Source organism: Aquila chrysaetos, chromosome 7 (genome assembly GCF_900496995.4).
Source record: "Aquila chrysaetos chrysaetos chromosome 7, bAquChr1.4, whole genome shotgun sequence".
Taxonomy (NCBI): domain Eukaryota; kingdom Metazoa; phylum Chordata; class Aves; order Accipitriformes; family Accipitridae; genus Aquila; species Aquila chrysaetos.
Window position 1 is genome coordinate 10,191,150 of NC_044010.1, and position 243,793 is coordinate 10,434,942.

At 40.2% G+C, this 243,793-nt stretch overlaps 1 protein-coding gene and 1 long non-coding RNA gene across 3 annotated transcripts; one reads left to right on the forward strand and one right to left on the reverse strand.

Moving 5' to 3' along the window:
- Positions 1–115,524: 115,524 nt before the first annotated feature.
- ALCAM (activated leukocyte cell adhesion molecule) lies at positions 115,525–239,764 on the forward strand. Of its 2 annotated transcripts, XM_030020054.2 has the most exons (17): positions 115,525–115,975; positions 203,322–203,422; positions 206,220–206,439; positions 210,550–210,614; positions 211,036–211,123; positions 211,977–212,159; positions 216,651–216,778; positions 218,538–218,667; positions 224,406–224,518; positions 225,418–225,553; positions 225,629–225,762; positions 227,232–227,364; positions 228,101–228,139; positions 228,416–228,533; positions 230,468–230,524; positions 235,561–235,675; positions 237,470–239,764. In XM_030020054.2, exons 1-16 carry the CDS (start codon positions 115,867–115,869, stop codon positions 235,646–235,648), a joined length of 1,842 nt encoding a protein of 613 aa, XP_029875914.1. In that variant the 5' UTR covers positions 115,525–115,866; the 3' UTR covers positions 235,649–235,675; positions 237,470–239,764. The 2 variants fall into 2 exon arrangements, with proteins under 2 accessions (XP_029875914.1, XP_029875915.1); XM_030020055.2 differs by lacking the exon at positions 230,468–230,524 and having other exon boundaries at positions 115,527–115,975.
- LOC121233438 lies at positions 225,770–228,500 on the reverse strand. The gene is made up of 3 exons (XR_005932852.1): positions 228,389–228,500; positions 226,290–226,374; positions 225,770–226,000 (listed from the first exon to the last, which is right to left on the reverse strand). It is a non-coding gene; the product is annotated as an uncharacterized LOC121233438 (long non-coding RNA).
- Positions 239,765–243,793: the final 4,029 nt, after the last annotated feature.

Consider the following 243,793-nt stretch of genomic DNA (forward strand, 5'->3'; position numbering starts at 1 on the left):
AAATCCAAGATTACACAAAGTAATTGAATCAGATTGATCCAATAACATTTGCCTTGCTTCTGTTTTCCAGCAAAAGAAGGTATGCCTTTCCAGAAAAAGAAGTGAATCATTCCTTCAGTCATACAGGTGTAAAGTTTTCAAGAACTGGGCAAAGAACGGTAAGATTAGTGAGTAGGACCAGCCTTTGCCAGGTCACAGTGCCTATGCAAGAGAAATGCTCAGGGAGCTCAGAATATGCCGTCATTTCAAATCCCACTGAATCACTATGATGACAAGATGGAGCATTTCCTCACTGAAATGCTCTGTTTATTCCCCTCCTCACCCTTTGGTCCTCTATCAGTACTGGTAATCCCCTCCATCAGTATATTTCCCTTGGACTCCCTTTTATCCCAAGGCTGGACCTGTTCTTCCAGCACAGACTTCAACTCTCAGAGACTATAAGATTCAGCATCTTAGACCTTTCTAGGTGTAGATAGGTGACAACTGACTACCCTTTCCAGTCCTGAGGAAACCAGATGTCTTCTACAAGCAATGATGCCCAAATGAAAGGTTTCAAGGTTTCAAAGTTTATTGGGTTGGTTTCTTAAAACATCTGCAGGCTCCTGGTGTCCTGCAGAGCATCAGTAGCTCCCTCCCAGGGCTCTGCACTGGTGAAATGGGCTACGTCCACACTTCCCAGGGCTGCAGGGATGTGAAGGCATGCCCAAGACATACTACTTCCTATTCAGGTTTCCCTAGAAAACCCATGTGCCTTTTCAGCAGACAGCGTTTGCCCTCTGAGGAACAGTGTCAGGGTGCCCCAGATATCTGATGTCCATCCTGTGGCACTGCAGCAAGGGCAAGTGAGGCAGGTGGAGGTGCTTGGTCATGCACAAGCACACAGCCCGGCCACATGGCTAGCAAGTACACTGACCGAGCTTTGAGTTTACTCAAAGATGTTCTGCCTCAGGAGTGTGCCAGCAGGAAGGAGTGTGAGGAGATGGTAGATTTGGCCTGAAAAGGGGCTTTTGTGAAGCCACGAAGAAGCGGTGAGTCTCATCATTGTAGGTCCAGCAAGGACATCTTTATTCCTGAAGTGCTGCAAAAAGGGAATGGCAACAGGGGTGTATTTGGTTGTGACTACCCCAATTTGTCCATATCCCTAGCGCATCCACTTCCAGAAGAATTAATTTAGTCTTTTTCCCTCCTATTGATGTAGCTTTTCCCATAGTTGTTATGGCTGCCACAGTTTATCATCTCGTTCTTCACCCCTCCATCTACCAAGTACCAGAGATGGTGATGTATCCACTCACGACATCTATCTCAGTCCCTCTCTTCGGCAGTGACACCTATTTTACCTCCTCCCTTCAGCAGCAGTAATACCTCCCTGGACTAATACCTCCCATCAGCCTTCTTCCATGCCTGCCATGTGAAATAGAAGATAAAAAAAAAATAGAGGAAAGAAGGGGAAAAAATTTCACAACAGAGAGAGGAAAAGGCCTCAGGGATGAGTTGGAAATTGCTTGGATTGAACTGGAAGGAAGAGACAGGAAAGGCAGCAGGGACAGCGAAAGGACAAAATAGCATCAGGTTATCAAGTGAAGTTGCACCAGGGAGAGTGGAACCTTTTTCAGCACCAGATACAAGAAGGGGCTTTGCAGCTGTCTTGCAAAGAAACAACAGCAGTAATGAGAAATCAGAGGTCGTGTGATTTGGCTAGAGAGTGTCACGTATGTCCAGACAAAATAATCAGAAATGTTCAGATAAATCAGTCCTAACATCTTCACCTTTCTGCAGCGTTATATACAGATGAAACTTGCAGACCTTTACACATTTTTGCAAAGAAACCAGTGCAATGCCATGGTTTGAGCTATGCATTGAAGAACATTGATTTGAATGTTCGAGAGCTCTTACTCCTCTCACTATTTGGAGAAGAGTGTTTTAAAATCAGTCTGAAAACTATATGTAAACTATGTTTTTGATGATTAAAGCATTAATGGGACTAGATACCATAAGTTCAATACAACAGGATTTCTGTGTTCCTCTAACCTTTTTTATCTAGTACAACAAAGAAAGAAAAACAGATAATGAAGAGTGGTTTTGTTTGGAAAGCATGCAAGGGAGGTTGCCAAAACTGTAAGTCCAAGTCATGTAACTAGTATTTAGGAGCTATGATAATGAGATGGAGAACTGCAAAATAATGCATACCATATATAGATGTCTTACAACACCTTGTCAGGTATAAATCCTACATCACATATAAAGAAGCTGTGATACAGAGCTTACATGATTTTCTGAGGGAATTTTTGTCAGACACAGATTTTCCTGCGTTCTATTCTATTGCTTTGACCACTAGACTATGCTAAGTTAAAGATGGTCATAGTCTACTGAGATCTAACTGGGCTTTATCAATCTTTTTTTATTATTATTATTTTAAATAAATAAATGGAGTGTGTTAGTGATATGTTAATGCAATTGTTGCCCGGGGCAGCTAGAACTGGAGCTGGAATCAAGAGAGACTTTCAGAGTAAAGATAGAGGTGAAATGAAAATGAAAAAGATTAAAACCAAAAGCCTTAGATAATCATATGGTTTTTAAAATATCAGGAGAGCTGGGGAGAAGGGGGAATATTCTAATAGCTTGTCTCTAGCATGTGATAAAAACATTTAGGGCATTCACCAGATAGGGGAGTTAGGAAAAGTCTGCGGGTGGCTGCAAAGATGACCCCCCAAGGTTCCTTTTGATTACAAGCTAGAGGTAAGTAGGAGGAGGAGTGTATTACACTCTGAGATTAGCATCTTGCTTGGAGTGGCTGAAGAGTTTTCAGCCACTCTAGAGAGGTGAAATAGCCTGTGCTTATGGTTCAGATGGATAATACGGGCAAGCAGAAATAGCAGCTCACAGTGGATGAAAGCAATGATCCCCTTGCCCCACTCCCCGTGTCCTTGGAGGGCCGTACTCCCCTAACCCTGCGTGGTTTTGTGGGATTAGGCTTTTGGTGGTTCAGCTGCCTGTGCCAGCGAGCTACAGTCAGGCAAGGATGGCCAGTGGAGATGGGAAAATGTGGAACTGCTCTTTTTAACCACAAGTAGGGACCTCTACTCTTAGCCTTACAGTCACCCTCTCAGCTGTTGGAAAACTGTTAGCTTCTTTCAGACTTGTTTTATCCACCCTGGTCATACGAAGCGTATCTAGTGGCTTCAGCACCAACTGCTAGATTATTGCCCTTAGCTTGACCCTGTAAGGGTGAGCCAGATGCACTGGACTGGACTTGCAAATGCATCTTGGGGTGTCACAGTAAGTAAGGTCCCTGTTTACCCATCAGGATCTGGGCTTTTTCTCTTCATTTTTAGAACTTGGGAACATAACTGAGCTGTAAAGGTTTAAGTTGGGGCTGACAGTCCTGAGAAGGAAATGCAAATATAAGGAACAAACAGGCAGAATCTTGTTTAAACAAAGTGCCTGCACCATGCATTCTCCCTCATGTGCTAATTTTAGGGAGGAGAAGTATGAAATCCTATGGTCTTGCATCTGTAATAATAGGAATGAGATATAACGTCTTCGACATACCCATCTTTCTTTGCCAGTGTTTGGCATCAGTTTAGATTTGTCCAGGGTTGATTAAAAGCAGCAAGTTGTCTAATCATCTGTGTGACACTCAGTCTTCAAGGCAATTCACTACTAAGGCTACATTTGAAGATACCTTTATTAATTTTCAACAGAACCCTGTGCTGAGAAGATGGCAGAAGTGTAAGTTTGGCAAAAAAAGCTAGAAGAGAGTAAAGCACTTCCCACAACTTGATAACATTGTTTTAAAAGTAATCTTGGGTGTTTTCTCAATATATAGATTCCAGGGACTTTTTAAAATTAGTGTCTCTGAAACAATGAAAATCAGTATTATATGAATGATGGTACTCCCTTATTAGCTAATTATTGTTCCTATAATTAACTGAGAGCAACTAATCACACTGATACATCTTTTGAATAATTGACTGATTGAGGTAATGACTAGCTTTCAAACGTATTTGTCACTAATTTGTAACTCACATAGGTGAAAATATGCAATAAAGTCGATGGCTGCTTGGAATCTGAAGTAAGAGAACAATCCTCTATTCATGTCCATGTCACACTGCTGTGACGAAGCAGTTTTTTAAGTGCTCCTTAGGGGAGTTTGCACATTTGCTATTTTGTCATTAGTATACTTAACTCTCTTCCCCCAGAGGAATAGTTCTAATCTCCACCTGTAATTTTAGCACTCGAGATGTAGTTTTTTGTCCCCTCACATCTAGGTTGAGGCCACTGAATGTTTTACCAAAAACAAAACAGATGATATCTCCAACATTTTGATTGTTGTTGGCCTAGCATGGATATGTTCGGGCTATTACATCTCGTGGATGAAAGAAAATTCGCCTCTTCAAATCATGCAGCATAGAGCTTCTCCTATGGGTCTGTATAATGACAGACAAGGGCCAAACACTGCCTAGTGGAGAAAAGATGTTGTCACAGATTTCAGATTTGGATTTGCAACCACAAAGTTAGAGGCTACTCTTCTCTGGGGACAGGGAAAGGAAAAAGTGGGATGAATATGGGGTTATTGCTAGTCTAGACAGAAAAGCAAGCATTAACCAGGAATAACTTAAGAGGTGGTTTCCTCATTTTGGTATGTCACTCCAAAGGCGAACCCAAATTCACAACAGAAACACCACTTGTAGAGATGTCTTTCAAAGCTGGATGAAGAAGAAAGGCAAAGCAGTTAGATCTGAGATCCAGCTAACTCTCACCACTATGCTGACTTGAATGGCAACCTCGTCAGTAATACTAGCAATGAAGACTTGGCCTTGAAACAATTTCCATATGTGCACAGAGTGCTCTGATTGGGGACTGCAGATACACAACTTGGCCAGACGTCAGGCTTGACTGTGTTTTTGTTGCTTTCCCCCTTGCCTTTCTGCAGCCGCCAGGATGGTTCCTGTGCATAGCCTCAGGGTCGCCCTCAGCACCGTAACACTGCAGGGCTGCAGACCCAGATGCTCCTGATGATGATGAAGGCAAAAGCCAATAGCCCAAAGGCTGACGCATAGCCCTGACCACCACCGGCTGGTGGGTCCTGCAGGCTGGAAACAGACACCTTTAACTACTCAGTTCCCCAGACAGGACATTTTCAACCCGTATCTGGTCTAGACTTCGTGTGCTATTTCCCATTCCTCATAGCAAGTGCAGTTTAGCCCTTACCACTCTTCTGCATTTTGCCTGCCTTTGTGACACTGGAATAGTGCAACCTCTTCAAGCCTCCAGTTTGAGCAGCCCTACCGGCTGTCAAATCAGTTTTCAAAATATAAGATCCAATTTATAAGGATCAGAGAAAAATAATAAAAAACCCCATCTGTCTAACCAGGCACCAATCACTCTGTTAACTGAGCACCTCACAAATAAAGTGTGTCATACAGAACATTTGTTGCCATTTATCTCAGGGATGTTGTTTGCATATCGGTCTTTATCCTCAGATTTGGCAAAATACCTAAAGGCATTTAAGGCACAGAGAACAAGGTGAGCAGTAACTGCAATTATTCAGACCTCATGACACTTTCCGCAACTGTCAAATAACAAAGTTAACTAATGAGATAGTCCATACCTGTAAAAGGATTCATAAAGAAAAAGGACTCTTGTCTTCTCTTCCTACACTAATCTTTCAGTTAATTGCTGAAAGGCTCCAGCTGACCATCACAGCATGTCAATTCTGTGCATGTAAGTGTACTTAAAGCGAAAAACCCCAACCTGCCATTAAGAAAATATATAAGCTTGCAAGAGAGGTTAAGCATGTGCCTGTCTGTCTAACCCACCACAGTAGGATTCAAGAACACCAGACCACGAACACACATCCTTAGTCCTGTTACAACCCTGCATCCACAGGAGCCTACCTCCACTTTTTCCTCCATACCTCTACCTTGAAAATGAAGATAACTGCACTTGTTTTACTCACTTGGACATTGTGAAGATTTTCCAAAAACCACTTTCAGAAACTTGACAGAAGACATTAATTGATCAGAAGCATTTTTTTTTTAGATAACAGGACAATAATGATGCAAAAGCAGTAGGTGGCAGAAAATGTTTCAAGTTTGGATTAAAACTACGTAGGATGTAGGTGACTAGGATGAACCCTGCTGCAGGAGGTGTTGCAGAAATATTTCCACTTCCAGGGAACAAGCTGTACTAGTGCAGAAAATTTCATTCCTTACTCAAACACTGACCCTTTTTTGTCTCTCTCTGACTAAGTTGCACCCCAAGGGGCCAGAAGTCTAAGTGTTTTTTCAAGCAATTATACATAATTACATAGTGACGCAAAGTGCCATAGAATGAATGAGAGAAGACATTTGCAAATAAGTGCTTTTATAATCCTTGTCATGGCATATATGGAACATTTTATCCACACTCAATCATCATATTTCCTAAATTTACATTATAGATCATAGTCGTATTATAGGCAATATAATCTATTGAAGTATGCATTAATTGGCTTGGCTTTACTTCTAAACAGAGGTCATATAGTTAATTATTAAGCAGCCGAAGGAGTCAGAGAAGTCCTTTCTTATCATGTTCTGCTCCATAATCTTCATAGTGCAATATCTTCCAGGGCAGGTGCAAGGACTAGTCTTAAAGGAAATACATAGGCATATCATTATTATCCAAAAGTTACCATCTCAGTAGCTCTTGCAGCTGTGAGCCAAAGAAGTCTACATTAAACAAGGCCTGAATCTGCACAGAGTCTGAAGCTGTCCCATCTATTCAAATAGGGCAAGCTTCTGTGATACTGATGTACTTTATACAGCAACACTGTTGAGCTCTGCAAAGCAAGGACAAAGGATTAGAAGTATCATCATGCAAAGGAGCTAGATTACTTATCCTGTAGGCTTGTCTACTCACCAAAGTAGGAAGAATAAGAAAGATTAATTTATATAGCCTGACCTACCTCACATTAGCTGCACAGCTGCATTTTTCTATTTGTGGTAAATGCAAGGTAATCTTTCCCTGCTTATAAATTTATAAATTCACACTCCATCATAACTGATGGTGTCTTGTTTGTAACGATTCCTCAAATGCCTGTTCCTTAGAGGAATCCTCTCACCTTACATGGTAAACTGCCAGGGGCTGTGACTCTTTCTGGGAATTCTTCTATATCCCAAAGACATGCACATTTCAATACTTGAGAAAAAACCACCTCACTACAGGCAGAAAATTTATGTTTTGTTCAGCAAATAAAAGAAACAAAAAAGCACAAATCAACAACTGATTCACAATTTATGACTTGTTAAGCATTTTGCTTCATAACCACAATCTGTTTACATAAATTGCTTTAGTGTAAAAGTCAGAAAGCTAATTGCTCAGTTGCAGGAACCTTAGATAAAAGCTTGTTCAGTAACTATAATTCACTACAGCCCACCAGAAGTCTGGAAGTAAATAACTTTACACCAAAGTAATTCTACTGTCCTCTGATGATTCGCAAGTAACAGAAGGGTTTTGAATGAAAAGAAGACGAGATTGTGTTACGAGAGGGTATGTTACTGATTGTAATTTATTCCAATCAAAGCTCCCAGGCAGAGTTGTTTCTGTGTTCTTTCACATCTCTGAGTGTCCTTTTCAAGAACATCCTAAAGCTTGGGTCAAGGTTTTCAAAAAACAGTGCCTGTGCTGATCTGCTCCCCAGCCATATTCAGCAGTGATATACCTTAAATGCCACAGCGGTACTTCTAACAGTGTACGTTTTTCTATATTCACTTGGAGTCCAGGAGCCTTTAAGATAACGTCCAGAAGTGATTACATCATGTCCTTCCTTATGCTTCCCATAAACTGAAATGTCATCTCTATAAACTTCCACTCACTCCCCTGGGGCCCTCTGGGCAGCATCTCGCTCACTTCCCTTCAGACCAAGGGTCTGCAGAAGCACTAACTCCCCGACGGCCCTTCGCACCCCGTCAGCTGCTGTCGCCAAGCTGGACAAGGACATTGGGGAAGCTCTGCCTGCACCCCATGAGGGCTATGTTGACACATTAGGTAGCATGGAGATAGAGCCCGAGCCCAAGCAAGCAGTCTCGACACCCGGCTTCCTTCTCCCCCTGTTGCATGGTTAGGCACCTTTTTCTTCTCTGCCCAAGAACAGCCTTTTGTGGGGACCTGTGGGATTGCTGACTGCACAGGGTGGGTTTCTGGCTTCCACAGAAGCCCCCCGTGAAGCACACGCTTCTCACAAAGCCAAGGCCCAGGGGCTTCCCTGTGCACTTGCAAGAGCTGCTGGAGGAGCCTTGGATTACCAGGGTACAAAGACGTCGCTCATATCCTCTTTGCCTTTGTAGCATGTATGGGCTTTGAATGGACCTAGACAACTGACGTGACACCTTGAGCTGGTGCGCTTGTGCCCCTTTACAAATCCCCGTCACCTCTGCCCTGGCTTCAATGTGAAATGCAACAACTGTATTGCAGACCTTAAAAATAACAGTCGAGGCTTGTTCATGAATGCCTGTTGTGGACATTGAACTCAGAAAATAGGTAACTCACTTGTATTTGCCCTTTCTCCCTGTTTCCTTTACTTTGACAGACACATTCCCAATATCCTATTATCTTGCATGTTCATACTACAGTAAGTAGGCATAACTGATTTACCTTTTCTGTAGCATTCATTGCTTTCTGTACTTCCATCCTGCCCCTTCTTACCCATCTTTTCTTCTGAAGTGAACAAAGGATGTTGTTAGAAAAAGGAGAACAAGATTACCACTGAAAACTACTGTGAATCTTTCTTCCCTTCACTGCACAGCCTCTGCCTAAAACCTTTCCTCAGCTCTCTATCTCCCATTTAAAGAAACAGCAGCTTCCTAACCAGGGCTTTTTCCTTTTTCTTCCCCAGCATGGGCTCTATCAGAGCATAGAGTCAGATGACTTTCCAGCACCTTCATCTTCACAGGGACATCCCACTGCAGCCCTGTCCCTGGTAACAACCTTGGGCCAAGTGGAGCAACAGGCAGGACAGCAAAGTTGTACCAGATAATTATTCACTAAACGCTTTTATCTTTTTAGTGCACTTTAGGAGCCGAAAATCAGAAAAAATGTCTGTACCAAGTCATCAGCAAGGTCTGCCAAACCATGAGCATGTCCTACCCAAAATCATAAACTGGCTGTGAGGCCACAGCTTTAGGAAGCCACATGTCAGTGAGGGACTCTCACTATGTACATGATGTTTCCTTCTTGTTATAAAAAGAGATATTTTTCTTTGACTTCTCTAAAAATGCAAAATTACCAAGAAAGAAGAAAAGAAGGTTAAGAGATAGAGAGGGTTATAATCACAGAATTAGTACCAGCACAGAAGTCTCCAAGAGCAACTGCACTTAGGAAAAAATTACTCAGTAAACATACAAATCTCTGCTAACCCAAGAATATGATTCATTAGGTACCAACTGACTGTCAATGACTCCTGTTTGTTTGTTCTCAATTTTTATTTATTTCTTCTAACTCAGATAAATAAATCTTGTTTCGACCCTAATGTGTGACTCACTGTTCTGTAAAAAAAGCAGGTTAGTAGCAGCAGTTGGCTCAGCTGGGAAGTATCAGGCGCCTCTCTCTATCTCTCACCTCTTTTGTAGCAATAACTACTTGGTGTGGTGATGATAAGAGAAGCATTATTCAAGAGTTCAAATGCTCCCAGTGAAACTAAAAATTAGTGTTGAGAACAGCCCCAAATTGAAGAGCGGATGTCAAAAAGTCTCCCTCAAACTGTACGAAGGGGTAGGAAGGAAGCAGAGGAAATGAGAGATAGGAGGATGACCTGCTTTTTCTGTGCTTTTTCACTGAATGATTCCAATAAACCTAAAGCTGTCTTTTTTCAATAGTAAATAGAAAGTTACTTCAACGAAGCCCATCCCCTACAGCCACAGCATTCATTCCCTTAAAAAAAAAAAAGTTACCTCTTCCTTTGCCAGTCTATAAAGGTGAAGGAAATTAAAGTTACAGGGATTAAGGCTGCTGTGCCATCTATGCATTCATTCACCTCCTGATTGAACTTCAGTCGTGCTGCAGGGCATGGTTTAGCATGAAATTGGGAGCCAGGCTGAGAAGGGGGAAAAGTGGTTTCCCAGCTGTCACATCCCAATTTCTCAGGACGATGACTCAGGCTTGCCGATTCCTAGGTCAGGATTAAGGTGAAATGACAGCAGGGATCCTTTAACTCACAAACTCAACATTTATTTGCTCACCACAAAAATTGGCATGAAATTATGTCAGTAAACTGTGTAACGTGCTAACCCTACATCACCAAACATATACTACAGGCCTTGCTTATTTGGGAATCAGTTCAGGGAAGACAATAAGGAGAGATCCCTCCTGCTGGGTCAGGAGGTTCAGAGCAGACCCCCTTGCTTTCTAGACTCCTTCTCAGAGAGGAGCCCGGGGCGGCTGGATCTGCTCCTAGTCCCAGACTTGGTCAGCAGGTTATGTCTAAAGGGATGAGGTGTAAGGATTATGGAAAAACAAAGAGAGAGAGAGAGAGAGAGAGAGAAAAAAGAGAAAGATGTCACCAGCTCTAGGTCCAGTGTTGGTTCAGTCAACTGAAGAGTCCAATCCCAGTAGATCCACACACCTGGGGCTTGTTTGTGTTCTTTTATCATCGTGGCCCCTCCTTTGGGTGGGCCCTCCATCTCATTAGGCTAATTAGGTGTCATGAGCTGTTTGGGAGCCTTTGGGAAATGGGTCTGTTGGCTTGGGGGTCATTTGGGGAGTAACTTCCCCTTCCGCTTCCCGTTCCCCGCAGAGGCGATCTTTGGCCGTGCAAGGTGAGCAGCCCCGCTCAGCACACCAGAGCCAGGAGCTGCGCACCCTCCGGCCCGGGCTCCCCCTCCTGCTGCCGCTGCCCTGTGCTGATGGGCGGCTTTTCACCCGGGGTTCCTGGCTCTGCAGGGTTCCTTGTTAGGCAGAGCTCGCCCTTACACAGAACTTGCCCCACCACGATGTTTGAGACATTAACTCTTTCAGTCTCTCACACCAGCTTATTACCTGTGGGCAGCACAGGGCTAGAAAGGGTACCAGCACTGCTCATGGTGACCAGAGATGAAAATGTTAAAACCTGAGGCTGTTGGGGAAGATTGGATTGCCCACAACTTGATTGCTTTGGTCCTTTGCTGAGCAGCTGAGGTTTAGTAGCCCCATCTAGATGCCAACAATCTCATCGGACTCACATGCATGTATACTTTGAGAGCGTTGCACCTCATTTGCTCATGCAAAGAATTTTTAATGTTAAGGGTGTTTCCTGCTAGAAAGGGGATGCAGAGAGGGTGTACAGGTTCCTGCCACTACGATAGGATTTCAGCTTTCCAGCACTGACACTGGTTCTGCAGAGACCTCCACTCTGGAAGTGAGGTATTGCCTAACATGAATTTCAGTGTTGGCCTCAACAAGCATGCAACTAAGGAAATAATATTTATATCACTGCATCTAGTGAAGGATGTAAGGCCTTCCAGGGTTTAAAATTGACTTAGTTAATGATGCAAATCTGTCTACGCATGTGTATTCCTTTTCTCAGGTCAGATGTGGCTTCCCTCAGCTTAGTTCAAACCACTCCTTCATGTGTGCGTGTGCGTATGTATATGTATAGGTAACTGAAGTAAATTGCTCTCATACAGAAATAATATGTCCTCTGCCCTCACAGAAGCTGAAAACTATTCTATTAGTTGAAAAAAAATGAACAACAAATTGAGAGGGTTAAACTTTACACATACACAGTGTTTTTGTATTTTGAAACCTTGAAACTACATCTTCATTGGTAATGCACTTTGAAATTTCTGAAATCCATTTATAGATGGAAAAGCTCTTCAGGACTTTTCTTATTTTCCTGTGATCCACAGTATTGCACACAAAAAGAGGATATGCAGAAATTTGAGTGAAAAGGGGGAGACGCTTCAGGCTGTGCACTCAAGAGAACCACAGTTGACGCTGATATAGATTTGTCATTCTTTTCTGGCAGTTCATTTCCTACTTGCTGTATCTTCATCATGGGAAGGTAACATGCAGAAGCATTTCTAGAATGATTTGGAGATCATGAACTGTTTTAAGGCTCTTCTGCACACCAGGCCATACCTGCATTGCTTACGGCTTTGTGAGACTGCAGCTATTTAAGTAGAAGTATTCATTGTTCATCTTTTGTTGTTGTTGTTGGTTAGTTGTTTTCTTTATTTTGGGGAAATATAATTACTCTTTATCTGAGAATGAAGTTAGGGGAAAACACAACATTTTCCCTTTTTTCCCTTTCTTTTTTTTGGCTCTTTCTCCCAACCTCGCTTCGAAAAGCACCAGCATCCTCATATTTCAAAGAAACTGTGGGCCTCATGTCAGGAATGTACCTTTTCCTCTCCCCATGAATAAAACTCCCAAATTTCACCTTATTGTAGTCCATTGGAAGAGAAGAAGGGAATCTCTCAGTTCACACGTGCAGGGAAAATTTAGGTAAATGCCCAGGTTTCAGCACTTTGTTTCTCAGATGTCCGCCCCGCTGCACATGAGCCAGCCCAGGACTGAGGACGGTTTCTTGCAATTAAATTTCTGAGAAAGCAGTGTAGTTCAAATGTCAAAAAGACCACAGCCAAATCTTAGGTGAGTTGTTGTTTGGGAAAAACATGCTTGTAAAACAGAGTAGAGATGAAACTGCAGGACCAGAGGATAATTCAGTCGGAAAGAGACCTAGGGAGTTCCCCAGTCCAATCTCCTGCTGAAAGGAGGGTCAGTCAAGAAGTCAGACCAGGCTTATTGGGGCTTTATCCAGTTAACCTCCTTGAAAACCTCCAAGGATGGAGCCTGCTCAGCCTCTCTCAGCAACCAGTTCCACAACCTGACTGTTCTCACTGGGAAAGAGTTTTTCCTTATATTCAGGCTGATCTCTGTCTGCTTTCACTAAATCACCTGCTCCGTTCAGCAACGTTCCCACATTTTTCTTGTTCAGCCTTTTACTGCTAACGTAGCACAGAAGCTCCTCTTTTTTTCCTTGACATCTCTCACAAGTATCAACTCCAGCTGAGCTTTGGCTTTCCTAACACCTTGCCTACCTGCCCAGGCAAAGTTTCTAAATCCCTCCTTTGAACCCTTTCCTGCTGCCCACCCTCTGCATATTGCCTTTTTGCATTGCCCACACATCTCATGGCCCTGCCTGACCCTGGTTCCCCTCACCGGGCACGAGAGGAGGAGTCAGGGCAGCGGTCAGAGATGGAAGAGGGGGTCAGGGAGAAGGAATGGATCGGGCAAGAAGTCAGAAACAGCAAAAAGCAGACTTTCTCAACGCAGAAAGTAATTCTGCATGTTTTATTTTCTGGGTATCTGATTTCATACCCTAGGGCCTGATTTGCTGAAATGCTGAGTATTGCAGCTGCAACTGAGTTCAATAGGACCTGAACTCTGCTTTAAACAGATAAAGCTGAGCACACTGGAAAAATCTGGCCGTAGGTGCCTCAGACTGGAAAACCAAAATTTTGTCTGTGAATCTGTAAAATAGGGCTAATAATATCCCTTATCCTCACAAGGGTCTTGTATAAATAAATGCATTCATTGCGAAGTGCTCAGATACCACAGGGATGAGCTCAATAGAAAAGCCCAGGAGGCAACTGAAAATTCTGTCTTTAGAGACGGATTTGAATAGTGTGCAGTAAATAAGGCTTGGGGCCTCTCATCTTATAATAAGGAGTAAACGAGACTGAATAACTGCTGATTAAGTGAGCAGCATCCGTCCTGCGTGATGAATGCGTATGGTCCTTTGGAAAAAATCTATATGTGACTGTGTCATTAACAACTATGTCATAACACATAGACACAATGGAGGGGACAGATTTATCTCCTACATGATTTTAATTCTGACATTTCCGGGTATTTGGTAAAGTGACTCTGCAATCATAAAATTGTTCTTTTAACATCATTTCTGCACACACTTGTATGTATGTTTATTTAAAAACATGTGGTTTAATACAGCTCCAAAACAGGTCTATTTTTGGTGTACAGTCTTATTCCCATAATGTTGATAAAGCAAGAAATACTGTCACAGTTTACATTTTCTATTTGTTGTACTAGTTCCTCCTGGTGCACATGAATCCTTCTAGCCTTATCAGTAACTGGGAATTAATTTCTTGTATGGTTTTGTAGTTCCCGTATTTAATCCATTGCATCAATAATTGTATTACAAATGTATGTGTTAAATGTGTATCTAGCATAAAGCAGGCAATCCCATTAGTTAAGGAAGCTGTATTTATGTCTCCATACACAGAAAAATCCTTGATGATGTGTTTGTCATAAACACTTGTAATGAGAAAGGAAAATTGGGTTGTGGGTTGCTAGAAGGAGTTTAAATAAAATGTTTTGTTGCTATAGAAAATTTCAAAAAATAAGATGCTTTCTAAAGCAAGGTGCAGCACTGCTCTCAGGAAGTAATTTTTTTTTTTTTTTTTTTTTGTTTAAGCCAAAAGAATTTATTTATTCTTTTTAATTCCATTCTAGTTTGGTCAGGCAGCTGCATTCAAAATGTGTCCTACCAGAGAAATAGAGGAATTTGTGGGTTGCTTGCAGACTGGCTAGGCTTAATATTAGCTTTTGTTCAAAATGTCACTGTACAATCCTCATACAACTTCCTTCTGTAAAAGGCAAGCCACTGCTGGGGATTTACCCATCGGTTCTTGAGCCAGCTTCTCTAAGCATGTTAGCCAGTTTTCAGCAAGACTTTTTTTCCTCTTCCTACTCATAGCTGCCAAAATTAAGCCTTGCTTGCTTTGTCTACAACTTAGAAACAAGGCAAATGGACTGCCAAAACAGCAGGAGACCATACTGCTGTACCTGAGAGCTAGGCATCAGGGTCCACCAAAACCCTTCCAGAAAGAATGCAAAAACCCCAGGCCAACCCTTGGTGTCTGCTGCCGCATGTTAATTACAACATCACTGAAGCAAACAGGTTTCTACAAGGGAAAGGAAAAGCATGTTTACATGAAGGTAAAATGTCTCAAGATACAAATAAGTGTCACCTACAAGAAGGGCTTTAAAGTTCATATCCGGTCACGTCTAGCATGAAGAAGAGCAGATGGTATGTCAGCACCAGAAACAGCATCAATATTTTGGGATTAACCTGGCTTTTCTGTAGCCAACAAAGTGCAGGGATTATCAGCTTTCAAGATTTTGTTTTCCTCCCTGTGCTTTAATGTCACACAATTTCACGGCAGCTAAATATGACAGCCGATGCTGCTGTCCCTCCTTCAGATTTCATACTGGAATGTTATTGGAAAATTCAAGAAAGAGCTGAAGATGGCTTAAACTTTCAACACCACCCTTGTCACCAGACCAAGAACTTGTGCAGGCACAAGGGGGAAAGAAACATTACAATTATGGGGGAACAAGTACACAAATATTTTGAGGTCCTGTAACTTTTGTTCCTTGGGAGGCTTTAAGGATCTTGCCACACATTTACTGTCAGATTAAAATCCTCCTGCTAAAGTGATCCCTACTCCCTTGTTGTCCACTCTATCATCTCCTGAAAGCTGCTGCCCCTGTAGCTGAGGTGGCCGGGTGGCTTTAGAGTCACCTCTTGACCACCACATTTTGCAGGATGGTATGTTGCCATGAATCAAAACGGATTAAGATTTACTTTAACAAGCCCGGCTGTTAACTGCATGGGTTTAGGAGAGGCCCCACAGTCCATACGGCGGGGGCAGAAGTCTCCCAGAAAGAGACAAGGCGGAAGCTAGAGATTAAAATTGCTTTGCCTGTCACAGTTCAATCTGCTGCTGAATGTACGTCAAAGCCTTCAGTGGAATATGATGAAAACATAAAAAAAAGATGAGGAACTTACCTAGAATAATAAGATTCATGCGGTAACTCAAGACTCACATAACCTAACCTACAAGATCCTATCCCTCCCAAGAATTATGTCACTTTTCCCCATGACATGGATCACATAAGAAATCATTGCTTTTGTGAACAGGGAAATGTCATTTAAATCTAAGCATTTAGCCTGTTGAGGGGAGCTTCCTAGGGACTGGTTGAAGTTAAAAGGAGGAGAAAAGGGTTGAATGATTGTGTTTCATTAAAACTACACATAATCTTGGATAGTCTAAATATTAATTTCCAGTTTAAAAAATAAAAATAAACCAACAAACAAAACAGAAAAGAAGGAAGTGAACCAACCCCAGATAACATCTTCCTTACTCCCTCCCTCGTCTGGATCAATGTGCAGAAAAGAGGGAGAAATGTTTAAGCTAATAGGAGACAATTATAGCAGTCAAGCTTTCTTACACCCACCTTTCATTCCTTCCCTAAAGTGTGTTTGCCACCCAGACAATAGCAGGCAAGATATGCCATCCATTGTTTCGGTAATGATACAGGTGGGTGGAACAGGGCTGCTCGCATGATCCCATGACAGAGAAAAATTCCCTGTCGCTACAGTGTGCTTGAAACGCTGCGTCTGACAACCCTGTCTCGTCCCATCCCTCCCTGCGTCAGCCTCTCCCTCTCGGTGCTTGGTAGCCACCAAGCTGCTTGGTGTCCCCTGCCAGGCTCCCAGCTGGCGGCAAGGGGGGTCTCTGCGCTCCCCGATGGATGTGGCCCTCCCAGCCTGGCAGCATTGCAGTCTGGACAGAGGAAAAGGGGTCGCTTTGCAGCTTCTGGATGCGTTCCGAATGCCAAACCTTCCCCCCGCCGCCCGGCCCAAACTGCTCTCTTCCGTGCTGGTCTGAAGCTTTCAGGCGTCTGAGACCGTCCTCTTCCAAACATACCCCAGAGGTGTGAAAAAGCTTTAAACTCTGCAGTCCTTTGCATGATCAGGGGTGCCCCGAGCTCAGCTGAACGAGACGGGGGAGAATCTCCCAACTGGAGCCTGCGCACGCTCCAAATACCACATAGAGTTTGCTTTAATTTACCGTCCTTACTGATGCACCAATGCAATGATTGAGCCCTGACAACCCTTTTGCTAGCCATATCCCACTGCCTGGGCTGCAGCAAGGAGAACCTTTTTGAGCTGCGAGGACAGCTTTGGAGGTCTGGGGACCCCCAATATACAGCCAGATCCTGCGGCGTGAGGGTACCCAGCCATTTGGGGACGGTTTGTGTTGATCAAGCTGCGCTGTCCCTGTGAGCAGCCCACCTCCCAGCGCCGGGCAGGAACAGTCCTGCAGGGCTTAGCAGAGACTGTTGAGATATATGCCATGGGAAACCTGTTTGTGTTGTAAGGAAAGGCAGTAAATAGAATTAGAACCAGTAAATAATAATAATAATAATAATTCCATTATCAGTAGAATAATGAGTAGATGGTTTCAGCTTTGTTTTCTCAAGCTGTATATTCTCCCTCTCCATGAACTACGGGCAATGGAAAGTAAATGGTGACTACTAGATAGCGATTTTTTAAAAATACTAATACATATACTTTAGAGTAGTCTAAGTACTTCAATTGACATCTTATTCTAAAAATCAGCACCCTTCTTTCCTTGCGTTGTAGGGGATCTGAACAAGCAGTCTTCCTGACAGATATATTAATCCTAAAATAAGGAACATGTAGAGCCATAGCATTACATAGGGTTATTGGAATGGAAAATGGCACTTACTTCTAGAAAATACATAGCTTTGTTGTTGCTGGTCTGTAATAGAAAACTGCATCTGGAACCCCTATTGTTGTGGCAAATTCTAAAAGGAAGCTTTATTTCTTCAGTAATGAGAGGCAAAGCCGTGTAGCTTTCAAGCTGCTGCAAATTTTCTGTGCCCTGTGCAGAGGCTGCTTTTAGAAGGCACTTCACCTATACCAAATGCTGCCACAGGGCAAGAGCATAATGGAAATTTCAAGTCCTCCGCCCCTTGCAGGACCTTTCTGACTGCCCAGCACAGGGTTCAGTAAGCAAAGATACAAGCCAATAACAAAAGAGAAAATGCTTTTATTTATTTTCCCCTGATCTCTAGGGTTTCGGTGACACTCAGAACATACTTCCCAAATGAATAATTTAAGTCTTTATGGCTCATTCAATTTCAGTTTACACACTGCATTTTATCCAGCTCAGGCTATGTCGGTATAATGCAAGAGATAGCCATTCAAGATACTGAGTTACTATTCTCCATATATGTAACATTGGCCAGTATTCAAGCCGGGAGACATAACAGAGGCTTTTGTGTAGATATTTTTGGCTGATATTGGGAACTGCTACGATAAAGAGGGATGGAAGCCATCTGCAGAAAACACACACACACATATACACAAAAGCAGTTTTACTGGTCAAGGAATCCAGGATCAATGCACCACTTGAGCTCTGGATATTATCAGAGCTATGCAGGAGGCAGAATTTCTGTCTCAGAGATGGCCCAGGATTTTGAATCTTTCCATATTAGACCAGAACAGAATGTTCATTTTCAGAACTTGCCCTACAAATGTTTTTAATTAAAATGTTACTATTTTGACATTTGTCGTTTATAATTTTTCATTTAAAAACAAAATTTGCAGTGAAAGCCACTCCAAAATGGAGCCAAGGGGTTCCAGTCTGCTCAGCTTCAGTCTTTTCAAAACACTGCGTTACAGAAAGTGAGGAGGTCGCTTCATTACTTTCCATTTTGTTCAAAATGAAATATCATTATAATCAATATTTCCTGCAAAATGTCCCAGTTACAACAAGCTGATACTATCTAACACAAAGCTGCTTCCACCAAACATTTTTGACCATATCTACTAAGAAGTACTTATCTACACAGGGAGAGTTCAGACACCTGATATCCCTTCTGTGCAATCATTCTTGCTTCTGCCTCCCTCAGACTCATTTCTTATTAAAGCCACAAGTCGAAGCAAACTAGAAAAGCTATAGGGGAGGGGAAGAAGACCTAGCCAGAGAAGCAAGAGCTGATAAAATAGAAGGAAATGCCTTATTTAGGGGCACCACCAAAGCTAGCAAGCACTCCCTTGCATGCATATTCCCCATTCTCAAAGGGCTGGGGTAGCAAGTGATGGCTTCCATGGGAGGGATAAGCAGAGCGGAGCTGAGCTGAGCTGAGTTTGTCGTCTCACTCATGCAGGCTGTGTTCAGGGGCTCTGGAGCCAGTCTGACTGAGCCCTGAACTTGGTTCAAATGAAATATTTATAGGAGAGCCAAGAGGATCATCTCTGCACCAGGCACAGACTCCAGCATTTTGCTCATCCCTGCCCTCGCTGTGTGCTGCCAGAAGTGGAAGCAGAGGCACTGTGCTGATAAGACATCCCGCAGGACACGTCCAGCCAGGCTCCCCAAGACATGGCAGGGAGACCCTTCCCTGGCGAGAGGCATCAGCTCAGCTTTCGGTGTAACAAGGGCTCAGCTCCTCCACAATAATTCTGCGTGGGACCAGTCCCTGCTTCTCTCTGCCCAGCGTCACCAGCAGCGATGCGGAAAGGGTCAGGTGTCTAGAAGGTGCTGCTTAAAATTCATTAAGATGCAGGCTCAAGTCCTCACAAGAAGCAGGGGAAAATTAGGCACTACCAAGTGCGCTACAAAAAAGGCAACACGCTGAAGTGGTCAGCCTACGTATTTAGAAGTGAAAAATTACTATAGGCAAAAAGAGTAAAATATTAACTTTAGAAACAATGATAAACAGAATTATTTATGTCGTAGTAAAGCAAAAGACTTAGACCACACACTCCAGGAGGATTTTAAGCACAGCTTTCCTCCTGCTACTGTGTCCCCTGGACGCTTGACTTCAATCCCTCTTTCCTGCCCCAGTCGTCACCCCTGGCCAGGCTGCCCTGAGGCACTGGGAGCTCCGGGGCTGCAGGATGAAGCCCAGCAGTCCTTTTCCTGCCCGTGGTGCAAGCTCTGCCCGGCCTCTCTGCCCAGCCAGGCACGCCTGGATGGAGGCTTAAGGCAGTGAGTTTGTGGCTGCTTCCATGCTTCTTCCTTCTTTCCCTTTTCCCCTCCACTCTTTTGCTCCCCCTGCACGAGGACTACATAGGTGACACCAGTGTGGTTCCTATATGCAGTAACAGGTATTTTTACATCAGCTGCAGTGAGGTGGGTGACGACTCAGTGATGCCTCTTGCTGCACCAGTGCTTCTGTCTACAGTGGTGTGGCAGTGACAGCTTGATTCAGACGCTTATAGCATCATTACTGTTTATGTATTGCACCTCTATGAGCTCGTTCTGCTCTGTAGTGGTCTTCGAGAAATTCGGGGCAGACTTACAATTTTTCCAGCTGAAGATACCAGAGTCAAGGTTCCAGCTTTGGCGTCACACTGCACAAGGGCAGTCTGACCTTAACTCCCAATTCATGCCACAAGGATCTCAACCTTTCAAGGTACGACCTGTCCAGTGTTTATTCAGGACATGTTTAGTGCTTCTTGGTAGGACAAGAAGAGGAAGGTTTCAGCATAATGGAGAATCTAGTGCAATATTGTATTTGGCTTTGCTTTTAAGTGGAATATTTCTGCTTCCTTTTAAAACAAAACATGAAGACTGTGTCCTCCCTGTCTGAGGTTTGGTTTGCAGTGTTTCAGCACAGACTGGGACTTGTATGGGGTATTATTAATACAAGTTATTAATAGGAGTTAATAATGGAAGCACAGACACTTTAGGGAATGAGATCATTACAATTAAGTATAAGAGGAGCCTACACAAGAAAATGAAACCTTACATTGCTTAAACAGCTTTAATAATAACCAGTGGGTTTCCACTCATTAAAATTTCTTTAAGTAGCTGTGTCAGAGAGATGGTCAAAGAAAATGTATTCAGAGGTAAACTGAAGAATAAAACAGGGCAATGAATGGAGAATGAGATCACACTTCTTTCTAAATATGCAAATAGATAAACATCAGAACAATAGATTTTCTTCTCTTCTGTTCACAAAGGTGCAGTTTGCTTATCTGAGATCATTGTGAGGCTGGTAAGAACACAAGGCTTAATACAAAATCTCCCAGAGGCAGACAAACAGTGTGGCCAGGCTGGCTTTATTGTAGTAGAACTCTTTATATATATATACATATACACACACACATATATGTGTACGTGTGTATGTAAAAACAACCGTACTTATTTTTCCCTTTACCTACTGTTCCCTTTATACAGAAATATAATTACATAGTTAGAAGACTGGAAACAGGAAAATAGTTATTCCTTTAACATAATGGGATGTACACACAGCCACATAAGGATGTTGTCTGTGTGACATGCATAGCTACCTTTACAGACCTTCACAGTCTTCAAGTAGCTTTCATGTGTCATCTTACCTGTGGTGATGATAAGCAAATCCGTATTTCTTTGCAAATGCAACAGTACCTGGTACAGTCAGTAGCTAAACCCTAAACAGAAAGAGCCTCCATCTGCTACAGGTTTTAACACACTCATTTTCCGCCCCCTCCCTCACCAGTCCCATACAGAACAAGTCTACTAGTAGAGAAAGAATTTATATCCTTCCAAACATGCCGACCATCTACTGTGGTTTGACAAGGAGGCCTGAAACTGTATTTCTGCAGGCGAGCTTTGATGGAAGATTGTGTTCCCAGGCTTTTCTTTTGGTTGATAATGCTTCAAAACCTGAACTGTGAGCTGGCTGGTGGAGGTCTCCCTTTCGTTTCCATCTGCTCTCCAACCCCACAGTCCTTTTCCTTTATTCAGAAGACATCACTCCTTGCAAGCTTTGTCCACAGCTCACTGCAGTCCAGGAGCTCCTTCCTCTTGGTTTGGGGGGGCATAGCTTAGGTGTTGAGCCTGTATGGAAGAAAACTCCAGCAGCATCTCATAAAAAACAACATGTGAGGGTTGCTGGCAGTGACAGAAGGTCTTATAGCCGAGATCTTCCCATGGGAGATCCTGCGTGACCCTGCCAAGTGAGCAGAACTTTCTGCCCTGAGTGAAGACCATGGATTTGGCATAAGCTCAACACTTCTCACAACTGAAGCCTAAGGTGCCTCATTTTTGTTAAAACCTGATGGAAGATGGGTGCCCAGTTTCTTGGATGCCTTCAAAATTCAAGTCTTGGCTGTTTCTTCCCATCATACTTTCAGAGGCAGAGTGCCCAGGCAGAAGCAGGGCCTGCTCTGCATGACATGTGCTTCGGGTTAACGTCATTTCACTGCCTCTGAGGGTGAGGGGAAAACGCACACTGGAAATGGCCAGGCCACTCACACATCCTCTCTTATTTACGGCTAGTTACAGCTTCTCCCCCATGTGTAATCACCTACAGGACCCATGCAGTGAAGACAAGGTGACGTGCTTTGCTATGAGCTGGACAAAGTTTCCAGCACCCATTTGGTGCTGAGGTCTGGACTACCACATCTCCACTGCTGTTTGCTCCTGTGCTAGCTAGACTGACGTTTGTCAAGTGCACATGCCCATTCTGGGGTCATCCCTTCACTCACAACATGTAAAATTCACACAGTTACAATCCCAAGGTTACCATTTGGTTTAATGAGATGGGGCAAATGGTCCCTACATTATACCCCTTCCATGCAAAGTTTACTTTAGAAATTTTTCATGGTGCATATCAAATTCATTCAGAGCCTGCAAAAGCATAACATAAAACCATACAGCAAGCCTGTGGTTGCCTTTTAAAACTATGCTCAAATCCATGCTGCCGTCCAGATGCTGAAGGCAGGACTATTATCCACCTTTCTGCCTCCCTCATTACATTAGCTTCCCTAACAAGAACAGGGAATTGGAGGAAGTTACAATACAAAACAGCATGTTAAGCTTTTCAAAACAGTAAAAAATAAGTTATCAGGGCTTTCAGATTTTCATTATATTTTACCACCATTTACTAAACCTGTTTCTGAGACTTGTATTTCATAATCCAATTTCTTTAATGAAGAGTTCAAACCCACAGATTGTGCTAGTGTCAGGGACTGGAATGGGAACTGATGACTCTGTGTCTGTCTGACAAAAGCTAATTCATAGGAGTCATCTGTGTGAAAAATAAACTGCAACAGTATTCATAAAACATATTGTCCATGAACAAACTCATGGCAAATGTAGCCTGAATAAGTGTTCACCACCATGGTTTCCTTAGAAAGATATGTCATTCCTTGAGAGGGGCGCATGGTAAGTGGTGCTGAGAGCTGCAGAGCAAATGCACAGTGACTGGGTGCCAACAGTTCTACCAAAAAATTCCCCGGATAGATGAGAAGTTGTCATCCAGAAACCTGCAGTCAGTACAGATAAAAAGACTGTTTTAACAAGGGAATCAGTGTCAGTAGAAAACAATGATAAAAAATGAGCATAGATATAAATATAAACATGTAAAATTTGTATTACATCATTCTGTGTTACTGGAGCAATGACATACATAGTCACAGGGGGGGAAAAAGAGCCAGAAAGACCAAGAGGGGAGAACTGTGTTCAACTTTAAAACATCGGTAGTGAAAAAGAGGCATAAAAACCTGAGCCTGAAGGGACCTACATAAATGAGTGTCTCTGGTATTTCATCCATATGCTTTTTTTTTCTTTTTCTGTAGATATCTCTATCCTTTGCACTAATTAAAAACTTCGTTTACATGTACTTTGTCTCCCTCTTTCTCTTTGCTATTTCACTCTGTTCTGTTCTTTTTTTCCTCTGTCATCTTTTATCTTTCCAGATACCTTCTTAATTAATTTTTTTTAAGGTCATTTTTTTCTATCCAGTGCAGAAGTGGTTGCCCTTTGTTCTTCTTCTTTCTTGTCCTATCTTGCCATTTTCCTTTCTTTCTTCCTTGTGTTTTTCAGCACTTTTTCTCCCTCCTTTTATAGAGCTCTTTTCTTGCTTTCATGCTTCGCATTTTGTGGTGCTCTGTGCTCGCTCCCTCTCTGCCCCACTCCATCTTCTCTCTTACCCTATCTCCTCTATCACCAAAATTCTCACATAATCCCTTTCCATAGCCACAAAAAAAGCTGATTCCAGCCTCTCATCAGACACACTCTCCTCTCTTGGCAGCCTTTTCTTCTCTAAACCTCTCCTAGGAGCATTACTGCCTTGTCCCAGAATCTGTTCACAATTGCAGACTCCCTTTCCACCGAATTTATTCATGCATGTACATGACCCGTACATACTCAGACTCGTATCCTTTTCCCCTCTGTCTACAAATAGAAACAGGGATGAACTACCCTGTCCTCTGCTATTGCAATTCCAGACCCAGGTTAGATGCTCAGAATTGGAGATTTCTATTCTGACCATCTGAGACTGCTGCCTGGGCTACATGCTCCAGATCTGTTAGCCAAGACATGAGGCACACGGGCCTCTGTGTCCTGCTCCTGCCCGGAGATACATACTGAACAGATGCTACAGGAACATGCAGATAGACAGGTCTTACCTATGTTGCTATGTATATGAGCCTTACCATCGAAGTCCTCATAATCTTGGATGAGTATTTCTCGACCCAACAACTCCACAAAATAGGGACATCAGAATTGGGAAAGTCATGAGAAGACTAAACAGTCTGGGCCATGCCAAGAGCCTATAAGAGAGCCAGGAACTCAGCTTATCTCTGCTGCTTTGTCCGGCTCTCCTTCCTCAGCCTCCCGTCCTCGGCCACGCAAATCTTCTCCAGCTCTCTCCATGCAGTTCTGATCTTTGGACACATACAGGCACTCTCTTGTTTTTCTCAGGAAGACATGTAGCTCTACACTCCTCAAACACATATAGATTTCTTTGCTCATTCCTATACACTCCTCTCTTCCCTAAACTCTTCCCTACCTCTTGTCCTTTTCTGTATTCATGTTCCTCCATATTTTTGAGTGCCTTCCCAAACTCACTCCCAATTTCTGGAATGCTTTTCTCAATTCCAGCTTTCTTATGCTACTGCTAGCATCCAGTAACAGCTCAGTCTAGTAAAAGGAGCTCAGCGCTGGGTCAAAAAGAAAAGCATAGCTTTTCCTGGCCCTGCGAGCATTGGGACCTCAGCAAAGCTGGACAGCTTGCTGGCAACAGCCACAAGCAATAAGGAAAGGTGACCCAAGCTGGATTCAAAGGAAGAAGTGGGATAAGCTCCTGAATGATTTTTTTCCTGCTGACTTGGGTAGACCTGAAAGCAGCAGTATCACCAGGTTCGGGAAAAACACTAGGAAGATAGGAGCATTGCTATGTCAATATTAGTAAATGCTCCACGGGCAGGGACCATGTGCTGAGGTCAGGTCAGCACTCCCTGGCATCAGCACACTTTCAGAGGCACCTGTATACATGTTCTTTTAGCGTGGCTTTCTAGGCCATTTAAATATGCATTCATATGTAGCATAACACAATGTAGTCTGTTTTCAGCCAGCCGTTTTTTAATCCAGAAGCAGCCTCTTCAATAGTCAGTGTGAAATATTTTTGCGCCTTTTCATGACACACCTCTACTCATTCACTTTACCCAGATATTGGCATGTGCTCGGGAGCTGAAAATGAATACCAAAGAACTGGAAATCCAAGGGAGTGATTAAGAAAATCTATGACAGTTTCTAACATACCCTTATTACCTCTGTAATGAATTTTGATTGATTTGATGCAAGCAGGTCATTATGAGTGTTTTTAAATCAATTTACAGCTCAGAAATACTCGTGGGGTTGGCACGATGACAGAGCATCGGAGAGCCACGTGAGGCAGCACTGCCTGGCAGCACCCCGTGGTCATGCTGTGGTCTCACACAGGACGTACTCAGCGGGTGGTGGTTGTTCCCCGTCAGCTGGCTGCAGAAACAGTTACACACAATCAGAAAGACCTGTGTCTATTTTAAATGGGAAACTAATCCTATTCCCACTTTTGTAATGCTGCTAGTTTCAAGCTTCAGGTAGATGTTCAGATAGTGCAGGCGTTTTAACCGGCTAGATAATATGAACATTTATTTTCCTTGCTGCTTTTCTCCCCTTGGTGCTTTGATCCGTAGAGGACTAGTTTGTTCCATTTCAAGTACCAGCAGCTAAGTGATAATCATTGTTTCTGGCTAATAAAGACCACAGTCTACCGACTGACTTAGCATGTTGTTTCACTTGTCTCTCTAGAGGTCTATCTCTCTCTTTGTTATCTTTTTTTCCTTTTTCAGTGAAATGCTTGCTTAATTCATGGGCACAAGGTTAATTCCAGCTGCTCACTTCCTCTATAGAAATCTTCTTCATCTGCAGCAATAGATCTGGAAAGATGAGGGGAAGCAAAAAGAGAGCCCTGATGCAGTACATAAATCAGGACATTAGCAAACCAGCCAGGGTTTGTTTGTTCTTTCTCATTAGCATTCTTTCCCCACTAGTTCAATAGTGAATTTTAGCTGACTGTTCCTTTTGAGATGAGGCCCCCAAAGCCTTCTCTCCTGCCAGTGTCACATTCCTTTCCTAGCTTTTTTACCTCTACTTATCTAAGCTGCTTTTAAAATGTTTTTGAAGGGATCAGCAACCCCTGAAGTCAGACCTCTCACACACACTGTCTTCATGTTCATTCACACCTAAAATTCATCCTTAAGGAGAAGAAGAAATATTTGTTAGCTCAGGAAAAACATATATATGTACGAAAGCAGTCTAAGTGCTGACCACAGGGGAATTGAAAGTTTGGAGGCATGCTGCTGCCTACACTAAAGCTAACCCATACTTTCCTTGTTTCTGTTTTCTTTTTCCACTTATGATTATTATTTGTTATTATTCTCTATTTACACTGTGACAGCATCTAAAACCCAAATCAGAATAGGGGCAACTGCTGTGAAAGACCCTAGCAGTCAAAAATCTAGAGCTACTAGAAAATATCCTGAGGGAATACGCAGATCCCTTAAGCTTGACAGGTTCTGAAGAAGAGCTTTGATTTTGGAAAAAAAAAAATCATTTTTTGGCACAATAAAAGTAGAGGGCTTCAGCTTTTCCAGAAATAAATGTTTTGATGCTTGGTTTCAAAATAAATTTGTATTTCAAAATATATTACATATTACTATACGTTATAAAAGTGTAACACAAGATAAAATAAAAAGGTCCAAATGCCTGCAGAGTGCTTCAGTTTTAGCAAAAAGAACAGTGCCATGCTTAACTTAGCATTAAATTTTGTGCAAGTGCCCCTTTTCATTGAGGATTTTGAATTTTCAGCATTTTGCTGCAGTTTGGAATAGAATTATAAAAATTCAGGCTTTTGGATGTAGGGATGTAAAGTTTCTATGTTTTAGGAAGTGGAAGATACTTTGTGTTCTTGAGTGACATTTACGGATCAGGAAAAGAATACTGCAGAGTTATAAAGGAGCCAGTTACGAACTGACTGATGTGCTATCTTGTGTCATGTTTGCTGAATTAATATTTTACTCCGATGCATATGTTTGATTTGAAGAGTTCCCTGCTCTGGAGATTTCATAATTACTCAGATATAAAGACCCAGATTGAAAAAAATGACATTTCTAAGGTTCAGTCACATTCAGCCAAAGCTTGTCACCAGCCACAGGGAACACAGCCTCTAGGAAAGATCCCATTATTCAATGGACAAGGACGGCAACTCACAATTATTATAATTCCTTTCAATGTTTTAATTTCCATGCTGTGTTTCACTGACATTGAGAGTAACAGTCACGACAAACCAAACCTAAGCAACAGCTCCTTGCCGTTGCTCCCTAATAAAAGGAAATGTATCACTCTCTATTGCTTTGACCTTTTGCAATGAGATGTAATGAAGTGACATAAAGAGAAGGGGATGTGCAGCTACCGAGTTTACACTTGAAAGACTTTATCGCAACGCTCAATTGACATCTGAAACTTCCTTCTAAACAACATGTTTGCTGAGGTCAATGAAGGATGTTCTCTTGACTTCAGTAGGTTCTGGTGAGCCTCTTCAAAATTATTGCACTGGCTACCTGAGTACCCGCTGTAGCTAATGCTGAATAAATACAGAAAATGGATGAATGCAATAGCTATGTGAAAAAAAGAGTGTGACACCTGCAAAGAGTTTGAAATAAAAAAGACAGAAGGTTAAAAAAAAAGGCAAAAACCAGAGACCAAGCCTTTGATGTGTATTTTCTTAAATAAAGATTCCTGTTTAATCCTACAAAATACTATTGTATTTTAGCTGAATTAAACAAGCAATGAGATCAAAATACTTGTTAATCCTGTATTGTTCATTTTCTCTACTGTTAACACCACCCGGAGTCTAGGTCTATTTAACAGCAGACGGAATTATTGATTGGTTCTGCTTTCCATTTAAGAATAACAAAACCACCCATTTGGAGTTCGTTAGCAAAATATCCAACTATTAATGAGTGTATAGAAGGCAAGAAAAAGGAGAGGAAGTGAAAAACTAGTCTAGACATCTTAGAAATAAAGACACTTCCCTGCCTTTAAACAGCTTTTGGCAATAACACTTGGTGGATAACTCTTCTAGCTGCTTGTTCTTGCCATTTTGATGACAATTTGTAGTGAATCAACAAGTTAAAAAATAAAAGTTTTCACTTAACAAAATGTTTCATTTTACCCAAACCAGGATTTTGAAATTCCAATCTAAGAACTTCATAAAAGATTGTTATTCCTTCTATGTAAACCAGAAAAACATTTCTAAATGAAAACTTAATTGAAATTAACATTTTCTAAATTTTAAAAAATGAAAAAAATATTTCCAAGGATTCTTGATGTCATAAAATGAGCTTCCCCCACTACAGAAAAAAAAGGATGGAAAAAATTGCATACCTCAGCAGAACAGTCAAGTCAGCTTGAGTCAGCTATCAACTCAAAAACAGAGGATGGGCTTTTTGACTGCTTCCCTTGAACTAAAAGGCATGGTACTGATGGATGTCATCTCTGTCTCCATATGCATACATGCAGCACGTATGTAGAGGTCATCCCTAATTACCTTCTAGGCTGGACTTCCAGTGGGATAGAATCATAGAATTCTATACAAGGGATACAAGGGAGAAAGCTGCCTTTGACTTCATTATTCATGGCCCCATTATCTGTTAATTTCCTGTAGAAAGATTCAGGTGCTATTAGTAGAGATTACTGCTACCCTTCTCTCTTTACCATTGAAGTGCCTGGAGTGGTCAGATAACTAGAGGAGTGCTGGGGAAAGAAGTGCTAAAAATGATCAAGTATGAAAGTGCATCAATATGAATAAGTCCTTACAGAAATGTCTTTAAAATTACACAGAAATCCTACAGGATCAGAGGACTTCTACACACTAAATGAGGATTCATACAGAGAGGTCTAAGCTTTTTTTAAAAGATACATAGTCCATTCTCTTGCGAACCAGCTGTATAAAGGTGTGGACACTTCAGTTTTGGGATAAACAACACTGCAGTTAGGGGACCCTGGCGGTGCTCAGGCCCTCTAACGACCTGCCCCACAGCGATGGTTTCTAAGACAGGGGAGCTGCATAACCTTCTGAACCTCACTGTCTCGCTACACGGAATACAGAGAGAACCTACATGTTCCAAATGACCAAAGGTGGCTGGGATGAATCTGGAGTTCCAGGTCATTACTTCCATGGACGAATGCAAATAAACCAAGGTCATTATCATAATCTAATTAATTCCATAAGATTATCCTAAAAGAATTTAAGACAAGGCAGAATAACAGAAAAATGGTACATAGGTGCTCATTTATATAACCTTCCCTATTTCCCTCCTTTGGGGGGGACGTACAGCTGAATACCTGTACAGATGTGTCTACTGTGCACTTAATATTCAAATAATAGGAGATTATCTATAGTGGCTAATATGGCTGTAAAAAATATGTAACTTGGTACCATATAAAAGCATTTTTCACCTGGATTGTTTCTGAGCCTCAGCAATTGTTAATAGGTTCCAGGAAGAGTTTAAAAATATCTCCGAGTTGTATATATAGTGTTTTAATAGGTTTTCAAACAATATGAATAGATGGTAATTTTAAAATAGTTCCTCTGCTCTGCTGTGGCTTGGGAAGGCTGTAGGAGAGAACTGTCGGATAAAAGATGGGCTTCCACTCTGGGAAAACTTGAAATAAAAAGGCGGGAAACAATATGTATAGAAACAGCAGATTATTTGCCAACGCTTTGTGGTTTTTCCCTACTGAGGCTGCAGTTTTTAGAAAGAAATGAGATTATTTTCCCAGCTTATGCTTGGAGTGGATTCCTCACCGAAGTCACACTCCAGGGCTTACAATCACAGAGACTAATAATGCAGGATGGATGCCATGAGCCAAATCTCTCTTCCTGCAGGAAAAAACCTTGGGAGATAGAGAAGAAGTAAAATAACAAATGGAAGATGAAGGAAAGGACTGGGAAGAATAAATGGTCAAGGGATAATTTCTTCTAACAATGCAGAAGCTGCCACAGCCTTCACAATGCCGCATACAGGCAAACAAAGCTTCTTGGGACAAAAGTGTCTGTTTTCTTCCAAAACCTTCAGTGGAAGGCAGTGTGCATTTGTGCACACTTGAGGCTGTTCCATAGGCTCCTACCAGCACCACTAGAACAATATTGAGGATTTCTCTTGGAGGGATAGACTTATTTAAAGCTTTCTACGTCTACCTCATCAAAAACTTCTACTGTGGATCATTTCATGTGCACCATGCATAAAATAATAATCCCCCTTCTTCCATTATGTCCTTGGAAAAGGTAGCCCTGACCTCTCCCATTTTTCCCTGCATGCCAGGTCAAAATTACAGAAAATTCAGATCTCCAGTGTCCTTTTTTCCCAGCTTGGAAGACACCTCTCCCTCGCAGATGTCCTGCTCACCATTCCTCACCAGCCAGAACTGAGCTGCAGCTTTCTGGTGGCTACGGCACATATTTCAAATCGGTGGAGGGTGCTTAGGAAAGACAGTTTTCAATCTGGGGAAAAGCAGACGTGGTGAAAGCTGAGGTGTTTGTCTGGCCTGGCCCAGGAGTTTATGCAGAACCCATGGATTAGATCAGGCACTGGAGGTGGGGAGGGTGTTTAGACCCAGACACAAGACTGCTCCTTCTGGAAAAAAGTAGCGTGTTTAGCTTAGATGAAGACCACTTTCCCTTTTCTAGAATTGTCTTTCTTTTTCATTTTTCTTTCCTCATTTCCCATGTGCTGCTGGTAGCTGAACTCCCTTAAGCCTTTTGGAGATGGATAGCTTCTCACCTCAGCCACTCACCGCCTCAGGAAATTTTGCTCAGGGAAGTGCCTCAGCTGGCCTCAGAGTAAGCTGAACCAACATCAGATATATAAGCTTCACTGCGTCTTTCCTAGGGGTTGCCTTTGGAGGCTGGTAGGTTGGGAGAAAAAAATTAAAATGAAACATTTAATATTGTCTAAAAAGTCACTCTATCGTTGTTTCTACCTTAGTGCTTTATTAAGGGAAGGCTGCTCCTGTCCATCAGGAGCAACAAGCAGTGCACCACTTAGACACTAATGCTCAGAAATCTCAGGGAAGTGGATAACAATAGAGGGAGAAAATGCCAAGTGAAAGTGGTCAATTCATAACACTGGCTTTCAACATTAGTTGGTTTAATTAATTGAATGTTCAATCACCCAAACACTTTGCCTTTCGTTGTAATGTAAACCAAATAATAGGTGGAAAGGAAAAAAATGTCCAGCTACGGCTAGGAAGCAAACAGAGAAGAAAAATACCTTTCGGGATAGGAGGTAGAAAAAAATTAGACATTTATTAAGGAAATATTTCCCCAGGTAACATTCAATTTCACATATGATTATTCACAGAAGACATAGGGTGGCAGTTCGAATGTACACATTGTTTTTCATCTCTGGTTTAGATAAACAGTGCACTGTCATTAAACCATAATGGACTCTATCTGAGAGCTGTCTCTACGTTAAATACTAGACAATTTCTCTATTTGTCTGCCCCAGTGTTAAGAGGAGATTGTTGACTTTGAACCTTAATGAGGCATTCCTTTTTAGCATTTTAAAATAACATCCTCTTTATTATTTTTTCTTAGTATTTAAGCAGGTTGAATAATTTAACGAAGAGAATAATCCTCTAATTTCATTTTAATGAGGGTTTTGTAAAGTCAAGCCCTGCAGAGGTTTCAAAACTGTGTCATTAAATACCTAGACATTAAAACCAGGGCATGGGCAGTAAATACAGCAATGATGTGGCTGCCAAGGCACTTCACTTTTGGTTAACTAAATCACGGAGAAGTCACAAAAAGAGCTTTAGCGAAACATGATTCCAAAGTCAATGGGACCTATGTAAGATTAGGCCTAAAGAGTGAAACTACACCGATCCTAAAGCATGCCTGCCAAAACCAAGAGGAGATTCAGCACTCGCTACGTGACACCTGGATGGAAGTGTTGAGTCCCAGGGCATGAGTCCCAGAAGCCAGCATGAGTCTGTTCAATGAGAACAGACTGAGGCTTCTGGTGCTGGTACAAACTGTGTTTAACCATACACATAGTAGTAACCATGTGAATTGAGGTCAGTAGACTCCAACTTTACGTTAACGTTAAGCACACACCAAAATGCTGTACTGAATGGGTACTTCTAAGCTCACATTCTGTCAGCTAATAAAATAACCAAATATACTGTGAATTTGGGGCCTGGTCATACATAACTTTCCTAAGCATGACCCAAACCAAAACATCCCCAAAGCCAACCCACCCCCCCCAACCTACTTTCCCAGACGGTATAATGACATGCATTCCAGCATAGTTCTGCAAATCTGTTATGCAAGAACCGTGTTCCCAAAAACAGCCTCTGGCTATAGCGGTGCTGAAAATATGTTGTTGTCTTTTTTATCAACAAAAACAAGGGAAAAAACCCCTTATTTGTAAAAATAAATGTCCAGGTTTTCATTTATACAGGAATGACTTTGTTGTGTGGTATGCCCTTCAATAAAATTATAGCTTAGGTCCACGAATGTGTGCATGTTTTGAGGTCTTATATTCAGTCTTATCCTTTCTTCATTTTAAAGGTATTCAATATCGTTAACAACCAGGAATGTAAATTACACACATACATACTCATGTACATTGCCTACCTAATTTTACAACTCCTATTAAATGCTTTAATTACACACAATGTGTTATAAATAATAAGCCAGAAATGCATCTAAATATTTTTTACAGCAACACCAGAAGCTATGAAACTCCTTCGAATATGAAAGGTCCTCACTGAAAAATAGCTTTCAAAATTTACAAATGAAAAGTCTTTGAGAATTCAGACCCTTAGGTGGGATTGTATTTTTTTTCCAACTTTTAATCCACTTTATACTACATTAACAGAATTTTAAAAGGCCTGTGTTTTAAGGCCCTTGCTGTTATGCTAGTGTGCTCACATATTAAAAACTACAGTAGAAAGCCATTTCTTTTACCTAATTATGAAGAGAATGAAATTATTATACTTCCTCATAATAACTCAGCACTTCCCCAAACACACATGTTTTCATTATTTGATTGTACATTACTTATTTCTATCCCTTTGACCTTATTTCTTATAAATATGTTCTAAACTTCTTCAAGAGTATGGAAAGAATATTTAATACAAAGCAAAGTAATTATAGTCTGAAGGTTCTGAAATATAACCAAAGTGTGTCCCTGGGGCTATTTCCTGATAATTAGGTATGACATAAATAATCATGATTAATTATGTTTCTGGATAGTCATCTGCCTCCAATGAAATATTGTTATCCCTGATAATGCTTAACATAAAAAAACCCCCACAACTAAGTGTGTTTAAACAGAATATTTTCTTAAACCTCATGTGCAACTCAGCCATACAGGCTATAAATGGCTTTGATGTTGCTCTGATATCTTGTGCCACTGGAATACAAATTCATCATTTCTGAGAGCATTAAATAATATTGCCTGGCAACAAATCAAAATCCAGGAGATCACAATTACAGCAAATAATTTTATTTGATGAGTTTTTGTTAAATTGGTTTTGAACATGATCTTGAGTTTTCTTTTGTCCAGTTCATTAAAGATGTGATAAATTGTTTACCTATTTATTACATCCCTCTGATTACAGATGTGCCAAGAAGCAGTACAGGCAGGTATGGGATCAGAGCTTGGACAAATGAAGATGATTTTAAAGAAACCTTTGTTGATTCTTTTTTACGATGATTTTGCGAGTACCTGAACTTCTGTGTGAACTGAACTTCTGTTCTTTGAAAGAATGCCAAGGCCTTTCCTGTTTATGTCCAGCACCTTCATGTAGTATTATTAATACACCAAGAGTGCCTCGAGGCTCTTCTTAACCTGTACAAGACAGTGCCCTGCCAAAGGAGTATGGAAATAAAAACGAAAAGTGAAGAGCCCAATTAGCAGCACTTTGCACATGAAAAACCAAGGCGCCGGGGGTGCCTCGGAGCTTGACCTTCAGGACCGCACTTCCAGGTGAGTACCGACCCTACCGAGAGCAGCTTGGCCGGACTCGAGCGTGCCTAGCAGCACACCTGGGCTGACCCCTGGCAGAGCACCAGCGAAGCCAGCCCACACGAGCCCACTCACAGGCATCCCCGGCTGGCCTTGGAATGGGAGCGCGGTCAGGAGGCACACCGTGCCACGCTGCTCGGGGCAGATCCAGAGACCCCTCCTTCGGAGAAGAGTGGCCCCCGCTGAAAAGATGAGGAGTGCGTTTGCTGGGCAGAGGCGGTCACCGGCTGAGCTGGGCTTACCCTGGGTTCTCCAGGTGTGTTGTGCTCACAGAAACACGGGTAGACCTCAACAAAGCCAGAAACTGAAGCAAGTGTCAATTCTAGATGTTGTTGGCCCGTCCTTCTTTCCTTCTTCGTGTCGGCTGGTCTAGCCACGACTAGGTTACTGCCCTCTTTGGCAGGGACAGTGGGTGCAGAGTCACCTTCAAGCTGTAAGCAGCTCACTCGGGATGAGCAAACGCGAAGATGACTGCTAATGCAGCAGGGTGATCCCTGGAGATCCGCGGCTTCAGCGGGCCTGCCGCTGGATGCACGGATCCCTAAAGTTAACACAGAGGAGGTGGGGGAGAAATGAGGAGGGCTCAGGTTTAAAGCAGCAGTCCTCACAAGCCACAAGGTGGAAGCAGAAAAGCCAGAGGGGTCGGCAGCTGTCAAGATGAGAAGCAAAATGACTAAACAGGATGCTCAGGTGCAAAAAACCAGCAGGAAAGGAGAGGGCATATTCTTAAAATACGGCCGTGGACCTAAAGAGGGGAGACAAGGACTAAAAGTAAGTAAAATAATAAAAAGCTAATAAAAAACCCACCTGCCAAGAGTGTCAATAAAATGACAGGAGCAAAGGCAAAGGACTTTTTCTTGGCAGCAAGAAGCACAGATGGTCAAATATAAAAAACATGAGCCTGTATGGGTTTTTCATCTGTGTTACATTTCCCGTAAATGAGTGCACAGGAAGAATGTGTACCTGGATTATGTTAAGTGTGAGCAAACTATGGATTTGTATTCATGAATATTCTCACCATAAAGCCATGTTAAAGATTTTTAAATCCTGTTCAGTTAGCTCTGATAGAAGCATCATAGAGTAGCAATGTATTTGGTGAGGTGGATTCATGCGAGGTGGGAATGGAAGTATGAAGAATTCTGAAGAGATTGATTTTAAACATACTTGCGGTTGCCACATCTTTGTGTCAGGAGTTGGGTAAAATAATACCTAAGCTAAGTTTGAAGCAAATCACAGAATTAGAAGGCATTACCAGTCACTCTGTCATTTTGCTAGAAGGCATTCCTCTATTTAACATACAAATTTGTACTATTGTCACTGACGTAATCCCTGCTTGTGCAAATATTCAATGAATATGTTACGAAGTTTCTGCTAACATTCAGTTGCCAAGCTGCAGCTGAACTCTGTCCACATTCTCAGTGACTGAGAGCACACTGTTCTTAATGCTGTTTGAAAAATAATTTACATGGCAGATACAACCAAGCCGTATAATTGTACCTGACTTTTGCAACTGTGCTTTAAAGCCTAGTCACATCATTCGAAGAAGCATCTTTCAAGGAGACAATATTCTGAGGATAATGAAATCCCAGCAGAATAAAAACTGGGGAAGGTACCATCTCTGCAATCTCTAAAAGTGAGGAAGAATAGGGAAGTCTCTGCTGTCTTTGGGAAGTGCAGAAGGGAGCAAACCCTAGCCCTTGGGTCAGCTGCTGAGCCTAGACTTGTATCCTTACCAACTCTTTAGAAGCAGCCTGGCCAAAAGCCCATTGTGTATCTTTATACTGATGCTCAGGCAAACTATCTCCTTGGTCTTGCTCAAGAGGAATGAGCTGTTTTGAGGCTGGGAAGACAACCAGGGGAACCACAGCTCAGGACTGAAGCATGGAGTGAATCAAAGTGACACTGCAAATACACAAATACGAACCCAAACCAAGTAAAAAAAGAAAGTATCAAAACCTGTCTCCATTCCAGCCTTGATGGGGATGGGGTCATTAGAAGTAAGTTATATGCTTTTTTCAACCATGGGCCATATTCAGCCCTACAGTATGTTTAAGCATTGTACATTAATTTAAAAAAAAAGTTGTGCAAGTGCACCTATGATCTGGAGTTGTCCCTTGAAGGCAGCCAGAGCTCTCTTTTCAGTGCAGAAGTTTCCTTGATGTTTTTTTCCTTTGTTGCGGCTCTGTTCTAGTTGGCTTGGTCAGCATGTACTTGCTTCCTTCTTTGTCATGTTGTTCTGTAATGAACTCCTATTTCAGCATGGGGCCGCTTCTCATTCTGCCTTATAACACAGGCATGTGGTAATTGGCTCCAGGAAGGAGCCAAAACATATGTTTCCTTATGGCACTAATTAATTAGTCATATGCACACTCAATACTTAATTGCTATTGTACACCCTGGCCTGTGTGACTTCTGTGAAAATATCTGACTTTACACCTATCTCAATTAGAAACACATGCAAAAGTGAAAAGTGCCTGTAGTTTCTACAAGCGAGAGAAGCAAAATTTCACTAGTCACACCATTAATTCCTAGCACATCACTTACTTTTTAAAAAAAAATCCTCTGTACTTTGCTCAATACATCTTCTAATGTAACCAAGCCTGGAAGCGTAAAGCATCTGCGCTCTACTTAAAACTGCTGATACAACAAAGAAAAACCTCTTCCTCAGGACTACTGCTCCTCTCCTGTAGCATAACAAGTGCTAGTCAACCACAAGTGCTCCTCAGAATGGCTACTTTTAGTGCTTCTTACCAATAACAGGCAGAGGTTTTGCCCATTAAGGGTTTTATTTTCCATCTTACAATAGTGACGACCATTTGGAGTTTTGCCCATACCTCTCTGTGCTGAATTTTTAGGTATTTATAACATTTCTATGGTACTTACTGCCATATTACTAAAGCCCCTCACACTCATTAATCTGCCGTATAAATTGTTCCTTTGTTCATTTCTTAGATGACTTAGATCAAGACCACAGCCTCTTAAGCAGATCTAACAGGAAAAAAGAAATTGAGAGTAAATTAGATATTCTTATTTTCTCATTACTTTTCCACTTTAAGTGTTCCTGAAATAGCCAGAATGATTAAAACAAACAAACAAACAAACAAACAAACAAAAAAGCCACAGGGCTAAATTTTACCCTTAAAAATGTATGGGTGACTGTGAATTTGGACCTACTGGAGAGAGTCCAGCGAAGATGAAGATGATTAAGAGACTGGAGCATCTCTCCTATGAGGAAAGGCTGAGAGAGCTGGGACTGCTCAGCCCAGAGAAGACTCGGAGGCACCTCATCAATATGTACAAATACCTGAACGGAGGATGTAAAGAGGACAGAGCCAGGCTCCTTTCAGTGATGCCCAGTGACAAGACCAGAGGCAATGGGCACAAACGAAACCACAGGAGGTTCCCTCTAAACATCAGGAAACACATTTTTCCTGTGAGGTTGACCGAGCACTGGCACAGGTTGCCCAGAGAGGTTGTGGAGTCTCCTTCCTTGGAAGGGAGACATGGTCCTGGGCAGCCAGCTGCAGGTGGTCCTGCCTGAGCAGGGGGGTTGGACAAGATGACCTCCAGAGGTCCCTTCCAACCTCAACCATTCTGTGATTTTGTGAACTCCATAGGACCCAGGTCTGAATATGGCTCCAAAGACAGAATGCAGATCATTTTATTTTAAAACCAGGGTAAAATATTGCATGTCATTCATGTTACTGTGCAGGCTTATTCTGAGAAGTGCACAGTTAAAGATAATTGTTACAGCAAAGTTCTAAGAGTTTGTAAGTTATTCAGTGTACTAACTTTACTAATAAACTAGTATTAAACCAAAACTTTGAGATGCACTGGATTTGTGAATGGGAGCCTGGATAAATGGGCAGAATAACTGATGAACTCAAAGTAACTAATGCATTCAAAATATACCCACATGTAGGGATCTGATACACAAGCAGGATGGTTTACCAGGGAAGAGTTGTGGTGCTTGCCATCCTCAGCTGTCCATGTTCTCTGGGAGGTCCCAGTCCTCCACGGCCACACAAACCTCAGCTCATGAAGCAGTTGCTGGGTGACTTCAGCCTCTAAGCCAGCACAGTAAACAGGCTCCCACTTCTCTTAATATATCAGGGTGTTATATCTATAACTCAGAAACTGGTTATAGATCACTGGTAGGTGAGCAAATGAATGCCCTTGTATTGAGGGAAGAATGGCCAGCTGAAGTGAAAACTTTCTCATACCAACAACACTAACCTATGCCTGCGAACCTACAGAAGACTGAATCGTTTACAAGCAAAAGAGTACGTACAGAGTAGCATGAAATGTTTGCAGCAAAACCTGATATCTCAGAAACAGTATTGCCCAATTCAGGGTTTATAAACTTGCATCTAAATTCCAGTTTGTTCAGAATTTGCTACAACACACAAATAGGTAGTGAATGTGGATCAAAGTCAGATTTTACACTATTCCATACCATTGCACCACTGCACAACATGAAAATTGTCAGTTCCCAGTGTTTTCTCAGCCTCAAATTGCAAGCGTAACTCAACGCCCGACTAGCTTGAGCCAGACCTAATTCCTGACTATCTCCTATCTTGTCATTTACACCTGTGCAATGAGAGGAGCAAATGGAACACTGAAGGGTGCTATTTTTCTCCCACTCCTTACAGAGATGTAAATGAGTTCAACAAAGTGAAAGGCAGTGAAGACAGTGGTGCAAACTCAGGGAAAATGAGTCAGGAATATAAACCCCACTATTCCTGCAGAAGGAAAATCATCAAAGAGAAGCAAATCAATAGGCAAGTGTACAGAAATGGTAGTGGGAAAAGAAGGGAAAGAGGAGGACTGCAGTTTGAAAACAACCATAGCAAAAGTTCCTTATGAGTCAGAGCACCAAACGAAGACCACCAACCAGTGAGTGGAACAACCCACTCTCTCACTGACAACACACATCACAGCTGTAGCTGCTGGGGTACAACATCTGAAATGAATGTAGCCCATAGTATTTTCCATAGAAAGTTGATTGCAACATTTCTGCTGCTTAGGAAAAAGAAATTGGAAACATATTTCGCAAAAGACCATTGAGAGTGTTAATGTCTAAACAGGATACATCCCAGAGAAATATGTGTAGGAAACCTGAATATCTAAAGTGATGGGAGAGAGAGACTTACTGATAACCTTAAGCGATACTGACTTCATAGAAAAATCTTTCATCATCGCATTGGCCACTCTGCCCCTTTATTGAGCCAAGTAGTAAAATCAAAGTTAAATTTTAGAAGGTGATGTGTCCTAAGAAAGTGAGCTGACGAGAATTATAAAGGCTCTGGTTTCACTAGACTGAAAAACTGCACTGTCTGGAATTTCATTTTACATCTCTGGCACCAGTGGCCCAATGCATGAGATAATCACGTTGGTGACTGATGCAAGTCTGGCAACGTCAGTGGTGGTATGTCAGTTTACATCATATCGTACAGTATGAGGATTTGAACTGGCACAGAATTTTTTTTTTTAAGTTAATTATAGATCAAGTTTGAAGACCCCTCTGTGCATGCTTTTGTTTTGATTTTTCAGCAGATCTTGAAGTCAATGCATCTACAGTGCCTGAGTAGCTGGGCCTCTGTGTACACTTTTATTGTTCTTATATTGAATGAACCATAATAAGGACACTGGGAGAGATCTGTTATTACACAAAGGAGAAATTCAGTAGCTAGTTTCAGCTGAAATGGGGGTAACTTCCTATGTATCTTGGAAAACCTCCCTCCCAAAACCCCAGACTACTCCCATGTGCCCACTAATTTCTGTGGAATAGTCAGTTCTCATACTTCTTTCTGAACTCAACCACTTAGCTTATTGCAGATTTGGGGCTTAAACACCATCCACACTGCAAGACAACAGCAGAACTCCTATTGGCTTCAAAGAGGGCAAAATCTCATTAATGAGAAATGCACTGGTCTTAACTCGTTTGAAAGAACTTGCTTCACGTCAATGACTCAGTAGGACTATGCCTAGGGTCTGACTCTCCCGGGGGCACAGTCTACGCAGACTGCTCTCAGAGGATGCCAGAAAAGTGAAATGCCCTCTGGGGGACCACCACCATCCTCCAAATCTAGGAGTGTTGCTAAATTAGCATGTCCTCAAAGTGCTTGTATTGGGACACTTTCCAAGGGTCTAAGGATCTGCTCAGCTTGTGAATGTCTCCTTGAGATGCTCATTATCCCAATGCAAAATAATCATGTCTTGAGGGCATTTCAGCACTAACATGAACATTAAAAACACACACATTCACAGAGCAAAAGATTATAGCTACTTGTGACTTAAAACTATGATGACTCAGTGCAGAATGAAAAGAGCCAGTCGCTTTCCTGAGTCCATTTGCCTTGAAAGATAATTAAGAGTCCTCAGAAGAGTTAATACATAAGGAGGAACTCAGTACGAGTTTAGGGTTAGGAAGATATAAGCCTGTCTTACGCCCTTGCTGCATTTCCTTACTCAGGTATCCATATCAGCACCTAAGTGCTTGGAGGCTACAGGTGATGGATGCTCAATACAGGATTCCTTACTCTGCTGTGGAAGAGATCACAAAGGCCAAAATGTGCTCTCTTTTACACTTATAAGTCACTTCACAGAAATTTAGTTCCAAATACTGTGAGGGTAACGGAGGACCAGAAAAAAAATGCCTGAAGTCCTGGTTTGGGCATTTTGCAATATTTACTGTTTTAGTTCCTCAAACTTTCCAGTTTCATTAAAATAATACAACACTGCCTGCTGTTCAGGCAGAACTCTCTCTATATCTGTCTCTATTGTTCCCCTGTTGAATCAGTCCACAATAATTATGTGCAGAAATGCAAAGTAAAATTACTGTCGCAAAGGTGCAAATTCAGCCCAGAATGAAAAGGGGCATCAATTTCAAAGTCTATAACTATGTACGCTTCAATATCAAATGCTCAACAGGAGGCCAAGAACTTCAATATTTATTGAGCACATTATGCTTTCTCATTACATAAATACAATCCTGTGCTACAATACAAACATATTGTTTTTACAAAAGACTTCAGATGATAGTATTTGAAATGTTGCATTAACATTCAGTTTAGCTTTAGTAGCCAGAACAAATGTATTAACTCACGAACCCTGAGGTCACAAGTTCTCCTAGAAAACACTTAATTTACTATAGCTGTATATATGTAATATTTGTAACAAAAATTAAAATATTCTAATATTGACATTTCAAGAATGGATAAATCGGCAAAATAAATGTTCCCAGATGATCTGCTAACCTCTGCTGATTGTGCCAATTACCCTTTGCAGAAGTAATTAAAATAATTTGCAACAATGAAGAATGAATATGAAATTCATCTCCATTGCATGGTCATTGATCAGTGGAAAAGTAGTTGCACTTGAAAAGGATATTCTGAACATGGCAAAAATGATAATTTTCATCATATGGAGCAATTTAGCTTTTCTGGTATGTTAAATTGATCAATTAATGTTACATTTAGCATTTTTACACTTGCCTAGACTTGACAAGGAATTTATCGTAAGCTGACACATCATTTGCTTTTGGCAGATGTTGATTGCTCTCATCATTATTTTAAAACAGAAAAAAAATTATAACTGCAAGAAACAAAAAAGAAGATTACATCATTTTCAGTCCAAATCAAAATATATTCTTGATTAGCTTTATGACACTGTTGGCTGTTTTTTCTCGTATATTGTTTACATTATTTACTCAGAAAGTTTTGTTGCTGTTGTGGCAACTTTCTGGAGGTAAAAAACGTAACAGATGAAATATTTTCCTGTATGCTTCTGACTAAAGGATGCAATGTTTTAATGTACATTTCCCTGACTCCCTGAACATCTGATGGCAAATACTAATAAAACATTCACACTGATTATAGTAAGTCAGGCCACTATAGTCATAGTGCCAAGTTATACCGACTCAGTAAAGAATTTCACTGAAAACTGTGGGGATTTGTCATATCACTGTGGGCAGACAAATTTCAGTCTCCCCATGAATGGGCAGAGGAGCCAAGATATGAGCCAGCTCTGAATTAGAAGCCATTTAATTAAAGTTAGCATGGTGCTGAACCCAAATTAGCAAGGTTTACCAAGAGGCAGCATATATTAACTTGAGCTCAGCATGGTGATAGGGCTATGTGCTTCCAGGCAAGTTTGCATAGACAATAATCTCCTAAGGCACAATGCCTTCTGGAGGACCCAGCTGGCCAAAGAACAGGCAAGGCTGAAGGAGTTAAAAGGAAGGTTCTACTATCTCCTTCCTTATGTATCACTCTTATGCAAAAAACAGAAGAGGGAAATACAGCCCACTGATTACATACAGTATTTAGTATTTCATCCCTGCTATATTTATAAACATGATTTTAATTTTATTGGACAATCTATGCAAATGGAGATAAAAGGAGCGGCAGACTCAACAACTTTCTTGTCCAGCCCAGTCTTTACTGGGGTTACTGGCAATCCTCCTAACGGACTGAATTCACTGACCATCGGGATCTATATCCAGTTGTTACAGAAAGCAAGCAATCTCATGCGAGAATATCTTTACACTCAAAACCTCCACTATGTTATGGCTCCAGGTACCAGCTCTTCTAAGTTCCTACATTCCAAGCAGAGGAAAGGAAATGAGTTATCGGAAATTGAAGAAAACATCCTGTCCTGTCCCAGATGAAGTATGCAAAAACTGTGGTCTTACACTGCTTTGATATGCAGGTCTGGGTATTGCCATTAAAATATCACGTATGGCTGAAATACTTAGCATGTAGGCAATCCTAATTATCTGTTAAGTGCTGTGTAAACATCAGAAACAGCCATGATATTCCCTATTTACAAAGCAGTAAATCAAGGCCACAAAAGGTTATTGCCACTCTCATACAGCAAGGAACTATCTAGCTTTTAATTGCTCTTCTTGATCATTCTCTTTTTGGTTTATTTCTTTTCATCTACTTTATAACTTGGTTAGGGAAGAACTATATCTAGATGCCATCTCTAAAGTCCTTTAAATTTCATTCAAATCAGCAATCTAAATGTGAAACGTGAGCCAAAATTTATAATTGGTGTTTTTCTAAGGGTCCAAACTGTTTCTCGAATCTAGGTATCTTCAAAGACTGGGACCTCTCTAGCTGGATACACATTTTTTGGTATACTATAGATTCTCTTTGTGATGAAATGGAAGACAATATGAAAATACAATCTGAATGGGAAGATAAGCCCAGAGAAGAGAATGGTGTATGTAAAAGGGTTCATTTACAACTTCTACTATGGACGAAGATGAAGTAGTCCAATAAAAATATTTTTATTTGGAACCATTTGTAGTTGAGCTTTTTTTTTTTTAAATGAAAATCAAAATTATTCTCAGAAAGTTTATGTTAAAAAAAAATCAAAACCCTAAACTTTCTCTAAAAATTCCTCTAAAAATTTTTGTACTATGACCTCTTACTATGTATAAAGCTGCGTACATATAGAAGTCTCCCATAGTACCAGAAAGGAATTGATCAGTAGTCCCAGTAAATGTTTTTCATAAATCACTTTTATTAAAAAAAGAATAAAAGGTTCAAAATAAAACTCATGCAAATGCTACTATACCTGTAAACAATGAAGGGAAAGTTTGATAATTCAGGGTTTGAAATACCATATGCAAGTTACATTTGCACAGAGGATGGACTAGCTTAGGGAGTGGAGTTCCACATCCTGCAGCACGGAAGTCAGTAAGAAGGCTTTCACTGACTTCAGACCACGTAAGATTAAACTCCTGGAGGAGGGAGTGGAGAAATGTCTATTTTTAAAATACTGCAACTTCTAGGCATACAGATAAAGCTGCACATGGATGCATTATTTGAAGTAATGCATGATCAGCCAGTTAAAGACTGTAAAATACATAGACTGCAGTTATGATTACAAGATGTACCTCAGCTTCTGAAATGTTTAACTTCTGAGTGAATAATAGTGAAGCCATAATGTTGTATAACATATGGTTCTGTATTTAATGTTATATTAAAGAATGTGTGCGTGCATAAATTGTATATATAGGGAGCATATATAGATGGATACCTACCTATATATATGGACACACACACATAAAAATTTATATGCAACACAGTCACGCACAGTAATAAAAAGAATAGGTCAGGCTAGAAAAGTACTTCCAAAGCATTTAGCAGGAATGAGTATTTTATCTTCAAGTTTGCCGAAGTATTATGTCATTCAAATTTCTAAAGTGAAATGGAAAATACGCATGAGACTTGGAACTTTAAAAATAAACTTCCCCACAGAGAATTTCACCTGTGGAATCAAATGCTTGCTATTTGAATTTCCAAAGCAAAAAAAAAAAAAAAAGCAAGGGTTGCACACAGAATTAGTTGCGTCAAAGGAGACTTAAAGGTTTTCATAACAATGACACAGAGGATGCAATTTTCCTGTCGCAAAGACAACAGAAAGGCATTAAATTAGCAGGAAATTCAAAATAGCAGCTTCTTAGAAATGTAGAGTACAACTGAGTATCCAAGACTACGATACATTGGGACTTCTACCTGAGGAAGGTCAAGTCTTCAAAGTTAACTCAGGTTGTGTGAGGAGATGTGAATTCCACTGAATTCCACCATTCAGTATTGCAAACGTTATTTTGTTCTCAGGACCAGTGATGCACATAAAAAAAAAAGGTTGCTAATTATCAGTAGTAATAATTATACATTTAACAAGTTACCATCATACTTCAAAAAGTTCACACTAATGCGTGGATAATTATTGGCCTAATTAAGTATCCGATATTGCATCTACACACAAAAATGAAACATTAGTTAAGAGTGTGACAGCATTTTTTATGTTAGATAAAAGGAAGAGGTAATTTGGATAACTAATGCCCAGACTGAATTTATTGCACACAGCTCACAAAAAGCAGGTAATTTCTGTTCTTCAAAACATTTTAGGAGCATATTTTCCCCCACCCCTCTCTCTTTTTAGTGTAGTTCTTAGCTGCACATCTTTTTTTTTTTTTTCCCCCCCAGAGGTGAAATCAAAGAATAAGCATCAAGAACTCCAGAAACCTGAGAAGTTTGGGTTTGGGTTTTTTTGGGGGGGTGGGAGGGGTCTTGTACAATCCCCCTACACTGAGAATCCATCAGCTTTTGCATGTTAGAGCACAGGGTGCCTTGTGGTGTTTCAAGCTGTAGGAGCTGATGAAATCATACAGTAAACAAGAACGTCTCGCAGACACAGAGATACGCGATTGTAAACAAGGTTTTCATCAGATTGTTGCTTCTGTATTAATTTTCCTCCTACCATTGCACAAGGCATGTAAAGCCAGGTTCTGTGATAACAGTCATTTATCCACATTGTCATTTGGGCCTCAGCAGTGAAAGAGGGTAAATTGCAGGAAGGAAGACAAAGCCTCCCTACTATCCTGCAAATGCCATGATTTCAGAGTTTTCCATTTTTATTAGCATCTGAAAGAACTTCCTGGGCCAAGATTACTACATTTGATCAAACACAGCACTAAGTCACCTTTGCTTGAACGTCCCCCTATTACTGGCCAATAACAGAAAATTATACAAGCTTAAGGAACGGCCTATTTCTATGACATTTTCCCAACTGAGCTTTCTCCTTTTGCTCCCCACTCACGACAGAGTTCCCTCCACACTAGACAAGCTGCATAGTCAGTTCTCCCATAGAGTCATGGAGCCTATGGAAAATATACAGTCCCTTTTGCTGTAGCTTTTCAGGAATGCCTAAAGCTTTAGGAGAACTTACTTGAACAGAAATGCAAAATAGTATATGAACCCGCCAAACCCTAGCCAGGCTGCATAGCTTTCTTCCAGTCTGTGCATCTCATATCTGTCTCTCTCTGTGTGCAAGACCTTGAGAGAAACATCAGGATTCGCAACATTCCAGCGTGAAACTACTTTAAATGTACCACTGCTGTTTAACTCCTTGTACTCTGGTCCAAAAAACATAGTCTATACCATTGCCCTGCATCCGTCAATCTCCTGTTGTTCCCCCCCTACTCAGCAACAAGGCTTCAGTATTCAAATGTTTGTTTTAAAGCCTCTTTGAAAAGCAGACTGGAAGCTTTATAATGTTTTCATCTTAGATTTTGCAGGACCAATACTGAGACCACATGTAGCCTCAGGTACATTTATTTTACAAATCCCTAAATACACACTCCTCTCATACCCTGGGACCAGTGTCTAGTAGGAAGCTTTTCTCACCTGTTTCTAAAATGAAAGGGCATTGGAAAGACTGAGAGCCGTACTCTTCCTTTCACTCATGGCAACTCTGTCGTGTGCCAGATAACTGAAATAACATCCTTAACAGCTGAAATTGAATCTTTCCATACTTCTATATACATATTCTATCAATAAAAAAGTAGAAATTTTAAACTATCATGCTCTTCCTACAGCCTCCTTCCATCTCCTGATTATTCAGTACCCTTCATGGGCCCCAAGGATGCTCTTGAAATTGCTCCCTTAACACCGCATGCAGAGCTTATTGGTGGCAGCAGTTAGGGGTGCCTGGAGACAGTCTCCGGGAATGCAGAGAACCTGGAGACAAACAAGACTTTCTATACTATAGGACCAAGAAAGGGGGGGAAATGACAGATACTTCTTCTGGAATGTACTTAAAAAACTTTTTTCCAATCCCTGTGCAAAATCTAAGGTTATGTAGGGCTGAGACTGCATCCCCTGTATTTCTTTCACCTGACCACTGCCCCACCCGTGGTAGGGGTACATTAGAGCACTGTGGAATGAACAAATGAATGACCCCATTTTAGCAAATGCTCTAAATAAGGGTCCGATACACCTCCTCAGGTATCAGTGGGCTTTGCATCAGCCCATATTCGCTTCATGCTGATCAGTTTGGATGCACCTTTTCTCCTCACTTCAGTACAACTTGACCACAGCTTTCAAGCTGAGCATAAGCTTAAATGCTTTGCATAGGGACAGGCTTCATTAAATACACAGTTTAAGCACGGATTCTTAAATGCTTTTCAGAATTATGGAATAAGCAACGCTGGAGGCATGTTACCCAACCCACTATGTTTTCTTGTGCCAACATTTTTATCATGTATTCCTCTGCATTTTGAACACATCATGTCATGTTTCCATATGTTTAAGCTGGGCTAGGGATAACGATGGAAACATAGGCTAATTGCTATTACACTTTTTATGGCATTCAAAATATAATAACAGAATACACTGCTTTTTCAAGTAAAAGCTTCAGATGGGTATGCCACAAATTATACATCTGTAGAAGCCACTCCTAGTTAAGGAACTTTTCATGAGTCTTTCAAAGTTAAAGAGATTACTAGAAGAAATATCCTCTCTGAATTGCAGAATGAGTCAGCAATACCTACAGGTTTTTTTGGGACTGGGCTTTACAGAGGTTGCTTTTGCTTAAGCCATTAGCAACTATTAAATTAATGCTCTTCATTTCACATTGTATACAGCTGATAGAAAATGTGGGGAAAAGGCAGTCTTCAAGGCAGTCTTCAAGGCATTAACCCCTTCACGCCTCAGGGTGTTTTTTATGCTTGAAAGGAATTTGATGATTTCAGCTTTCTTCTCCTTCTTAACTTTGCCTCCATTAGGACTGCTTGCATGAATAAGGGGTTGCAGAAACTGGCCCTTATATTGTAATGTAATCACCGATTGATTCAGCTCTGCAATCAGCCACTCATCTGTGATGATCATTTCAGGGTCCTGCCAAGAGTTTCTGGAAGGCTCTGTGCTAGCTCTTTACTGATCACACAAACAACTAAAAAAGTTCCTTATATATTACTTTGCACTAATTCATGTATCTTGTTCTGAGGGGAGGGAGAAAGAATCATAAGGAATCATAAAGAACACTGCTTCTGAACATTAATAAAATACCGATGCATACCATCCCCAACAAAAACTGAAAAAGTGAGATTTAAAGAAGGGAAATGGTCTGTGGTTTGGAATGTATATTTGGAGAGAAAAGGGATATCCAAAGATCAGCATCTCTGAGAACAGCCCATTTACCAATGTCTAAACAGCTAATAACTGAATGTAAAAGTGTCTACTCAATCTAATAAAAATGTACTATTATATTATTTACTACAGCATAAACTTTAAAACATTAACATGAAGAAGGTAAACAGAAAACTGAATATTTACTGTGTCAAAGACTAACCTTACTTTCCAAAGTTTGAGTCAAATATTGCTATTAATAATACTGACAAGAATATTTCCCCTGGCGTGAGCGAAATTACTCTGAGTTAGAGCATACAGAAGCACTGAATTTGGCTCTTTGTCTCTTGCTCTGTGATATCCATCTCCACTGACTCCCTCATACTTTGGACACCTGGAAAGAGCCATGGACTCTGGTATTAGCTAATGGCTAGGACTCTCAGTTCTGTGTATGGGGTGCCACAAAATCTTATTTCTGGTATACCCACCCCGCTGGAAGTGCCACTGCTATTTTCTTGTTCAATGGCTTGCATCTGGTACTTTCAGCAAATGTTGCCCTCACTCTCTATACCCTAAAATGATAAATACATCACCTGGAGGCTGTATCCACCATTTCTTGCCTAACGCTTCTCTCTTAAAAGGTGACACAACACTTCAGAATTGGGAAATAAACATCCCACAAGGAATTCTGAAGAGGGAAGGACAGTGCAAGTGCAACCATGCAGTGAACTAATCTTTAACCACAAAATGCCAATGTCTTCTTAAAATACAGATCAACCTACAACGCGGCACTAGCTAAACAACTAAATATAAACCACACAAAGCCACCAGTGGTAGAAACTCCTTGCATCTGCTCAATCATTAATAGTTTTTCTCCAAACTGGAGTAGTTTTCCATGGTGCTAATAAGAACCCTTGCTAGCACGCTTTCCAGACGCTTGCAATCTAGCATCAGTGGAAGTGGCAAAGGCTGCATCCACACTGCTAAAAGTACCCACCTCAGACAGTAGCCCATGGATCCCTGGCCAAGTAATGCAGACTGGCCCATGTCCGCTCTGCAGGTGGCTTTCATCTCTAGAGCAGGCTGACAGCACGCATGCTTCAGAGCACTCAGCCTGGAAGTGTTCGGAAAGAGAATGTCAACTACAGCAACTTTGTCTAGGTCTCAAATGCAGGACAGGTGTACTGTGAGCGCACCTTGCACTCCTCATTCTTTGTTCTTCACACGAGAGGATCCTTTGCAGGATGCACCGGTTCTCCCCCAGCTCAGATATCCAGATGTTTTTGCCCTGGAAGGTAGAATGTGGTTGAGGGGTGGTGCAGCCCCAAGCGTTGTCCTGCAGTCCGTTCCCTGTGCAGTCAGGGTACACCACCCCAGAACTCCTCCACAGGCAAGGCAGTGTGGCTGCAACACTGGTAACTGATTTTCCCATGCCAACATCCACGGTCTGGGCACTTTTGCACCTGAGACTTCTCTTTCCTTGGCTATAGGAAGTAATAAATCCTATTTATGATTTTCTGGCTATCTTAGGAGCAATTTTGGGGGCAAAGAATCTAGACTGGGATTCATCCTGGAAGTCCAGAAATTTCCTGCATGACAGGTTGGGTTTTCCATGCCCAGAAAAAGCCACAAAAATCCTTCAGAAAACTTTTATAATTGCATTCACTCCTTATGCAGCTTACTACACCAGCTGGAAGCTGAATTTCATACCAGTGGTCAGCAGTGTACCTCCTGAAGTGAGAAGATCTGTTTTACAGCCACGGGCACAATATGACCTATAATTATTAAAATCCAGAAGAGGATTCAACTCCCTTTTGTAAGCAGTATCACTGACTATTCATGTGAATTACTGCTTCTCAGTAAGGGAAGTAAAACACTTACAATCCCTTTTCACATCCAAAGCAAATAGCAAGCTCTCATATCCAACAAAAGTTCCAACCATATTTTCATAATTCAACCTGGTTTTCCTCAAAATGGGGAATATCAGTAATTCTCAAACTCTGGAAAGCTTTTCAAATTAACCCATTTTATTGCTGTAAGGCCAGACTTCGAAAATCTAAGTTGCATTTTACTGCCCAAGTATTTCCACTGATCCTATGGGACTGCTCTCAGCATATGTTGTCATTTGGTGTGAGTAAATCAATATCCAGTTGGCCATAAATTGTAGTAATAGATCAGATTTTACAGTGATAGTTCAGAGGTGAACTGCATAGGGAAGTTCATCCAGTTTTGAAACGTGAAGCAAGATATAAAGGTACTAAAATCTAAAGCTCCCTCTCATTACCTTAAAAAAAGGTCTGAAATTTGGAAAACTTTCAATAATTTCTCATTATTTCTGTAGATTACTCATAATTGGATCCAAGAATAAAGAGGAAAAAAATCAAGCCAGTACTTAACTTGAAGTATGAACTACACATTGTTCTCCTGTAAGTACTCAACAGATCTCTTCTTGTTAAAATTATGGCAAACTGGAACAGTAGTTCCCTTCTGAATCAACATTCATTTCTCTCCCCTTCCCTTCTGAAGACTGTTACATTTTGAAGTCACAAATGATTATTTATTTAGTCCCCTATAAAATGCATGCATGGTCCCAAAAGCCAGAATATAACACTCTGCAGTACTCACAAATGCAGTACTCATTATTACAAATTATTAGGTCACTTAATCTTCTTTGCCAGTTCCTTCTTTAAAAAAAAAAATATTCACAGTCCCCCAATACAAGCCTAAAATACAAAACAATAAAAATAACAGTAATAATAATGATATGTTTGCTTGGTCTTTTATGGCACAGAAAACAAATGCCTGCTGACTTGTATTGCAGGGATATACACATTGCAAGTTGATATATAGCTGAGTCAGTCAGTCCCTTACCCTGAGGATGCTCAGTCTGGGTAGAAAATGTTCACTTGGTTTTTAGGATCTGGAAACAACTACAGCAATCAGAAGATGAAGCCATGTTGTTCCTGCTTTGAGTTCTTCCCTTTAAGATGAAATAAAAGTCTCTCAGACCTTTGACTCAGAAGGCCTTTACACCGAGAGCGGAATCATTTGGCTGGACTTCTTTCCTTTGTGCAACCAGCATGCATTGCCTGGAACAGTGAAACAGTGCAGCACCAGCCTCCAGGCTGATGCCAAATCCCACTTGGGATGCTCACCTTGCCCTGGCTTTGTAGCATGCTTTATCCTGTTTCTCAAACCCAGCTTCTGCTCCAAAGAGCTATTCATTCACCCGACCTTTCTCATTAGTCCTTTCTTGTGTACCAAGGACTGTTTTCCTTCCATTACAGTCAATGAGAGTAAGCATCTGATTACAAAGGGAATTTCCAAGCAAGAAAAGACAAAAGCAAAGGCATGCTCTGCATTCTCAATCACTCAAATCACGATAGAAGTAAGACAATAAAATATAAATTCTTCTCATTCTCCTGGAGATTACGATCAGAGGTGATGTAAAAAGAATATGGGCTGTATGCATCCTCAGAAATCCTTACAATGGTGATTAAATCAAATTAATCTCCTAAGACCTCCTGGGATGAAATCACTTCATTTACTTAGGCTACCAGTCAACTGGAGCTGAATCAGGTGAGCTCCGAAGACTTCATATTTCAGCTCTGTACACTGACGGAAAGTAAGAGATTCTTGGTAGGTGTAGACAGTATACTCCAACCCTTTTCCTCAATTTGGACATCTGAGAATTCCTTGCATACAGGGAAAGACTGTTCAAATTAAAAAGAAAGTTTGCATCTTCACATGTCAAGAAACTCTACTGCAACTGGTGTGGTGATGTTGGAACCTAACTCACTTAAAACCCAATTGATTCTTGGGTTGGGTATCTCTAGGAAAAAAAAAGAGATGGAAATAGCAAACTGGGCCTTCCTTCACTTGTAAAAAGTCTGTGGGGTCCTGGGGTTTTGTGAGTGTTAACATCAAGCATAAGAGTTAGTTATGATTTATTTTGGTTGTAGCAACAAGAGTACACCCATACACAACAGCCATGGGCAGCAGTAATAATTACTTTTTTGTATTAGTGTATTTATTCATTACCACACCTGAGGGAGTCAAAGTCAAAACCAATGTGTAATATGGCAACACAAACCTACAGGTTTTTACATTATGGGAAATGCAGGCAGTGTCTCCAAGTCTTTGGACTTAAATTCTGGGAGAAGACCCTTCTGGGAGCAACAGTGACATTTGTGGCATCTTCTAAAAATATTCTTAGAAAGGGCCTCTAATTAGTCACCTGCTCTCTCTTTATTTTACTGTGAAATGGAGTAAACTTCAGGTTTTCAGCATAATGTATTTTCTGTCAACGACTGTGCTGCAGAATCACGTATGAAAAATAGGTAAATCAATTTTGGAAGCCAGAAACTGAAATGTTGGATCAGTCTAATCAAACCAGAAGAAGGTAGGTGGCTTGATCTTCAGGAAGCAGTTGTGATATAGCCTCTCCTTTTACCTTCTTTGTCAGGCAAAGGCAAAACCAGCTTGTTAAATAGGCTGAAATTCCTAAACCGTTCTTTCACTCCCACTCTTCCAGTACCTGTTAGTGCATCAAACAATTATGCAGAGACTCTAACACAGGCTATGTAACATATGTTGGGAATATACACTAAAAGAATCTTATTAGCTGGCTCTATTAGCTGAAATGAGCAGGAGCAAAATAGTTAGTAAGCTGAATTTTAGGTGTGGGGCATTACACATCCCACAGAGATGAACAGAGAAAATTCACACCTCTTAAATGCTGTCGGAGTGTAGGCTGGGGAGAATAATACAGCACTGGGTTACACAAAGATCAGGTACTGTGCAACAAGGGAAGGTGGAAACTTAAGCAAAACCACAAAAGCTTAATTTCTGAAGCTAAATTTTGCAACAGGGTCAGATTCCCATGTCACTGGATAGCTGAAGGATCCCAGGAGACAGCCAGCCACGCACAGAGCAGTACATTGCAGGTCTTCGCAAACTTCCCACAGAAATCTGCACTAAATAGGGAGACTTTGGCCCTTGCACAGCTCTTCATTTCTTGCACCTGTTCCTCATTTCCAGAAACAAGTAGTAACTGTTACGAAGGACCAACCACAGAGATGGTGTCCCTCCTTGTCCCATTTGCCATCTAAGTCACACTGAAATCCACAGATGCCACAGGTTCCTCTCTGGATTTAAATACAATGGGAAGAAAGAATTAAAAGCAGAGCCAGGGAAGCTCTAGAGTCAGACTTTCCTGAAAAGAGTATGAGAGCTGGAAATGAAGTCTTGAGAACTGCAAGATTTCAAGACCAGACTTTTTGGTTCTTGTGTTCAGATTGGGAAACGGAGGCGAGCCACACAGCAGAACGCATTGGGCTGACAGTCCTAGAGGCAAAGCTCGACACAGGGAGGAGAAGTTCTTTGCAGAGTTCAGCCTGTACCTACTGCTTATCTAGCCAGTAAGGGGAAAAATCAAGTGCTACTCCTCACACATGGCCATCGCTTTCCCCATGAGTAAGCAAAAGGAAGGAATTTGGCAACCTGGGCAGGACTGCCACCCCTGCCAAACCTACTGAACCGCAAAACAACTTTCCCCAGGGATTCTCAGGTATTTTAAAATCGTCTAAACTGAATTGACAAGACCAGCTGCACCATTCAGAACTGCAAAAAGCTTTACAGTGTCTAGCCATCCACCAGCATCTCAGACATGGGTTTTTCAGAAATGAATTTGAGTTGGATGAGAGGGAATTTGAGAATGCATGGATTTTTCCTGCCTGGGAAATCTAAAACTTAATTAGACAATAACCTACCTTATTCCTTCCTTATTGTTGAAGGAAAACAAGATGGAGGGGGTCCATATTCCCTCTTGCAAAAAAAAATGTACTGATAGGTCTGCAGACACAAGACAAGCATGGATACTTTTTTTTTTTGTTACAGCAGAAAGTCCCTGCATACTCGTTAGGTCCTTCATGAAAGGGCTTGAACTAAAATCTACTTGACAAACATATACTCAGCGGTGTTCTCAGGGGTTTGTCAAATCTTCATTAGCAGCTCAACCATTTTTAATACCAACTTTGGGGACAGGTGAGGAGGGAGGGAATCTCTTGCCAGCAGTTACTGTTGACAAAGGATTTTTTTTTTTTTTTTTTTTTTTTTTTTTTTTTTCGGTGTGGTACCAGCTTAACATGGACCAAAGTGTATGTGAAGCAGTTAGGAAGAAATGAAACCTCTCCATACAGACACCTGTACTTGCGACTTAGAAAAATATCAGTCTTGACCCACTAGTATCTATGGACAAGTACAACGTGGCATCTACTAGTGTCAGGTTCTTGATCTAACAACTCAAGTGGAGAAAAAAACAGAACTTTTTTTTCTTTTCTTGGGCACAAAAGTGAATGAGTTGTGGTCTTATGTAATTCTGGTTATACAGAATAGAGATATTTTATTCCTATCCTATTTATCGGACCAGATCCTCCTCCCTAGTACACTTTACACTCGATAGGAGATTTTCTGACTGTATAAAGCCAGCATTGATGACTTGATACTGTGTGTTCCTGAATTCTCTTCCCCCTTCCCAAGGTACAGGGAGAGCTCTGACAGCCTGGGACAACCAGGGATCCACCTGGGATCCAGTCATCACTGTCCTAAATAAAGCAGCCCAGGGATTAGACAGATTTGTTCCAGGAGCCAAAATAAAGAAGGAATAGAAAGGTGACAGAAATTCACTCTTGTCCACAGAACAAAAAGGGTAGGCATATTCTTCACAAACACATGAAGAGGGAAATGCATATGGCATATATGCACTTTAGACTGCAAAGTCTATTGACACTTTTGTCATGTCTATGGAAGACTTTGATGTATCTTAATGGAGAGGGTGACTACACAAACATAGCAAGGGCAATTTTGCCCTGGAGTAGTTTTTACACAGCTCAGAGGAGCACCACGCAAAGGATACAGAGCCAAGGGTGACCTAGCTAACTCCAGAACCAAAATACTCACAACCACCAAGGGCATGAGTCTCAGCTAATAAACTCTTTTGAGTGGTTCAGCTTGTTTTCTCATGCACAGTGCAATATCTTGCTTTTGGAAGCAAAGTTATTGTACCGTCATCTGATTCTTTGCCAACCCTTACCAGAAGGACCAGCTTCACTGATACTCTCGCCTACAGGCACGATTTTGCTCTTTCACTTCTTTAAAATGAAGGTATTGTTTGAAGGAACGGAGCTTAATTCATTTGTGTAAAAACAGTACTAGGTCAGAATCTGGTATCTATTCTTCAGAAATAACCAGAATTTCTCTTTCTCTGCAGAGAGAGGTAAACACTTGATTTTCCTTAGCTGATAATTCCAATTAAAAATGTCTACAATTCACATCAGATTAATTAAGTTTTATGTGAAAGTACATCTATTTTACTTATTAATGTATTTAGTTTGCACAACTCCAGTTATAAATATTGATCTGTTTGGATCATTAACTGCAGTGCAGTTTTAAAAATAGAATGATTAAATTCAATAAAACCTAAATTTAAGAATAGCAATTTTAGGCTTTTAATACAGCAACCATCAGCTTAGTGCAAGCCAGCTGGATTGCAGAAGAAACAGCAAGCTATGAGGCTGTTTACCACAGCAGCTTCTGAAATAGAGATTACAAGTGTATCATTCAGCTGTTAATAAGAATCATGGTTTCTTCTGCTAGTTTACTAGTGGCAAATTGGCTTAAAAGAGTCACCTTAAATGGATACTGTAGGGTAGCCTGTGCTAAATGTGTTTATTGGTTAAATGAGAGCATTAACCTTAGCAGTAATATGAGTTCTCACCCACGTACAAAGTCACCGGTGTGAATGGCACTTGGAGTTACAACTCGGTGTTACAACTCGGAGACCTCTGCATTCTGTATCATCTGAGACTTCCAGGCACTGCACTCTGGCCACGGTCAACCAAACCCTTAAAGATCACAAGGGCACTGAAAGGTTAATGACTCTCCATGTGTCATTAGCTTGCAAAGAAGGTAGGAAACTCAGGTGGTAAGGGAAGCACGCACAACGAAAAGGGGAAGGAATAAATAAATTCCACTTTCCTAGTGAAAAATAAATCCATCTGTGCACATTGAGGAGCATTGCGGCAGAGGAAAAGGCCTTGGAGTACTACCCTAGACTGGACGGAGTAAGGTGTGCTCCCCGAGGCAGGCAGCTGGCAGCCTCTTCCACCCAAAAAGTGGCAGCTTAAGGAGTCCTGTGCCTCCTTCCACCTTCCAGCCTCCCTTGTGCAGGTACATGCAGTGCATGGTCTGGAAGACATGACCTGGCACACAGCAAATTAGGTGCCCGTTGAAAACAGAAATTTAAAGCAGTCTAAAGGAAGCCATCATATCAAGATCTGGACGAATTAATATTTGTCTTGAGTTGACCAAAATTTACTGACATTGACTATAATGTCTGGAAAGGAGATATGCAGTTGGATGTTTCACACATTATTCTCCTTCCTCTCCTTGCCAACTGAATTTCCCACCTATTTTGCGGATGTACTAGTGATACAGTATAATTTACATTTTCATTCCCTCTGTTCTCCTTAAGGCTTTGGTTAATCATGATCAGAGTGCAGTGCCCACAAGATCTAGATGACACAGAATGCAGCATGATAGCAGACTTAGGGGTGAAACCAAGAAGGAAACAGAAGTTTGTCCAAGCTCTGTCTGCAGCCGAACTGGTATTGATGCTAATGGTTGGCAAAGAAGACTCAAGGAGAGTTTGTTTATGATTTGTAGGGTGGATGGCTCAGAACAGTACGAGAAGTGAGCACCTTCCAGCTCACATGCGACCCTGAGTCAAGAAATAAGGTAGGACTGAAAGCAACCTGCACTGGCTTTACCGTGTCTGGTAGATAATGGGTGCTGGGTACCACCCTCCAGGTTATGACTCCCACATCAGATTGGTGCCAAATCTGCTTCTGAAAGAGCTGAACACTCCTTTTTACTCAGGCTGGAATGAGAAAAGCCAGACCAGATCTTGTTTGGTCTAGAATTCAGCAGAGAGCAAGTGGAGGCTCACGTAGTTTCCTACTTGCTGAGCTACTGTCCTCTTAAAACAATCCAGTGTGAATAAATGTTATTTAAATCTATAGTGGGCATTCACAGACAAAATTGTTTTAAAATTTTTTACATGTGGTGGCTCACCGTGTCAAGACAGAACACAGCATTCATTTTAAAAAACAAGCAGGTTTTCTTAAAATAATCAAACATTCAATAAAAGAGGTTTATTGTTGCCTTCTTTATTTGTTGGGATGGGGGATGGATTTTTTTAATCTTTCTCTTGCAAGCTCAGCAGTGTTGAATAACCATGTGAAGGATACGGGAATTTGCTTTACTAACTGTAGTAATAATTTGAATTGTCTTTGAATTTATTTTAATCTTGATTTAAATGTGTACTGCAGTGTATTCATCTCTGTACTTCTTGAATTGCCCAGGTGCATAAGAAAATATACTCCAGAATATGCTTAATAAAGAACATAATGGCTTTGAGGGATTTTTAAAAGCAAAGAGACATTATAACCTTCTTTCACTGTAGTAGTTGCATACTTCAAATGTAGACAATGTTTGCTTTACAATTATTAATTATTATGGCTGCCAGATACAATTAAAGAACAGCTTGTGCTCTTCCTATGGCTTCCTTCAAGCATTCACCACATAACATGTTATTGAAACAGCTAAATTAAGAAATACTAATGGCTAGCACTTGTATGATCTTTACTCCCCAAACCCCTACAATAGTTTGCAAAAGAGGGGCATTATTGACCTATATTGTTGTAAGGAGGAGAAACGAAGGACAGAGACGTTCAGGAAAAAGCGTTCACCCATTTGAGGTTGTTCTACACGTAGGCTTTGTATATGGAGAGTACAAGCCTTTTCAAAGGCTTTTCACAGCACAGTGAAAGGACTTTCAAAAAGCTTTCAACAAGCTTCCTCTCAAAAGGCTTTTAATAAACATATTCAAAAGCGTCCCAGAAAAAGGAGGGAAGAGTGAGAGGACAAATTTTTTAATGTTAAATTATTCCAAAGGGTGGAAGTGAAAGGATGCTGTAAAGATATACAGAAAGATGGCACAACAGTGGAGGATAAACTGAAAGCTGAAATGCAGTGTTGGTAAATATGCAGTGGTGCACCTAGGAGACACAACTTAACTTGATGTGTGCAAGGACGGGCTCTGAACTAGCTGCTGCACCTCTGGAATGAGAACTCCCAGGTACAGCAGCTGGTTCCGTGAAAACATCAGTTGGCCCAAGAAAAACAACTGGGATGGTAGGAATTATCAGGAAGGAAACAGAACCAGGCTGAAAATGTATTTATGCCTTTATATAAACCCATGGTGTGCCCATAGCTGAACACTGCCTGCAGTTCTGGATTTCTGGTCGGAAAGGCTGTACTAGCATGAAAAAACATACCGATAAAAGTATCACACAGTAAAGAACAGTGTCCAAACTAGAAACAACTAGATTAAGACTCTTTTGCAGAGAAAAGAGACAACCAAGGGTAAATGTGACACAAATGAATAGAAACATCAATAACATCGAGAAGATCATTAGGAAATTATTGCTTTGATTTTCCACAGTGCAAGAAGTAGAGGCAACAAATGAAATTATCAGGTGACAGGCTGAAAACAAAAAAAAGAAGGCATTTTTTCAAGCAGCACAGTTAAACTGGGAAATTCCATGCCCAAGGATATTCTAAATACTGTAAATTCTTACCAGTTCAAAAATCAACAGGGCCAATTCATGGAAGCAAGTCCACCAAGGCTGTTAAACCTAGAAATAACATTTATAACCAAGGAATTTGCTAAACTGTGGATTGCTGGAAGCTGGGAGAATATGCCAGGGAAGCACCACTGTATGCTTGCCCTGTTATTACATCTTCCCTAGATATTCAGTACTTGACTACTGTCAAAAACTGCATATAGGCTAGATGCATTTTGCCATCCCTCAAGAAATGCCTCAGAGGTCTGAAGACGGCCTCTACAAATAAAAGTATTTGTGCTGATGTAGGTACTTGTGTTGTTTATTGTGGTCAGTGGACTTGCCCAAAGAAACCCAATGGATCCCTGACAGAGTTTGATGCCACAGACAATGCCCTCATCTATGAATGATTTCATCTTGGATGGAAGGAAGAAATCTCGGTCATGTTGAAATCAGCAGGAATTTTGGCACCATCTGCAATGGAAGCAGGATCTCACCTTGTGCTACCTGACTCCCAAGGCTCAAGTACTCCCTCACACATCAGGGTTCCTCCTGGTGACTGCTTGAATATTCAGCATGAAATGATACAGAGATTTCCAAAGCACAGAGGTTTGTAAGCATGCTCTTCAACACAATGATGGAGGAAGAGTTTAAGAACTACAGGACTTCATACTAAAACAGCATACAAAAATGTACTAGCACAGCCACTGTGGAATTGGTCTGCTACAGTCACTCTTATCAACACATTGGCTCTGTTTTAACATTCAGATAGCTGAGGTTGGAAAGCAAACTCATTTTTGCATCTTAAATAGGGAAATGGAAAATGTTTTATAGGCTTTCATGCTTTATTTGAAGATTATCATAAAGTGAGATTTTTTGTATTGCAATGACTCTAAACTGTAAACCTTTTAAGACTGCTGACAGTCATCACAATTTTTTCAGAGAATGATCTGGTCTATATTTTTGTCAGAATTGAAAGTATCAGAACTTAAGTAAAAAGCCCACCACCATTTTAAAAAAAAAAGAACTGCCTCTAACTGAACAAAGCCTCCCTGAAAAAAGTTGTATTTATATGGATTCTGTCATCACATTTTCTTCGGCCTTTCAAAAAACATTTGATTCAAAAGATTATTTGATTTTAAAATTATTTGATTTTAAAAATGAACATGTTAGTGGTTTTCAAAACACATTTGATATAGTACTACTTAGGGGCTGAAACAGAGTTCTAAACTACAGAATGAGTAATCAAGCCCGTGCATCAATATACATTTGCCATATTAATATTTACTTGATCCATATAAACACAATAAAAGAATGAAAACAGAATCACTGCTCATTAGGAAAACCTCTCCATAAGGCAGTGTTTTCTGCACATGCCTGACATGGCCTCATTTATTAGTGAGAGTCATCTCAGTATTTCTTTAGGAACAGCAATTTGCTTAATTGTGGCTGAGCAAGATGGCTGGAAGGTGCTGAGATACAGAAAGATTTTTAGCCATGACAATTCATGAGGTAAACTAATCTCTCCTTGATGGATGAATCAGATTTTTGGACTGTAAGTCTAAATCCAACAGATGAAGCTAGTCCACTGAGGTTTTTAATAATAAGAAAGGGGAATGAGAAGAACTACATAGCTAAATCATTGTAACTAGACAGTTGGAAAGGCAGAGACAGTTTGCACTTGTAACAACTTATATCTCAGGAAACCATGTAATGGAATAAAAACCTTAACAAAGAATTAAAACAAAGATGGAAGACTTTAATTGAAAACTTGATCAATTAGCACAGAGGCCATAAGAAGGAGGCAACAGAGCATGAAATTTGATTAAACAGAACCATACGTCCTACTTCATTTTCAGCGATGTCGTGAAACTGATGACCTTGAAAAGAGAAGACATTAGAAGAGTGTAAAATAGCAGTTATCTCAATGCTGGTTAAAACAGAGAACTGATAATAAATATTGTACAGTAAGGAAGCCTTAAATTAAAATCACATACATATTCAGAATGGAGAGATGGGTAGTCATAAATTGCAGTAATTGACATGCAATCCAAATTTATTACAATGGATCTAGGCAGAGGGAATGCGAGAAAGTGCCCTAACTTCACAAAGTTGACAAACGGAGCAGATCACACTCCAGCTCACTGACTACTCAGGTTACTTTTTGACAGTTGGCATGACTCTACTGCATGAGATGATCCTTTTGGAGTCGATAAAGTAGATTAAATTCTAAAGATACACTACAGCAACAGAGCACTGGAGTCACAGTGTGATTCTTCTCAGTTTTGCCTCAAAATGAAATCACAAAAGGACACTCCATAAACCTACGAAGAAGTCCTTCTTTTGACAGGTGAGGTAATAGGCGAACTTGATGCGCTGTGTTGAAAACAATGATGTCTTTGTTCCTGTTGCAAAGAGGTTTGACTCCATGGTTGCTCTTAGAGATCACTACAGTACATCCCTACCCAGCTAAGAGTCCATGTTCTCATAGGACTAAATGCAAGAACTGTCACGTTTCTACAGCTATCCAGAACAACCCAACAACATGGGGCTTATGTCTCGAGCTGCATTTCAGCTTTATCCCAGCTATGAACAGACAAACAGTGCCTTTCTGATATAAAATCTCCTGGAACAAAGGTTCCCCTTTAATATTTTTGAACAACTTGGACTGACAGGGAGACATTGTACAGGTTCAGTGCTTTATGTCTTGTGGCCATGGAGTTTTGATTCTCTACAGCGCACCTTAAAATTAGATTTACTGTCATGTGGAAACACAGTTTAAGTGATTCCGAGGTGGATTTTTTCCAAAGTGGCATGTCCTTGCAGCCATGTAATGCCAGCAGGATTTGAATGAGGTCAACACAGAGTGCTTCTGAGCGTCCCACTTATTGTGAATTCCAAAATAAAACAATAGCAAATAGATAAGTATAGTGTGCTGGTTTTGCCATCAGTGTTCTTCTGAGGAAGAATGTTATGGGTAAAGGTTCCTTCTAAGAAACTTATATTAGTATCATGTCATTTTCTGCTACGATGTCAAAAAGCCAAAGAAAGAATAATTAATTTTATTTTTGATGGCAGAAAGCAAAATGAATTTCTGGATGTCGTGTAGCAGTAAATGTTGCACTGTACTCCATTGGAAAGAACTAAATCAGTTAAACACAATGAACTAGGTTGTCCACTAATTGCCCACATTCGTGTTTCTCTCCTTACTGAGCTACCTCCCTCTGCAAAAAAAAGAAAGGGACAAGCACTGGTGTAACACCGATTTGCAGTGGTCAGGGCTCCAGTACATCCTGTCCTGTGGTATCAGTGGCAAGCACATGGAACACTTACAAGCGTGAGGAATGCTTAATTACATCCAAATCATGCATGAGCAGCTTCGCTTTTAAGCTTATTTTTAATTCTCCATTGAAGGAACCACCAAATATTTTTGGCAGCAGATTTCTCAGTCTGACCTTCTGAGGTCCTTCCTAACCCACTGTTCTCTAATTCTGTGAGAAACGGAGAAAGAAAGGTTGCAGACACTGTGCATTCATTCTGATATATTTGCTTACAGTTTTCTTGGGCTGAGAGAATACTAGCAGAGGCCCTGATATTCCATTAAGGCTGTTTTATGTTTTTTATCTTCTGTTTTTCTTCAGCATGTGCACAACCTTCCCTCTCCAAAGAAATGAAAGACACCACCATCCAGTCCCATAAACACTCATCTAAACAATATGAACATGCAAGGAGAAGGAGTATTATTTATGCAAAATGATTTTCTTTCCCTTTTGTTCCAATGAAGCTTACACCAATTTGCATCAATCTGGCTTCTGGGTGTCCATGGCTATTTGTTTCTTCTCTTTTTTTTTTTTTTTTTCCCCTTTCCTTTCCTTTCTTTCCTTTCTTTTTAGCATCTGCTTCCTTTCTAAATTTCGTATCAAGCATGAGAGGCATAATGTATTTATTCTGAGCTAGTACTACTTTAATACATTGCACTAAATGAAGTGTACTGCTAAATACTACTTTTTTGACAGTCAAGTGAGATATGAGAATAAACATGAAAATATTAACATTCATGGGCTGCGAGGAGGAGGTGCAGCCTTACAAAATAAAAACCCAAGGAAACCAAGACTTAGTGTTCTAAAAGAAATAAAATAAGCAAAATAGATCAGTAATTCACATTCCTCAGAATTCACAGGCACCAGGAAGAGACCACCACCACGTTTTAAATGTGCACTGCTGATATATGGGCTGTAGTGACAGAAAAAGCCCAACAGTCAGTTCCCAGAAGGCACTTCTCATCAAGCGCACAACTTTTGCACTGTCCAGCAGCTGCTTGTAGGCAGCAGGTCACAGAAAGATGCAATAAGAGCATATGAAAAAAACCTCTCCAGAAATCTGTTTGCTAGCAGAAATCACAAAATGAATGGAGCATATCCAAGGAAGTTCAGCAGGTGCACTGAGTCTGCACACAATCACCACAATCATCATCTCCACTAGCCCGGTACCTACAGAGACCTTGCACACTCACAACACCAGTGTGAATTGTGAAGCTCATTCTTCCTGGTGACAGGCATGAGAAATACCTTCCTCTGCCTTCAGACAAAGCCCAGAGAGGAGGAATCACCAGCACTTCCCTCCGACTATACAGCCAATTGTTTTATTTGTTTATTTACTGAGGACTTGCTGTATTCTTAAGCCACTGGGTGGATGCTTTCTGTGGATTCTACATGCTAGTTCTGATATAGGAACACCATATGGATTTTTTAGAACACCATATGGATTTTTTAAAACTGGTGAGGCTTGCTACGGACATTAAAGTTTTTATTAGAAGAAAATAGAATGCTCCAGCATTTCTGGGACAACAAAAACCTATGAGTCAATGCAAAACACTCTTTCCAAGAAGAAGGTGAAAAAGGAAGAAACTGGGCTTGGGAATGAGAAGAGCAGGAAGAATAACTCCAGGAATGTCCCTTCCAACACAAACCATTCTATGATTCATTCCCAGAAAGTCCTTCTACCCTGAAGCCCATGTTGTTGTGCATCCTGTGAAAGACACAGGTGAGGAACAGCTGTACTGTATTTTGCACCTCTTTCAGGATGTGCCCCAGCCAACCAGCAATCACTCTCATTTCTTTGCTTCAGCTCCAGTGGACAAGGGGAACACATAGCTCCCAAAAACTTGGTGCAAGTCCGCGTAGGGCCAGAACAAAGACTCTCAATCTTAAGTCTACTGCCTCCCGAAGCCCAGCTTGCCTTGTATCCAAAGTGGGCTCAAGGGAAGGCTATTGCAAAGCTCATTTTATCCTCTGCAAACCCTGCAGAAGCAAACAAGTCTTAGAAGGGTCTTGACGTTGCATGCAGCCAGGCAGCGTAGGAATTATAGGCAGCCTGGCTCACAGACAATCTCCAGCCAGCAATGCAGATGGACAAGCTATGTCTACGTTATCAAGTAATGCAGGCCAATAAGGGAAGATTTGTAGACAGAAACAGCTGGTGCTTAGGAACTGATATCTGCACTAGCTGCACTTCAGAGAGCTTTTACTTCAAACTGGTCCTAGTCTGGCCCCAGGCACTGAGCCCACTGCATTTGCAGCATGACTGGAGCATGTCTCCTGGTTTAGCTTCATCCAAAAGAAATCCACTTTGAGTACTTTGAGACTAGACCATGATGTGAAAGCTTGCTAAATGTGGGCAATGAGGACATTAACTCCAAAACCAGTCCAAAGTAAACCACTAATGTGGACACATCAATGAAGTTCTTAGAAGAAAAGTCAGGGAGCTTTAAGACAGCTCAGTGACATGAACTGATTTGGATGTTGTCCCACTGACTCTGGCAGCTTAAATGCTTCTTATTTACAAAGTTTGATTGGAGGAAAGGGGGTTTCCTAGACGTGGAGCTGTTGTTTTGCAACTTGCATGGCATAGTTTGTGATATGCAATATGACTAACAATACTCTTGATGATATTTGACACCAAATTAAGTACCAATATCAATTTAGAAATGGGGCTATGTCTCACTATCTGTTTAAACTGTGTTATTGAGTAGAATCAGATATCTTGGCTGTAAAATATGTGATAAGCATGTGGGATCTTGGGTAATAAACTGTAAGGTAAAATTGGGTAAATGAGGCATTTCAGTTCTTAGTTTTCTGCATTCATTTTTCTTCAGATATTTCCATCCCAATTTAACTACCACTGATGTTCAGCTTTTCTTGCCAAACCCCCAGTAGGTTTATCAAACTATTAACCTACAAATTTGCTCATTTTGCTGTTTAGTGTGATGCCGCACTAGCTGTTGACCTTGCACTGTGGCTTCACTTAACTGGTAATTTACTAATCTTATTTATTATTTCAAAATCATCAACATTACTTTTAAGATGTTACTTGAAACAATTAGAGTGAGTATCATTCACATGAATTCTTCTTTTCAAGTGGGTACAGCAAGTCTTTTGATTTTTCCCACTTATTTTTATCTACCATGAAGCTTTAATTGTAGTAATTCTTATGAAAAATTCAAGAACTACAGCTATATTTTCAACTGCAGCTTCCAATTTATGATTCACCACTTTTGGAATACCAGACTTAAGATACCCTGCAGCTAATTTTCAGAGGTGCTGAATGCCCACAGCTGCTGGTGGCAGCTGCTTGATGTTAGTCTGTCTCGAGATTGGCAGAGGGATAGCATGTTAAGCATTAGTGTACATGTAGCCGCAAGATAATATTGCCAGTGGCCCTACGTCAACCCTGTGCTGAGGGAACTAGGTCTAAAGAGTAGACTGCACAAGTTTAGGAAGTTAGTATGGGTTTGAACACACGCCATTCCACAACAGCTCTCTGTGAGAAGTTTATTAATGCCACAAATATGAATGAAGTACCTCAACCCGTCTTCAAAGACATTAAGCTTTTGAAATAGCTTTGAGAGCCAAACAGCTTAGAAAGCACATTTCTAAGTAAGCTACCTCTCTTATTGCTCATAAAATTGTCTACACAAGAAGGTATTTTGGAGTACCTAGCTTAAGGCTGGATTTACTAGTAAGAAAATGCATCTGTACTCTTATTCGTCATTCTGTACTCTCATTCTACTAATATCACTCAGTGTGGTACTTGCATTTCCAAAACTTATGACCGGGCAAGGCCACAAAACCATTTCCTTCTTCCCTAGTGTAGATAGGGTTGTGTACACCACCACATTGTAATTTCATACTCTTAGCTTTGTATAGCACTAACTTTGTATGAAGAAAAGACATAAGGATGAGAAAAGAGCTTGGTTGCTATATCCATTTAATACTTGGTCATTCATTTAGACCTGCATCTAAGCCAAGCAGAGTTTCTGATACTGGCACACAGCCGGCAGAAATTTGATTGAGAGGTATCTCCTCTACTGTAAGGAAGACCTGCCAAAAGTAATGCCTTGCAGTCACTGCCAGGCAGAGTCAAACATGCACTGTTACTTAGAGTGAAGGAACCAAGCAAAGACTTATTCTAATGTACATGTTTTCTTAACAAATAATATATGCTCAAAAGCACTTTCGAGACAACTGTTTCACATTGGGAAATGTTGAATTAAAATAGACCATGCCAATTTTCATCCCAAAGTTGAGAGAAAAGTATCAAATTGAATCATGTTTCACCTTTTGCTTTGATTCAGTCATACTGAAACCTTGTGTTTTGAAAATTTGGAAGCATGTAATTTCATTTTGTTATTACTTTTAATTTTTGAGGTTTCATATTATTTATGTATTATTCCTAAGACTTTTGGTTTAATATAAGTCTGCTTCAGCATCATTAAAATAAAGCTGTTCAGAGTTTCAGAATAAAATAGATCAGAATTTCCAGTCTAACAGATTTTCATTGTAATTTAGAAAAAAAGCACACTTGGAAACTCTAGAATATCTTGTGGGATACTAATTTCTCACTTACTCTGCTTCTGGGTCCTTATTGATGTTAAATGTAAATAAGAAATACAAGCTAGTACCTCTAGAGGATGACAATGATATTTTACTAAATCTTGATTCAGACACTATTTCAGCACCTTCACACATGAAAAAGAAGCTATGTTTATTACCAAAGATCAACACATCACAAAATCATGTCAGTTGCCATAGCTTTTTTTCTTCCTTCATTCTGTTACAATAACACCTAAGTGTTGTACGATAATCATGACTGCAGTTTACAATTGTTTTTCATCCCTAAAAGGTCCTAATATGCTTTAGAAGCCTTTATAGCAATGTGGTTTGCAGGGATTATTTAATCTACCACTACAGTTCAGACACCTTTGGTATGAAATTTGGCAACTGTTCAACAGCCTTATCACAGAAAACTAGAACTGAATGGGCAATTTATGGGTCAAAATATAATCATCCACCAGACACGAGACCAGAATTTCAAGATTAATAATAATAATAATAATATAACCAGAACACAGCAAGTTAACATACATATCTGAGGCAATGGTCTCTATGGAGAATGATGTGGAGCTACCCAGGTTCTGGGAATTATATGACTTTCTTTGAAATGGGTCTTTCTCTTTCTCCATTCCCTGCCAGTGCTACTGGAAAAAGTGGAAAAGTGACAGGGCTGTGGGATGCCTCTTCTCAATGATATGGAAGTACTACTCTTCAAGAAGGACTTGTAAGGACCCGTCTCGCTGCACTCTTGTGATGGCAGGCAGAGTAATTTCTACATGGTCCATAAGTTAGAGGCTTCCTCACGTAGTCTGACCTTCAATGAACAACAGTTGTCAAGACAGTGGCTTTTTAATATCACTCCATTTCATTAATGCTTTGTGCTCCACTCATCTGACCACCAACTGCAGTTAGTTATACACTGTCCTTACAAAGGAATCCTATAAGGCCCCCTTGAAACACTGACTCCTAACATTTCCAGACTGTGATCCCTGAAAATGGTCCTACACGTATAGAAACAGAAGCTGGTCATTCCAGGACTTAAGACCATGTGTCCACATGCACCGCTTTGGGATCTAAAACCTTGCTGTGACCTTTCACCTCCCACCCCCTTGCGTCCTGCCCTTGCTGGAATAGAATTGAAGGTATTTAGTGCAAAGGAAAATGGCAAAGCCTGTGTACTGCACCCTCCCTCCCCTGCAAGCACCGCATGAAGACTCTTTTTAACAAAGAACATGGCAGATTTTATAATGATGCGACATTTGCTACTGTAAGTCAACAGACTGAGTCGCACCTGTCACATCCAGAATGCAGGTGGGACCTTTCCTTTCCTCTTGCCAATATTAGGTTCTGGCAATCCGTATACATGTGGCCAATTCATCACTGGATATTCCAGTTGCACCTGCATTACTCAGGATCTTGGCTCCAGCTCACATCTGTTAAAAAGACACAGAGTTCGATGTTGCTCTCAGTGTGTGCATGAACACACCGTGTGCACTGAGAACAGACTGAGCTGTGCTTATCTGATTGCTCACTGACATACTCACGCTGTATAAAAGAAATTATTTTTTTTATGTAGGTCAAAATCACATCCACCTTAGTGTCTTCATTTTGTGATTTAATTATTTAAAGTGCCAAGGCTTACATGAACTACTGAAAAATGAGATATAATTCTAGCTAGAGCACCATTACTATACTGAAAGTTAATGGCCCACACGTATTGTCATTCTGACACCTTGTTTTGATCTGCTCATAAATTTCCAAGGAAACGCATTTTGAACTAAAATTTTGCAGATTTGGTGACCTTTCACATGCCCATTTTGGTTTTGTACTTTATGTTTTGACAGTATGAACAGGAATGTTTCAAACATTGCCTTATTACAGGGAGAGTGGACACAAATAAAAATGAACTCTCTTTGCTTATAAAAAAAAAAAAAAAAAAAAAAATTGTACCATTTTTATGAGTTCTGGCACCAGAAAGACATAAAGCTAGAAAAATCACAAATGTTTTCATTGTGTGTTCTTGTAAATGAGGGTCTTGATGTAGGTAGGACCTGGCTGTAAACAGTGCTTTATGAATGTACATAGAATACATACAGTTTTACACAGGAATAAAGTCTTCAACACATTTGGTTCAAAGTCCTGCCAACTCAATAGGAGCCTTTACAATTGTGATAATAGGCTATAGGTTGAGCAGAAATATATATTAAGCCATAACGATATCTGAATTTTGCAGGAGAAAAATGTTTCTATTCTGCAGGGACTCAAGGGAGTTGTCTCTCCTTACAATTTCCCCTTCAACAGACCCTATCCCTGGATCTGCTCCATGCCAGTGAAAACGCAGCACTACCCTTGAATGTGACTCTTGCGCTACTGTTCACCATGCCTGCACAGTGCAAAACCAAAACTCCAGCGGAATCACCAGAAAAGACTGGACATCTTTCCTTTAGCTTCTAACGTACCCGCCATCTACACTTCTTGTTTAAAGAAAAGATTTAGAAGTTGCTGGCTTGAATGGAAACAAATCTCCAGCTGGGGACTCACTGGCAGTCTGCACAGTCTCCCAGACCTCCTCAGCATCCTACCAAGGCCCCAGGGTGCTTTTACACCTTATGAGGTTCTTCCTTTACAAATTCTCACCGGGGCCTTTCCCCTCTTCTTTCAGAGCCACCAGCCCACGTGCTGACTGGAGTGGGACTGACCTTGCACAGCAACTGGCCAAGTACAATACCCAGCACCAGCCATCCAGGTCAAGTACAACCGCTCCTTTCCTTCTTGCCTCTAGCTAAAGGTCCCAGAGTATTTCCTGGGCCACTGTGCTGTGTTATCACCCGCTAGCAGGGCAAGAAATGATGGGTATGTGTCTCAGCAAGGAGGCAGCTCCCAGCCTGGACGATACCGTCTGGGGGGCTGTGCTCTGCATTAGTCTTACAGACTGAGCAGGTGAACGAAATTAAGGCTGTGGCCAGTTGTTCTTGTACAGTGTGACATTTAGCACATTTCTGTCTGAAGTTTGAAATGTCTTTTGGTGAGATTAAATGAGACTATCAGGGGCAAATTTTCAATGCAAGAAATACACATTGAAACCCCCATTACCTTTAATGGAAGCTGCGCAATTCAGGCTGCATACTTACTCCCTGATGTTGTTTTAGAAAATCCTTTTTGTCTACTTTTCATCAAGTTTTCAATAGTAGGGTCCCTACATGCATATTAGAAATTCACAATGGAAACTTTCAAGTCATTTTCCATGAACCTTGATAATTACTGGATGTCTTTTCCATTTTTAGCCTCAAAAGTCTGGCTTTTTTTCTTTTACTTACTTTTTCTCAAAGGCTATCTGGTAATGTGTTGTACATTCAGAAATATAATTATTTATTAAAGTTAACAGTGCACTTTGCTGTGTCACAGGCTATTGTTGCAACGAGTTATGCAGATTAGCACCATTCTCACTGTGCCACATGATAAGGCATCTAATTTAGTATGTGTTACCTCTCTTCTGTTTGTATGCAACCACTGGGATACAGATATCTTTCCCTGAAGTGATTGATTTTCTGTTGATGAAAGTTTATTGGAAATCCTAAGACTCCACAGGCTGTTCAGCTGATGGCTCTGAGTCCTGAAGACGGATTTAAAAATACGTTATTTCTTTCTCTCAATTTGCAAAAGAGGCACTGAGAATCAGATCTCCTTTTAAAACGACACGGTAAAAATGAGATACAAACTTAAGAGTGGTTGATTATGAGAAGTAATTCCATTTGAGACTTTGCATATGATTGACATAGTCTATGCTTTGATAAGATTAAAAAAATCTCCAGAGGTAATTGCTCATAATGAATCATTTATTATGTATATCTCTTAATTCTAGAGGGGTTAAGGATGAGTGAGCATGAAAGCCAGGGACAGAGCTTTATGCATCCCATAAACACTCCTTGCAGATATTTATATGTGTCCTCAAGCACCTCTGCATGAAATACAGAAATCAAGGACACTTACAGCTTTTCCTAAAACACGTTTGCTGTGCAAACGTGTTGGCTCCCTTAGGTCTGAATCCTGCCCAAAACCAAGGTGGGCAAGACCGGGGGAAGCACCAGCAGCATACTTGCAGAGCAGAGAGCCAAGGTAAAGCAACCCTTTCTTTGTGCCGCACAATAGAAGGCATAGGATGGGAGGTAGAGAGCAGCCAGGCTGTTGCCCATCCACTTCATTACCAGAGGGCCAAAAGGCAAGCATGTCGTGCAGAAGGCTGGAACTACCGACGATGACATGCCGGGGGATACATATCTTCGGCTTACTGCACCACCTCTTCTCCTTACATGCAAACGTGGAGCAGCAGCTGGTCTGTAGGGTTTGGTCTGGGTCTTAAAGCACCAAAAGGTGGTTTACATCTAGGTACAGCATGACTTTTGAGGAGTAGCATGGGCCTAAAATTTTCTGTCCTTGAACCAATTATGCATCAGGCAAAGGATTTCGTTTTCTTGCATATGTTCTTAAAAGGACAGCCTCTTTAACTATTACTTGCAGGGTCACAGAACAAAGTTCAAATTGGTTTCATTAAACGTAAAAGGAAGATTTTGTAGCTAAGCTGTTTGCATACCTTTTTTACAAGCTGGCATATGAACTGCCAGCAGGTGCCTCTCCAGAGCGACAGGCATGATATACAGCTCTTACAGCCATACAACACTTACCATCATAAACATGGCATGTTTTACAGGCTGCCTGATGACTTAGACAAAGAGCCATTGTAATGACTTCCCTGGTTCCATAATAGCTCCATTTACAATTAATGTTAGGAGGCAGCACAGCTCAATTCCGTGTATGGAGCTGATTCGGATTTAGATATGACAGTCTGGTGAACAAAATGTGCCTCGGTGACTGTCTGCAGCAATTCATGCTCTCATTTTACAGTGCTGGCTACATGGATCGTTGAAACAACCTGTCTGGGCTTTTGTACCTATGTATTTTCTCTGTAGAACGCCCCCTAAACTTTCTGACTGCGGCTGTTGACTTGGATTTTAATATTCACCTTTTGCTATCTGAGCTGCATAGCTGAGACTGAGTGGATTGTCTCACCCTCATCAACAGGAAAAATGCCAGAACTTACTGAAGGAATTAGGTACAGCTGGAGCGAAGGTCTGCAGGGAACTAGGTAGGCTGGGATACGGGGAGATGTTGCATTCACAGTCCACCCCTGGCCGTAAGCCCAAAACTGGGTTTCCGCTATTTGGGATGAAAAAAGTGTGTTGGGATAATGGCAGGAACTTCCATTAAAAATGTGTGAAAATATAGACCATAATCAAGAGTAATTTTCTGTTAATAGAACCGTTTTGGTTGGGTTTGATCACAGGTCCCGGACCACTGAGCTCATGCCAAGAAGGTGTTTCCCCTTGAAGTGTTACACAGCAGTGCTTCCTGGTTCAGACCTGGGTGTGCTGCAAATTACCAAATATCAAACAACCATCAACAGCAGCAGTGCTCCAAAGACATCTTATACAAAAGGTGCATAAGATAGGCAAATGTTTTAACGTCTCTGATGTCCAAAAGAGACACCTGTAAGAATTGCAATTATTTATTTTTTCTGCTTTCCAGTATTGCAGTGCTTGGTCACTACAATTTGTTCTTTCATATACCATGTTTAAGTAACATACACCGTCTCTGTTGTTTTACTTCTTCCATCTCATGATCAAGAGAAAGTTATTTCCTAAACAAGCAGAAGCCTTTACTGAAATACACACAAAAGCATAAAATAATTCAGCTTGTCAGAAATTAGTGAAAGGAAAAACAGGAAACTGTTCCTCTTTATCTTTTGTTCTATTTTATTAGTGTGTTTGTTCCCTTGCTTGCTTTACAAATGGTATAAATCCTCTTAAAATGTTCCTCTCAACCTGCTCATTATCTAAAACAAACCATAGCTCACTATTAGTGTCACTTAAAATAGACTAGAATGTGGAATTATTCTAATTTGGTAGCTAAAAGGTATTATCTACTATGAAAAAAGAGTGGAAAGATGCATGTTGAATATAATAGGGAGGTCATCAAATTAAAAGAAATCTATTTGCCTTCTAAAAATCAAAATAAATAAACAAAAGAGAAGCATTTACAAAATAAATATACTAAGAACACAACTGCTAGTGCACATATGGATTTTTCCTAATAACAATGGAAGCTATTAAAATGGATAGAAACAATAATGAGAACATTTGTATATGTATTACATGAGATTACAGAGTGTGTGTGTGTCTGTGTGCAGACTACAAGATATTTCAGATGTCTTAAGCCAAGCATTTAATCATGTGAAAAGTACAAATAGCATATTTCAAAATAACTCATAGGAGGAGAGGACACCCATGCACTAAAAATATGGGGTTTAATCCCTTTTTCTCACACTGGCACAACTAAAGAATGAAAAGCATCACACAGAACTGGAGCAACTTGTGTCAAATTGACATCAAAATACGGTACCTGGTTATTGCACAAGTCCAGAAAGCTCAGTCCGCTAGGTCTTATTCTCTGTGAGCTTGGGTTAGATTTTTTATGTAAACTGCTCTAGTGATTTAAAGGGGTCTTTAAGCAGAGCTCTGGTAAGAGATGACGTTCCTCAGCATTAGCCAAGGGCTCCGTGTCCTACACACTCTTCTTCAGTCCTTCTTTCCCTGAGCAAACATCCACCCTGATCTTCCCCACCTGAAAGGTCCTCACCTGTAACTTTTAGGCACATTGACTGCTGGTATACCGTTGATGTGTATGAGGCTACTTTGATGAAGAGCATCACGTAGGAACAGCCTCTGAGTTTTTCAGGGTCTGTCACAAAAAATCTGAGACCCCAGAATTGAGAGCACTTATGCAAGAGGGAAAATACATTCACACGCACACAAGCATTGTCACTGAAGATTTGCATAAAATTATTCAGATGCGGAAACTCTAGATCCTTTCCCTAAAATAGCTCTTGAAATACTTATCTTTAGGGACTTTTCACCTTGTGGATGTAATTCCTTAATTAATTACTTCATCTTCTGTCTACAATCCTGCAAATCTCTTGGCAGATCTGTTATAATACAGTTACATATTCATGTGATCCAAGCTTTGTCTCAGTCAAATGTGTTTTTTATTAATAGCAATATGGATTATAATCAAAGTTATTTTATTTTTTAAGTACTAGCTCATCAACGCACCTAGGCAACATAGGTAGCTGGTTAATAAAAAAAGATAAGTAACAGTGAGGTTGACGCTTCAAACAAAGACACATTTAAGTGTACATCCCTTTAAAAGTACCTCTGTCCAGACACTCAGCTGCTGCACTTCATTCATAATTAAGGTAAGCATTTACCTCCTTAATGTAGTTTATGGAAGACAAATATTTATACTTTTCTACAATCACTGAGATAGATGCAGCCCCTATGTCAATGGTGAAGGCCGCATCACGTGATCTGGGTTCTGTGTACTGTCCAGGGCACATGGGAAGGATGCCCAGTGTCTGTTCAGCAAACCTTTGCTGACCAAATTTACAGCAACTAACAAGTTCATCTCCTAGGTCTTCTTCTAGAAGTACAGCTGCAAAACAAGTTTGCGTATGGATCCATTTAGCTGGGAACCTACTTGAAAAAGTAGGCCTCCAAGCGGCTATCAGCCCACATGGGCATGCAGATGCAGATGTGGATGCATACATCAAATCTAAACACAGACCCAAGAGGTAAACAGGAGGCTTTTCAGGTTCAAGTTTCAAACTGGAGAAGATAGGATGTAAAGGAGTTTCAAGATGACCAAATGACACATCCTAGGAACAATAAGTAATATTTAACAAAATTTTGTCCCACATGTTCCTTCCTATTAATCTAGTTGTGCATATTACTTTCAACTCTGTGCGGTCTAGATGCCGGATGATTTTTAAGGAAATAATGTTTTTCTCCCGCATCTTTTCTTCTTCTTTCTTCTCCTTCTTAGGCTTGAGATTTGGAAAAATGTGTTGGTTGTTGGAAAGCTGGATCAAAAGAGCAAGCACGATTGACTGATCTTCCTGGGCTAATATTCTAATTGCTTGCTAAAACAAATTTTGCAAATGACATAGAAGAATATCCTGTTTTGCATCCTGAGATCAGAAATTTCACTATTATGGTAGAAGTTCTTATAAGGGATGATGCTTGCAGAGAAAGTTGTGCTTACTTGAGTAGCTTTGGCAGCCAGTGTGATTTGGCTGCTATGAAACTAGTGTGAATGTCTCAGGATTTGGCTCCATTCCCGGCTTGTTTTGTGAACTTGCCCAAAAGTCATCACTCAATCTAGTCCTCTTATTTTGTTTCCTCAATGGTGCCAGGGGAGGGACTGTCCAGGTATGACTTTGCAAACTACCTAATATAGTAGGTCCCTATTACAGCTAAGAAAAAAACCAGCAAATCCTCTGTAGGGTTTTGAACATAAGGCAGAAAACTTAAAGTTCATTCTATATTCAGTGGGGAACCAATGGAGAACAGAGCACTAGGGAAATAAACTTACGGTTGCTTGTGTTTCTAAATAGACAAGTTGCTGCATTCTATCATCTTGGGCTGTTTTCAGACTGGATAGCTGTATTTCCAGATAATGAGGTGCAATTTCTTCAAAGCATCTTTAAATCCTGCTGCATATGATGAAATGTTGTAATGCTTTTCATTTTCTTGTTTGTGTTTTGCAAACACAAGGAGAACAATAACAGGGAGTTGATTGGAAAGATACTGGGGACTATCAGGTGCTTCAGAAAAAATCTCAAATCCTAAATATGCTAATAACTACAGTTTGCTAAAAGAAGCAATTTTGTGGCATTTCCTCTAGTGCATCCTCTTCATTAAAGAAAACTTTATGGGACTTAAACTTTAATGCATTTTTTTTGTCTATGTTGACAATTTGGATGGGGCTTGGAATCTGTTTGTGTGTTTGTTTATTTATTTCTTGTTAACTGGATTATAAATGGTCACAGAGCCAGTTCAGTCTCAAGAGTCTATGAATTAACGATGTTCTGAATCTGTTTCTGAAAGTTACCCACAGGGGAGCAGTACTGAGAAAGATGCCACCTTCTCTTTGCTTAGTGTGATTAAACTTTACCTGACTTCCAATAAATTAATTTACAAGGTCTTCCTATAATTTAAATGAAATGTGAAAATTATCCCTTCTTTGACTTATTTTCAGCAAGCTGGATCAATGTAGTTTAGGAAATTAAATGTTACCCTGTTGCCTCTAGACAGTTGATCCTAAAACCACCTCCAGTCCCTTGCTTTCTCTCCTTTTCTACCAAAATTGTTATACTTTGCATAGCTGAAAGGCTACCCATATTTTGCTATTGCCTCATAGCTAACATGCCATTACACAGTACTGGACATACCCCCACAAATGCTACAAATGCAGAGTAACATGTCTTTATTGCAAGTTCTCAGAGATGATTCTTTCTTCACCTTTTCATTTAAATTTAGCTTTTTACAATGTGCCAGATTGGCAGCTGTCAAAAATAAAACTTAACCTATAATTAGGTGCAGATACAGCACATGCAGAAGCAGCATGGCTGCAGTCCTGCCAATATTGCCTAATATGAGTCCAAAGAGAGAGAGAGAATTTTGTCATGTGCTGTGTCATTTGGACTAGGAGACAGAAAACAGGCCCTGAACCATCAATAAGAATGCAGCCTTTGAGGAGAAGTCACCTCTGAAGAAAGGAAAATCCCCCTAACACCAGCATGAGAAGGTATTTCTGGTACAGTAAGTCAGAACAGATGTGATGGTACCCAAAGAAAGTGCTTCGTCCCACAAAGCTCTGCTGGCACAGCGTGCGGGGCTGGACCCAGCCTCCCGGCACATCCCGTTGGTCCCCTCTCATGATGCTACAACTGGTGGTTGCCAGCATCTACTCAAATTATATCGTGCTTCAGCTCTCCTACATGGGACTTGAGAAGATCATCTCCTCACTGCTGAGGTCAGCCATTAGAGGAAAGGCTTACATCTTTGCTTTATTTGCAAACCATCACTTTGTTAGTGCTCTATATATGTCAAAAGTACTCAGGATATGCAAAGGAGCTCCATTCAACTGTGTTACTGCCTTCAAGGGGAGCAGAGGTAGCCCACAGCACACCTAGTTTTATTCCCTGAATAACTTCCCTAAATTGCAGACACCGTGGTCCAACCTGCGGTCATGACTGTTCCTGTAAGAAAATTTTCAGTGGTGGGTGAACTTTGAGAGCAGACTCCCAAAACCACAAGGCTGTATTACTGTGGTTTAACTGAACTTATGCATTAGGGAGGAGATTTCAAAAGATTGAAGGATTTAGGGCCTCATTACACTGAAAATAGCTGTGATTTTCATGTTCTTGAGTTTCTAAGGAGCTTTGGAAAGTTTCCTCCTCAAACTTGAGGCTTCTCAGTAGCATAAGAAAAGCTGAATCAGAGAAATGACCGTCTGGATCAAGACAAAGCTGTAATTCCTCTGCTCTTGGAAGGAAGAGATGCAGACAGAACTGGGTGAGAGACCCAGTGTTAGAGCTCTGCAGATTTGCTTTTGGTGCTCTTTTCGCTGTCTGGGGAAGAGGAGAAGCTTTGTGTTCGCCTCCAACTACAGGGGCTGCCCCCCAGCCTATCAGCCACCCTATCTTCAGCTTCATTAAAAGCTGCAGCCAGCCTGATTTTGCAGTGCTCTAGCACAGGCAGAGCTATCAGAAAGAAGGTCATGACCACATGACTGCTCCAGAGCAATCTGTTATCTCAGGTAACTGTCTATTTTTTGCCTATACCTACAGGCAGTTCGGCATTCAGGTGTTACTGAGAAATGGTTTGCAGGTACATAGGTGCTGAACTGGTGGCCACCAAAACCACTCGAATGAGCAACTCAATTTGTTGTAAGTGATAATGCACTACCTTGCCATTGTTAATTGCTCTATTCTTCTCATTCGATGTTAGGCAGCTTTGAAGCAAAAGAAAAATGAAGACAGATCACAGTAGGAAGATAATGATCAAAATAAAGTAAGTAAATGGTCAAGTCAAATTGCAATCATATGGTATAGAATAAGAATTTTCAGAAGACCAAGAAAGAGGAGAACAAGGGAGAAGAGATTCTTATTTTATTGCTTATTAAGGATACTAGAAACCATGACACAGGCAGAGGACAGAAAGAGTAGTCTCTACCTCAGATAATTTACATTTCAAACTGAGAAGAAAATTCTAAAGAAGTTTTCAAAAAGGAGGAGCAAGTTGTTTATTAAAAAAAATGCAGGTGATACTGATTAGTTACATGACTATAAATGATGGACACCAAAAGCTGTTTCCAGAGTTCAAAACCTTGCCAGATCTGTCAGCTGCATGTAACAAAAGTTCAGGAGTTTAAAAACAAAACAAATGCAAAACCCCACGGAATATTACTGGTTCTGTGGATTTAGTGTTTCAGAACTTCTAGGTAAAACTATGACTTGGCTGGCAACTGCTCGTGTTTTCAATGACCCTTTTGGTCTCATAGATGAGATCAAGCTCAGTGGAATTACAGAGGTATTTATAGAGGTACAGTCACTGTGAACCAGACTTCAAGCTATTGGGAGAGTGACAGACGTTAAGCCATAAACAGTCACTCCTTTATATTCAGGATATGTATTTAGTGCATCGTTGTCTATGCCTTATTTCTAAGTCACTAAACACAGCCACATGCTTTATGTTGCTTTGCACATCACGCAGCACCACGATAAGCCCTGCTCAATTCCCCTGCATCCATCTCTCACCTGCTATAGTAACTTGCGGTGATTCTTTGTCTGCTCTGTCAACCCTGCATATTGCATCTGCCCGAGACTGAAGTTTCCTCAGACCCTTAGGAATAGCAGATGTGTCTGCGGTGTTAATATGTCACACAGTACATCCAGATGTAAGCGAAATACCAGCCCGACATGTTCCTACAGTCTCCAGATCTCCTTGTAAAAAGTTATTATATCACCTTGTGAGGTCATTTCAAAGCACTGTTGAAAATTAAAGGATGTCGGCAACATCCGAGCTGAGCTGAAAGTAACTATTCTCAGAAATACGCTGATTTTAGAAGTAAGCCAACTTGAGAATGAGAACCAGCCTGAGAACATTATGCTTAATTCAATGAGGGCATTTTTGCCAATTTACTTTTACAGGTGATTTGTCCTGTACCATTTAAGTTAGCAACAGTCCAGTGGGATAAAGACCCCAATATAGAACCTGATCCATTCCTATTCTGAACCTGTGGAAAGGCTAAACCAAACTTCACAAAGGTTATCTGTTTACACAAGGTCAAACTAATGTAAGAGCTACGCACCATAACGAAGAAAACTCAGAAGGATGGATGGGTGAACTGAATAAAGGCAACAGGAATGTTTGGCTACACTGAAATGTCTAGCAGCCAACAGCAATACTTGAGACAAATTTTTCAAACTAGGTGGCCTGAAGTTAAACACCCACTTTCATGTGTAGGCGATGACATGAGTGATTTGAGCTACAAAGGATTCAGGCAACCACTGCTTCCAGTGGAATCACTCATCAAAAATCAGGCCATACACTTCTCAGCCTATGTATAGATTTAATGCATAAATTACGCAGGAAATTCTGAAAGTCCTGACTTTAGAGTTCTGTATCTTACAAATACTAGAAATCTTTAACATAAACAAAGTGACAAGTCCTCATATACAGTAAATCAGCATAGCTCTATTGGCATCGTGAAAAAGCATTGATTTTTAATGAGCTGAAGATCTGGCTTTGCGGTGCACTGTGGCATCTGTGTATCCATGTATGTACGATAACTCTGTATTGGCAGGAAGAGCTGGAGAGAAACAAGGGAACAGCCCCAGAAAGTAGGAGTTACGCATTCACGCCACGATTTGCAACCAATCTGCGGTGAGATCTTGCACACACCTCTTGGTTATTCTGTGAATTTTCCCAAATGAACATTCCCCTCTAGATAGCTGTTTAGTCTGTAAAACTCTTCTTACCATGTACTCATACGATGCTGAGCAGAACCGGATTCTTATTTCAGTTTGTGCCCTTATTTCAAACACTGTCAATATTAAATAAATCTTAATTTATAAAACCAGCCCAGACTCTCTGGCTTGGCTGGTTAAAATCTGCCCCTGACTCAGCAAAGGAAAAATACACCCGACGAGCCCTGAATCTGCATCTGCCTCGGTTTGCACAGACTCCATGTAATGGATGTAACTGCACATGAAATGTTACAATGACAATAAATACACATAAATCTACTAAACTGATGAGCATTCAGTCAGACCTGATTAATGATGCCCTCAAGAGCAGCAACAAGCTGCATTTTCTTCCTTAAAAGTGAAAAGCAACACTTTTAAAGGACATGAAGCAACAGAGAGAGCCATTTCTCTTCCAAGCCCTTGAGAAATATTTCCAGCGTGATTCTGCCCATCATTACAAGAGCACTGAATGGCAGCTAGAACTCCAGGAGGTGCAAAGCCCCATCAGCTACTCTACCACAGGAGGGAGAGGAACATAGTCTCTCCTCCATGGTAGTAAAGGTCGTATTCAGTGCCTGACCAGAGACTTAGAGGAGAACCCCCCACCCCACCCTACACCAACCCTGGAGCACCCCTGCAATAAAGTGGGCAGCTCTCCTCAGCCAGCGGTGCAGCCTCTGCACTTCAGACCAAGACACACAGGCAGGACATCTCCACAAGGTCGGAACCAGAGCTGGTTTTCATCCAGACAATGCAGAGGACCACAAGCTCTGATCTACCTGGGCCCATTCAGGTAGGCATGTCTAAAGCGAGGCGCTGAGACCTGCAGTTAGCACAGCAATCAGACTTTAAGGATTCCTGTAACCTGTCCTGTGCTCAGACCAGCAGCTCTCTCTGCTAATCACACAATTTTATGCTGCCAGTGTAATTTAAATCGGCTGAATTGGTTTTCAGAGTATTTAATAAATATTGCCTGCTGGCATAAATGGGATTGAAGAGCTGGAGATCTGAAAGAGCCAAACATCCCTTTTGGCACCTTTGCTCTAATGATGCAACTGTGTCTCTGCCAGTCTCAGCAGACTGGCATTAAAGTGACGCTTTGCACAGGAAAAAGTAAATAAACAGATTATGCTCCATCTGATCCATAAACAGTGGGATCTTATTAAAAGCCAACAAATGCAACTTCAAACAGCAATGCATTGTATCCTAGGATTCATTTGCAAACCACTGGCCAAGCCAATAAAATCTGTCTTTGTGCAGTATTTTTATTTTAAATAATATGTGGAAATGGATTTCTAATCGTTTTCTCCTGGGAGGACAGAGTGGTTCTGATAATTAGCCTACCTAGTTAATTACTAATCCTCCACAAAAATGGCCAATAGTCTGGTTTGTCAACATAGCTTAATAGAGATGGAAATGAAATGTATCTAATCTTCCTAGCCACCGAAATGGCAGAGGTGTTTATCCTTTTTCTTTCTGAGGCGTAGACACACCATAGGTCACGGCACGATCCTGGGCACAAGCATAACTAAGTTTTGATCTTGAGCACTGTTAGGCTTCCTGGCTTCTCCCTGCCCCTGGTCTATGCCCCTGTGAGCTGATTTTAATACTACTTCCAGGAATAAATATCAATTAATTTCAGTTTGTGAGTTCCTCATTGTTACACAATCTCATAAAATAAAACCAAGCAAAAATAACCCCTGAAGTTTGGAAGCTACTTGCCATGACAGTGCCTATATAACATGGCAGATTTTTAGCCTTTGTTCTAAAGAGCCAGCTTTGGAAATTTTCAGCATGAAAAAATAACTCAATTTTTTCAAAGCACTGCACTGTGTTTTAGACATAAGACTGACCCTCAAGTCATGTCTTTTTTCTGATCTAAAGGACAATGCAATGGGCTGGACCCAGGTGATTTATGCCCTACTTTCCCCATTCTAATGTAATCGTTAAGGTGTATCACTTCCCTTCTGCATACTGTGGTCACCAGCTGCAAAATTAAGGTAAAGCTAACAAATCCCTTTGTGAAGGACTGAGACTTCTGCCCCCCTTCCCCCTCCAAATTGCTACAGAAAAGTTAGGCACTATTATCCACATTTAAAAAATGGAGTCAACATTTTTGTTCTAACGATATCATGGAAAGACCAATTGCTCTCCAGCTCATACACATGCACCTATATTTAATCTGGCCTTTGCAGAGACTACCACCTCCCTTTTGATCACCTTTTAATTTAGAATGAGTAGTGAGAGAGCTAAGCTGACAATTCCAACAACAGACCCTCACTAGCAGATTTATGTCTTTGCTCAGTCCAACAAACCTTGCATTTACCAATTCTACAAGACACAGTGCAGAATACAGGACTCAATTTCCAAAGAGCTCAACCCTCCCTCCTCTGCCCCTGCTCCACACGCTCAGAGGGCAGGAAAATCCAGCTTTAGTGGGAAGCAGAAACCTGAAGAACAGAGGACTGCAGACTTCACTGCAGAAGGGAGCCACTGATGTTGAGTTGGGATGGCAACTGTGGAGTGTACTAGAGAGCAGGAAGACAGCAGCTGGAGATGAGGTGGTGTTGCTGGGATTTGGGTTTTTCTGAATACATAATTTTTATGCTTACTAATGTGACTATTTTTATTTGCATTGTAGAAGTGTTCAAGAAACAAGAAATGCAGTTACCAAGCACATAACCCAGCTGTTCTTGCTGCAAGCCAGCAGAAGATCCTGCTCTGAAGAGCTTACAGTCAAAATAGGCAAACGAGCCAAAGCCTGAGTTCAGCACGGGTGTAAAGATGTGATGTGTCACCAAGCTGGCAATTGACAAGGTCGAGACAAAATGTAGACCCAAGTCTCACTCTAGTAGCATACCTGGAGAACTCTTCTCGCCTTTCCACATTGTATTTTAGCACAACCTCAGGCATAGTATAAAGACCAGCTAGGCACCTTTAACGAATCAAAAGGAAGATAAAATAAAAATACGGTCTAATGAATAGTCTTCTTTTATCATCATTAGATTCTCAAAAATATCATCCTAACTTTCTTTTCTTTTTTACATTCTCCTAACTCTGCACCTTTAATAGGTTTCAGGGATAACATTTCACAGTCCTAACTTTCAGCCTGCAATGGATGAGGCTGAGTATTTTTATTACAGTTTAATAAATTGTTAATATTAAATATGAATAATGAAATAACTAATGTCATGTAACCCCTAATAATCATTACAAAAATATGCTTTCTGACATAATTTAAACGCATTACTAAAATATATATACTTGCCTCTACGCAGGCAAAGGTAATATTTCGGAAATAATTATTTCTAATAATAATTTTGTTTAAAATAAAACCTTATTTTTTCTAAGAAATATCAGCTTTCATTCAAATAAAACACTTTCACACTCAGAATGGTAGCATTCTGATTGAAATGCAGCTCTGAAACTGTGTCCATCTGTTTTGCACTGCTTTAGATTTGGTACTGAAGATGGTGGAACTATTCCACGCTTACACTGAGGCAACTGAGGAGAAATCTTGGCCACTGTTTTACATGGGGGCATACATGCCTATTGCATCAGTGCCAGAACTGTAGCTAGTCATGCAATTTCTTGTCCATGCTGACTGGATGCCCATGTATATACCTGGAGTACAGGTTCAGAAGAATCTGGCTTAGACATCTTGTAAGTGTGTCATTCACACCTGGAATTTTAGGAGGTGAGTTGTTTGGGGTTGTTTGAGGTTTTTTTATAGTTTGGGGTTTTTTTTAAGTTAGCTAACTGGTAGCTTCTAACCTGACTTAAAATTGTATCAAGCAAAAAATGCCTTTAAATAGACAAGATATTCAAATTACTGTAAAATGTGTTTAAAAGACTATGCCAGGAACTAGTCTGTTACAGCTATCAGTGCCCAGCCATTCTCAGAGCTAAAATAAGTGAACTAAACTGTATCGGTACAGAGCTATGTTTATAGCTTGACATAGCCATGTTTATGTCAATGCCACAGAGATAGCTGACAGAAGTCGACAAATGCCAATGAGCAAGGTTATGGTCATCGTGGACTCAAGCTAGCCTTCAGCTGCCTCCATCAAACTTATGGCTTTCCTACTAAAGATTCACACTGCAGCGCCTACCCAGTGGCAGATGTGTAATTCCACGCTGTGTACAGCGCATGAGTTTTCTTTGATATTACAAGCTCATTTGAACTTACACATCTAGCTTCCCTCCAAATTAACACTTGAAACGTCCATCAAAACATGTTACAATTTTATGAAACTCTAGTGCAGTTCCATTACTCACTGGCACCTTTCGTCTCACTCTCCATCTCCAATTTTAATCCTGAATTTCAGAAAACAAATGCACGTGTTTATACATTGAGCAGTCCCATGACTGCAGCATAGCTATTGATTTCTTATGTGACAACCCATACACGTACACTCAGCAGAATCTGGGCTGATGTAATAATTTCTGAAAAACTCCACTTTTCACTTTATTAAGGATGTTTGGGGAAATAGCCTGGTAGTTTTACACAGGATACATTAAAACTGGAGAATAAGGTCAACTCAGCTACAGCTCTGTTTCTATTGCTAAGCTGTCTTTTCTTCAACCAGAACCTGATTTGGAACTCCTTTGGGGGGCTGCAAGAGCTCAGCTGGAATCTGGGGAACATCCTCGCTTTTCAAATTCATCATTTTCTGTAGAGCAAAACAGAATCTACTGAGGTGCCATATGCAAAAAAATACTGGGAGTATCATCTGCTTTGTTTCCTCCTGCCTCAGCCCCACCATTTTTCATATACCAGGCTGATCCTTTTTTTTTCTTGAGGGCAGTTACCAATTCACTATAAGCTTGCTCCTCTTCTAGCAACCTGATTAATAGAAGCACATCTTTACTTTATGTTCTATATGTTCAAGATTAAGCAAACCATTCTAGATGCCCTAAAAATGGTTAAATAAATAATCGTTATGGTATTTTCCTGATTTGTCCAGAGGCATTGTAACAGGCTGCTAAAACATGAGCCAGGTCTCAAGGTTCCATTCATATCAAAGGGAAATAAAATGTGATTTAACAAAGACAAAAAAATGAGCTTGAAACCTTTCTAGTAGATGAATCATTTGGATGATAAAGAGATGTGAACTGGGAATTCCTACATGAGATAATTGAAGAAAGGAATGCTTTATCAAAGACAATTTTTCTTCTACTTCTTTATAAGAGGCTGGCAAAACCAAACCAAAGTATACTTTAAAGTGAACACCCTATGATCTGTGACGTGAATTTTACTGTGTTCTCACTCAATCGAGAAGTTTTTCAGAATAGGCAAGATCTGGATTTTTTAACTGTAAAACAAGCAAGAAAATAAACAAAGCAACCAACCCAGAGGTCTTCTTTCTACAAGAAGAGGAAGGTGATGTTCATCTTTAAGAGAACAAAGCACAAAGGGATCAGAAGCAAATATTCACCTGTATTCCAATGAACATGGAACATGACATGTATCACATCAAAGGGCTGTGGATTTTTAAAGGAATTGCAGAATTCACTGAGAACCTTTAATTGCATATACTGAGAGCATTACACATTCCTTGAGAACACTATAATTGCGCATATTTGTAAATGTTCTAAAGTGCAATGCCATGAGGGCATACCCTCTCTACTTCCAGCCAGAAGGCAAGAAATACTAAAAGAAATACTGTCCAAGACACACTTTAGGATAGTGGTTTGGAAACTATATGGTGCACCTGGTGATCAGTAAAGCTCAGGGTCTGAATGGAAATACACTGCTCCACTTTTAAGAGCTTCCAGTATCCTGGGACGTAACACAGTACACACTAAGTAAAAAGCAAACTGAGCTCTCATGCCTTTTTCATAGCTTCCAGGTGGAGAAAGGCCAGAGCCTCTTTCCTAGGGCTTTCCTTGGAACAAACACAGATGTCTGGCACAAAACACACATTTGTGTTTTTACTGGATGCCAAGCTGAAGCTCGTCTTTTCTTGATCTCTCTTCAGCCATTCATCATATGGATGGTCAAGTAATTTCTCTCTTAAGAGCTTCTTTATCAGTTTAAGAACACCTGACCTCCATTCAGCCCGCGAAACCAAGAAAGGAAGCAAAGTGCAGAAAGAGATGCCTGCAATTTACAGGCTGAGCCCAGCAAGCCTCACACACGACGAGCAGTTCCACCGGACGGCCAGTGCTGCCCTGCTCCGGACGAGCAGGCGCGGAGCAGCCGTAAGCACTCAGCCACCCCCAGCTTGGGCACGCAGACTGGGCTCTGGCCCCTCAGCGCCTAAATTTGAGTCGCACCGACTGCAGCGGCAACGAAACCAGCCACTCAAGCGGCCTCCTGCTGCCTTCAAAAGCGGGCATGGTCTTAGTCATTGACTTCTGTGTGCGAAGCGCTTTAATTTTCTGAACTGAAAACTATTTGAGTTCAGAAACTGGTTGGAGGAGAAGAAATATTTAGGGGCGACAGCACCTGTGAAAATAGTATGTGGAAGGAGCGTAATTTTGTTCTGCCATTTGCAGTCCCTGTGTTAAAACAGAGATAATAACAACTTCCACCAAACGGTGTGAATTGGACTAAGAATTCATGAACCATTTCTAAATTCCCAGGTGAAAGCTGCTATATTCCATTTATTATTGTAAAATACGCAATGGTTACAAACAATTATCAGATCCTGAAACCTTAGTCAAAATGTCTAAAAAAAAATTGCATTCTCATTTTCAAAAGGATTCAAAGGCTACATGCTATATTTTAATATAGTGGACACCCCCAAAAGAATTGAATGCACATGTGTATTAGACTTAATTAGAAGTTCTTGCTAAGCACTAAGGATTGAAATAAAAGCTAAAGAGCATTTACTTGCAACAAAATGTAAGCAATCAATATAATAAAACTATCTTTTCCTTATCTCTATCTTATTATTCACAGAATGAGAGCTGTGTTAACAATGTTAAAAAGTAATTTGAATAAATCTTTAATTAAAAATTCCTAAACATGATGTGCTGGTTTTGACTGGGATGGAGTTAATTTTCTTCATAGCAGCTTGTGTGGGACTATGTTTTGGACTTGTGACCAAACCAGTGTTGGTAACGGGGGGATGTTTTCGTTATCGCTGAGCAGTGCTTACATAGAGCCAAGGCCTTTGCTGCTCCTCACCCCACCCCACCAGCGAGCAGGCTGGGGGGCACAAGAGGTTGGGAGGGGACACAGCCGGGACAGCTGACCCCAACTGACCAAAGGGATATTCCACACCATTTGATGTCATGCTCAGCGTATAAAGCTGGGGGAAGGAGAAGGAAGGGGGGGATGTTCAGAGTTAACGGCGTTTGTCTTCCCAAGCCACCATTAGGTGTGATGAAGCCCTGCTTTCCTGGAGGCGGCTGAACACCTGCCTGCCGATGGGAAGTGGTGAATGGATTCCTTGGTTTGCTTTGCTTGTGTGCGCGGCTTTTGCTTTACCTATTAAACTGTCTTTATCTCAGCCCATCAGTTTTCTCACTTTTACCCTTCCGAGTCTCTCCCCCATCCCACTGGGGGGGAGCGAGCAAGTGGCTGTGTGGTGCTTAGTTGCCGGCTGGGGTTAAACCACGACAAATGACAAAATAATAAAATAACATTTCTAAGATATTATTAAAAGCTCTAAGTGAATTGATACATTGAAATCCAGTTAAACATCTAAGTAGAGTATAAAAGCCACTGCACACGTTAATAAAGGTCTCGCCAAAATAGTGTAATACTGTCTGCAATATTTCAACATAATATTTTGATTGCAAAATGTCTGAGTTCTTCCTACAACTCTGTGGAGAGTCAAAAGATCACACAGATACCTTCCTCCCCATTCAAAAATCCACCCGGATAATTTGATTTTGAATAAAATCCCTGAAATTCCTCTGAAAAGGATTGAATTGTTATGTAGAATTGCAGACAAAATTGGAGATAACTGATTTTATGCGTGGAAGTTTAACATGAGGCAGTTCATGTTTAGAGTGACAAAGGAGTAATCATGAATTGCATGAAGTATCGTAAAGTATCATGAAGTATGCCTGTTGAGTTAACATGTTGCGAAAGTTCGTCTCTGATTAAACTCGTCCAGATTTGTGTATAAGGCTAGCCTAAGACGGCCCTTTGGGGGATAAAGCAAAACTGCAGTTTGTCACAACATCTCACTTCCCCTCACATACCGAAAGGTGTGCTGGCAACTACAAAAACAATTTTGCTGGAAGATTGTTTCCTGCTTCCTATTCCTCCTGAATTCTGGATGAGTTTTAATACTATATATACAAGAGTGGAAAAATATGGAAATATTTTGCCTAGAAAAGCCCAGACTGAGTTTCATCATTTTAAAATCCCTTCTCCAGTCTTTACCAAGAGAAAATAAAAAGCTTCAGGTAAAAATGTAAAACTGTGGTCTACAACAGAGTATGACTGAATCCCTGAAACACCTCTCAGTTTAGACTTTGGGAAAGAAAAATATAAATTATCAGAGCTTAAATGTCATAGACTATAGGAGTGCTAGACTAATGATGGTCAAGTTACATCAGTCTATCCCCAAGCCACTTTACTATTAAATAAAATATCATCACATTTTTATATTGCTATACCTTTCTAGAACATTGTGGTGTTTTGAAATCATAGTCTTGATTAACGGAGAAAAGCGTAGGAATTTTCTAGAGATTTCAATGGAATGAAGTAAATCTAAAATACTCTTCAAGGGCTGTGTGCCAGGAGACGCTGGTGCACTATGTCTTCTAGTCCATGAGAAATAGCACCATGGTGCTTTCTCCTGCTGTACCTTCAGACTGAAGAATGACAATTTGGGTTTTTTTTCCCCACTGAAAATAATGTAAAAGATGAAAAATACATTCGTGGAACAGTAGCACAAGCTTATCAAAGCACTTAGTTTGTCCAAATTTTTATCAAATACACACACAGAATAATCTTTAAAATATGCACACAACAATACAGAATCAAAACGTTAACATTAAGAGAAAATACAGCAAATGTTCCAAAAGCAAAAACACAAAATGTTTTTTCCATTCAGAACATTGATTGAACTGCTTTTTCCTACAAAATATTTCTATTCAATCACAAAACATTTGAAATAGTCCATCCCAAACTATTTTAACTACTGCTAACAGTAAATGCACATGTGAAAGCTAAAGCAACATGCTGGCTTGCTACGCTTACTTTATATAAAAGATACACATCTTTGCCAGCCACTTACTTTTACTTTAACTCTTCCTGCAATGTGACTTGTCCAACAAAGCATAACTGCAGAGCTTTGAAGCAGAAGGAAAGAGAAGAGTGAAAAATACTAAAATAGCTTGAAGGCAGAGAAAATATGGTACTAAAGTCAATGGCACAATATCTGCACAATCCAGAAGATCAACAAGGCACAGAAATATTTTCTTGCTGTGCAGGGGTGAGCTGGAAGCAATTAGGGAAAAAAAAAAACCCTTCACTACAGTGCTACTTACAAGTGTGAAGCAACAGTCACGACTAGAGCACAGTGAATCGGCGCCTGCCACGGCCAGCTGCCATTTCGAAAGCGGTGCTTGAATAGTGGTTTGTGGAAGGAAGCCTAAGATGGATAAATGCCTCCAGGAGCCCCAGGGAAATACAATTGCTCTACAGACATTAAAAATAGCAGCATGAATTCGTGCTCTGACAACGCGGCTAGTGGAAAGGTCTTTGGCCCCAAGTAAGTTAAAAATGGATACTAAAAACCTGGGAAGCCCCTTAAAGTCTCACCCCGGGCCAGCCAGGCAGATCCCATGGGCACCCTGGCTAGAAACTGAATGCTGATGAGCAAAAGCAAGAAGAGGGATACAATTTGGGGATAAAGTGGAAAATGAATTTGCTGAATAGAAAGCTCTGCTTGGCCTCCTTAATCCTTGCAGGTTGGAAGTAATTGCAGTGATTCCGTAAAGCACTGTCACAGAGCGTGCAGTGGTTAACTGGTCATGTCTTTGGCGGGTAGTGGTTCGTGGTTCATTTTAATAATGTTTTAGGCTTTCAAAGGCAGCCTGTATGTCTAAATCAATTAATTCCTGCAGCCTTTGTGTGCAGTAAGCAAGCAATGCTATCTCTTCTCCAAGATAAGGAAACCAGAAGGAACTGAAATCGTTACAACAGGAATGTGAAGCAGACAGGATGAGGACCCCATATTTCTTTTGTTTAGAGCTGTGCTTTCATGAATCTCTCCAGCCTGTTTCTTTCTCCTTTTATGTTACTCAGTGTTATCTGTTTAGATCTCAAAAGTGAGTTAAGAACCAGAAAATGTACAGAGCTGCTGAAACCCCACCAAAAAGGGCTCTGGAAGCCTTAAAAGCCCTACCAGGCCTTCCCTACAAGAATTGTTTCATGCTTTGGCCTTGCCATTTAAAAAACCATGAGGTGGTGTTTGCAAAGAAAAATGTGACAAACATGCAAAATGCAAACTTTAATTTAGAATGAAAGCTGATACTCAAACATGTAGCTAGAGTAGCTGGAACACTGAATAAAGCATTCAACATTGACAGTAATTCAATACTTGATATCATTTTATCTGAGAAAAAAAATTAAACTTGTTTGAAAAGTTTGTTCTATTAATCCTCAAAACTACTTCAAGGGAGGGATTTTAATAATGAGGAGGATCTGTGTGGCTGGCCCAGGGTAAGACTTAAGGGGGCTTCCCAGGTTTTTAGTATCCGTTTGTAACTTGGGGCCAAAGACCTTTCCACTAGCCTTCTGGAAGCAAGGCGAGATGTGTATTGTCTAAGGGGACTAAGAAGATTTATCCTCTTCCTTCTGAGCAGCATGATTTGATCAGCACTCCCACTGGACATGCCCGTGCTTGCCCTTGCAGTTTATCCGAGGGTATCTTTACTAAAAAGCACAGCAGATGGAATACCAGCTCTACTGACGCTAATGGCAAAAACTCCCAAATATTTTGATGAAACTTGTCTGGTATTAATTTCCTGACTCATGCTACAATTTTGGTCATTATTTGGGAGAAAATATCAAAATCTACACAATAATCTTTGTGACCAGCTGGGAAAACTATTACAATATAGGAAAGACATCTGGTATGGGGTGTCCATGCATGCAGCCTATAACTCAGGGGCATTATAGAATAATTCTATATACTGTAGAGATATGTGAATTAGTACAGAAGCAATCCAGCTATGGTGGTACAGGTGTCTACCCTGACAAGAGAGTTTAAAATTAGCTCAGATCTCTCTGTGCTTTGTGCCACATGCAGTGAAGCCATTTTCTCACTGACAAAACAAATTTACATTCAACCCCTTTTATCCGGATGATACGTAAGCTAAATTATAATGTAAACATAATTTGATGTTATAACAAAGACTTCTAATTGGACGTTATAAGACAGACTTCCTATACTGATTTACTACAAATCCTCTCCACCTCTTTTTACTATCTGTTCTGTGCTGGCAGCAGATAACTAGGTTTTTTTGAATAGTAATAGGATTTACCAAAAATGTCTCTCAGCCCATCATGCATTATTTCTATTTCAAATCAGAGACCTACAGAAAGAAGTGAAAGATGAGGATCTATTCCATACTTTGACAAAAAAGCCATGCTAAAAGTATTGATAAAATAATAGGAGAAAAAAAAAAATCAAGAAATATCTCCAAACTCTATCATATAGGGTGTTTCACTGTTTCAATACAATATAAAAGAACAAGTTGGTACAGAGCCCAATTATTGCCTTGAGTGCACCATCAATATTGCTCATGTCTTCGAATAAGTTTCTGAATTTTCCAGTAAGTTCATAAAGCTAGAGCAGGCTGCCTATGAGCTGATAAAGAACTTCACTTTCTGAGGCAAAATATGATGTCCGCATCAGAAACAGCTGTGTTAGGAGGTTCTGACAGATTCCTGTTATCCCAGGGGTCATTTCTTGGTGAGGTACATTTGTTCCTATCACTGACATGCTGCAGGCAGAATCCTCAGCTTGCACAGATGCTTTGCACAGCATTGTCAGTGAGCGGCTTGGGCTTCCTAACCAGAATTAATGTCCTAATTTCAGGGGAACTATGCCATAAGCAGCCACTTCCCCACAATGTGGCTCTGGAATCTTCTAGTCTAGAAAAGAGCTCAAGCTGCTGAAGGTGTAGGTGAATCCAAGCAACCAACACGTGTGTGTCAGCTAGGAAAACTCCAGAGGAGTTAGCGTCGGAGAGACCCGTTCTTGGTGTCCTGATTTTGTACCTAATCTTCTGATCTTTGATGTCACTAACTGCTGAAATTAGGAAGGACTGCCCCTCCGAGCTGTTGCTGACAAAGGATGAAAAGTGACAGTTGCACGGCACAGTAACAGAGCAGCCAGCGCTGGCAGGAATTACATACTCTATTGACTCTGTAGATAGCATTTGAACCACAAATACAAATACTTAGCATTAAATGGAAGAAGTTAGACGTGAGGGTTTCAGCCAGGAGCAGGCAACGTGTATAGGATGAGACCTGAAGATATTATCTTAATTTCTCTGTCTGAATGGGCTTATATGAAACCTCTGGAAGGGCAAAATAAACATACCACGTCAACACTTCTGAAACTATCACCTGGAACATCTGAATTCCCATTTTGGCTCTGACATTGATTCCCATTGTGCCCTTGGCAAGGCAATAAGCAGCACCGAGTTACACCACCTGGATTCATGCTGCATAGCTCCTTATTCTGCAAACAGCCCTGTATCGATTCCAACAGGAAAAGATATGAAGTGACATGTTATACTTCTTGAGAAAGAAGGGTTGCAACCTGCTTTAATATTTTCACTTATAAAAGCAAGAGATTACGAGAATAATATATACCCTTCCTGCTCCCGGTTGGGTTATGAGATTTAATGTTTTTCCAGTTCTTTGAAGATTTAAAGACTGACACGGAAATTAACTATTTTTGCTAAGTCGTTTATATGCCATAAAGGCAGCACGATATTCACAGATATTCTGCGAGATGCCCTATTACTTTATGTTAATGTGTTTTTTCTTAAACAAGCTGTAGATTGTTTTGCCTGAGTGTCGGAGGAGGAAACATGGTGGGATTATTTTGGATAGCTCTCTGGTAGATCATAAACCAGGACAGCAGGTAGGCAGTGTCTTCCTCCTTCTACTGGTCCCACCACTTCAGTAACTCTCATTCAAACAACACTGCACTTGGACCACTGACTCCAGCTTTAACTCACTAATGTACTACTATATCCCAAACAATAAGAAAAAGGTACAGGTTTTAGGAGGCTTTGAATAACATCAAGTTTAAACTCCTGAATACATGAGGAAGTGTAGCCTTTCTGAAGAGATGTTCTCTGCTAGGTGAGATGCCTACGTGCTAGCAAGACAGCACACAATGTTTCTTCTTCCCTAAGGCCTGAAAGCCTGTGATGTACATTTGGCCAGCCTGCTTCCACCTAGCTTGTGGGCTTCTGAAATCTTATTTTCAGATGTCCACATGTGGGGATGAGCCCCCAGAGTGCTAGCTCAGATGGTTATGAACAAGACCCCACGATCCTGCACACAAACTCCAAAATACTAGCATGGAGAGATGCTCAGAGAGCACTTAAATCTGAGCTTTGACACGAAGAGCAGGAATAATGGTTTCGACAACAGCTAGAGAAGGTCGGTTGCCAAATGCCCATGCAAGGACAGGAGCCATCCCCAAACAATCCCATTCCTCCACTTCCTCTGTCAGGGGCCTGCCACACACATACCCAGTACACTCAGGGATCCTTTTCGCGTGCATTTTGTATATAAATGCATTTTCATATCTGTTTTGGTTTCTTTCCAAAATACTCTGAACACCTTTTGAGTCACAGGGCTGTGTCAAATTTAGCATGTCCGAAGCATGTAAGTATGAGCATAACATAGGAAACTGGAGAAACTGATATTAAAGGATTTTGATATTTACTACTAATGCTGTGCAAGAAGTGAATTTAGCCAAAATAAGAATGGGAAGAGCACAAAACAGTGAACTTACAGGATCCTAAGTTCTAGGCTGGCAAACCTGACTCTTATGGTTTTCCTCTGAAACTCTTACAATTTTATGCTATGTCCTCTACTCTTCATTCCACATCTTCTCTCCTCCCACCTCAGCAATGAATTTATCAAATTTCTTGACTACAGTCTGGAATAGCCCCTACAGTACAACTTGCAACAAAAAGGTTTTGTTTGCTATTGCTACTTGCCTGAGATGCTCCATATGTAGAAAAAGAGCTTGGAAGAGGCTCTGTCAAGCTAAATTCAGTACTAGTGAAACACTTTTAATATCATGTTTTAAAACTTTTTAGTATTTTTGTAAGAAGAACCTTGCTTCCATTATATGATTGCTGTGAGACCCTAAGACAGAGCTTTTGCCACAACGGGTATCAGGTTTAAAGAGCTGAACATAAATGATACAAAGGAAAGCATTATCATCTCCTTGCACAAATGTATGTATGTGCTCATAAGCGAATGTGTAGATGTGTGAGTGTGTGTACCTTTATATATCTGTATATATGCATGTGTTTGTATATATTCCTCCCTCATCCTACCATCACACTGGCAGAAGGCAGTGTTGAAGCCTATTTCAAGCAAAACAAATTGCCTGCTGGCATTTCCATTTTCAAAGTGTTTCAGTAAATTGTTTTGTTAAGAGTAACATCATTTCCATCTCACTTAATCATTATTCTTCTAAACAGTGTTTTCCTTTTAAAAATGCCCTGCTTTTTACTACTAAGTTTTGCTGATTTATAAACTTCACTGTCCCTAAAGTAGTAATATTGCAGAGCATGCTGATTACATGACTAGATTTGATGCTGCTATGCCTGAACTTCTTTCTGAAAATGAGGTCTGAGCTACAAGGCTGTATTGTCCTCACCATGAGTGAAAACAAGGACACAAATAACACAGAAATTACCTACTTACGTAAATGAAAAAGATCTTGCTCACTTAAAGATGTGTAAAATGCATGCATTGCTTAAAAAGACCTCTTCAATAAGACTTACTAATTTCATTTCTCTAAGACATCAAGAAAGCAAGACTTTCAGGAAGGGAAAAAGTGAACACTCCTCTTAACTTCAAATACTTGTACATTTTCTGTATGCATATGTTAACTAATAGGGGTTCACTGACTATGGCATATTGCTTTCAATCCTGCAAAAGCAAATACAGTTACCATCACTTCCCTGAGCCCGATTCAAACATCCACTGAAGTCACAGGGACTCTACCCACTCACTTCCACAGACCATGAACCAGGTCCGGATACATATATTATGTTAATTGTGCAGGATGGAGCACTAAGCCTTATTCCAAAGCCCTTTCTTTAATACTGCGGCTACATCAAAAGTAGAATTGCAAAATAGCATAGAAATGCACAATTCAGAAACACATGGGCTTTCCTCTCAAATTCACAGAGAGATACAAATTACAGGCAATGAAAATCAGGAAGCGCTGGATTCAGCTTTCTGCCCTGGAACACCATGTAGTAAACTCCCAACCACAGCACGTACTAGCTGTAGGACTGAGGTTTCACGAGAGACTTGATCCAGCCTTCCGTGATAGTTTGAACTGAACTCTTTAGTCAGATGTGACATATGCAGCCTCTGTAAATTCCATGGATGAGGTAACCTGGGTCAAACTATGAAGAAAAAAACCCCATATTCATTTCACTTTTCCCCAGCTGCTTCTTCATCTGCTTTACAAGCTTTATTCCCCCCATAAAACTGTACAGTAGTTAAATTCTTAACAAACAGGATGTCTTGGTAAATATATCTAGAGTGATACAGCTATTGCTAACCTTAAAGATTATCATAATGAATGTACTAAGTATAATAGCTACAAAAATAATATTAATAATGACAATGCACATACATTTATTTAACCCAAACTCGCCTCTCTGGACTCAGTCAAGCACAGAGCAGAGTCCTCACCAGTTTTCCTACCTACATTTGCAAAGACCATTTCTTCGTACTTCAACATGGGATTTTTGGAAACACATTTTTTTTCCTGCTCAGGTTAAAAAAAAGTCTTTCAAAAAAAAAAGTCTTTCAACAGAACACAGGAGTGATTCAGCCAAATCCTTGACTACATATTCCTAAAAAGCCAGATATTTCACCTAAGTCGAAGATTGTATAATGCCTCAGTCAAATCACACTCCGTGTCATCAAGGGGTTTACAGAGTAAGCAATATGGACTACAACATTTTGAAATAAAGGCTTTCCACCTGCTATCACATTCTGCCATGTCATACTTATCTTGTGGTATATCTCCCAACTGAACAGCAGGTGTGAGGTGCCTTTCACTTCAATTACATGCATACCCAGAGTGTTGTAAGTGTTTCTGACATGGTGTGTATGCATTTCCTTTTTTTTTTTTTCTGTTCTGAAGGGATAGCTGGAGCCATCATTGCCATTCACAGCATCTAGCAGTTTCCAATCTGACATAAAATCATTCTTTGCCAATGTGAAATATCTGCTGGTCATGATGCATGCTTTCTCATCTCTGAAGATGTGAACATGTATTTCAGATGTATACAGCCATATCCTGCTATCTGTTGAGGGTGAGTTTCTGAAGAGGGCAATGGATAGCAGGTGAATGGATAGTGAAATGATTTTTTTCATAAGAATTGTTGTAGTAAAGAGAAGATGCATTCAGGCACTTAATATATACAGACAGGGACAGTGCATTGCATTATAAGATCTTCCCCACTCACGTGCCATTAACATTAACCAGAAAAGTAAGATCTTAAAGGCTCTGATGCAAAAGGAAGATGTTGCTGCAAACCACATGCTAGACAACCCACACAGTTCTACGAGCATCAGTGTGATACAAGAACAGTATCGAAACAGAAAAAAATATTGTACTGTACACAAGAGCACCCATTTTCTCAGCACTTACTTTATATATGTAAATATTTTATTCAAACAAGAAATACATTCAGCAAAATATATGTATATTTGCATAGTTTACATGTATTTGCGTAGATTACAGTAAAGTGTCCACACGTTAAGGTAGTTCTGTGATGTCCACTGCTGCTCGTCAGACCTGCTTCAATATGACTAGGCACCTTGGGGAAGTTTTTTGCAGAAGATGGGTGATGGAAGGGTGAAAGGTGGAAAACCAGGGTAATGATGGTTAGCAGAGCAGAGTATTAAGTAGTTGCCAAGGGAAAACGAAGCTAGTAGGCAGACAAGTAGAGATAATAGATTCTTACTGTGTGTGCCTATATTTAATGTCTCTGCGTGGGGGAGGTATATATATACAAGTGAAAGGAATGGTCTCAGTTTTAAAGTACGATAACCATCAATGTTAAAATATATGTTGTTTAGAAAATATAATTTTTTACAAGCCTTCTAAGATGCATATAATTGTTTCTGCACTGGAATGCTTACAATGAAATGAATGACAATTATATTTCAGTAATGTATTCTACCACAGAAATTAAAGCTAAACATGTCCATCAGGGAAAAAGGCAGGTGCTACGTTATTTACATCATGCTTCAAGTGGAAATCACCTAACAATCTCCAAAAGGCAGAAATTTTCTCAGTGGTTTACTCAGCTAATAAGATCTACTTCAGTTGAAATCTCTTTTCTTGTTGCTACTATCTGAAATTTTATTCTGCCTTCTTGAAAGTATCGCTACAGTAAGAAAGACATTGAAATAATAGAATGTGCAATAATTGAGCTTTGAGATTATGAGTGTTATTTGGAAGTCTTGAAAAAATTATTGTTAACTTCCCTCAATTAGAATAAAACACAGTAACTCCTATTTCCAGTGATTTCAGCTACAGATGCAGAAGTGATAGAGAGGTATCATCATTTCTATCCTATAACGTTTTTGCTGTCCTTCCTTAAAAGTCTATGTTGATTTAAGGTTCTTTTCCCTCACAAAATCTTTATGGTAGCTAGCTAGCATAGCTTTCAGATTTTATCTTGCCATATGTTTCAAGTTGTGTGCTTCAGTCTGCATCTGCTGAGTATCTGCTACAGTATGGCTACAACATCAACTCAAAACAATTGGGACTACGGTCTTTATAATAATTACTCTCTGCAGCTGTTGAAATTAGAATCTTTAAAAAAAATCTAAAAGCTGTATCTTCTCTCCCTCTCTCTCTCTCTCTTTATTTTTATCTAAAGCAAAACCAAGCACATTTTGATGGGACTTTTTGAATTGAAGGATAGAAGCAGATTTTTTTCAAGGTGTAATATGAACACACACTGCTTTATACTATGGAATAAAAGTATATCTGGCTTTTGCCATGATAGGTGATTTAAAGAAGACCCCATGTGAAAAAAAAAATGTTGTAGTGCAATAGATCTTAGGTGTTAGAAGTCTCATTTGGAAAACGATATTGACTAAGTTCTGCTTTTCCAAAAAAATTTGCTGGTTGCCAGAAACTGAAGAATTTATTAACAGCTAAAACCCTAGCAATCCTAAGCTTCCCTCTCTTATGGTTTATGAAGGCATTGCCAACCTCTTTATCTCAACAGCTAGACAGCAAAAACAAAATCAACCTGTCTTTCCAGCAAACATATTCAAGCACCTGCATGCTGTTAGACGTGGCATCACTACAATGATTCAGAAGTTATAAAGAAATGTACTTACAGTATCAAGGAAGGGTTTGATTCTGTAGTTCATACAGAACTGCTTGATTAGACTAATTCATTCACAATCTGAATGCAATAGCCATTTTTAGCTGATCCAGTAGTATTATTTTAAAACTGCTGTGATTAAAATGGTAGGCTCACAGGATCATGCAAAGATTCAGTTGCAAGGGACCTCAGGAAATCAAAAGCAGGATCTCTAGTGAGGACAGACCAGGTTGCTCACGGCTTTGTCCAGCCACATCTTGATATCCTTCAAGGTTGCCCTTGTTGGGCAACCTGCTCCACCGCCTCACTGTGCTCTTGGGGAAAAAGATTTTCCCTTGTATCCAGTTTGAACCTTTCTTCTCTCGTTTAGACTTCTGTCCACTGTCTCTTGCCCTCCCAGCATGCACCACCGTCAGGAAGCTAGCTCCACCTCCTTGATCACTTCTTCTACTTTCCATATAAAGCTGCTGTTAGGTCTCCCCAGGCCTTCTCTTCTCCGGACTGAACAAGTCCAGGAGTAATAACATAAAACAAAAAAGGTTTTATATACATATAAAAATAGTAACAGTGAGTGCAAGTAGTATTATTACTGCTGCTAAAACACAACTAGAAGTTGGCATACTGTTCCATAGTTAAATAAGGGAAAAAATGTTTGTACCCCAAATGATTGAGGGTGCAGATTGTCACAGGTACTTAAGATAGCTAATTTCCATCAGATTTGGTGGAAGCCAGGTATCTTACAGCCATGACGCTGTAAGAAAATACATTATGGTCATCACAACCTGAGCCCTTAAGGGTCCAGCAAACAGAACAATTCACTGTAAGGATGTAAGCAGCCACATCTGGAATACTTTCAAACCTACAATGAGCACATGCATAAATATTTTCAGACTAGTACCAAAAGAAAGAGAGTGAAGGGGAAAAAAAAAAAAAAAAAAAAAGGGAAGGCAACAAATACAGGGACAAAGGATGTGTATGTGATGCTCAGGAATACATTTTAATAATAAAACCAGCTATTTTCTTTTTTAGTGTGTTAACAAGTCTGCCAAATGAATCTCACCACTGTGATGGTGAGAAACTTCATTTTTAAATTTCAAGACTAAATCAAGAAGCAATGTCAACACTTCTGTGATTGCATTGTGCTAAACAATATACAGGGTGAATTGCTCTGGAGCAGTCTTACTCCAGCCACCAGCTGGAGAACTGAGTATCAGCTCTTCTGGTAGTCTAACTTCTAAGTGTCTGGAGTTGAGGAGATGAACTCTGTCCTTTGGCATTACATTAGCAATGGTTCTCAGGTTCTCTTTTGAATGAATTCCTCAATACTGCTGAAAGCTACCCCTTTCCTTTTTGTATCAGGACTTGACACAAGATTTGAGTTATGAGAACAGTTACTATAAAAGCATTGGGAATCTTTTTGAAACAGAAAATTAGTCTTTTGGTTTATTTTTTTATCTACCCAATGATTTCCTCTCATTTTACAAGGACGCTGCTTTTGGTGGGTATTTATTACATTTTCAGATATATGTCAGAAATATCTAGAATGATCAGACAGGTCCCTTCCTCTTACTTTTTTTTATAAATTTAAGAATTAATAACCAGTAAATAAATGCAAAACAAATTACTGCCAGGCCATAAAATGTTATATCATCATTTTATGAACATTAATGACAATTTTAAAAATGTTGAGGTTCAATCTGCCTAGGCAGACTCTAACTTAACAATTCTGTTACCTAATTAAATCTTGATTACCTACAAAATCAGCCAGCCAACACATCTATATGTGGATGAAGTTACTCATTTTCTGCAGAACTTGCACCACGTAATACAAGGGCAGGAGTTTAGAAGCTAATTTGGAGACACCGAAAGAGTAAGATGCACAGGAAACATTTTCTTTCAATTATTAAACTATTACTTGCTTGAAATTTGTGGGGACAAAAGATGTACCGGAGTGAAGCTGATGTGCTGCTAATATAAGGTCTACATGGTAGACCATTAAACAATGTATTCTGATAATCAAGTTCACCTGAACTCAGTTTAAAAGATATTATAGACATTTCCTTTCTCCTCTTTTGAGAAGCACTGTACAATATTCTCTCTCTCTAAATACAAACATCTATATCAGTATATATGTAATCATGGAGAAAAATATACTAGGACTTAATAAACAAAAGTACATCTATCAGACTAGTGCTATCTTTTTCTTGTTATCCAACTTTAGAAGTGCATATGGAAGTGCACTAGATCTGACCTGTACACTAGGTCCAAGGAACACCAATTATGAAAAATGTACATAAATACTTGCAAAAATAGAAGCTGCTGCTCCCACTAAGCTGGTAGCTGTATTTGAACTCTTTCTGGCGTTCATTGTCACTTTTCCTGATCTTCAAAAATTTCCACAGGAGCTCCATGGTGAAGGCACAAGAGCTGGGCAAGAGGGCTGCTGCAGTTTTTCTGTTTTAATGAATGGGTCTCCAATTCTTAAAGCAAGATAGCAATCAAGTATTTAAATAACAATAGGATTCTCTATTTGTTTTCAGGGACAGGGTGAAGATGGTAATTATATGAAGCAAGTTTTACTCTTTCAAGGTTACTCCTCCCTACTTTGTCTACTTTTTCTCTCCAACTAAATGTAGACTAGAAGCACATGGAGAATAATAAATTATGGATAACAACTTTAATTCATAGAACTCATAACACAGAACCCTCAGTGATCTGCACTTACTCTCCTATGCACCAGCAAACAAGCTATAAATCTTCTGAATGTTGTTACTAATATCCCTATCTTTTCCAGTAATTACAAGCAGTATCTCAAAAAAATAGTTGCCTTATTCACTCCCACAGTATTGTGGAACAGTTTGATAACCATGGATTTAGCATTAGTGGAGAGTTCAAATAAAGTTTCAGTCTCAATGGAAAATTGTGATTTTAGTTGGTTATTAGGATATATACTCATGTAAGTTCTTTGCTTTGTTTATATTCTTTAGCTTGCTGCTTTTTTTTTTTTCTCCAAATAGAAAGGGATAGCATGGGAAAATTGGGGGAAAAAATGAAACTAGAAATGTTACCAAAATGAAAACTCGATCAAATTTTTTGCATCTTAATTAAGCCATAATCTTGTTTAAAAGTCATTTTGCTTGGTTAAAAACCAGCAAAATACAGCCATTACTTCTGGAGTAGCAGAGGCGTGCTAAGTGACCCGTGCAACAAAAAACTTTCACAAGAACTTGCTTGTGGCCTGCCAAGAGTACTGACAAAAAGACATCACTTTAAAGTAAGTGAATTCCATTTGGACTATTAGAAATTACAAGTACCTAAGATGGAAACAGCATCTTGCCACCAATAGGAATATGGTGAAAGGAAACCAAGGCTGTTATGCAGTGTGTGTCTACAGCATAGAATCATAGAATCATTTAGGTTGGAAAAGACGTTTAAGATCATCAAGTTCAACCATCAACAATGTCCACTAAACCATGTCCTGAAGTGCCTTGTCTACGCACTTTTTGAATACCTCCAGGGATGGTGACTCAACTGTTTCCCTGGGCAGCCTGTTCCAATGCCTGACAACCCTTTTGGTGAAGAAATTTTTCCTAATATCCAATCTAAACCTCCCCTGGTGTAACTTGAGGCCATTTCCTCTTGTCCTGTCGCTTGTTACTTGGGAGAAGAGACCAACACCCACCTCGCTACAACCTCCTTTCAGGTAGTTGTAGAGAGCGATAAGGTCTCCCCTCGGCCTCCTCTTCTACAGACTGAACAACCCCAGTTCCCTCAGCTGCTCCTCGTAGGACTTGTGCTCCAGGCCCCTCACCAGCTTCGTTGCCCTTCTCTGGACACGCTCCAGCACCTCAATGTCTTTCCTGTAGTGAGGGGCCCAAAACTGAACACAGTACTCGAGGTGCGGCCTCCCCAGGGCCGAGTACAGCAGCAATGGCTGGTATGAGTTAGGGTACTGAGAGCAATGTAATAACAGGAGCTCAGAGTAGGTTAAGTCACCCATGTACTTACAGAATTTCATGAAGAACTTTTGCAGCCTATGATAGCTGTATCTAGGCTAAAAGGCAATGAAGATATACTACATATTCTTCCAAAAAGCTATTGCCCTGAATCAGCTATTACTACAGTTCTCTCACTTTTAAGACAAACAGGATGGACTTAAGTAGGTGCATAAATAATTCCTCAGGTCAGCAGTAATTTATGCAAAAATACTGGTGCCTTTTGACAATCCAGGAAAGTTTTGATATAGGTAAATTAATGACAAGTAAAAATCTCAATTTCATATTAGAGACTACAATAATCTGTTTATTAAGATCAGCTTGCATATGCTGCACAAGAGTGTTAAGACTAGGGTTGCCCCTTGAATGTGCCACTGGAGTAAATTTGAATAACCAAAATAAATTAGCCCTGGACAGCAGTTATGCAAAGATTATCTTACTAGACAAAGTTTTATGTTAAATGACAACTTTTTCTCAAACTTACTATACTAAAATAAAATAGTTCTAAAGCTAATAATAAAAATTACCAAAACCAAGAATGTGAGTTAACATCTGTACAATGCACCTCTGCAACTCATTCTCACTATTGTGTTTTTACATTCAGCCTCCTACCAGCTGTAACTGAATCATTTTTCCAACTTGTTAAAGAGTGGTTTAGCTCTGAAGTTAATGTATTGCTGATGAGAAGGGGAAGAAATTTCCAAAATGAGTTCCAATCTACTCTTTCCCTTATATACACATATATACATTCATGTGTAGCCACTGCTGCTGTGTTCCATGTGTTCAAACAGTAGGAGTCATCAGTAACAGCAGCTGCTCTGCATGGGGAAGATGGTATTCCTCTGAAAAACCAAGACCCAATTCCTATAGACCTTCATCCGTGAACAGCCTCAACACTCCGGATCACACCAAGAGTCACACATTTCCATCCAACTTTTCCCATGAATGTTCAATAAGGATGATGGTACTGCCCAGCTTTTGATCAGGACTTAGGGCCTCAGGATGAAAAGGTCAGAACAAGTACGAGTAATTATAATGACTATTACATTAACTGTAATAGCCACCCAACAAGTACCTGAACAAGAAAAGTACCCCTGTCCCCCATGGTTTCCAGATAGCCTTGTCTATGTCCAGTTTGTTTACAGGTTAATAGCATGTCCTAGAGATTGCATGCGTAAGATCTCAAAGATGTTTTTATCAAAATAAAAAAATTCAAATCACCTAATGATAATTTATTTCATTACACACAGATAAAAATCACATTTAACCAACACTACCTAAAACTTCATGTTTCAGCAGGACTTATCTTCAGTAACGTCTTTGAACAAACACCTTGAGAGGGCAACCTGCTGTCGCAGGAGGATAATGCACCCATTACAAAGACCTTGTGCCAATATATTAGCTCTCCTTCTGTCATCTCTGGCTCAGCCTTCCCCCTGCTCTTCATTCAGGTCCTTGTGGTTGGCAGCTATTGAAATAACAAAGACCACAGTATATGACTTGAATACAAAGGAAATAAATCAGCATGCTGCCTACCTCCTAATAATACTGTTTTCCAGATTATCCACATACATTTTGGGAAGGGTATGAAGGATTCAATACCAGAGAGGCATTGGATTAAAAAATTCTCAAATTCAGACTTCCTAAGGTTTCTCAAAGAAGTCAAGTGGCCCAATTCAAGAGCTTCTCTCAAGGACAGCTTATTCTCAAGCAACATTCAGAGGAAGAAACAAGATGGTCAAGATTACAGGGCAGTATTAGCATTTATGGGACACTGTAGCTGTTCCCGCGTCTTTTACAGACCTACTGGCTGATTTAGGAAATCATACTGCATTCCCTGCCTCAGTTTCCCAATCTGCAAAGTGTGAATAATGATACTGAAACCCTTTCTTAAAGTGCTGTTGGAGCTGTGTCTGATAAGCACTTCATAGAAGCCACGTGTAAGTATTATTATTCTCTTTTTTTTAATTTGAGAGACACTTAGGTTTGAATGAGAGCAATGTCATCTCTAAGAACCTCTGAAAACCTCAGAATTTGGTTCATACAATATAAGAATGACATGGCTGCGCTATCCCCCATGTCATCAAGCAGCATTTGAAAATGCAACATTAATTCAGCGTGAGCTCGATTAGAGACTCAAATCCTTCTGGTTGCCTTGTTAGAGGATTTTGCTTTTCAAGGGGTTCATCCCTCTCCAAAGTAATATGATTTGCAAAAAAGAGCCCACAATGTATGCAAAGATTAGTGGTTCAAAAGAAAGTGGAAACCTTTCTGCTTAACAGCAGCATTCACTTCAGTAATCTACTACTGCATTTGTGCCTCTCTAAAACCTCACCTCAATTCTCAGAAAACTGAAATTTTGTACACTGCTGCCCTGTTTCATTGAAGCAAATTCTAATTTCCTTCCCCATCTAACCCATAAAAGGACTGTTATTAAATGTCTAAATCCTTTTCCCAGTTCCTACTTCTTTATCTTTTGTTTTGACCTTTTATTCATATGAGAAAACAATAATGCTCAAAGATTTATACTTGAAGAGCAGGTGAGTGAACGTGTACAAGGGGCAGAAGAACTGTGATGAATGCAACCACTTTCTGATATGCCTTTGTTTGTTTAAATAGATTTTACAACTGTCTTACAAAGAACAGCAAGAAAAGTTTAGTTTAAGGATCAAATGGATCTTCACCATGCATCTTATACTTGTAAACATCCTTATCCTTGTACAAATGCATCTTCATATCTTGGGCTACGTATTGAATATACAATTTTGTTCATGAATAGGTGGCATGACCACTATTCTGTGTATATCATTATCTAGTAATAAAGCTATATAAAGCCATAATAAGCCTTTTTACTTGTAGTAACTATATAGCAACTTTAGCATAGAATGAATAAAAAAGTCCAAAACAGAAAAGAAAATTAAAAAATGAACCAAAAGTAATTCTGAAAGGAACAAGACTTGTGAGTTAGCCCTGGTGGGCAGCTCAGTGCCCCCAGCCACTTGCTCACTCCTCCCTGGTGTGATGCGGGAGAGAATCAGAAGGGTAAAAGTGAGAAAAGCTCATGGGCTGAGATAAAGACAGTTTAATAGGTAAAGCAAAAGCCGTGCGCTCAAGCAAAGCAAACCAAGGAATCCATTCACTACTTCCCATGGGCAGGCAGGTGTTCAGCCATCTCCAGGAAAGCAGGGCTCCATCATGCATAACGGTGACTTGGGAAGACAAATGCCATCACTCCGAACGTCCCCCCCTTCCCCCTTCTTCCCCAGCTTTTATTGCTGAGCATGACATCAAATGGTGTGGAATATCCCTTGGGTCAGTTGGGGTCAGCTGTCCCAGCTGTGTCCCCTCCCCACCTCTTGTGCACCCCCAGCCTGCTCGCTGGTGGGGTGGGGTGTGAGACAGAAAAACCCTTGACTTTGTGTAGGTTCTGCTCAGCAATAACAAAAACATCCCTCTGTGATCAGCACTGTTTTGGTCACAAATCCAAACCACAGCACCATAGGAGCTATTATGAAGAAAATTAACTCAATCCCAGCCAAAACCAGTACAAGACTACAGGTGAATTTCCAAGTACTAGGAGAATCCCATGCTGCTGAACTCAGCATCCAGTGAGTAGATGACTTATGGTGGAAATGAAAACCAGAGTTAAGGGGTTCTTGCTCATGGTGAGAGCCAGAGAGGAAGGTGCACAGAAAAGAGTGGGGAGAAGAACTGACTGGCAGGTTGAAGGTTCCTGTCTGTGGACAAGCAGACAGGTAGAAACCTGCCTGTGGGCTAAGACAAATGACTTGAAGTGCAGGGGGAAGCAAGAAATAGGCACACATATGAACTGACTGTGGCAGAGAACAACAACAGAAATAATGGGATGCAGGAGGAACATCTTGTCAATATGAGACACACAAGACTGTTTGACAATGGGAGAATAGGGTGAAGAGCAAGTCTGAAAATAAATCTGAACTCTGGGTAGGAGAATCAAGGGAATAAATTGCCCTCTGAAAAATGGCATGGACTAAAAAAGTTAGTTCAAATGCAAGCCAGAAAAGCAGAGAGATCTTGATAAGTCTGCCCTTAGCAAAACAGGTAGACTCCCTTTGTTGTTACTAACTGCAATTTTTCAGAACATTAGTGCCAGGAATGTTTGAACCCTTTTGACTGCCATCCCTAGCGAAGAACCATTTCACACATACTGACAGAATGTGAATCTGACCTTGAATCACCTATGTGCCACCTCTTGCAGAGCCTGATCCTGAGACAGCTGATAACAAATGTCTTTCAATCTTTGAGTTGCAGAGTGCTACTAAATACAATTGGCAAAATATGTTTATTAGTTATCCACCCTTATCAGAAACTTCCAGCACTCTACAAAAAAAAGCCCCTGCAGCATTGCTTCTACAATTGCACTGATCATTTTAGCCACTGCAAACACACAGGGCAGCCATCCCAGTTAGCCTCTCTAATAAGGATGCACCAGCCATTGGTATTACCTTCTAGGACGTAACTCAACACTAGTCCCTAATCTAATAACCTGCGCCTACATCTTCTGCCAATATACTCAGTGTCATAAATTTTCTTCCCAAAGATATCCTCACAGTTTCTTGAAGATAATGAAAAGGTCATTTTTATGAAAATACATCTCCTACTTTAATTTCTGCAGAACAAAAGTTTCTTCAAATTTGATTTGATTTTTTCTACAGTTGTTTTTTGCTTTAACATAAAAATGCAGTGTGCAGAATACTGTAACCTATTAAACTGAACCAGGATGATATATTATTGGCCATATTTTAATGTGGATGCACTTTTATTTAATCCTGAAGTGTTTGCTATAGTAGATTGGCAATGTCTTAAAAAAATCTTTCTAGATGGATCCTACCATTTTCTTCTTGTTTAAGGATGAACTGTTCTGCAAATTTTTATAGAATATCTTTCCTGCGATTTTTGACATATGCAAAAATGCAGACTTTAAGGCCATTTAAGTTAAAAAATTTCTTTCTCTGGAGAATCATGTCAATCTCACAATGCCTCATTGCCCCATTTGTAAAGCAAGAATAACATTTTTCTTTTCCCTTAAACCACCCTTTGCTCATCCTGTCTACTTAAACTGTAAACTCCCTGTAGCAGGAGCTCTTCCTTCCTTAAAGAGCAAAGCTATTTAAAGGGAGTCCAATCACTTCTGACACTTTTGTTCTAATGCAACAGATATATATATATAATATATATAATAATCATCATTCCTACATGGCTAATTCTCACACCCCACTTCCAATTCCTTTTCACCTTCAAATATGTTGGCATATTTCTATTGATTTGATAATAAAAAAATATTTTCAACATTTGTAATCATCGTATCCTTCTTCTCAAGGGCTAGTTTCACCTTCTGAGTAACCAGTGCTGTGTATATAATGGAGATATTCCAATACTTTCCCCCTAAGTTGTGCTGCAATCCAAACAGTCTGGTCTTAAAACCCTTTCAATCTTCAAGTATGTAAAAAATTACAAATTTAGCCTTGGCACCGGTATCCAGTTAAAGGACAGAAGATCAAATACATTTTTCCAAGGATCTGACAACAACATGGCTCTAAGGAACATGTGATCGACCGATGGCCTTTTTGTTCCTTGAGGCAAGCCTATTCCTACCCTGGGTAAGCAGCAGACTGGGAAGAAGCAACGCCTTTCATTTACTTAGGAATTGCTCTTTCTAATCTGCAAGTGCTGATGTAGCACAATCAGGGGCAGACACACTGCAATAAAGGTTGCAAGGAAGAAATTGCAATGCTGGAACGTAGTCAGTGGATTCATTTTAATGGTTCTGCATATAGCTAGATAAAAAAAGGCATCATTGATTTCCTGCTGACCCTCTCCTCCAAGTTAACGAATGAAAGCTACTCATGTTAAAAGGCATGCAGCATGAGAGGGTCTGCTACTACCATCAAGACCGTAAGGAAAAACTGATAAGCAGGCTTTGAGGTAGTACCTGTCACCTAAGGAAACTGCCCAGGTTTGGGTTGTACAGAATCCAGTGTGCTGGCATTGCAAACCAGTGTGAATCTGGTACTATCTCTTTATTCTAATTTTTCCTTTTCGACTCTTATTCTGTTGCACCGCTCAGAGAAGCAGTACTTTGAAGGAGCTGAACCCTGCAGTGGGGTGCAGCAAATACACCTGCACTAAACACTAATTCATCAGTCTTCAATGCTTGATCCACGTTCTTTGGTTCATACAAGACAAAAAGGGGAAAAAATTTCTTCTGAAGAAGGAGTAACAAACTTCCTTTGGTTCAAGTAAGTCCTGAGTATGCACGAAAGGCTCCGAGCTGTCTGCGGTCCTGTCTGTCTTCCACACAGGGACCTATGGGTTGCTCCACATGTCACTGTTTTTTTCAGCCACAAGCACACCTAAAACCACTTGGTCTGCACTTAGGTGGATCAAGTGCAGGCTCAGACCAGCCAAATCACCTAGTTTTCCATCACTATAAAATTACATTCCGTCAAGAATCCTACTTGTATCAACTGTACTATTTGTAATGCAAAATGCTGAAACACATTGAGAGTAAGTGGCAGTAAGTAGCCCTTAAAAAACCATTTCTTTTTCTAAGTCTACCTTTCCTCTTTTGTTTCCTTTCTTCTGCTTTTCATTTCAGATTTCTACTCTTGGATCTTGCTCCTCTTGTCACTAAGTCCTTGTGTACTTTCTTCTTTATCATAGCTAAGAATTATGTGGAGATGAGATGGGACTAGAGGACTGTTTTCTTGCTTTCCCCTATGGACCTGGCAATAGTCTGCTGGTCAGAATGAGTTATAGACCAGACTCTGTTTCATTTCTTTCATATCTTGCCTTCCAAACTTTCTATCAAATATACCTCATTTCCTTCCATCCTCCCTCTCATTTTTGTTTTCATGATGCAAAGGAGAATATCCACAACGTGCCCTGATGCATGATTGTTCTGAATGAGTTATCTCCACTTTCCTCCCCTTGGCTAGGTTTGAAAATTAAACATAAGCACACTAACTACTACAGGTAGGTGCATTTCACTGACTTGACTACCAGCCTTGCTTCTGATCTTTAAATTTGTTTTTATCACCTTTATCTATCTAACACAAGTATAAACAGAGAGTGTTTTTAGTTTTGGGATTGAGGATGGAAACTCAGGAACTCTGAATTTTGTCCTTAGATCACCATTGCTTTTTTAAATAGATCTGGGTAAATCTGTTCATCTCTCTAGGGTTCAGTATCTTCTCTAATGTCACATGCTGCCAAGCACTTGATGATCTCACAAGTATCTGAATTCCTCCAATGAAAGGCAGGACAGAAGTGAAAGCTATTTGAGTACCTACCTTACAAAGGCATCACGATTTGAGGCCTAATCAGTGTAAGACCCTCACATGAAAAATTGCTCACTATCAGTATTCTGATTAGATTTGATCAAGCAGATTTTTAAAATTACATAGCTCATACAGAAATCAGTGATCCAAGTAAGAATTTGAAATTTTTCACCAAAATCAGGCATAGCCTCTGTAAAAAGGAAGTTAAAATTAATTTTGAATACAGTGGTATTTAAATGGTCTTTCATTGTTGATGCAGGAGGGGGTACCTGTGGCCACGTCCATTGCTGCTATGTGGGATTGCTCCCCCGCTGCACCCCAGCAAGGGCACTCCATGAGGAAGGACCCGCTTCTTGATGCCTCCAGAGCTCCCATTCACACTATCCCACATCCCAGAAGCCGTTATGGCACTCCTAATGCTGTTCCAACACTAGCTCCTACACCAGCTCATCTGATGTCACATAATCCCAAAATGATTACGGATTGCTTCCTGACTGACAGCACGGTAGCAGAGATAAAAAGAGGACGCTGGCCAGAAAGGGCCTCCAGTCTCCTCTGTTGCTCTGCCAGGATGCTGTCTGCACTTGTACTGGCAGCATGGGTAGAACCAGGCAACAGAGGCCCAGATTTGGTAGCTGGCCCAGATTATGCCAGAGCTGACCTTGCAAGAATCAAGTTAGTCCAAGTCTTAGCCGCAAGCGACAGCAATGGAACAGATGGAGAGATGCTTCCAGGTAAAGCTGACGCCAAGACCGACCCCACTCCACTCCATTATGAACAGCCCCGTGGAAAGGCTCCTCAGCCCAAGAAGCGACTTCTGAAGTCAGGTGTTGACTGACCCCTTCTGAGAACCATGCTTCGCACCGCTTGAGACACATGGAAGTCCAGCCTGCAGGCAGGCACACCAGCCGTGGGTAAGCGTCAGGAGTTGGCTGAAGCCACCACACAGGGCAGAGAAAGCCACCGACATCCTCATAAACCACATGACACTATGCTCTTTCTTGCTCCTTCGCAGCGTGCCAGCATTGCAAGCCAGATGTTGCAGAAGTGCTTGCAGGATATTTTTGGCAGAATGTGACATGTCTTGTCAAGGATGCTCCTTAGTACGGGGGATCTGTCAGTTTCTATAGTATTAAGGTGTTTTCCTGCTGCAGTCAAGTACCATCAAGGACTAGAAAGCACAGAAAGTCAAAGAATTTGGTCTTATGGATGCTTAGAAAAGGCGAAACATAGTGTAATCATTTTAGCAGTGTTAACAATCTTATTCTTTGTATTACAGCTATTTTACATCTCCAATACATTATCAGTGCTACTCTTCACACTCTGCCATTGTGTGTCCCACTGGATTTTCATACAAAAACAATTCTTTGCCCTCAAAAGTGGCTTTCGTAATGAAAAAAGAGACCTGAAATCTGAAAACTGCTTACTTTTACCTGCCTCAAACCGGTTTTAAAAAACTGCAGAGGAAAAGGGAACTGAGCCTTCACAAAAGGCAAGCAGGTAGCCAGCAAAGTTGATGATATATACTGGTCCAACCTAAAGAACTGGATTGATTTTGCTCTTTACGGACTTCTCAGTTAACACGTCAAGCCACTGTGGGTCTGGTATTTTTTGTGCATCCGATCTTCTTCTACTCTAGTCTTTTCTTCTTGTTTTTTTTTTTTTTTTTTTTTTAAGGCAGAGCACAAACTTTTAAAGACAATAACCACCATCTATTCTTCAAACTACTTCCTCCCACCTTTCACTCACATTTTATGAAAATTTCATCTCAGATGAAGGCATTCTGGGTATTTTGTATATAATGCAAGTGTAATGTTATTTTAATGAATGTTTGTACAGTACTGGTCCTTTAGTTAAATTATGTAAAAAACAGGTGCATTGGACATGGGTAATAGGAAAATAAGTTTGTTTCAGGAGCCTAATTGCTATGCTGATGACTATAATAACAATACTGGCAGGCATTTGCTGATTTTTTTTAGTAGGATCATTTTTGCAGTGAAGAAATACTGGCAACACAGATTCCAGGTATTCTTCCACTGCAATTTCTTGGGTTTTTAAAAATTTATTCCAAATATGTGGGTCTCATTTACTTAGATCAGAGACAGCCAGAGTTGCAGTTAGCTGCAGAAACCCCAGTAAGTAGGCTTTCTTCTTTGCTGCTATTGGCCACAGTTCATTTTTAGCCCGTCTGGTTTTTGACCATTTTCTATTTGTGTCCTGCATGTTCTGTTTGAAATACCTTACAACCTAGAGACACTCCACGTACACAGTTGATCTAATTCAGAAAGACTTTGCTACCAGTTATGCTCATGGGCGGATACTGAGCAATGCAAAATAATTCCTGACAAACATGAGTATTCTTCTACCGCAGCTTGTACCTTAATCAAGCAAAATCGGCGAAAGTCTCTGCTTGACTTCAATGTGCTTTGGCTCATATTTGCAGATCCTGGTGTTTAAAGGTATTCAGGTGCCTAAGGGAGCAGGAAGCACCTTGTGGATTTCCTAATTGTCATAAAAATATGGCCCAAGTCCCCGATGATTTACTAGCAATTCCTTTAGCAATGTTGTAACTGGCAGTATAGATTACACTCATGCTTAATCCTTCGTGTTAGATAATGTTGCAATGAGTATCAGCACAAACAACAAGAATCTATACACATGTAGGTATCTTCTGAATTAACACCTTTAACTTAACAGTCTCCAGCTAAACTAACAGAACTAGATTTACAGAAATACAAGGCTGGAGGTTGCATTCAATAGTTGCCTTGTAATTCAAGGGCAATTTCAACAACAGAAGGCTTCCACTCTGCAGATTGTCCTTCTGAATGCTGAGCCAAAACAGCATGCACGGTTTCATTGACATTGTATTAACTATGCACCAAGACTAAATCTTATTCACGATTAACAACAGATTAAATTACCAGGCGTGTTGAGCACTGCTCTATCCAACAGTATTCTCTGGTATTCTTGCTAGAAATTTGCTTTCAAAGTAACTATTTTATGTATCTGTTGTAAATGGGAAATGTTATTTCAGTTTAACAAAAACTCTGTTATGATGCACAACCATTATTAATGGATTACACTTTTAATCCACTTTGTCACATAAATAGAAAATGTATGGTTTGATAGGATTAAGCATTTATCAAAGATTTTTTTAATTATTATTAGTGCTTTTCAAACACAGAGTTATTTTCTACAGATTTTTTTTTTTTTTTTTTTTTTTTTACTAGTAAGTGTTGTAACTTCTTCAAAATAAATGTTTATTTTGGACTTTAAAGCCAGGCAGTTGCTGCTTTCCCAACAGATCAGTGACTCACTCATACTCCCATTAACTTCAATGGGAAGGGGAGCATGGCTCAAGAAAATAATCTGTAAAAAAACAAATCTATATTCTGTCAACCCAATAGACATTAAAGGAATTTATTACAAATCTCAGAATTTAAGACAGTTGAAATGAAATAGCATATAAAGATGTCTTTAATAATTATCTTGACAATTTCTAATCACATTTAAATTCCTGTAAAGTTATCAAAACATTGAGTAATCTGAGCTTGAGATGTTTTCTATTTACTCAGATTTCAAAGAGCTCCTTTCAAGTGAAAGGTAGAAACAGCTTTGAAGAGAAATGACAAAGGAGTGAGGGAAACCCTAAACAAATCATACTTCTGATTTAAGTATTATGTCCTTAATGTAATCTTCCGTATTTCTCATATTTCATACAGACTTTAAACAACACATTCAGTATTGATCTGAGAGCAAAATAGTCATCGAATAATTTTTCTGAATACTATCTTAAGCATAAATTGTAAAATGACTCTGTAAGTTTTGCCTGTTTGAAATGTAAGCTCTATAGTTCACCTTTTAGGCTCTGTACCATGCCACTGGAAATCATTTGCAACATTCACAAAGACTTCCTTATCCCTGCTTCCACTGACAGAAAATATATACTGTTCATTATTTTGATGCAAATGAAGGAACAGTTAATCATCTGCTTTAAAACCAAGGTTCTTGGGCATTATTTAATTCCCTAAACCAGCAAACCATTTATTTGTATTTATACAAATTGATCTCACCATTGCCATGTTTAAAACAAAACACATACTAAGAGCACCAGTGAATTCTGGCCTATAAGCCCCTTCCTCTTCTATGTTTGTTTGCATTCAGGTAATTTTTAGAGTTTGACTTTTCTGTCTTTTCTCCCAGCCACAACCCTACCAGCTTCAACAGGCTTGCCCATATCAATAAAGAAGGCAGGATTAGGCCCTTAATTTGTAATGGAGCCCAAGTTGTTGCAAAACCGGCAAGTACTATTAAAAGCACTAGAAGTTAAAAAACACAGTCGGAATACAACTTTGAACTGGATTAGGTGGTCATCTCAGTGCAATTCTATACAATGCCTCTCAAGGTTTTAAGGGGATCTCCAGGCTCTACAGCAATAAAAATACTAAATATCCCTACTAATGAGTATTCTACTGCTTTTAAACATGCAAGGAAAAAAAAATACTGAATCGAAAATATTAATCGGCCTCAATATGAAGACAAAAAGATTATTGATCTCAAAAGTAGTATTTTTTTGGAATCTGCTCAGTAATATGACCATGAAGAGAAATCTGCTGAGAAAACAAAGGATGACGGAGCTCTGCTAAGCAGTAAACATAGAAAGTAAATTATTTTAAAAATAGACTGCACAGCATAGCTTATACAGTAAGAAAGATAATACTAACAATGATGTGGAAGAACTGAAGGATGTTTTGAATTGAAGACAATGCTTTGGACTTAAAGTTCTAAAAGTGAAATATCCTTACCTCACTTTACAGAAAACAAGTGCAGTACACGAGGTAAAAAATACACAGGCTGTGTTATTCCAAACCTACTCTGTATCATGGTAATGTTTAGGCGTTGTTAGCTGTTAGTCATCATGAAATATGTTTTGCGAATAGCAAATACATTTGCAGAACCGACTGGTTAAGCTTGCCTTTGATTTCCAGGAGTTTTGGGGAAGTTCCCGTCTAAGAGGTCCTGTCATCACATGGTGAAGCAAGATGAAGCACTTGACACTTTGGATTTCACTACTAGAAAGTCCCTCTGGAGAGACCACATGATGTGCGTTATTTGTATTTTTAGATTTTGGGCATCAGGCTTACTTCATATGACAGCGTGGGCTACATGTTGATCACCCTGTACTGTTAGCCGAGAATTGCTGCGTGACTTCAGGGTGCTCATTTCCCTCTCTGAAACAGCACTGCTTACTCAGACCGAAACAGGAGGAGAATAAAGCACTGTGCATGAAAGCACTCTTTCTGGATTACATTACTCGGACAAGGAATCTTCCTGACCTGTAGGGCAGCCGACTTCCAGAAGTGCCGAATGATCCCTCCTTTGCCCTTCAGCGCATTTCTTCATGCAACGAAGAGCGTTGCGAGCTCCCTTCCCTTCCCTTTACCCAATCCCCTTGCTAAATTAGTTAAATCAGATTAAGCTGATTGTTATTATCTTTGATTCTTTTTTTTTTCTTTTTCATTTTGACCGGGGAGAGGATAACACAGGACCCACCGCGTTTCTAAGCCCACAACCGCATTATCAGTAATTCTCTTTTTTTAGCTTTCGGTGTGAAATGATGGCATCCAACACGCACCCCGAGCGAGGAACCACAACAGCACCCCGCGCCCCGAGCAGGTCCCCAGGAGGGGAGGGCGAAGGGGGCTCGGCTCGGCTCGGCTCGGCTCGGCTCGCCCCGCATGCCCGCCAGCCCCGCCGCCCGGGCCCCCACTCCTCCTCCTCCTCCTCCTCCTCCTCCTCCTCCTCCTCTCCGCGGCCCCTCGCTTTCACGGCGCCGCCCGTCGCCCGGCGCAGCCCCGGGGCAGCGGCGCACCCCCCGGCCAAGCGGGGGGCCGCGTTCCCGGCGGCAAGGGCGGCTCGCAGCCCGGCGGGGCGGCGGCTCGGGCTGCCCGCGGGGCTTCCCCCGCCCCGCTGCCTGCGCGCCGTGTGGCGGGACGGCGGGGGCGGGGGCACCGGGGGGTGGGGGGGGCCGGGCCAGCGCCGCCGCCACCGCCGCCCGGCTCCGCCTTTCCCGCCGCAGCTCTCAGTCCTGGAGCGCCGCTCGGCTGCCAGAGGGAAGCGGCCACCTGCTCCGGTGCGGAGTCGCTCCTCAGCTGCGCGCCGAGAAGGGAGAGCAGCCGCCCCGCCGCCCTGCGCCCGGGAAGTTACCGCTCCTCCCGCCGCCGGGGGACAGCTGCCGCCGCCGCCTCCCGGCCTCGGAGGGGGAGAAGTCGCCGCCCCGCTCCGCCGCGAGAGGGGAAGAGCCGCCGCGGGCGCGCCGCCCCGCTCCGCCGCCGCCGCCTCCCGGTCCCGCCGCGGGCAGGCGGGATGATGGAGCCCCCCGTCGCCGCCGCCGCCCGCGCCTCCTGCCGCCGCCGCCGCCCGCTGCCGCCGCCCCTGCTCTGCCTCCTGCTCGCAGCCCTCTGCCCGCGGCCAGGTGAGCGAACGAGCGAGCGCCCGCCCGCGGGAAGGGGCGACCGCGCCGTCCCGACCGCGCGTAACTTGGCGGAGCGGAGGCCGGGGCCGCAGGTGGCGGTGCCCGCCCGCGGCTCGCTGCTGCCGGCGGGGCCGCCCGCCCGCGCCCCCTTGGCCGGAGCGCCCCGACACCTACCGCGGGGTCTCTGCGGCGGAGGTCGTTCCCGGCCGTTGGTGCCCTCCGCATCCCGTTTCGCCTCGGCGGGGAGCGGCCGGGGGCCGGTCCCCTCCTGCCCCCGCCGCCGGCCCCCGGGGAAGGCGGCCGGTGGGGCGGGCTGACGCCGCGTCTCCTGAGGGGGAGGCAGGAGCTGCCCCGGCCGTGAGGGGGGCTGAGAGGCGGCGGGAGGTGGCGGTCTCGCTTTTCCCCGTGAGAATCGCCGGTGGGGTCCCTCCGGGGCGTTGCCACCGGCCGGCCGCCGGCCGCTGCCCCCCGCGGGAGGGCGAGCCGAGGCTCGGCGCGGCGCCCGTTTCGCTTCCAGCCTGAGCGGCACGTCTCCGCAGCGAGCCGCCTCCAACTTCGGCGGTTCAGCCGCTTCTCCCCTCCCTCCCCGCCTTCAGGGCCGCCCGCCGCCGTGCCGGGCTGCCCGCGGGGCCGACGGCTGCCCGCCGCTTTCGCGCTGCTGGCGGAGCGGCGCTGGCCGGGGGCCGGTGGGTGCCCGGGGAGCGCCGTCGGTGCGATGCCGCCCGTCAGCCGGCCGGGTGCGGGCGGGAAGCGGCGGCGGGGGGGGGGGGGGGGGGGGGGAGCGGCCCCGCTGTCGGCCTCCCCGTTGCGCGGGCAGCCCGGGTCCCGCGCGTGGTGACAGCGCTGCGTGGGGTGAGGCCGCTCCGGCGGATCGGGTTCGCGTGGCTAACTTCTCTCCCCCCCTCCCCCGCTCCGCGAAAGCGCTCTCGAGGCGTTAGGGAAGCGGGAAGGCGCCGGGAGTGCTAAATACCCTAATTGTTCTGGGAATAGCTTGGCCATGAGGTGTTTGTAGGCTTTATTTTGTAAATATTGAGCGTGAAAGTGAAGTCTGAGGGAAAAGCTGTGAAGTGAGGAGTTCTGCATTCAACGCGGAAACCGTCTCATTATTCTTGTAGAAAGAGCGTCAGCCTGTGGTAACATTCTGTATTGCTTTAAGAAACGGCTTTGCCTCCCTGTGCCTGCCTTTGCAACAGCGAAGGGTTTTGCAGAAGGGTTGGGAGTTGGTGGCTTTTCATTCCTGGCCTCTGCCTTGTTATTACGTGCTCTCCGGTTAACCATTTACAGGCAGTGTGTTCTCATCGAAAGGCAAGATAAGAGCAGACCTTTTTCACTAGATGTATTTATGCTTATTTTGTACGAGCTCTAGTTAAGTAGAAAATGAGCTACAGCAAGAAAGTAAGGCTGCCAAAGCTTTAATTTCAATTAGAATAGTAAATAAGCTCCAAATGGAACCAAAAGCAATGTTGGAACCATAAGCAGTATGTCAGGCCGTTCTGCTAGGCTTTTGCTTTGGCAAATACAATGTATAATCGCTGTAGGACATAAAAATAAAATCAGTCTCGGCGGCAGAGCTTGCAAAGAATACTGGTTCCTGTGATGTAGCAAAAGTCTTCAGGAAAGATTGTTCATTTTATGAAACCTTAAAGGCATGGGGAGTATCTGGAGAGATAAGCACCTCACCTTCTAAGAAGCAAGGCTTGGCCCCTGTGGGGAGATTTATCCCAGTAAATACAAAATGATCTCGCTGATAGTGGGTGACTCTCTACTTTTTCCCATTGAAGAAAACGTGAAACCATAAAATATTTTATCTCAAGGGTTGTGTTGATGGAGGTGTATGAAGAGATGGGACTTGACCACCTATGTTCTAAATAGGTTGGAGGTAAAACCATGTACCTAGTTCCTTCTGCTCTTCATTTCTTCCTTGCCCCCTCAAGGAGAAGCTCAGGCTAACTGTGTAAGCAAATACATATGGGGAGAAACCAGCCTCACCTCAGCTTAGAAATTTTCCCTGCACTGCTGAAAATGCCTGGAAAACCTAATATAAGATTTAAACCTCTAGTTCTCTGTTTATTCTGAGGAGTATAAAAGATACTTAAATCTAAAAATATCTATTAAAAGGTGTTGATATTACTGTAGACTTCACATTTTTTCTCCGTGCCATCTCAGCTATTTTAGATGATAGCTAATTTGCTATCATCTACAACAAATTCTGGATATATTACTCTATCATGGTGCTTGGCTTTTGGGAATTCCATTTCAGGCTTGCATATGGAAAGCAATAGATAAGCTATTAAAAGCATATTAAAAGTTGGTGGGCGTCCGGTATAGATATATCCAGCAATATTCAAGCTGACTGGGGATCCTTATGAGAAATTTTCAGTTTCTTTCTTCACAGAATAAGCTGACCAGGGAGATATCCATTTAAAAAAAAAAAAAAAAAAAAAAAGGAGGGGGTCCAAGTCCGCATTTGGTACTAGGAGACTAACTCTAGGTCAGACTAAATGAGAATACCAATTAAAATCTCATACTTTTCTAGAGGAAATGACTGTATGTGAAGAGAAAGTCAGGTCTTAATCAGGAGCTTAATCATGACCTTTGTAAAGCTTCCCCCTCCCCCTGCTTTCTGGTAAATTGTAACTGTGAAGCTCAGTCTCTCATACTATGTTTTATTACTGAAGACTTGTTACATGTCGCTATATTGCGTAAGGGTAATGAGACTGTAATGTGTAGTCTTGTCATTCACATGACACTTACTGTGTTCTCACTCCTGACTATGTTCTTTTGCCTGGTATATCTGGTGTGACATTCATCTAGGGAAACTGGTTTTCTGTATTAAGATCTGAAGTTCACATGGGTTTTCTGAAACTCCAGTCAGGAAACGTCTGCACCATGTATATATGTTTCGATATGCTATGTGTCTGTGGTCCAGTACACAGGTGTAGCAAAGCCAGACTCATTTTTAAGTGAGCTATAAGTTGTTAAATCGTTTGCTTTGGGAAGTGTCTGATATGTTTAAAAAATTTTTTGGTTTTTTTTTTTTTTTTCCCTTTTTGGTGTGAATATGCTGGAAAAGTCTCTCAACATAAATTATTCTTCTTCTTGTGCTCTCCCCTCCTCTGCTGGGTTTCTAGCACTTCTCATAAGGCAGAGGGCAACAACAGAAAACATCCAGGTCTGTAAATCTCTGAAATTTCAGCCCATTGATTTTTACTGGAGAATATATATGTTGTTGTGTTCGTGAAATAAATACCTCTGTTGTAAGTCATATTTAATTCCAAGATATCTTATTTCCACTTTCCAACCTGTGTAAGAGTAATACCCTTCCTTACAGTACCATCCATTCTCCTTCCTGAAAGTAACCTAGGATGCTAATGTGTAATCCCAGGGTAAATAGTTTCAGCTGTCTTTGTAGTAGAAGTTAAGCTATTTATGGGCTTATTTCCAGCAGAAAGTTTTGGGGAGCAGAATCTCTACATATTTATGCAAGGTGACACATGAAGGGGAAAATAAAGAAAATAACAGTAAGTGTTTTATATAATGCAGATTACAACTGTGTGACCAGGATAAACCTATCTTCTCTATTTTCTTCAAAATATCCTACTTCTGTAGTGTGGCTTATAGTCTTAAGCTGTAAGAGTGCTCACTGCAGATTTCCATGATGTCATATCTGATTACATATGGTGCAGAAGGACCTCATATAAAAACAATATTACTGTACTGGCAATAGCTTTAATGTGTTGGCTGGTCATACCTCATCACAGCATCATGGGCTTTTCGTAGGTTCCTACCACAGGGACTTTCTGGAGAATATTTTTTGTTGAAGTGGTTTTGGACTGGTTGAGTGAAACAAAAGTGGATTGCTGAATAGGAAGCCAGCTATGGAGGAGCTGAGCCTACCTGTATGTACTTTGAGCCTATTAACACGTGAGATTACAGAATATGCGAACTTTACAGTAGCTATAATTTGTCATTGGATCTCCTAAGACTAGATGATCAATATTCAGTTTCCCCTTTTTGTGACCTGCACTACATGACTATAGTATGATGGTCACAGATAAGCTGGCTCAAGGTCTGGTCTGCAGTACTTGTTGCATGGCTGTTTCACATGTGGGAGGTTTGTGGGTTTTTTTGTTTGTTTTTTTTTTTTGTTTTTGTTTTTTTTTTATACTACCATGCTGGTTGTGGAAACTGTTTTTTTTCACATCACTAGCAGTATGGTTGTTTTAGTATGGTCTTGTTTAGTTCTGCAAACTCTGTTACAGGGCTAGACTTTACGTATTGGTTTTTGAGAGATACTGCCGTATCTAAAAACCATAATCTTCAGGCTCTCTGTTCAGTGCTCCTCAAGGTTCCTCTGGGTTGGCTAGTGTATAGCTTTTTCCTCTGGTAATATAATCATTTTTTATTAGAAAATGCGTGTAAACTGCAAGGCCACGCTTGTAAGAGAATTGAGGACCTGTTGCAACGTGCTGTTTTCTCTTGAGTTCCTCTGCTTTCAAGAAAAATAGTTACGCTTCCATGCACTGATGCTCAAATGAGAGACTCTTCAAGAACTGTAAATGCTGTAGGGTGATAATTAGAATTGACTCGAGCAGAACGTGATTTTTCCAGGAAAAACTGAATATTAACAACTCCCATTGATTGGAAATTGTTGAGCATTATCTTCCCTGAAGACAAGGCTTTGACCTACGTGTTCTTTATCTTGGTATCTTTTCTTTAATAAGAACAGGATGAATACTAAAGGAGGCTGTACATTCCTGTCTTTAATATGCTTGAAAATGAATCTTACCTTACAGAGAGGAGATTGCAGTACAATTAGTATGCTGACAATCCACTACCAGCAGCGATCGGATCAAGTTTCTTCCTTTTTTTCTTTTCTGGTTTTGTTTTGGTTTTCTTCCCCAATGTATTTTATTGAGGATGGCTTGAATTGCAGTTTGTCCCACACCAGCAGATGTTAATCTATTGCTCCAAAGTGGCGGCTTTTTTGAGGAATACCTGCCTAGCTTAAGATTAAATTGCTTTTCTTATCATGCATATAGGTCTCCAGAAAGGCAAATAAATATTTACTTATTAAAACAACTGCTGTTTCTACTGAACTGGTATTTTTGTTGTTGATAAGAAATATGCCTCTTCTGGGAGGTAAAAAAAAGAGAAAGTGATAAAACAGTGGAGAGAGCGCTCCTGCAGCTTTAGGGTATGATTTTTAGAGGTTATCAGGGGTTAGAACAGTTTTGTAACGTTTGGTTAGAAAGCATTTGAAGTGCTTTCAATAGCAGTGGAAATACTAAGCTGTTCCCTTGATAACAAGCAAAAAGTGCATTCCGTGATTTAATGAGTGTTTCAGCAGTCTATATGTCCATATTATCTGTTTTCAATTAGGTTGTACTCTGTATAATTAACCCCTTATTGAGAAGAAAAACTTCAAATGCTTGAACCACATTCGTGCATTGCGTTTTGTGCTGTCACAGCCCCTTCTGTAGCACCTTCTGCCATTGTTAAACATGGGTATTGGTCACAGCTGTTTTGCTCCTGAGGGAAAGCTCTCAAACATCAGTCAAGTTTTAAACATCTCTTCAGGTCTCATGGACAGCAGAAGTCCCCAGGGCTGAAGCCCTGGCAGGTTGGTGACATTTTGGCATGTGTGAGAAGCTCTGTGTGGTGGCTGTCCCCTTCCCTTGGCTAGCTCTCTCATACAGTGTACCTGGTGGGTGCATCCCAGCTGCCCGGGCTGGAAAGTTTTGGGTTTTAAAAGAGATCATTGATTCTGACCGTAGTTGGCATCTTTTAAACTTGAAGAGATATTGGCAGCTAATTCAATAGAGGGAGCTCCGCTACCTTACTGCTAGAAGCAGCGCATCTCTGCTTTTCCCAGACTTCTGGCTTCAGCTTGAAAGTTATGTTAAAAGTCTTTTGTTTCTTCGCAGTGTTCTGTGGTGCCAGGCTTTGTTTCTGAAAGCATCTTACTTTCATCACAGGCTTCCTGTTGCATGAAGGAGAAGGAAGGACAAATCTGAATCACGTAATAGGCAAAGCCAAAAAGATGACTCAGTTAGAGATACTTCTCTTCTGCAGCAAGGCATTGTGTGTGTTTTAAATGGATATGTTGCAGAATCAGGTTTTGAAATGACCTTTCCTTGCCTGGGCGGGGGGAGGCGGCATCATGGAGGAACTAAAAAAGAATTAGAGTAAAAAGAGGGTACTTTCCAGGGATGAAATGGGCCAAGAGTGGTGTTGCATGAAATAGGGTACAAACAGGATAAAGGAATGATGGCACTAGATAGATTGTTGTGGCAAGAGAAAGGCAGAATGTTTCCAATAAGATGTATTAAGTAGGACCTTTATTTAACAAAAGCGATTCTTCCAGTACGTTCTTCTAGGATCATAAAGGAAAACTGGAATATGTATGCCGTTCTGTAAACAGAGTCTGGATTCTGGGCTATTGTAAAAGAAAGTCAGCTTAAGTATGTGCTTGTATGCTTTTAACTCATTCTGTGTCTCTAATACAGAAACAGGTAAATACAGAAAGCCAATAACTGTTCTGCAAACCTAGGACTTTATATTTTAATTGCATCATTTTCTGTTTAAAATATTATTTCTCATCAGACTATTTTGACATTAATTATGAAGCCCCATTAAGGACCAGCCCTTTCTTAAATAAATAAATAAATCCTTTAAATCGAGTCGCCTTCGAGTAAACTTGTAATGAACTCGGCATTATTCTTCAATCAGATTAATCCTGCACAAATGCCCTTTATCATTTGACTTGCTGCAGAAGTTGCATATTTTTTCCTAATTTTTCAATTTAACTCAAGAAAATAACCATAGATATTGGATAACAAAACAGATGTAGCTTGTATACAGCTACATTTAAATGTGGCATTTTATACGACTGACTGACTTATTTCAGGTCTTTGTTGTTTTTTTTTTAATGTGACTTTTGGGGGTTTTCTTTAGAAAGTGGAACAACTTATTTTTCAAGATCTCGCTGTGGAGTTGAGTGAATTTATCATGCTGGCCAGGAAGAATTGCTAAGGCTCATATTTTAGAAAGACGAGAGGGTTGATGCAGTTCATCTGTGAGGTGGAATGGTAAATGTTCACATAAGACTCTAACTGGGTAGCTTACGGAGAATACCTGTTTGAACTGGGCTTAAAAATGGACAGTTGAATGCAAGTGTGAGGTTTTAATGTTATTTGTGAGATGTGGTTCTTTAATTGCAGTTTCTGAATTATTTTGCTGTTGATTATCTAGAGTATTAGCCTAGGTATTACTCCATTTTGGTGCGGAATTTTGTTTCATGAAATGTAGAAACCAGCATGCATTTAGCTAAGTGAGTTCTGTGACTCATCCAGAAAAAGTCGTGTTTGTTTGTTGGCTTATTCTAGTTGTTTTGGAGAGCAGAGATGAACTTAATGGCCTACATCTACAAAGCCATACATGGAAGAGAAAAAGAAGGATGAAGAATGGAATATTTAGGGAGGATTTGGGGAACTTCAGTGTAGCTGTTTAACTTCAGAAGAGAGAAGGATTCTGAATAGATTCCTTCAGTCCTGATACTGCACATCAAGTTGTATAACAAGTGCTTTCATATAGAGAAGATGATAGGGTAAGTATTATCTTAGAATTCACTCATTGACACAGCATTATGGGATTTGCTTTCTCAAATTAGGGAAGTTGAAAGTTTCTGACACTGCCAACAAAGTCATGTGCTGACAACTGGTGACGTAAATCAAGAAAACATTTGCATCTTATACTTGACAGCTTGAAAGGTTAGCAAGGGGATAATTTTTCCAACTTTAATTCATGACTGAGATTTTTGTCAAGTCTGTTTAACATTACTCCTCAGTTCTCAAACTACTGCACGACTTACTGCTAATCTTGTACCCTATCTACAAACAGAAGCAATAAAGAAGTCAGCATTACGAATGTCCCACCAGCTTCCGTTTATGAGTGAATTACATTTCTTACTATTGTGTTTCTGCACAGACAAGAGTGCAGACAGTTCTACTGTTTAAAACAGTCACCAATATGTAAGGAAATAATGACAGTGACTTCGTGTTGCATAAATTTACATTTTGCATCTTTGTCTTCAGTATAAGTACATTTTTTTGTTAAATATTTAAAACTTCCAGAAAATGTTTTGCTCTAGTAGTTTAGCTCTTGACATGGCTTCTGTAACAGGGCTTTGCCTCTTGGAGGGGTAACTGTTCCACAGTTCAGTTTGACCTTGCTCATCGCACTACTGTTGAATGATGCAACAGGTTCTGTCTTAGCTTTGAAGTTTAAGTCCTTAGTATAACCTTTACCCTAAAGGTTTAACCCCAGTTAACGTGTGGTGCCCCACAGCAGCAAATTCCTAAGTGTCTACGTGAATCTCTGATGTCGGAGTGAGGCTTCTGAAATTTTACCTGCAGGTTTGTCAAGGGTCAGGTTCTGGTATTTCATCCAGACTCAGTTGTATCTGCAGGTCATTTCTTGTTGTTGCTTATCACTTTCTCAAGTACCCTGCAGTGTTAAATCCAAAACTTCTGCACAGCTTCTGGGGGTGGCAGGGGGAGGACTCTAAAGCTTTTGAGATAGTGGAAAATAAGTGGCATGTTGCAAGGGTGATAACCATGGATGTAGAAACAGCAGGTTAACCATTTTTTAATTTAGATTCACAGAATTTATTTGGCATCTTCGATGCATCTTAACATGGTGTATGCCTGCTTTGTTAGAAAGAAAGTTCTTTCCTTATCTCAAAAGAGCCATAAGCCCTTGGTGTCTGCAGCCACAAGGAAGCCGCTATAGGACCAGGGAAGGCAAACTTTCTGGCCTATGCATCAAAATGGTGGTATATCGGAGGGCCATAAGAGATGTATTATGTCTGCCTGAGAGCCAAAGGGATAGGAGTGGGGGGAATGAGAGTTGTGTTTTTTCAGAGGTCTTGTCATGGGAGTGGGGCTGTAGCTGGGTGTTGGGGCATGCTGGCAGCGTTAGGCTCTGCAGAGCCGGCTGGCTGTCATCGTCCCGCAGACGGGGGGACTTGGAGCACCACTCCAGCCACGGTGGCAGCATGGCTTGGTGAGGGCAGCTTTGGAGTTACTCTTGGACAGCACGCAACTCCAGAGCCAGAGGTCAGAAACTCTCTGTAATGGTGGTCACCTATAGTGTCCATGGTGGCTGCTTCCTTGCCACTACATAAGAGGGGAAGGAAAGGGTCTGTATTCTTCCCAAGCATGAGAAATTCCCTCCTTTTGCTGGGGGCATGCTTACCCTCTGAACTGATGCAGAGAGGTATCTGCTTACTTTAGGGGCATCCCACTTTTTGTCCCGCTCTGAATGGTGTGCAAAGCACTCTCTGGGTCCCTTTTTAATCATGAGGTCCATCTGCAAGTACAGCAGCGATAAGGAAGGATGGACTTCAGGATATTCGGTATGCTCGCGATCTTTGCCTCTCTTTCCATTGCATCAGTGGCACAGGGCATAGAGGAATGAATAACGCAGTGTTTCTTTAATGAATGCTGAATGGCTGAGTGAGCTGCCAGAAGCTTTATCCAGAAAGAAGCAGGGTGTTGTGAGGGGCGATATCCGCACCCGGAGGAGGAGAGGCAGGTGAATTGTTTTTAGCTGGAATTCATGGTCCAGTTTTTTTAGATGCAGGAGTAGTTTTGAAGACTGAAGTTGATGGTTCAGCTCAAAAGCTTGTTAATTTTTCTGGGCGGAAGTAGTGCTTTTCAACTGTTTCTTGAAGTGAATTATTGTTGAAGTTCTATATATGGTTACTTCTGAGGGCCATGTATAAGCTTCACATTTGGAAGTTTTGCGTAAGTACATATAAAAACCTCACCCACTTGGTATGGTGGGGTGCTTTTTCTTGGGGTGTGGATTCTAATTCACAAAAACCTCATAAATAGCTTGCTTTTTCTTGCTTTTCGAATGTTTGCTAGTGTTCCTTCGAGGTGTCATCATCTGTAAACAGCAATGATTGTTCTGAGAAGCTTTTCATGTAAGCATGAAAGAGCTGAGCATGCCAGGGACCATGACTCCTTGTGAGGAGGCTCTCTTCATGCAATAGGATAAATATTTGTTACTTTTTTGGACATACTGTACAGCACAGACTTTTTTTCGTAACCGCAGAAGGAGGTTGGTGTCTCATAGTCTGCCAGTTCTGTGACAGAGTGTGGTAAACTCTGCATAAAACTTGAGGGACCCTGTTAATTGAAAATGGTAATAGAAGCTTTAAGGGGAGTATTGCAATGAAAATCTTTATTTTCATGCTAAACATTTTTGTAAAGTCTCCATGGAGTTTTTTGGTGGGGGTTTTGGTGGTTTTGTTGTTTTGGTTTTTTCTTTTCTTTCTTTAAAGGTGAACCATTACTCCATCTTTAGGAAAGGAGGGAAAGATAGGTACTAGGAAAAAAAAAGTTTTATCCAGGCTTGTGTTAATTCCAGGTGTGAGATTAAGGCCTAAATCTTCCATCTGCTAAAAAAATGCTCAGCTTGGCAGTTTTGCATTATCTTCCTCAATGGCAACTTTAAAGGAAAAAAACCCCACAAAGTTTCTTTGCTTCCCTCTGCTCAGGGAAGAGTGAGGACTGGATGTGGGTTGAGGGTTGGTTTTTTTTGTTTGTTTGTTTGGGTTTTTTTGTGTTTGTTTTTTTTAATATCATTTAATGAAAGAGGAAAGTGATCAATGGTCTGTGGAGTAAGTGGCATTGTATGCCAGGCTTTTCTAACAGTGATGTTTGTAGACAGAAGGGAACTGTTGTGAATTGGGACTGAGAGTGACTTGGGAGAGCCACCTTTTCCTTGGACATGTCAGCACTCCCAAGCTGTTAAGTCACAGTGGAAGTACTACAGCATGCATTTCATTTAAGAGGATTTGAATGAATCATAGAATCGTTTAGGTTGGAAAAGGCCTTTAAGATCGAGTCCAACCATCAACCCAACATCACCATGCCCACTAAACCATGTCGTGAAGCGCCTCGTCTACGAGTTGTTTTTTTTTAACACCTCCAGTGATGGTGACACCACTGCTTCCCTGGGCAGCCTGTTCCAATGCCTGACAACGCCAAGTGGTCTGACCTAAACTCTGGTACTCCAGTGGTGAAAAAAATGATTTGAGTTTTATGTTTCTTGTGGCATTTGCTTGAGCTACACATCAAACAGTGAACGCTTTGCAGCCTTTGGCTGCTTGGTAGTACTTTAGTTGCAACTTCAAGGCTAGAAAATTTTGTATGGGCTACTCCTGCAATGGATGCGCATCCTTGGTAGTTGCTATTGCCAACATGCTGATAGTGAGTCTGCAATGCTTAACCTTGTGCAAATTATATTTGCAGATATACCAGATGAATTGTATGTTAAAGAGCTCTCCCTGTGTCAGGGGTAGCCAAACTTTGCCCTGCAAGGCTCAGAGGGTGGGAATTACTGTGTGATCTGAACCTGAACAGCACATGTCGAGGTCAGAAAGCTCAGGGAGGTCCAAATCCCGCCAGGACTTGGAGCAGGAGCTGTGTTTCCTCTGAGACAGTATTTCTTCCCTCTGTTGCAGGAAAGGACTAGGCTGAGTGTTTAGCGACTCTCAAGGCAGCCTGGCAGTGTCAGCCAGCACCAGCAGCTACTGCTGCAGCTGAGGAGCATCAGTGGCTGCATGATTTAGCCCTGGGACTGAGCCCTTGTGTGGGCTTTAACTGTGCCTTCCAGATACTGCGTTTTGTATATCGCTGGGTGTGATTTCTTCTACTGATGACACACCCAAGTGGAGGTTTAAAATTTTGTGAAGTGAGTTGGCTTGCAGATTCACACTGAAAAAGTTGCTGCTTTTCTGCCATGTTATTTGGAGGGGAGTCTGAACTTGTCTTTCCGAGATCATAGGAAAGGGAAAAAGATACAAAAATGGAATACTGAAATTCTTACCCACTGCTTTTTATTCTTTTTGCATCTGATGTTTAAGAAAAAAAAGCATAAGATCTTTGGTTTAAAGAAAACAAAATAACATAATAGAGGCATTTTTTATTTATAAACTGCACTTGAACATCAAAAGATACTTGGGAACATTTCAGTCTGAGAAATAGAAAATACTTTTTGCTAGCATATTGTTTGCTAAACTTCACTGTGTCATTGACTAGTATATGTCTCTGATCTGTAGGTTTCAGAGCGCGAAGACTTTAGAGGTAAGAACAATTAAGGAAAGCTAGAGTATTTAGAATTGCAAGAACAGCACTTTGAATCTTGATGGGGTGTATTAATGTGAAAAGGAAGATGGATTGGTTTTATACTTAAAAGTTCCATTTTCTCCCACTGCTCTGTAAGCAAATGTTTTGGCTGGAGCACATACGAACTAGCTGAAAGAGAAGTTTGCTGTCAGTAGTAATCAATGATCGGGCCAAAGACACGGATCAGCACCTCTGCAGGGAGTGGCATACACAAATATAAAAAGGCAAATAGCTTACTTCCAGCATGTTAAACCAGGTATATCCCTAAAGCCTGTGAAAAGAAATAATGTGGCAAAATCATGGAATGGGGGCTTTGCAACAGAAACCGGGGAGGAAGTGTCATTTGGGAAGGCCTGTAGAAGGACGGTGCCTGGACAGGAGGGGTAGCCATTTTGATGGCAAGGAGGAGCTGCAGCTGGCACGAGTGAGACTTGCCCATCTCACGGGCGTGAGTTTCCAGCGAACAGTGAGCTGAACCTGAGGGGAACTCGGCTTTTGGATCACATCCACTGCCGCTGCAGAGGCAGTGGGAAGTGGTGTTTGCGGGGGAGAGCGGGCGGGCGGCGGCAGGAGGAAGGAAGCCGAGGGCCCCAGCCACAGCCGTGCAGAGCCAGTGTGTGCTACCTCTTTCCCTTGTGTGGCCGGCAGGCCTGTGGAGGCAGAAGTCTGGATGGAGGAGGAAAGTCATCTGCACAGAAAGGGCAGCTGGATTTTTGCTTGCAAGTGAAACCAGTTGCAAAGGGAGAACAGAAAGCTTTCTGGAAAATGGCGGGGTTAAGGAGAACCCTCGATAAGAGTATTTTGAGGGAGAGGAGCAGGAGCAGGTAGGAAAGACACCAGAGAGCGGGGGGAAACCAAATTTCAAGATACACAGTGCTGCTTTTCCCTGCCTATATCACCACACGCTTTCCTGGGTTTGGCAGTTACTCTGCCTCCTCCTTTTCCTTTCAGCTGCTGTAATTAGCAGGCCATCCCCCTTGGTCAAGACCATGTACTGCCACGCCACCGTACTCGGCGCTTCATGTTCCCTTCTTGTCAGCCATACAATTTAGCGTCATTTCCTGCCTCGGGAAGACATCTGCTTCCCCCCCCCAGGGATTTCTCAAAGCTCAAGTGCTCCTACCCTGGGCTTACATGGCCTGTGCTCCTAGGGCGACTGCCTGGACTAACACACCCTTTCTGGACAACCTCCCCTCTCCGTTCTTGGGTCGGTACAGATAACCCGAAAAGCTGTTCGTGCTGACAGTCTTTTTTTTTTGTGTGTGTGTGTGGGAAACCCTGAATGTTTTCTTTGAGTCCTCATAAGAGGCTTGGTGTATGAGGTAATGTGTCAGGGAAAGAGTGTCATGTGCTGAGCATAATCACTCGGTGACCTAAATGTCTGTCTCTGTCCTGTTGAGCTATCGGACGTTCTCCGGAGTAACGTGCACCTTATGCTGTGGTCATTCAACATGGTCAAGAAACTTGGTCTCTGGAACAAAGCAGCCTATAGTCTTACAATGCATTTTTACCAGTTCCGAAGAAATCTAACATTAGTTGTTTAATATGAATGTTTAATATGAATATGTGTGACCCACTGCTGCTGAAATTGCAACTGTCAACCATTTTTCTAGTCTGAGCCTTTTCATGCTGTGTCTATAACTGAGGTGGGGAGCATCAGACTGTAGTAGTTGACAGATGCTATAAACCTACAACAGCAATTGTGCTAAGTCACAAAATCCAGAAATTAAGCTAACGCAACAGTTCTGGGCCATGATCCAGCATGTGTCTGAACACCTAGCTTTGAAATTATTCAAGTATTTAAATATATTCTTATGGACCTAATTTTTAGGCTAGAAGTAGCAGGGTCCCTACAGAGGGGGGCCCAGGAGGACACGGTAAGATGTAAGTGATGGCGTAGAGGCCGTTAGGCTCCTGGATACTCTCTGTGAGTCATAGCATGTTTCTGCTCCTTGCAGAGGATGTCTGGCTAGCACAGCTCGCAGAGAAATGGTTTAGGTAGGGGGTTGATCTAGTTCAGTGTTCTCAAGTGTGATGCAAGTTCACCTCTTTGGCTGACTTTTTAAGCCTCTGTTTTTAAATTGCACACACATGATTCTTCCATCTATAAAATATAATATGAGAGGCTTTTTTTTTTTTTTGTGCCTGTCAGCAGGGAATATGCAGCTTACTAAGCTTTCTTGAGTAGAATTTTAAATGGAGAAAATGCTTCTATATAAACTGAGATTATCTCATCACAATATTTTTATGATTGTTAATTAAAATGTGAGGAAATCCTTTCGAGCAGATTTGCAGTTTTGAGACTTTTACGAGACTTAACATGAGATCTATTTTTATAGTTATGCCTTCTTATTAGTTTTGAGATTAGGATATGCTTAAATGCATGGCTATCAAATCCTGTGATGATTACTTGTTTATTTTGCAGTGTAGACTAATTCTGTTATGGTCCCATTCATGTGTTGTTTGTGTCCCACTTTTCAATGAGATATTGTAGTGCCTTATTGTTATTGCTATTTAAAATAAACTCCCAGAATAGTTTTAATTTGGACTTGTTTTGTTTTTTTTAATATTAACTTTCAGTGAAGCATATTTTGTTAGATTACTGTGAATAATGACCATTTAGGTTGTTCCAACTCCTGGAAATTCATTTTCATCAGACTGGAAGACTGTAAAATGTAAATGAAGAAAGGATGACCACGACTAGCTACAAGAGACTTAAATCATTAAAAAATTGCCTTGACATAAGTGGAAACCTGTAAAATCTTGGCTCACAGTGCATAAAATTGTGATAGGAAGCAAGACCTATAGGAAGTTTACTGGGAGAAAGTGGGAGTTATTAAACACCAATGTGTGCTCTGTTCTATTTGCAGCAGACAGGCATGTCAGTGGAAGATTGATTTTTAGGCAGGTGCTTTCGACTTGAACTTGTGCTCAGGCTAAAGAAAGAATTGGAGTGAAGATTTGAATGGGGTTAAACAAATATATATATATATTTTTTGCCTTGCTCTAACCATGCCTGTAATAGCATGATGACATGAATCTTTTAATCACAGGCACATCTGTCATCTCAGACAACACCTCGGAGCTGTTTGATTGCAGAATTTCCCAGTCTAGGAATAATGAAGGCACAGAGAAATGTGATCAGCTGTAAATTGTGAAGGAAGTCAGAGTCCATCAGAAGTGAGTGTGATGAGGATTCAGTCTTCTGCTTTGACCTATTTGTGTTAGTGACCATGTGGAAAGCCTTGTGCTCTAGGCCAGTAGGAGACTATGTAAAGGAGAGAAGGATGTTCTTTTTTTCCTTGTGGATCATTAAACACAAGTTTGGGGTTTTTTTGTGAATATCTAGAGAGGAAACACATCAGATAAAGTATTGGGTAGAATAATCAGGGCTAATTATCTTACAGACTTTAAAGGGTGTATTTTATGAGAGGATCACATTGCTCAAGAATATAATGCGTGTTTCCCTGATGCTTCTAAACTAGCCCAGGCACTAGCATGGATGCATTTACGTGAGCAGACTGCATTGTCAAAAGCAAAGCGAGGGAGAGGAAGAAGGAGGGAGAATTGTTTGTTATGCTGGCAGGAATACACATGCTGATGCGAGCTGTGTTTATATTAGCAGAGTATTCTGATACAGCTAATTAATCAGAATTTGTCTACCAAACTATGCCTCAGAGATTATAGTCCTTTTGCAGGTGTTGAAGGAGAAAACAGAGAATGGTTGGAGTCTCACTGTTGCTGATGTTTAATAGAGGAAATATGTTAAAGGAGTTGTGGCTTTTATTTTTCCATAAGCACATGGAGAAAAATGAGAACAGGAGTTGAAACAAGAAGAAATGAGAAGGGAATGCAGAAAACTTTTAAGACAATAAGTGGAAGAAATAAAGGCTGGAGTGGTTTTTGTGTGTCTTGTGAGAGAAAGTCATTAAAGGTGGTGGAGAGGTGGACATCTGTCTTTATCTTCAGAGCTGTGGAAGTAGCATGCCCGTTCCCTTTTGGTCCTGCCAGAGCTCTGGGTGCTCTCTCAGTGGTGGTGCCAGGAGAAACACAGGATTACAAGATTTGCCAGATCTGTGACACAAATCTGCTTGGGAGACTTGTGGGACAGTGATTTACGATTGCTCCTGACTCCTAGATTCCCTCCCAGGGAAGTAACTGCATCTCATTTTGTCTTGGGTCATTTACCCAGAAATAACACCAAATACACTGAAGTAGTCAATATAATTTTTTTGCAGCAATTTTAGTTCAGTCTTCATTCATACAGGGAAAGTAGTCAGTGAAAGAAATTTAACTGTTAGATTAAAATATCAATGTTTCACATACAGGCTTTCATATCAGTGCTATTGGATGCATACTGAAAGCAAGAATCAATTATATAGCTCTGCTTATCAGAAGTTAGCAAATAGTAAATGCAGTTTCATTTTTATAATCAATTACCTAGCCCTGAAACTTGTTAGCAAAGGTTAGAAGCTGTAATAATTTTCACTAAATGCCTACACATTATCTTGGTGTATTTCTACACACTGCGGTTTAGGGAGATGAGGGAGAAATGTTTCTCTTCCCTGAAGTCTTTTAAAATTGGCTTGTGAAAGATGAGGATCAAGCCGTTCAATTTCTAAGCACAATTTGCATTCATCCCACCATGAAAATGATGGTGTATACATTCTTGTTAGTCAAACACTTTTTTTTTTTTTTTTTTTTTCCTCACTTGTAAGCATAGATTACTTTACTTTCAGCTTTGTGAGTTTAAGGGAGGTTTGCATCTCTGCATGGTTAGTTTGTCCACATCATCAGTCAGAATTTATAGATAAGGAGGATAGTAATGAAGGGTAACTTTCTTCTTTTTTTGTTATTTCTTTTTTCCTCTGACTTTCTCAGCAAGGATCCAAAATTCTTTGGGTGCAGAAGTTACTTGTTGCTGTTGACAGGCTATGAATGCATTGTGCCAGAAAATTGCCAATCTTCCAGTCCTACTAGCCCATTCAAGCCAGCATTTGCTGTTCGTACACAAGCTTTCATGTTCCTATTCTTGAAGTACCTCTTAGCAAACACTCTATTTTTGTTTGAGTGTTCTAGCATTGTTGTTTCCTTATTGACTTTCTTCTATGATTGTATTTCTGGAGGCTTCTGCAGGCTTTGTTTCTGTTGCTTTTCTGCTGGATGGCAGCATATACTGTCAGAGTTGCACACCTCTGCATAGATTCTTTCACTGAAGTATTTTTAAAAAAAGATCTTGTGTGCAACGTAATCCTCAGTTTCTTAAAGTTCCTGGTATCTGAAACTGCAGCTATCAGAAATGGTTGGATTAAGTTGCTGAGCTAGCCAGGCCACAAGGGCAGGCATTATTTACCAGTAGGATATTTGATTTGTTTGTATTGCTCAGTTATTTTGCTTAGGGTAAAATTAATTTTTGGTGAAACTGCTGGTCTTGTACCTCTTTTTTATGTTAATTTTTATTTATTTCTCTATGAGCACTGTAAACTTTACTGAAACTGCCTACTGTATCTGTTGAGTTTTTGCTCATTTTTAATTTTCCTTTAATTAAGGAAAAAAATTCTTGCTCTATGTTCATTTTATAGTTATTTACCATAACTATATGTTATTTCTTGTTCAACACTAGCTTTTATAGGCCAGTTAGTGTATTTTGGCCTCCTTTTTTTCAAAGAGCATTTCATTGGCACTAGTCAGGCTCTTGTTCTGTCTCGGTATGATTTTTATTTTTTTTTTTTTTTTTTTCCTAACTGACTTAGTGGCCTGACTGGTCCTCTGTTTTTAAAAGTGATGGATAACATTTATTTGAATCTCTGTGGCAGTGATCAGTGTTCTAAGCTTGTAGAATTTTCTTGTTGTTTTTTGCTTCCCAGGTCCTCACTGGGCAACTCAACTGCCAGCTGCAGATTGCAGCAGCAGTGAAAATGAAAGCATTTTCTAGGTACGCTTGATATCTTTATTTACCCAGAAATCTTTATTTAACTGGAAGCAATGTTAAGAATAGCAACCTCTGCTAGACTGGCTCGATTCTTAGCCAGGATTCAATATCTATATTTAGTGGGGCTGTTTTTCTCTGTTCTCCAAGATCATGCAAGTCTTCTCAAGTTGCCCCAACTTTCTGGACAAATTACAGCAGGGAATCCAGATCACATAGATGGTTTAATAAACTCATCGGTGAGCAGGTGATTACAAGGTAGGGCAAGTTTCTTCTGGCAGTAGTTTTCTGGGGTGCTAAGTGCTGCCTGGGGCTGTGCAAGGAGGCTTGAATGACCACAGCACTCTGGTGTGGTAAGATGGTAGCTGTGTGAGTGTAGGGCTGTGCTAGGAGTTGATTTATGGAGGTGCTGCACAGCTGCATTGTCAATGAGGTGATTTTTCCTTCTAGTTTTGTTGCTGCTGTGCTGAGCATCAGCTCAGAGGTACCTGAGCTGTACAGAAGTGGTCAGAGACTTGCAAGACTCTTTCTCAAAGTTCTGTGTGGACAGGAGGAGGACATAAGAGTCAGCTCTGCCCTTTGTAGAGATGAGAGGAGGCTTTTGGATTTTATTGCAGTTCAGCACTACTACCACCTCTTGTCCTGGCCAGGTGGGGTTGTCCTACTAGCAAATGCTGCTGCTACACCTGAAGCAGTGCTACTACAAGGTGGGCTGGGGTAGTGGTAACTGGCTGGCTTATTTCTGGCTGGCTTACTTCTGGCCAGGTAGAAAACTTGATGGAAGTCGTTCCTGTCATCATCTAAAATGGCAGAATGAAAGAAATTAAGGAGCCTGTGAAGGACCCTCTTGCTGGATGAAAGGACAAATTGGATGGAGGTGGAAAAGCCAAGTGAAAGGTGGAGGAAAGGCAAAGTGGATGGAATGAGGTCTGTTGTAGAACTTTTTCATAAAAAAAAAACCCAAGTCTCTTACCAGCATTAGGCAATAAAGCCCAGGAATGGTTTCTTTGCTTTCTAGTTTATATTTTGCACAGCTTATAAAAATGATATAACTGTACTTCATTTAGGTCTATCAATAATTGAGTCTGTAATTAAGGCTTTTATTACCAATAAACCCTTGTGATTTTGTCTGTAGTGAATATTATTAATGCCCATTTTTCATTATAAATTTCTCCTGATAATCAGTTATGAAAGTATTTTTTTAATTTAAAAATCAATGACATAAAGCATTTTGCTGGCAATTAATTTTTTTCAGAATACACAGTAGAAGAGAGCAATACAACAGAGATGATGATCCAAACACTCTATCTCCATTTTTTTTGTCTCACTAAGGAAACACAGAAATATATATATTTTTTAAAAACATTTAATGTGGGTTTAGGCATGCTGACTGAATGTGTTTTAAACTCTAATGTTACTACATGCAAATTCTTTGTTTTGCTTTATTCATCAAAAGCTGCACAAGTTCAAATGCAAGGAAAGCAAGCTCTACTATAGAATTTCATAAGCTGATGCCTACAGATTAACACGTGCTTCTGCAGATGCCTTCTTTTCTTGTCCTTCCTTTGGGATGCAGGGCAACTTGTATGGGAAGGAGTGATGAAAGATGCTTTACAAAGAACTCAATGGCCAGCTAAACTGCTTAGGAAGGCAGTCATGCACCTTAAAAGGATGATTCAATAAAAACCACTCTTGTTGCTGATTTATATATTTTTCCAAGCTTTCCATTTCTTTTGATGTTAATGTTCTAACAGGCATTAAAATACGTAGGGTTTTTTCTGGGTTTTGTTTCTTCTCATAGTCTTTCATTTCTCCATAGGTTTATGAAATAGACACGGGTACACCTACCTTTCTCAGAATATTAAAAGCAAAGAAACTAACTAACTGCTTGGCAAGGAAAATGTGTTATAGTCTAATGTTGACAGTTTGACTCAAAATAATTTCCAGATCATTGCCATTACAATAAATTTGGAATATATAGAAAGAAAGAAAATGCAATTGGAAGAAAAATAATCTTGGTAGGGGAAGGAAACCTATTTTACACTTAAAAGCACTAATGTGCATAACAGAAATGCAGATATTATTTTAATCTTTAAATTTTCATTCAGTGTAAGGTCACTTTTTGAGTCATGGTGAAGTAGTTTTGATGTCATTGTAGGAAGTCAAGTTGGAACTGGGAGGTAAAATAGTAGTAACTTATACCATAGAAGTTTATCCTCTAATCTCTGTGTTATTGTTGAACTTTCTGATCCATTTGCCGAATTTGTGCTTGAATGTTTTCATAGCATAGCAAAGTCAGAATGACAGGTGGAAAAACCTACATGCTTAAGCTCAAGAGCTCTGCCAGGAAAAGCATTTGGTGTGGATGCAGTTGTGAAAGAGTTTTGCTGGCGTTATACCTAATATCATTTCAAACTTACGATAAAACTGTCTCTAGTGGGGAGCATTTGCTACAGCTGTGCTCACAGTCTCTGATCTTGACTGGATGCAGTGTGCCTTGCGCCGTGCTCTTCTGTGGCTGACTTTAGACATTAGAGGCTGTGGAGGAAGAACCCTGCTGCTCCCTTCCTGCTGCAGCTTTCCCCTAGGTGTAGCCGTGCTTCCTCCTTCAGGGATTATTTCTATTACCATGTGTCAGAGTTAGGCCAAAAAGTACAATGGCTTGAATATTTTGAGCCACAAACAGCAGTTATGAAGGACTATTGTTCACTCCATGGTCAGAAGAAAGTGGCTGCATGATGGGATGACAGTCAGGCTGTAGCTGGCAGAGCTGTAGGATGGTGTTGCAGATGGGAGCTGCTCCCAGCAGTTTTATAGTCTTCCTTGGACAAAATAGCCAGGTCTGTGGTGTTACATATTGCATCACGATTGAAAATCTCATCTGTCAGTTGTCCTTTTGTCTTGATGTGAGAGGGCACGAAGGGGTCCTAGTCTGCCTCTCTCAAGCAGGTGGAGCAGTCTGTTCCTTGGCTGGAGAGCATCTCTGTGAATGAGAGTAGGGGCTTGTTAATTACTTGGCCTTTGCCTGCATTTAGAGGTGGCTTCTTTCTAGAATAACCATGTTCTTTCCCCTGTAGCTCTTTGGATTCCTTAGTTGATGGTGATCAGTCAAAAGTAGTAAGGCACAGTGCCAAAATGCTCGAGCAGTTCTCCTCTGTCAGCTCAAAGAGAGTCAGAAGATTATTTCCATGATCATACATAAGGGATTGCACAAACTATGGAAAGATAAGCTTAAATTCTGTTTCAGCCATCAGTGGAGCTTCTCAAAGATTTTTGCAAGTACCGTGTTTGGGATAGACCTCTCAGGAATAACTACTTGAGTAATTTTTCATTTTTGGGTAAAGAGTGAAGAAGGTTTATCTTCAGAGTTTAAGATGTTGCATCTCTATTTTTACTTAAAAGGTATCACAGAGTCAAAACCTATTTTTGATCAAATCAAAAGCCAGTTGTGGATGATTTCTTCTTGATTTATTTGTATAGGAGTAGTGTCAGCTACCTGTAGATGTGTAATAGGGATCTATTGCAAGAAAATGACTGGAGGAGAAGAAATTTAGTTTCATCTAGAGTTTTTTTTTCCTTCTAAGAACAATGTACCTAAATGCCTGGAGAGGGAGGCAGGGCCATTACAAAAGTTCATTAATTTCGCTGTTACCTGCTGTTGTCCAGTGGGTAGTTTTATGTGGGATAAGAATATGTTTGAGCTGTTTTTTTTGTATGCTAATAGCAAGACATGCGTACAAAGAAACTGTTCTCTTTTATTGTGCTCTTCATCTAGCATCTGGTCACAGCCTTCGACAGAGCAGATGTGTTCTTGCCATGTTAATGAAACTATCCTCTATTACCATACAGTAGAAACATTTTAAGGAGGGGAAAAACATAGTGGTATGAGTGGACTCCTGATCACTGCATTTTCATATAGCATGAGACTTTTCTGCATGTCTGATAACTACTTTTGCTATCTGCATTTTTATATTGAAAATACAAGTTAGATTATGTTTTGCATTGGAACTTGAAGAAGCAGAGCATACCACTATGCAGCAATGGTTTCTGCACCAGCATGGTCTATCTCTGGACATCCTGAGTGTTTTTTCCTCCTACTGAGTGACTTGTTGCCAAAGTTGGAACTGCCGCCTTGAAGGCACTTGTCCTTAAAAGCATACATGCGCTTCAGACTTTTTGCTTTTTTCTGCAGTTTGAGGAAACTGATGCCTGACTGGTTTTTGTCCTTTTTCTTTCCTGCCTTCCCTTTCTCCCCTCCCAGTCCCTGACAATCTTGCTGTCTTACTCCCCTGTTTCAGTACAGCTCTTACAGCCTTGCCTCATCAGGCAAGGTAATGAAGAGGCACATAAGGCTGCTCTCAGGATGCACAGTTTCCAGCTAATTGCGTGCTCTTGAATTGTCCTCTTAAGAGAATTTTTTCCAAGATGGACTATATGTCCCTTCACAGCCAGTTTCAAAAACACCTTTGGGTGTTTTAAGCACTAAGGAAGCTGTCCAGTACCTTCTCTTGCTTTAATTCATTTACATGCTGCGAAAGTGGAGCATCCTAATTACACCTCATCACTTGGAAGGTCACTTTAGCAGCTCTTCCAATTAAGTTGTCTACATCAGTAAAACAGGATTTTTAATTTTTTTTTTTTTTTTTTTCCCCCTAGATTTTTATTTGACTAAGAGTAAAGTCTCTTGTGTCCCTTTGGTAGTCATTGTAAAACTTCAGGAAGTGAGGAGAAATAGTGGTTTCCTCACGTAATGTACCGTTCTTTCAAAACTACTTTGACGTCAAATTGCAGGGCTTGTTTATTATAGGCAGTGGTGTCCTTAGTGGAAGTTGGGTGATGTGTAGCTTCTGTCAGCTGAAATCAAATCGCCTTTCCTGCTGAGGTTTTGCTTGCTTGCATTGGTTTTTTTAAGTCCCAGTAAGAGCTTATCTTCGTCTTAATTTCTTTTGCTGATCTCAGAAAGTATTTAATTTTTGTAGCAGTATAAATCCTCACAGTGGAATAACTCATGCAGACATGTCAGTTAAGTTTCACCATTGTAAATAGTGGGGGTTCTTTGTATTTATTATTCATTATTATTATTAGGCATGCTAAATAAACAGGGAAGTCCCTGAGAATTTCTAAGGCTGGCGAACTAATTCTGTCACATTATAAGGTGGCAACTCTGCCGCTGAGATCACTGTGGCCCAATATATGCTTTTTGTGTGGTGTGTGTAACTTCTCTATTAAAACAAAACATTAAACTAATGAAGTTCTGTACTGGTATATTGTACATGCAAAATGACTCTAAATTATAAATTAGTACAATTGTTTCTGTCCCTCCAGTCTGGCATGAAAGCTCTCCTTTAGGTTTTTTAGTGTTTAGAGCAGAAGAGCCTGCTCTAATACATTCAAGAAAATGGCTTGGTGACTATGAAAGCATGGTATGTTTGTGTAAGATTGATCACTATACTTTGCTCTTGCTCTTGTGTGTTGTGAGCATTTGTTTTAGTTTTGCCCTTCAGAAGTTTTACTAGTCTAGTTCGTAAGTGACAATATAGTACCTCAAGTGGGTGTGTTAGATATTGCTAGGTGCTGTGTTCTTTATTGATGTTTGCAAGTTGCCCTAAATATTGTTAGGAGAAAAAAAAAAAAATAAAGCTAAGCACAAGAGATCTTATGAATAGTTGTATGCTTTCAAAAGTGTTATGCTTAGCTTAATGCACACTTTAATTCTCCAGAAAGCACCCAAGCGAAAGATACAATGCAACAAACTTAAGTTAATCACTTTCTCTTCTCCACTTTGAATTACATATATCACAGCATCTCAAGTGTTTCTGCTGTTTTTTAATACCAAAAAGGTGTGAGCAGATAGATCATGGAGCTATGGAAAAAAAATGCAAACTGTTATGCAGGAAGATTTGTGATAAAAGGATGAAAGGATAAAAGGACAGAAATAAGTTGGGGGTGTTGGTGCAAATACATAAAGCATGGAGAGCAAGAGAAAATATCTCAAAATAAAGTACATTCATGAAACTGCTGCTTATATAAATGAAAATTTATGGGACAAAGTATATCTAACTGTTCAATGGGAAATCTGGATCATATAAAACTCTTTTCCATCAAAGTATAATTTGTTAAAAGCTTGTGTTCAGTATGGGATTGAGTTTGGCTTGTGATGGTGTTTGGCTAAATGGAAGGCTGCATTTACCTGTTTAATCTTTACCCAGGTCTACTGATAGATTTTAGATGACGTAAAGCTGAATTTAGGCATGTGGTGGGTGGTCAAATGCCATCCATTCAAATGCTGTATGGAATTTCTTCCTTGCTTTTCTGTTTTAGGTTTAACCCTTGGATCTTTGAAAATCTGCCAAACTGTAACATTAGGTTTCTGTGGCTACAGGTCAGCTGAGACCACTGTATTTGAAGTCATTTAAATTCAGTCTTTGGATAACACTGTAAGCAGGAGTAAGATGAGTATGCGTGTGTGAATGGAAGACACATGTATTTTGCTTTTGATTTAGGTGCCCTTTCTGAAACAGAGTGACATGACATCTGTATGCTTCCAACACAAGATCAGAGCATCGCTTTGGGGACCTGGTGAAACATATTGACCTGTGAGCACATGGCATCGAACAAGATTCATGGATTTTTATGAAAGAGGGAGCAATAATGGATTATTTAAGCTACTGCATTAACTAGCCTTGTTACTGTCAAAGCACACAGTATTGTGTTGAAAGTTCTGCTGCCTGTCACTGAAGTAGGCTACCAACGTATCGGATTGGTAGTACTGATGCACATGCTTCTGAAATGCTGGTTTAAGTAGGGTGAGAAGTAATCCCCTGGAGAAGGTAGGCTTTCTGTGAACCAGAAATGTTCACAGAAGAGGTGTGTGTGGCTAGGTTTTGGTAGCAGAGGGGCTACAGGCATAGCTTCTGTGAGAAGATGCCAGAAGCTTCACCCATGTCTGACAGAGCCAGTGCCAGCCAGCTCCAAGGCAGACCTGCTGCTGGCCAAGGCTGAGCCCATCAGTAATGGTGGTAGTGCCTCTGGGAGAACATATTTAAGAAGGGGGAAAAAAACCGGCTGCACAACAGCAATGGCAGCTGGAGAGAGGAGTGAGAACATGTGAGAGAAACAGCGCTGCAAACACCCAGGTCAGTGAAGAAGGAGGGGGAGGAGGTGCTCCAGGTGCCAGAGCAGAGATTCCCCTGCAGCCTGTAGGGAAGACCATGGTGAAGCAGGCTGTCCCCCTGCAACCCTTGGAGGTCCATGGTGGAGCAGATATCCACCTGCAGCCTGGGGAGGACCCATGCTGGAGCAGGTGGATACCCAAAGGAGGCTGTGACCCCGTAGGAAGCCCACGCTGGAGCAGGCTCCTGGCAGGAACTGTGGACCCATGGAGAGAGCAGCCCACACTGGAGCAGGTTTTCTGGCAGGACTTGTGACCCTGTGGGGGACCCATGCTAGAGCAGTCTGTGCCTGAAGGACTGCAGCCCGTGGAAGGGACCCATGCTGGAGCAGTTTGTGAAGAACTGCAGCCTGTGGGAAGGACTCACATTGGAGAAGTTTGTGGAGGACTGTTTCCTGTGAGAGGGACCCCACGCTGGAGCAGGGACAGAGTGTGAGGAGTCCTGCCCCTGAGGAGGAAGGAGCAGCAGAGACAATGTGTGATGAACTGACCACAACCTCCATTCCCTGTCCCCCTGCGCTGCTGGCGGGGAGGAGGTAGAGAAAATAACGAGTAAAGTTAAGCCCAGGAAGAAGGGAGGGGTAGGGGGAAGGTGTTTTAAGATTTGTTTTCATTCTTTCATTATCCTACTCTGATTTGATAATAAATTAAATTAATTTCCCCAACTCAAGTCTGTTTTGTCCATGACAGTAATTGGTGAATGATCTCTCCCTGTCCTTATCTTGACCCATGACCCTTTTGTTATATTTTCTCTCCCCTGTCCAGCTGAGGAGGGGAGTGATAGAGCAGCTTTGGTGGGCACCTGGTGTCCAGCCAAAGTCAGCCCACCATAACCAGCCATGTAACCTGTGAGAAGGATTTGTTTGCTCTTGAGCTGTGGGCATCTGCTGGAAATGGAGGTATGGGTTGCACTTCTGTGTGTTTGGAGCCCTTGAGCATGGTGTTTAATGGCTCAGTGTGTCAAACTGCTGCAGAGGCTGCTCAGTTCTGTGCAGGGAACAAGCCTCCCAAAGCACTTTGACTTGGGTGTCTGCAGGAGTGATCATTTGAAGAACTTCAGCTCTTAATTAGTTGAAATTTGAAAGGTGCTTACAGAAGCTAAGAGCATGAAGTAATTTGTAAGTAGAGTAAAAGCTGCCGTAGTTCAGATTAAGGACCTCTTCTATCCTTTCACCTACTGTGGTCATACCAGGAATACTAGTCTGAGATTGTTGCTCTGCTGACGTCCGGGGTTGCAATTCTTTCACTGAGAGGAAAGCTTCACAGAAAGTGACAAAAATAGTCATGCCTGTCTCTTAAAGATGTTCTTAAAGCATCTGTGTAAAAAAAAAAAACCTACAAACAAACAACCCCCCCCCCAAAAAAAAAAACCAAACCACACCAAACCAAAAAAAACAGAGCTCCTATTTGTCTACTGGTTTTGTCACTTATTTTAATTTATCATATACATCAAGGACCATGAAGTCGAATTTGTATATGCCTTGTCGGGGTTGTTTTTCTGTCTAGATTAAAATGTAAATATGTAAGTATAGAAAAATGTCCATATTAAGAATTCAGCGACTGTCTTGTTATAATTGAATTTGTGTCTCAGACTGGGCATTTGTGCTTTAGCTAGTTTAATTTGCATTTCAATGAACAAGTAGAAACTTTGAACTGGATACTCAATTAGAAAATGGTATGCAGGTACATTCTTCCTTACTGCAGTCTCCAGAGACATGCTATTTATCTCTATAAGGCCAAGTTCTATGTTTCTTGTTCAAAATTTAGGTTTATGTTTAAAAAGTGTTGTTGGGGTTTGTTTTTCTCTACCAATCGCAAATCTAGAATTTCCAGACTTGATTTAGGACTTTGTTTCAGAAGCGTTGGGGATTTTTTCTTTGCATTGATGTGGAAAGTAACAGGTTTGGTATTTTACTTGTTAATGGTCTTGAAAAACAGTAATATCTGGTATGAGATGTGCGAGTTAAGCAGAGATGATGCACTGACAAGCCCTAATCCACAAAATCAAATTAGATTAAATTTACTCCAACTGAGCAAAAGAAATATTTCTGTATATTTTTAGAACATGTAGGAGAAAATACATAAAATTAAGTATGTAATTTGGAAGTTAGTTTAATACCACTTTTTGGGGGAGAAGCTTTACAGCTTGGCAGTACCAGCATCATCACTAACAAATCACAGGTGGGAGATGCAGTCAAATAAATACTTGCTGTTAAACTGTCTTGTTAAATGCTAAAAAAAGCAACAGCATGTGACTTCTAAACCACTTTTCACTTCAGAAAACTTTTCTTTCAGAAATGTATTTCAAGATAAAGAATGAAGAGCAGGAAAGGGGGAGGAGAAGGCAGAGTGCGAAGCGTGACCAAAGATGAATCCACACCACCTCAGGCTGGTGGTGCATGCCCTGTGCTGCATGGAGAAGTGCTAGGGTACCAGGCATGTAACATGCTCCTGGCAGCCTCTAAAGCTTCTGCTTGAAGCACTAGGCTAGAGCGTGTTGTTATAGATCCAATAAATTCAGAGGGGACAAATAGATACTTAAAGGAAGAAAACAGTGAAGATATGGGAGAGCAGGGAGATACAGAACAAATTTTTGGTAGATCTATATTGAAAGTATAAGGGGCTAGGCAGCAAGAAGTTCCTTATAGGGGAATTTTTAAAAATTCAGCAGACTGGAAAATGGAAGTAGGCTCAGAGGAGTCTTACGTTTCCAGTTCAAGTGTTCACTGCTAATTTCAGGCCAGAGGGCACAGTATGTTTGGGTGAAGCAAGTAGTTTATGCCCACATTGGAATTTCCTTTGGGAAGATTTATAGTGACGTTAGCAAGAAAGAGGTGCACACTTAAGACTGGAAGGGGCATCTTGGATCACTAAGTCCATGCCCACATAGTTGCAGATGATAATATAAATTCCATTTATTAATTGACTGACTCCTTTTAAAAATGATGACATTGTCTGCCATTTCTTTTTCCCTTCAGAAGACTAGAAAACTTCAGCTTGTCAGAATGCAGTGATAATACATTAGTTTTGTAGCAGTATTTGAACTGTAGCTTAAACAGGTCTGTCCCCAGTATGTTTGGAGAACAAAGTCTTCTCTCTTAGGTCTTCCCTCATATGATAGACTCTCCATTCCTGCAAGTAAACAATCTTTTTACTTATTCAAGTTAAATCAGGTCGTCTTGAAAATATATGAACAGAAACATGCTGTTGAGATGAGGCTTTGCCATGGTCATTGTACAGTGACATTAATACTTTATGTCCCTAGGTATAGTTTAGGTTCCTATTTCTGTTTCCAGTGAGCTGTTGGCCCGTAGTTGTTGTGTCAATATCTGTCATGCCTAGGCTTGTCTACTTGTACAGCACTTCCAAGTGAGATGCCCTGGAGACCCTGTAACATTTGTCCCATTCCTAATACTCTACTCCTAAAGCAATCGCAGATCTTTCCATGTGGTGTTCTCCTTTTTTCTGATGACAACATCTCTCCGCTCTGTTCAGCCTGCAGGTCTCATTAGCACACTGCAAAGAGCATTGATGGGAATTGAACTAAAGAATTTTGGTGTCAAGACAAGTATTTTGAGAAGTCCACTGGTAACCTCCCATTTGTGGTTAGGCTTCATTTCCTGTGTGGTTAACTTAGTATTCATCCTTGTCAAAATCCGCTTTGAGACTGAACATAATGACAGTAATAGAGCTGTTGACTTGGTTATGAGCTGTATAGTGCCATCGTCTTGACTAAAGCTGTGGTAATTGATACAGCGTTTTCTTCATGTCTTAACTCCAAAGCATGGATACTCTCTAGCATAAGTACAAATACAATGTTTTTTGGGGACAAAACATTTTGTTAGAGGAGAAAAATGGCTGATCTGTGAAAATGTCATGAATATAGCAAGATGGATGCAGATAGGAAACCTGATGGGTATTTGTGAAGACACATGAAAGTGTTGGACTTTTGTTCTGAAGACTTAGTCATAGCTGCTTAAACATGATTTTTCTTACAGCTCTGCAGAACTGATCCTAGTTTAGATGTTACTGGGTATATTCTTTCACTTCTGTTAATCATCAGTAAAATTTTTCTGTTTGCGTGGAAGAATATATGTTTGCTACAGCTGATTGAAAAGAACCTATATATGTAGAGCTGGCTTCGGACAGGAGGAAAGGGTGTCTTTCTTCCCAACAGAAGACATCCTGAGATCTAGGGTGTCTTAGATCGCGGAATCAAAGAATCAATACCTGACACCTTAGGACACAATTCAGCTTGCTGTCCTTGACATTACAATGTCCAAAATGACCCTTCACCACCACCACCCCCCCCCTTTCTGTTCATTGAAAATAGAAGAATTCACATAGCTGAAGGTACAAAATTTGGGGAAGTTGCTTGAGACGAAGAACATAAAGAAATTTTGAAGGTAAACATGTAGTCACTTTTTACAGCATTTCAAAAGTAGGAAATAATTTCATTGCTCTGATTATATCATTAAAACTAATTTTTATGTTTTAAAATATTGGTCATATTTAAGGATAAGATTAATGCATGAATGTTTTATGGAGTGTAAACTCACTAGAAAAAGTAATGTAGTGCAAGTGATAGGAGGTAAATGAGAAAGGAAGGTATGTGAGAATGGTGAAAAATACCACATGAAAAGTCAGTGTGATGTGGTTTCCTATATTCTCTTATCAATGTCAGATCTGCTGATTTCAGTCATACATACAGCATTTTTTGTAGGACAGGAGAAGGGATCTAAACAGTCTGGAGAGTCTGATTTATTGAGAACTTCTGACTTGAGTGAAGAAACTAAAACTGGTATTTCCAGTGTCTCAGTAACACTTCAGTGAGAAGACATGTTTTTTTTTGGTTTTTTTTTTTTTTTTGGAACACATCCAGCTTTCCCCACTCATGCATTTAAAAAAATAAATTGTTCCTTTTGCTGCTGAGTAACTAGACCCTGAGGGAGCAGAGCAATGAAGTACTGATGTGAGATAGGGTGGCTGCGTAATTCACTGAAAGGAGGTTGGACTGAAGGATGCCCAGTTTCCTGAGAGTCTGCCTACTCTTCCCGCCGCCCCCAAATGCCAGGATACAAGTACCTGTAATAGCTCCTTATGTTTTAAGGAGGGAAAATATTTGAGAAAGTAACACCACTAAAAGACTGTGGAAGAATATTGATTCCCAGCCACCATCTTGTGAGCAGAATGTTCCTGAATGCATTTCTTCTGATACTCTGTATATTCACCAATTATTTTGTCCTCGGTGTTACTGAAAATAAGCAGTCACTTTCTGAGTGTCAGTAAAGCAATGCCCTGCTATTTCTCACTTAGCTGGAAAAAAGGTTGCTCATTTTGTACACTTGTGAACCAACATGAAGATTCCAAACAGCCAGGGTCTACTCCCTTGTAATTATGAAATTAGGACTAATGGCTTTCCTTTTCTTAACATGTGTCATTTCTTGCCACTACCCACGCAGTTAGTGTAAATGCAGTGATAAAATGAAAAAGGAGGGGAAAAAAAAAAAATTCCTGTCTGTTAATTGATTTAAATAGGGAATATGCATAATTCTTTGGAGTGACACACAGCTGGACTTAACTTTCAAAAATGGCATTGTAATGAGACTCACGCTAGCTTTAGGTTTGCCTCTTTAGAGTTTATTGCAAAATATTTGTTACCATATATTATTTCTACTAAACATTAGCTGACCCTGGCTGTTTTAGTGACATAATAAATTGCAGAGGAAGTAATTTCTTCTTCTGGATTAGTAAAAAAGAAAAACAAACAAAAAACTACCACAAACACAAACCCCAAACAATACTGTACCAGTATTGTAAGGCTTACTGCTTTGGAGTTTGATGTTTGACTTTGGGGTGGTCCTTTGTTTGTTTGACTAATGATGGCTGGTCCTGGCTGAAATCTCAGCCTTCTTGGTTATGAAAGCCAGTTTCCTGCAGTAGCAGGCAGTGACAGCCTAAGCATGTAGAACTTCTCTTACAAAGCAGAGAATGTGCAGTCTTGAAGTGCTAAACTGGTTTGTTTTAACTTGTTTATTCAGTTTAGTTTTTTGTTGGCTTGGTTGTTTTTCTTTTTTTAAATAATAGAGATAACCCTGAAGAAGTGTAGAAATATTTTGAAAATTGCTGCACTGACTTTCTTGGGAAGTGGTAAATGCCACTCTTCATGAGTAAAAACTATATAGTGTGGGGGAAGGTTTTGTTTAAGAAAACAGTCGAGAGAATAGGCTATCCAGAAAAAAAAATAAAATCCTTAAATCTCTATATTTTACATTTAGACATTGAGCTATAACATGAGCTATATAGTATGACTTTTCAGGTTTTGGAGCTAGCTGATAAATTCAGTTCTGGCATTTTTCCTTATGCTGAAGTAAATCTTCAAGAGAAGATGGAAAGATGGGATTTATACTGAAATAACATCTAGCTGTAAAATAAGTGCAATGTTAATGCATCTAGCTTCCAAAATTGTGTTCAAATAGAGCTTAAAAACCTGAAGGGCTGAAACTGGACATCTCTTTCATGTTTAACATGATTGCAAGAATTTTTTGAGAAGTCTTATTCAAATACTGAGATTATAAGTTGTGTTGTTATGGTTGTGTGGGAAGAGACTGTTACAAGAGTAAATAGCATGTCTTGCTGCCTTTTTCCCACTCCCACCTTGTGTGGGAGGGACAGGGAAGGAAAAGATAGATAAAGTGATCAAATAAAGCTGGCAGAAAGCATATGTAACACATATATGAGTTAGAGATCTGTCTGGTAAAAGGAATATATGTGTGCAGATGAAGACTTTGGACTTCAGCTGTCTAATCCGGAAAAAAAATTAGAATCTTTCATGAAAGTAAAAACTGATGTACTAGAAGTGAAACATTTCAAAAATGCGAGCAAAACCAAAATAAATGACTTTACAAACCAGCTAAAGATGCTCAGCTTGGCAATTACGGCAATTACTGTTTGAAATGGGAGCCATGGTGTAATTTTCTGAGGAGCTGGAGATGCAAGTCTAAGTCTCCTTGGCCAGTACCCGACCTGCGGGGTTAGGGAGGGAGATTTGAACAGCCTTTCTGTGTATATTCATAAGCATTCACTGCAGCAGAAGTGGAGCCTGCATGTGTCAACTCCTGGGAAGCATCTCAGCCTCCAGAAGAAGTCATTTTCATACAGAAACAGCATGTCAACGAGAGAGACTGAGAAGGTCATGGAGTTTTGTGCCTCTCTGGTCTCGCAGCTGGGCTTGCTCCTGGGATGTGCTAGTGTTGCTCCAGCCAGCCAAGGAAACTGAACCTGAGCGTCTGAAACACCCCCAAGAGTTGAGGGAGAAAGAAAAGTTTTTACCTATTTTGTAGTTGGTGTTCTTTGGGGGGGGGGGGGGTATTTACTTCTAGAATTGGTTTCTGCTTGAAAAATTATCAAAGCATGGAACAGTTACTGCCCAGCCATAGCTACTGTCTTTCAAACCTTCTGTGTGTGCAAACACACATACTGTTCTTGTTTCTAAATTGTGAGTTATGGCTGTGGTGTGCAGCACACTTGCATGAATCTGACATGAGAAAAGAGACTGCTGGAAGGCAAGATCCTTGGAGGCACGAACCCTATGCCTTGATTTGGTTTTTTTGTTTGGTTTTTTTTTTTTTGATTGCTTTTCCATATGAAGAGAAAAGCACGATCCCTTGCTTACTACACTGACAATACAATGTGGAGGCTTTTTTGCCCCTAGGAGAGCCCGAAAACCCTGTATGTTCCCATATTGAAAGGTGGTCTGACCTAAAAAATGAACAGTTTATTGTAGCCATTATTAGATTAACAGATTGCTGTGGTTTTCTGATCTATTGGGTCAGTGTTAGTTAATTGTCTAGGCTGTGCTTTATAAACAGAAAGCTTTTGGAAGTCTAGCCCACAACTGTATCGGAAGAAATCCCTGTTCACTTAATTTTTTCTAATCTCTTCTCAGTGGGTAGGCAAAGACTAGTTTTTGGATGCTGTTACAAACTGATGAAGCAATGGGAGGATATTTCCTTCTCTGCCATCTGAAAGTTGCAGAAAAAGCTTTTCATAAAATTAAAAAAAAAACACTAAAGTCTTAATTAATTGAGATTCATCTGTATTAGTGAGCAGAGGAGGCAGGAATTAGATAATTTGTGGTGGGTTTTTTTGGTTTTGTGGGTTTTTATTTTTTTTTGTGTGCTTTTGGTTTTTTGGGGGTTTTTTGGTTTTTTTTGGTTTTTTTGGCAGACTTTGAATTCAGAATTTGCTTAGATTACTTTTTAAAACTCCAAAGACGTAATCTTTAGAATATAGGTGGTGTTTTGGGTTTTTTTTTTTTCACACAGTTGAGTAACAGGAAGAAATCTGTTGTATAAAGGTGATGTCAGGATCCGAAGTTAAGCTGTGTTTTATCTGAAGTGTGAAGTTTTAATAGCCATTTTAAAAGCTATTGGGAAGCACTACTCATATCCTACAAAGGTTAAGTTTTATAGCTTTCTAAAAATGGTGTGTGCTTAGGTTACAAATGCATTTTGAATTCTCTAGTACTATCTGAAATGTTAGTGTGGTGAAAGATAATGAATCTGAATGGATCTTTTCTGACCAATGACCAAAACAGTGAAACGTAATTTTTTTCTCGATAGACACTTTCTCCTTTTTTACTATAAAAGTAAAATATGTATTTTTGAATAGAGAAAATGGACACTCATATACAAATATATCGAGTATACTGTGTGCTATGAATGAAAGTACTTGAAGCCTTAAAAGTTAGGTCAATGAAAAATCATGAGGGAGGAGAAGATCGCAGGTGTACACTTGCAGCCTTCTGAAAGACATGTGGTCTGATCCCTCGACATCTATATCTGACTGAACGGGGATTGCATTGGCCAGTTCTACCTGGTGAATGACTTCAGAATTAGCAAGAGATGAAAGAAGACACATAACAATTGGCTAGTGAGGAGATACACAAATATCTCTGGAGTTCCTTGTGTGTTTTCCTTCTGAGGAAGTGTCTTTCTGCGTTCTTGCAGGGAGCTTTTCTTAGGGATGAGCTGTGGCCTTGGACAAAGATGATGATTCTGGCTTGCCACCTAAGCTCCTTATGTTAAGAAATGCACAACTTTGGCTATAGTTAAGGGTTTGTTTATGTTTTTTAACTACTTACCTGTGAAAAATCAGGCAATTCTAGGTATTTTTGCCATTATTGGTGTTCCGGTATTTTTGTTAGCACATACATACACAAGGTAAACAAAAGAAACTGAGATTGACAAATATTTAAAGAGCCTGCTGACTTTCTTGGGCAGAATGTGTTGAAAGCCACAACAATTCTGGTTTTTTTTTTTTTAAAAAAAAAGAGAGAGAGAGAACATGAATAGCAGCTCGTGACAACCCTGCAGAACATTTGAGAAGCTGTGACTTAACATGTTTTATGTCACTATTCTTCTAGTGTATCCCAGTAACTACAAGTGGCTTCAATTCTCTAAGGCTGTGCAAAAAATTGGGGTTTAGAATGCAAATGGGTAAGAGTGATTAAAAATAAAATCTCATCTATGCGCACAATGCCTAATTTGATTAGTGAAATTCTTCTTGGAAATGTTACCTTTGGAATTTCATCAGTCTTCATTTAGTAGTCAGTATTGTTACCTACCTTGCAGAGTATATGGCGATGTGGCTGATGGTGACTGCAGAAGTGATTAGCCCTTTTGAAAGGCAGGGTAGCAGTAAAGGACGGGGACATAGGTTGGTGTTTGGTTTTTTTTTTTCCTCTGTGAAAATGAGCACATCTACAATCCGGTGAACTTTGTGGCAGAGACCAACAGAGAAACACTTTCTCTTGCTTAGGAGCGGTTTTCTGGCACAAAAGCCTGACAGCTTTTGTGTCCTCTATTGGCCCAAGTTAGATGGGCTGGAGCAAGATCTTTGCTTAGTGAGGGATGTCACTTGTAACACAGAAATAGGGGAACAAACTCTCAAACACTGTTGCTGGGCTTCCAACATGATAAAGTGCTGTTCTTACTCCCTCTAACTCTCCTATGCCAAGCGCTTTTTTGTTAAATTTACAAGCTATAAATAAATCTTGGATTTAAACTATACTGCCACATGTTAAGAACCCTCCACCAAAACAAAAGCAAAACCACTATTTAAACTGGGGCTGACTTTCTTAAAAGGATCTGTGATTTTATAGTGTAGTTACAAATGACTCTGAATAACCATCCATTTGAACAGGTCTTGTGTTTCTAACAATAGATCTGTTCTTTTTGATGGTAACCATAGTGAAATGCCATTCAGCTTTACTTGACTTCAGAAGAAACCTGGCAGAGAACTTGATATGGCTAAACCATTTGTTTAACGTAATCTTATGATCTGAGCAAAACTAAAATTCATATTTAGTAGTATGTTTTATGATGCAAAACATGCTCCGGAATACATTCTTGTGTGCCTTTTGATAACTGATTTCATGTAAACTAGCATGGTAAAAATTTAGATATATATTCATGTTGTTGCTCTGAACAGATTCTGAGTGCCTTTCTATATGATATCTGAGATGAGAATTATTGCATAATGGTGTGGGCTAGTTCAAGCACTGGGAGGGAACTTTCCTAGTTCAGCATTTTCAGATGTCTGGGTTTAGTCACTATAATTCTGTGTGTTTATAGCAATTGGCTAATTACAAGTATATGAAAGTGCTTGGTTTATTAAGAAAGATAGACTGGTAATAAGCAGAGTTGTTTTTTCCCTGTATGATTCAAATTAAAGTAGATCTGAGAGTTCTTACTGTTTGATAAAGCTATGAATGTGTTTTTTGTGATTCCCTTGTTAAAAAGTGTACAGTAATTAGTAGAGCTACAAAGAGCAGCATTCAAGCAACATAACATTTAATTGGAATTGTTAAACATTTAAAGGTAATAACATGTGAACTGAGTGTTGGAAAGTGCTGGCAATTTTGTATAATTCTAGAAAATGTGGGGTCACAGATTAAATTTTTGGGTTACTTAGCTCCTTTGATACTTCTGAGTTTTTAATCTCAGCCCAGTGAAGTATTTTGTATTTCCTTTTTTTTTATTGTGTTCTTAAAAAAAAAAAAGTAAATAAAAATCTCATGTACTAAAAAGTGAAGTACAATTACTATCATCTGTAAAAATTGGAAAAAAAAAATCTCTTAAGCTTGTAAATCTTCTCCATATTAATTTATGCCAAGTCTAGAAGTTCGATAAGCCCTACTTATGGGAATACACAAAAGATAAAGTGGTCCTGCTAAGAAGTTCTCACTGTTGTACTTACGAAGCAGTAATTTAAATTGCAAAGTAAATATGCAGGTTTAGTTTATGATTTATTACAAAAAGTGTAGTTCAATGCATCTACATTTCATAGCTTTGTTTTTTCTTTATTAACTCCTCCCATCTCAAGTCTGAACCAACCAGAAGCAAAGCCATTTTGTATTCACATGAAAATAGAGGTTTGCTGTGGTGGTGTTATCCAATTTAAGAACACTTATTTTTCCATTTTAAAACTCAAAGACCTGGATGGATCATATGACCATAAGTAAAAGCCTGTAAGATTTTTTTATTTTCTTTTTTCCTTCTGAAAACTGGATTAAAGTATTAATATGCAGAGGTGGGGAAGGGGGGGAGGCTGTTAATGATCTTTAATCTCAGAGACTAAATGTTCGAGCTCTCTTATCCAGCAGTTCTGTTCCTTTCCCATTCTTTCTCATTGTCCTCCTTTCCGTAGAGATGCAGTGTTTCTTACCATCTGCCTTTTTCTTACCATCTGCCTTTCTGTTTCTTCCTCCTGCCCCCCATTAGGGTTGTTGCAGTCTCTAGTCTCCCTGCACTCCCTCCTGCGGCAGCATCCATACTAGGCAGTGAAGAGGGCAGGTGGCAGAGCATGGTGTACATCCAACAGCCGAATGTCCTGCTGGGAGCAAAGTCTGACTGGTGTAGCTTTACCTGAATTGTGCCTCGGCATGGCCACTTGGGCTGGAGCACGTGGAAAACTGTCAGACAGCACGTAGGCATGGGGAGCCTGTGCCCTTGCCCTGCTTTACTCACTGGTGTAGATGTAGCCTGTATGATCTTACCCCACCCCATCCTTATTTGTTGTTAGATGGTTATGTCTGGGGAGCAACTGGAGGAGGATGTCTCTCTGTTAAGCTGTTCTGAAATAGAAGCTTTTAGTTTTCAAAAGATTTAACTAGAAAGTAATTTTTGTTTTGGAGACCCAGTGTTTTTAGACTGTGTAGTTTGGATAGCGCTTTGTGACCCCATTCAAGCATTTAACCTCACACACATGAACAGTAAGCTGCTATTCAGGAAAAACTTTTGGTTAATAAACAGGGCGACGTTCTGAATTCTCAGTGTGACCACTGAATACAAGTATATGAGCTTATTGGTGGGTGTTTGCTGTAGTGCCATTGGTGTCGAACACTTTTTATTTTGTTTGTACAGACCCATCGGTATACAGTCCTGTTAACGTAAAAAAGAAAAGGAAAATCCAAGACAAACTTGAAATTTCTAAACATGTAAACAACATAATTTTCTCAATTGTGCCCCGTACCTAGGGCATTAGGAGGTTTGCAAAGGTTTCCTTGATGAACAGAAGTTTCTCACTCACAAATACTTAGTTCAAAGTTCAAAGCAAAGCAAATTCTATTGGGAACAGCAGGATTTTTGTTATGATTTCAATCCTCTATTACAGAAGATGTCGTGTGTTTTGGATTTTTCTGCAACTCCTGCTTAGAAGTTATTTTGCAAATTGCAAATGCCTTCCAACTTGTATTGGGAGTCTAACACCAGCATTAGAAGAAGGGGAAAGAAAAAAAAGCCAGAAAAGCGAAAAGATTCTTCTGTTTTCCTTGACAGTAACCTCACTGTTTGGATGAAAGAAGTTGTAGGCAACAACAGGAACAGCATACCTAACATACGCAAATGCTGTATGGTTTTGACATTGTGTTAAACATTCTTACCCAAGAGTAATTGCCCTCATCATCTTTATGTAGTTCAGATAGTTACTTTCTGAGGCATTCATCCTATAAACCTACAATTAGAGCACTTAGGCACTTGCACAGGTGCAATTTAACGATGATACAATAAGGATAACAATGAAGCTAATTTTGTGTTCAAAGGGTATTTTAAAGTAACTAAATTTCATAGCAAGACATGTAATTAGATCTGATTGTAGGAGGAAGGTTATGAGGGTAGTGCCAAGTTACAGTACACTGAATTCAATTTTTAAGTTTCAGGTCATTTTTCGTTAATGAAAAACACAAATCTCGAGCTCACCTGTAGATTTTTCTTAACAACTCTCTGCTCTTTATGATAAATAATCCATCAAAAACCACCCACAGATATACTCTTTTGAAATTCCTGCGTGGAAACATCAGAACTTAAATGCTTTAGCATAAACAGCCTTACAGAAAATTCTGCCTTTTGATCCATATGAATGTCATCCTGAATGTTTCTCAGATTTATTATTTGGGCTTTGCCATTGGAGACGATTAAGAAGGTATGGTTTTGTTGAAGAACAGTGACATCTTCATTGCTGTTTCTCAAGTGAGGATTGTGAAGAGTCTGTGTGTACTGTTAAGATTGTTGAGAATACTTACACTGCGTGCCTTGTGTTGGTTCTTAAATAGCAGGCCATCTTCTTAATATGAATACCGAAGCAGGGGATTATTTTACCTCCTTCCCCCCCCCCCCCCCCCCCCCCCCCCCCCCGATTATGTGCTACAGGGATAATAACCTTTTCATTCAGTTGTTTCACTGTATTTTTCTGGGAGTGCAATGGCCTCTAGGAAACAAGCCCTTAAAAAGTGCTCTGAAACCATGGAGCGTCACTAGGCATTTGAAATAGAAACGAGCCATTTTCTGACACATTTTCCAGGGGTTGTACTGACAGAGGAAAGAGCTCTGCTCTAAACTTAGTCTCCTGACTGCAGGTGTACGCTTCTGCAGTATCTGGGTATTGTTTGCTGAAGCTGTGAACTCTTACCTGGCTGTTTTGTGATGCTGTTGGTTTGGCATGTATGCTGTAAGAACTTTCATCAGCTATAGGGCATATTAATGTAGGCTTTTAAAAGTGCCTTGGTTGTGTGAACAGTTTGAATGATTACCTGAAGCCCATTTAGTTTTTGGAAATACTCTGTGACAAATTAAGTGGAAAGCTATGTGGAAGAGTTGTGGTGTTGCAACACAGCATCACAGAAAAGATAGGAGAAGGTGGTAGAGAGTACTATTAGCCACAGAAATCTGGAAGGTAAGTAACAATGTTCTCTTTTCCTTAGGATGTTTTAAAGAACTAGAATAAAAGTTGCAATGTGATTAAAGGAAGAAGCAAGTGTGTTTGATTACTGTAAAATTAGCTTACCTTTCTATGTCAAAATTAAGGAAACCAGTGCAACTTGCAGTACAACAATAGCCACTATGCTAACAGTGTAAGAGACTAAATACCTATGTTAAATGAATCTGGGAGAAAAAGTAATAAAAAAATTCCATATAATCTCTCCATTTGGACTTGAAGCAAATGTACAGTGAGATTTTCTTTTTTTTAATGGCAGAGGATTGAGACATTTCTGTTGTAACAGTGGTGGCCACTGGCCACCGCTATCTTTTACAAGAAGCTGTTGCCTGCTTTTTGGTTAATTAAATATGTTTTCTTTTTAGTGGTAACAGTTGTTGAAGGTAGGCTGCCTGGTTTAGCATGTTGCATGTATGTTAGCATGTGCAGAACAGGTGTTCCAAATTCAAGTTTGATCTAAAATTTCATGAGAGGACAGACACTTTCATGTAATACTTGGAAATCCAAGGTACCAAAGATAGCTGTGCTCACATGGGTCAAACAGTGGGTTTGAGAGTTTGTGGTTGGAGAAATATTGCTGGTACATGAGCACAAGGTCTGTCCTCACAGGGTTGGTAAATACGTGAATGAAGCTTAATATTGTTTGGATCTTCCCACTGTTCTTTTGTGCTGTGTGAAAATTGTTTTCTAAAGGAAACAAGTTGTTGCACATTTAAAGTTTCTTATGAAAATTAGCCTTCCAAATGACAGTTCTCCAATGTTATATAATTAACCACTTTTAGAAACAAGAAAAGACAGATTTTTGAATGTATAATTTACACTGATGTCACAGAATCCATAATTCAGGAGATAAGGGATGGGGTTGTTTGTTCTTGATTGATTGTAATTGCAACCAGGTTTAAAAAAAAAAAAGGAAAAAAGGCAAAGAGAAATTCTAAAGGTAATTTTAACATGAAAAAAGAAAAATAGACCGTGGCACTAGTATGAAATTCGTGACTTTTATCAATGTAAATTGACCAAATCTTAATATTTTATTACAATATTCTGTGGTGACATCAATCAGCCTTTGACCTTTTCTTTTACTTCATGCTGATCCACTCTTCCTGAGGCTGTTACATTTTTCAGCCCCCCTGAGCAGCTTCAAATAGCAGTTATTTGAGGGCGGGGGAAGATGAGCATGCTGGAGCTGTCAGATCTCATGCACTCCAACTCTACAGGCAAAGGGAGATTCATGGTTCACTGTGGATATTATTGTAAGCTGTGGAAGATGTGTAATTAGAGGACACAGGGTTAGCTGACACAATGTGCTTGAGCCTCTTGCATTAAACCAGTCTTGTGGCAGGGAGTACTTTAAAACTAGTGTAATATAGATGTGAAAGTTTGAACTGTCTTGCTCGTAGTTGAGAAGAAGTTTAATGGCAGATTCAATTGTGGTTATATTGGATGTACAGTTGCTCAGAAGTACGGGACAAGAATAAACATTTGTACTTGGACTGTTGTGCTGACTATATTAAGAAGAGACTGACAAAGGGCTTTGCCCATTAAGATGACTGATAAACCTTTCTATGGCACAGTGGAAATCCCAGGGAAAGTACCAGGGAATGGGTAAAAGCCATTGGACTTTCTCAGTAATTGTTGCCTTTTGTGAGGCACAGATGGCTTTTTGGGGGTGGTTTTTTGTTGTGGGGTTTTGTTTGTTTGTTTTTTGTAGGCTTTTTTGTTTGTGGTTTGGGGTTTTTTTTTTTTGGTTGGTTTTTTTCTTCATCAGAGGAGAGAAGTGGATGATGGACACAAAAGGGGCAGAGTCTTCTCATTGACTTCTTGGTATGAATCAGACAGGGTTGGCAGATCGGGGATGAGAACTGATGACAGGCAAACTTCTGTTTTCAGTGACTTGGGGGAAAATAAGAATCATTCTGGAGTTTCCTTCTTTCAGAGCCCTTCCTGAAGCATTTTCTTCAAAAGACCTATCTGAACCATGATAAGGGTAAATAAACTTGCTCCAATGCTTACAAGGAAAAGATTTATTTTGTGGTGTATATGGACAACCAAGGAACTATGGAATGAGGGCATGTTTTAGTATTCTTCTCTTTATATTGTCAAGTGGAGAAATGAGTTATGTGATGATTTAGAGGAGGCTGTGATAATAGCCTTACCAGATGGAGAAGTGTTGCAGTTTTGGGATTGGAAATTCAAACGCTGAAGCAAAGATCCCTGAAATGAGAGGTTCACTGTTAGGCAGAAGAGCTTGTGAATTAGAGAAGAAGCTGCTGATCATCTCTGGGTCTGAATCTTGTCCTCTTATAAGGCTGTAGTGTTTAGAGTACATTACTTGCTTTCTCTTAATGAAGACTAGCAGCTGTTTGCAATGCTGAATTTAAGCCCTTGGAGACATGCATTAGCAAGCAGTAGTACTCAAAGATACATGATAAATGAATGTTGTATGGCTGCTCATGCAGCATATATGCCTATGTGATGGCCATGCACGAAGTAGGACTTAGAATAATATATTTCACTTCAAGGGAAAACAGCAATAATAGCCACCTGGCAAATAGAGTAAGTGATCCTGATCACCCTCCCCCCTTGTTTATTCAGATAGAAGTCTGCTGTGTGGCAAGCAAGCAGTTAAAAATAAAACTATAAATAATTGTGTTAATCAGTGTATAATTTATCTTTGTATTTGTTTATTGCCTTGGGTACTTGATTAGACAGCTCTAACATACAATTAATCAGTAACCTTCAGTGTTAACTTCTCAGCACTGTTTAATTAATTGGTTGTGTTGCAGAGGGTCTGCTGGCTAGGAGAGCCAGGAACTGTGCCATGTAAACACTTTTGTTAATGTCAAGTGAAGGTTGAGATATGCTTTATTTTTTTTCTTTATTAGCTTAATTGAACCAATCAGCCTTTCAGGGTCTAGGTGCAAGTTCTAGAGGCAATTCTAAAAAGTAGGCAGAAAACATGGAAACAATGTGTCATGTAAGTGCTAGAAAGGTTTTGTGCCTTAACCATTATTATAAGTCTTCTCAAGTGTAGTGATCATCACATGTTTATTAAATACAAGTGCAAGGTAAAGACCAAAGTGAAATCAGTTATGTTATGATAGTTGTATTTGTCATTAACACAATGTGAGGATTGAATGTCACCTTTTCTAGACACAGAAAAGCTACCTGCAGATCTAGTAAGCATGGAGGGTTTTCATCTTGGCACTGCAGGTGATTACCATAAACACAGGTACTGATGCATTTTGGGTATCGGATCTTTGTGTATGTCCTGTGTGAAAGATTTTGAAGTTCTTCTGCGGGTGTCTAGGAGAGAGGCAGGTTCTGGTTCTGGGATTTTACAAAGAAAACATCTATCAAAGTTAAGCCTTGCACACCTACAATGTTATTCAGACCCTCAAAATACCATGAATGTAACAATTACTGGTTTCAAAAGAGGCAAGTGTTGATTACGTTGTAACAGTTATGTGAACTTGGAAGGAAAATTGCACATTTCAGTCTTAATACTTTGAGTTTAGTTAAATTTATGAAGTTTGTATGAATGAAGTACTAGTGGAAGTGCTGTGTGTATATGTTTGCGTTTCTGTGAAAGTGCCAAAAGAGAGAGCAGGATGAGGACTGTAGGAACGGTCTGTCTTGATAACAGACAAAGTTTGAGGATACTGCTCACAGGACACCATTTCTAGTAGTAAAATTGAAGAACATATTGTTTATATTGAGACCAGAAGGCTTGCACTCTGCTAAGACCACAACATAGATGACTACTCCGAACACAGTGTCTTCTGCTGGCAACAGGACGATGACAACAAAGTTGCAGTGTATCACCTACGTGATTTTTCTTTCCTGTTAGCTCATGAGGGAAAAACAAACATATTTCAAACAAACAAGGAGAAATGACCAGTGAACGACAGCCTGTCCTAAGATTTATGGAGGCTGAAGTAAGCAACACTGAAGCAAAGGACAGTGCCATAACAAGCATTGACCCCAGCTGTTTACATGAGAGTGATAATACGGGATGCTGGCAATGAGGCCAGACCACTTGGACACATGTGCTTTGGTACTTCCAAGTCTGTGATTGCAAGAGTGTGAGTGAATGAAATCTGTGAGAGAATGGAGTAGGTAAAATCAACTTAGAGATACGATAAATAAATATAATTTCCCTTTCCATGTGTTCTTCCATAGAGTTCTCTTACAGAAACTTTCTGATTATACTTGTCGGGGCGGTCTTTCCCAGAAGATACAACTCGAGACATGCTACTGTACATCTTGATCATGTTGGTTAGAATATACTATGTATATGTATAACATGTATTCCCAGTTCAACGTGTTTATCTGCAGGCAGAAGAAATAATGAAGTCTCTTTTCAAACAGCTTTGTATTGTCTGTCCCACACCTCCCTGCTACCTCGTTAAACTGCTGCAACCATGAGGTCCTCTCCGTGATAACCCTGACCCACTTCTAAGGAGAATCAGCCAGACATGACAATTTCTCCAAAGGGGAACACATTAAAATGAATATGGGCTTAATATAGTCCTCTTCTCTGTTAAGTGAGAAAATTGTAAGTACTTAAGATCCTTGAGGCTGGTAGCTGTGTATCAACTGAGATATTTTCAGGCCAAAGTAATTAGGGCTTAGCTGATGAATGGACAGGTACACAGCTCAGTAGGATTACGTAAGCTTTGTTTCCATGGGACACCAGGCTCCATATATGACAGCGTTTATTATAGATGAGCAAAACCTGTTGTGGCTTTCATCCAGTGGGATGATAGATGGGGATTCTTCACAGAAAGAGAATGAGAAATAAGTGGCAGTACTGACAAAAATGCCAGACTGTGAACTGAAAGAGTGAAAAGGTGGTATTGCAAAATCAATGCAGCTCCCTCACAGGGTAATATAGAGGGGTCATCTCTCTTCTTCCTAGCAGACAGTCAGCTACATCAGATACAGCTGAATATGTTAAATGGAAGCCTCATCCAATATCAAGGATGGTAGGGCTAAAAAAGACCAATGTTACTCCTTCTACCTGACAGTTACATTGGGCTGGAGTAGAAAGACTGCTCTGTCACAGAAAAAACAATGCTGTCTAGAGGCGGGGGGAAAAGCCTTTTGCTAACAGTAAACTAGTTGTAGAATGCTTTAGCTGTGAAGGAAATATTCTCCTTTACCCTTCCTCATTCAAAAGTGTGCTATTTAATAAAAAGAAAAATGGGGCACTTTTTGTGTTTGTTATTTTGGGTTTAGCATGACCTACAAAACTACCATAAATTCAAATGCAGGATTCCCTCTGCCAATATTTAACTTGTGTACTCAAGTGTATATTTTTTCTAATACTTACCGAAATGCTGCAAAGTAGACACTTTTATTCATTGCATGCGTCTGGTTGCTTTAGATAAACTATGTAAAAAGAGGTGAAATACTGATGATAGTATTTTTCAGCTTAGTCTCTATTTCCCTGTGCTTTGCCATAAGCTTGAATGCCAAACTATTTCTTAGCCTGAATGTTCATATAACATTATTTTTCTGATATGTGGATGTTGTGGTTTAACCTCAGTCAGCAATTAAGTACTACGCAGCCACTTGTTCACTCCCTCCCTCCCCCTCCCACCTCTCCCCGTGGGATGGGTGAGAGAATAGGGGGAAAAAAAAAAAGTAAAACTTCTGGGTTCTGATAAAGACAGTTTAATAGGACAGAAAAGGAAGGAAAAATAATAATGATAATAGAATATACAAAACAAGTGATGCACAATACAATTGCTCACCACTCGCTTGACTGATGCCCAGCCAATCCCCGAGTTGCAGTGTCCCCCCAGCCAACTGCCCCCAGTTTATATATTGGGCATGATGTCATATGGTATGGAATACACGTTTTGGTCAGCTGTCCTGGCTGTGTCCCCTCACAGCTTCTTTCTGCCTCCGCTGGCAGGGCAATATGAGAAGCTGAAAAGTCCTTCACTTAGTATAAACACTGCTTAGCAACAACTGAAACATCAGTGTGTTATCAACATTATTCTCCTTCTAAACCCAAAACATAGCACTATGCCAGCTACTAAGAAGAAAATTAGCTCTATTCCAGCTGAAACCAGGACAGTGGACTAATCTCCAGGCATTGAAAGGCTCATTACTGCTGTAAGTCTGGATACAGTGACCACTGCTGTCAAGTGCAGCCCTGTATCTGAATTCTTATGGCCCCAAGTCTATGACTGAGCAAAGTAGCTAAAACAAATCACTCAAATACTAAGAGACTTTGAAAGCTAGAGGCAGCTTAAATGCATTTTTCACAAAATCCATCATTTACACAAGATTTAATACCTTACAATTATAAAACTGATATTGAAGTAGATTAGAATTACTTTTTTTGTTAACATGGATGCTAATGGACCAGCTAGGGGTAATATTTTCCTGATCTGTGGCTCATGAACAAGTAGAAACTGTTGGTGATATAATCAATGACAGAAGCAGCCATGAAATGATGGAGCTCAAGATCTTGAGGGGTCAAGTGACCTGGCAAGTCCTTAAGGCTGACATCCCTCCCCAAGCATGAAAATGTTTCTACCTGTTATTCAGGGAAACAAGTAGATAGATCACAACTGAGCTTCAGTTTGAAAGGGCAGTATTGGGGAGGTGGGAGCAGGGGCAGGCTACAAAAGAGGAATTTAGAAATGTTGCACAGGCACACAGTGATTGTGTTAGGAAAGCCAAAGCTCAGCTGGAGCTGAAAGTGAAAAGGGACTTCTGCCCTGCACGAGCAATAAAAGAATAAACAAGGAAAATGTCGACCTGTTGCTGAACAGGACAGGTGATTCTGTGACAATGGACACAGATAAGAAGTCCTCAGATGCACTAAGTCCCCAGAACTTGCTTTCCCTCAGTTTTCACCAGGATCTCTCAGGGGTCTTGAAAGACAATCTGACCACAAGCTAGCAGTGTGCCCTTGAAGCAGAGGGCAAACAGTGTCCTGGGCTGCATTAACAGGAGAATAGCACCAGGTCAAGTGAAGTGGTTATTCCCTTTACTTGGCACTCACTAGACCACATCTGAAATACTGCATCTGATTTTGGGCCTGCCAATACAAGACAGACATGGATAAGTTAGAACAGTTGTGGCACGGAGCCTGCCGTATGAGGACGGGCTGAGCGAGTGGGGCTTGTACAGCCTGGAGGAGAGGTGGCTTTAAGGGCTATGGGACAGCAGCCTCCTCCCTATGAAGAGGTTACAGAAAAGATAGCTAGGCTCAGTACTGAGGTTCAGAGGGGGAGAATAAAAGATAGTGGTCTTAAAATGAAATAGGACAGCAAAGAAAAATACTTTCACTGGGAGGGTAAGGAAGTTTCACTAGGAAGAAGCAGGTTGCCCGGAGAGATTGTGCGGGCTCCATCCTTGAAGGTTTTAAAGATCTGCCTGAATAAAGCCTTGAGCAGCCTGATGTTATCTCGTGGCTGACCCTGCTTTGAGCAGGGAGTTGGACTAGAGACCTCCTGGGATCCTGTCCAACCTGAATTAGTCTGTGATGATTCTGTGAAATAGCTTAATCTCTGGATTATTGTCCTTCCTTTGCTTCCCTTCTTCATTCGTAGTCTTGATATTGGATATACGTAAAGATGATGTGAAATTTATTGTAAGAGGAGAAAAAGATCTTTTGAAGCTCTGGTTTGGGGGCTTTGTCCAATAGTAAATGGTGTTTGAAAACTAGGTAATGCTGGTGCAACGTGATATGCTTGGAGTTAGTAGTCTGAATTGTGACTTTTTGTTTCTAATGGCAGCCTGTTAGCAATATACAATCCCAGCACAATTCAGTGATTTCCTTATGTATTTGGGAAATGTATTGTGTTCCCCTCTGACTTTTCTCTCCTCCCATACTTTACTACAAAGGCCTGTGTCACAGCATACATTTCTTGTTGACACAAAATAGCAGGAATCTAATACTATGTACTTGGTGGGCTGTGTATCATAAGTATTAGATACCAGACACACTGGTGCCAAGCTAGCAAAATCATTTATCAGATCACTTCAAGTGTTTTCCTGCATTTGCTTTACCGCTTTTGGAAGAGTGATGTAATAGGCTCTGACTGACTTCTTGTCAGCAGGGAATATACAATACGATGTCTGGCTTTTGAAATCAAACCTCCGAGGGTATGCTGTATGCAGAGAGCTGTAATGTGACTCTTGAATTCTCAGTATAGACAAGTCCACTTTCATAAAAAGGCAGTTTAGTATGAATGATGGTGCAAAGCACTAGAACTTAATGTTCAGCATTTTTCCCCCCTGTTTTTCAGGAACCATTTCTCAGTTGTGCATTTTTCAGAAAAGGAATGACTTAGGCCAGGTCACTTGAATCGTTTAAAGCAGACAAAGTGGAGAAACGCATGCATACTGTATATACTTACGTACTTTGTAAGACAGTTGTGTTTTGTCAGGAGAATGCTCTAAGTTGTTGATCTTTTTTCAGTGTGGCCTCTCTATTACATATGAATCTATAATTGTAATGTTGTTGCTTCTAGGCAGCCATGACTTCTTTGTACCTCCCTCCAACAACATTGTATGAAAACATCAGTGTAGGGAAAACCTTATATGCCTTCTGATGTATTTAGTCTGCAGGGGTCTTTAAAAGCCCTTACTTTCACTGACAAATAGATCAAAGGGTAATGGCTTTGAACTGAAAGACGGTAGATTTAGATTAGATGTAAGGAAGAAGTTTTTCACTGTGAGGGTGGTGAGGTACTGGAACAGGTTGCCCAGAGAAGCTGTGGATGCCCCATCCCTGGAAGGGTTCAAGGTCAGGCTAGATGGGGCTTTGAGCAACCAGGTCTAGTGGCAGGTGTCCCTGCCCATGGCAGGGGGGTTGGAACTAGATGATCTTTAAGGTCATTTCCAACCCAAAACATTCTATGATTCTATGGTCTAAGTAGTTTCATTGAATTAAGCCATTATACTGGCAGGTATCATGTGCTTTGTCCTTCTAAGGAAAAAAAAAAAACAACAAACCAAACCAAAAAAGTACACTGAATTGCCTATTTCTTTGGTGTCTTTTTTCCTGTGGGTTCATGACCAGAGATTTCTGTTCTTGGACTTTTCTTCTTTGAGCAGAAATAATTTAGAGGGTAGAGTTTGAAAGTCTCTATGCTTGAAATCTTGATGCGTCTTACTTGCACATTTGTAATTTTTCAATTGTTCAATTCCAACTTTTGATACTTTTGTTATTTCAGGATCTTCCTGAGAAATTGTTGGCAATTGCAATAAGAAATATCGTTGCTAAAGACAATAGTTCTCTAAATGTGCCAGTAATTTTTACCTTATTGTTCAGGGGTATTACTTTAAAGAAGTTGCGTATTTCGGTTGCTATATTGCGCTCTCATCTGGATTCAACATCAAAATAAGGTACCAAGTGTTGTACCTCATTGCTAAACATCTGCCAAAGCTGAATCATAATGATTTCAAATAACTGGAGCAAGATTTTCCTGAGGGCTCAGCAGTGTAAATTGGAAAACTAATTTGGTGCCATAAATGGATTTATCACCACATGGTCATGTGTAGTCCAGAGAGTCTTGTACCAGCCTTGCTTTCAGAGATCTGTTGTTTATCATAAATACATAAGCTTGTATTCTCAAATTCTTGGGCTTTTATCTAGGGATTATGTGATCTGGACAGTTTAACTAAATATTCTGAGTTGTCATTTTGTTTCTCCCTTTTGAAATGAACTTTCACACACTGTGGGCTAACTGTTGTGCCTATTTAGAAAGCAATGAATGGCTTAGTCCATTTGAGACAGAGTGTGAAGTTAAATGCTCTGATAACTGCTGGAACTAATGCAGTGAGGTCAGGTCCCATTACCTTCATCTTACGAATTTCAGTCTGTTAAGTAACATCCTTAACAGTTAGCTTTTGGTAATTACAAACATAAAGAGTCACCGTTTGCATTCCTCTTCCAGCTGCTTTAGGAATGGGGCTACCTAGGCAGCTAAGAGATGCTGCCTCCCTGCGGTGCATAGCCTGGCACTTCGAAGGTCCTTCAGTCCTCCCTTTCCTGCTTGCTGGTCCCCCTGATGTCAGGCTGGTGACCTGAGATGTTTGCAGAAATGTTTGTGTGTCTGTCAGGCTGGTGACCCTGTACATAAACACCCTGAACTGTGGTCTGATACAACCTGTAACATTCCATGTTTGATTGCAAGTTCATTACTCTGCTGGATATGAAGTCCAGACTCTCTTAAACTCAAACCTTTGTTAAACAGTTGATTTTTCTCTTCTATTTTGTTTAGCTTCTGTGCCTGAATAATGGAAATGGTAATACTGCTCTTTCTAGGTAGCAAAAATGCCTGTAAACTGGTTCATTCAAAAAATCTTTGTTACTTAAAAATAAAATGGTATGAAATATATATCAAATGCGTGGCAGTCCTTACATGTGCAAATTTTTATATTGACTTCAGCATTTTTAGACTACAGTGCTACACGTTTTGCAATTAATTACAAATGGAAAAAGGATGAAAAGGCAATTTTTTCCCCTTTATCAGCTAATTTGTTTTCTCTAGCATCGTCGAAACCAGTTCAGCACATGGGTCATGTTGTCTGCTGGATTTATAAAGCAGGATGTAATTAATTAAGATGAATCTCTCCAGAGCTAGTATCTAGATCAGGTGAAACCTCTGGCCTTGTCCTCTGTGTGTATGTGGTTTTGGTGGGTGGAACAGAGACACCTATAGAAAGCTAACTGGCTTCCATTTTGTTCAGTGTCTAGGTTGTTGCTTGGGGAGGGCAAAGGGCAGGAGGAAGAAGAAATGTGGCTGGATGAGCCGTCTGGTTTTGCCTGCCTTTCCCACTCTAGTTTTTGAAACTTTATGGTGAGGAAGTATGGATGGGCTCATCTACAGAGAAGCATAGAGGTAGTGGGTAGATTAATATGATATAAAGAGTTGGAAAGCAAGACTGGGAACAAAGGACTCCCCACTGTAGCTCTTGATGCTTCTGTGACCTAATGCTTTTCCTTTATCTCGTCCCAGATAGAGCTAGGAGGGTAAGTGCTTCCTGACCAGAAACAGAGACAGGATTAGTTATGCTTTTGAAGTTCACCGGCAGGAGATCCTTAGTGCTTTTGGACAGCTGTCTCTTGGAGAATTGATCACTCAGTCCCATTGCATGAGAAAATTAATTCTGACCTGATCACACATTAGTGAGTCAGTAAGTATGCAGTGTTTTTTCTTAATTTGCTTTTTGGCATATCTCAGGGAGCAACCAATGCACTTAAAATTGCTCCAAAACATTTTTTTTTTTTTAAATTGTCACGTAAAGTTAGACTTCTTTTAGTCTTGAGTTCCTATGATAAGGGAAGACAACCATGTCCCAAGTCTCTTTAGAGTACTGGTGGCTCTCTCCTCTGACTTCCTTAAGCATTTCCCATGGTACTGGAATTGAAGGGCAGGGGAGTGGCAGAGTTAGCCTCCAGTCTGTTTGCTTCTCCTTTCATGTTCAAAAGCATGTATCTTGATTTTAAAATAAAATGTTTCATTTTAATGACCATAAAGAATTGACTACAAAACAGTTATCTACCTAATAAAAAAAAAAGCCTATGCAAACCTACTGTATCCCAATCTGTTGGCCTTTGTGATTATCTTGTGCACTCAAGAGATTTGTCCAAGACACAAAAGAAAAAGCCAACTCCTCTCTGTGCATCTAACCCTTCTGGGAGAAACTGCTTTTATGCTGCACCTCAACTACTGAGTTTATAGTCTGAATGTGGCAGTGGAAGACATCCAGGGTGAAGTCGCACCCCTAAACCTTTACAGTCTGTTGTCATGTACCTTACAGAGACAGCTTTCATACTGCAGAAGGGATGTAAAATACAACGGTCATAACGAGGATTTGTTTGCTCTCGGCTTACATGCAGTTCTCACAAAATGACTGCAAAGGTATAGGGCAGAAGGAAATAAAACTCTGGAGAGAGTACATGTTCAGCAGACTTAATACAGTACGTTGATATAATCTGCGCCAACTCTGTTTTTTTCCAGCCTTGATTCTTGGATGGTAGTACAGCTTATGCTTAAATAATCTTACTCAATTGTTACTTCTTTTGCTGTAGGAGGAAAATGCAGACATATGTCAGGGCTTGTAAAATTCATTTTCATCCTGTCGGTATTATTCTCTATATCAGGTTAAACAGAGTTGACAACACAAGGTACCATATAAGTTATCCATGTTTGGGGGGGGGAGAATAATTTCTTTATGTTACTTTTGTGATCCTTCCAAAGGAAAAGAATGGCAGCATTTATCCTTCGCTGTGAAGGGCCACATATTGCTTAATAAAGTTCATCAAGTTACTGATACCAGTGACAACAGTCAGTCAGTCTGTGCAGATATGTAGGAAAATGAAATTTCTGTAAGCATCCCGCAAATCAGTAGATATCAGGTAATTTCCCTGTTCAGTAGAGCAGATAGATATCCATCCCAATATCTAATCTTGGTGTTCTGAGGAGGCAGAATAGCTGGGTAGTAAATAATGCACACCTTTTTTTTTTTTCCTCTTTTTCTTCCCCCCAAAGGGCAAAGGATGCTGATTCAAGTAATACTGATTCACTAGCAAAACAAACATGTGCTCAGGTGTTGTGTTAACGCAATCTGCAAAAAAGAATTTGGTACAATCAGACATCAGTCTGAGAGAGACGATAGTGCATTTAAACATTGAAACCAGAAGTTTCTTGATTGTGTCTCAACGCAAGTTCCCATTGCTCTTCTCCATTTTGGGAGATAGTCTTCAGTCAGAATCAGTTAGGGTGATCTTCTCTTGAAGAAATGCTAGGTAATTTGAAAAATCATGTGTATTGGAAAGAGAGGGTAGACCAGAAGATCATGAAGAAATCACAAAGAGCCAACAGCTCTGTAAAAGATAAGGAGCAGCAGCTTACAATGCTTAAGAGAGAGTGTGTGGAGGATGACTATGTTGCCTGGGATGCTAGATGGAAACAGATAAATATTAAACTATTTTCCTGAAACTGCTAGTCTCACCAAAATGTTCCTAGATAAACTGTCTGAAAACAAGTGAGAAAAATTTGGGATTCTTCCTTTGAAACAGAAACTGTCTCTGTCCTTTCTGTGAGTTACAGACATAAAAGATACTATCTTTTTTCCTGTGTTGGAGAGCGGTGAATAGGAGAAAGTATTTATTTCATTAATCCTGTCTTTCTCACAGGAACAGACTTTCCTTCAAAAAAATCAGCTGTTCACAAGTTCTTAATTGTTGCAGTCTTAAAACTGTAAACATATTTTTTTCTCATTTGCTTTACAACATTTATTTACTTATTTTCAGGGCCAAATCTGCAGTGTCACAAAAGTTCACTAGGAAATTTCTTTGGTATTTGCTAAGAGCAAATTGTGTTACTAATTCTACTTATTATTAATTGAAGCTATTAAATTAATTTGAAGAAGTAACATAAACCATTGCACATCTTAATCATCTTGGTGACTTATGGTAATAAGGATATTTTTCAAAAATTATGTAGGTTTTTAACTGAGATATCTGGAGAATTTTTATATATAGATTGCTATATATGGATGTCTCAATGACATGAAGTTTTATACATTGGTGTCATCGTTACATCTTCTAAACACATTGAATGTTTTAATACTGCAGACTAGATGGAATGCCTGTGTAGTGTTCTCTTTTGTATTCAATGTATGTGAAATATCTGCTGGTCTTTGGAGAAAGAAATCCATCACTTATGTTATCTGTGAAAAGTAATACTCTCATCACTGATCTATTACATGATTTTGCAAATATGTGGGGGATTTTTTCCTAGGTGTATAACTAAAGATATTGGTAGCACTCACAGCAAGTTAATGTCAGCATTTTTACTAGAAACCTTTACTTTTTGTCTGCAAAATTTGTAAAATCCTGAAACTGTGTATTCAGCATTTCAGCTTGCAAACAAGTGACTCTACAAAATCAGCGTGAATATTTGTATTGGTGTGATAGAAACGAGGATGCTTTTTTACAAGCATGTGAACCCAAACTTGATAAATATGTGAACAGTCTTTCAAGCTCCATAATACTGCGGTGGCATTTTGTGTATGTGGACTTCCTCAGATACTCAAAGTCACTTGATTGCACAGCTAAGGGAGGAGGTCTGCTGCATGAGGAGACCTGGAGCTGTGGCAAGCAGGGGTTTGCTGGGTAGCCCTGCTCTGTAGGGAGGACTTTTGGTAGCTTCGAGTGTGTAAACGGTACTGTCTGAGACAGGGCTGGGAACAGTTGCAAGCTTATGCACAGTACATTTGCCTGTCAGCTGCTGTTGAGAACTTCTTTATGATTGTTGTCTCTTTGGGGTTTTTTGTTGGTTTGTTTTTTTTTTTTTTTTTTACAAATAGTTTGAGTACAATAGTCACAGGAATTTATCTGGCTGCTTGGGGATGTGTATCTCTGAGCCAGCTGAGCCAGTCTAAATGGTGTTTGTTGATAGTAAAGAGGGCATGATTCACTGCAGGGAAGACTATTCATTATTAGTTTCCTAGAAGTGCCTTTTTCTTTCATCTGAGTATAAAGGTGGTGTTAGTGTGGTATAAAAGCCCATATTGAAGGTAATTACAGTCAGGTGAGATTAGTTTTACCCAAGATTATGGCTCTATTAATTTTCTTAGAGTAAGAAAATGGCTGTAGATGGTTCTGTTGGGGGTTACAAGAATATGGTGTGATAAATATCATGAGTTTATGAGTTCATGACTCTGTGTTTTAATAACAAATTAGTTAGTAAGCTTTACATCAGCGTACAAAAAATCAGTGAAATTTTTGAAATGTATACTTAGCCCTGATAATATTTACCTTTTCAAGTGAGAAAAGTGGGTGTGTAGCTTAAAGCAGTTGCTGAGGAGCTGAAATGAAAATTTTACAGCATGAATATAAAAGGTGAGAATGGTAGCATGTTCAGCTGCATTTTTGTTGCAGATTTTGCGTATGCTTCAGATACTGGTAGAAACAACTTATTTGTACAGCTCAGGAAGAATTGTTCATGAATCAGAATGAATTTGTATACTAAAAAAAAAAAAAGTATTTTGACATTGCTAAAACACACAGACAACAACATTCACAAAACCCAATTAACTAAACCACAGTTTCGACAGATACATAAAAGATGCTGGTCTTGATTATTTTCTAAAAAAACTTAATACAGAATTTTGTAATGTCTTGTAGTACCCAAAAGTCTCTTTACAGATTAGGAAGCTTAAGATCCTCAAAGTATTTAGTGATTTAATAGAGTCAGAAGAAATTAGGGTTCTTACATTTCTGCAATGTTCTTTGAAATTTTATTTTATAACATGAAACATTTTTCATGGGACCTGTTAATTTTGCCAGTGTTTGGTATTGAATCACATTCAATTCAGTTAAAAATTCATCAGTTAAAGTTTTTTGCCATCTAACCTCTTGTTATTCAGTTGCTTCCACTTCCTCATCTTTTTTACTGATATTTTTCTTGCCGGTGCTATGTTCATATCTGCTTCTTTCAGTGGTATTTATGTTCTTGAGTAACAAGAACAGCAAATTTCAGATTCCTTCTAGAGTGCCATTACTTAAATAGTAAATCGGCGTTTTTTTCCCTCATAATTATTTTGGAGATGTGTTTCGTTTGATTTGCTGCAGATCTTGTTACAAAGAATGTTACTTCTTAGTGTAATAGATGCTATGGCTAGTGGTAGGTTATGACACCAATGAAGTGAGGCATTTCTTCATACACACTTGAAGGTACAGATTGCGTCCTGTCTGCAAATGTGCTAGAGAACTATTTCTTTCATGATCAAGTGTTAAGTTCTTAACCTCATCTTTTGGCTGCAGAGCCTATTTCTCTTGCTTCCCAGCATCAAGTTCAGAATAGTTAATCACAACCTCAATAGCTGAAGTGCCCTCCCAGCTGCTGCTCATGTGTTTTGGAGACTGGCGGTCCAGACATCTCTTACACTACTGGCATAATTCTTCCTAATAAGTAGATGGTGATCCTGGTTTCCCACCAAGAGTCTTTGATAAAATCCGTTGAGGTGGCTACTTAAAGTGCAAATAGCACCTATTTTAACCATCAGGTGCAGAGTTCAGGGGAAAAAAAAGCCTTCTTTCATAACTTGTAGTCACATTTCTTTCTTGTCTCTTTTTTCTTAAAATACTCCTTTTAACAAAACTGACATTCAGAAGATCTTTCTTCCCTGTGGTCTTAATCTGACATTGAGTTTCTTAATGGAACCACCCTTTGAGTCTTCCAGTCTTGATTGGTTGTAATTCTTCTCTTTCCAAGTGACTTTCTTGTAGTTATTTGTTCTGCTCAGAAAGTTAGTGTTTAAGATCTTTCCTTACTCTTCAGGAGACAAATTTTCCTACTTCTCCCAACTGTTTTTTTTCTAGTGTCCCAAGCTTCAGATGAAAAGTTAATTTGCCCTTCAGTTAATCAAGGCTGTGTTCTGCTTCCGTTCTCATCAATATCCAGCGCATCTTAGCTGATTAGGAAATTGTTAAAACAGATTAACCTTAACTGTAGATTAAGGACCTAAATTGTTTGTCCTGGTCCTGGAGGGAGAGCCTTACAAGTTTAAAAGAACAATCTGTCCTCTTCAGTTAATGGCCAGCTGCTGCTTGAACAAACTTTGAGATTGACAAAGCCTTAATTAAATTGCTTAACTTCTCAGGTGTGGATCTGATCCAACACTCATTGAAGTTGATTGATGTCAGCAAGCTTTAGACAGACCCAAGTCTACCACAAAAGAGGTATTCGAGTACCATCTCCACTGTCTCACAATAGTTATAAAACACCTCGGCAGCTTCTTTCTGTCTCCAGCTATGGTGGCTTGGGTTTTGTACCAAATGGCACCAGGATCTCTGGGATGCTTTGCTCAAGTCTGTGGAGCTGTGTCTTTATTGGTGTTGTTATCTCCACATTATTATAAAACTCTAGAGCAGGAGGATATTGGGTGGTTTTGAAGCAACTTTTTAACCTTGCTTTTACTTTCTGTTTTGAAATTATATTAGAAGTGGTTGTTCCTTAAATGAAAAGACCTAATAAATGAAAATCAGTCAAAATGAAAGACCTCCATTAAAGTCAACACCCATCTGGTATTTGAGTGTTCTTGCACTTCTTACCTAATTTGAGAAGGACAATTAGATAAAAGCATAGTATTTCACTGTAAATATTTAAGAATGGGCTTGACAGGGCCATGAATAACCTGATCTGGGCCCTCCTTTGAACAGAAGGTGGGCTAGATGATCTCCAAAGCCCCTTCAACCCCGACTTTGCTGTGAGTCTGTGATTCTGCAGTATCTTAGGTGCACAGTGGGTATGTATCTGCCCAGAGCTGGCTAATCCTAAAGATGTATCTTTGACTAAATTTCTGCTCATGCTTCTTTGTATTCCCACATCTTGCAAAAAACTTCAGTATAAAACAGTTATAAGTGATGCAGACCAGAAGACTTGGGAATGCTGCTTCTGTACTTGGCAAGACCTAGCTTTTCGGAGTGCATTACTGTTAGCGTTTTAGGCCTGTGAGCAAGAAGTGGAAAACCAAAGGAGCGCTGGGAGCATTAATGGAGTTCCTGGCAGACATGACAACAAATACAGCTAAGTGGGAGTAAAGAAATAATTTAATACTTTGTTCCTTTTAAAAATTGTGTCCTTAGACTGTAAGACTAATACGATGTGGAGGACTTCAGGCGTGTTTAACAGCAAAAAAAAAAAAAAAACCCACCCCAATGTATTTATACAGCTTACCTTGTAACACTCTGTTTTTAGAGTGCAGTGAGATTATGTGGGGAGACTGACATTAGTGAAAAAGCACATGTGTTGGGTTTATAATAAGTACCCTGTGAGTTCATTCCCCGCCCCCCCCAATAATGTCCTGTCATGTGTTCCTTCCAGATAGAGATGAGTCCAAATCAGGTTAGTTTTTAGCTGGGGAAATGCAGGCTGAGTTATATCCTGAACTTTTATTTTATGTACACAAAGAGGGAACACTTGGTGCTCTACAATTTTCTGCAACTGGGCAGGAAAAAATGAGAAGAGTGAGGGAAGTGTGGGGATTATAGCTATCAACAACTTGTCTTCTGGATCCTGCGGTGGATGGGAAGTTGCCTGATGACACCTTTCAAAAGCTGGGGAAAATGGTCTTAATTTACAGCACATGTGGCTGTTTGACATACACTGAAAGGCCCCTACTTTTCAGCTAGATCCATTTGGCTTCTTTTCTAAGATGAGGGGCCTAAATCCCTGGAGCAAGCTGAAGAAATCCACAACTAAGGTTAAACTATATTTAAAATATCTTATTACAAATCCTTGTTAAAAAGTTTTGATTCAAAAAAATGTAATTTCTAAATGTGTAGAAGGGTTTTGTTTTCTGTCCTAGGAACCTGAGATATCTTCAGATAGTAAGAAAAAATTGTTTATTTGTTTATTTTGACAACTGGCAGCTTTGAATTTGCTGAGTTCGGAATGATTTTGGTGTTTTGTTTTTCTATCTCTAAATATATTAATTAGAATGTTAATATAATTAATAGAGGATTCTATGGGTTTGCACCAGATTGCAGAATTTCACTTATCAACAACAACAGAATTTTGTGGGATATTATGTTGTGTAGAGACATAATAATCATAAGTAGTTGTGCAATTGGTTGAGCTTAACCTTGGGATGCTGAGCTGGATATCTTCTCAGAGTGTGATTGAGGGGCAACTTCAGGAAATCAGATTTCTCCATTACATGTCACTTTGATCACCCAAAAAGCGATACTGACTCTCTAAATTTATGTTAATGGCTGTGCTGTCATGCTTGTACAGAAATATATTGCTGATTGAATTAATGTTTTTGAGAAGGAGTCTGATAATAAATGTTCTTTGTTAATGATTAACTGAATTAAAATATATCTGTGGCTTATTAAGGCTTACTATTATGTAGTTTCTGCTACTTTTACTTATTCGTCTCTATTAAAAAATCATAAAGTTACTGTCTAGGAACAGCTTCACCAGCTGTGCTTTCCTTTTGTACACTTTTCTGATTGAAAGCATGAAGTTGAGACTAATGTGGTCTAAAAATAGTGTAGATACCTGTGGTATGTGTTCAGACCTGCAGAGCAGAACAGTAAGTCACCGGGTGTCCTGTGGAATCACTTGCTTGTGGTTGATCATCCTGCACCAAATGATGCAGATTGTGCATCCTTCCTAACGTTTCATTTTTCAGCAGGCCTTGGTGGTAGCATCCCTGGGGGTTTGCTGACAGGAGACCTTACAGAGAGGTGTCATTTGTGTAAGCCAGACCTAGAGAAGCATGAAATAGCTGTTGCTCTTGGAGTCCGTTTTGCCTGACTGGACTCCTCCAGAAGCGGCCTCTGCGCCGTCACAGAGCTTGTGGCTGCAAGCCCTTAACGTAATGGGTTTTAAGATCTCTTGAATCTGTGAAATGTGCTGTCCCTAGGCAGAAAGCTGTCCTTGCCTCTTACCCTTTTCCATCTCCCTCAAGATGCCTTTTCAGTGCTTAAAGCAAACCAACCAAGGCACCACAGAGAACGGCCTGTTTAGAATTAATTCCTGGGTTCATCTTGTTGGAGAAGGTGATTTCAGTCTCTGGCCCCTTGTAATAGGCAGGTCTGCCCCTTTCCACGATTTCGTGCCTTGACTTGAGGAAGACCATCTTAAAGAGTGAGGTTTCCAGCTTGCTATCAGCAGGTGTGACCCATTCTGCAATGGCATGCATGCAGTGTAAGGTCTCTTGGCACACCGAAGAGCCCAGCAGCAGGGGTGCATGGCACGCCATTCCCAGCTCCACTGTTCTGCAGATTGGTGTTTGCTCACTGGATCCTATTTCCCATGGCTACTGGAAGGGTGGGGAGGGCGTGGGGAGGTGGGGAGGAGAGATGGAAGAAGAAATGGGTTACCTTTTGGCTTTTCCCTCTGCTATTTGCTTGTTTTGCAAGGTGTTTGTGGCAGTCTGCCTCCAGAGATGTGCCTGGTACGGTGGGAGCCGTCTTCAGGTTGCTTCGTACTGCTATAATAGGAGTCCTAACAATGCCAGCATTTGAAATACAGAGAGAAATTGTAGTATCTTTTATCTGAGCAGTATGAAAGATAGCAAATCTGTAATAACAGATAAAAAATATGCTGACATCTCTATAAAATCAAGTAGATTATATGTGTGTTTTAATGCTTACTCTGCTGACTGCTTTTTGCTGTCACATAATTTTTTGAACAGAAAATATAAAAGCAACTGAAGAGGAGTAATTCTGATATTTGCACACAGTGATTTTATATAAAAGTGGAATAGCAGTAAGTTGTTAGGAGAACTGATCAATGTGCTATAGTGGAAAAGTTATGAAATCTTGCTTTCCGTAGTTTTGTGACAGGCAGCCCAGTCAAATTGTGTTTAGGACACGAGGTTAATACTGAGGAGACCTGGAATTCATTTGCAGTATAATGTATTATGGGTTTAATTTTATAAGTAGCTGTGCTTCCAAGTGATGCTTACAAGCAGCAGTTTAAAACTGCTTCTTCCCACCTCATGTTTCTTGAAGAATGAGCTGAAAGCAAGATCTGTTTTGTTTTTCCAAAACAGAAAATGGCTTTTTGTTTTCACAGTTGGGCACCAAATTGTAACAATTTATTTTTTTTACTGATTGCAATTAAAGCTAGAGGTTAGAATCTCAGAAGCAGTTTATAAATTCATACTTCAACTTACAATACATGTAGAATGACTTAAAGAATCACTTGAAAAATTGTGTTTCTTCAGTTTATTTATTCCCCAGATATATAATGCTGACATGTCATAAAACCCCAGAAAAGTCTCACAGAGTTGTCACTATCAGACCAATTTCAGATTTTTCTGTGGAAACTAGTGAATTTTTATACTAACTGTGCATTGACAGGAGGTTATTTTGCAATGCCCATAGAAGCTGGATTAAATATCATGTTTTGTAGTTACTTCAGAAGCAGCTACTCCTGTAGTATATATCCCTAGAGTAGAAATATAGATCAGCCAAAGCTGAGCATGTGTGCTGTAATCTAACAACAAAGGGTTAGGTAAAATTTGATGTGTCTTGGTGGACTTGGCCCTCTGACATTGCTTCCTGTGTTGCTCAGTCTTAAACCTGAATGTGTTGTCCTGTTTTGGCAAAAGTCTACAAAATCACTTATATCTCTTTTAGTTTGTTGTGAAACAAGTAAGTCATTAATCTGAAAGAGGCTGAACAGAGAGAGTCATGCGAGTTGCTCAGTGAAGACTGAAGGCAGGAGCAACCTTTGGGAAAAAATGCATTTGTTTATCAAGGTTTCCTTTGTTCTCAAAGTATGTGGGCATTAGCAAGTTATTAGCGAGGTGGACATTATGTTTTAAAACTAGCCTGTTTTAGGGTTCGTTTTGATCTTCAAGCATGTTACAGCGCAGATCCAACCCACTTCATGATCTATAGGTAAAGCCAAAACTCAATAACCAATAAAAATATCTAAGTGCACTATATATGTCTGAGGAGAATGTCGGACAAGAAAACTGCTGTCCAACTTCCATCTTTTAACTTGGGCACCTGGGTTAGATAAGAATATACTTCAAAAAAAGTAAACAAATAGCTATATGAAGGCAAAGTTATCTTTGTGAATTTCAGCCATATTTTAGAAAGACTCTTACTGTAAATAAGAACTGGTTGTGTGTCTTAGTTCACCTAAATTTCTTACTGTAAAATACTTAGGACTTGGGGTTTTGTTTTGGGGTTGTGGGTTTTTTTTTTTTAATTTTCATTATATAGCTTAGTAATCTTTTAACTCCATATGTTGTTTGGGTAACTAAAGCCCCTGTAGGTAGGAAGAACTGTAAGCATAGTAGGCAAGCTGTGAAGGAAGATCTTGAGTGTTAACCATTGAGATACACTTATACGAGCCTGGAGGGCTGTGTAAAGAGCTGTTCTCCTAACTGGAAACTTTCCCAGATGAGATGCACAGGATCTGAAGTGTGTGCAGTCAAAAGCAGACAGACCAAAGACACAGGTGACTACATTAGGTAGATACACTGAGCTGTAGCAAACTCTTCATGGATAGCAATTAAAAAGTTATTTTCTTATACATAGCGAAGAGATTCCCTGTTGAGGAGAACCCTGTTAAAACATTACTTCTCACACAAGACTTCTTTTATTTTTATTTTTTTTATTTTTCCTCCATTTTTGTGGCGCACAGTGGGTGTCACCATTCTACTACTACTGCTAAGCTTTTCATTTTGGGAATGTGTTGTTTTCTGTAAGCTAACTTGGGTCTACTTTATGGATGGTTTGCTATGAGTTGGTTTTATAGTGCACTTCATACTGAAACTCTAACGATATAGAAAATACAGTAATTGTTTTACATTAATTAAATACAAGTGTTTGCCTTTATGCCAGAATAGTTTGTCATCATTTATTGAGTACGCAACTTCAGTGTTTAACCTAGCAGAGTTTAAAACTAGATATTTCATGAAGACGTGAACTGCATATCAGTAATCAAGTTAGATCATTTTACTGTACTAACAGAATAATGATTTTTTTATAGAGTGTATTATTATTTAATCACAAAATACTAAAAAGTTGGTTTACAAAAAGAAAAAGGTTTGAAAGCAATTTGCCCCAAGTGCTGCATGCACAATGTTTTATTTTTTGGTGGCAGAACAAGAATACAAGTGTCCTTGTTCCTTGTTCAGATCTTTAGCCAAAAGACCTTCCTTTCATAGATTGGTTGTGGCTTTCTGTTGATCCTCTGCTTGTTACTCTAGATATAGAACATATAATTTACCTAGCAGTAAATCTTTCAAATTAAGGTATTCAGTTTATATAAAGTCTTTCGCCCTGCTTTACATGAAAACTGCCTAGTGCGTTTAAGAGAATTAATTTAGAAGCAGCATGAAAGATAATGCTGCGGTGGGTTGACTGGCTTGAGCAGCGAGGGTGGCAAGGGCGTATGGATTTGAAATAATTGGCTTTTAATGTTTTGTTTTGGTGGCTGTAACAAAATTTTCCACTAGGATTTTAAAAACGTACATGATGACATTCAAAATGTAGAGCCAGATCTTAGTTGCTCTAGTATGGATCTGGAATAACTCTTAAATTTCAGCGATTTATGCAGCTGCAACTGAAGTCAGAACCCAAGCCACAAATACTGCGTTTCATCTTCTCTTCATGCATTTAAAGAGGGGGAACTTGAAGGTTGAAATCTCAAGAAATTGTAATGGGTTCACTAACCTGCTCCTTTTTTTTTTTTTTTTTTTTTTTAATTGTATTTGGAGCTTCAGTAATATATGAACGTGAGATAAAAAAGAAAATTTCCAGTTAAATCAGTCCATATTTATAGTGTGATTATACATATACATACATAGGTGTGTAGGTACATACATACCCTACATTTAACCCACTTTCTCTTCCCAGAAACCCTAAATATAAAATCTCTACCTAATTTTTTTTTTTTTTCACTTGAGTGCATATAAGAGCTTCTTAATATTTTGATGAGTCCCATCTTCATCTGCTGGTTTGAATATTTCATATTATTTTATTCGTCTTTCCATGATATCTTACGGGAATTTGTAGCTTAAAGAATAATGCAGAGACTGAATCCTAATAGATCAAAGATTTGACATCTTTATAGGCCTCTGCTTAGTTATATGTAGGGTTCTGCAGAATTGCATAAAGTTCTTCGTAAATCAGAATTTCCACTTGCCAGACTGGTTGCCTTGGAACAGCTGAATTGGATCCCTTGTCTTGTTTTAGACTGGTTGCAGGGAGGGGAAAAGTCACAACCTGGTCACAAATGTGTTTTTTCAAGAGTAGCAAAAAAAAGTTACAGAATACACATAAGTGCTGTTAGGTTTCTAGCATCTTACATCTTTGCAACACTTTTTTTTTTTTTTTTTTTTCAGTATAATAAGCTTATAAAATTTTGTAACCACAGAAGGAATAGTATGCTTAATGGCATGTGTATTTAAATCATTCAAAATCTAGGAATATATCATATGTATCTGTGAAACGTTGAACTTACTATTTGCAAGGTAACTTTCTTTTAAAATCAGATATGTTGGCTCCAGGTCATACCAGATATAAATTTTAAAGTTATCCTCCAGAAAGATGATAGCTAGAACTTCAATATCTGAAAAAGATTACACGCACATTTCTTTTAAAACTGAATATGTAAATCTTATAATAAAAAATATAATGAAAAATATTTTTCTTTAGGCAATCAACTATCAAAGATCTAGTATTTGGCCTACAATATTCAGTGTAATGCTAATAAGCTGTAGTTGAATTTTCTTTTGGGTTTGTTTTTGTTTTTACTGCTAGGCATAATGAGTGCTTTAACATAATTTCACATTTATACAGGTTCTTTCATGTGGATTTTTTCTTTTTTTTTTTAAACCAGCAAAACAAGTTATAAATGGAAATAATTTTATCCGCTTGTTTAAAAGGAACTGTTATCACAGGAGAGTGTAAATTCTGTCTAAGATGGCGTATTTTCTGTAAACAATGAAGATAAGAAATGCTGCATTCTGTGTTCGGTGAAAGACAAACCACAGGTTAAGGTGCTGAACCATAATTCTGAGGAAAGAATTATTCAGAAGACTTTTTTTTTTTTTTTTTTTAGCTTCAGGTAGTAATGCATAACTATGTAGACATTTAAGAAAACACCAACAATTTACCTAGGATTAAAAAGCCATAGGACTGAAGATACCTGTTTAAATGTGTTCAGTAAAATTGCAACGTGAAGTTTGGTAGAAAAGAAAATCATGCAAGTGTTTTCCTCAGCATAGTGCTCCTTTGAGTATGACAGAGCCAAAAGGCTGCTTGTTAACGTACACTTCACTCCTCTCCAGTGGCTGTATCCAGAAGACCAGTGTGGGTTTGTTTCTTTGATAGGTGAATAGAAGAAATAAGGAAAAGGCAGGAAAGCAGGTGTGTCAGCATGTAGCAAGCGTCCTTCTGGAGAGAAAACAGCTAAGTCCGTAGTTTATCTTATCATTAGCTTTTATGCTTTGAATTAATCTGCAAAGTAGTATCTGGTGAAAAGTATAGACTAAAGGTGGTTTTTATAATTATTCCTAAGCATGTGTTTCTGTTATGATAAGTGACTACGCATAGCAGTTCTGGCTATGATGGAAAACGGGGAAAAGTCTGTCCTTGGTTTGCACTGACTACAGCAGCTAGCATAGGTGTATCCTGCTAGGTATGCCAAAACCAGCTGGAATAGCTATTATTTTACTAAATAGATGCTCTTTATCTTTTGGGGTTTTATTGGTTACCAAAAAGTTTGATGTTTTTTCTCTTTAGCAGATAATTTTAGCAAGCTTAACGATTTTCAAAAAACCCCCCATGAATTAAAAGATGCATTCATCAGCTATAAGACTGTGCAGCTTTCCTGCTGTCAGAGGAGCTGGTACAGGCTGAGGTTGATAAGCGGTGTAGGTGTGCATTCTGATTTTGTTGTTGTTGTTTGTATGATAAATTTGTGTTTAAGATGAGATGATAGAGTATCTCATGACGTGTCTTCAATGCCCTGAGAAAGATCATTTGAACTAGTTTCATTGGCCTGCTCTAATAGTGTGCTTTATGGAAGCTCTCTTAGGATAGATAGTATGGTTTTTTCAAGATTTTGAATGCATTGAGTATTTACTTTCAGTTGAAACCTGTAATTTTAAAAGATGCAGGTGTGAAGACTGAGAGGGGACAGTGAAGGGCTGACATTGAGATCGCTTTTCTGTCCCCTCTCTTTCCCCTCTGCTGGAAGGGGAAACCGATGTTGAATGTTCCACACCAAATCACATGAACTTGGTTTATAACTTGGAGGGTGACATAAACAAATCCAGCATTCAAAAACGTGTCTGGTCCATGGTGTAAACTGCGCTATCCAATCCTACTGGGATGCAGGGAAGAGGAGATAGTGTGCAAAAGACACTTAGAGACTAATATACTAGCACTGTTAGTAGTTAATACAGCTTATTTTATCCCCTAGTTGCCACCACTTTCACTCTTAACTGGCATCACATCCATGTTTTTGGGGAGTGTTTCTTTTGCCACAGTTATGTGCTGTTGTTATGTGAAAAGTGGACTTACTCAAGATGTTCAAAGCTTCTGTGTTGCACGTCTGTGTAGTCCTCAACCCTCCAAGGCCATGGCACCCAACTAATCAACCCACAGCTGTGTTCTTCTATTAACCTCTTGGAGCTGCAATTAGATAACTTCAATTATTTAGAGTCCCGCTAGTGCATAGATTATGTAGCTTGGCCCTTAGAAAATTATCTCCCAAGCAAATACACAAAACTAAGTAGCTGAAGCTCCTAATCGTGAAGCAGAAGAAATTCTGCATTGCTGTTTAAGCGGTACTTTAATTTATCTGACACGTGTACGCCGAAGGCCAACAATCTGGAGTTTTTGTTAAATCTTCATCATTTACCCAGCATAGCTTGTTTTTTTCCTTCTGAATGTTCTTTCTGGATTGACTGTTCTTATCACTTGTGTGCTTTCAAGTGGTGTTTAAAAAGTCCTTCTTTTCTGTCGTGTGTCAGAAGAAAAGAAAAAAAAAAAACAACACAAGAGAATCGCTGCATCTGTCTTGGTTAGGAGATTGCCACTTCGTGCTTCGGGTTCCCATAGTTTGTAAGGAAAAGTACTGTGAAGTTATCTTAACATTTCAAATTCAAATGTAAATCTTTTCTTACTCAAAAACATTGTCAGTAAAAGGGGAAAAAATTATCCTCAGAGATTGCTGAGGTAGAATATGGCTGAGCAAATCAAACATACTTAATCTTTCGGGGGGGGGGGGGGGGGCGTAAGTTTTGTTTAGGTTTGCTTTGGCTGGGAATGATTTGGGATGGGCTCCATCCCCATCTTTCTGTCAAAGCTTTGCAAAGCTAAGGGGAGTAGGGAAAGATGCTTAAGACATTGACATGGAAATAAGCAGCTCTGAGCCTGCAGCTTTGAATGCCTACTGAGGGCAGGACTAATGAATAAAGCGTCATTTTTTCATTGCTCGTTTTTAGCAGAGCCTTAGCACGCTGGTGAAGATTTAAATAGTGGCTCACAAGGATTAGGAGTTGATATTTTTCATCAGGAACTTTTCCCTAACAAAACCAGTCAGAATTGTACGTACAATTAAAATGAGGTATTACTCGGCTACAAGATTTGTGCATTTTTGTATTTAGCTCATGTAACTTCGTATTTGGTTTGCAGGGTTTTATAGGGAGAAGTATGTCTTGATGTGCGTTGGTACAAAATGAGTGTTTCTGACAACTTTTTTCTCTGGTAAGGCTCTAAATAAAGGAAAAAAGGGGAAAAAACTATGGAATGAAACACTAATGCTGTACACTGGTAATGCTTGTGCATACCAGATATAATGTGTTTGTCAGCCCACTCTCCTGAAACATCCCTTAAATCATTTTAATGTCTCTTTCGTTATTCTTACTAACACACTTTGTTGTTCCCTACGCTGCTGCCACGTTGTATTATAAGTACCTACACATGAAATCCGCTCTGCTCTTCTGTCACCTCCGGGTCTTTTCCAGCACGAGTACTGTCTGTACGTGTCCTCTTCCTTTCTGCTGACACTTGCTTTGGATTATTTTTCCCCACAATACATTATGAAGCTTTTTTTTTTTTTTCTGGATAGCATCTGATCAGGATTTCTATGACATATTCGAAGTACTCTGAGTAGTTCAGCATTGTGATCCCAGTACCAACACTTTCCTCATTTATTTTTATTGATGGAGGCCACAATAATATCTTGCAAGCTTCTTACTTCTTTTTTTTAAGACAATGCTGTGTAATACCAGGTTACATACTATCTATAGGTTTCCCTAAATAATGTAATGCATTACCTTTTACTGGGCTCTAATGTTCTTCAACATAAATAGATTAAAGTCTATGATGTTGCAAGTTTGGGGTGTTTCACCTAAATAGTTTTAGAAAAAAACTAAGCAGAAATCCTTTATATTTATCAAGGCTTAAATTTATTACAATCTCAAAAATAATTTGCAGTGTGTTTCACATATGAGCTTTCAAATTTGAATGATTTTTAAAAGTGATGCTTTTTAACTCTGTTAAAAAATTAGCTCAGGCTTTGTAGTCACAAGTCATCAATGTTGAGGGAGAATAAAAATTTTAATCCATTTTAACATAGTGTGCGCTTTTTACAATTCTGCACATTATCTTAACAAAATGAATGAGCTTTCATTAGGAAAAAAGTAAAAAGTACAAGATTAAAGTTGATGAGCTAAATCAAGGTGTCCTGCTTGGTTGATTTAAATCCATGATTAAAATCAGTGATTTGATTTAAATCAATCCACTGTTCTTTCAGCCAGCCTGAAAGAAACCGTTCTTCATTTCCTGCCTAATTAGAATTGCTTCTGTAAGATTAGTTAGGATTGTGCCTTGATAAAGCGAATCTGCTGCACCCTCTGAATTCCCTGAATGTTGGGTTTGGGGTGGAAGACATTTTTTCCTGTTGTCTTCCTGCTTTTCAAATAATAGCTTTAATGAAGTGATACTTCTGCTTGAACAGTATACCACTATTTTGTTCCTTAATAACTGGGGATAGAAAAACAGGTCTACAGTCGTAGCTCACCTTGTCTATCTGTTAAGGACCATTTCAGCTGGATGATGACTTCAAATACCGGGGGGGGGTTGATGCTCCCTTGTATCTTCCTGCCATCTGTCCATTACGCTGGGAATGATGTTCCTCGGTGTCTGCGTCCCTGAGAGCTCAGGTTACCCTTCTCCACAGAAACGACTGGAAATAGAGGTGCAGAGGGGTAACTAAGTAAATGAGAGGCAGTAGAGCTAATAATGGCTATTTTTTCCCTGGCTTCAGGCCTGTCGGTGTGTCTTCCGGAGATGAAGGCAGGGGAGGTTCCCATGGAAGCTTCTCTCCTCCTGGGAGCCTTGCAAATTTCTCTGCAGGGTGGATGCCCTGGTAGCCTGTCAATTTAAGCCAGTTTTGCAGCATTTTTCTCAGCTGGCCACTACCTTCTTTTTTTCTTTTTTTTCTTTCTTTTTTTTTTTTTTTCTTTTTTTCCTCCTTCCCGGCTTCATGGCACTTCTGGATACAAAGTATCTTCTATTTCCCTGTGGAACTTTAATGAAACTTGTCAACTTCTTAACCTGTTGGCTTCCTCTAGGGGTACCCATGAGCAGCACAATCACACAAGCTTCATTTTCCTTAGGTGGAAAGAAAAGGCTCTAACATAGCTCTAAAGAAGGTGTATCGTACTAACTGTATTCCAGTTATTTTTAGGAGTACGGAAGCATCCTATGATGACAAACTACTTTGTTCTCTGAAGTGTAACTAAATAGCAATTTCTGTTGCAGCTGTTGTATCCAACCTGAGAAACAAAGAAGTGATTTCAGCCTGGTGTGAAATCCAGAACAAAACCGGAATATTTTACTGCATTTCATTTGGGCCCATAAGCTGATCTCTTCAGAAAAGCCTTTAGTTGTTGGTTTTCTTACTTTGGTTGGTCTGTGAGACAAGTCCTAGAAAGGGATCGTCTTCTGTAGCAGGACTGTGAGGAACCCAATCCAAAGTAGTCATCTTGCCAAATGCTGCCTGCCCGGCCTCTGCCAGTCATGAGAGTTTTGTGTTGCAGCTTCTCTGTAGAAGAAAAGAGTTTTCAATAAGCCTCTTCTCCTTTGCTTTTCTTTCTTACTTAGATTGCATGGCTGTTTAAGAAAGATTACCACATACTCCAGATCTTCGGAGTGCCTAATATTGTGATATACAGGGGAGGCATTGAGGCACCTATGACATACTACTTTATTAATAATGTGCAGAGATACTATGTTTGGTAATAATACTACTGCCAGTTCTAAAAGCTGAAGAATTTACCTTCACGATGAAAATGAAAAATGTGTAAAAGCTTGCCCATACTTATGACAAGAAAACAATGTTTTGTTAGAATATAATTTAAATTATGTTATGGGAATTTACATTTTCTAAAGAAGGAGCTGCCAAATCAAATCAGTTTTGAATTCAGGAAACCTCTTGTTGAGGGATTCAGACAAGCCATATGGTACTCTCTTGAAAGCATCAAGGCAAGGGAAGTATTGTGTGGGCTTTTATCACATTTTAGTCATTTTGAGAAGAAAATATGTTTTAATATTTTTATATGTACAAAATGGCTTATATTGCAATTTAATGAGAAAGAAATTACATGTACCTAAGATAAATCTAGATAATGAAAACCTACTTAGATGCATTCAGCTTGATTTAAGGTGTCTTGTTTTGATTGTTGAGGGGTTTTGTTAAAATAGCTATAATGGATACTAATTTTAAGTTGGACTCATTTCAATCCTGCAGCAGCCAATTTCAGATACTTGTATGGACTGTCTAGAGAGGAAAAATAATTCTGGGAGCAGCTGTTGGTGCACAGAAGGCAGGTTCAGGTGTGAAGCTACTTTTAGGGACTTGGTATTTCAGCCTCAAAGCAGAAGCATGATGCTTATTAAACAGTGCTTTAGGATAATGCCAAGGGTATAACGTGAATGGTGCTGCAGAAACCCTCTTACAACTCTGCAGCCTGATGGTCTGTCACCCAATTCAAAGCTTCTTTGTGCCAACTGTCCATCGCTTCTTCCCACCCGTACCAGCTCTGCCGCAGCTGGCAGCCCTCCTCACTATGGTGAGCAAGGTGTTGCACATCTGCGGACCTTTCCTGTGCTGTTTTAAAACAAGAATAAAAGCAGTTATGTCCATGGGAAAGCGCATTGAGATTCACTGGTGAAAACAGCAATCTTTAAGTGGAAAGTCTGGGATTTTTAGGCTCTTACTGACTTCTTTTTAAAAGATGCTTTTGAGCACTGTTTCTGAAGGTCCAGGTTCACAGCCCTTGTGTGCAGAAGCTGTGGGTTCCTGTTCAAAGGTCCCCATCCTGCTCTTTGCAGGAAGGAATGACAGGGGACTGGCTGGTTAGCAGGGGCTGCGCTGAAACCCTGCTCCAGGGGGGCTACACCTGATGCCTGCACCGGGTCTCAAAACCCAGCCTCTTCGCTTTTCTGTGGTTTGGTTTAGGCTGTGGACATCTGTCTTTCAGAATGAATTTGCCTATCAAATGCATTTAAGAAAAAGAAAAGCGCATTAAAAAGTTAAACAAAGCACATCAGCCTAAAAAGCTAAAGGCAGCTGCTACTTTGCTGGAGGGTGGCATGGGTTACTCTGGGGTTTTGTTTGTTTCTGTATGTGGTGGGGCTGGTTTTGTTGGGGTTTTGTTGGTTTTTTTGCAAGACCCAGTTAAGACCAACCTAAAATTAGGTATATTATCCCAAATACCATTGATTCCCCACATGCACGCACAACCCATACCACACGTGTCGTGAGAATGCACACGTGCCGTGGCATCCCTCCGTTCTGTCAGACAAGCAGATACTGACATTTCTGCAATGACCTTTGTCTCTTAAACAAGGCAACTTCTAAAGAATAAAACTTTGCAAAGTCACTTTTATCTTCACTGTGCGACATTTGTTTCCCATTAATTTAGAGTAAAAAGGCTTGTTGTCAGTATCAGGGCATTAAAAAAATACATCATTCCCTGAGCTGTTCAGATGTGGTCAAAGCTCACATAAATAATTTTCGAGCCTTGGTATTTTAGGAAGGGCACCATCTGGCTTCAAAAAGGAAAAAGGGTTCCAGAACTAATAATTAGTTTTCAAGATTTCTTCAGAATAATTAGGTATAGGGGCATTTTTTAAAATATGTGTGCTAATTAGTGCATGTTTTTACAAAAGCTGGAGACTATCAAAAATTGTTCTGCTTCCTCACAAAAGACAGAAGAACAAGTTTTTGTCTTTGGGGGCCAGATCCTTTGCCCCACTTAGTCATCCTAGCACCCCTCCTGATGCTAAGAAATGGCTCGAAGGAGCTGTGAGATTGTTTTGGCCTTTCAGAAGTGCTTTCTGCCAGGTAGCCAGCACGGTCGCATTCCTCTTGATACAGAGTAGTGGTTAGGAAGGGCTGCAAGCGGTGGGTGCTCTAGGAGTCCCCTCGGGTATGATGGCTTTGAGAGCCACAGCACAGCCGGACAACCTGTGACTGACAGACTCAGGGATGCTTTTAACTTCCCGAAAGCTGAAGCAGTATCTCGCTGGGCCCTGTGCAAATGCTGTTTCTCTGCAGAAAACACAAGGTTGGAAAGAAGGTACCTCTCATTTACTTTGCAGTACTGCGGTATAAAGATGCGCATGATGGCTCTGCCCTTCAGGAGGTGATCTGCTTCAGCGTGGCCCTACAGTATCTTGTGTGCTTGGCCAACATATGGGCTATGTAGAAAACACCTTGTCTTCGATGGTTGTTGCAGAATGGGAATGCTCTGAGTACATGGTTAGTGTCAAAAAATGGGTGACTAGCAGCGTACAGGTAAAAGCTCCTGCCACAAATCAAAACAGCTCGGGAGATCTTTCTTGTGTGTTCCTGCTCAGGGAGAAGTGGTGATATGGGCAGCAGCAGCGCCTAAATAAGGAAATTGGTAATTATGGCCCAAATATGTAGGCCGAAACAGCACGTTGAACTGTACTTAAAAGTGCAGTTGTGCACTAATGCAGTTTACAAGAGCATAATGCACTGCAGAGGCTGTCATGCTAACTAAAACACGATTGCCTTCTCCACAAAGAGTTTCTGACAGGTATATAGAGAAAGTGGCCAACTTTCACATCACAATATGTGTTTACAGAGAGATTCAATGACAGTGTAAATGCGGCCATTCTGCGCTGGAAGCCACGCATCTAACCGAGGTGGGCTACTCTGAAGGAATTGCTGTTTACTCAACCATTCACATCAAAATCTAAAATTACAAGCATCCAAGTCTGTGCAGCTGCTATCATTGCTATCATTTCTGATACTGCTGTTCAGGACTATGTCGAAATGAGTGGCATGTAGTGAACGCATTTCCTAAAGCCAGCATAGTGTATTACCCGGGTAGTCAAAGTTTCTCTGTTCCTGCAAACCACGTCCCAGGTTTTATTTGTGGCAGAGGTGCGTGCTGTGTGCCTGGAGTTGGGGGGCTCTGGAAGTAAGGGTGGCTCCACAGTGGTCCTGAAGTGCTTCACTGAAGGTTGGGCTGGGCTGGGCCCCTGAGCAATTGGTTGATCGTGCCTCTTTGTTATCTTATAAATGGGGTCCAGGAAGCTACCACAATATGTATAATAATAGGGAAGGAAGCCTAGTCAGCATAACTGTTTTCTAGTAGTAATGCTGATGTTTTGTGCCTTCGTCCTCGTGCTGTGGGACTATTTGTTCTTGAAGATAAATATGTGCATAACTATTTGAAAGATTGAACTTCTGTATTGCTTCTGTTTGTACACGCTCACAGTAACTTTTTGATAGCCTTTTGGGGACTACAGATAGTCCTTACAACATATGCTGCTGCTTTTAAACTTTATAGCAACACTGTATTTGCACAAAGTAATGCCTACAGCTTAAAATTCTAGAAAGTAACTCTTACATTAATTTAAAAAATTAATAGGAACCATACTTTGCATTTTCTAAGCCTTCATGGTTTTCTCCAGAGGGCAGCTGAGACTTACGACAATTTGTTCAGTAACTGGACAGTACCTGTATATTCTAATGTTATATTATATTGGAAAATCATTGTAAGATGTGTCCACCAGATTTGAGCTGCAGTTGTGTGGTCCTTTCCAGCATTTTTTTATATATGCAGCATTATTTTAAGCAATGGGGTTTTTTGGTAAAAAACAATAAAGAATTCATGCGAAGAAGGAAAGTAATAGCACATCAGATGCTAGCTTATATATGCACATACATATGTAAATACATATGAGGTGGAAACAAACCCCGATATTTGGCAGCTTTTCATAGCATCACATGTGTCAGTAATATCCACAAGTAGAAATGATGGGCACTGAAGTCACACCAGCCTTACATATTTCCATATCTGTGTGTCTATGTTTCACCATTGAATAAGAGTCTGTGTAATGTTAACTCTTTCTTTTTATACATAGTTTGCAGTTTGTGTTGCTGACATTTCTCTTAATTTTCAGCATACTGGTTAAGAAAGGCAGGCAAAGGTGAAACTTTCAGAAACAAAGGCGATGCTGATTTCTCCTGTTGCTGAAAGTACACATCTGCTTCAGCTCATTCTCCTAGAGCAGGAGACAGTTGCCAGTACCAGGCCTGGCTACAGGCATCTGTGAAATTTAAAAAGCTGTGTCTGTGAGGAGCCCATTAAATCTAAAGAGAGCCTCAGAGGAGCTGTCAGTCACTTATTTTAGCATAAATCATAAGGATTTGTAGCATTATACTTTCAATGAGCTTTTCTCCCCTCACACCTATGTTATTGTGCTATCAGTGAAATGATAGGTCTTGTCTCCAGGTAACAAAGACCTGTTGATGATTCGGGGAGGCTACATTAATCTCACCTGCTCACTTTGTCCTCTCCCTTATCAGTAGGGAATGCAGTTGGAAAACAGATGGAGCAGCCAAAAGCCTATCATCAGCTGGGGGGTTGTCCATGCAACTGGAGCCACCTGATGGCACATAAAGCTGATGCTTTGCATTTACCAATCTACTTCCCTAATTAGGAAGGCCTGGATGTTTTCTGTTGAAAGCATGTACAGCTTTTTCCACCCACTCAGCATTATGGAAGGATAAATCTGTCCTTCATCTATGCCCTTTGAAGCAGTAACTTCTGTGAGGATTTTTTTTTTCTTTTTTTTTTTTTTTTTTTTTTTTTTTTGAGGTGATTAGTGCATGGTTTTCACCACAAGTAAATGAAGCTCATTTACTGAAAATAATACTCTGTACACATTATACACATTATAGTCACAGGTTATGATTTGCTCTGTTGGTGAAATTTAGCTGGTTTCTTTGAGAATAAACACTGCTAAAACCAGCAAGCAGCAGGTCTGGTAAGCGTAACTGCAGTAGAGAAGCGTGGCAGGACACTGCATGTTAATTAGCTATGGACCCCGCAGCCTTGATGAAGAGCAGGTAGGAAGAACATGTTTCTGTGATACACAGTATTGGATGCATGATTTTGGGTGCCCAGCTCGGCAGAGTGTCAGTGGAAGCTGCATTGCACACTTCTGCAAGTTGCCTATCTAACTTGCATTCACCAAATATTTTATTTCGTCCTTATTGGTGTGTACAGGATTATTACAGGAATACAGGTGGAGCTTCCGCAAATGATTCAGAGTACTGATAAAGAAAGAGAAGCAAAAATGCCTTCTCATCACAGATTCTTCTCTGCTTTCTGGATACCCCATTTGCTGCAGAGAGGACTGCTGATAGCAGATAGCAAGCCTGTGGCAGAAGCTGGGGAGGTGAACCTCACTACAGTTTTGCATGAGTAAGCAAATGCCCAGGTGAATGTGCAGGTAATGGAGAGGGTAAGGTTGCAGATTTGGAACATGCTCAGTAGTAGAGATCTGGCTTTTTTCTTTGGTTTAGGATTACTTGACAGAGTAAATCATGATTTGAAGTAGAGGAACAACATGCATGGTTAAAAAAATAACATTATTGAAAACTGCCAGGCACCAATTTTCAATTTGGAAGGATCCTAGACAGGCAGAAGGGAAGTGACTCTTCCTATAAGGAGGACTGCGGGCAGAATGCAGACAACTCACTAGAGGGAAGTGGTTAGAACAGTGTCTGCTGTTGAGATTCCTTTGCATAGGACAACTGTGGTAGCATTGATTTAACTACATTAGTTTTTCTAATTTTTTGTGTTACCTTGTTTTTCCTAATTCCTAGGTTTTTTCCATTGCATTTATTGACTTTTAACCGGAGTGATCAGTGATTTCCCCCCTCCCCCATACTTTGCAAAATGATCATCTGATTTGCTTTCTGGTACCTTAATTTTTTTCTTGAGACTCCTTCATGCTTAGAGAAATGTAAGAAATGTATACATGTTTTGGGAAGTACATCTTTTGTAAAAATACAAATTGTTACTAAGTTTTCATTTATCAAGAAATAAAGTATTTTTTTTTAATTTACCTTTACACTGGGAAGTATGGATAATTCTTATCTGTTACTGTACTGCCAAGCCTTAGGTATGTTAACCACGCAATTTTCACTAAGTGAAAGTAGAAAAGGTGCAGAAAGCAAGTGGGGAAAAGCAAGTAGCTTTAATGCTGCTGTTGGCTCTGCCAACATGGCCACAGAGCCCTTCCATGTATTTGATTGAGAGTAGGTGGAGTGGAGTCAGGGTCAGACTTTCCTATGATGCTGCAGTCTTTATGTGCATCCTTGCATCTGGCCGATGCCAGGGGGAAGAAACTGCTGCTTATCGGCTGCTTTTCCAAAGTTAGGGGCTTGCTTGAACTAATTTTTCCTTTGTTTTGATGCAAGAGTTGGAGCACAGATCAATAAGGCATACATTTCTTAGATAGTGCCTAACTCCTAAAACAACTGTATATGGAAGGTCCATCTGCTCTTCCTCTTACCTGCTTATGGATCCTCACAGGCCAATATCTAAAGGGACGTACTTACAAGGGATACTTGTACATAGACAAGCTAAAGTATGCTTTACTAGCAAATGTGGACCATAATGTGTGTGAAAGAAAACTTTTTTTTTTTTTTTTTTGCCCCGTGCTTTCCATAGTTGGAGAGGTGCACCCTGGTCAGGGACTCAGGTGCACGACTGGTTTTTGTTAAATCGTGATCACAGTGAAGTCTTAACGCAGGGCTGTGATTGCACCTTCCCAGAAACAGCCATTGACCAAGTGGGATGCAGTGACCACCTCCTTGTCATCTTACGGTTGCTTCTTCTCATTGGTTTGGTTTAATCCTGTGCAGGCTGATGGGAAGAGGTTAGTGGCTGTGGTAGAAAAGGAGCCCAAGTGTCTCACCCCATGAGAAACAGTCCATTGGTTTCCAGGTGCCTCTGGAAGGAGTCAGCAGGTTTGGGCCCCCTTTGCCATCTCCACTCCGGTGCCACCACCATTGCAGCCCCATTTCCCAGGCCTCTCGCCGCAGTGAAGCAGCAGGATGCGCAAGGGGAAGGATACAAGTGGCAAAAGTTCCGCCTCCTTTTTCAGAAAGTCTTCTCCCTTGGTGCACTGCCAACTTGACATTGACTTAAAATCTAGGATGACAGGGCAATATACTCTTAGTTAGAGTACCAAAACAAAATCTCTCATAGTTCTGATAGGAAAAACATACGCTGTTTAGCCTTTTATTCAGCATTTATGTATAAATTATGTGTTTTTTCTGCACTATTAGCCTGTGGGGTATATTGATCCACACTGTCAATATCAAGTTATGAAAAAGCAAGAAGGCCAGCTCTTTTTTTAGTATGCTGCCTATTGATTTTTTTAAAAAAAGGAAAAAAGGATTCATAGCAAAATATAATGGGGGATTTTAGGTAATTATTTTTGAGCTACAGGTTTTATTTGACTTAATAGAAACTTTTAAGTCTCTTTAAGCTATTGGATACACAGCAGCATTGCTGACTAGCATAACAAGAAGATAAAAAACAATTGGAGTAGTTTTAGCAAATGGAAAAGTGCTTTGGAAGGGCAACTGAGAAGCATAACAGAAGTACGCTGCAGGAGCAGCCAAAGGCTAACCTCAGAAAGAGTGAGAAGTTTCACCAAGCTACAAAGGCTTTGTTGATCCTGTTTTGCCTAATTAGGTATAAACTTTAAAGTTGAAATGCATTGCAGTATTGACTCAAACTGTTTTCCCGCATTTGCTGCTCATCTCTTGGCAGATAGCTTGTACTATCAAACTTTAGTAAGCTACAACTCACTTCCTTGGCAGATGTGCCAGACCATTTGTAAAAAATCACACCATATGTTGGTAACTACTTTAATAAATTATTTTCAATTCTTCAGTATGTTAAAAAAAAAATCATAGTTCCTTTAGTCATGGCTGCATATTGAACAGAAGTATTTACAAGAAGACACGTTGGCCATCTTACCTTTTCCTCTGAATTATAAGAACTATCCTAAGCAATGTTTTGTAAAAATTTGCATCACAGTAAATCATTAACAGTGGCCTTTCAGCTGCAGCATCAGCTGTGGGAAAGATACCTTCTTTTCCCCATGTACGGTGCTCAGAAAAAACACAGCTGGGTTTTCTGATGCTGACCACAACTTGCCAATGTTGGAAGTGTCTTTTGACATGGTTCCACCCAGATCTTGTGGAAGCATTGTCTCTGCTAGCCTTATACTAATTCAAGCATTTTCAAGTAGGTAGATGTTTTTTCCGTAAGTTTCATTTGTAAATATTTGCTTGGAATTACACTACATTTTTTCCTACTTACAGCAACACCACTATATATGTAACTTTTTAAAACCTGTAAGATTTACTCAAAGGGCTTGAAAACTTAAACCGGCAAATCAGCCTGCAAAACAAATCTGACTGGTTTTGGATTACCACCGAATCCAGAAATAGAGTTACGTAATTCTGAGCCAAAAGCTAGGGTTTCCATAAAATAGTGTGATTAGAAGGCCATTGAAATCACAGGTGATGTTTTGGGGTGGTGGTTTGTGTAAAGAAGCTCAGGACTTTCCCTTTGAAAGGAAAATTTTGCTATAACAAAGCCCATGCAGTACAAAGGCACCGGTAGCTTCCATGGGTTTTCCTTCCAGTTCCTTAGCAGATTTTGGAGCCTTCCTGATTTAAAAGGGACCGGATTAAAAAGCAGAGATGGGCTTACTGCTGCCAAGCAAACCAGAGCTTTGCTGGTCCTGTTTCAGAGATATTGGTCTTAGCAGTTTCCTTTGTCTTCTTGGAGCTAGGCATTGGAACAGAGGCTGAGGTGGGAGTAGGAAGGTTGATGTGCTGACACAAGCAGTTCATTTTGCAGTAGTGTTTTGCATCAGTTACTGAGCTTTGAATTGACCATTTGGTCTCAAGCTTTGCAGGAGCTAATGGTAGGAGCAGATTTTATATAGTTTGAAAGCTTTGCTGACTTGGAAAGTAGTATCTGTTTTATTTTAAGTGGCAACGATAATGCATTTAATGATGGACATTCAAATTTTAAATGAGTATGACTATGTACAAATTTCTTTTGCATACCTAACAAAAATTCTAGAAACTTTTTATGATTATGGTTACTGTCATGATTATTGCTTTATATATAACATTTGAAGTTCCTAAGCTGACAAAAGGTTATTAGTCATCATTTTTTAGATGCAATCTAGGCATTTGGTACACTCAGACTGAGGAAACTTTTCTTCTGTGTGGTCTCCAGTGTACTCCTTTAGCAGCAAGGATGATGGAAAATGTTCAGAGAAATGGTCAGTGTGCACCTCCCTAGGGTAAAGCTTACAGTAACGACTGCCCCTGTAAACTACGCACTGTAGCATCTACTACAAACCCATCTGCTCTTGGAAGGACATAACTTTCTAAGACCTCTGCCTTGTAGATTGAAATTTCCCTCAATCTTTTCAAAAGCTTGCGCTAAAGTCGTTCCAAATCAAGCTACAAGCAAAGCTTAGAGGAAGGGAAGCTGTATTCTGGTGGGGGAAGTGGGGAAAATAGCCACCGAAATACTGACACAGCTGGATGTTTTGAAATCTTGGAGCAGAAATAGCCCTCAGTGAAATAAAGAGCAGTTGAGTAGTCTGGTTTTTTAACAGGCACGCAGCACCCAGAATTTTATCTGGTCATGTTGCAGGACTTCGAAATCTGTGATTAGAGTGCTCTTTGGGATTTTGGACCTGAACTCATGGACGCCCCAGCCTTGAGCTCGCACATACAAAGCCATGTGCTTGTGCAGGAAAACTGTTCCTCCCGTGCAGTGCATGACTGGCTGAACTATAGAGCAAAACGCCAGTGAGAAGCATGCATCGGCCTCTGTCTTTTTGACCAGAGATGGAGGAGGGGGCTGAGGTTTTCTTTAATGATAAGGTGATAGAGCCCATGCAGCCTTGGTGGATGAGACAGGTTATCTCAGCTAGTTCCTAATTATAGCTGGTTTCTTTGTACTGATAAGGAAAACATTTGATTTGTATGGAATCTGAAAGGAGTAGGAGCATATTAGTTGTTCGTGTTCATAGAAGGGAGGATTTCTGAAGTCTTGATGTGTTTCCTTTAGCATTTTTTCCTCATTTATAAGGAGAAACTCTGGGTGTTTTAAACAAGGATAATGCTTTGTGTAGACTAACGATAGCTGAATTCTGCTGGCATTTAATGCCTGCTCTCCAGCTCTGGTTTTTTCAGTATCTCTTTACCTTTAAATACCCTGCCTGTTTCCTGATCTGCACTGCCTGATGCCTTGATGTTGCTGGGTGCCAAGCCCCATCATCTCCCTAATCTGCCTGACTAGTTGCCAAAATCAGTGTTAAGCATGTAAGTGCTCCTGTTTGTGTGGGTTTGGCTACTTGCTTCTTTGGAGTTAAGTAGGTGTTTCTTTGATCAGCTTGTCAAAAGAGAATTCAACATCTTCCAGAGTCACAACGATGTTTTGAGTTGGGTCTTCCCCCCCTGCCCCCACAAAAAAAAATCCAGCCTCAAATGTGCATTTCCATTCAGTTACTTCACATCTTCAAAGAGCTCAAGTTAGCAGTGACAATTCCAAAGGGTAATTGCTGTCCATTGCATGAGTGCTTATAAGATGATAAAGGATTTTTTTTTCCTTTGGTGTTAAAATTGCCTGCACTTTAATATTATTCAGGGTTTAAAACTCATTGAAGGAATGCTGTGATAAAGTATAAGAACCCTTCAGCAAGTTCTGTTACGTTGTTTTACAAATGTATGTTACATTAAATACTGTTGGATATGTTTATCTGCAGTTAGTTTCCCTCTTGAATAATAGGATGATTCTCTTGTAACTAATAGTCTTTTTGAAATCCTAATCACCCACGTGTGGATTTGTTTCACTATTTAAAGAGGTAGAGATAAGAAAAAATGTACTGTTTATATAACCTGTATCAGATAACATATCCACAAACACATACTTTTTTGTCTTTAATCATATTTGTAAGGTGAAGATAATCAATGTTTGAATTTTCTTGGAATTGCTTGCCCTGCTTCCCTATTTTGATGGCCAGCATATGAAACAAGTAACCACCAAACTGGTATGGGGGCTGTCATATGCGTGAATTTTGATAACACAAGCCTTTTTTTTTTTTTTTTTTTCCTTTTTGCTTGCTTTAAACCAGTCTTTTTACATCCTGAAGTGTATCTTATGTTTTCTGTGCTATGTCAGAAGATTAATGACCAAGGGCGAGTCTGTGTGAGCTGTCTGTAAGAGTGCCTGTTGTAGCTCATGTGAAGAGGCTTGTTTTCAGTAAAGCGAGCTAGATCACAAGGACAAGCTTGTTGAAAAAAATGGCACCTGGGCCTCCATTGCAGAGGTCTGCAGACTCAAGACTGAGCGGTGTTTGGCTCCCAGGCTGTTGTGGCTCAGCAAAAAGGATGATTAAAGTCCCATTATATCCATACAGGTGACTTTGTCAGGCCCAGGTAGCGAAACATGAAGTCCATGACATGTTTGCTGTATTTTCCATTCTATGCTCCCATGATCAGTGTTATGAATGTCTTTAAAGTTTACTAAATGTCTTACTGGAAAAGTTACTTTTTGCCAGGCAAGGAAAAGAGAGGGAGAAAAAAATAGTTGAAAGTTGAGTCCTGTCTGAAAAGTCCAACTTCCATGCAGCATGGAAGGTGGCCAACCAGCTGGAAAGCAGTTTTGGAGAAAAGGTCCTGGGGGTCCTGGTGGACACCAAGTTGAACATGAGCCAGCGGTGTGCCCTTGCAGCAAAGAAGGCTAATGGTATTCTGGGCTGCATTAGGCAAAGTATTGTCAGCAGGTCAGGTGAAGTGATCCTTCCCCTCTGCTCAGTGCTGGTGAGGCCACATCTGGAGTGGAGTGTCCATTACTGGGCTCCTCAGTAAAAGAGACAGGGACATACTGGAGAGAGCCCAATGAAGGCCATGAAGAGCAATGAAGACGGTGGACTGGAGCATCTCTCCTACGAGGAAAGGCTGAGAGAGCTGGGACTGTTCAGCTGAGAGAAGAGAAGGCTCAGAGTGGTTCTCATCAATGTGTATGAATACCCGAAGGGAGGCTTCAGAGAAGATGGAGCCAGGCTCTTTTCAGTGGTGCTCAGTAATAGGGCAAGATGCGATGGGCACAAACTGAAATGCAGGACATAACATCAGGAAACACTTTTTTCCTGTGAGGGTGACTGAGCACTGGCACACATTGCCCAGAGAGGTTGTGGAGTCTCCATCCTTGGAGATACTCAAAATCATCTGAACATGGTGCAGGACAACTGGCTGTAGGTGGCCCTGCTTGAAGAGGGGCGTTGGACCAGATGACCTCCAGACGTACCTTCTAACCTCAACCAATCTGGGATTCTGTGAACTCTCTTAATTTTTTCTCTAAGTAGTGCTTTTAATTTAATAGTGCTGGGACAGTAAGTTTGTGCTGTCAAGTCTTGTCTCATTCAAAGCTGGAGTTTTTTTCTAATCCATTTTGCATTGTACCAATACCCAGCTGTCATTCATATACTGCTTTGTCTCAAAAAAAAAAAAAAGTTACTGTTAATAAATGCATAGCCGAAGAAGAGCAATGAGGCTGGTGAAGGGTGTAGAGAACAAGTCCTATAAGGAGCAGTTGAGGGAACTAGGGTGGTTTAGTTTGGAGAAGAGGAGGCTGAGGGGAGACCTTATCCCTCTCTACAGCTACCTGAAAGGATGCTGTAGCGAGGTGGGTGTCAGGAAAAAGCGTCAAGTTGTGCCAGGGGAGGTTTAGATTGGATATTAGAAAAAATTTCTTCACCAAAAGGGTTATCAAGCACTGGAACAGGCTGCCCAGGGAAGTGGTTGAGTCAGCATCCCTGGAGGTATTTAAAAGACATGTAGACATGGCTCTTAGGGACATGGTTTAGTGGTGGACTTGGCAGTGTTAGGCTTACAGTTAGACTTGATGATCTTAAGGTTCTTTTCCAGCCTAAATGATTCTATGATTTGAAAAGGTGACTTCCTGATCTTAAGAACATGTAATTATTGTTTTTGTGAAATAATGATGTTTCCTAAAAGAAATCACTTAGGCTGGTACCAGCCATTTATGCTGGTACCTAAGTGGATGCTCAAGAGGACCTATGTGTATGCCTATATTGCTGAAATGCATTTAGGAAGTGGAAAGCAGAAAGAAAAATCTGCCTGTTGCTACTTAAGAGCTGATAGCAAGCAACTTTCATAAAATATTTATTTTATGAGGCAAAGCTTTTTAACCTCCCACAACATATTAAATACAAGCTAATCTGGGCTACCTGGAGATAAAATGGGAGGACCAAAACCTCACATAAAGATTTGGAGTGCTAATCCTAATGTAGAGTTTCCAAAGTAGTTAACTTTCCAAAGTAGGTGCTAAATAGACATAATAGCTCTTGGGTTTGGACACTTCCATTCCAGAAGCTACTAATTGACCTCCCCTGCTTGCTGCTGATGATTGCTGCAAAGAACTGTAGTAGCCAACGTGTCCTGCTGTTCTCTGGTAATGAGACCTTGCTCCTTGGGTCCAGAAAATGTAATAGAAGGCATCATTGCTGAACCTGCTGGGGCAGAAACTTCAGCAGTAAAAAATTAGGTGCAGAAGGAAAATACAGGACATCTTTGTAGATGTAAAACATCATTTAAATCAGTGGACTCCAGGGTATTGAGAGACGTTCAGCTGCCCAGTTTTCCATTGCTTTAGTAACTGGAAGTAAGCTGTGCTGTGAGGCAGCCGAGCAGGCCGGTGAAGATGAGTTTTGGGCAGTACCTCTGCTAGTCATAGTTTCCAGATACAGGTTCATAGTCTCCTGTGGATCTTGCATCTAAAGGGTGTTTGAACAGCCCTTGTTCTGTTTTACATTTGTCACAAAAATGTTACTCTTAAGCGCTTTAAAAAGATGTTTATGGCAAGAAAAATATTCAGTATTTCAAATGGAAGGTAGAGGTGGAAGACATGGCTGCTTTCCATACGCTTCCTACAGCTTTTGTTATTTTCTCTGGAGAAACATCAGCTTCCAGAATTTTAGATATTCACCTTCTATCCATTCCTCTTATATGATCCCACTGATTTAAAAATAATAATTAGTCTAAATTATGACCTGCATCATATACTCTTGGTGAGGATCTAAAATAACAACAGCACACCTCCTCTGCCTTTAAGCCTCTGATCAAGTAGTCAGATTTTTTACTTTGTCACCCAAATATGTGGGTACAGTTTGGTTCTTCTCTTGTGAAACACAGGCAGAGAAGGGGGACAAAGAAGGATGCCAGTTAGCACTGCCATGAGGATGTGGAAAGTACTGTAATTAAAAGCATCAACAGCAAATGCCATCTCAATTTCACTGTGTCCTGCTGGGATCTCTCTCTGAGTTGTCATACCTCCTGATGCTGCTACTTTCTTCCCATATCCGAACCTACATGGAAAGGTTTAATCTGGCTCAGAGTTTCTTCAGCACTGGATCAAAGTGGGGAAAATGAGTTAAACCCCAGCCGGCTCAAACCTGTATGTAAAGACATGGAAGGACAGTGAGCTGGATTAACCTGGTATATAGGTGCAATTCATAGATAGTTCAAGTAGAGCTTCTCCCAGCGTACATGGGACAAGATCCTGCCTCTCAGTTAGTGGCGGTGTTAACAGCGCTGGCTCAGTTTTAGAAGGCAACATCTGAAAATCATGCAGGGGAGCTGGCTGAGCTCGTAATTAGCTACAGAAAGATGCATCAGAAATGCAGCAAGACAGGGCATGGTGTCCAGTAACTTCTTGTACTATTATTCCCTACAGTTGCTTTTGTGCTCTCCTGCAGTTAATGAGATACAAGGGCCTTGACATTGACCCTGTGTTGTGTTAGGGCATGGAGCAATTTGTTATGTATTTGTAGATCCTGCCTTCATTTTCTTTTTCTTACAATGAGCTGGAAACTATGTAAAGGACTCTCAGAAAATGATGGTGGAAGGTAAGCCCTGTCATATCATTAAGCAATCATTTTCTTCTATTTTATTCTTCATCCCACCATTTTACAAATATATCTAATAGCAACAGAGAGAGGAATTTCCAAATTTGTTGAGGTGTTTTTTTGTTTGTTTATTTCTTAAATGTATAGGTTTGCAAAGTTGTTTTGCAGAGGTTACTGCAGTTCCTGCAGTGAACGTTTGCAGTTACTCAACTAGTTTGCACTCCTTAAATGTCCTATATTTGTTGCTATGGAAGCGGGAGGAGAAAAATTTACAGCCTCTTGTATTCTTGTAAGGACCATTTCTCTATATTTAAAGTAAAACTTCCGTGTGTCTTGTTCTGTGTTAACAAATTCCTAGAAAACTGTATGATTTTAGTTTAGGCAGAATTTATGGCAAGACATGATTGGGGGGGGGGGGGGGCCAGTCTTTATCAGGCCATTCATCAATTACCTGCTCTGAATGCTATAAATGTAAATCCTTTCCAGATACAGTTTCATTCACGCTCCTGAGGCTCTTTGTCACGTCTTTGGTAGCATGTACTTGTTACCTTAGCAACTTGCAGGGGTTAAATGGGTGTCTAGGAGAGAACAACATTACAGATCTCACAGGGTCATTTTATTTTCCCCTATTGAGAGGCAATATCTCCTACAAGGAGGAGCAGTTTCTGTTTTTCCATGTGATGCAAAATACCATTACAGAATTTCAAATTACTAAATGACACTTGACTGGAATTCGAACGGGTACTAACCAGTTTACTAATTGAATATGTATTTGCAAGTCTCTTGTAATTTTGCACCCATAGGAGAGAGGAACCAAAAAGGACTTTTTTTTCTAGCTCTAGCAGAAATGAAATTTGGGATTCAACTTGCAAAGCCGAAGTTGTGTTGTCACCCTCCTGGAGATCAGAATGAGGATGAGTGCAAGAGAAGGCCAAGGGAAAAAATTGTTCCAGCTTTGAATTTTACTTCCATTTATAGTTCGATTTTATAAAACATTGGTCCTATTTCCATAAAATTGAAGTTAGCTGATTTCTTCAGAAAAATCTGGTTTGATTTTTAAAGATTGCACTTACTCAGCACCATCTAGTGGACCGACTGCTATTGTCATTTAGAAAACAGCTGGTCTTCGTAAACCATACAGCAAATTAGAGCATGCAGTCCTTACGGTGTGAATAATGTACCTAAAATATGTTTGTGACTAATTATATAACAGAATCAGAAGAAGATTAGCAGGTGTTTAGTTGAAAAGGAGCAGTGTGAAGGAAAGAAAGTTTAAGATACGTGCAGGTAGTCATGCCTGTTATCTCCTGCATTCCTTTAGTCGGTTGAGCTCCAGCCTGCTTGCCTGCTTCTCTGCCTTACCATGTGATGCCATCCAGGTTACAAGTGTCCCTAAGGAAGGATTTTGGAAGACTATTTCTTTGTGCAGTACCACACAGCACAAGTCACAGCCTCATTTGTCACTGTGATACAAATGATAAATAGGAGCTGATGCTAACAGTGAACTCTGAAGTCCTCACCTGAGGAAAATGCTCTGGAGACTTTCTAATTTAAATTGTAGGCAAGGAATTCAGTGTTTGGCTCTTGAAAAGACATGATTTTGTTCAATTATAAAAAAAATCCCTTGGGAAAACCTCCCTATAGAGTGCACATATGCATTCAATAGAATTGTCAGGTCATTCCAGCGGCTGCCTTGGGACTTCGGAAAAGTTAAGGGATCTGCGGCTCAGGTCTTTGGGGACGCATGGGAAGAGGTTTGCTTTTTCCAGCTCTAGCAAGAAGGGCTGAATCTCCAGAAAAATGAATGTCTCTAGAAGGACTGGGTGTTTCTGTGGCCCTGGCTACATCACCAGCATCCTACTGCTCCCTCTTAAATAAGGTTTCTTTGGCAGCAAGCCCTTGATTTTGCAGCTCCAGTTGCAAATGAAGGGAGAGCAAAGAGGGAGGTCCTGAGTGTCTGGGCAGAAGACCCTGACAAAGGCTACAGACGTACGGGTGAGAGCAGGCAGCCAGCACACTTGCTCAGTGACACCGGGCAAGCACCAGAAGCAAAACCTCGGTTCAGTGTAAGGAGCAGCGAGCATCACCGAGAGCAGGGGCAACTATGGGAAATAGGAGCAAAGCAAAGTTGCATTATAGCAAATGCACCAAGTTGTAACATCTTCCCCTTTAAACTTCCTTGCATTTTAACGTTTCATCACTTTAGGGTCTGTTGTTTTTGTTCAATTCGCATGCTTTGGACAATGAAAATAAGTGGGTCAGTTTTATTCTGTAAATTTGTATGCATTAGCACAATAACATTGTGCTGAGGTTTCCAAAAAAGCTATTCTTAAATAATTCATAGAAGCATTTCACTTCATTTTTCCAAAATCTAAATGTGCAGACTAGTTTGTTTCCCAAGTTTAAGGGAACCCAGCATTTAAATAACATTCTCTTTTCTTCCTTTTCTAAGTTTTTAATGTAGTGCAGCAGTCAGAATATCACTTGTCTGATGGCCTCCTCACAATATTGCATTGCAACATAACCTCTCCAGGCAGAAGTGGCCATTTTTTCAGATGAAGAAAATAAAAAGTTTAGGGATTTTCCTTTTCAAGTTTTAAGTTTGCGACAATAGCTGTGGATACTGATTGTAGAATACGTGTTTATCCAGTTGAGCGGATGCAATCCCCTTTGGAAATCCACTTGGCTCCCACTGACTGCAGCAGGAAACATGGGTCCGAGAAGGTCATAATTTTTAAGTAAACAAATTTAGTGACAGGAATTCTGTTTTGTTAGAGGTTTGGGGATAAAGCCTACATGCTGGAAAATAACCGTTTGCAAAGGAGGTGGCTCTGCTTTTGTAATAGCTGTGAACTAAACACTAGCTAGCATATGGGAATTCAAGAAAACACTGAAAATTGTTTCCTCTCTTTCTGTTTCTCCTCTAGCTCTGGGATTGTACACAGTAAATGCAGTATATGGAGATACTATTACTATGCCTTGTCGTCTAGAAGTACCAGATGGTCTTATGTTTGGAAAATGGAAATATGTAAGTATAGCTTATCTTTACATTTATTAAAGCTGGTATAAAAGATGTGTATTTTTTGTGTGTGAGATTACAAGACTCCAATCCAATACGATTTCTGCCTCTGATACAAAGACATTTATTCCTGTGTTTCTAAGACTGCAAGATTCCAATCTGCATGGTTTCTGCCAAGCATAGATTAGAGGTTTGAGGAATGAATCTCGTTGTTCAAGAGAAATAATTATTTGGGAGTTCTCCGCCAACCTGTATTAGAGATCTGGCGTGTTACCCAGTGGTATCTTGCTCGCTTGACAGAGCCATCGTTGTACATTTGAATACTTTTGAAGTGCGTGAAGCAGGGTGTGCTTCATCCCTGCGAAAGCACTGTCCCCACATTTGGTTGATCTGGCAGTCGCTCAGTACTGTTCCATGCTTCAGTGTGTTTAATGCACAGCGAAGAAGAGGGCAGAGCTGATCTTAGTAACTGAGTTGCTGGTGGTTTCACTCCGCTGTTTCTGGTGCGTGGAGAGCAAAGGCAAAACCACAGGCGTTGTCTTGGTCAGCCTGCAGTAGAAACACCGCAGGATGCTCTTCTCCTATATGCGATCAGCATCCCAGGCCAAAAGGAGAATAAGCATATCGAAGTCAAATGAAACCTGGAAGCATACGTGGAAAAAACCACCAAGATACCAAACCCCTTTTGTTTCTCAGACTGATATCAGGTTTTCCTGCTTCTGTGAAGTTCATCTAAATCTCCTCTCATGCTCAAACCAAAATGTTATCAGCAATAACAGGTGATTTCTACTCTGTCAGTGGATTTAAAATTATGTAGTTCTCTCTCTCTCTCTCTCTCTCTCTCTCTCTCTCTCTCTCTCTCTCTCTCTCTCTGTAAATGGCATCCACCAGCCTATTTTACAGCAGACTGGTCTGCCACTGGGGGGTGTTTTGTAATCCCCCCCGGCTCCTTCCCTTATACCTGGAGGTTTGCAGCTTTTGCAGTCCTCATCCACTCAAGAGTTCCTTCTCCGCAAACATGTTTTGGGAAATGAAGTCAGAAGTCTGTGGAGAACGTTTCCCCAAAAAGGGACAGTGAAACTATTTCATGTAAGCATTCAGAAGATGTAGTGCCTATGTTTTGCAATGTGTTTTTTAGTCTGCTGACTTTTCTTGGGAAGACACAAGTCCATCTCTATGAAGATGCAAGGCTATTTTGAGAAAAAGAAACGCATTATCTCTTTCCGGTGTATTTGGATTGCTTATCTTGGACAAGTACCAAGTGGCAAATGGAGATGTTACAGCTTCTTCTAAATGGAAAGGGACACGAAACCTAATGTGCAAAAAAGCGCATCTAGTTGCTATTGTATGAAATTGTTGACACAGCCCACAACAAAGTGAAAGTGATACCCGTTCTCCCAGGGCAGCTCCCAGCATGGGAACACTTGTTTTTACCTGGGGTGGGGGGGTTGGGTTGGGGTTTTTTGGTGGGGTGATTATTTCACCGGAAGGAAGAGGAACTCCATTTTCTGCTCTTCTGCCTTGGGAGTAGCAATTCGCATTGCTGATGGGAGCCTGGGGGCACTGGGAGACACGCACCGTGGCAGGAGGAGGTGTCGCTCCCTTCAGCATCTACCTGTGCATGCTCGTGTGCGCTGGGTAGGCTTACGGATTTAAGAGCTCATTTGCACTTGACAGCCAACTTTGCGTGTATCAAGTCAAGGCAAAGCTTTCTTTCCTGTGTGACAGACATCTAGAGTAATCCAAGAGTTAAAAGTGAAAGAGGGAGAAAGACTAAGGGAATTTAAACTTCACATTAGCTGCTGCCTCCTGCTCCCTGCCCAGCTCTGACACCACTCGTCTCTTGTCACAGCATCGTCATGCTTTTGTGGGCTCTGCAGTCAAGCTGAGGTTTTGTGCTGGGAACACTACTCACATCAGCGCCTTAAGGTGCAGGGGACAAAAGGGAATGAAAACTTCTTCCAGCCCCCAGCACAATACTGAATGTAGAGAAGGAGTCAACCTTTCACCTCACTTTAAATAAAGGCAGACAGTGTCTGTCCCTGCTCTGTGTGTTTGTGTAAGGAGAGGGGAATCAAATCCTGCAGAGCTCTGCCTGTAACTTTGTCTCACATAAAAATAAATTTCTGATACAGGAGGTTTGTTCAAGGCTGTCAACTATGTATGCCTTCTTCGGATGGCAACTGCATACTGATTAATATAAGGAGGATGTCTAGAAAGTGATATTTTGCAGATTAGCCTGACATGCATAAATAACAATATTTGATTGTATGTATATTCCCATGCTGCAAGCTCTTGGGTCCTTTAAAAACAAAGAAGAAAAAAAACCCAAAAATAAAAACTAGTTTAGAATAAAATAGGCAGTTATGCTTGATTAAATCCTGCATTTGGAATGAAGTCTGAATATCCCAGACAAACAATCTGAATATGTAAAACAATCAGGGAAAAAAAAAAGGAAACTGCCTAGTTCGCAAACGCTTCTATTTCAAATACTTTTTCATACAGAGGCAGGTGGTGCCAGAGCCACCAGCCTTCATCAGAGAAAGCCCTATGCTATGCTGAGATTGAGCCAAAGGTTTGAAATTATTTCTACTGATGATATTCTCAATGTGTACCATGGCAGTCTTAAACTAGATCTCGTATTACACTTAATTTCTTGTTTGTACAGCAGAAATTAATCAAGAAAAAAGCCATGTGATGTACTTTTTAGATTTTTTTAAATTATGGGTTTGTACCAATTGCAGATCTTCAGGAACTTCTAAATGAATGTTTATGCAAAATAGAGGTGTTCTTCCTTTTATTATAGGAAATGCCAAATGGATCTCCAGTATTTATTGCCTTCAGATCATCAACAAAAAAAAATGTACAGTATGATGATGTACCAGACTACAAAGACAGGTTGAGTCTCTCAGAAAACTATACATTATCCATCAAGAATGCAAGAATCAGTGATGAAAAGAGATTTGTATGTATGCTAGTTACAGAAGATGATGTTTCTGAAGAGCCAACGATAGTCAAAGTCTTCAGTAAGTAAATCTAGTTGTTACTACCATTAACATTCATCAGCATCTGAATCATAAATTACAGAAACTTTTGTTTAAGGGAAAGATTAAAGACAAGAAAGTAAGTTTGGCGGAGTAAATTACTAAGACTAGCAAATTTCTGCAGCTTTCAAAAATGTAATCTACTGGTGGCATTTATGTAACAGGACTGCCTGCACTTGCAGTTTATTCACGATAAGTGCTGGCTCAAAGAGAATTTTAGGCTTTGATAATGACTCACTTATGTGATGTCATTTGGCCTTGGAAATGAAAAATGTAAAATTAGCACTGATTATTTTCCATTTGTTCTCCAAGCGAATTTTTCTGCAGGAGGGAAGCATTAACTGTGTGCAGTCTGCAGGATTAGATCAGTGGAGAGCTTTAAACCAGCACTGAGCAGCTAGTATGCAACGGTATGAACTGCAAGTGAGCGAGCAACAGGCTGGAAGATGAGTTGCTAGCCCCAAATGCTTATTTTATCCCCCGCTGAACTATCAGGAGGAAGACCAGTCTGCAGTTCTGTTTTAGAGCACAGCAAAGTTTATAAGCGTTTGATATCGCTACAGACTGATCGCAAGGCTGATCGGCAGTGCAGCCCCCAGTGCTCTGAGGTGCAGTCCCGCTCTGAGCTCGCACAGGAGCGTGGACAAACCTGGCCCCTTCCTCGTGCTGATTCAGAGCAGACGTGTAATTCCTCAAAGCCTGACTCAGCTTGCGGAGGCGTCGTTACTCCTTTTTAGGGGCACAGGTCTGAGGCCAAGGTTAGCGTTTGTAAATTCAGCCCTGTGACTGCAGTGGATATCTTCCTCAGCTTCCTGGTTTTATATGGCTTTTTTTGGCCTTTGTTGCTCTTCAGGTGCAGACTTACACAGTCAAAGTAAGTCTCTGTTGTGGGAACACATTGCTTGCAGCGATTGGCAGTTTCAAACAAATCCCACTTCTGCTTGAAAAACATGAATTCATATTTTGGAAGGGCACCCGTACTCTTCTCCCAGGGGGAAGGTGTCAGGGAGTCGTCGGTGGTGTCTAGGCAGAAGTTTGTCAGTAGCATAAATGAGTTCAAAGCTAGATTAGGAGTCAACAGTAATTCCTTTCCCTTGTTTCACTTTCAATTTGACTGCAAGAACAATCGAATTAATGACAACAGGGAGGAGTGTGCTCAGAGCATGCATAGTAAACACAGCGCTTCAAAGGAAATGATAAAGAATTATCATGTTTACTTATTGCACAGCAGTAAATATGTAGATGAGACAGTGGTATATGGTGAAACGAAATGCTAACTGCTTGAATTACTGTGTACTGTACTAAATATTAACACAATGCTAACTCAGCCATGGAGCACAGCTTGTATGTTTTATTGTATGCATTAATACTAATAGAGAAAGCTTCTATTTACTAAGGAAGATAAGAATAGAGGATGCCACGTATGTAATGTGGCTGACTTAGCACTGCAAGAAAAAATTACCTTTGCAGTTTTTCATTTTGAGTTCACAACTTTAGGGTTCTCTTAATGTTTCTTTGCATTTAACTTCCTTGAGTCAGTTTTTGGGGGTTTCATTTTTTGTTGTTGCTTGCTTGCTTGTTTGGTCTAATTATGAAAGAGTTAAGAGTAGCCTGCAGGCTTCATTTATTTAACCAGTGGAGTTTCTAACTCCTTGAACCACAGATACAGAGCTAAGCTGCACCAGTGCAAACCCTCATAAACCGAAATTTTATGCACCTGAAACTCAGCTGTATCCCAGAAGTCATGACTGACGCTGGGTTTCACTGGAGCTTGTCAGGTCCTCAGCTGTGCTACCTGATTAACTCAGAACTAACGAGCTGAAATGGCTCATTGCACAGGTACCACCTGCTAGTCTCAATCCCTGGACTACTCAAACAAGCTCTACCAGCTTTCCAGATGGATCCTGTCAGCATCTTTTTGCTGGAATTAAATGGCCGGAGTTTCCAAAGCAAAGCAGCCCGGCGGACGTTAGCTGCTTTCCTGTTACACCGATGCTTGGCTTTTGCAGGCAGTGAGCTCTTTTCCCCCTGTTAGAGGACCTACGCAGAGTTGCAGAGTACTCTGGCAAGCTCTTAAGCCAAGAGATAAGCAGTGTGCTGAAGTTGCAGACCCACCAAAGTGGGCTTTGCGGCTGCCAAGTTTAAAATTTCTTCTCGCTTCGGACGCCGAGCTAGTGAATGCCAAATAAGTCTTTTGTAGTGAATTACCTTGGTGCACGTGCTGCGGCTGTGGGGATTTGGCAGCAGGCGTTTCCTTTCAGAGGCTGCTCCGAGAGAGCAAGTGGCTCTGCCTCTCGGCCGGAGCATCTGCTCGGTCACCAGAGCACTCCGAAGGGGGAGAGCCCCACAGGGGCCGCGGAGCGGGACGTCCTCCCCTTCCCTTGGTAGGAGCGGTGCGGGGGCGGATCCAGAGCACCAAAAATTAGGGCTTCTCTAACCAGTCCTGGGGGAGATGAGAGATGAAAGGGAGCAAAGCCGAGGTGGGGGACGGCATCGTGGTTTGTGGTTTGATCAGCTGGTGACTGGACAGGCTGCCAGCTATGCCTGTTTATGGGACCTGAAAATCTGAACCAGAAGGCCTGTTAATGGTCTTGTAAAACCTAATTTGCTTGAACTGACACGAAAATGTTTTGTCCTTGACAGGTTCTTACAGAAATTAGGTTAACCTTTTTCCTTTAAAACTAACAAAAGAGAAATAAACATGCACTTTTTTTTTTTTTAATATCTTTGTTAGCCCTTTGAAGAAATTGTGATGGTTTTGGTGTATAGCTTTGACTGTTTTGTTTGGGGTTTGGTTTTTTGCCACAAGCACAGTTGTTTGAAAATGTCAAATGAACAGCTTCTTTTATTGCCTTTCATTTCCCTTTTGAGCTGTTCTTGTTCCATCCTGGCTTAGTCTTCTAAGCGAAAAATATCTGTGCGTTTCTGTGCACACAAACACACGCATACACGTGCATGCACACACACACACAGAGCAAATGGATTATTGTGGGAACGTGTAGGCTTGCTGTCTCTGCAACAGCAGGAGCAGTACACCTGCACATTAGTAACTTCATCAGTGTGTAGAGATTTCGGCAAGACAGTGTGAAATTCACTTTGGGCTGGGAATACTGACATACATACGTTATTTCATAGGGAGCTTGATTTGGAAAAAAGGTTCTGTAAGCTGGCATGGTTAAGGATGTTTCAGTCTGTAGAAATGTATAATATGTATGCTTTTTTAAGCAGTATAGCTAGGGTATAGAGGCTTTCTTTGACTGTATAAACATTGTTGTTTCCCGTTCCCCTCCCCTCACTCTTCCCCTCTTCTTTTAAAATTGTGGGGAAAATTGTCTCTTTTGAGATAAAAATTTGCATTCCGGGCTTCAGGCCAAACTATTTTAACAGACAAGTTATATAGTCTCTAGAAAGTAGTCTTTTATGATGGAAACACTGATAGATCCTCCACTTTGGCAAGCTAAGAGGTCCATCTACCATAATAAAAGTAAATAAGAAGACATACTGGCACTGAAGAAAAAGTTTATTTTTTTTAAGATAGTCATAACTAACTCAGAATCAGTTAAAGTAATTACACTTATCTCTGTCATCTGAATTTCTTAAATATAACAATCCCAGTTAGGAAAAATAAACATTATAAGAATGATTAGGTTGAATTTGTTCCTTTATAATGTGACAGCTCAGCTACAGTGATATCCACAGTAAAGCTGCTTTTCTGTTGCTATAGTTTCTGTATCACTGGTTCCTTCTCCAGCATGTGTATCATATAAATCAGGTAGATCAGATCAGGTTCTCTCATCCCAGGTGCTGAACTAGTCTGCCTGGCTAAAATATATATTGTCAGAATGCATGGAATTCATTATGGAAGGTATGACACATTTTAAGGTGATAGTATTTCCTTTTCAATCCATTTGCTAATATTGAAGTAGAAGTACCTCACTTTTTCTTCTTTTAATGGCAAAGCGTAGGTAAGACTATACCAGGCCAGATTGTTCTGTCTGGTCTCAAAGTCCATGTATCTTTTAGTAACTTTTTGTTTTTCAAACAGCTGTTTGTGCTCCCTTCACTAGTACTTTTATCCTATTTATGTTTTAGAACAACCCTCTCAACCAGAAATCTTACATCAAGCAGACTTCTTAGAAACAGAGAAGCTACAAATGGTAAGAGCAGCATTCTCCCTCAAAGTTATGTGCCTGACGGCTGCCTAAAGTCCTGTACAGTCAAAACGGAGAGAGGTGATGGACTGAGGCTCGGAGAGGGTGCGTGTGCCTGCGTGCACACCTGCCTGTGAGAGATCGTGGTCTTATAGCCAGGCTGAGCGCAGAGCAGTTCCTCGCCACTACTGTATTAGCCCTGCCTGATTCTGCAAACAGGGGCCATGCTGACCTTAGACCCACCACCGAACCCTCTTCCAAATTGTACCTAAGCCTCACTGATGGGATTTGTCCTGTTTAAGAAAAATGGTTGGGGTTAAGCATTTGAACTTTCTGGAAATTTTTACCCAAAGCAGCATAAGCGAAAGTAGAACTGTATTAAAACATAGTGGAGAAAACCAGCGACTAATTCCTATCTGTTTTGCAGCTTGGGGAGTGCGTTGCAAGAGAGAGTTATCCTGAAGGCAATGTTACGTGGTACAAAAACGGGAAAGTTTTGCAGCCTGTGGAAGAAGGTATGTTTCAGTAATGGCCAATGTCCCTGAATCCACAGACAGGTGTATGCATGAAGAACTGTGTTGAGAAGAGTTGCTCTACTTTAGCCTAATGTATTGTTCCGTTGAATAAAACTACTCATATGGAAGATGAAACTAGAAGGAAACTTCTAGGCCTTTCAAAGCACCCAACCTATGCCATATAATCTCTCTCTTTCAGTTCCAGCTTTAAAACCACATCAGGGGGAGGAGGGTTGCCTTTGTTAATGCTATTGCAAAGCTATTCTTAAGCCTATGTAGCTAGTTGAAACCTGTATCTAATTTCCAACTTCTTATAAGGTATTAACTGTCTCAATTTCACACCTGTCCAGTATTGTGTTTTGGACCATGTAGATCATCATCCTTATAGACGTATTCATTTTCCAGGATTTTTAAGAACAACAATTCCCCCCCACCTTTCAACTTTGATTTTGACAGGCTGATCAGACCACAATATTTTACCTTCCATAAAATACAGAATGCTTACAAAATTAAGTTATAAATATGATCCTAAAAATTGTTTTTGCCAGCATTTTTTAGGCCTTCTGTCTTACAAATTAAGCTGAGATTTTTATTAAAAAACCCACCAGCTTGCAATTACTTTTTTGTTTTGATTTGATTTAAAATGTACAGTATGTTAGGAGTATGATGTTGATAAAACATTCCTGGTATACGTCAGTGGCAATACTAGAGGAAAACTGTACAGTCTCTTGGGTAATTTGTCAAGATGCTTGCATGTTTGCAGCCTGATAACAAATCCAGAGCAGGCAACAAAATGTAGGAAAAAGGTTGCAAATTCTGTCTGTGTGACACTGAAACAGTATTTCCATTTCAGTTGTGGTCATAAATTTGCAAAAGATTGTGGACAAATCAACTGGACTCTTCACCATGACATCATCTCTTCAGTACATGCCAACAAAGGAAGATGCAAATGCCAAGTTTTCTTGCATTGTGACATATTACGGACCATCAGGCCAGAAAACAATACAGTCTGAACCAGTTGTCTTTGATGTTCACTGTAAGTTATTAAAAAGCATCTATTGCTATATGAAGACTACCTCGGGGGCAGGGAGGGTGGCAAAATCAGAGACAGTTTACAAAATTACAGAGACATTGCTGCTTGGCTGTTGAGATGGTTTCTTCAAAGCTGATTTGCAGCAAGAAGGTCCGAGTACATTGTCTGTGTAATTTTTACTTATCTTCAGATTTACCTGAGATTTCTTTCTAACAGTAGAATACTGAATATCAAGATTGTGTTGACAAGAGGAAAGTGGTAACCACAAAAAGTTTCAGTGAGATGGGCTTTTCAGAACTTTAATAGAAGTTAGAGTGGTTGATTAGTGACTGTGCCCACGGTAATATGCAATAAATACACAATACAGTTTTTAGTATGCTCAAATGTTTTTCATTTTTGCAGAGTCAGCACCAAACAGCTAATGCTGGTAGACTACCTTGCACAAAATGCTGTAGCTTCTCTACGGCTGTAAGATGCTGATTTTTTACATTTAAAATGTATCATTTGAATATTGGTAGACTTTTCAGTAGAGAATTTGTGTAAATGATTACTTCCAGCTGGCCTAAGTCCTAAAGCAACTTTGTTACTGTATTACTGACCAATGTGGAAATCGTAATCCTCCTTTGAATAAACAAAACAGGCTGTTGGCAAGGAAAGGTTAGAGGGGGTAGTAGCAGTTAGAGCGGGGGGAAGAGGTATTTCAAAGTCTTGTAAAATGACGCTTCTGAATCACTGTAGAAGGAAGCAGGTCGTAGCAGAATGTAGAGGAACAGGAGATATGCAATATGTCCAGTCAAGTGTTACCTTTCTGCACGCTTCAGCTTATGAAAGAAAAGGCACTGTTTTAGGAATGATGGGGTCTAAGAATGGAGTCCAGCATCTAATAGGGTCTTGGTATACATTGTGTAACAGCTCTGTAATCCAGTTGAACACAAAGAAAATTAGTAAGGTGCTGGATTTCTCCAGCTAGCACGTGTGCTCTGTTGCCTTGAAAATGAAAGCCACAGGCTTGAAGTGGCAGGATATGTTCTACCTAGATGATTAGTCGCTTCTCCTTCCCAGGTAAAGTTTGTTGAGCTGCAGAGTAGGGGATCAGTTTTGACGTTGGTCAAATCAAATCAAACCTTGGAGCAGCTGCTTCTTGGTTTCACCTGGAGAAGCTGGAGTAAATTAAGGCCTTCTTTTCACCAGCTGTTTCTCCAGAATGACAACCGGCAGAACTAATGGAGAAGAAAACCTCTGGGACAGCAACCATTATCCTTGGAAATAACATAGAGATTTCAAGCCTGCAGACACCTATCCCATCACTTTAAAGCTAGAGGGTTTTTTAATTTTTTGGTTTTGCTTTAAAGTTGGATACCAAATTTCACTGTTGTTTTTTTCTGTCATCTGTGGAGCCCCATGACTGTGAATAACTTCTCCTGTGTATGGCAGACGTTCACAGGGAAGAAACGTAATGACCAGAAAGCACTTGTTGCTAATACTTGCCAAGAAATGCTTTTCTGTCCTCATTTCCCCACCACTTTCATGCATTAGGCTACTTCACCTCTTGAGGATGAGGCTCTTGCAGATTTCTGTGATGCATGTACTACGTGCATTTGCAATTAAGGACTACCCAATGTGAAGGGAAAAGGCTGCACAGCACTGCAGAATAGTCACTGCGCCAGATATCATGTGCACTCCGTATTAAAGATTTAATGTTTGCTAGACTAGCTCTTAGAATCCTGGTCTAGTAACACACAATTTAATTAAGACAGTTCTTCTCCAGAGATGGGCAGTATCATTGTGCTGCTAATTAGCCAACAGTGGGAGGCTGGCATACCCTTCAGTACTGAAGAGGCCTTGAGTATGAACTTTGGCTTTAGAGTGTGGGGTTACCCAATTTCCTTTCTGAGTATTTTCATTTTTTGTAACTTCAATTCCTTACTCTGCTCAAATGCATCTCCAAATGAATTTGTGAAAGTCTTTATCAATAGATGTCCAAAGCTTCAACAGATGAATTTCATGACTGATGTTTGTTGATGATAATGACATGTCTGATTTGTTTTTGTTTTTTAATTTAGTTCAGTGTTCCTAATTAGTTTCTTTCTCAATAAATGTGTTTTTTTAATGAGTCAAATGTAATGCAGATGAAAAATAACGGCAGACTCCAACTCTACGAAATTGAAGTCTTTCTTTCAGCCTTTTTTTTCAGATTGACTGTCAAAACTACCGTGTTTTGCATCTCTGAAGGAAGTAGAAAAAAAATGATAAAGACAACCTGCTGTTCATTCCTTGCAACTTACCCATTTATCATGAAGAAATGGGGAGCGCATGCTTAAAACTATGCCTACACAAGATTTTTTGTTTGGTTGGTTTTTTTTTTTTTTAGTTCTGGGTTAGTGCAGTCTCTAGTACTCAAGTGTTTAATAGCTAGTTGACATCCTGGAAGCAGGCAGCCACTGTAACCCAGTATGAGAAGAAGAGTGAATTAGCTCCTGCCGAGTTGGGTGCTAGTTGGAATTGGATAACTTAGCTCAGCTAGCAGTAGTTATCAGCTCTGGTTTGCAGCTGTGTAGCAAGCAAGCTACCAAAAGTAACATGAGTAATACAAGAGAACTCTTGGAGCTGGACAGTTAGACAGGATCTCAGATATCTAAATTATCTAGACTCCAGTTATGTTGGGTTCTGCTCAGCCTTAATCAATGTAAAAAGATAATGTTCGTGAGGCAGACTTTCCAATCATGCCCTGTTGTTAAGCGTCTGTCTTGTTCTGCATAAACTTCTTTACATAACAGATTAGAGTCAAAGACACTTTATACTCATGCTGCTTCCAGCATTGGTGTTTTCCTTGAAATTACGCAGTTGTGGCCATGGCATGTCTGGGATAGCAGCATTCATTTACTAAATAACTGCCTTTTGGTGGTGGCTCCCAGAGTTTTGCTCTTGCAGAAAGCTGAATCTCAGGTTTACAGAAGCACAAGGTAGATGGGCCAAGCCAGGGATATGTGCCACTGAGAGACAAGATATACCTTCACCAGGCTGCTCCTGTTCATTAGTGAAAGCAGGGGAGCTTTTCAGTCTTGGGACAAAACCTAAGCAATTCCAGGGTATATCTAGACATCCTTTATGATAACTTTTTCACATTTGGTCACCTTCACATAAACTTGACAGAAGGAGAGGCAAGTTTCTGCAGCAGGCTAACTCACCAGCCAGCCACTGAAACTGTTTTTTTTGGCCCAGCAGCTGCCAAGAGGCATGCATGATTCCTGGCCAGCTACTTCATCGCATCTGTGGTATTCCACACCAGCAGCGATGCTGGACTTCCTAAGCAGGCAAAGTTGTGCTTCAGCTGTGAAGGTACTGAGTTGGAAGCTGTTTGGATGTGGAAGGGAGCCGAGGCTATTGCATCTGAAGGAGGGAGGATGTGGCTTGTTGAAGCCTGGTACCCCTCCTCCTACGAGGAGGAGTGAAAAGCTGTGGTAGGGTTTTTGGTCATTGAGAGGCCACAGCAGAATGCAGCTCCTGTTACTGAGAAATCCTGTAGCAGAAGACTGGAATGATGAATGCCTTAAGGGTCGGAAGGGCTGTAGAGCGCACGCTTCACTAAACACACAAAATCAACTGTCAGGCAAGGGTTTCTCTGCCATGTAGATTTTTTTAGTGTCTAATAAGGTGCACTGTACTGTGTCTTAATGCAAGACTGGCATCTTTGGTGGGATTTTATTTATTCATTGAAATTAAAACAGTGAGAGTTATCTGCCCATGTTATTTCCTTTAATTTTGTTCATTTTACTTTGTTTTTGAAAAATTATATTTAGGCTTCTACTTAGAAAGAATAGCACCTATTAAAGTATACTCTGTCTTTGCCTTAAAAAAAAATTACCAAAGTAAAGTATAAGTTATAGTTCAACTTCACTAAACATGACAGAAGTATGTTACATTTACAGTTCTGTTGACTATGTTAAGGGTCCTATTATGTTCACCAAATTCATCTTTCTGAAAGCCTGTAGTGATCAGCATATAGAATAGGCTGAACATAGTCGCTTAGTTCATATTTCTTTCTTTTTAATGCAACAAGGCTATTATTTAGTACTAATGCAAGGCGTTGAGAGCTTCAGTTGTTTTTCTGATTGCTGCAGTCCTCCGAACAGTGAGCTTCACAGAGAACAAGTTAATCCCTCATAATGAAATCATACCATGAAACTGTTCATACTGATCAGGGTTTTTTTCTTTTAAGCACATAACATGGTTGTAATCATTGCTGTTTCAGTTACAGGTTTTTTTGTGAAGAAAAATGAATTTTATATCATCTGGCTTCTTTGCACTTACTTCATTGGCAAAAATACAGAATGTGAGATTAATTTCAGTTCTTTTATAAAAAGATCTACACAAGCGAATACCTTCACCTGCTTGACGATAAAATCGTGTACTCTTTGGCCATGAATATCATATGCATAGTGTTACTGTGTGTCTTTTTGCAGAAGCTGTTAAATGTGTACATTATTTTCACAGATCCAACAGAGAAGGTGACTATTCAAGTGCTGTCACAAAGTAGTACCATTAAAGAAGGCGATAACATCACTCTGAAGTGCTCAGGAAATGGCAACCCTCCTCCACAGGAGTTCCTGTTTTACATTCCAGTAAGTCCTGCCTCACTGTCACTGTGTAGTGAAATATTCTGTATCATCCCTTCCTACAGACATTGCTACATGTCAGTGTATACGTGATTTTATAACAAATGAAGGAAGGAATCCGATGCGACTAAAACTGAAGATAGACATCAGCCATTACATCAGACTCTGAGAACACCTCACCTGAGTTGGCAAAATATTTTGTAAAAACCTCTCCTTCCCCCCACCCCACCCAAAGTTTTTGGGGGTTTGGACCTACTAAAAATTGCCAGGCTTCATTTCCCATCATCAGATATTTTGATAAGAAGATAAGAAGCAGTTTTGACTAAAGCAGTTTAGCATCTTGAATAAAACCATCTCATCTGTTGTCATAACAGACAAAGATCCAGCAGTGAAAGTACAGGAAATTAATTCAGCTATTTTTTGGACTTTCACAGATGAATCTTTGTGCAATTTCTTTTCTTTAGTTAATTAATTAATTGTTTGGTGGCATAACAACATAAAAAAGAACAAGTGTGACAGCACAGGAGAAAGTGTAGAACAGATCTGTCAAATGCATAAGATGCAGTTTGAGAAAAATAAAGGCTTTGGTACCTTTAATCTTCTTAGTATTGGTGAAATCCACAGACAGATGTGGCTTTATATTCTAAGATTCCTAGTCCTGCTTCCCGTGTCCTGCTTCTCTCTCCTATTTTATATCCCTTTTTTTGTTCCTACTGCAGTAGTGAGCAGAGCTGATCTTGAAAGCATGCCACTGCTTTTGGCCTCTCTCAGGTATTTCAAAAACTGCATGTTGCCCTTTGAACATAATCCTCATCTATTTTGGACTCCTGGCATCTTTGAATTGCTGAAGAGCAGCAAGGGAAACCAGGAGCTGAAGTCCTCTTATCTCAGAATAGCCATTTAGATTCAGTGAGTCATCCTAGGAACTCACTATATGCCAGGGAAAAAGTGTATGGTATCTCTCCTTGCTCCACTATCAGAGTGAGCGAGCTAAACACCCAAGTTTGCCTTATCTTCAGTCTCCCTGCTACCTGATACTAGTCCTTCCTCTCAAGGAGAGCTGGAATTGGTGATTTCTTTGCAAGACTCATGGTTATCATAAATCTCTTTCTGGATTCAGAGATACAAGTAAGGGTTTCATTCTGTACTTGTTTCAAAGTTGATCTAAGTCAGTCAGTTGTAATCAGGGAAACTGGAGAACTGGACAGCCAGAAAGCAACATTTGCTGGCTAATTCAAAACACCAGTTTCTGTAGATAACTGCATATAAGGTAGTGTATGCCCTAACAGGCTCCATACCATGATGTGGCTAGAGCAAGGTTTGCTTGTGCTGTTTAACAATGTGTAATGCAGTACGCTTTATTTCATGATTTCTCCTAAACTGAATATATTATTTCAGATACAGATTTAGAAACACAATTTGTTTTGCTGTTGTGATTTCTGCAACACTCTTATTCATAGACAGTTTCAGTCTTTTGTTTTCTCCCCTTTTTCTTTCTGCTAAACTTTCAAATTTTGTATTGTAATGTCGTCTTAAAATAAGTTAGTCATTCAATTAAAAGAGTAAGCTCTTACTTGTAGGTGTCTTTTAAAACTACAGTGTCATGCAGGAAATTAGTATTATTACTAGGTAACTACACTTCAATGATGCTGTCTCTATACATATTTTGGAGTATTTTACCATCCTTATAACAAAAAAATCCACAACAAAAATTGATTTTCTTAGCAGGCCCATACACAATAAGTGTTTTGTTTTCCATCCACAGGGAGAAACAGAAGGTATAAGAAGTTCAGACACTTACGTAATGACAGATGTGAGACGAAATGCAACAGGAGAATACAAGTGCTCTCTGACTGACAAAAGCATGATGGACTCGACCACCATCACTGTGCACTGTAAGTCATTGCATTTCATACTGCTAGTTAGGATACAAGCTTATCTTGGACCTTCTGGGATGGTCTCTCTCTGCTTTACTTAGGTAGATTAGTCCAGTTAACCTACAGGAGAACTGAATGATGTGGTTGGTTTGAAGTAGTGTCAGGTCATTTTTATTTTTTCTAATGTATTTCTGTTTGAAAACCTTAACTTTCTCAATTCATTGGCTTAGATGCAGATTCACTTCATGTAACCTTTGTATAGTATATGATATTGTTGCACTGCCACATACAGTGAAAATTCTGGTATTTTATGTTTCACTCATGTGAACATACATATGGCAAATTATTCTGCTCCAGCTGTGCCTTAGAATGTACTCAAACACACAAGCTAGCCCACAGTGGTATCACTGAAGGTCATTCTTCATAGTCAAATTCACATTAGTCTGATATCTTTTCATCTTATCTCAATGAGGTTAACGTGTGAGGAGTCTAGAGATGAGACTTAGCAATTCATTATGTTCACATAGGACAAGTTGCTTTTTTCACTTTTCCCAGAATCATGAGAGCTACGGAGCTCAGTAAAGTTTCTTTAGCTGGATACTAGAGTATTTACTCACACTTTATCAGCACCACTTTAAAAGCAGCCATTGAACTGGTTGAACCATTGAAGCAATGGTTGCTTTTCAATGGTTGCTTTTAATCACTTTATGTGAGAAAACAAGAGCAGGAACTCTTTTCAAACTTTGCTGTTCTATCACAGGCTGTGAAATGAGACTCAGGCCAATGGTACTAGGTTTCCCCTAAAAATACCGATGGTCTGTAGTCTTCCCAGTAGCATAAATACCTTTAATAGTTTACAGGTTCAGAGGGGCATGATGGATAATGAAGTTTAAAGTAGTTATACTTTATATAAAAAGAAACTTCATGTTTGTATACTTGGTTTTGATATTTTTTTTCTTGGAAGAGGTACAATGCATGCAGAATATATCTGTACATGAATAATTACACTATTCCTTTTAATGAATATTTTGCATTTAATAAGGTCATCTGCTGTTTTCCTACCCGCCCCTTCTCTTTGCCAAGAGTCAGGGTATGTAAGATCTGAAGAGAGCTCTGTACTACTGCCGCTAGCTGCCCAATATAAAGGTAGCTTGCTGGTAGTTTGCTGTGGTAAAACTGACCGTTCTATTTTACTCCAAGTGGATTGCATGTCTACTTCTACTTCGATAAATAGTTACTCTAAAGAATGGCTTCCTCAGCTCCAAGTTATTTATAACAAGCCAGTTTTCCTTTCTCTGCTATTTTGTCTACATGTCAGAAGAGCTTTACTACATGAGAAAAGCACATATTTTCTTGACAGAAGTCTTTCCAGTGTTGGCAGCTAGCACAGCTATTCAGAACTCATAGGTACAATCTAGTACCTTACTGCTTTGCTTCACTTAGGGTTCATTTTGTTTTGTTTTGTTTTTCTTAAAAACCTGTATCTGCAATAAAGCCTTTGCTTAAGTGAGGCGCAGTGGCCCGGAGGAGTTCTGTAATTCCTGAATGCCCAGACCATACCCTATCTTTAAGCTGCTTTGGTGTCTTGCCTTACGCTGGTCTAAAGCCTTTCTGCAGCATGTTTTCTTGTGAGGAGAACTCCTCTGAAAAAGTCATGAAACTTGTAGATGCTTTATAAAAACCTCCTTCATCTTTCAATTGCTTATTTTATATTAATTTTCCAGCATAACTCAGTAATTTTTACTGCTTTCTCCTTCTAATGCACTTACATATTTTTGTTGTTAGATCTTCAGGGTTTTTTTATGCCTCCATGATGTTTTTTGTCCTCAAATAATACTTGTTAACACCTATCAAATTCTACTTTTTCTCCCTCTTTTGGTTTATTGCTTATCTTTTCACATATGGATGAATATTCCTCTCTATGCTGTTACACTGAAAAAGCCTTCATTCCGAGTCAAGGCTTTTCATTTCCTCACATCCGATCTTGGTGCTTTAGATTTTTTTTATTTTCACTTAAAACAAACAAACAAACAAAAACAAAAAAACCAGGCAATATAATAATTTTAGTTTAAATCTGTGAAACTATTTATAGTAATTTGTTACTTTTCAACTGTAGTGCTTTTTCCCAAACAGATTTTATTGAGCATTATAATTACACTGGTTCCTTTCAGTGTCTAGGTAGGGAAGGCTTCTTGCTGGTATGAAAATACAGTAGCGTGTTATACACCTTAAATATTTTTGTAGCAAAATATTCTGGCTCAACACCAAGCTCTTTTTTTCCAAGATGAATGTAAATTATGAGATTCACAGAAAGCTGAAAATTGTCATTAAAGCATCCGAGTTACCCATAAAGTTTAGGGAAATGCTTTATTTATAAAGCAAATTGAGGGGGGGAGAAAGAGTCCCTTCCTTACTGACAGAACATAAGGGACAAACTGGACAACCTGAGCTCTTGCCCCTCAGAGCAGGTGCAGGATCTGTGCATTTAAAGTCCAGCAGAACTGAGTGTTTGCGGTTGGCGTGATTTGTCCCTCAACAGAGGGAGCAACAGAACAGGATTTGTGTTGTGCGCTTGGTTTTTTTTACACTACGTTGTTAATTTTTTGCCAGCTCTGTTCCTTGAGTGAGTTTGCCCAGGATCAGATGAGCAAAACTGGCAGAGGCTAGGAAGGAAAAAGAAGGGGGCTGGGGCAAAACTTGTCTGCAACCACTTACACGGCTATAGAAGCACGCCCTGTGCGGGGCAGGGAAAGCACCTGGCAGTAGAGGACGGGTGTACCTTCCCTCAGCTAGGAAGAAGCAGGTGACTGTTTCAGCCCACAGTCCCTTTTCTTTAGCTCTTGCTAGAATTGTTTCTGCATGTAAAACCTGGTATGGAGTAGGGCTGTGGAACTTCTTCTTAGTGATGCTTTGCTTTCTGCTAGAATGTGTTTTCTGGGGAAGTAGGTTTGCAAACCTTCCAGTAAATTAAAGGTTGTAGAAATTTAGCATTTGTGTTTCTCCATAGGTATTTTTTATAGTCTTTTCTTGTGCTACAGTCTCATTGGAAATACAGGGGAGATCACCTTTTGAATGTTGCATGGAAAAAATCTATTCTCAGTATACTAGGAGAAGTTTCTGGTTGTCTGCTAGTATATTTGGGGAGTTCACACTACAGGCAAATGCTGTGCATAGTTTTCCCAGTTGTAGCACAGTTTTCCATCAGAGACCTCCTTTAAATGCTGGGAGCCTCTCCTATATGTGCAATACTTTCAAAACGGAAATGTTTGCTCCAATCTTCCCCACATTAATTCCATACCTCTCTCACATGATGTGGCAATACATGCAGAACGCACTCTTTGTCTCTTCCCTGTGCCACTTGGTATGCAAAGACAGCACTGAAATCAACACAAGACTTCAAGTGAGACCACATTAAGAGCTACCATATATTGAAAATGGTGCCTGATGAGAAGTTTGTTTATGAAGAACATTTCAAAGCCAAATGGGAAATGTATGGAAAATTCTTGCAACAAAGTTTTTCTTTCAGTGGCAAAGAAAATTAATTTTGACAGTCTTCTGTATGCAAGAAATATTTTCTCCTCATACTTGATACTAAGGAGAGATTATTTACTAATGGAGGACATTAGTTGAAAGGTAAAAGTATCTACATCGCATTTCTTTGTGGACCCTACAGATAAACTGGCAGAATATTAATCCAAATCAAATTGCTCTATGTAGAGTTTCTAGAGGGGATCCTATGTTAAACGGTAGCTTAATTCTGTACTTGCTTGTAAATCACCTTACAAATACTGCTCTGAGCTATGCAGTTCATCTCACACACTGTAAATTTTCCCGAACTTCTACAGCAACCAAGACCACTGTGTGAGAGGGATTGTAGTCTCAGTTATACCACAAAAAGGGGGGAGGGCGCAGGCATGCTACCCTGGAGGAAGACTGGGTTGAAGGATTGCTCTGGGCTCAGTCTCAGTCTTGTCTGAGATGAAGGCCAAAAATTTAATGAGTTTCTGCTTCCTGTGGCGTATGTGAGAGGAATCCCTCCTGTATGGTCTTCAGTGATGTCTTGGGTTTGAGGTGCTATCTTGCTTCAAAAACCAAAAGGTTTAAGTACATGTTGAAGGAAAGTCACCTTGAGGGGAAAAAAAAAAAAAAAAAAAAAAAATCTTAGCTTTTTCTTCAACCACCCCTCTGTCTTGGTATGTGCTCAAGAGTAACAGAGCAAGAAGAAACACATCCCGTACAACATCCAAATCTCTCTATATAAATGCTCACTGGCTGAATCTTTTCCTTTTTATTATTTCTTTTTTTTTTTTCTTGTGGAAGCAATGGTAAGATCTGGAGAATCCTGTTAGTTTGGCTGCATTTACTAGTTTGGGGAGGCAGGGGGAGAAATGCCCATAGGAATACAGAAACACAATGCCATTTTATCTCTTCAGTAAGATCTTTGCTTTACTCATGCACAGATGAAAGTACAGTTCTTGTGACCTCTCGGACTAGGCATTAGATTCATAACACAGCCTAATAGTACAGGATGGACCCTGAAGTTTGGCCTTTAATTGCAGTGGTGTTCCCAGGGCAACCACTGAATGAAGCCAGTAGCTAAATTCACTGTTTTCCCTTTTCTCTACCAACTGTGATTTTGCCTCCAGCTTTTTTTAAACTCTGCTTAAAAGCCAAAAGGATGTTTTGCAGTCCTCTTCCAGCAAGTACTATATTCGCGATGAAATCATGTGTGCTTGCCATTTGAGAGAGTGTGTGTGCGCACACATCTGCGATAAGTCATTTGACCAGACAACTTGGCTTACAAGCAAGCCACTGACAGGGGAAGCAACATAGAGGTTTAGCTTGGCAAACTCTGCTTTTTTTCCAGTGTAGGATTTTTTTTTTTTTTTTTTTTTTTAAAAGAAATCACTAGCCCGCCAAATCCATATACTAAGAAAAATCTAGAGCAGTGTTTCCTGATCTTTCTTTTACTGGCTCTCACCTTGCCTTGTGTCAAACACAGCTATCGCTGACTGCAATTTCCCCAGAGCTGAAACAGGTCAGGCAAAGCTTGGACTCAGAGTTACACAAAAATGGCTTTTTAAGTTACAAATGAAAACAAATAAATCAAAGGGCCTCATGTGCGGCCCCCCCAACCCTGTAATTCAGACTCCTCACCCCTTCAGTCTGTATCATGTCTCTTGCACCCTGTATTTACCATCCTCATCCTCTCCAGATGCTGAGGATGAAAATCAACTTATTTTACCAGATTCAAGAAAGTTACCCCTTGTCCTCCGATCCTCTTCTCCACACTTACTTACTGTTTAGGTTGATCTGTCCTCACCTGCATGAGTCCTCCCCTGAAGATAACATTTCTGCCTGGGCCGTAGCAAGCTACCCTCACGGCAGTCTGTGCTTCCCCTTTCAAGAGGCACATACCGCTATGTGAAGTACTCCTTCAGCTTCTTGTACCTCCTCTGTCATTCTTTCAGCAGTACAAGGTGAAAAAAATGTATCTATCTATTTGTCTAGTGATTAGTGAGTTTTTGCTTTTCCTTTTAGCCTACAATTACAGCAAAAACGTGAATGTTCTGCAATGCCTATTTTAGAATAATTCTCTCTTCTCCCTCACTTGTAAAATTGACTTAGATTTTATTGAAGAAATGAAATCTTGAATTTCATGAGTGCAATTAGTCACATTTTCTTTCCTTGGTAAGCCTTTGAAATAGGCCAGGCTTTTCGAGATTAGCTTTTGACAAATGTTCTTTCTATCCCAGATTTGGATTTGCAGCTTACTCCTAGCGGAGAAGTCACAAAACAGATTGGAGAGGCCCTGCCTGTGTCATGCACAATTTCTTCTAGCAGAAATGCAACTGTGTTTTGGATAAAGGTCAGTAATGTATCTATCTACTTCACACTTCATCTGAGTGTTCACCTCTTCATATCACTGCTGCTACTTCAGAGTTTTGGAAGGAAGCCGTTCATTGGGCTTTTTAAAGAATATTGTTAAAATGGGTCTTACGCATATGGCTAAAATGAGAGCTACTGACTCAAGTTGATGACTGAAAATCAGTTACTGTAATTATTGGCTCAGTTTTCAAATGGAGAGCAGTAATGCCTGCTGTAACTTTTTTGAAATGGTCTATACAAGGCCCTTTGAGAATCAGGTCCCTCTAAGAAGGAAAGCTCATTTGGAGGAATTTGGATTCATTAATAATTGTTTTCTCAGAGGCAAGCTTGGTCTTGGTTCCAATAAATGTAATAAAAGGGCAAAGCAGGTTGAGAGATTAGATGTTAGCAGCTGGTGGTCAGTGGCTGGTGGAAAAGGTAGCTATCATAGATGGTGGGCTTAAATTAAACCCGTACTGCTGGAAACTAAATATAATGATTACCTGATGGTTGTTTAGTAGCATATGTTGATCTCATAAGCCTGGCCCTAGAGGAGAGTTGTCTGTGTCTCAAACAGTTTGTACCACTAGTGGTTTTGGCCAGCCTACTAGAAAAGCTCAGAACTAGTAATTGATCCCATCTATGCCCTTGATTTGAAAGCAAAGTTGTTCAAGAAGGGAGGTGGCTTTTATAAATCCCCAGTAGTTTCCACTTTTCATGCTCTTATGTTGCTGTCAGCTACTCAAATGTAGTTATTTATTAATGGGGGAACACTTTAAGAGTAAGGCTCTAATCTACCAAAGCATGTGAAAAATTCTATTGATAGTAGTCACATTTGTAACTTAGAGGTTAATGTATTCTGAGTTAGAATTCACAGAGATTAACTCCTTACTTTATCAGGACAATACCCGAATGCAAACAAGTCCATCATTTTCAAGTCTTCAGTATCAAGATGCTGGAAACTACATCTGCGAAACTACTCTACAGGAGGTTGAAGGGTTAAAGAAAAGAAAGACGCTTAAACTTATTGTGGAAGGTAAGGGAGCAGGTAGCTATGATTATTAATCGTCCTTGTCAAACAAAATGGTTAACTGTAATATTGTTCTTGTAGGAAAACCTCAAATCAAAATGACAAAGAAAACCAACACAAATAAAATGTCTAAAACAATTGTCTGCCATGTGGAAGGTTTCCCCAAACCAGCAGTGCAATGGACAGTTACTGGTAGTGGAAGCATCATAAATAAGGCAAGTATATTTCTTATTACTTTATTCACTAACAGATAGTACATAGGAGGTGCAATTTAAAATCAAGGAACATTTTCCAGGTACTGAGATTGAAGAAACTAAGTGTATTTCATTTATCGAAGAGAAGGTTAAGTGGTAGCTGTAGCTACGTGGTACTTTCATGAATGATTTCTGATGATAAAGGTCTTTTGAGTAGAGCAAGTGAAGGCAGGGAAGATCTGCTGGCTACAAGACGAAGCTGGAAAGAAAAAGAAAAGGTTACAAATGAAATACGCATTTTTAAGTGAAGGTACTTAGTTGTTTCATCTGGATAATGTGGTGATTTTGCCATTGCATAAAGAATTTATAAATAATGATGGAACCATAGGACTTACATTAGAAAGCAAATGGGTACTCGATATAGGCATTTACTAGGTGAAATGTAATGAAATGTGGCAAGTACAAGTCAGAAAATCCAGTCAATGTAGTTCCTTATGGGCTTTGCAGGTTTTATCCTGATTTTTATAGTTAGTTTTGTATGGTTATACCTGTTGTTTCTCACTGGAAACAGAGCCATAATGCAGTCATCCTTGGGGAGAAATGAAGAGTACCGATATGCAGCAGGAAAAATACCTGGAAAATAAGCAAACTGAAGTATTTTCATATTGGTTACCAAATCACATGCAAAGCATTGCCACATTTTGCCTTGGCAGGAAAAATGAGACATCTATACAAGCAGTCAGAGACTGGAAGTACAGTGCACAGTGCTCCTGTAGATTTCATTACTCCATTAGGTTTTGCTTTAATCCTACAGAAATTATGTATAGCTGTCAAAATTTGTCCATTTACTTGAAGCTACAGGGCAGGAATTGTCTTGAAGCCATACAAATGATTGAAAATAATTTTCTCTGGACGTTGTATTAATCTAAGAATGATGTACAGCAAATTTAAGGAACAACTTCACAACACTTATTACAGATACTGCAGGTATTACTAAATACATGTAGCTTGGCAAAATAATGCTTAGTGTAGAAATAACTTGGAAAGCTAGAAAGTGGGAAACTTACAGTGATTATTTTCCTTATAAAGACATAAATGAAAAACAGCAAGATGGAAAGAAATGAGACCTTAGGAGTTTGGTTTGGGGTTTTTCTTTAAGAATTTTGTCACTTGGAGTATTTTTTAAATAGTCAGAAGAAACAAAAGCAAATACAGAATGTGGTTAACTTTCTCAAAAGTGCCTCTTTATCAGTGGGCTTACAGGACACACTATACTAACTGTAGCTATAAGTGGATATCTTGGCCAAAGTGTTTTCTTGCAAATATTCACATTACCATTTAATAAAATAATCCATTATTTCTGTTGCTAAAATTGAAATATTAGTTGAAAGTTATTTCCCTCTGAACATTTTCAATGTGTAATACAGGTAATGTGTGTATTGTTCTTTGTATTTTTCAAGGATACTAATCTTCATTTTTTACCTTTTCAGACAGAGGAGACCAAATATGTTAATGGAAAGTTTTCCAGTAAAATTGTAATTGCTCCTGAGGAAAATGTGACTTTAACTTGCATTGCAGAAAATCAGCTAGAAAGGACTGTGACCTCCCTGAATGTCTCTGCTAGTGAGTGTCTTCTAAAGACCATTTCCTTAAAGTTATAGTGTCATATAAAGTACCCACGCTTCACATTCATATGAAGAGTAGGTCTGCACAATACCATTGATACAAAGATATTTAACCTTTTTGTCTTAAGTCAAGCAATTGTAAATCCACTCTGGATCAGTAGTACATTGATGGCTTTCTGGATGAAGTCACTTAGTCTTCATGACTCTCTTGGCTAGCTATCTCACGTATGCAATATGTTATTTACAAAAGTAAATAATATTACAAAATAACATTACAACATGATAGTACAAACGTATTGCAAAATAATACATTAGTTATGAGACAAAAGTATTTATTACTAAATTAACATCATCTTTTAGTCCCCCAAATTCCAGTTTATTATTACTGGTATGACTTGACTCAGAACAGAAATCAGCCATACTGGGCTTTAATCAAACATCACTTTTCAGTGACAAAAGGTGGTGAGGAGCTACAGTTTGTGGAAGAGAAGCACAGAAATACTGAGTCAGAAATATTTCTGAGATTAGTATTACAGGTTTTGAATAAGATTCTTCAATTCGATATATTATAGTTACAAAGGAAATACTTCTGCTTAAAGATAAGATTAGTTGCCTTGTTGTTTGGCAAACACTGCATTAAGTTTCAGTGTTTCTGTCATTGCCGTAAACAGGCAATTAAAGGTGAAATTCAGGTGTAACACATTTTAATTTAATTTTAACATTATTCGTTTCAGTAAGTATTCCAGAATACGATGAGCCAGAGGATAGAAATGGTATGTATGGTTTTCTATCTCCATAACTCTCTGTTGATTGTCGCAGTTCAAGACCTATGTTGTGTCACTGAACAATTTCCACAGTCCGTCAAATTTGGACTTGATTTGAAATAGCTGGTGCCATTGATTGACTAAGAATGTGACTTTCTTGAAGCTTTAAATGTGTTAAGAACAACGCCTACTTTTTTTAAATTTTGACTTTCTGACCCCTTTGCTTGTTTCTGACAGAAATTCTTTATCATAGGTCACCTCATTAACTTTTCTTCTTTGCTTCAGATGACAATAGCGAAAAGGTTAATGACCAGGCAAAGCTAATAGTGGGGATTGTAGTCGGTCTTCTGCTGGCTGCTCTGGTTGCAGGTGTTGTCTACTGGCTCTATGTGAAGAAATCAAAGTAAGAATTTATGGAAAACTTGATACTAAATTGAAAAAAGAATAATGATAAGCAGAAATGTATGTTTACCTGTTTTCCTTCCTGCAGCATTCCAGTAGCCTGAGTAGGGAAAAGTTGTTACAGTATGTGCATTTACTAGAGAAAGGAAACTTGGTACTCCTGATCGGCTTGTCCTAATGCTTAACAGGACTCGTCTCCTGGAGGTGGTGTTCCAAGACTTTTCATAGATCATCACTTGTAATGAGGTTCTCTGTCCTGACAGCCAAGTCTGTGCTGATTCTTGCATTTAAATATAGTACCTGCTACTTAATGGTGGGATGTGACCTCTGTGTGGCTTTACTGGTACTAGAAACTGTCCTCATTTAGAAGTTGGGTAGCTCATTTGCTTTAAAAATGGAATAAATTACAGAATAAGTCTAAACCATCTCAGGGAGAAGAGAGATCCTTAATTCATTTGTTCATATATACTCTTGAGATCTCTGAAGTAAAGTCGGTAAAGATAGACCTTGTGTTGCTAAAAATCTAGAAGCTATCATCCAAATTAGTATGTTTTAGCCATCCTAGGCATAGAACAGGATTTACCAGTGAGGCCTGCTTGCTTTCAAGTTTCTTCACTATCACACAGGCTCACTTTTAGAAAATAAACAGGATCTCAAAAAGTAACCGTGTTTCTCCATCCTTTTAAAGATGGCCATGAATGTATGTCATTCGGCCTTACACATTTGCCGCCAGGGAGACCTGAGGGCAGGCTTGCTCTCTGAAGGGTTCCTTACGCTGCTTCTTAACAGGGAAGATTAAGGTGCATAACATGCACAAATCGGTACAGGTATAGAAGCAATCTTAAAGTTCAGTTGTTCTTTCTATGACCTTTCATTAAAATTAGATCAAATGAGATCTAAAATATACCAGTGGGCTTTTACTATGAACAAATGTGTTTTCACTGATGTGAAAGTACAACAAGGAATTCTCCATCTGCTTGAAAATACTCTTTTTTGGATAATACATAAGGATTTTACTACAGCCATAACTGAGTAGGTTTTGGAAGTTTTTCAAATAAAGAATTGCTATAAATTACCCAAGCACAGAACCACACTCAAACAGGGGGAAAAAAAATATTTTTTGCGAAGCTTACTACTAGAAAAAGCATAATTAAAAAGTCATAATAAAGTTGAGCTCTTCTTCCCACACTTTGCTACTAGTATAATAATGTCTAGAATAATTTTCTTTTGTCTCTCCTTTTTGAATATGAGAATGTGGAATCATGAAAATGTGGTTCACTGGTTTGAGTTTTTTTGGAAGAGGTGGTTTGGGTATAAGGAGGGCAGAGAAAGTAAAGTATCTTTTCTTGTACCATTATGTAGCACGGGGAGAGGTAACAAGAATCATAGAATATATAGCATGTCCTTTGCTTACTTAAGATAACTTTTTCAGCTTCAAAGATAGGATAGAGCATATTCTAAACGGGCAACACTTCTTTTCCTCATGCTCAACTTCTCTTCTACAAGCTTAGAGTAAAAATTAGAGCTAGAATTGATTAGACAGATTCACTGGGAACAAAATAAAAACCCCTTTATAGCTAAATAATAGTCTCCATATTTGATACATGGTTGCTGGCCTCTGAAACCCTTAACTGATGCATCATCACTGACAATCTTCTGTTCTCAGCATATATTTAAGTTGATCTGTTGTTATCCTCCCTGCTTTCTGCATGCCATACTTGCAAGAGCAAGCAGAGTGTCAGTACTCATTCTGACAAAGTTTTCATTATGAATTATAGCCTAGAAATCAAAGTAGACATTGCAAAAAGCACCTTACACCTTGAGACACAACCTGTGTCTAATCACAACCCCTCCATCTCCATACAGGCCAACAGTTAGTAGTTATTTTTTGAACCCACCCTTGAACAGTAACTCACCTAATCTCTATCCCCAAAGTGACGCCAAAGGAAAGTCTGAGAAGGCAGCAGCACAGAACTTTCCAAGTCTGCCGAGGCAAGAAAAACATTACTTTTTTTTCATTATTGGTGTTGTGGTTTGTATAATCTTCTATTGTCTTGTCATCCACACTAAGTAGGAATTATATTTGTAGCCTTGGAATATATTCACAATAAGTCACTTACATAGTTATTCACTGCCTCAGCTCCACTTGATGCAAAAGCTGATTACTGCCACATATTCTTTTCACTATGAATATTATCACATAAATCAGGGACTCATCTGTATTCCACATCCTGCAACCAGCCCCCTCTTGAATAAAGAGTTGAGGCTACCTACCCCAGCATGCCATGTTTCTCCTTCATCTGAGCAGAAGGCCAAAGACTTGTTTTCTACCGCTTTCTCCTTTTTCCAAAAAGGATATTTTTAAACTAATTTGCACCAAACAGAATATAACTTAGCACATCAGAATATTTCTAAAATTTTTCTGTCAGACCTCAGTTGAGTGATTCTAGGACACCCATCTTCAGTAAATCCTTCATAGATGAAATTTTTACCTTGCCAGAAACAGCTGAGAGTACAGCAGAAATTAAAGGTTTAGAAAGAAAATAAAGCACCCAGCACACTGTGTCCCTGTTCTCTAGGCATGGAAGTTTTGCATGTAGATTGGACCTTTGTCCCATTATTGCTCCTTGGGTTTGGAGGTGCATGAATCTCAAGTCACATGAGGCTAGATCAAGGTTAAAGTGGTTTAAAATGCAGTGAAGGAAAACTCAGCTGGGCAAATTGAAGCACAGCAGCAGTCTTAAGATTGTTCATACTTAGAGCACACCAAACCCTTGAAATTCTTCTTAGGTCACAGTAATCAAGAATGTTACTAGTATCTCTGAAACTGAACACTTGAAGCATAACAATTCTGCTTTTCTGATACTTTATGAGAAATAAGCATATGAATCCAAAAGTGGCAGGCCAAGTATGTAGGACATTTGCTGTACGTTTTGAACAAGACTCAGCATTTGTATTGCTTTTCATGCAACTCCCTTCCAGAGAAAAGACAAAGTTACAAATATCCCTGAAAGTATCAGTTCATCTCACAAATCTTCTATAAAAGCGACACAAATTTAAAAATAGTCACTCTTTTCTTGATGACTGGAATATTTTTCTAGTATCTCTGCCTTTTTTCCTACTGATGGACATTTGAAAATGATTGGAGGAAGCTGAATGCAAGATCGGGGTAAACAGAAAGAGGTTGCAGATAATCCAGATTTGGATGTATAAGACTGTTAGCTCCTAGAAAATCTTTTGCAACAGTGCAGTTTAGTGTCTAACATGCCTTGCAAAAGTAATGGAAGCTTCAGTGAAATTCGTGGCTCTTGCCTCAGCACCCAGAACTACACCGATGTGTTTTCTCTTACCTATCGCTATCGCAAGCCTGGGTAACAAGGACAAAGAGCACTGCGGCTTTCCTTCCTTAACCAGTGTTGAGGGTAAGGCCTAGATTTGTGAGATTAAAAGAAATCAGGAATTAAAACCCAACTACAATTTCTGGGTCATCTATATGCAGTCTGTGTTTACACTACAGCAGGCAAAACAATTGAGATGGAAAATGGTCTTTATATTAAAAACAATGCTATGAACAGCATCTAAACAAAATCCATGAAAACAGCAGCCCCTCAGCACACAGGCACACTCCAAAGAAAACTAAAAATCTCACTTTGGTACTACTTAGAGAGATTTTGATTAGGATTCCCTGAGGATAATTATTTTCCTGAAGAGCAAGCATAGATAAATGTAAAATACGAGTCGTAATTGTAGCAAGAGCTCGGAATGATCCATGTTTTACAAATGCATTTAAAAAAAAAAAAAAAAAAAACAGTTGAGAGACATAAGTAAACTGTTATTCATACAACCAACTTCTCACTCTTCAGAACAACATGGCCAGAGCATGCTAAGGTGTGGGCATTGTTTGTGGAGCTGTAGATAATGTTGAAGTGTGTGAGATGGCCAGGGCAAAGTGGGCTGTCTTGCCCTTCATGGCAAATCCTCGGGAATATTTCTGTCCATTCGGACCGCGTTGCCCAGCTGCTCAGATATCATCAGGAAGTCGCTCTTGAGTTGCAAATAGAGCAAGCTGACAGGAGTTAATGCACAACAAAGTAAGGAACAACTGTTGTTGAATGTTAAGCTGGCAAAGGACCATTTGTCCTGTGCCTCAAGTCACCTCAGGAAGCGATGGAAACCATGTTTTGAGCCATTTCTCTGTTACAAACCCAGGCCACGTCTGTCGAGCCCTGAGGATTGGTGCCATGCCAGGGTCGCCTATTCCTCTGCTGTTGGCAGAGCACTGCCAATGGATCACACTGCTGCAACTCAGTGCAAAATTACTCTTCTGTCTCTTAATAACACTATTTAGATAGCACTAAAAAAGGCAGCAGTATTGCTTGTGCTGAGGTGGTGAATCTGCCTAGAGATCAGTATTTGGGGAACAACAACAACAACAAAAAAAACAAAAAAAAAAAAGTCAGCACGATCACTGAACCACCAGAATTAAACTGCTGTATTTCAGTCTCAGGCACTGAGAATCTAAATCCATCTGATTGTCAGACATGAAAAACTGCTGCTGCTCTCATTTCAAGCAAGCAGTATATACCATCCTCCAAAGAGTTCTGGATCACCTGCCTCTTTCAAAGTCAGAGTGCTGCCTTTTAAATCTCCCATTTTCACGCATTTTGGCTTTAGGAAAATAGAGGTGACATTTAGTGAGGGAAACAATTTCACTGAATGCAGAACTAAAATAGAACACTTTAAAAATCAAAACCTGATCACATTGCAGAATCTCCCAGGTTTAGTCATTGAATAATTTTAACCTAATCAAAGACCAGTACTGCTAGTTACAGTTCCCTCTGCTGTGAAGTGTCAGGTCATGTGAGATTCAGTCTGCTTTGGCAACTGTAAAACTCTTGATAAGAGGCCCAAAAAAAGGATCACACTGAGCCATGCCAATAGTCTATCCAGTCCACTCTCTTGTCTCCAAGAGCAGATGTCAGTGGTTACAGGAGGGCAGATGTGTATGATACTGCTTTCTTGCCTCCAACTCATTTCAGCTCAGGTAATTTTGCTCGAGTCCAGATTCTTTCAGCTTTTCATCTCTTTCCCTATTGCCTCCAATTTTTTAAGACATTCATGGAAGAGAGTCATTAGCCGTGTGACAAGCCAAATCCTGTGCACTACCCAAACCAAACATTTTTTTTAATTAAAAAAAAAAAAGAAGTTTTTTAATTTTTACAGGATTTATTTGTTCAGGGGGGGTGGGTTTTTTTTACTAGTATTAAAGATATTTGTGAAAGGTTCTTAAGATTGCAAAAGGTCAATCTGTACCAAAGCACTGAATTTTCTTATTCATTGCATCTCGCATCCTTTCCTCCTGTGCACATCACGTGTTTCAGGTTTTGAATACCAGAAAAAAGTAGAAAGTTACTGCACAGTAGAAATTTACCACTGTAGAACAATTTACTTTGCGATACAATCTCAGCATTTTAAAAATCAAATTTGCCTGCCGATAAGCAGTAAGTAGGTTTTCAGCACAGACACCTTCCTGTCAGCCACACAAACATACCAGAGGCACTCTAAAACCAATAGTAAATGGTAAATGCAGCTTTGAAGCATTAAAACTTAGAGCCGTGCAGGAAATAACCTACTCTAAACCCAAAAAGATTTTAGAACGGTCCCATTCAGTGTAATCTGTGGGATTTGGGGCCCAGAATCCCATGCCCCCCGGCACTCCATCTCAAACACGGCTCCCCAGCCCAGAGAGCAGCATTTCAGCAGCGCTCCCAGAGGTGCTGAGGGTTGGGCGCGTTTGCATCCCATCAGAAGCTCTTCTGAGACAAGAACTAAACTGTACTCTCTTAACAGTACTGTTCAAGGCTACTTCCACTCAGGGCACACGTAGTGCTTAGCCACTGCTAGCGGCCTTTGCTCAGATGGAGGATGTGCACAGAAACACTCCGCTAGCAAAAAATTCAGATCAGCGGTCTTGGGAGGTACATACCTGCATGGTGTCAGCGTGACATGTCACACTATCTTGCTAACCTGTGTCTTCATTGTATTTTGCAAGTCCGTGTCACTACGGGTCTTTACCCTGAAGCAAGGGTGAGCATATGCATGAATCTGTCACAACAGACGTTACTCTTCTGTAGGGAAAACAAATTATCCGTAGAGAAAATGCCTATACGATAATCTGCTTTGACACAAGGGATTTACTTTGTCCCACTCAAACGCATTTGCCCATTTACATTTTAAAAATTGCGGCCTTCAAAATGTTATCGCAGCTCTGCAGGAATCTTTCACCTTGGCAGACAGTGCGAGGCTTCTCACACATTAAATGAATGGCGTAGTGGTTTTATTGTGCTAAGCTAAGCTAAGCACTTAACTCATTAATTCATCTCCACTACTTGCATTAAGGAAGACCTGCTATTTTAAATGAGGCATACCTCTCTTTTTCCCCCCCTTCAAACATTTACACAATCTCTTCTTTACCCAAAGCTTGTCAGTCATAGCTAGCACAGATCTAGAAGCCCAAGTGGGGTTTTTTCGGTGTTGCCAGAATTTTCATTAATTTCTTCACATTTGAAGAGCTTCCGTTTGGCACGGGCTCTGAAAGTCAATTACTACAAGTACACAAAAGATTGCTATGTTGATCAAGATATCTTAGCCACACTTGTAACGTTTTAGTACGCCTTAAAGCAAACTTGTTTATTGAAACAAGCTACACAATTAATTTGTCAAGAAACATGGATCTGCACAACTGGTTCAACCTTACTGAGTATCTGCTAGCTCAGAATAATTCTGAATTCCTCAAGAAGTAAATCAAACATACACAGCCCTACTGCAATACTTCCCGTGGTACTAACGCCAGTGGGGGAACTGGTGCTATTGGCCTATTTACAGACATATGCAAGCCTATTGCTCTGCTCAGAACAGAACTGTAAGAGTTTTCTGTTTTACTGAGAGGGGAGGAGACAGTGGTGGTAATCTGAGGATGGAACAAAATGCTGTAGACGTGTGAAAATGACCTTATTTTTGTATTATAGGACAGCATCAAAACATGTAGACAAAGATCTTGGAAATATAGAAGAAAACAAAAAACTAGAAGAAAACAATCACAAATCCGAAACTTAAGAGAAAATGTGTCAGTCATCATTCCAGGTAAGCGTTTCGTATAGCAGCATTTAACATCTCTTTGTCCACCATTTCTCTCTAGTGATCACAGTGGTAGCTTGGAGTCTGTTGCTCACCTTTCAGAGGTTAGGCACTGGAGTGATTTCGAGCGGTGTAGTATTAGGACAGACAGACTCAAGCCCCTAGCCAGTGAAGAATTCATACCTGCATACGCACATATTAAAAAAGCCTGACATTTAGACATAACTTAGTACTTGGCTTTATTTTAATCCACATATGTGGGGAAATGAAAACACAAATTAGTATAATGTATTGCTGTGGTATACACGTGTGTGTGTGTGTGTGTGTGTGTGTGTGTGTGTGTATGTATATGAAGAGTATGTTTAGGTATAGTTTAGAATGTTTTGAGTTATGACTTGAAATGTTCACAGGATCCTTCTTCCCTTACTGAAAGCAATAGTTTCTAAGTCCTTGGTCAGCTTGCTTTATTCACCATCACCGCAAAAGGCGTGAAACTTTCCTTAGAGTAAAAGAATGATTTTGTTCAAGTCTTCACATACTTATACTATTATCGATTTTATCTTGGAAAGATACACTGTATATTAAGTTAGTAACAGGTATGAAAGTTTCCCCAGCTGGGATCTGTATAAAATAAACTGTATACAAATAATTAGGTAGATGCAGAAGTTCTGTTAGGAATTACCAGAGCACTACAAAACACCAACAGCACCACCCGCTGTTCACATATATATACACCACTGCTGCATATATAATATGCCACTGCTGCATCTCTCCTCTTAGTACCCAAAGTAGGGGTTTAGACCATTTTTCTGGCCAACTAAGGCCATTTTAAATTAACACTGTGGTAGCACAAGAGTGTGGAAACCAGCTAACCATATAGAGGTTTCCCGAGTTAGTCATCAACTGTTCTTAAAAACGAGAGTAGTACGTGTTCAGTGGTGCTGCGTTGCGAGTTCCTCAACAGGAAAGCTGTAGACGGCCCTCATTTTCAGTGGCCTTAAGTAAATAGCATTGGATACCTACTTGAGGTAGCAGGGTTTTAACGCCTATAGTGGAATTATGACATTTCACATTTAGATAAAATGTTTCTTATTTAAATAAAGACGGCTCTCCTTAATAATTTCAATATGTTAGTATTGTCTGAAATTTTAAAGTACAAGGCGCTATTTTTGCACTAGATTTTCAGCATTCACTGAATTATATAGAGTGATTATATAGTATATAGAGAGATGTAGCATTGCTGCATGCACTTTGCTAGCAATATCACTGTTTTACTAGTTTGGAAAAGGGAATTGGGAATACCAAGATTATGCCCTATGAATTATTTAAAAGTGGAAAATAAGTAAATTTGGATTTTGAAAAAGTTGCAGTGTAAATACCCAGCATTTCTACTGCAATTCTGTGGGAATATTCTCTAATCTTTTTGGTTAGGGCTTGTTTTGTATTTTTTTTTCCGGACCTGGTACCTTCTGCAATATTGAGGTGGTTAGATGGAGCTGAAGTTAGCTGGGGGTATTTATTGAGCATAGGAGTTCAATAACATCATGTGCCTTCAGGGCAATCTTTTACTCATTATTTTATTTCTTCAGATCAGTAGATCTACATAAATGAAATGGACATAAATCCATTACTTACCAGATAAACTTACTGGATTTACTGAGAACAATATTGCAGCAGCTGTTCTTATCGTGAAAGAAAGTACCATTCATGTAGCTGTTTATTTGAAGGTTAGATACTGAGTAGTTATGTTGGTTAACATATTTTAAAATGTTTAACTGGCTTTGTCTTTCATATTTTCAGAGAATACATATAGAATTGAAGCATGAACGTGGATTGTATTTAAACATATACAAAGAAGTGACAGCTATTCATGGTTCAAGTATTAAACAGATCATACTACCAAGTTTTCAAAGGATTTTAGACACAATTATCTCAAGCTAAAAAAACCCCACAAACTAATTTTGGCAACAGCCATGATAATAGGTCACCATGTTGTGTTCTGTTTGAAATATTTTTTTGTAAATGTCTGCACTGAAGATTTCTTTTTGTTTGCCTTTATGTAAATTTTTTACGTAGCTATTTTTATACACTGTAAGGCTTTGTTCTGGGAGTTGCTGTTAATCTGATGTATAGTGTAATGGTTTTATTTCAATTGTTTTTATGACACCCTTTGAGCAGGTACATGTCTAATTCTGATTGTTATCAGTGAAGCCTCTGCTTTGTAGCAAGTACCTAGAGTGTAAGATTGTCTTAAAGGAAAATGTCAAACTCCTTTCTCATTTTTTGAAATCACACTAAAGAGGAAGGGTGACAGCTGTGACAAGAATAAACTAAATTGTTAATAGAAGTGAACATTTAAAAAACCGTGCAAAGCTAAGCAGCCAGAAAGGGAATAAAGAGTTTCCACGGAGAGGCTGGCTATTGAGCAAGGAACACAATGAAAAATTCCTAGCCTTATGTAGACTGTGGCTAATAATCATCTTCTTCTAGAGCAAGACACACATTTTATTGATATATTATCAGTCGTCTTTCATGTTAGAATTAGGATAAGGAACTGGAATTCTGGATTAATTTTAATTCCTTTATGTTATCCGCTGCCTTAAAGTACTGTACCTTTTCTTCATTTCAAAAAGATACCAGTCAGAATTGGAAACTTTTTTTAAAAAGTGGTCATATCAAAGCTGCATTTTTTTTTCCACAAAAATAGAATATATATATTTTTTGTGTGTTTTTGTTAACTATGCTACAGATATTGAATGCACCTTGAGATAATTTTAGTGTTTTTAACTGGTACCTAATTTATCAAACAGTACATATAATTGTAACAATGAAATGTCTATGTATCTTTAGTTACATTCAAGTTTGTAACTTTATAAACATGTTTTATGCTTGAGGGAATTTTTAGAACGGTACTGATAAGAAAATGTTTTAGGGTGACTGGCCAATAGAAAGTTGTACTTGAGGGAGAGAAGTTTCGACCTACGCAGGTTAGTTTCTGGAAGAGAGTAACAGGCAGCTTTGATGGAGAGGAACAGTAGAGTAAGCAGAACATCAGGTTTCCATTTACAAATATCCAGGGAAAAAGTAAGTTTTTATAGACTGGTAGGCAAAAATAAATAAATAAATAAATAAAAGAATAAGATGGACGTTAGGAAATGTATTTTGCCACTTTTGCATTATTTAGGGGGAAGAAAACACTGTTACTTGTAAATTTGTAAAATGTTAAATGTCTGGGCAGTAGTGACTGATGTCTTAATAAAAGCTTCCTGTAGTGCATTGGCATGGATTAAATACATAAGATGTCCTATAAACTCTATGCTGTATAAAATATTAGAGGGAAATCCTGTTATATGCCTCTAAACTTTGATTTGTTACTGTTTTATTTGGCAAAAAGAAAAAAAAAAATCTTGGTCAATATTGAAACCAAAGTAAAATGGGGGAAAAACCAAAGTAATTTGTTTTGCATGGCTAAGCCATTCTGTTATCTCTGTAAATATTGTGATTTTTTTCTTTTTAGAATTTTGTTAAAAAAATTCTAAAATTTTTAAACACCTGTTTTTCCAAAATAAAACGTGAACACACAAAAAAGTTACTTTATATACAAATATATCTTTTTCTTTTGGTGCGAGAACACTGCCAAGTGATACACATTTTTAAAAAAAAAAAACAAAAACCCGCAGTGGGCATGACTCTAAACAGGTAAAGTTGTAAGAGAGTGCTGTGGAGGAGTGTGCAAACACCACCTATCTTTGTTTATAACACTACAAATAGTTCTTAAATACAGAGAAGAAACCTTCGAAGATCATAAGCGAAAGCATAGGGAAGGGCTGAAAATTTTCATACCACTGTCTGGGGAATACAGGGGAGAGGAGAAGAAAAAAAGTCCTTCAACTTCCACAGCTACGAAAAAGGAATAACAGCTCCTCACCTTTTGGCATTCTGCTAGATCTCCTATGCACTTTAAATCATCAGTCCTAGGAGCTGGGTTTTTCACTGCTCCGAGTTCACTATAGGCACGTTTCAAGAACCAAGACCGCAAAAGAATTAATGTTTCTATCCATGCCTAAACAACAATAAAACTGAAGTATGTCTTCACTCGCTTGTGTGAAATCTCAGTTTACAAGAACACGAGGGAGGGCACTTACCCAGGGCTCGCGCTGTCGCCGACTCTCAAAGCCGCAGACGAGCCTCCGCAGAGTCCGGCTGGGGCAAACGGTCCCGCGAAGCCCAGGGGGCTCGGTGGGGGTGCTGGGGTCTTCTCGGAGACCAGAGGCTCAGGACCTAGAGAGCGTAAGCCCTCGCTCAGAGAAGACCTTCCGAAAGTCGATCACGCAGGTCTCCGCTTGTGACCTCGTTAAAAAAATACCCTAGTAATGAATCTTGGGGGGGGGGGGGGGGTAGCTGTTCCAAGCTGGGTTTGTACACCACTGCGGAGTTCAACTGCAGTGTGCTACGCACAGGAAGAAAAAACAATCCCTGGTCACAAACGGTTTAAAAGCGTGGCAACAGGGAGCGAGTGGGAGAGAGCTGATCCTCTGGTTTTCAGGTTGGGAAATTAAGACAGTTTGTGGTGTCTGTTCATGGCTGTACAGGAAACCGCCACTCAGCTTGGAACAAACCAACAGGTTTGTCTGCATGCTGCAAAGGCAGCAGCGTGCAAAAATACCCCACGGGCTTCCCAAGCAACTCAGTCCCCAGAAGCAATAATACCAAAACTAGCTGTACTGCTGTGGATACGAGCCACTATTAAAACTCACACAGAAATGTGAGAATGGTGCAGCCAGAAGGTGAGGCCTTCTGGGGGTGGCGGGGGGGGGGGGGGGGGGGGGAGGTAGTTAGGGTCAACAGAACGAAAGGCAAAGCATCAGGGACATTTTGTACTGGTTCTGAGTGCTACAGAACAGCCTCTCTTCTGGGGCTTTACCGCACCTACAGCTACGGCGCTGCTGGGGCTAGCAGCTGGTCAGAGCCTTAGCTAGTGTTAAATGCTTACCAGACTGCTCGCCAGTAAAACAAATGATCCACACCCGATCGTCTGTATAGTATCCATGACTTGCCAACATCAATGCAGCACTACAGATGGTTTAGGCAATATGTTACACCTTTTCCTGGACAGAGAGTTTTCATTCTGTCATGTTTTGAAATACAGATATAAATAAGTAATTCTAAATTCTGTATCAGTTATTACTTGACCATTATGAGATACTAACATGAGTTTTATCCATATTGGTAGCAGACCATAGAGACAGACAAAAAAAATGAATAAATGTAAATTTGTTGTCTTTTTTTAAAGATAAATTTCTTCAGGGAACATCCGATATTCACCTAATATCCTCAGCTGCTGGCTGTTGCGGTTAAATCTGATTTACTTGTACTACCACATGTAGCTGGATACCTTCCTGTTGACTTCATGTTTAGACAGCCATATGTATGTAATTATCTCCGCTAAGATTAAGCGGTGACATATGAAATGAGATCATGACCTCCTGTGTCAACCACATCTGTGCAAATGTTTTCTGGGTTTTGCTTTGACAAGAATGCATTGCCATCCAGGTGTCTGCTTCCACAAATTGCCCAATATGGGTTTTTCAAACAGATTTCTCCTCCAGGCAGAAGAAGATGGAGGGAATGCAGGAGGTACATAACTTCTTCTAGTTACGTGCTTCTCCTATACCCTGAAGAGCAGCCACGCTCTTCTGGAAGAGGGTAGCACCCTCAAGCCGGCGTAATTCGGTGCTGAGCAAGGGTGACTTCAGCCATCCCTCACGGTGGTCTGCCAGGGAGTGAGGGCACCCCCTTATCACAGCAGGAGGGTAGGAAACGGGGGGGGGGCAGGGCACAAACCAGCCAACCCACCCACCCCACACACCTGAACTGTGGATGCTTCGTGTGTAATGCAGCACACACTTTTAATGACGATTTGCTACGTTTCAGATTATCAGAGAATCAGAAACTAAGCTTATTGCTCATTATCAAATTACGTTTAAGTCAATTTTTAAAATCAGACTAACTCTGTCCACCCAGCCACTCACAATTCTTTAAATGTCCTGTAATTCATACACTTTTTTCATTTACATTCTAAATAGAGACATTTACTCTGTTAGCAGCAAGGCATTCACTTTGATGTAGTAAGGAAATGCAGCCTGAAAAGGCAGAGCCTGACAAATTATTAGGAAATTTTGTTCCTTAGTGAGAAAACAGTATTGTACCCCTCTCATCGCCGCCGCCCCCCCTGCCCCCGATGTTTTGCCTGTTCTCATGTTCCACCTGGTGATACAGGTAAGGCTTCCATCGTCCTCTGTTCCCTGTCCTAGTGCTCGTTTTCGCATCTCCTGTCACGTATAGATTGATTCTCTGCTGCACTCGCCATCATTTGCTTATTGGTAGGACAGTTAGTTCAGAAATGCCAAAGCACCTTGACATAAATACCAGCAGTTTAACACAACTATAAACATGAAATGGGCTGTGAAACAGGAAAAAAACCAGAAATATACCCAACTTCCTATGCTTGGGCTTCTACACGTTGGTATCCGTTGTTCTGGAGTCCCCTGGAGTTTCCCCATTTTGAAAAAATTGCACAAAATCTAATCCACACTACAAAGGCTCAACTATAATACCGTAACATACCTATAGCACCAATGTGCCTAAGCCTTCTACTCTTTTTTTTGGCTAACCCTTTTCCTGTCACTCATACAACTAGAAATAATGTTAAATAAATAACATTAGGAATCTTTGTACTGGAACACCAGCAGAAGTCTTATGTTAAAGGATGTGTTCTTTTTTCATATATTTCAGTCCATGTAGTTGTGATGCAAGAATTTATTGAACGCTACCGAGCCCTGGACTTGAAAAAGCAGAGGGAACAAAGTAACATCCTATTGCTCTAAGAAGTAACAGATTAAATTCTATTTAAATACAGTCGTTTCCACCCATTTACTTTTTCTAGGAAAAAGCAGTCCCTCTCTCAATAGAAACCTACATTCAACCTCACTCAGAAAAACTCTCTATATAATAAAGCTTATATTAAAAGAGGCCAACTACAAATCCAGAACCGGAGCAACGCTTCTCTCAGCTCAAACTCGTATCATCCTAATCCTTTTTTCCCCCTGAGATTCTCACCGAAGCAGGCAAGTAATCACCTACATAGGTACACCACTGATGACAATTTGTTTTCTCCATCGCTAGAAAGCAAATACAAATTCAGATTGTGTTGTAAGTGTTCAATAATCTCTACACACCAGATCCAAGATTTCATTAATATTTGCATCTGTCACAAGAGGAGCTAGTTAGCATGGACAACAGAATACATTTAAAAGGAAGAACATAATTGAATCTAAATTCAGGAAATGAAATTAATTAAAGAATCAAATAAAACCTCACATAGACAAAATATTTTCACAAATTCAATTTCAGTTATGTTGATATAAAAGCTCTCTCTGTTTTTATTACTCCAAATAAAGAAAGATCACACTCATTTCCATGAATTTAAGAAAGTAAACACACACAACAAACACAACTGGCCAAAGTGACTGCACTTACTAAACAGAAAGAAACAAGATCTGGAAATCAGATCAGAGAGACTTTCTGACAAAATTACAGTTAGCAAGATTACCAGCGTGTGGAATAAGGTCGTTTCAATTCTACGTGCAATGTCTTTCTAACCCCCACTTGCTGTACCTTGAAGTAATCCATTTTGCAGTGCAGTCTGGGTCTGCTGCGTGTCTTCTGCACAGTGCCGGGTCCCAGATTTTCCTAATCCAAAATGTATCAGGAACAACAGTAGAAAAGCAGCTTTTTCACTGAAATTTTTTAGGCAGGGATAAGAATTACAAGTTTGGCAACAAAAGCCAGCAATGGCTAAAAGCTCTTAAGAAAGTAACATTCGTGGACCACCTCCCTTCACACTGCCTCTGCTGAAAAATCAATCGTTTGGTCTTTCAAAAAAGGGGTGAGGGAGAGAAGGGAAGAGTGAAATTGCCAGTAAATACAAGCATAACACACTAAAAGTTATCTTTAGCGGCAGCTAAATCTTTTTCAAGTGCAAATCTTTTAAAAAGGGGGTGGGGGGGCACAAAAAAAGGAGCTGCAATGGGAATGTTGCTGTGGTCACTGCCCTCCAAGGAT

Bases quoted from the DNA above. Each gene is read 5' to 3' on its own strand.
- ALCAM (XM_030020054.2), top strand. From the start codon at position 115,867: ATGATGGAGCCCCCCGTCGCCGCCGCCGCCCGCGCCTCCTGCCGCCGC. The intron at 115,976-203,321 runs GTGAGCGAACGA...TTTCTCCTCTAG, and splicing joins AGCCCTCTGCCCGCGGCCAG to CTCTGGGATTGTACACAGTA. The intron at 212,160-216,650 runs GTAAGTTATTAA...TTATTTTCACAG, and splicing joins AGTTGTCTTTGATGTTCACT to ATCCAACAGAGAAGGTGACT.